The sequence below is a fragment of the Styela clava genome, chromosome 7 (genome assembly GCF_964204865.1).
Source record: "Styela clava chromosome 7, kaStyClav1.hap1.2, whole genome shotgun sequence".
In the NCBI taxonomy this organism is placed as follows: domain Eukaryota; kingdom Metazoa; phylum Chordata; class Ascidiacea; order Stolidobranchia; family Styelidae; genus Styela; species Styela clava.
Window position 1 is genome coordinate 10,471,155 of NC_135256.1, and position 283,760 is coordinate 10,754,914.

General features: G+C 35.0%; 10 protein-coding genes and 1 long non-coding RNA gene across 23 annotated transcripts; 4 read left to right on the forward strand and 7 right to left on the reverse strand.

Moving 5' to 3' along the window:
* Positions 1 to 7,361: 7,361 nt before the first annotated feature.
* Positions 7,362 to 78,993, reverse strand: LOC120328173 (ephrin type-B receptor 3-like). Of its 2 annotated transcripts, none has more exons than XM_039394595.2 (21): positions 78,662 to 78,993; positions 76,812 to 76,867; positions 66,274 to 66,392; positions 65,478 to 65,720; positions 59,959 to 60,155; positions 58,133 to 58,237; positions 40,083 to 40,265; positions 31,797 to 31,908; positions 31,582 to 31,729; positions 22,211 to 22,292; positions 19,371 to 19,540; positions 18,815 to 18,947; positions 18,532 to 18,717; positions 17,696 to 17,803; positions 16,979 to 17,161; positions 16,683 to 16,744; positions 16,124 to 16,333; positions 11,468 to 11,662; positions 10,989 to 11,158; positions 10,513 to 10,662; positions 7,362 to 10,123 (listed from the first exon to the last, which is right to left on the reverse strand). In XM_039394595.2, the coding sequence occupies exons 1-21, from the start codon at positions 78,747 to 78,749 to the stop codon at positions 9,853 to 9,855; spliced, it is 3,171 nt and encodes a 1,056-aa protein (XP_039250529.2). In that variant the 5' UTR covers positions 78,750 to 78,993; the 3' UTR covers positions 7,362 to 9,852. The 2 variants fall into 2 exon arrangements, with proteins under 2 accessions (XP_039250529.2, XP_039250528.2); XM_039394594.2 differs by having other exon boundaries at positions 17,696 to 17,821.
* A 1,585-nt stretch (positions 78,994 to 80,578) lies between these two features.
* On the forward strand, positions 80,579 to 87,267 carry LOC120327897 (uncharacterized). Its single transcript, XM_039394259.2, has 7 exons — positions 80,579 to 81,058; positions 81,501 to 81,637; positions 82,568 to 82,713; positions 83,324 to 83,466; positions 84,625 to 84,772; positions 85,529 to 85,723; positions 86,432 to 87,267. The coding sequence occupies exons 1-7, from the start codon at positions 80,829 to 80,831 to the stop codon at positions 86,549 to 86,551; spliced, it is 1,119 nt and encodes a 372-aa protein (XP_039250193.1). The 5' UTR covers positions 80,579 to 80,828; the 3' UTR covers positions 86,552 to 87,267.
* Positions 87,268 to 88,186: 919 nt separating this feature from the next.
* LOC120327893 (kazrin-like) lies at positions 88,187 to 128,501 on the reverse strand. 7 transcript variants are annotated; one of them, XM_039394252.2, is made up of 17 exons: positions 128,341 to 128,501; positions 105,515 to 105,705; positions 103,472 to 103,649; positions 100,974 to 101,114; positions 99,906 to 100,042; positions 98,781 to 98,951; positions 97,890 to 97,986; positions 96,780 to 97,034; positions 95,923 to 95,985; positions 94,442 to 94,544; positions 93,455 to 93,548; positions 92,726 to 92,844; positions 91,911 to 92,145; positions 90,973 to 91,075; positions 90,668 to 90,833; positions 90,029 to 90,164; positions 88,187 to 89,638 (listed from the first exon to the last, which is right to left on the reverse strand). In XM_039394252.2, exons 1-17 carry the CDS (start codon positions 128,405 to 128,407, stop codon positions 89,561 to 89,563), a joined length of 2,334 nt encoding a protein of 777 aa, XP_039250186.2. In that variant the 5' UTR covers positions 128,408 to 128,501; the 3' UTR covers positions 88,187 to 89,560. The 7 variants fall into 7 exon arrangements, with proteins under 7 accessions (XP_039250186.2, XP_039250183.2, XP_039250187.2 ...); XM_039394249.2 differs by lacking the exon at positions 128,341 to 128,501 and adding an exon at positions 117,281 to 117,569; XM_039394253.2 differs by lacking the exon at positions 128,341 to 128,501 and adding an exon at positions 107,284 to 107,608.
* Positions 128,502 to 128,945: 444 nt separating this feature from the next.
* On the reverse strand, positions 128,946 to 132,831 carry LOC120327894 (carbohydrate sulfotransferase 3-like). 2 transcript variants are annotated; one of them, XM_039394258.2, is made up of 5 exons: positions 132,524 to 132,831; positions 130,620 to 131,372; positions 130,259 to 130,313; positions 129,920 to 129,998; positions 128,946 to 129,839 (listed from the first exon to the last, which is right to left on the reverse strand). In XM_039394258.2, exons 1-5 carry the CDS (start codon positions 132,681 to 132,683, stop codon positions 129,648 to 129,650), a joined length of 1,239 nt encoding a protein of 412 aa, XP_039250192.2. In that variant the 5' UTR covers positions 132,684 to 132,831; the 3' UTR covers positions 128,946 to 129,647. The 2 variants fall into 2 exon arrangements, with proteins under 2 accessions (XP_039250192.2, XP_039250191.2); XM_039394257.2 differs by having other exon boundaries at positions 130,259 to 130,325.
* A 493-nt stretch (positions 132,832 to 133,324) lies between these two features.
* On the reverse strand, positions 133,325 to 137,300 carry LOC120327891 (ribosome quality control complex subunit NEMF-like). The gene has a single exon (XM_039394248.2). The coding sequence runs from the start codon at positions 137,248 to 137,250 to the stop codon at positions 134,155 to 134,157; it is 3,096 nt and encodes a 1,031-aa protein (XP_039250182.2). The 5' UTR covers positions 137,251 to 137,300; the 3' UTR covers positions 133,325 to 134,154.
* A 31,843-nt stretch (positions 137,301 to 169,143) lies between these two features.
* LOC120328227 (cytochrome P450 2U1-like) lies at positions 169,144 to 180,727 on the forward strand. Of its 4 annotated transcripts, none has more exons than XM_039394661.2 (9): positions 169,144 to 169,498; positions 169,592 to 169,734; positions 169,979 to 170,076; positions 170,831 to 170,940; positions 171,293 to 171,414; positions 172,383 to 172,468; positions 172,535 to 172,682; positions 172,903 to 173,066; positions 180,562 to 180,727. In XM_039394661.2, the coding sequence occupies exons 4-9, from the start codon at positions 170,873 to 170,875 to the stop codon at positions 180,619 to 180,621; spliced, it is 648 nt and encodes a 215-aa protein (XP_039250595.2). In that variant the 5' UTR covers positions 169,144 to 169,498; positions 169,592 to 169,734; positions 169,979 to 170,076; positions 170,831 to 170,872; the 3' UTR covers positions 180,622 to 180,727. The 4 variants fall into 4 exon arrangements, with proteins under 4 accessions (XP_039250595.2, XP_077970699.1, XP_039250593.2 ...); XM_078114573.1 differs by lacking the exon at positions 180,562 to 180,727 and adding an exon at positions 175,310 to 176,075 and having other exon boundaries at positions 169,592 to 169,763; XM_039394659.2 differs by lacking the exon at positions 180,562 to 180,727 and adding an exon at positions 175,310 to 176,075.
* Positions 176,166 to 177,920, reverse strand: LOC120328228 (heparan sulfate glucosamine 3-O-sulfotransferase 4-like). The gene has a single exon (XM_039394662.2). It carries the CDS (start codon positions 177,411 to 177,413, stop codon positions 176,259 to 176,261), a length of 1,155 nt encoding a protein of 384 aa, XP_039250596.2. The 5' UTR covers positions 177,414 to 177,920; the 3' UTR covers positions 176,166 to 176,258.
* Positions 180,728 to 184,765: 4,038 nt separating the features above from the next.
* On the reverse strand, positions 184,766 to 212,995 carry LOC120327993 (uncharacterized). The gene is made up of 25 exons (XM_039394366.2): positions 212,508 to 212,995; positions 208,331 to 208,392; positions 207,907 to 208,059; positions 205,366 to 205,520; positions 204,374 to 204,551; positions 203,837 to 203,877; positions 203,165 to 203,217; positions 202,214 to 202,344; positions 200,992 to 201,128; positions 200,051 to 200,272; positions 199,594 to 199,722; positions 198,605 to 198,735; positions 197,752 to 197,983; positions 196,162 to 196,360; positions 194,455 to 194,638; positions 191,699 to 193,953; positions 191,121 to 191,231; positions 190,564 to 190,778; positions 190,051 to 190,150; positions 189,287 to 189,424; positions 188,830 to 188,972; positions 188,166 to 188,276; positions 187,412 to 187,499; positions 187,168 to 187,223; positions 184,766 to 187,082 (listed from the first exon to the last, which is right to left on the reverse strand). The coding sequence occupies exons 1-25, from the start codon at positions 212,582 to 212,584 to the stop codon at positions 185,988 to 185,990; spliced, it is 6,396 nt and encodes a 2,131-aa protein (XP_039250300.2). The 5' UTR covers positions 212,585 to 212,995; the 3' UTR covers positions 184,766 to 185,987.
* Positions 212,996 to 233,137: 20,142 nt separating this feature from the next.
* On the forward strand, positions 233,138 to 237,065 carry LOC120328543 (peroxisomal membrane protein PEX14-like). 2 transcript variants are annotated; one of them, XM_039395061.2, is made up of 7 exons: positions 233,138 to 233,468; positions 233,794 to 233,901; positions 234,404 to 234,489; positions 234,832 to 234,942; positions 235,538 to 235,630; positions 235,820 to 235,908; positions 236,220 to 237,065. In XM_039395061.2, the coding sequence occupies exons 1-7, from the start codon at positions 233,315 to 233,317 to the stop codon at positions 236,494 to 236,496; spliced, it is 918 nt and encodes a 305-aa protein (XP_039250995.2). In that variant the 5' UTR covers positions 233,138 to 233,314; the 3' UTR covers positions 236,497 to 237,065. The 2 variants fall into 2 exon arrangements, with proteins under 2 accessions (XP_039250995.2, XP_039250994.2); XM_039395060.2 differs by having other exon boundaries at positions 233,149 to 233,468; positions 235,817 to 235,908.
* Positions 237,066 to 246,839: 9,774 nt separating this feature from the next.
* LOC144425104 (uncharacterized) lies at positions 246,840 to 247,610 on the reverse strand. The gene has a single exon (XM_078114412.1). The coding sequence runs from the start codon at positions 247,608 to 247,610 to the stop codon at positions 246,840 to 246,842; it is 771 nt and encodes a 256-aa protein (XP_077970538.1).
* An 18,522-nt stretch (positions 247,611 to 266,132) lies between these two features.
* Positions 266,133 to 267,147, forward strand: LOC144425185 (uncharacterized). The gene is made up of 3 exons (XR_013477367.1): positions 266,133 to 266,327; positions 266,866 to 266,937; positions 267,026 to 267,147. It is a non-coding gene; the product is annotated as an uncharacterized LOC144425185 (long non-coding RNA).
* The last annotated feature ends 16,613 nt before the right edge of the window (positions 267,148 to 283,760 follow it).

Below are 283,760 nucleotides of genomic sequence, written 5' to 3' on the forward strand. Positions count from 1 at the left end.
TGAAAAGTAGAAAATCGCGGCTTCATAAATCCGATAAACATACTTTCAATCACTTATGTTTCATTGCTTTTCATGAGGACACTGCTCTGGGACATGTTCACTTAAATCTTATTCAACTAAGAGACATTGCTAATCTTGTGTTGCGGTTGAACAAACTGAAAGCATTATTGTCTGACAACCAGATTTTGCTTAGTATACCTGTAAACAAGTGTACGAAAAACCAGATTTCCCACAAAAAGAAATCATATTCCCGGATCCTAATCCCGGATTTTTAAACCAATCAGGTACATCATCCATAACTTTTTTTGAAAACCAAAAGCAGCAATATTTAGAAGACATGGTTCGACTGATCATAAGAGACTTTATGCATTCAGTATTGACATTTCTGGCTTTTAAAGTAGAGTATGACTATGTATAATACAGGTGCATAGAACCTGTATGTATTTCCATTTACGGCATATTCTACAAATATAAGTATATGTAATTCTCTCACTAGATGCCATTTCCAGTCTTAAAACTAAACCACCAATTTGGGTTTACATAATATAAACAATGTTATCCGTTACAATAGCTTCGGTAAATCGGTATCTATAGTACCAGTAAATACTTATTCCGAATTACCTACATGTTCCAATCTCCATTGTATAAAAGTAATATCGGTGCCTTTAAAATTTTGATAAATTAGGAGGTAGATTTCTCAAAATCTTTGAAAAACGTGGGAAGACAATTTCATTTGTATATTTTAGTCATCTTAAGAATACTTGAGTATACTCTAATAATTTTACATTATCCCATGAAGTACCAATGACCCACATAACTCTCATTTTGTTTATGTTCCAAATCGCCTGTTTTCCACGTTAAGAAATTCCGTATTCGGATTATTGACTTAAAAATACAATATAAATGCTGGTTAAACATAATTACAGGCAAAAAGTGTTTATTTAACTTCCGTGAATATTGTGTTCTTTAAGCTGGAGTGGAAGCGCAATATGGATTATACCATGTTGTTGTTTGTCGAAAAATAATACCCCATAAAAAATTTTCCATTTTGAGTGATTAAAAATTTTTTTAGAAATAATTCATGGTCGCTGTACATGGGGGGGGGGGGGGGGGGGGGGCAAGATTTTCCCCATTCAACAATACTGCCTTAGGATATATCCAAATTATGTACCCAGAGCATAAGTTTAACTTAAAGCACTCGGATATTCCCGATACGGTACCCTTGAAGTATGCGCACCAAGATGTCGCATAACCTGAACCCCAACCTGGTACACAACCAGAGTTCAGGTTGTGCGCCATCTTGGTTCGCATACTCCAGGAGGTCCCCCGATACTATATTTTGAAATCATAAATTCAATACTGCGTTAAAATCACGAAATGAAGATTATCCAAATCGGGGAATGAATGTTTTTAACACTATCTATATTTATAATAAGATCTGCTGACTTGTGCCAGATGAATTTTAGGATTAAATAATGCAGTCGAACATGGAAAAAGATTCTATCGTGATAAAATATAGCCTGTGAAGGTGCATATTCTTGTATACTGTTTATAAACTATCGAACCCGCACAGTGCCTGCTTGATAGTTGATATATATTTCTCTTTATTTGAATTTCTCCTCAATATTCAGGAAATAACCGGACCAGAATAATGCTTTAATTTGTATATTTTGATTTGGAAAACATAGTTTATAGAAAATAAATTTCAGAAACGGATGTTATGAATTCAAGGAAATATGCCGTATTGGCCAAATATTTACCTGGCGTTTCTTTTAGTTTGTAAGATGGTGCCTTCGCCTGCCCATAATCATGTTTGCAGCAAGATCTTAATCATTATATACAAAGAGAATATTGACTTGCTGGCATCGCGTAGATATTCATAGGCGTGTTTTACAGTCAATATTTCTATCTATCAACGTTCAGTATAATCAAGATAATTACCTACTGCCAGTGCAGTTTCGGTGTAGGGCAGTAAACTGCATTGGTGCAGAATAAATACTTATATAATTACCGGTCATCTGCATAAACATGCATTCAACCTAAACAAGTAATTGTTCCGGTAGAGTAAAATCCGTTCATATTAATCTGCGCCGCGTTGTAAAGATAGTCGTACGTTTATAAATCGGTAAATTCTTTCGACAGCATTCAGGAATAAAATGCCTGAGCTATTAGTCTACACAGCTCATCAGATACAGCATTCTAGTGGCTCGAAGGATGTATTCGCCCGTTGAAAATGACAAATGGCAAGAGAAATTAGGGCTCGCGCAATTGAAAGTTCATGTAATTTCAGCAGAATTAGAATTCTACAACCATTTTCGGACTCGATTCAACATTAAAATTCTTGAACACAGCCGATGAACAATGATATTAATACAAACCAGCATTAAACATCACCAATTAATGAAATATGACAAATTTCAGTGAAGATATCGGTGGTATTTTACAAGTTGTGATTCAAAAATCCAACCCGCGGGGAGATCGAAATTGCTGACTCATTGACGCCCTCTTGTGGATACTTCTTAGGATCGCAGAAATCAGCACTTTAGCAACTAATTAGCTTTCCCCGAGCAACGACTTCCTTGTTTACCTCATTACATTGGCCAATCAGCAAGATGCACAAAGTGACGTAACAATTCTCCCATTTCGCATCCGCTCAGACAGATTTTCAGGCGTGGTCGTAAACATTACCTCGTTTCAGCGTTTTTGAACTCTATATGTTAGTTTTCAGTTGTGTTTCGGAAATTTAAATATAAATCAGATAATTCATTGATCACTTTATATTCTTAAGAGTTTTAATTTAACTGCAGTAATAAAAAATTAGTGTAGAAATAGCAGTGACGGACTGAGCTAAAAAATTTTACCGGTACTTTCAAAAAACAGATTGTTGTATGCCAGTGGTCGGCAACCTTTTTTAAGTGACGAACCAGTATATCCTGATCAAATTTTTGGCGGACCACCTTTATACAAATGGACCTATGTAATAAAGTATGTGTTTCTTACATCCAGTCTACGATTTTTCGTTGTAGTTGTCAATATTGAAAACCCGGCCTCAAATGGATATGATGATGTGGAAGGTAACAGCTTCTGAAATATATCTGGGCATTGCTTCATGTTCGTTTAGCAATGACTAATGCGTTGGTGGTTTGGTGCTATTTTTAGTCATAGGGTTTGTGGTTGGATTGTAGAGGTTTTATTAGGCCCCTGTCCGTTTTTTGTGTCACCTTTCTACGGACTGGCGAAGGGCCGCGGACCGGCGAAGGGCCGCGGCCCGGTGGTTGCCGACCACTGTTGTATGCGATGAATCATAATGATGGTTTGGAACACCTACCCCATTTTACAGGCGCCAACTCGCGAAACCACTCTTAAAATAAGCCCCAAAAATTTTGCAATGATAAAGTATAGGAAGAATTTTTCGGGGGTCCAAGGTCGGGGAAAGGTTCATCGAGTCCAGGTTGCAAACTCTTAGCATAAATTCGCGATCGAATTTTAAAACTGAATAAAGAATTGCTTCTCTGATGATAGGTCACCCATCTGCATGATGCCTGCCTCTTCTTGTATTCTATTTATTACATTCTGAGATCTAGTATTTATGAACCAAAATAATGAGGAAATTCACAATGTTGCACGTTGTTATGGCAAGAAATTTTTGGGTAGCATCTTATGCTTGGCGATTCTACTTATTTTTCAATTCTCTTATTCAAAACTTCTTAAAATATGACACCAATGGATATCAAACCCTCTTCCTACATTCACGGTTGCAAATACGTGAACAAATAAAAACAAGAGAGCTACGCACAAATATATGGACACCTTAGACCAGAGCGAATCAGTCCTTACCGGTACCTTTGACGCTACTGGTACCCTCAAAAAAGTTCTGAATTTCCAGTAGCAAGAATTTTGCAGAATCAAAACGTACAGCCAGTCATGACACTGACTAAAATCCGTGTTCCCATGGATAAAAAATAATACAGCAAAATTTTAGACGAAATATCAAATTTCATAGAATTCACGCAAAATTTTGAAATAAATAAAAGTAATAGCCTTCTAGCGAAAAAATTAATCTTTAACCACTGAAAAGCAATTGGTCCAGTATTCGAAGAGAAAAGCGACTTTTTAAAAACGTGTCAAAGAACAAGAACAACAACAACAACAACAACATAATATTGAAACGATCGTTATGTCCACTACGTGTCCAATAATAAAAAGCCTTCTAGTGAAAAATACAATCTTTAACCACTGAAAATTTGAAAGCATTTGGTCCAGTAATTAAAGAAAAAAGCGATTTTTTCATAAAGATGGGAAAAAATTTTTACCATAATGAACTTGAACAACAACTTAATAACAAAACGATTTATATGTCCAATTATAAAGCTGATTCCATCTGAGCAGTTTCATCACTAGACAGTGACGGTATAATTAAATTAAAATCACAAGACTGACAAGCCATTGAGAATAGCTAAATAGTATACCAGAGCAAATGCAATCTATTGAAGTTATATAACGTCTAGAATAAATTTCATTTGCTGAAAGGAATGTTACAGTTAAATCGTAATACATCAGCATTCAAGATATAGGCTTACCATATATCTGGAGCAAAAAACCGGGACAATGCAGATTTGACAAGCCAACTAATATCCCGAAATTAGACGAACAGATTTCTCCCAAATCGATTTAATCCAGATATCAGTCAGACACAGTGACCTGACAAACTATAAGAGAAAACCATTAAAAAAGCTTTTCTAGGTCCTGTGACAATGATCCATTCTTTATGATTCAGTTTCAACGTGCATTGAAATATCGACTGATCTGAGTCACTTCTGTATTACCAGATCAGGTACCGCAGTTCATCGCTCCCCAATAAAAATTTCCTACTTTTGCCGAGCACAAGATCCGCCACATTCACTTACTTCAACCACTGAAAATTTTAAAGCAATTGGTCCGGCAATAAAAGAGAAAGGCGATTTTTTTATAACCATGAAATTCTATGATGAGGGAAATAACAAAACGATCAATATGTCCACTCCGTGTCCGATAAGTACAAGCATAAAACAAAGCATGAATATACTAGTTCACTTACATTTAAATGAGGCTTTGTCAGAGCAGATAATCCCAATGTTAAAAATATATAATTCAAATCCAATGACTATAGTACCATTAAACAAGACTCATGAAACAGATCTTAACATAGACTAGAGCAGGGCTACTCAACTATTTTTATCGAAGGTCCGCAAACAAAACTTCAAAATTATTTGGGTCCGGTCTTTCCAGAAATGATATTTCGGCATCCTTAAAACGAGCACTTCTTCGACCGACTAATGATAAGTAGTAAATTAAAAGTGTTTATTATGGTGTTATAGTTCTTTTCGTATACATTCAAAACTATGAAAGTCATTTTATAATAGGAAATTCAAAAAGTGGGGCTAATGATCCAAAATAAATAATTAGGTGCGGTCCAAATCCAATACCCGAAAGGACGGATTCGGACCGCGGTCCGCCAGTTGAGTAGCCCTGGACTAGAGTACCACACAGTCAGTTAACCATACCAAGAAGCAATCAAGTAATCAACCAATAATCGCGATGTGATTGAATCATACGTAAACATACCGAAAGCAAGTGATACAAGGTAAATCAGTTAAATGTTTGACGATGGCACTAAACTTGCTCACGCTGCGAGTTTTTAAATTACTGAATATACCAATTCGTAATAAAATGAGTGTCGCAAGAAAGGTGACATAAGGAAAACACGGCGGAAACGTATATATTATATCTTCTTTAAATGAACGCCACCCATGCAACATAATAATAGTCTGATTAGAACGGTAAACTCTCGTTGTTTATTTAATTTAAAATAACTCGCGATATTTCGATCACTTTTGGGTTTACTCCGACTTGCGGCCCGCGAGACCTCGTCAAAAGTTTTTGCGGTCCTACAACCTAGCAACCTTGAACCCCCCTGAGGTAGACTACTTGGTACCGGTAAAATTTCAAACTACAGTTGTGACTTGTATGCTTTGGTATTTCGATTTACGTTGAGACTGGAGGCATGAATCTTCATTGTCACACTTTCTCGGGATTAGAGCTCAACTGATATATCGGCCCGATATTGCGTGTTTGCCGATATATCATATCGGCAGTAAATGGCCGATATATATTTCGGCTATATATAACAGTTAAATAATCTAAAAATGTTCGTAAAAGTTGTTTTATTTACTGTTGGTTGTGATTATTTTCAATGAATAATACACTTATTTGGTTTATTGTTTTTATAATTAAATTACACATGAGGGGGCACCAAAGTCTTCAGTGCTTAGGGCACCAAAGGGGCTTAATCCGCCCCTGACCATAGGTCTCTGCTGTTATTCACCCATTGATGCATCGAACCCTTTATACGAAGCGAGTGAATAAGCGATTCAAGTACTCCATTCATATGTGATGCAGACGGCACATTATATTTTTAATCAAATGTTGTTTGATTGTCCGCCGTATCGTTTTGAATCAAGCGACGAACCCAGTTCTCTATCCATTCCGTGATAGGTGCTTGACTGGCTTGAAATGTAGTACCTCCATCTGAAAATCCGGCACTCCGGAAGTATGTGTACCAATGTGGAGGTAACTAGTTTTGTTCGACGACTTCGCACCAAGTTGTGTAAAGGGACTGAAACCTATGAGCAGGGGGTGTATTCATTTGGCTTAAACAGACAGTCCCCGAACTCTTAATAGACTGAAATAAAGAAAATCGGAATAAAATTATGGCCTAACCCTAGCCTGGTACACATACTACGGGAGTAACGAAAATACAAATGCAGAATGAATTTCACTTACAGATACAAACCGTCCCCATGCTCGAAGAAACGAATAAGTATCAGAGCAAGACACAGTCCCAAATGAATAAAACGAGTGGTTGCACACGAAATGATTAAAACAGATGCGTTGGGAAATACGTTCAGAGATTGCTACACTTTCAAGCATCCGAAATCAGAATTGAATGGTGCCATCTGTGGTTGCATTCGAAATGAAGCAAGTATTTTACTCTGAATGATTCTTGGATAATCATACTGTTTGGAAATAGGTGATGGGATACTTAGCATACGATGACCCCATGTTACGGTTCAGCGTTGTTACACAAGGCCTTCGCGTCATTTCCTCCAGAGGGTCAGTTGAAACACCTATACTGAAATTTGTAATCCAAGCGCTAGCAAACATTTGAACTGAGCAAAGCGAGCCATATTGAACACTGAAAAGTGTAACCTGTCAATTCTGTACTAAATCATGTCGACGTGTCACCCAGTCATTTGACGCGCTATTCTGAAATTATCCACCCGTTCTTTTATAAATTGAACAGAATCAAAACAGCCGAAAAATCTAATGAAAAATCAAGGTGTATTGCGATAGAAGAACAAAACAACAAGCAGTTACAAAAAATAGCGATGCAGAGCAATAATAATGGTAATAATAATGAAAATAAATCAAAAGTTTGGCGAATATTAATCTATCCGGGAATAAATTGATAGCCAATCTGACTTCAAAAGAAACAATGATGAACAGCATAAATCTTGGTCCAAAACGTGCAAAGATAAACAAAATTCGGGGCTCCCGAAGTATGCGGACCAAGATGGCGGACATCGGAACGTAACATGGGTAACAGGTTAGGGTTAGGCGATAATTTTTTTTCAATTTTCCTTATTTTAGTCCTATTATCAGTTCGAAGACTAGCCAAGAGCCTCCCGTAGTATTTATACCTAAAATTATGGCCTAACCCTAACCTAGTACACATATTACATTGCGATGTCCGCCATCTTGGTTCGCATACTTCGGGAGCACCCAAAATTCGTTGCTGGCTATATATATTTTAAGCGGAAAATAATAATTAAAGCCGCAGATATTTTACACCAAATCAAAACAAAAACAACATTTAAAATAAACATAATAAAAAAAAATGAAAACAGCAAGGGGAACATGATAAGATGGATACAACACAAAATAATATAGGAATGAACATTATTTCCCGATTAGCACTACTCGCTTGCAAGAAAGTACGTCACAGGATGGGATGTCAAACACGGGATGGGATGTCGGAGTTTAGTGTTAGGCTTAATTCTATTCTTCATCACGGGATGGACCAACCGGACCAAAACCTTGCTTTCTGTACGGAAGACCGAAGACTCAATTTTGAATCTCAAATTGGTCATATTATTAACAATACTGTATTTTTGTAACTATTTAATTTCAGCCAATACTCTAAATAAATTAATTATAAACCCGTGATGTCTCGAAGTGGGCATTTTAGCCTTGAATTTTTTGTTAGCAAAGGTTTTATCCGATGAATCACTTTTCTCCGACTTTTCCGAAGAAATTGATTCAAGTTCGAATATTTATAGTCAGGAATATGTTATGTACAAAATCTAAGATAGCTTAAAAGCGTTGTTTAGTTGCATTTCGTTGATAATTGTCTTTGCTTTCGTTTTGTTTTTCGTGTTTCATCATTTATATTTATCAAAATAACGAATAAAGTAAAGCATCGTGCAAATATACAGTGAAGCCAATGAACTTAATAAGCAGTTGTGTCAAAATAACAAACCGTGCGTAAAACTCGATTTTGCGGACAAACCCAACATAAACATAAACGAAGAAAACAAATATAGAAAAGAAACATTTCTCGCATTGTTTTCAGACACGAAGTGGACCTATAGATCATTTTGCTAAAAAATTCAGCATTTACATTAATTCTTTTTAGGGCGCCCAATATTCCACCCCAAAATACTTTTGTTTTTTAAATTCACGGGACATTTGTACAACAGTTGGCGCTTGAATTTTGGTAATATTACGGTGACCGTACTACTCATTGTACAACAGTTTCCATATAATTTGATCATTGTTTTCTTGTTTACATGCAAATTAAGTTTTTGTTTTTACAGAAACAAAATTTGCGCCCATGGATTTTTACTTTACAGAAAGCGGTTATCTATCGATACATTACCGATGAAAAGTTATTGGAGAACCATTAATTTCGTCAATATTTTAACCCAAAATAGATTCTAAATAAATACTACATCACTCAAAAAGGAAAAAAAAACAATAAAGTTAAAATATAAAGACGTTTATTTTCTAATAACAACTGCTTATATACAAAGCAAAGTTGGAACCATTTCCAATTTGATAAATAATAAATTATCCGATTTTCAATTGACAAAACATGATTATCGAATCTAATAATCAATTGTGCCACAGGGCTGTTATTTTATCTTAATCATAATATAGAACTTTAGTTGGGAATTATACGGTCTATCGTTGAAATAAATGATACCGGTAGTTATATATGAGAAATAGTTGGCAGAAAAATGATGATGCCCGTAATTACCCGATGATTGAATGGCTTCCAATCAGTACTATTGAAATTTCCCTGTTCTTAAATTCACTTTTTATTCATTTAAGGCTTTAAGCAGTGCATAAATGTCAATATGTCGTACATTATTCTGCAACCGCGTTTTGCGTTTGTATATTGTTTGTTTAAATTACCAATCAAAGTAAGATCAGACGTGTTAGCCAAGGCGAAGACTTGACAACCATTTTGTTTTTCATGTACATATGACGAAGTCAAATAACAATACGAAAAGTAGGAAGATTTTTAAATTTGCCTATTTTTGCTAAAATTTCAATTCAGTCGTTCAGTCTTAATGTTTCAAATTTTTTTTTGTTTCAAATTTTTTTTCAATTTGCTCGCAATTTCACAAAGCATATCTCGTAGCATACATTAGGTGGCTCTTTATCCGTGCCATAGTCCTGAAGTTGCTTTACGGTGTAATGAGCTCATTCCGCGTATTTTTGCTCACTTGGAGGCATCCGAGAGCATTTTCAAACAGCGACACTTCCTTCCGGTATAAGAACTTCCGTTTCTTCAATCGTAGCTGGTCTTCTGACGGATCCGTTTCGAACTGGTCTGTTGTGGGTGTCGGCATGGCCGTTAGGTAACATGACGTCATCGTCACCTGTTTCTAAGTCTTCGGTGGAATATGATGACGTTGGTCGGCTTGATGACGTACTGAGATGACGGCGGAGTGATTTGATGCCATTTTCGAGTTTGTGAACGTGTAATGTAACATCGATGCCCAGTGCTCTCAAATCTCTGAAATTTGATAATATTGAAAAGATTGAAAATGGCTATTAACTGAATTTCAAGATCTATTTATACTACAGCTTTTAAAATGATTAGGATTCAAATATCGATTAAAACAGAACGGAAATTTACGATATATATTGAATATAAAAAAATGGTAATTGTAAATTCTGAATGCTATATATCTAATAAATTTGGGCTACGTTTTTTTTCATGCGTAGGTGTTGAAATATAAATAGCCTCAGCAAAAGTTTGAATATTAATGTTAAATTTTTGATACGAACCGGGAGATAAACTAGCTTTCGGCGAACGGAATCTTTCGACTACGATATATAAGTATTTTATGCGACCTACAAGTCTATTTTCCACATTTAGAGTCATTCATTATATTTACTTACCCGATTGTTAGATTAGAAACTTTATCCAAAGTATCAAGACCACGAGCCAGGAATCTGTCTTTGTATTTGTCCAATTTTTGACATTTTAACCATTGTTCGACTGTGGATATTTCACCGTGATCAAGCGCATGTTGTAGATTAGGAGTTGCACTGAAAAAAAGAAAAAATATTTGGCGTGTTTTCAAAGTTTTTGACAATGTGCATTTTAGAAGGAATTGGTATCATCAATTAACATACTTATGATTTGATCTTTTAGAATAATATGGAAATTGAAACCAGGTGTAATAATTTATTTTATATTCTGGCCATACAAGAATGTTTATGTTGACTAAATGGTGGAAAAAGGGGGGAGCCTATTTTAAACTATTCTTAAAGAGGGGTACAAAGCTGTTCGTAGTATGACGATCATCCATCAATACATGGATTTATTTCATTAAGAAAACTGTCTGATAGTAAGAAAATATCCTTTTACTCACCAAGCACCGGCTAGACTTGCTGAAGATGCGTTGCCAGTTATATTTCCATTTGGTCGAGGAGCTTTTTTGAGAGATTCAAGATCGCTGACAAGATCAATAAATTTCGGCCTTTTGTTTGGATCGAGTGACCAACATTCTAACATCTTTTCGTGAACAGCTTTTAAACAATTCTAAAAATTGAAGAATATGAGTTTCACGTTAACAACAATTCGATACTTTGACAAAGAAATTTATTTTCTGGATATAAGAATGTTTCCACCACTCGTATAAAACATCCTCATATTTTTTTCAGGTTGAATGCATACAAAACTATTCATTGCTTAAATCTCGTCTCGACCTGAGAGTTCATAGAGCAGTCCTGGAACAAGTAGCCATGGTTACATTAATTTGAAGTAAATTGAATTTGATTTGTTATATTGTTTATTCCAATTCCATTTCCAGTTTGAATACAAAAAACCTATAGTCTCGTTAAAACTTACCGTAGGTGCAGGCAACCTCATTCCACTTTCAATGTTCTGAACGACCTGTTGATTGGTCATATCCCAGTAGGGTTTTTCTCCGTAAGACATAACTTCCCACATTACGATTCCATAACTCCAAACGTCACTTGCTGAAGTAAATTGTCTGTATCGAATGCATTCAGGAGCAGCCCAGCGAATAGCAATTTTTCCACCCTGGGTAATATATAAATAACAGCGGTAATTAAAACGAAAATTTCCAATATTACATAGTATGTATTTTCAAATTAGCTGTTCAACACTCAACAGTAAGAAAATCAAATGCTGTATCGAATGCATTCAGGAGCAGCCCAGCGAATAGCAATTTTCCACTCTGGTTAATATATAATTAACAACGGTAATTGAAGCTAAAATTTATTATATTACATAGTATGTATTTTCAAATTAGCTGTTCAACAGTAAGAAAATCGAAAAAGACATGTTATGTTCACTGCATGGATACAACTTGACCAGCAGGCAACTAAGAGCGCATCAATTTGGATAATGGGCACACTGTAAGTCTAACACCAATTCACGTTCATTTTGAAAATTGTGAAAAGTTATTAAATTCATTGCGAAATTGTGATTGGAAATGTTAATATAAGAGTAAAATTAGACGTTAAATAACACTTCTGCTATAACCGTTATGCAGAGAAAACAAGATATATGGTAAATTTTGAAAAGAGATACATGTAATAAGTATTACATCAATGGTGATTTGATTCCGAAATTTTTTATATTTTTATATTCAACTATTTTTATTATCACAAATTTGGAATTTTCAACTCCTTTTTTTAAACAAATCAAAAATTGAAATTGAAGTTATTGAATTGAAGCTAAAATTTTATCTTTTCTTCTTTTTAGTTATTTTCCAGTATCTTGCAAAATAAACATTGATATTTATAACATTAGAATACATTTCTCCTATCCAGTTAACACAATATGCCATTTTCTAGAACAATCTATAGTTTTGAGAAGATATTCAAGCAACACCACATTCGGCCAAGCACAATATCACACCTATTACAGCATTCACAAGCTTGATCAAGTATAATATGATACAAATTTATTGCAACAATTATTTCACTTCAAGGGAATATACGTCAACTTTTACGAAATTAGTGAAAAATATTTACTTTTGTGACAAATTTTGGGCCTAAAAATAGACATTTTAGAGTTACATTGAAGTACGCTAATCACGTTTTTGACCACAAATTTATTGCTGCCACAAACAAAGTCATCTTTTAATCTTATTTTGGTTGTCTGCGTGACAAAAACCGAAGACGAACAAGGTATTGGTATTGGCACTTGTTCCGGTTGCTCATGGTAACCAAAAACAAGAGTGGCAACTGACAATAATGGTTAGTTTCATTATCACCTTTACTATAAGTCTCAACAACGGAAATCGAAATTTGTGTATAGGTAATACGCTATTATAAGTGTTGTCATAATAAAGGGTAAGAAAAGTCATCGTTAGATAGGAAATTCCATTAATTCGGTATAATTTGCACAGTGAAATCCAATGTTATATACAAGCAACATTAAAATGAATACCGGTAAGTTAGAACGTAGGTGACATGGGCTAAGCTCTGGTCCAGATGTCATGATAGTAATAAAGTAAAATTACATTTTTTTTATTATAATAACCTTGTATAGAGTGAATTTCCCACATAAAAAGTCAACTTGTCATATTTATTGGTTTTGGCATCAAAATAAAGTGAGATAATTATGGCGATCAAAAAATCGGCTATATTGCAAGAAACTCATAATTTCCCACAGTCTAACAGAACATCAAAATGTAAAACGAAACTTCTCAATTCATCAAATTAAGTATCGAAACGCTGGGAAAATTACGCAGAAAACTTTTCAAGGTAAATGATACTGAGAAAGAGAATAAAGATCGCAATAGTAGGTGGATACGCTCGGCGCACAAATCCGCCATTTTCTAATTTAAAAATCATGTTACGCGAAATAGCTTTTTGCTTGAATTTGTTGGATAAAAAACAACACCATGGACGGAAAATAATAAGGCACGAATGCCAAGTGTCACAATTTTCTATACGTATGATCTAGGGGTTTCAAATACTTCAATTCTGCAGTGCGCCGAAATATTCCAAAATAACGATAAAACGTTTTCATAAAAATCCATGCTTTATGAGAATATGAGCTCCTAATTGCATGTGACTTTTATGATTCGTTTTACCTTCAACTATGTAAAGAGCTTTCGGAAAGCATCCGCTTGAATACGGATAGCCAGTTAAAAGATTCAAATTGAAGGTATAATAGACACAATCTACCTAATTTATTATATTCAGTATAGCGTGTGCAGTTGGCTTTGAAATTTAGCACCCGAGTTACTACAGGCTATACTATAGACGTGAAAACGGGAATTATATGAACTGAAAAAGAAATCTATTAACTATTGGTAGATATATAGAAGACAAGTAGAAGAAGTTCTAAGGTGCGGAAATGCGTAAAGATGTAACCCCTGATTTTACTGCGGCATTACTATTCTAGCGCATAACCAAATAAAGACGACAATGTCCCGTGATGTGAAAAATAAAATTCCACACAGTTAAATTTTTCATAAAAAGTACTTGTTGTATCGACATTTTAACGAAATCAACCTTCTTTCTATACGATTTATACAATATCTATAAAAACAACATGAAATCATCTCGATATATCTCGCACTTGGAATTTGAATTTACAGTCAACAAACCAAGCTTTATGATATAATGTCTGACACAAAAATGATTTGGAAAATTTCACATGCGGCACACTGTGATAAAACGCAGGAAAGATTACGAACAAATAATCAAATTGCTAAAAATAGAAGAATTGAAAATTCAAAATTGTACAATAATAATAACTTGAATATGATATTGAATTTATGTTTACTTTTGAAAGTAAAACTGATTTATATATCACGTCAATCATTCAGAAATTCCGGGGATTGGTAATAAAAAAAAACGGTCTGGCAACAATGAAGACTTTGAATTCATTAATTACAATAAAAATAGGATTTACATATAGTTGGGAAGTTGTTTATTCCAACGACACCAGTACAGTGCATTGCATTGTATCGAATAGGTAAAAATTATCAAGAGTGGCCAAGATCGTGATGCATTAGAATTTCAAAGTAACATTATGTGGCCTCGACTTGGCCATTTCTTAGAAAACAATTCAAGATGAAAACCTATAGACTATAACATGTTGAATGTACAAGTGTGAAGGACCGGATTGCATATAAGGTATGAGTTATTAAATTTCAACCAGATCCGGCTAGGAATAAACTCAGGTAAATTTGACTCCAATTATTGTATCCGAATATCAATTCAATAAGAAATACGTACGGATTGATTTTTTACCTATTATTCGTGAACCTCGCTTGTAGTAAGAAATAAATCTTTTTCAAATTTAGAGCCGGACCCGGATTCCGAAAATTTCGACTCCACAAGCTACTAATATTTTCGCTGACGAGTTTATATAACACTATTAAAAAATAATACTAAAAAAAGAGCTAAAATACCAAATTTTTAGATTAACATGAAGGCTATATATATTGTGGAGAACACATCAATAATATAATCTCCGTCTAATCCCCATATCTGTCAGCGAGTTTCAATTACGAGAATCAAAAATAGAAAACCATTTTATTCACAAAACAATGAATATTACGGAAAAACAACTTTTGAAATCAAATACACTTTAATGTGAAAGTGCTGACGTTTCTGCGTTTTTACAAATCGAGAATATTTGGAATATGAACTTTTTAGGTTTGACAAAAAAATGGTGTTTTTATTATAATCAATACCGCTGAGGGAAACGTAGGCGTTGTCGAATATTTATCAAGATTAAGATCAATCGAATAATTTTTACGATTACTTGATGAACTAACTAATAACTGCTGTCTATCATTTTTTATTGAACACAAAGTGTATTTATAGGTAATTTTGCATAATTATTGTTGTTGCTGGGTTGTTGTTGTTGTTGTGAAAAATCGCTTTTCTCAACAACTAATGGACCAATCGATCTCAAACATTCACAACATTAAAGTGGAAGAAGTTGACCCATAACTGTACTTTAATTTTCTACTCCCACAAGGCCCAATATTTGGCCCTCAGATTTTTATGATTTTTTTCAAAGACACCTGGCAAACCTTAATATAATATTCGCTACAATTCTTTTAACATTCGCCGGGAATTTTGCTGACATTGCGGTGGCCATATTAGTCATGAGAATTTCGCATCGATAAATTTAAACATTGCTGTTATTGTTCTTATTTTTTTATATTGACAAATGATTTATGAATTTCATTTTAAAATGGCAATTCTAGCAAAATCTGTCAGTATATCTCAGTATTTCCTAATCTATTGGTCGCTTGTTTTTTCAACAAAAACCCAAAAGTTACTAATTTTAATTTCTAGTGAATTTCAATATTTATTTTATATTTGATAATGAAGTGTTGCTCATTGATAATTGTATATGTGAGACGTATCAATTCGTAAAAACGTCAGTGTCGTTTAGTATTTGAGCATGTCCTTGAGTCGCGATTATTATTAAAAAAAAATTTAGTTGCTCGAAAAAAAAAAGGATGTGAACCACTGGTATATCTGTATCTGATATTCAGCATACCTGTGTAGTGTAAGTAGCATGTGGATCATTTTCCAGAGTTCTTGAGAGACCGAAGTCAGAAACTTTACAAATGAGATCGGAATTGACAAGGATGTTTCTCGCAGCTAAATCACGATGGACGTATTTCATCTTCGATAAATATGACATTCCACTTGCAATACCCTGTAGCATTCCCACTAATTGATGATGAACAATTTCTACACCATGTACCTGAGTAATATAAAGAATATTATAAGACAGTTCATTTTCATTCTAGCTAATATATGATCGTCTTTGGGTGGGAATGTTGGAGGATAATTGCAGTCTATCCGAAAATAATCTCACATATGAGAGTCTTATTCGAAGTGAAAAGGGCGCCAATAACGAAGCTGGCGATGCTTATTAAATAGGGCGAGGCAGGATAGTTCGTACATTCATGTTGGATATGGTATTAGTTAACTACTTGGATTAGACGTTCCGCATTGCATGGGTGATAAGCTTCCTATGGTACATAAATCGGCACTATCAAAAGTCTATTAAACGACATAATACTATTATTTCAAAACTGTTTAAATCTTACTCTCAAATATTCATCCAAGGATCCATTGTCCATGTATTCTGAGATAATCATGACAGGCCGACCTAAATAAAATAAAAACATATAATTGCCGATCTCTCATGCAAAAGATCCAACATAGAGATAACAAGGTTATACAACTGGTAACGATTGAGTAAATCATTTCTCCGAATGAAGAGGTTTTCAGCCATGGGTGAATTTACACCTTGGGGTATATCATCGAGAAAATTGTAATACGAACGATTTTAAAAATCGGACTGTAAAATGGTAAAATATTATCAAATTTCACAGTAACTTACTTTTTGTAATAACGCCCTTCAATTGCAATATATTAGAATGATCAAACTGAGCCATGCTACAAGCTTCTCTCAAAAAATTCGATTGATCTTTCACTGATGCTCCATGTTTCAGTTGTTTGACAGCGACTCGGAATGTGTCTCCACCTTGAGTAAGATTCCCATGAAGTACTTGTGCAAATTCACCTAAAAGTACATGAGTTGCAAGTTGTTAGATTGGTGTCATTGGTACAATAAGTGAACGACTATAGGAAGCTTATATTTTCTCTGCGCGAGGGAAATAAGATAACGCTGTTTAAAGCTGGGAGATGAAACTTTTTTTTCTGGCGTGATATATGTCTGGTTCAAATTCGCCTGACTAAGCGTGTAAAATAAGTAAGCTAAACATTAGGGATGTCTCAAATATGTCATGTGATAATAACCGCACACTTTACATGCTTACTTTAACCACTTACCCTAAAATAACTATCTACCCCAACTCAGAACAATGAGGCATTTGGGAACAAGTAGACTAAAAAATGTAAAACAAGTATATGCGACAAATATAGGGCACCTTATACATTATAGGAATATATCGACTGATAAAAACATAGTACTTTTTTAGGCATAAGTGAATATTTGCATTGACTTGTTCGAAGCGAAATAGATAAAAATCTCCCAATACGACGGGTACTATATTTCTAGGTACACTATATCAGCTACACAAGCCAAACTACCTACCTTCACCAATCAATTTATCCAAAACGTTCAGTTCTGTTGGGTCGAGTTCTTTATTCAAGTTTTTGACTGCTTGATTCGGATCCGAATATTCGACATAAATTCGATGACCTGGAGGTGGTAAATTGACTACGTGATGGTTAGCATGAGATAGCAGAAGCAAGCAAAATTAAAACTGCGATTATATTGAGTACACAAGTAAGGTGACCCAAAAACAAAACCCTGGTCATTTGTAACATATTTCATAGATAACATGACATTTCGTGGGTAAATCCACAATTTTTTCGTTGCGATAGGTTCTTATATTAGTTCTCTATACATAGCTGAATTCAAATTTTTGCCACCGGGACCGGAGAGGTTCGATAAAATTCGATTATCTTACAAAAAGTTTCAATTTTCACAAAACGCCAATATTCGAACCCCAAAAAGTTGCCACAATTTCATGCACACAAACAGATATTCATGTGTTAAATATATTTTTTTCTATACCTAGAAGCTATTATAAAATTTATAGGTTTTGTATTTTTGGAGTCACTCTGCAGCTATACATTAAACCTCAAAATTGTGGATCTTGAATGTCTCAAAAACAGAGTATCATCATGATTTTACCGCAGAATAGATCATTGAAATCGATAATATTTTTATTCAAAATTTCAATCACTTGAATATAGACCATCGGTTCTCAACCAGTGGGCCAAGGCCTACTGCTGTTCCTTTTCATGTCAACCTATTTTTTTTCATGTGTTGATTACTCCGTTACATATCACATTAAATTAAAATTAATTAGAATTACATCAATTAGAACTCAGAAGACAGCGAAGAATAAAAATTCGCCTCACCTATTAATGGTTCTTGAGCATGTCTCTGAGATCCCCCGTTTGTTGTTGTATCTTTGCCGGTCATTCGACGTCCGCATTTATAATAGATAACTAATCCAACTATAACGAAGATGATTACAACAACTACCACAGCTATAATAACTATCGTCGTGGTATTGCCCTCAACTTGAGAAGACGGCGCATTGTCTAAAACAAAAGTACATAGTATAAAGGTTTGAAAGTTAAAAATGCTAGAATACGGGATACGGCATTTTTCTTCTCCTGAATCCATAAAATCACTTACCGACGATTGACGTTGTTTCAAAATCATATCCAACGCTGTAAGCACCAAATCCCGCGGAATTTCCAGTTCGAATTCGAATGACATATTTTGTATTCGGCTCCAAGTTTTCTATGAGTGCTGTTGTGGTATCCGTCTAAAATTATTTGCAAGATATGAAATTTTACAATGTGTATATGCTTTTACTAAAAGTTTTATTGAACCCGAAAGGTATAGGTCAATCGATTTGAAAAATTTATGCCTGAAGCCCCTAGAAGCCTTTTAAGTTCTAAATTTGTTTAAATGTCGTCCGAGTCGAACCTGTGGGACTCATCTGCAATTTTGATTTAACGCTTTTGAATGATCAGTTACGGATTTCGGTGTAAATCGGTACTACATGTTACCGGTACTACGGTTAATTATTGAAGTGTTATGTACATTGCCCGCTTGTTTTATTTTACAAAATACCGAATTTTTGGCCATGAACATACAATGAAGCACCCATAAACATATTGTGAGCGTTCGTTTAATATAAATTGTCACTCCGAACGGCATAAAAATTATCCCGAAACCCGCTAACCTCTTTCAAAATTGGCGCAATTCTAACTTTCGTTGTAACGTCATTCTTTGGTCTGATTTCAATTTCATATTTTCTGATGATGCCATTGGGTTGTTGTGGAGGTCGCCATTTGATTTCTACCGCTCTTTCGTTTCGTTTCGACAAATATACACTTGTAATAACGGAAGGAGCTGAAATAAAAATATTGTATAGGTATACTGAACTGTTTCATTTTAGAAGAAGCATACGTAATGTAATAATACATTTTAAATTTTATAAAGTTGAACTAATCAGTATGTTTTTCGTGTGAAATCCTATATATACCATCACTAAATTCCGTAAACATCCCTAAAGCGCCAGCACGAGGCGTTTATGGCATATCATATAATGAAAATATACTAATGTTATTGATGAACGTTGCAAGAAACTGTTTATTATTTGGGCGATAACAACTAGGAAGATCTTGATAAAATTCCAATCGTTTTTGCAGCATTTTGAATCAAAATATCATACCAGGCAGCAGGAAAGTAAATAAAAACGTCATGTTATAATTTTAAACATTACGTTATTTTATGAAACAATACGGATTAAGTGATTAGGCTTTTGTGTATTTCAAATGCATACAAGGCTATAGGCTGTGGAACGGATGTGGTTAACCATTTAAAAATGTGACTTCAAATTATAAAATTCTTCGGTTTGATGGTTAACTAGAAATTAAATTATACGCTAAGTTTGGCAATCCAATTCAAAATTGGGTGATTGCGATAAGCTGATGAATTTATTGATATTCTATACCGGTGACAATAGGATACGATGACCAAAAAACTGAATGATTTTTGATTATAAAATTAAAATGTAATCATTGGGAAGTAGTAATAATTCCGTGTATTGGCAAGGTTAATAAACTTTTCAAGTTCTAAATGGTAGGTCGGTGTGTATAAGTGGAGGTGTTTTCCTCGTGAAAACACGAAAAAAGACCAATTGTAATATCACTTACAAATATGTACAGCGCATGAACAAAAGTATCATTGCCACGAAAAATAAGACGAAAGACGTCATCAAAACAATATTTGCAAATACCAGGAATCAAAGAATACACAGTAATCAAAAGCTGATGACAGCGGCGTATTTGACATTTTAACAAAGAATACTTTTCATGTTTGACCGCGAAACTAAATATCTAATAAACATGAAGTTCAAGTACATGGTAACAAAAAAAAAGGTTGAATTTCAAATATTTTGCGTCGAGAAGAAACTCGAAACATAGAAATATGCGGCGAATGTGGAGACGAAATTATACCAAATTTTTGATAGCGGTTAGCGCTGTAATTTATGTTGGTACCATATCTTGTCTACTTCAGTATTACACGAGTTTACAGTTGATTCTTGATTGGGGTCACTGATGGGCGGTAGGCGTATTAAAGTTTATACTCACTTAACCCTTTATCATACAGATAAAGCCGAAGATAATTTTATGATGAAACATTTTAATATTCTATATATATATATATCTGCTTTCCTATAACCGTACATAGTCGAGTTGATTGAATATCGAGTTTTTGTGTTATACCCTATAATATATGAGAATAAGTAATATGGCTATAGAGAAACGTTATTTTGGGCTGTGTTGACATTTTGAATTTGGAAATAGAAATCCGTATACTGCGATTGAATGAAGATTAAAACCATCTCCTCCTAATTGCACACTTAAATATAGTTCAATGTTAATAATAAATTAATATTTAACTAAAACCCGACGTTAGGAATCCAATGTAAATTCCATTGCAAATAACACAACGACACGTATCTAATATTTGAATAGTAATAAATATAGTTTAATAGTCCGGAAGTCAAACCCTCTCAACATATATTTTTTTAATTTAACTCGAGTCCAACTAACAATCAACTAAACGAGACGAGATTCAAAAGCGATGTACCTTTCGTCAGTTGTTGATTACATTTAAAATTAATCATAATTTGTATCATGCGCTGTTACATGGCCAATGCTCTTTCACAGTGTTTCCTGAGTAAAGTTTATCGTTTCTAGTTTTAGTTGAATGTCCGGGTTGAAGCCATATATGGTAGAAAGGTAGAAAACTCGCCAAATACACACTTATTTTGATTGCATTGTTTAATTATTGAATTGGCCTAAGTTGATGTTATCAATGTTTCGGTTTCTGGAAGTTTGAAGTCGGAGTCGAAATTTTCTTAAACCCGGAGGCGAGAGTCGCGATCGTTCCCAAATACGCCATTTAAACTGGAGTATGGAGTCGGAGTTGCGTGGCAAAAAAATGACTCCAATAATTTATACTGAATATGCATTCATTTTTGTATTATTCGATGTACATCTGGCTACTCATCCTTCAATTAGTGATGAAATATCAAATTCGGATATTCTCCGTTTGGAACATCTTAACAATTTATTCTAAGTTTGTTTAAAAATTGGGAATAGCGAACAAATTACCAAAGCGCTGACAATGACATTCAATTCACACCAAGCTGTATTTAAAATAACGATGACGACGGCAAGTCGCTTTTTCGTGTTATAACTCAGAAAGTATTCACCAAGACCGGTGTTTTTTAAATCCAATTACCTATTTTTTAAGTTGAGAAGGCGGCAAAATACTTTATTGGTGCCGAAAAGTGTAAATATTACATTTTCAAGGAAAAATAAACAATTAGTGGGATCGATTAAACAATTATTTCACCATTTCAAAACTGTCAATTACCATCAAAAAAAATTTATGAGGATAATTTTACTCATCAACAATTATGTTTGGGAAATAGATAAATCAAACTTGACAAGTTTCGTTCATGTTCTGCCCATTCATAATCAATGAATAGTTTAAAATTCTCCTTACCTGATTCTTTAGTAAACAGTTTTGTTTCGGTATATTCAGGGCTGGTTTTTGACAAATCTGAAACTCCATTTTCGGCAAAAATCTGAAAAAGTATGAAATGTGTGGTTATTAAAATATTAGGCGATAATTTATTTTAAGTACCCTACACTACAGGAACGCAACAAAATAAAAATAAAATGGCATACTTCAATTGAAAACGCGAACAAATCATTATTTTTGTAGGTAAGTTTAGACTGATCCGTCGTTGTTACTAATTTTTTCAAATATTACCAATAATTTCTAAAGCAATTGTCATATTGTTAAAAAATTGATTATGCCAAATTGGAAAGATGACAGTAATTATAGCTCTGAGTGCGAGACAAGACTGTTCTTTATGCACGGTAGTGTACATTCAGGCATACAACACTACAATATCTTCAATTTCATTTTGCTTCTATCATAAAAATCTGTATTTTTCAGATCAGCACAAAAATATGACCCAATGTAAAGAGTTGGGTATGTAGTGCACGGAGTAGAGATGTGAAGAAATTTACCAGATACCAATCAGATATCAAGGAAAATACACCGATGCCGATAAGTCGATGAAATTGCCGATAGTATGCAACTATCATCAATGCATATGTAATATACTTGGATGGACGGGTTTCATATTCTCGCATAATGAATCCTATTCGTTCTGGGAGTAAAACTCAAAATCCATGCAGGCACTGATTTATCTGCGGTAAAGATACGGACGGCCATTATCAAATGTCTTACTTAACCCTAACTGTAAAAATCAGACAACATAGTACCACCTAGTTTTGACTAAAAAGGATGATACTCGTAACCTATTTTATCTTATCTTGTAATCGCAGTCACAATATTTTCATTCATGTAACATACACGTATGTACGGTCACGCAAAATGTCAATACTTGGCTGTCAGGCACACAATTTTTGAATGGTACGTAAAAAATGTCGAAAATCAAGTAGAAGAACAATGCAAAATCCATTACTCAATATCGGGGATGTCACCTGCCAGCACAGCAATGTATTTGTGAGTATATTTTTATGTTGAAAAGTTAATATCTATAAAGCGTTATATGACTCAAAGCCACTTGATTGACTGGTATTTTAAGGTTTTCTACAATCGCTTGTGTCGGCATTCGACAAACGCAAAACCGAGAATATCGGTCAGAGACCGAGGACTTATCGATTGAAAGTTAGGGGATCCCCGAAAACAGCGCTCTTACTCCATAGTGACACCTTGTGTCCAATCGCTAATTAATTGATAACTCGCTAATTATACGACATAATTCATCCAAAATCAATAGGCTTCTGGTCCGACATATGATGAATGCACATGCAAAATCTGGCGCAGATTCAATCTCGCTTTTGTGAGATATCGCGTGCATCTAAAAGACAGACAGACAAATACCTATCAACATACTTATCGATTAAAATCGATAAGTAATAATACAATTACCGGTATTTCAGGGAACGCAATCTTAAAGTGCCTGTAAATCACTTAACTATGCTTTACCACTGATAAAGGGACAAGTGTGACAAAGTGCGAAAAGTGCATTAAAAGGGACAAGTGTGGAACAAGCGGACTGACATACCTGAGACACCGGAATTGATTTTGGTAATATTATGCTCTAGTTTCAGGGATGTGCAACCTTCAATATACGGGACGATCAGATACAAATAACAAAGTGGAATCACGAGCCGCACCTTTATTCAACACAGGCTTTCTAGTAGTTGCAGGCAAAAAAGTTTTTGTAATGGATCGTTTTGATATTATTTGAAAAAGTCGTTTCGCGGGCCGCTCACCTTTCAAAATTCGCACTTTTTCCGCGGACCGCGATTGGCCCGCAGGGTGCCCACCCCTGCTCTAATTCAACCCAATATTTTAGACAAAACAGGCATAAAGTCTGTGCATTGGACTCCTCCATATATGTAGCACTGATGTGCACCAAGAAAATGCCCAAAATCTAGATTGGAGATAACTTCATAAATTTGTAGTCTATATAACGTGTTCCTCAACCGTAGGAATCATACGAAAAAAATAAAAAAATAAACTTGACACCGACCAAAAAACATCAAAAAAAGGACTAGATAAAACTTAATAACAATTTTCTCATCTTCACCACCAAATCTCGTGGAATTGGTCGCATCAATGCGATAAAAAATTATCGGAATTTAGCTGCTGCGTCATAATAAGATTAGGTAAAATTTAAAACATTGTTTCACTTATTATCGGAGCATCAAATTAAAAGGTGTGGCGATTTAATTTTTGAGAAACATAATTATCTTGTTATGATAGCCTTAATCTGGACTTGTAGTAATGTTTTTGAAACAAACATATATGCATGAATCATAATGTAAGCGTGTACAATATGTTTTTATTTAAAGGTATGAATACTTACGGAGTAAAGCTGAATCAAAATTAGGAAAAAATGATTAATTTTAGTATAGGCGATATTTTAACTAAGAGCGGGAAGATTCGGGTCTTTCCACAAATGGTAGAAATTTAATCTTTTTAAACATGGCCATTTCCATAACATAAAAAAGTTGCATATTAATAGGCTTTTGCATTGTGCATGTGTGGCGTCGCGAAATGTCTTGTTCCAATTGTACCACACTTGTACTCAATTGTATGAATCCCACTCCACATGCGTAATCTACCCCTTTGTTCATTTAGTATGTATATCCTGACATAGAATATAACGATAGGACAAGTGCAACAAGTGTGGAAGCACAAATGCGACAAGTGTGGTACACGAAGGGAAAGTATAGTACAGAAGGGACAAGAGTGGTGAAAGTGCGACAAATGTGTTGCAGGAGGGAGAAGTATAGTTCATGAGGGACAAGAGTGGTGCAAGTGCGACAAGTATCGTACAGATGGGCCAGGTGGGGAAAGAGGGCCAAGTGGGACACGACATATTTAAGACACCCATCTGGCTGGTTTCATATTATTCCATCCTTAAATATGAAATTCAATAGTATTTCGTATCTCTAAGATAATCACCGCACAGCGGTTTTTACACGCAAAACAGTGTAAGAGTATCCCCTTTTATCCTATAATACATTTAATGATACCCTTGCATATCAGGGCATCCTATAATCAAATTATAATTGGTTTTAGTTTGGGTCAAAGAAAAATCACACCTATTTGTGGAAGTTGTGTATGTACCAAGCATGCTTTAGTATTCGCCTTGCGATAATAAAACTAAATTTTTGTGGCAATGATAAAGGGAATTATAAACCGATTGAGTTACAAAAAAATTGAAATTTGTTCCATGGTGAAGTATAACAAAATATATAGATATTTTACGGCCTGTTTTGAACACGAAGCATACTGGACGATTTGCAAAATTCCCGTCTTGGTCGCTTTTCTGAGAAATTATAAAGATTTTCAGAATATTTATTTATTTTCAAAGTCTTCCCGAGTAGTATGGATTTCGATATCTCACACTAAATTTTGTTAGTTTTGTGATCTTTTAGGAAAATCTCGGTGCTCCGCTAAGTTCTTACTGGTATCGATGTTAACTACTACAGTGGGTGATTTGTGATGGTTTCGAGTTTTTCAGTTTCATTTCGTTAGATTCCCAATTATTTTTAAGTACTTTTAGTACGATCCGAATTAGGTATCGCATGGGTATCTGCTGTTAATACTGAAAGAACATAAAACTAACACCCATTCTCGGATGATGACCATGAAAAAAAACTCCAAATATCTGTTCCGCAATGCTGTTATAGCTAACATTTATAAAAGAAAACATCAATTCTCCGCAAGTTATGGTGATAGCTAGGATTGAATCAAAATAGATGGCAGTCGTTTTTACCAACTTGGTAAATATTTTTCATAATATAGTATAATTTATTGTTCAAATCCATGTGTTGCCAAACATGACCATAATGAAACAAAACTTATAACCCTGTTACATCCATAATCCATGCATGGTCATACCATATTCAAATATACCATACGATATAAAGAGTAACCTAGGATTCAGTTCAACAATAGCTTCATGATTCATATATGTAAAGCTTTCGTTGTAAAATCGAGTAAACAACAATAATATTTATTGAACGAGTAGCGCAATGAAGACAAATGAAAACAACAAACCGTATTCCTTGAAATTAGAATGATTAATAGCTTACAATACAAAATACATGTTATATCTGTAGAAGATTTTTTCAAATTGAAAATTTTGGTCACAAACGGATGGTTTAGAAATTATATTATATTTTAAACTGGTATTATTATTTAATGTAAAAATGATTGTATGAATCAGAAAAACTTGTCGAAATGTTAGTTTTTACCAATACAATACTTTTGGTACACACTGGTTTTGATTAGCGCCCGTACCTCTTGTGCCACATTGTGGTGATGTGCTTCCATAATACTGAACAAAAAGAATAAGACAAAATAATTTATTTTGAACTTCGCAGTGGTATAAAAGTTACTAAATTTTCCAAAATTTCTTCTGTGTTGCATTCAAATTGAATTCCGTGAAATTTTGAAAATTTTAGGTGGAGCAAGAGCATGCACTCAAAAATTGGGTCATTTCATTTGTAATCATTGTCATCACTAGGACGAATACTCTTTAAAGTGCAAGATCCCATTAGTACAGAACCGCATTTTACTTTTAATGGAGCGTGTAATTTTTTATGTGTATCCGCTTTAATCATTTTGTAATTATGCATAAATGACAGGAATAAAAAACCTATTAAATTAAGTATTTGCTTCCAAATAGGCGATAACATACATCAAAACATCAACTTTAGAATTTATTTATTTATTATTTTAACACCACAATCAGTCTTTCCTGACAAAATGACAGGAGAACAAGTTGGGAGGTCCTTATTAATCTAGCATTAATGAAATTATCAGGAGTTTTCATCAAGATCAACATAAATTATGTGGCATCGTAGTAATTTGAATTCGTTGTCAACAAGTACAAAACGTTAGTCAAGCGGAACATTTAGGTTTGGAATTGGGAATCTGGATTTCTTTAGTTAAATTCTTTCAAGTTTTCATCCTCATAAAAAAGTAGTAGTACCATGAAAGATGGCTATAAACCCTTTGATTGATTAGTTTATTTCACATTTGGAGCCAAAATAAAAGAAAATCATCCGATTGAGATTCTAGTTAAGGCTAGCTGGAAACAGCTCGAATTTGAACTTCAGTTTGAAATCAGCAAAAGAGGTTTTCAACTCTTTAATTTTAAAGGTGACGAACGCCACTTAATCAATCGTAGTTTGTTACGTATTAAGTTTTTTACGACATTTGGCTGTTGTAGAATCTTGATGAAAAGAACAGACACTTTTATACGAATGTTATGAACACACCGTACCGCTGTGTAAATTGGAGGAATGCATTGCTATTGCGCTTATTTACCGCGCCGAAATCCATATTTCAAGGGTCTTTAAAATGTCGTTTCCCACCTATCCCGTTTTTAGCACATTTTGCTTCACTTATCCCCCATTATTCCCACTGTTAGTCAGGGTGCATATGTGTTGTGAGACAAATGTTTGAAGTAGGTATATGAAGTTGAATTCATGCTACAGTCTGGGTTAGAAAAGATATAATACTTTAGCAGAAGGTTTGGAGTATTCATTTAAGTGAGATTCACAAAATTGGAACGAGTGCGAGACAAGTAAGACACAACATTTTAGTGGCACAGTCAAAATCCTACCAAATTGATTTATATCTACCTATACCTTTCAAGAAATGGTCGGCGTGGGATTTGGAATCAATATATTAAACATGGAAATACGAATTATGTGACATGGTAACAAACATGCCACTGCCCCCACTATTTATGTCAATCCATAGTGAATGCTTATATAATATGAAACACTAAACACTTATATAAAATAAAATGGGCCATCATTCGGTTGTGTAAATATTATGGGACCTAAAACTCGGGTTCACGTGACCTTAGATGGCCCGAAAACAAAGTATATTGTCCGATTTTTTGGCTTCTGCGTCATCTCGATCGCCTCTGGGCGTTGTAAGCTGACAAGAAACGGAAGCATGATCTTTTTTATGATAAAAATGACAAGCTTATCACCGTTTTATGTTCGGATGTTGATAAATTGCAGAAAGGCCTTTTGGTAGAAATCTATAAATTACATATACCGGTAAATATGAAGAGGAAGAATCTTGCTTTTAAGTCGAGTTTATAATCTAATCAATGATAATTTGAAAGCATAAAAGTCAGTAAACTTTTCTTGGAAATAATGATTAGATAAGATCAACCTTTCACGCGTTTTTTTATTTCCTTTTTTTGCGCGTGGGAAAATATACGCATATTTAATAATTCTGTCCGCGGTTAAATGTTTTTAAAACTTAAAACCATAATAGAGCATATGAATAGTTTATAAATGATCTAATACTTTATCGATATGGAAATATAATATCAGTTGTTCACCGAACTCAATACACCAAAATTATGTTTTAATCACTCATGGCATGTTTCACCATTGGAAAACACCGTACTATCTAAAATTGTAACGTATTGTCATTTTTGTCAATGACCAGGGGTCAGGGGTCAATTGGTCAGGCAATCACAACCAAGCAATATACTGCCCTACTCAGTCAAAGATGCAACTTTCCGGTTTTACAAATTAAAATTGAGTCAATTCAAACAAATTGGTTCGAAAATCAAAAACGCAACGAAATTTAACATCGGAAATTTGAAGATATACGCATTGCATAAAGACTTCAAAATTCAATGAAATTAATACTAATCGTATATGTAAATATCGGATCTCTACTAAAGTACTGTATAGCTAATTTTCCTATAATGATAAAATTAATGCTCATTTATAATTTGCGGATATTAATTATTCCTGATCATAATAATGATCTAAAAATCCCATTTGGAATTAGATTTATAAAAAACATTCTAGATTTTAATCTCACCTCGAAAACAAGTAAAATGCAAATGTCACAGGAGTTCATTTTTAGTCATGTTTATACAAATACCAAATGCTGTAGTCCTGTGTTTTGGAAACTCTGCATCACATTTGAGAAAAACCAAAATCTGACGTCTACGTGACATTTTACATGCGTATTTAAAAAATTTTCGCCGATAAAAAATAATATTCAAATTTTGCCTCGGAAAGCGGAAGCAAGGTTACCAATTTTCGTCATATGAATATTGTAATAGACACCAAAATAAAATCTGTTTCTGAAGAAATAAAACGGAAATAATGCAAAAACATAACGGTATATTTGCCATGATTTCAAAAGTGGAAAATATCGAAATATGTCAAATCCATTTGCCAAAACGGCCCGATTTCGAATCAAATCAAAGCGGTAAAATTGTTATGAAATAATCGTTATGAAACCTCGTACTATGCCAAGTTAAACAAGGTACACATCCCCAAACGGACCCATGGTTTTATCAGTTTTAGGATTCCCGTTGAATTTTCTATTTGTAGACTCTGACAGAATGCCCACTTTTAGCGATTCCGTTAATCACCTGATGAAATCATTATTCAAGTCGGTTCCAGAATTTATTTGAGATTCGATGTAACTAGAAGCGGGCACTTCGAATCGAATAGTATATTATCGAATCGATTCATACGAAGATAAATTCTGAATCGGCGTCATATTGATTTTTATTGTTCGGCAAAGATCGAGGTATATCTGTCATTTTTTTGTTGAATTCTGATAGATGACTATTTTCTTCCTGTAGTGAGTTATTGATGAAACATGTTTTTTATTGCGCTAGCTACCTGTCTGGGTGATGAATTCTGTGTTTTCAGTATACAATACAAGTCAAGTCACATACAATTACATACCGGTATATCCCGATACCGGTATATTCAAAAAAAAATCGATTCGATTCTGAAATCATGAGGTATTCGAAAATGCCCTGCACTGGTTGTAACAGTCTCTACCGAACCATTAACTTTTATGTCACTACTTGCACATAGAGAATGGTTGAGAGCAAAATTACATCTCATGAAACCAAAATTAAAAACCATGTATATATCTTATAAACGTGAATCATGAAATCATTAATGCTTGCAACCCAAACATACGATTACAAATAAATTTAATCCACTTTAAATTTAAGTATAAACTTGTCAAAAAACGAACTGCGCTTGTGAAATATTTCTGCGATTCCAAATCTGAAAAAAAACTGACTTAGGATTAAAAATTTAAGTTTATATTATCTAATTGTCGTGATCGTTTTGAACTTGAAAATCAAAATACAATAATATTACGATCTAGGTGAAATAAAGGTCATAACATATCAGTCGAAACCGCTTGTTTCGATTGGAAGCATAGCACAGTTCACAGACGAAAATGGACACTTCGAAAAACGAGGGCAAATTCACTGTAAATTCATTGTTTGCTGTGTGTGCAGAAGTGGGTGAAAAACCCGGGTCCGAGTGGGGCTTGCCCTTCACCTCACCCAGAGTGCATAATTGAGTAGGCAATGCTGAACCGCAAAGATTCTCCAGTGAATTCTTTTTCAGATTCTTGTTCAGAGCGAAATGTGTATAAAACGTCGTATGTTAGTAAGTTTGTTTTGGGGTTTGGATTCAAATTAGAAAAAAGGGAATTTTGGATATTTTCATGAGAATAATAAAATGCGTTTTACAAACGAATATTGTACATATGTATGAATTGTTATTCGAAATTAATAAAACTGCTTGGAGAGATACAACAGCATATACTTTATTTATACAGTTCGCTACAAGGTATAATTCAATAATTACTAATAAGTCTTTGAAATGAGATTCTGATCTATAAACAATCCTTGAACAAATTCAAAATACTCATAGGGATACTTTCGTTGTAAAATATTTCCATCGTAAAAACATGAAAACCTCAACAGTCAAATAAAAATACGAAAATGTTGCAATTGTCAGGTCGTCTCGTTTAAAACCGCTTTATTATTTAAGAGGTTTTCAGAGTTTATAGTTTATAGTTTTGTAAGGTGAGTATAAACTGATGCTGAACTGAAGTTTGTGGTTTCTTGTTTTTATACTAAAGTACTAAAATTTGAATTCCAACCATCTTGGTTTTTGAGAGATCTGATTAGATTGTGATTATGGCAGAGTACTGGTGGTCGTATATTGAGAATGAAATATATGTCCTCCTGCTGCTTGTAACACACTTGTCCTAAATGTACGAATCCCACTTCATAGTATGAGTATTCTCATGTTTTCTGTAACATATCTATCCTAACCCACAACGTTTCATGTACTGACTTTAACCATTTGCCCGCAATAAATTTTTACCCTAACTAAGAACAGTCGGACAAATGTGTAACCAGTGGGACAAGGTATTTTTGAGACGCTGAACGAAAACGACCAAGTCTCTCTTTGGAAAAACTCCATATTAAAAAGCTAAATTCTTACTTTAACAATGTATCTCGTAAATGGTTCCAATCCCTTTATTGATGTTGAACCTCCGCTTACACTTGACTTTGGATTTAGAACTTGAACATCAGTTGAACAAGGAACGCATGAAGAGTAATCATCGTTGCCACATTTTTCACATGAAACTCTAAAAAATGGAGATTTTGAAGAGAGAGATTTCTTATAGGTATCTGGGGGAAACGGTGAAAGCAAACCTGTATGTGATGTCGTTCCTTCCTCCGGTACTTTCTGGTCGAGTCCATCGTAGTAACACAAACGTTGCATTCATTTTTGATACCGTTACTGCTCTTGGTTTTGTAGGAGGTTCTGAAATAAAAGGAAGAATTAAAATACAGTTAATGGTAGAAAAGAATCAATATTTATGGTTCTCGTTGATAAGTTGATATTAAACACGATGTTCAGAAAACTGTTAAAAACAAAAAATGTATCACTGCGTCGGTAAATATAGTCAATAAGCAGGTTATGGAAATGGAATATCCAGCCGAAACGTTGAAAAACCTGTTCGCTACGTCAATTATAGTAATACTGGTTTGAGAAACTTAAGTTAAAATGGAAAATGGTATGCTAAGATGTATAGGTATGGTACCTATTGTGTTGAAAACGCATTAATAATCGAAAATTTTCAGAAGATCGACTTGCATATTACAGATATTGGGGCTAATATATTGTTGAAAGCGTAAAACGAACTTATTTATCAATCACATTCAGTCGAAGAGGAACATGTTAATTCATGTGATTGACGTGAATTCTCATTAAAAATGTATTTAGAGAACGATTAGGTTAAAAAACATGTATTGTCGATTTGTAGGTACATTTTATGCGTCCTGTCATCGTAAAATGTTATAGATTATAGTCTGTACATCATTAATTTTTAATCTCGGTTTATCGGAATTTTGTTTTGTCGGAAGCATATAAAAACCTCATTTTATCATTGTGCTTAATGCCGATACGTCACTCAATTTGATTCTGACAGTGACGTCACAGGATTTCGTGGGAAAATTTGCATTATCGTCAGTTTTGTGAGTGACAGAGAGGAATTGAGAACTGATTAGAAACAAGCAAATACAAAGATTTTGGTTTAGGAATTATTGCGTCATAATATAATTATAACTCTATTCTGTAACTATTCTGATGGTAATTGTTGTCAGAACCGGAACTCCGGAAGACGGAATAGCTTCAAAAAACCAAAACCAAGATAATACCAAACCAGAAATATTCCTGTCTTTCTCAATATGGTAGTTCCATATGTATCAGCGGCTTTGTTAAATGAATGGTGGAAATGTGTAAAATATCTCATAAAATGGAAAATAAAACGGGAATTCTGTCCGGGTGAGATGTCTCGACTCTCGAATAGCGATTAATATTTTTTTTTCTATGAAAAATTTGCTTAAAGCAAGGCCATTTGCAAGGAGGTGATCTGTGAGCAAAGATACCGTCGACTACTGAATTGCAAAGAGATACCGAAACTATGAAAAAAAAACTATACCGCTGAGAATAAAATATATGTTTATACTTTTGAAACCAGTGCTTCTATTGGCGATGTTTATTGTGGCGTAAAATAATAATCACACAAATGCTGAATCAGATAAATTATTAATTTTAGGAGTACTTGTCTAACGACTTATTCTTAGCGAAATTTTTCAGTCACAAAAATGCAGCATACAGCTCTAGTTTGTACATTCAAAAATAAGCGTTGTTTTTTTGAAGAAATTAATCCTCTTAAATTTGTTACTGTGTATACACTATACTGAACAATTCGTGCAGGAATGTTGTACTTTATCGACGAAAACGACATTTTCAAATCTGGTACGATAAACAAATAAAATTCGTCGCCAGGAGATTTCGACAAGCGTTCAAATTGATTGTCAGTTTTTTTCACGCGAAATTGCGTTCAAAAATATTTTTAGCATAATCAAACATATGCGTGTTTTACTAATAAAATAAAACAAAAAAGAATTCTAAACAAAATGAAAATATTTGAAATGCACTTGAAAGACAGTCGTAAAATTCAATGTATAATTTTTTTCATTTTCACTCTTACTAAAATACTGAGTTGTCTGTGATACTGGAATGGAGTGAAATGCTGTTTGAACGACTCCCGGACTATTAAAGGAAATACCTATTCAAACAAACAGAAAAAAGGATACCTGCTTCTATGTGACGGATTACAAAGGCATTCTCATAGCTGAGGTGTGGAAAAATCTACAAAAAAGTTATCTCTATATTCGAATTGTTATTCACTAATCTTCATTCATTATAAATCACAAATTGAGATGGAGAGTTTTTAAACTAAGTGTATCACATTTATTGTATTCAACAATTGCAGTGTATTCCTTTTAAGGTACTCCCGTAGTGTGTGTAACAGGTTAGAGTTAGGTTATTTTTTCATTCCGATTTTCCTTATTTTGGTCCTATTACGAGTCCGGGGACTGTCTGTGTTAGCTAGGTGAATATACCCCCAGCGCATAGGCTTCAGTTCTTTTACACAACTTGATGTATAGGCGAACAAAATTAATTACCTCCATATGGGAGACACACTTCTGGAGCGCCCTTATTAAAGTGGACCTACTTTAAAATGTCTACGAAACTTTGACAAAACAGGTAAAACTGCTATCTTTACCAGACATTAATATTTTTCTTCAAGATAAAAAGATAGTTTTAAGATTCCTCAGATAAAGAAGTTAATGATAAGTTGACACTTCGACATTTAGATTAGATAGATTTTTCACGTGAGTCATTAGAAGCAATAAACTGACATTTCATATCATATACAAAGCGTGGGTAAGATATCATTTAGATTACATCTCAAAACTTGTAAAATTACAAACATTTTTCAGTAACACATAGTAAAAAACTACAATTCTCAATATAGCATTACGGTTTTGCCTGTGTGCTTTCGAGCGTGATAAACCAAATCCACTCGATTAAACGAGTTACATAAAAATTTATTTGATATTATGTTCCATTAATGAGTGAGTGGGATACAAGTAGGTACGCAAACAATTTTTCGAATGTTCAAGTTTACTTTTTGACCTTAAATCTTCAAATATTAACTGTGTTTTATACTAGGGCTATTTAAACTGGGGGTCACGGAAGGGCTCAATGGGGATAGCGGTAAAATCAAAATCTTTTTCGATCGTAACTTATGTTAAAACAAAATATCGATCAAAATGCAATATTTAGAATCAGTACAAAACCAGCGAGAATATGCGAGCACAGGCATTGTCAATAAAGCGTTCCTACAATTAAAAAAAAAAAAAAACGATCCATATATGAACACTGGGTATCCGATAAGTTCAGTAGATGACGAAATGTACAAATCGGTAGACGGTTATTGTATCGGTCGGAACAAATCCATTTGTGATTTTAAAACAACATTGGAAATATTTAATAAATGGTACGAATGACAGATTTAGCGCATTCATCGTGTAACATACGGATAAACACACTCGACCTACTAAACTAAAAGTTAACTCGTTGCCAACAGCCTATCTTTCGAACAGAAATTATGGAAGGCCTGGTCATTTCCTAGTTATTTTCTTATTTTTATGAAAGTTTATTCGCGCTAGTCATAGACGCACATGAAGAAACACTAACTATCGACTTGTTAATGACCGACTGCAACTTCGCCCATATTAACTTTACGCGTGACCTTGCTTTGAGCAAGTATTTTTCAGATGAAAAAGTAAGAATCAGAGAGAAGCAACGAGAGGATCGGAATGCCAGCTCAAACAATTGTCACTATAATAGAATCAAATATTATTGCAAGACGATCCGAATGCCTGAGATCTTGATGAAGTGCAAAAATGGCTGAAAATACATCTGAATGTATATTCCATGAATTTTATGGCGAAAGAGTTCAAATACTATGAGGTTTCTACGGGTTCAACAAGTTGACCTTACAGAAAAATGTGGCAACAGATATTTTCACCTTAACATACAAATACGATCTGGTACGTCACGAGTTAACTTCTGACCCGGCGTAAATGGGATGAGATAAATCCAGCATTCCAATGCCGGCTCTTGTTCAGATACAAAAGCGATAAGAGGCAATCGTGTTTTATATCGGTTTATAGAGGTCAATTGTTATGTGGTTTTGTTAAATGCCGTGAAATTCGAGAAATTTTAAGCCGTTGGAAAAGGGAAATACTCAATGGATCAGACGAATAAGGAAAAAATCTGGCATCGCAGACCAAAGATAAGAGGCTATAACAGAATACTAGATTTTATAAAAGATAATGTAAAAATGAATCCCTATTGTACACTATGAGTAACTAAAGCAAGATAACGCAAATTTATGTATGCAATGACAAAATATTTTAACCGGCATTTTTCTGGCTATCCACGCTTGATTGAGTTCCGTGAACAATAAAACTGAATCCACTGGAGAACATGGGGAAATATAGAATGAAGATGCAGCGAAACATCAAAGCACACGCTTATACTTGGCAAAACACAATTTGGCCTTATAATAATAATTTTGCTATAAATTAATGAATTGAGTTATTTGCATAAAAGACCCGACATAATTATAAAACATTCCCGGGTTTTAATAGCCCACAAAAAAAAATTCGAAAAATCGATTATGGTTTTAAAATTAATTCGTTAATGACTAAGCAAAAAATTCTAACTGACGAACCGAAATCAGATAACCGAAGATGTCACAGTTTCCACAGATAACGAAAGTCGTGCTGAATATCTAAACATAGTTTACCTGCGAATCCACATTCCTAGACAATGACAAAATAGGGAACGTTGCACAGGTTATAGCTTTAGTTCCGCCATTTTACCAAGGTCTCGAACCGGGAATCGCGACTATTGAAATTTAAAGATATTATAACTAAAGATAAATAGGTAAGATGTCAAGTGATCAAAAACCGACCCGTTCTGACACTGAACATAAAAGTAACATGATTGTCAAGATTTCCAACTGTTAGTGATATTTGACATTAGTAGAACGAAAAATATTCCCAACATAAATCAAGCGAGAGTTTGCTGGAGTCACATCTGAATGCCAGCTGCCCAGTAACGACCATTCACATTTCATCCCTATGATCAGTGATTAGCAGCATATTTTAAAGAAGCGCTTTCAAAAACATATCTACCAGAAAGAATTCATAGCTTCCTAGTATTTTTAGTTACCTCCGACGTGGCACACATACAAATAGATATTGCGTCAATTTACATTTTGTAACAGATATACAAATTCAAATTGTTCCTCTGATGTAAAACCACAAAAGGTTAACTCTTTCACTGGATGCTATTTTCAACATCTATCATCAATTTAGACTTACGTAAGGCAACGTATACACACAGTAAATAAATTGTTATCAATATTCAAATCGTAACAATAGAAAGTCCCAAATCTATTTCTGATGAACGCCACGAAAACGTATTAGGCGCAATATTCCGAAGTCCGAAGTGATCTGTTAAAGTTCAGTTTGACTTGGAAAGCGTGGATTTACAGTGAATGAGCGCATCTCGGACCATGAATCGATGAATGTAAAATTTTTGATGACGATTTCTGGGGCTCACGGCCTAACCAATAGGCTAAGAAAATTAGGCTTGACATTGTGCAATATTGGATCAAAGGGGTTTCTAAATGTCAAGTTTTATGGGTACACATGCTGCCGCGAATGATTTACGACAAGATAAAAATCGTCCAGGTCGAGTCAACAAATATAACTTGAAATTTTAATTTGAGATGATCGTAAAAATTCCTGATCGTTCGCAACTGAATTCAAAATTTTAAAACCTACATCGCTTCTCGTGGTGGTTTTAGCGAGAACTTGTAACAGATTGTGATAATTTCACTATCCAGTCTGTTTAGTGAATTTATTTGGAGTTATTTAGGTGGGACAAACTGCCGTTTCTTGATCATATTAATAGGAATTTTCTAGAAGTCTGGCCTTACATTTAGTTAGATTTCGGCTTATCTGAATGAATCTAATTCCAGAAAAATCGTAGTCAATTCAATGTTTAAAAAAAAAAGGAATTTTGAGCGTAAACTGAATTCTTATAAATTTTAAGAGTTTCAATCTACATTTTCTACATTCTACAAGATAGATGTCATTTTACATAAGTTCCAAAATACAAAAAGCTCTTCAACTCATTGAAAGTTCCCAAAGGAAATCGCGAGATTACGGAGCTAAGAGTTTTAGCGTTGATTCGTCGATACATATCGTGCTCGCACTTCTTTCCGTCGAAAACATCCATATATATTTCTACGTAAAGATTGACACAAAGAGTGTGGCGCAATCTCACACACTTAGTTTACCATGCCATTGGCATTTTTATGATCAAAGCCGAAAACTCCCTTTTATTGGCTTTGAACTTTTTATAACCGAAACGATAGGTATTGAATGATGGCGTATCACCAGCAATTTTCACTCGTAAAACACCACAACAACAGACAAAATAATTTTTTTACATACAAACGAGGGAGACCGATAACTCGAGTTTCGTAAGTAAGATTTAACAATAATCAAGCTTGATCAATACGAGATCAATCACCAAAGAAGTTTTTTCTAAAATATAATTAGATTCACAGCTAAAGCAGAACACAGTATTCAAAATTTAACAGCAATGATATTAACTTTAATGCTGTCAGAAAATTCAATGACGTAATTGAACTCAGGAGGAACTATTTACGACAGCATATTCTAGTAATAACCCCATGTTTTCAAACCCCGGAGGAATTCCTACCCAGGGTGGGACTACCCGGGATTTTTGTGGCAAAATTTTTCCTGTATTTGCTGTAGTATTACTACTACTAGTATTTCTTTATTCTTACTTATTTATGTACACGAATTATACTGTACAAAAGCGGAGTGAGACTTGGACATAATCCTAGTTAGGGATGCCTTAACCACTGAATAAATGACTATTTATGCATAATGAGGGAGAGACACATAGTTCCAAAAGAGACAAATAGGGAGAAATATAAGGAAAAGGGCTTGGAACCACTGTGGTAACCTGTACTCGAACATTTTGACACGGTTTAATACATAGCACAAAAAACCTGGTTGACATTATGAAGTCTTTACATTATAATCTTGGAGTTGCACGATTACCCACTGACATGATTTTGAATCGACTTTTTATTTTTAATTCAAATAACAACTCAATTCAAAACTGCAAATATATAAAGATACCTTGCGTATTGGACTATTGGTTTCGTGTAATTTGTGGAAAAATCATTGAGGTTACACACGAGCGTAGGCAAGAATTTTCAAGAGGGAGGTCTGAAATTTCTGCCAAGTTAGACCGTAACAGCTAGCGTGTCCGGGATTTAATAAGGGTCTAAAAAGCGTTTCAAGATACGAAAAATTGCTATGAATGATAATAAAATGCCTTTATTCCTATTCAAAAGGACGGATGTCGTCCGACCACATCATCCCGTCCATGTATGGCATACTGTAAAACATTCCTAATCAATGCTTGTTTGGGGTTGAATAAAGATAAAGTTTTTCATATAATCAAAGGAAAATATTTCCAACGCCAAACAGTGTATCGTTGGATGAAGCTGTCGTCAAAGATTATTAAACTAAATATAGCACTCCTATTGAGGATTGTCGCAATATCACAGAAAAAGGGTTATTATACTATTTACATACGAAATCGCCTATTCGATTGGCGGCCTTTGCATGGCTCTTACTAGATGAAGGAAAAATAATGACAAATAAATACAAATAAAATAATATTCCAATAAACGATATTTTCATTTAATATTCACACACCGTGTCGATTTGCAAATCAGTTCAGGAAATTTGTAATAATTTCACACAATTAGGCATGGCCAATTATGGAGCGGACAGTTTAAGCGCGTTTCATCTGTGGCGCATACTCGAAAATATCGTATTTTGATTAAAAAGTTCAATAGTCACGGTGAATACTTTAATTTAAATGTTGATAAAATAACGAATGGTTAACATAATGAGTTGTGAACTGATGTGAATTTTTTTTTCTTCGGTCTGACTTGGAAGATTTACGAAAGTAAAAAAAAAAACATTTTGACCACAAATGGTAAAATACACTTTTAAACCTATGTCTTGGCCAAAACGGTAATGAGAGTAATAAGGCAGAAAATTGAAAATGGCAACCTCGATATCAACAAAAACTCAACTAAATGTTGAAATTGTACCAACATCATGATTCATGAATATTTAACAAGAAAATTTGGAATGATAAAAATATTAGCTGTCCCTCTTTCTAGCGACTTTTGAATATTAAAGTTTCGAAAATTGGAAATTCGATGATAAAAGATGTTTTCACAACAACAACCAAAAATACTCTTTCGTGCACTGGGCTATATAAAGCAATAGTAGATCAGTTGAGTTAGAACTTATACTTGCTTTGTAGTTCTCATTCGGTGTATAACTGTAGTAATTTCCCTTTATGTATACATAGAGCTAACTAACGAATACAAAACCTTCACAAACGCAAATAAAAATTGAGTAAAATTAACGAAGATAACTTACTGGTACATGGTTCAGTCTTCTTTTCTCCGGCAGCGCGAAAGAATCCTGGTAGACATCTGCAGAAATCAAGTCCGGCGCTTGGTATTGAAGTTGTGTTACTGGATACACTGGGACCGCTATTCGCAGGACAAACTGTGCAATCGTCGTTTCCTGCATCGGCCTTGAAAGTACCGGGAGCACAAGCTAAAATGAACACAAATTTTAAGATAAGCAATTATATAAATTCAAAACAAGTATCTAATACTCTTGAGGACTACATTGCTATTATTAAAATCTGTGGAGCCGGAGGTACCAAACTTCCCAGGTCGAATTTTCGACAGAAACTCAAAACGTAAAAGTTTACTGGGCGTTCTAAACAGTTTATCTAAAAATGCTTGAATTTGCCAACTTATTGTTCTCGGGGTTCAGAGAGGAAGTCAAAATTTTTCGTGACTCGACATCCCAGCTACTTTCACATCATAAGAAAAACGGTAACCGCTAGATGACGTTTTTATGCGAATATACTTATCGATTGTCAGCTGCGTTGATGCCGAGTGGGCGCAGACGGTAAACACTATATTCCAGCCTTTTGGATACCCCGTTTTGACGATGATCATCGGTCGAAAATGCGGTTTAGGTAAACAGGAAATGAGATCTATCCAATATTTGCAAAAATTGAGACTCGCCTCGATTTTGGTTCACGATTTTTATCGTTCCATCCAAGCGTGGGACGTTGTTTATACGTACTTGAAAAGCTTTCTTTATCAAAGACTCAAGCTCGATCGACCGCAAAACGGATTGAGTGTTAAATGAAGTCGAGTGGCTTTGGAAAAAATCTCAAGCAAACACGACTTTCTTTCGATATCTCTTTTGAAGTTATTTCTAAAGGGTGTGTGCGTTTTTACTCGATTGGTAAACACCATTTTATTCTTTCGAAATATTCATAAGAAGAATCGGTTCAACTTGAGCCATATATAATGGCTAAGAATTTTGTAAAACTGTTGAGGACTAATCATGGTTTAAAAACTTGCCACAAAAAACTTGATTGCAATAGATTTTTAGGAATATCAAAGTATTCTCCTCTACTTGGGACACAGTAAAAAAGCCATCTGCTTACTTTTACACTATACGACCTGAATTTACCTACAAAATTAACAGAACGAAAACCTAATTTAATTATGGAACCACGTGAATTGAGAAACATCCCATGCGACCCCACAAATCTGCAATTTCTGGGCGCAAATATAATCTTTTTTTAGGAAATTTGCTGTAAATAAGGTCACGTGCATTCACTCAGAGACAAATGATCATGATCTCTGAGCGAAGTTATGGGCGATCACTAAAGTGTCAAGATGTACCGAGATTCTAAGTAAGGAATTAAAGCAATTAATGTCAATACAATCAGCATTGTTAGCTATAGCAATGCAACAGACATCTTCACAATTACGGTACATATATCTTCTTATCGTATCATCATTTTCGCAAGAATAACCGTCGTCATAATACCACTATTTGTATAATCTTAAAAAGCCACAAAATAGCGACCTGAATACTGAAAGTACTCATGAATTCGTGGATGTTTTCGTTCAATCACGAGTGTCTCTTGCGGCGTAATTCGTGCGTCGCTTGGTTGACCTGGCACTGATTCAAATGTCGTACACAAGTGACTTGGAATATTTTAAGTAGATTAAAATACGATGGATTAGGAAAACAAGGTAGAATATGATTGAATGGTGATTATAATAGAAACAAAAGTATAGATTTTGAATACTGGAATACATTTTAGTCATTAATTGTATACATATGTGTTGCTAAATGTTGTTGTTGTTATTCTGAAAATCGCTTGTTTGTGCAGATAATCAAGCAATCGATTTCACATTTGCAATACTTCAAGATGGAAGAAGACGATAGATAGAACGCTATTATTTTTTTTTCCGAGGCCTACTGTAACTACCGCCAATCGTGTGGAAAGATCAACTGTCTATTTGACCAAATCTATCTCATTTTAACAATTCTAATAGATATGGACTAAATGTCGTCAAAACTTTTGTTCAAGAAAAAGTTTCACATCGGGTCAAGGGTCAAATAGATAAATACTTTAACGTCGATACAAATCATGCGCAGAATGTCGTTTTCCCGCAGATAACGGGACAATTGTTCCCTACACGCCCGAAATGATCATTCTACCCAATATTCAAGCCGCATAGTGTAAACTATGTCGAAAACAGACACCTTCCCACCCACAAAGTATGTGGCAACAAACCACCAGGGGTCGGGCTCGATTTCTACATGAAAATTGAAAATAGAAAAGTTATCGCAAACCCAAAAACCCCAAAGAGCGGATGTCGATGTCAGTTGTTTAGACTCCACTTACATTATTTGATAATCCGACTACGTCACACCCTCCATCTTGAAAAATCATATCTCACCAAAGATGGGACATACAAACAAGCATCACTTATTTATGATCCATACTTGACCACGAATAACGAACGAAGAAGAGAGACGCATGCAAAACAAGCACTTCGAAAAGCTGTGCCAACACTGTTTCAATCCATGCGAATCCAAGTGGGGTCTTCTATAGTTGCGTTTATAATCAAGTATTTGTAAACCACTCCAAATTTAGACGATTTACAAGACTTGTTGTGCACATGTACTTCGGTGTGTTGGGTGTAGAAATTATTTGTTTGAGACATTTGTTTGTGTCGATCATGTTTGAGATTTTTCTGAGCAGTTCAACCCTACAACACGCGAATTTCGGAATCAAAGCAGACAAAATGGTTTAAACTAGACCCAATTAAAAAACAAAAGAATCTGTAATCATTGCCTACAATTAATAATTAATCAAGGTAATTAATTGTTACAATTACATTAAACTTGTTGATTGACATTTTTGAGATGAGAAAATGTTATTATTATTACCCCGATTACAATCAAATTCAATTCAAAATATTCAAATTTATCTTCGGGATCAATGAAATAGCTTTACAAAAGGTATTGAATATTGCACTTTAGTGAAGCTAGTAGTTACAGAAACCCGATTTGGCCAGCATAAGTTTTGGTGCAATAAAGCGCGAGAATGCATATGATCTCTGAGTTTCATCTTTAGTCATTGGGCCAACCCACCCACCCGTTTTACCCACGATGGAAACACTAGACAAGCTGTACCAGGTAAATATAATTCTAACCCCACATGACAGCAGCCATGTACGGAAGCGGTGTAAAAGTGGTATGAATTGTATTATATTTAACAAAGCCAAACACAACTACGTGAGTTGTGCAAGGGGTTATTGAAGTTGCAACACATGGAACCAAATATTGATCGAACAAACTTCCTTATCTTTGTGTGAAAACATGTTTGAAAGTGTCAGATCTTTGACAGAAATAATGAACCAAGAAATGCAACGATATTATATTTGGAGGACATAAGCGAATATCTATAACGAAGATAAATTATACCCAGGTCGAAATTCATCACATAACTTGGAACTGTGTGTAGGATATTTTACATGTGTGTTATTTACTAAACCTATGACTATGCCTCATATGTGATTACTTATACATCTCATGGATTTACGTTGTTGTGTATTTGTGTGATATATCGTTATGTGTAATAAACAAGTTGCTCTGAGCATTTTTATGTGTTAACTTTTTTTCAACTAAGTATTGTGACGCAAATGTGCAAAAGTAATTTCCATGTGCATATATAATTTTATATGATAAAGCATGTTGAACTTGAATCACACATACACAAGTGTAACAGAAATATCTATCTATGTGAAAATCAGTACTGTATGTGGTTACTGAGCTTGCAAACAACAAACTGGCATCCCACGCATGAATGTGCACTATTCACTCAGGTATATTTGAGAATGTTGCTAATCACTGACAGTAAGCAAATATACAGAAGATTAAAGATGGTAACACCTGAGTCGAGAGTGTGTGAAAATTGGTTTGGTAAACGAAGAAATTGAAAAATTGTATTTGTGAGGTCTTTAAAGTTTCAAGTCAATGGATAAACACAAACAAAAGAATGGTATTCATAGCACATAACGTGTCGGTGTGGTCGACTGTCGAACAATATTTAGTAATCCGAAGAACTGAAGATTAGTCTGGGTTTAGATATGTTATATGTATTCCATGAGTCGTTATCATATATTTCCATTTTTAATAATTCTCTATAAAGGCGTGTAAACCATCTGATTTTATATGGGCTTATCATTCTTAGCTAACTAATCATACCTATTGAATTTTTTACCTTCTCGAAGAATTGATGGGCTAGGATGGGACAGGTAACACTGGTCAGGCCTCAAAATTGAAAATCGCAATTGATTGACATAGCAATACAAAAACCAATCCGCGTAACCACTATACAACGATTGAACACACAATTTCCAAGCGGTTTAAATGGATATAAATAGCAGTACCTAAAAAGTTTCCGTATAGATTTTTTAGAATACTGTATTTGGTATTATTCAATTATAGTTTAACGAAAGTCATATGTTTCCCTTGGCTGTGCTCTTAAGCGATCTACAGACTTGGTGACCCATAAAAGTCAAAAGAAGACTCATCCATCTTATTGGCCTGAATACTGACCATCGAATGGTGTTTGTACACCTGATAAATCGTTGTATGCTCCGTTTCGGATCGTCAACTTTAACCAATTATGCGGAAAAGGCGAATCGGCTTACAGGGTGTGGAAATATGCGATGTACCCACCGGATCAGAATAATATGGAAATCTTTAAAATCCACTTAAAGCCAAGGCATAACGATACATTGTGCGATTATTTTCATTATCATGGTATGCGAGTTATTGAGAAAATCACTTTACTCTTCGCATACACTTAGAAAGGTCTGGTAAGTTCTGTGTAATAAAACATGTTTTTGGAAAAACAATCAGCTCGTGAGACGAACACGCAAAAATTAGTTACATTTTCAAACGCTAAAATGTTATTACACAACATCGATATGACAATATACAACACAGAATAAATAAACAAAATTTGAAATTACATTCGAAAAAATTCTTGTTACAATTCATACGCAAAAAGGAGTGAATTGCCAACCTATGTTGATTTGTTGAATACCATTCACCTATCTCCGTAATCTTTCATAATTTCACGATTGGAATGTTCATTCTTCCACGGCACATACGTTCCATAATTAGAATCAATTTGATAACATTTGTTAAAAATTAAATCGAATCCCAAGTTGATATTTGAATTTAAAGAAGACAGGAAAATTATCAATCAATGGATAACTTGATTCGAGCTTTAACGACCCAGGAGAATTTCAAAAAACTTGTTTCAGGATTTTCAAAAGATTACAAATCAGAACAACATGTGGTAAATGGCGTTTCTAAAATACAGTCAAGGCAAATCGAATTGGTAGACTGACAACTGTCCAGCATGACAACCGTGACCGATTGGACATATAACTTTACTAATTAGAATAGAATGAAAAATATCGGAAGGAAAAAAATAAATTGTGCAATTTAAACCACCAACGTATACATCGAATAGGTTCAAGTGTAAATTCTTGTTTTACTAGCAATAAATAGACTGCATTATAAGTCATAATTCGGCTGATTTTTGACGAACGACTGGTCCAGATCTCCGAATAGAAAGTGAGGCCGAACCGTAAATGTTATATTACTGAATTCATGAAGTTGGTTATAAATATTATAAGATGATTGGATATAAAGCATATAATTGGCAAAGTAAGTAAGCTGCCCTGCTACGGCTGCTAAACAACTCAAATTCTTAAACTCAGATTGATGATACAATCATAATTTTGTGTATAAATTTTGCATTCGATCGCGAACTGATCAAAGTGCGTCCGAGCTTACATCTCTATGTCGGTTGAATAAAGCTCGCAATTAACGTTGCAAATTGCTCACAAAATATGCTTTAGAACCACAATTTCACGTTTCTTTGTACTGAGGATTAGAATCTAAAGCTTTTATCAAAGGCCCTGGAATCTTACAATTTGTAATGGTAAGGTCACGCTAAACATGCTATTGCTAATACGTGGAAAATTGTCGTTTTCAGAGAATACTTGAAAGGCATATATGGACTTGATACCAGATGTTTTTTAGATTGCTAATCCGATGGTTTAACGTGTGTCGTTCGTCATTTAACTATTATACAAAAATTTCAAATATTTGGAATGAAACTTAGTTGGGTCAAGTTTGGCCGAATTCAACTTGCATAGAAATGGGTAAAATAGCAGCACAGGTCGCTTCGATTAAATTCTGAATTTATGTTTGTTCAATCTTTTATTTTTTGTGTTCTATGGTTCAAACGCCAGGAAAGTACATTTAGTCAGGGCACACCCCGTCGTCTATAGTTGGCGCCGATTTTGTGACGTCAACACGACCCATAACTGACTTTTATTGTCGTAATATTGCCTCAAATCAAATAATAATAGCTCTAACTTTAAAAGTGTGTAATTTTTTGAGTTATACTTTTTCAAACTTGGGCAATAAATAAATTGCGTACCCCATGCTTGTTTTATCTATGGTGCATATATAATTAAGTATGCTACAATAACCGGGTATATATTCAATTATTTCTCGCCTTGGTTGAATTTCCATTGTGTATAAAAGATGCCCTCTTTGTTATGCGGTCACGAGTTAGAAAAACTAAGTGACAAGTTGGTTAGGAAATGATTAACGGAATTTGCCAAAGAGTGGTTCTGCTTCTTAAGATATTCCATAGCCATGATTATTAAATTTATAATATAATTCATCACACAATGTCTCAAAAACGAGCTACAGTAATATGGGATTGAGGGAATGATCATCCGTCGGGTTATACTTCTACGTATATAAACATTTTTTTTTTTGAAAAATACTTCATTTTTGCATGCCAACTGGTTTTACGTTACCAAGTTGAGATAATGTAATTAGTTCGACAGAATGATATAAGAAAAATTCTAATAGGAAAGCAGAGACGATGTTCTCATGATATACTGTAATCAAGTTTCGAGTCGTGGAAATGTGATATTCAAGCAAGAAACCACTAAATGTAGTGAATATGTTACAGTAATATTACTTTATTTTCTATTTCTTTAGATAAATTTTTTTAGATGGTCATTCTAACTTTTTCGTGATTTTTTGGAAAACTCATGCTATACGTAATCATTCATGTAAGACCCAAAAGCAAATGTTTGCCAACTTTAGTGATTCATTGTTACATTGATGTGGTGAATCGACTTTTTATCTCCACCCAAAACCATTAAATTATCGTCGCTTTTCGCTCAAAGGCTCTTATAACTTGACCCAATACTTAAACTCACGTTAGAAGTATGCTTTGGTCAGTTTTCGACACCAGTGGAGATTTTAATCGGTGAGTTTGCGTCGGTGTCACGAATTTTAGACCATGTCCAACAAAGAGTGGAACAGATGTAAATCTGGCATCTTTGAACAATTTATCATTTTCCCAAGTTTGATTACTGATAGAATATTCACATCAATCCTTGGTAGGAAGGGCATATTGATATAAAAAGTTTATGTGACCTCGGTGCTAAAATAAGAACTGTTTGCCACTTGAAGCGTTTGATAGCAAAATCTTTTGGTAATATAAGTTGACGATACTTTTAAAACGAGACTATTTTATATTACAAATTAATATTAAACTAAGGTAGGCTCAGTCACTGTTCCCGGGGGTGGTTACCTATAATTCAAATTATTCACCCACAATTCTAATTATTTTTGCACGTGATATGTCCGATTTTACGGATAACAATTCTTGCGACTTGATGTCGCCACTAAAATCACTGTTTTGGCACGGACGTTACAACCCAATGCCAACTCAGATGGGTGTCGGTCACGGTCGCTAATACAACAAAAACAAAGTTTTTCGAGGAAGAGAAAAATACCAATAGCCATGTATTTTTTGGTCAAAAATTTGGCAAATGTTTTACTAACAGAAACTGGCACAACTAACTATCGAAAATGTGCTTAAAATAACATCATGAATACGGATTCAGCTTATTGAAATTTTAGCACAGACAGACACACAGTGACGTAGCACATTCGAAAGTTAAACATTTCGGGTGAAAATGCTCGGCACCTTGCAAAGAGTACAATAAAATGAACTAACGAAATTCCGTTTCTTTCAATATTTATACCACAGTAGCTTTGTACATATAGGTGTGTGTTTTTGTTTTTAAACCAGTGGAATCTTGAAATGGAAGCATCGTTCGAGTCTTAACATGTGCGTCAACCCTTAAAAAGGTTAATATGTGTGTATAGAATATATTATTTGGTACATTATCAGTTAAACTTTGTAAATTGATTACAGCCAAAAATAGATTGCGTTAAACCTGCGGTGTGCAAAAGACGGCCCGCGGGCCACAACCCTAGTCAACCCTCGGGTTTTCCCATCAAAAACAAAATCCGAATCCAACAGTTTATGTTTAAAAAGGCGCTCATTTGGGTGAAAATACATAATGATTTTATACTTGTCGTTAAATTAAATCTCCGTTTTGCCCGGTGCCTTTATTCCTGCAAGGCTAAGCAATAGCCGCATTCTCTTCTCTTGCCCTTGCCGCGCAGGTAAACTAAATTTTTTGTGTTCCCAGGCTAGATGTCTGAAGTTGATTAAATGGCCCACCAGCAAAAATGTTGCACACCCCTGCTTCGGTACTTTAGTATAACTTACACTCGATGCCGCGTTGTATTATCTACAGCTCTGTACATCGTATGACTAGGCCTATTAGAGCGAGGAGAATTCACTCTTCCATTTTGGCGATCAGTCAAATTTTGAAAGCTACACATGCGATAAACTTACACCTGGAAGACAACACGTCCTAAATTGGTCTTAGTCATAGAAGTATATATATACATACCCTACTTAACTAAGTATGATTTGATACGTAGTTTCAATAGTAAGATAGCGTTTTGTTGTGTTTCACCATTCCACATACCAAGATGATGGACTGCTCATCCTAAATTAAGTTTTATTGAGTTTTTATTAGACCGCATGCTATGGGTCATGAGTTCTGTGCGATAACATTGTCAACTGTGCGGTTATGAGCGCATTTTTTCGTCTGTGGTTTGAAAAATGCTACGTTTTGGGTAATCCGCTTCTATCCACACTTACTGATGAAGAATTAGGAATTTTAATAAAATTTGTGAACAAAATTATTATTAACAACTTTATGAGTTTCTCGTCTATCGAAAGACAGTTCCATTATTTAAAAAGTATATGACATAGCGCATCGCTAGCATAAATTAGTTAACACTTACATTTTTCTACGAACAAGACATTATACAAGTTTTCATATATAGGTTAGGAGTTACCGGTTACGGAAGCACTGGAATTCTTCGAGATCACCAATTTCCTACATTCTGACACATGCTGATTGAATTGCAAATGGACCTTATATTGGGATTTAATTGAACACAAAATCAATATATTCGTATTGTTAAAAAATGGTCCATAGTGGTCAAGTATATAGTCGCGATGCTGTATGTGAAGATAGTTTTATTTACAACCTATTTACCTTGCCTTGCTGCATACGAAATATAACGAATAAAATAGACATGTTAATTGCCAGTAAACTGTCATAAGTTAACTGGTGGACCAAATTATTCCTTCAAAACTAGTTCGACCAATGAGAGTCTTTAGATCGCGTTATTTTTTAATGATTTTACGTACAGCGTTAGAAGAATTATTGCTCCAATATTGAGTACAAAATTAAGCTTTCCTACATTTTCTGAAAATTCCAGCAGACAACATCTGGCAACCGTGTACACCACAAGTGGTCGTTGCCATGGGTGACATCACTTTTTAGTCTACCACATTGTTGAATAATGCAAGTGCATAAGAGTTCAAGAACTCTTACGTGCCAACACGTATAAGCAAAATAGACACAAATAAAAAGTAAAGACAATAATTCAAAACACCAATAATCAAAATATAGGATTTGGTCATGAGAATTTTGCCAAATTTTTAAGTATGACATATTTTCGTGTTGAATTAACTTGAATTCTCTCCAATACCTGTCACAAACTCCGTTTATATATATACCATCCATTCTACACACACAATTACAATTATTGATGTTTTTCAGTAATTTCACATGTTTTTTTCGCATTTTCTAGTGAAAAAATGCGACGTTGAGCGAATTTTTGCATGCGCTTGCTTATTGATTAAAACAATATGAAGTCTGACCACATAATTGCATCTGCGGTTGGATTTAAAACTAAAAGAATGTTTTTCAATTACACTCCAACCCACGCAGAGAGCGGCAATGATTGATGGAACTCAGAAACAATAGAGAAATGTTTTTGCCGAACGCGAGAGATGACAGAGCACTAACGACAAGATTCAATACCGTTTTTAAATGCAAAACCAAGAAATGCATGTGTAAATGAGGAGTGACATTTTATGAATTTTAGCGTAACTTTGTTTGACAACAGAAGGTCGTAATATGGACATTGTGGTTATGGTGATCTGAAACTCCTTGATTGCGATAGAAATAAATCTATATCGATTTATACAGTATTTGCAGCAAAATCAATCAAGGGAACATTACTAGTATACAAACCTCATAAATAAATACTCATCGTATATGAGTAAATAAGTATAAATCATAAATATTATTGTCAATAAAATACAACATGACTTCACAACTTTGAAGCACTAAGCAGTTAATCTACATTACGTGTCCCATTTTATGTTTCAATTTCAATTGCCAATAGAGGTGCACCAGCTGGGAAGGTGGTCATTATTTATGCGTCACAATGAGATCACCAAACCGTTGGCGCCTAACCACTTGCTGTGTAAAGTCACAATGCGGCTCACCGAAAATAAATCTTCACACAAAGGTGTCATGGCGCGCGTACCACGTCACAAAATGAAAGAGGCGATGTTATCACGTCACTGGCGCGCTATACAACAGCAAATACGTAATTAGAAATTAAAATTTATTGATCATTTGTAGGTTATATGGAATCAGGTATGGAACGAAAATTTATCGTAAAATCAGTTTCGAATTATCCACGATTCATACATGATCCGACAACACATTTTACATAATGTCGAGCAATGGAAAACTATCTTTATAGGCGCAGTGGAACGTAAACCATTTCCGCAGTTAATAATGAAAAACTTGTATAAGGTCGACGACCCAAGACACCATTTATTATGTTAAACATTCCATTTGTGGATACAATATAAAACGACACAATGATATTCCACGCAACAATAAAACACAGGAGAAACGTGAATTAGAAATTGGTATTCCTAAATTATATGTTACAAAATATATTATATATAACGTAAAAATAGTGTTTTTGAAGAGGTGTCCAAAAAAATTCAGTCAAAAATTTTATAAATTTGATGATATTCAAATTAATACCTATACAATTTATTGTTATGAAATAATAATATAATTTGCAATATTTTCAATGATTATTGCCGCAGAAGCATTTATCAAATCATATGTTAAAATAATTCGTCTGCAGCAAACAATACCCCAAACATTCGGTTTGAAAAATATCTATATTGTTTTAGGATATTATATTGAAATGGATCATTGACTAAATGCTAAAAATTTTGTCTGAACAGTTTCACGATGGAATGCCTTAAATATATCCATGAAACGTGGTGGAATTGAGTATCAAGAATTTTCCATTTCTCCATGACCTAGCTTTAAGGTCTTTGGTGCGCATAACTTCAAGTTTTGGGGTAAACATGCCGTCGTAAAATTAGGCATTGTGGAGAAGTATAGGTCAGAAAAATCAATATTATGTATAAATAACGTCGTTTATTATCAAACCTATAGCGTTACAACCGTAAAAATAAGTCTTTTTTGCGGATATTCAAGAATTTTGTTTGTATTTGGGTACGGAGTGGAATAGGTAGGTACATATTATATGAGTTTCAAAATTACCAAATTTTTGACGAAAATAGTTTTTGGATATTTTGTTTAAAACCTATATACGTTACTACATAGAAACATCAGTATATTACTGATGATCAAAATCTAAAACTCTTCTTTTTTAATTGATATATAATCTTTTTTTTAAATTATTTATTGAATGAAGTCAAATACATACAACATTTTTATGGGATACAAATAGTTTTAACGCTAATAGCAAAATATTTACAACCCCCTAAATTCCCCCCCCCCCCTTTGAATTGAAAATCTGGAAAGCTACTGCTTTGGACTCGAAGGCTCGAAAACTTGGGGTTATTACCGGCATTTAATCACAACAAACACATTATTCGAATTCGATCGAGGTGAATCGCAGTTATGGAAAAACATATCGAGTGTGATCTAGGAACAAAAAAAATACCTTTTTTCGACTTGAAAATAGCGATGGGTGACACCCTTATATCTCAACACAAACTTTTATTTAATGAAAAATACGATTTAACCCCAAATTCCGGTTGATATTTAAACAAGCCTGGAGTTCTTTGAAGCTAGTCACGACTGTATTCTGGAATTTTATTTTTGACGAAACCGGAGACGAAGGCTTAATTGAGGTGCACAACGTCAATATTTCGAGACATTACTGCCGCAAGAAGCCATGGCCCGTTACGAAATAAATGTTGAAGTCCCAAATATTGGTTTTACTCGCATTATGAAAGTTTATCGGGCAAAAACCTTTGGCTTCTAAAAGTTGATAATGACATTTTTCAGCTCCGATGGGCAAATACGATTCGACGGGTACTGTTGGTATTTATAGCAGTAAGAATACATTTTAATAGGTTGATCTGGTGAGCATCGTAAAGTGTGATTCAATCTTATCTATTTCATCTGAACCAGTTATATGTATATGCCAAGATAATACTGTTTTGGGCAAGCATGCACTTCTAAAACAACTTTTTTTTATTCCATTTCGAATCTTCATTAAAACCAAAAAATTGAATTTTCAATTTAATTGTAACGATGTATGCCTATATGCTTTAGAATATAATTACTTGAATTGAATTAATTATATCCGAATGAAATCCCAGTCCAAATTAGGGCGGTCCACATTTAAATATCCACGTACACTAGTTCCATTCTAGTATGTGATTTCTCGATTTCGGATAATATTCTGTATTTATCTATTTGAATTATACAAATTTAAATCGTATTGTGATTTTGCTGAAATATTTACAGTTCAATGAAACAAGAAAAAATTCAAGTATTTCGATTTCTGCGGAAAACTCTTTCTGATAGCAAAAATGTAGAAATCGAAATACTTGAATTTTTTCTTGTTTCATTGAACTGTAAATATTTCAGCAAAATCACAATAGAAACGATAGCAGAAAATGTAGAAAAGTTTTAACACACGCTCAATTGAAACTTAGTCTCTACATGGAACCTAATTCAAGAAAATATTAAAACACAGATAGCGATATTCCTACAATAATAAGAAAATGACATTTAGATTTAGCTAAACTTTCATCGAATCTGAGTGATAGGATACCATTGCAAACTAAAATATGATTCGCAATTGCAACCACACAAAGTATTTTTCAAAGCTGTCAATTTTATGAACGACAGATAACTACAGTAACCATCTGCGTTGTGGCTGCATGGCATTATTGCAGTTTCTAATATACATAAAGATTATTCGCCACTAACAATAAACATTTTCTCTCTCGGTTAATGGATAATACATTGAATATTAAAATTTTTGCAAAAATATGAAACTCGTTTCTTGATCTTCCGACCTCCCATAATCAATTCTCGAAAATGGTGAAAATCCTGTATTCACCTCAAAGTGGAGTGACCTCACAAAACATCATTTTAAGCAAAATGACGACAATAAAATCCCACCGGAAGATTGAAAACTAATAACGATTCACTTTTTTAAACTTTCATTTGAACTAACAAGATTTTGTTGCATTCTAATAACCACAATTATAATTTGTTTGTTTGCGTTTCCCTTAAATTAACCAAACTCTTATTATAATTGATGTAAATTGGATTTGTGTGTTGTTAATTACATCAGAACGTGTAGACCATGCACCATGCTGCACGAAAGTGATACGAAGACGGATGAGTAGAATATGCCAGAAAAAGTCTATGCATGATATTTCGACTAACAGGAGATGTTGGTTCAATACTCTCGCAAATGCTCAACCACTGAATGAAATAAAATGTGCATTTGCCATGAATATTATTTGATTTTCAGTTTAGTGGTGGTTACATTTAATATTTTGCGTTTTACATCTTCTCTTAGGTCTCTAAACAATTGTACATGTAACAATCATATCTATTAAATAAACCCATAATTGCTATATTGACGCTAACAATGCAAGAAAAACTTTTTTACTTGGTTTTTTTCAGCACTATCCCATTTTGAATCAATATTTAGGAGCAATATTCCTGCATGAAGATGATAGGATACTAACTACCATATCCTTAAACAGAAAATTCACAAAATCGAATAAGTAAAAAATAAAACCTATTAGACGGCACCTGCATCTATATAGCAATTATGGGTTCATTTAATAGATATGATTTATAACTTGAAGTTGAACAAACTTTTTAGTTTGTTTAGTTTGTAGTAGTTTTTTAATATACACATTGAGATCAAGGTATTTTTAGAATTCGTACTTTTTCGTCGTGCTCATGTATTAACCGACCTTAGCAAGTTCTCTATTTTAGCCAGGCCGCAATAATGTCAAGCTAAATTAACTATGTTATACAATGGCAGTGGTGCACATCAGCCACGACAGACATTTCTTTTGTCATTTAGACATACATAACAAACAATGTTATCGGTGGGCAAAAACCATACCTGGCTAATGTTGGCCCAAGGATTTTATGCTTATGTGTGTGACATAGAATGGTATTTAAATATTTTTCTTCAAATCAAAAACGGAATTGCATTACAAAAGGGCAATCGAGTGATTTTATGGCAAATGGTAAGGCGTGCTCTAAACAAACATAAAGCATTTTAATACTGGAATGTTTTCGTGGTTTGGAGTCAAACATGTGAAAGGATCATAATATGTAGAAAACAAGAACCGTCTGAATTCTTTCGTTTAAATTTAGGCTTAAAATAACAGATTTCGGGAAGACGTTGCCCGATATTTTTACTAGAAGCAAGATTCCATTTGCAACTAAAAACCGTAATGATTGAGAGAACTAAGGGTTTGTAAACTTTGTATACCGTCTTTATTTTTAAAAATTCGTTTTCTATTTTGAGGCATATCGTTGTTTTCCCTTTTATTAATGATAAACATATATGACCCAAGCAACTCGTGTTTAATGCCGTACATATTTTTGGTTCGGGCCGATGAAAGAATTGATTATAATTATTTACTATCAGGCTATGATTTATATTCAAGATTGATATTTATCGCGAGTTTAATTATTTCATTCTAAACCGAAAATAACATGATGACATCCCACGTTAAAAGTTTTGAAGTATTGCTTGCTATTTGTACAATGAGGAAATTTCCCGAAAGCTACTTATTGTGTCTTGATTAAAAACTTTGAACGATTTACCAAAATTGAACTGAACAATAGTGTGTATTTATGATGCTTTGATTAACTATGCGACTGGCTAATGTATATCATTCGAAAAATGAGTTTACGAATATTCAGCTATTGCGAAATAATCAATTCAATTCCTAGCAAATAATTTTTTGAACCAATTGGAAACATTAACTTGAAAAAGATCGACAAATCCCCCATGATCTACAACTATTATCCATTTAGTATCAACCCCCGTTGAAAGGATATGCCATCCTTCGGCATGCCGTCAATGTCAAGTGTGCATCAGCTTCAGGTCGAGTTTCAATACCGGCTCCGTAGTCGCATCGGGTCATAACACATCAAAGAAATACCAGACGAACCGCGACCATGGGTTCGAGTGTTTATTTCGATGTTCAATTAAACAAGGCCAGAACGAAAAAATCCATAAATCAAGCATCGAATACTCGATTTATCTACTTCCCATGTCTGATCGGAAATGATGTTACATTATTTCCTAATAGCAATCTAAAATTTAGTTCTTAGAGTACGTTACCATTAGAATCAGGTATTTACTTTTTGCACCTAGTAATTACGCGGTCTCTGTTGGTTTGGCAGGCGCCAGACATGGTCTTTAAGCTTCTTATTTAAAAATCAATGAGCTACTAAAGATATTATCAAAATATAAAGTTTTATCACTTGTCCATATATAAACAAACAATACAATACATAGAAAGCCTGAAGGTACAATTGGTGTGATACCAATGACTACAAGCCCAAAACGAAAATTTATAAATTTGAAGGATAACTCCAAATTCCAAGTGGTCAACAAACGAGTAATGAGACTTGAATTAAGATGAGGTACTGGTAAGTTTTACAGTTGGCAAAACGTTCTGAGCTTATTTGCTGGATATGTAGAATTCGTATTCGTCAACTTGTGATATGAGTCGTCTCCAATTCGAGTAATTTTTGAAGGCTGTTAAAGGCGGGTAATTAAAAAATATAATCGACCAGAGAACTGTCAAGGAGACCGCGCAGTACCAGGGGCATGAGTAAGTCGGTTGTTATGGCATGAGTCAAGTTGAGTGATTTCCTCAAACTGTTCTCAATTCCGAATAAGGCTATTTGGAATTTTTTAATTTTTATGCAAGTTAAGTATGACTATCAATATTTCTCATTTTAATTAGTTTTACATATATTTCAATATTTTATATTTCCGCCTTTTCGTATTTCCCGTAAAAAAACTATCCAGCGTTAATGTAAAAACATAAAGTTCCTTCAAACTAGTTACACAAACTATCCTCATTTATGATAATAAATTCTTGCATAGCATAGCTGGATGTTTTGAACAACAAGGTATAGACCACACGTAGCCTAATTTATCATTTTCAAATGACAAATATACATATGTACATACAAATTAGACAGTGTTTATATATACAGATGTCTCTTAACATATTAAATCGTCGCTAAATAAGCAAAAGATTGTTTCAATACATATTTACAAATCCTCAAACACGAACCACATATCGAGTTCCGGACTTTGGTCAAACTGTAAGAAAATTTGCAAACTATATGGAGTTTTGAAACTAATTTAGTTACTCGCGATCAAATATGGACACAAGTCTTTCACAAGCTCAAATTTTCATAAATATAACAGTAAATTTAAATAATATATTATACAATACAGATGGTGTTTCAAAGAAACAAAGTGGTTTTTAAATATACCGACCCAAGGTATTTGATGGATATTTAGATTGATTCTGACGAATATGAATTTGTATTTATCAAATTAAAGTTATTGAAATGCTTTAGCAATCTAGCACTCATTTAGAGGTCTAGTAGGGCCATACATAAGTTATCGGTAAGTTTCCCATTATGATGAAAAAAAAATTAACTAAACCAATCATTTAAAACAAAATTTGGTAACTAAATAAAAAATATGGGTGACCGTAAAATCATAAACTATTCAACGACGTCATTGCAACGCTATTTATAATCCTATTATTTCAACAACAAAAAAATCGTTTCATTACTCAAGTAATTTTAACAAATTTCATCACCCAGGACCCCACCCCCATTATTATTAATATTTTAAGTAAACGAGTTAAGTATGCGTTCCCATGCATTTAAACTCTCACAAAGTCCAAATAAGGAACCCGGGCGCGGTCAAAAGGTTCGAGTCAGAAGGAGGACGCCTAGCATAATAACCGAAAATTGGATTTTTGTGCGCGCGCCAATGCATAACAACGGCTATTTGGGAAATAATGAAGTTCCGAGTCTTATAAACGGAAAGATGAACATTTCTACCCAAATTAACAGCTGATCAAGCTTGAACCAATCAAAAATTTAGATTCAGAGTTATCCCCAACCACGATTGATGGTGGGTATTGCTTATATTTAACAAGATTAGTACTTTTCTATCTCAGCCGACCTTGGCAATCTCGCAGCAGAATAGAATACAAGCTATCTGTCATCATGGTATGACTGGATGATTTGCAAGACTATCAGACTCGTCCATTAGCAAAGTTACGATAACCATTGAATTCCAAAAACCACTAAAATTAAATGGATTTATTTTGATGCATTACGCGCTAAAAATCTCTTGAATGATTGATAAAATATATAAAAACTTACGTTGGCACAAAGTGGAGTCTCGATTTCTTTTAAATCCCGGGTCACACTGGCAACCTCCTGTCAATATTTTCCATTTCCCGTCGCTGTTGCAGTGGTATGTAGGCACTGAAACAAACGTTGTTTTATAATAGAGTAGAAATACTAAATACTAAATAAGCGATGCTCAAATATATGGACACGAAAATCAAAACGAAGTATTACGTGTATGTAATCTATCACAGTAGACTACCGGTACGAAGGTATTCACGACTAACGCGGAAGCGGAAACGCCACAAGGTGCGCAATTTTTGATGACGTCATCGCGTACACAAAAAAAAGAATCCCACCGGACCTACAAAGCTTTTTCAAAATAAATAAAAGTAATAGCCTTCCAGCGAAAAATACAAACTTTAACCACTGAAAATAAATTTCAAAGCAATTGGTCTGGCAGTTAAAAAAAATGCGATTTTTTCACAAGGATAGGAAAGATAACAACAAGAACGGTAACATAATAACAAAACAATCCATATGTACATTTCGTGTCCAATAAAACTGCCTGACCGTTCACAAATCGAAAGAAATGCAATGATGCCGATATACGATCAGCGGTAGATGATTTCAGAGGCTGAGGCGTGTTCGTATATTGTTAATACGTCTATGAATGAACAATTTCTTGTCCGTAGACTTGTTAGGAGCGTATTTATGACGCACCCCATTAAATTATTTTACGCTTCAAATTCGAATGCGGTTGCTAACGAATGAGTGATATATGATTTCAAAGAGCTATAGTTCCGCAATTATCAGTCTCGTTCGTAGCGAAAAATTTGAGGTAATTTATATAAATAAAAAACCGTTTTCTATGTTTTAAATACTAAGGCGACTAATCTGAGGCTATTTCACATTTCCACATTTCCATGCATCTTTTAATTTAAATTTAAACCTAAATTATTTATACAACCGACATTTTTCAATTTCATGGAAACTTTTGACATGAAAATGACATTTGACTAATTTTATCTTAATTGAAAAAGACTTTCACCCTTCTGAAGTGAACTTGACGCGCTAAAATGGCTAAATTTAAAAGATTTGACATTTTTAAAAATTTATCGTTTCGTATTTCAAACGTTTGGACCTGCTAATGTACATATAAAACTGAGATGATAAAAAAATAGCTTTATGGGGTTGGTAAAAGTTTGCAGGAAACCCGTTTAAGCGACCAATCAATTTTAAACCAAATTTTAATTTTTTCACGCGTTCGCCCCAAACAAATCTCTATACAGTACGTTCAGAAACACCAACCCAATTTATCACAAGCCGGGTGAAGCGGTGGGCATAACATCTTCAGCCTGGGACGCCAACTTCGTCAGGCCCAACTAGGGATGTCCAAAACGAATGGAATATTCGAATTCATTCAAAATTTATTATATTCGATATAGTAAATTTTAAATTTTTAAATCCATCGATGTTTCAGAACATTCCTATTAAAAAATTGAGGATTTCGATGAGCCATCAGACAAGCGGATCTAAACGTACAATAAATATCTCAACTGATAACAAACAACACAGAAAACAATGACTTTTATATTTCTGTCGTTTTACGTATGATCAACATGAAGATATCGTGATTTGTGTATTTTTTCACATCAACCTGCCCCCAATTTGAAATGTACTCGATATAGTTTAACCATGGGGATGAGGTTCATAATTTTTTCTAGTCCACAATACATCGACATTCTCATGTACTATGCACTCCCATTCACATTAAATCAGCATATTGTAACGTGGATGAATTTCTCTCCAAATACCAATTATTTATTTCACACAAGCATATAACAAAAATTGCATACCTTCTCCATTAGTGCGTTGTGCATTCGCAACACATTCTCCTTTCAAAGCCACAAGAGAGGTTGCTTCCCCTCCTGCGTTGGTAGTTGGAAATGTGGCAAGTTGAGCAGTTTTTTCGTGGCAGTAATAATAGTATACTCGCAGTCCATTGATAGACATACAGGCTCCTTGATCCTGAATTGCGATGTATAGTCCATTCCTAAATTTATATATAGAGTGTTTAATGTAGGATACAGTATGTGTATATCAATGAGCAAGAGAAGATGCTCAAATATATGGACACGAAGACCAATACGAAGTAGTGCGGGTATACAATCGGTCACAGTAGACTACCGGTACCGCAATCTTCACCGCTTCGCCTGGCCACTAGATATCAACTTACGCAAAAGCGGAACCGCCACAAGGTGCGCAATTTTTAATTTAGATGACGTCATGGCACACAAAGAACGAATTCCACAGACCCATATATTTACTATATATTAAAATATAAACTGAGATGGACATCAATGCGGGGTTAGTTTTCCTTTTAAACGGAAATTCTTACTCAAAAACTTGAAAAAGTTTTTTTTTTTACAAAGTTTGAAAAATTGTTTACTTGAATTTATTAATGGTTCATTACCTTAGCAATTTTTCACCATGATTTCGTTGTTTATAGTTTTCACAAGATAATTAGTAGGTTATCTCTTACACCATTATTGTTTGGTTTTGGGCTCGAATGCAATTAATTTTCCTATTTTGGTCATATCTAATTTCCGCCGGTAGTTTATAATCTATCGAGCATGTCCGTAGTTGCAGCGCGTCAATGAGGTTCTTTCATCGATGGCTCATAAATGACAATTTCGTATACTAATTTTAACGGGAATTTACTCCATACAGAGATATTTCAAAATTTCAGGTAAAATGACTGAAATTTACAAAACATCAAATTTGGCAATTTATAGCTGGAAATAGGCTATTCGCGCAAAATACTTTTGTAAAACCAACTCATTTAGAGCAGTGTTTCTCAATGGAGTTCTGGGTCTAATAATTTTTGAGAAGGGCTTATAGTTATAATTGGGCATACAGTAAATTCCATGAAAAATGTGTAAGTGAAACTGAATCAAGGCTTGAATGTTCAACTTGACAAGGTAATAAGTTAGTTTGGAGGCCATTAACTTAAACAGTTTTACTGAATTGTTTATATTATCAACGAAAACATTGTAACGATATTCGAACTTTTTTATGAAAGGTTTTGTGGGCATAAGATTTCTTTTGGGCCACAATAGAATAAAGGGCGAGAACCATTAATTTAGTGCATATCTCTCGTAAGTATTTAGGTTAGGTTAATGAGCTAAATATGAAACAATATCCAAAAGGTTGGTGGAAACAGGATATATTCCGAGAGAAAAGCTTTTATAGTATACCACCAGCAGCTTTACTAAGCCATGAGTATTTTCTAAATATATATCGTTCTCTATCGCGTGATTATCTACTAAGTTGTTTGTTATAGAACAATATACCTCATCTAAAATTTACAATGTCTACAATTATATTCTCGAAACCGAAAATTTAAACATAATGGTGAGGAAAACAAACAATTTTTGTAATAAAAAGGCGATAAGCACACAAACACGATATTTTTCAACTTGGTGGGGCGCGGAAGGGTCAAGTGCAACCTGATAGGGCATTATCCAAAGCCCCGCCCCCCATTTTGCCACAGGTGCGAAATTATTTGAAATTGCTCATAGGATGAGTGATTGGACATAACGTAAATTTGAATGATTTTTTCGAGTAATTCAGGTTATTTTTTTCGATCATGAATCGTTTAAGAGCTATAGTGTCAACACATACTTCATTTGTGTGATACATGTATCAAATAAATAAAAATAACCTTTAAAAGTTTGTTAATTTTACATCTTATTTTGAAACGTGTAACTTTGAGATCGTTTAGTTAAGCCTCATGCTTTAGACGGCATATTTGTCTATCTTAAAAGCGTCACATTAGGGGATTAGATAATCTAATTAGAAAGATAAGATAAGAGGTAATGGTAATGCAATACAGACTTGCATTTCTCAGCCCGGGGTGATTTCAAAAGTTTTCTTTCGTAATTCCCCTATTCATTTATGTGAATATTATTTATTAACCTTGAGCAATCAATGGAATTTCCATAGAAAAGGATCTCATACTTATCATATATATTCCAGCCATCTTGAGCTCGGTTAATTACAATATGCAGTACTGTACGATTTCGAGTCTCTCATATCTACTGGAGAAAAAGACTGAGTTCATGCTAATCTGACTCAAACTATCATTTATACCGCAACGACATGTACAAAACTGATAGATTGCAGAAATTAAAATGGATGTATTTTTGTCACCGCCGTAAAATAATAATAACAGCCCAGCAAAGATCCCCGAAATATGTATTTTTGACTTTGTATAAGGTTGTAACTGATATAGAAGAAATATAGTGATTTTGTTGGGTTGGATTAGAAAGTATCTGACAAGTACATACAAAGTGCAGTCAGAGAAAATAACCTAATTAACTTACGTTTAAATTAAGACATTGGAAAACAAAAAACAGGTGCTAAATAAAATATGAATGCAGTCAACACTGTCTCTAACAGTAATATGAATCATATTGATATTCACACGATCTCAACGCAATATATTATTTTTGTACATATTATGATATTAATTAATAACTCAAAATATAATAGAAATAATTGTCCTATAATATTTACATTTATTGCAATGAAATCACGATTTACTTTGCATCTAGGAGAAAAATTAATCTGATTGATAAAAACCATAATTGAAAATCCTCTTTAATGTGAAATATTCAGCAAGGGCGCGCGGCTCAAATTATTACTGAAAATTCACAATATTTTATTTGTAAAATTTCCCGATTCTGCGCTTCTTTATGCACAGTCGATCGAGTCAAATAATGAACGATGAAAAAACATCCTCTTTCCGCCATGACGGGTGATAGTCTCATGGCATAACTTGAAAGAAAATGGAGATTTATACGCTAAACCACAATTAGTCATGGCTCTGTCATTAAAATGTGAGATTTTATCAACCATATCGGTAAACAACTAAATGATCATGTGCTTAAGAGGTAATGAGATGATACACTAACCAGTTTGACTAGTACAAGGCATATATAACACAACCTTATAAATCGGTGAATCTATAAACGAACGATATGTTTTATGTCAAAATTACAGAACCAAATTATAACAAAAATTTTCCTTTGGCTGCTAAATAGGACTTAGATAAGTGTTGGTGAAATAACGATATTAAAATAGCTCATTCTAATTATGTAGACAGAATTATGAGAGCAATTATCACGATATGGATCACTAGGTCTACATTTTATCAATTAATTCTGTCAAATCAGTTTTCCTATTACAATAAACTTGTCAGAAATGATTTACAGAATCTCCAAATATTCGCCATGAGTTTGTTAAAGTTTAATGATTCTAAATAGACTCAGAACTCTGAGTTGCTCCAAAAAAGGCGCAACTATGGTGAATTTTAATCTCAGCCGAAGCGTGGAACAAAAACAAAAAGTGAATTTTTTAAAGAAATATCAAAAACCTGCATAATTGCATACACCAAATAAAGAAATTTGATTAAGTTGTACCATCCACAGCATAATGAAATTTACCAAACAACAGTGCTTGCCTTGTCAGGCTTCACAAGCTCAAAAAGAGAAGATATTTTAACCCATTTTATGAAAACAGGACCTCAAATTAACCACATGATAAACTGGAAAAGTGACGTTATGCATTATGTTAGGCGGTAATTTCTGGTTGTCGCATTTGGACAGGAAGTATATTTAAAAAATAATTTTTTTCTGATAAATTTTATTATTTTCATTTCTCTGAACTGAACATCACAAATCGAGAATATAGATTTATACAGTCATAAAGAATTTTTACATAAAAACATAAACACATAAAAATATGCATGCTTTTTGTGTAAGGATCGTTTCGTCATTCAATTAAAGTTAAAAATTCAAACTATGTTTGAAATTTTTTTAGATAATTTCTATTTTTTGGATACTAATTTTCGTCAAATTTAGGAGGTATTTTGTTGAAAAATAGACAGATTCAGATTATTCGGAACTGAAGCGAAAGACAATAATTCTTGCAAAACCCTTATCATTAATATTTCGAGTTTTGAGTGAAGGTTTGTAATTTGTAACCTTGCTGAAAGCAATCCTACCATAAAGTATGTTGTGAAACTTACGAAATTCGTCTTGCATTTATGCTAATACAAAAACAGTTTTAGGGTACAGCGAATATCATAGGCGAGAGCATCTACCAATTTACAAATGTCAGATATTATCTACCTTGAAGTTTATTGCGCCTTCCTGAACTAAAAGGTGTAGGTTGTTTCGTACCGGTAGGCAAAATATGAGTTGGAACACTTTTGTGGTTATACAATTAGAACAAATTATTTTTTACTAGTGTGATGGATCGTTATCGTCTACAAAACTCTCTAGGCGAATTATGACTGTAATTTGTGTAACAAATATTACGATTCGACCAAATATGATAGCATTAGGGTTTTCTTTGAAACAGGCTCGAAAAAGACGTAAATTTTACAATTTTAGCAAAAATTAACAGATTGCATAATAGGCTACCGCAAGTACTTTCCAGTTATTGCGTCTAATATTCGTTCTGTTATTTTAGCAATAGACTGATCATATTTCGCTTGCGTGAATCAGGCTAATATCTGACGTTTATTATGGGGAACGAAACTAATGAGAGCAATTTCTAAACAGTGTGACCTTATAAAATGCGGTAATTCTGCACTTGAACTTCTGCTTGGTTTCCCTAAGAGAGTTTTGAAATAAGCCTTAAAGTAGGCCTATAAAGTTAAAAATATCCCGACCAGTTAAATATGCGTAATCATCTTTGCATGAATAGGCATGAAGGCATGAATGACGCTTAAATTATTGTCGCCGAAAAATTCTGTCGCCGTTCTTTGTCTATATATGGCAATACGTCAGATATAAGTTTGCATACAAGTTACAACTTGGCGACATAATAATGTACTGCCAAGGTAAAATTAAAGAGGGACAGATGGGGCTGCAACCATCAGCATCATGGAATATAGGCCTCTTGATGCCAATATACTAAGAGACGACGCTTCAGTGATTTTTGCCAAAAATAGGTGTTAAATTAAACCCCAAATTGACCCTTCGTGTAAAACTGAATGGAATCTTGGAAAAATAGAGACCAATGATGGTAATAAAACCTCTGTTTTGTCTAAGTCCAGAAACATATTATTTTATACTTCGTTACATGTATATGTTTCACTCAGGTCGGCTGATGTATAATGAAAGGAATTAAATATAGAAATTTGGTTGCAGTATAGCTCAACCCGATGAAATTCCTAATCCGATCCTAATGAAGCTATGATACCCGACATCGTGAGATAAAGATGGTTACAGAATGTATAAAAGCAAGAAAAAAAGTAGGGAAATATTTCACATGTAAATTAATTAGTATTATTTACAATGCTCACCTTTTCAATGGCCCCACAGTGAAAGTTTTATTATTGAACGGGCCATCTGTATTTGAAGCAACTGTGTCAACTTTCTTGTACGCTTTCGCTCTCCATGGAGGGAAAGTACTGGAAGCTACATCACTATTACTTTCGTAATAATACAGGTTGAACGTTTCGCGGCAATATTTTGCAGATTTGAGAAGAGGATTATCGCACTTTGTGATTGAGAACTCAATTTCAATGTGCAAACGTTGATTTTGCCTGAAAAAGTGACAAGTTTTAGTTTGACACCTAATCTATTTAAGAAAATCCTAATCATCGAACAAAGAATAAAAATGTGATGCCGAGGCCTGGGGTGATGGCGGTAAGCATTACGAATATATAACACACCGAAAGAGGGATTGTGATGTGACATTGCTCTATGATACAGTTTTCTCACGGTGCTCGGAACGAGGCTTTGTATCAGCATCCACCCCAGGAAAGCACATCTACTACGTATGGACTTGTAGTAAGCTAGGAATCAGGATGAAGGTCCATTTCAATGGCCTGCTTCGTATAAATTACAGTCTATCAATTTAGTTGGACTCGTCAGATAGACCGTAAGACATGTCAAAACTTCAAATCTAAATTCTCGACCGAATGCCCGGATAGTCATGCCAACGCGATGGCAAAAAGAAATTTTTATTATTGTAATTTCGGGATGGATATGAAAATATGACAGTGTTTTAGGCAATGACTGAAAATCAACGAGAAAGTTGTTGTACAACCTCGTATAATAATGATTATGGAGGAATGAAAATAACACTATTCTTACGTTGCCGGTATAAAAGTTGTTCTCAACCAGTTATCCTGATTTGGAAACGAACTCTTGCATACTTGATAAGTTCGAACTGTTCGAAGTTTTTCAGGATTGAATCCACTGACTTCTTCCCACTAAAAAATAAACATTTCATTATATGCATTATCTTCTTTCGCAGATTAACAGTCATAAAATATAAAGCTTGTATTAGAACTTACAACCTCCGGGTATATATTTAGGGGAAAAACCCGTTGGTAATCTATTATAAATTATTGAGTAATTCGGGTGAATTATTGACCAAAACTTTGGGGTAAGGGGAAAGATTTGTGCCAAAATTTAAGTGAAACAAAATTTATAACAAATCTTAGTTAATTACACTTTTATACTATTTTACCGTTATTTCACTACGATCTTATATAAGTCATATTTTGTAAAGTGATAGACACAAACACAATTCATATATTGCATAGTATTAGTATAATATATTCAATCGATCACTCCAATCTTCCACTGGAACCAGTACTTGAGTAGAAGGACCGGCGAAGGTGCAACAGTATGGTGGCCCATCGTTGTCACGCGTAAAATTGAACATAAAAATAAAATAAAAAACCGAAAATAAAGACATAGTTGGGAAAAAACTTAAATTAAAAAAAAATTTAAATTAAAAAAAAAAAAAATTAAAAATGAGAACGAAAAAATAAACAAAAAAAAAAAATTAAAAAAAAATTGAAAAAAAAAAAAAAATTGAATAAAAAGAAAATAAAAAGGCTGACAACGATGGTCCGCCTCGTGGCCCATCGTTGTCACGCGTTTTTATTTTTAGAAAAATTTTTTCTGCTTGGGACCAACGTTGTCAGGCATAATCCTACGCGCCCAAATGTGTTCCCTGGGTTTCCAACTCACTACTGATTTTCTCGAGCAATATTCAATATGAAAATGTTCTATAAATTCTCCATGCTACAAGTTCAACAAGAAGTAATATATTTATAATAATGATAAGAGAATATAGAATTGAATACGAAAATTCGGAAAATTTGTTTTTATGTGTAGAAGGTAATTTAATTGGAGAATGCTACTCAGTTGTCTGGACACTCGCGATGCCGGTACCGTCTTACCAAATACCGGTAGTCGGTTATAGTCGCTTTGCGCCTGACCGTACCGGTAGCCATGCAATCACTCATGAAAGAATGGGAGATACGGATAGTCTCGTAGAATATAGACTACTGAAACACTCTCTGCGCCTGCCCCATACCGTACAGCCGTAACGTACCGATCCAGACAAATGATAAATCGCCCGTGCTCAACCATTTGTTTCAATCCATACCTCGATCCTAGTAGAATATAGTGAGTCGAGGTATGAATTGAAATAAATGGTTGAGCACGGGCGATTCATCATTTGTCTGGATCGGTACGTTACGGCTGTACGGCATGGGGCAGGCGCAGAGAGTGTTTCAGTAGTCTATATTCTACGAGACTATCCGTAAATCCCATTCTTTGATGAGTGATTGCATGGGTACCGGTACGGTCAGACGGTACCGTACCGGCATCGCACGAGTGTCCAGACAACTGAGCAGTTAAGCAGCATTTTCCAATTAAATTGCCTTCTACACGTAAAAACAAATTTTCATATTCAATTCTATATTCTCTTATCATTATTATAAATATATTGCTTGTGGTTGAACTTGTAGAATGGAGAATTTATAGAACATTTTCATGTTGAATTTATTGGATATTGCTAATAAAAGTCAGTAGTGAGTTAGAAACCCAGGAAACACATTTGTGCGTGTATGATTAAGCATGACAACGTTGGTCCCAAGCAGCATCAAATTTTCTAAAAATAAAAACGCGTGACAACGATGGGCCACCATACAACAGTACTAATCACTAGAGGGATATGCGTGTGGAAAAAAACATGTTTAGCATTTCATTTCAGAAACAACTCCAACACGACACACTTGTTAATTGAAGCGAAATTGGGGCGATTCAAAATGACCACTTCAATTTGTCGAGAACGGTGATAAGTGCATTCCGTCGATGTTAGGAAATACCAAACTGTAAGTACCAAACACTCAGACCTTCTCACATCTGTCAAACGCGATACCGGCGCTTGATGTTAACAAGAAACAAGTTTAAATTACCAGTGACCAACTAACGAAAGGCAAAGTCGATTACATCTTATCATTCATTTCTTAATATTCTAAACATATTCCATCAATCATATTATTATGTTTCATCATCATCATTAAGTAAACTGAGTAATTCACAAAATGACAAATTAAAAAAATGGATCCTAATTAGTGTTCAGATAGTGTTAGCTGTTGTGTCTATGTGTTTCAAAATACAACTGTATCTCCATAAAAGCAAAAGCATCGCTCAAACATATATGGACATCAAGATCTAACGACTACCGCAGCTCTGTAACGTGAACATTAAAAAGCTTCAAATTCAAACTGCAAAGAATACAAGAACAAGGGTCAATAATACCTTCTTAGCATAGAAGTGTAAGACACAACTGCGCAAAATGTATCCAGGCTCCAGGTAAATAGCAATTCAACTGTGGATAAGGCTGATAAACGATATGGTTGTGTTAACGAAAAATTCCAATAATCACACCCGCAAATCATGTGAACTGAATTAAATTGTACTTCAAGTTTTATTAGAATAATTGTACAAAAGCCAAAGAAATCTGGACTATACTTCTGAATTTAATGATGATTTCGTTTCGAGTTTAGCGGTATTGCTAAATCTGCGGTTTTTACAATTCTTGGGTTTGAAGTTATTGCGAGTAGAATCAGGCTATCGGTTGGTAAGAGCAATTTATATGTCTGTTTGTCACAGTTTTCAATATTGTGTTATTACTTTGTTCTCGAGATATCATTTGAGTGGGCGAATCACACATACAATGTAAATATGCTCAACACACAACAAATGTATGTAAATCTTGTCCGAACACGACGCTTTTGTCACACACATTTACGAGAATCAAAAGGGTGGTTTGGCAAAGCATCTCATTTCCTATATAACATATTGGAATCGGCTAATTTAGAAGGAGAGTGCTTCAATATCATGCCTCACTTCACCCAAGGTAAATATTAGACAAAATTTCATTCATTTGTACGTATTATAAAATATATTACAAATATTGTTTGTTCGGTCATGCACATATCCTAAATTTTGCAACGTCATTGCGTTATTTTTCGTATCTTTCTGTTTTTACTGGCCCTGATTGGCCTACAATAAATTAAGCTAAAATTACGCTAGACCTCATCTAAAACGGTCCGTTTTTCGTCTTCACTCAACATACAAAAAGAGCAAATATCAAAATGCCTGGAATGCCACAGTTGTGTTCTGGCAGTAAAAATATATATGCGCGACAAGCAATTCACAAGCTGTTTCAACATAAGTTTTATGATGTTTTTGAGTTGTCATCATACCTGGGAGAAAGTCTGCAATTCCGAAAATGGTCGGTTCGCGATCAAAAGTGTATGTCAAAACAAAAAATTGTCCATTGAAGAAACGCGACGTATGTATAGTGTACGTATCATAGGAGGAATATGGATTTACATTGTCAAAAAGTCTTCGTCAAATACCGGCCAACGCACTCCCAAAAGGGCCGGAGCGCCATTCCACTAAGGAAATAGATACGCCTAACACTCCAATGATGTAATGCAAGAATGGCAAAATTTCAATTCAAGTTTAGACCGTGTTTAGCTTTTGTAGTAGTCATGTTGTACGCTTCTGTCGCGCAGCGATCCAGATGCTAATATTTCCTCACGATTTTTTAAGTATTCCGTTTTGTCGTTTATGGCGTTATGGAATGAACCTTTTCCCATATACTTCCAGCTAGGAGGAACATAAGACCTTTCACCATTTTGATTTTTGTTCCCAATCTCACAAAACTATATTAAAAGTCGGCACGTAAAATACATTTTTTCATCAAATAGTCGTAAATGTAGGAACGAGGTTCCTGTAACCAAGTCGCTACATTTCGTAATACAAACGGATGGATTCCATTTTGTTTTGGATATTATATCATCTATGTGTCGAGAACGATCTGCCCATTTATACGGTGTGAATAGAAAATGAGTGCGGACTATATTTGGACGAACAAGTTTTCAATTAAATAACAATCGTTTCATTTTATGGCGTAACAATACTCAATTCAACAATGCCGTAAAACACTGACGTCATTACGCATTCTTAGTGGTTTGGGGCGACTCCCTTGTATAACAGGAACGAATCCTATGGGATGGAATAGAACATTTAATGAGAGGCAATGCAGCAATTGGAATAGTTAGGAATATGAACATACACAATCGTTTATATTTTCTTCCAATTTATAATATATTCTTTCACGACGTTTTTTTACGTATTTCACCTAAAACAAGGCTTTGTATAAGCGCCACTGATATGTCATCAGATAATTTTGGGAAAGACAGGAATCTTTCAAGTTTGGCATTGCATACCCAATTTATTACAACCTGAGTGAGAAGTTAGTCATGGGATTTGAACTGGATAACTTGCCCGAGAGTGTCTCTAATAACTACCACAAATTCACATACAACATGAAAATGAACCTCTTTCAAAATTGCGTGTCATAAGTCATACAAATCTGAACAGAAATCACACTTAGGTCCTAGTTGACAGATACTACTGTATACAATCTACCGGTGTGAATGTGTAAATCAAAGAAGTATATTTCGAATCACATCAGTTTTCTCCATTGGTAGAGGCGGACAAGTGTTTAAAATTTGCTTTCAAGTATTTTTACCTGAGTTTTGCTCGGAAACAAAACCCTAGAAAAAAATTCACTCGGGCGAACTACGACTGATAATTCCACGGAGATTAATAACTGCAGGCACGGGATGGCGGAAAACGTATGTCAGATTAACGTCTCTTTCGTTTCGCTTTTCACGCAAATGCGACGTAAATTTCATGTAGACCGCCCAAATTGACAAACCTTGAAAGAGTCCGACCTTCCTCTTTGACGCGGTAAATTGAAAACGTTAGGAAATGACCTTTTTTCGATGTCAATTGTCTTACTTTCCAGTCACGCCAACGTGCAAACACTAGTGTAATCTTATACGCAAAAACGAAAAGAATGTCGGTTACTACCCTTGCGATAGGTAGATAAAGTTTGGGAATCACAATTGTGAATATCGATTAAAAGAAAGATTTTTCCGATTAGAATGAAGTCAAATTTCCTAAATTTGAAATGATTCAGTTCAAAACGATAGCGAAATGCATAAATTTACATAACTGTCTATGTAACAGCCCAATCCCTTCGACGGAATCGACCGTTCAAACCACGATTGAGACCATGGCATATATATACTCCTACTATTACCGGTATTCTCACTTAACATGCGCAATTCTTGAGCAAAAGGTTGCCTAAATTGAAGGCAAAAGATAAGGGTGAAATTTCTATCAAAACCAGCAAAATTTGGGGTAATGGAACGCGCCCGAATGTCATAAATATTTGGGAAAAAATTAAGAATAATATAGCCGCGTTATCGGTTGAGTAATGGATAACAAAACCGATTGTTTGTCTCACCGATAACAATTTCGAATTAAAGAAACGATGCACTTTCATTAAAAACATGAAGACACAATCTCAGCACTTGCGTGTCAATGTGTAACCGCTGTGATAAATGATATATTATCCCATTCGACACGACGTCGTAAAAGACAATAAAATAATATAATAAATACATTTCACAAATCATTTCTCGATTTGACATATAAAAGCAATTAGCGTTTGTTATTTTAAGACTGTGAAGAAGAACCATAAAAAGTGACTAGCTTTTTACATTAAATTGAATGAGATTATATACACTGAAGAGGTGGACGAGATAGAGTCTCATATGATATTAAGACCTTCGTTGTGTAGTCAAGTATGTTTCCGTAAGTCTGGGCCACAGATAACATGTTTCTCAGCGGAGTACTCTATCATCGGATCACATTTTGCCGCAGTGGTATATTTACCTAAAATCTCATGCCTGAGAAAGAGATGGAGAGACTGATGCGAATGATAGTTCAGATAATTGGTCAAGTATATGCGAAATTCCTGATGCTGTTGCCATATAAGGTTAAAGCACTATTGAACTTTACGACTTTTATTTGAGGCATGCAACGTTCGGTAAATACAAATAGTCGTAAAACAAAAATGACATACGTGCATTATGTGCATTCTTTTCTTCAATATTGATGCTTTTATATTGATTGAAGGCCAACCATTACCGGAAATACGGTGCGACAACTTGTTTACTCGTGTGATCGTTTTTATTTTTATTACTGAAGTCAAATCGATCTAACGTGTACAACGAAATATGATGAAACATGAGCAATATTTAAACCAGATATATGATAATGGCAAAGAAATACATTATGCATTTAAAGGTCGTTCAGAATAAGAATTGAACAGTCGCCATTTGAATATCAAGTTGGAAATCCAATTCGAAATTAATGATATGATGGCAGAGGTCGGTCTTGCGTAACTTCAGCGGCGCTACTCTTTAAAAGTCTAAATGATCCATAAGACGTACTTGATCAAATTCGCTTCCTAGTTTTAAAGTCATTGTATATCCCCACGTTCAGCTTGCTAGTATTAAATTCTAACTTTGAAAGCACCGTCATCTCATTTTTGTGATTATATATATACACAAGGTATGATGGAAAGTTAACAAAACTTGTGTAATTCTATTGCACAGTAGTGTGAACTCTTGACACTAATCATACATTTCGCTACTTCTCTTTTTAGAGAGTAGACTCTCTGACTGAACAGGACCGAATACAAATTAATATCAGCCATTTATCTGTAATATGTTTTGCATAAACGATAATTTAGAGTTCGTAAAGGTTTTGCACAAACTTTTATTGCTGGGTTAAAACTTAACCCCAATCTAGCGTGATCCTTGCGAGAACCTGTACCGATCTGTAAAGCCCATACCAAGTTATAATTCTAGATACATTTTGGTGTAATATTCTAGATTTTTTTTTTTTTACTAAGATTTCTAAATTTTGGAATAATTACTTTGAGAATTAAGGTGTTATAAATACGATGTTATCACGAAACGAAGAATTTAGTTATTCAGTAACACAATTTACAACATTCGAAACCCAAATATTGTTTCACAAGGATTTTATCATAGCATATCAACACGTTCGTTTCGATCGACTCGACTTTGTGTACAGTTTACTCACAAACAGGGCAATATTTAGCTTAGGCAATTAACTGAGTGAAGTGGTCTTTTTGTAAATTTGGTACAGTTCTGCCGCATAGTTCAAGGCATTGTCAATATCAAATATAGCCAAGTCATCAGGTAGACGGGTGACTACGCCAAGCAATATAATTGTATCTATCATCAAGACATTTCGTTTGTTGATATTTCTACATGCCAAAAAAATCTTCATATATACTGCTATTACATCAAGTTTAATGTGAATTACTCTCAGTTATTAATTACGAACGGTTAGTGTGGTAATGATTGAGCGCGCCCTACCCACCTGGAGGTAATCGACCGTTACAAACATCTAAACGTTTTAAATGCCAATTTGATAATTGCACACGCACACAATGGCGTGTACAATTTTGAGGGTTTTCAAATGGGAGCTCTTAGACTTAAAATGTCGTTGTCTATCCATAAGGTGGCGTTGAAATCAGGATGCCGCTAACATCGTGAGTACCGGCGATAACCCATGTAAACTTGCCTAGAACAAGTGCGCGAACATGCTTACTTGAATTTATTAATCTACGTAATTCATGAAACTGGTTATACGGAACAAATTCGAGAAATTGTGTTAAAAATGTCCAATCTACTAAAAAACATGTCGATTTCTGTTTAACTTTGAAAATTGATAATCCTGTAGACTCATCACTAACGTGGTTGGGGTTTTAGCATTATTGGCTTTCCGCTATTGTGAATGAGTTAGAATAAAAGGATTGCCATTTCGTAGAAATCGGTTTTGCGGTTTAAGTGAACAAAAGAGAAAATCTAAAACAGGTCGTTGAGCAATTTTAGTTTCACAAAAGCTTCGTTAGCGCTCGTTCACTCATACAAAAATGAAAAAAATGAATGGTGATTGGTGATCCAGTGCATGCTGATGAATTCGTTTTATCATAAGTCATATACAATAGGATCAAATTCCTAGAGAGCTTTCTTAAGCGCTTTCGGTTTTAATTATATTGGGGTCACGATTAGAAACATTTATTCCAAACCCAATGTTCACTCTGGGGCCGGGGCAATACATTGGCAGGTAGGTATATGTTGAACAGTCTATCAAAAACGCGATCTCCTGCGTATCAGTATAATATACAATGATTTTCTGTGGCCTTGGCCGAGGCAAAATCGCTATCAAAAACGTGAAAGGACGTTCCATTACCTAATATTCGTGTTCAAAAGTACTTGATCAAAAATATTCAAAATTTATATTCCCATATTTGATACACGCCTCACACATATTAATAATTGAATATATTTTAATAGAAATATATAACTGGTTTGAATGGGGAAAATTGTATTATGCCATTGAATGACTCTGGTTAGTGGTTAATAATTAAACCGAGTGCTCAAACCGCATCGACGTTGGGAAAATTGCCTGACCCAATGTTCCTAACTCCACATGGTGTAGCAAAGCAAATAAAACTGAGTACAACATATGTTAGTGGTAACGTTAGCAACATATTACAAAAGGATTACGACACATTTCAGTGTAACCTGAACGAAAACACACTATTTTCTATTACATCATTGATAGCAAGGGCAATTACGGTCAGTACAGTGAGGAATATTAGTGTGCTAAATATGGGGAATGCTGTGGATCGACTTTAGTCTCATTAAATACGTTTATATGGCAACCTAAAGGATAGGCGGAATAATAACTTCACTCTGTCGTTCAAATTTACGCGTGACAGAATTGTTTTTAGGACGTATGGGTGTATTGAATTTTTTCATGCCTGGCTTTTAGTAACTACTATTCTGTTGTTGGACAATAAATGTCTACTACAACCCATAAAAAATTAATAACAAAAGTGGCGATTATATTCGGCGTCGCTATCTACAATTTCCTCAAAACGGTGTGGCATATTCAATTTCAAACAGTTCACCTGCTGAGCTTTGAAGCTCGAAATAGTGGTTAAGTGATAATAGCTAAGCCTGTTATCTGGGTCTACAAACAGGCGCTCGTCGTGTACAAACAATGACCACATTCCATCTTAGTAAAAACGACAGATCTAGGTGTTAGTTTGATACCACTGATCGTCCAATAATCTACAGGGTAAACAAGGATGTGATGTCCCGACTTAGTGTTGAATTTCATTAGTATGTATGAAGAACTTTAAAAAAAATCGAGAAATTGACTCGAATTTTATGTAAATGCAAGTCACTTATGAGGAGGACCCGTCAAAAACTCACCGTAGGCCTAATCCACACACAACTTACAAATGTAAGGGACTAGAATCCTGCAACTGAAAAGAGACATAGCAATCTAGCAAATTTGTGGAGCATTGATAAAAAAAAAACGGTCAAATATTTTAATTTGTTTGTGTCAATCGCCAGTACAACATTATCACAAATCCATATCATCTAATAACATATTGCTTCTTACGAATCTCTCATATCATACGGTCAATTTGCGATTTGTTGAATGAGTGAACAATCTCGTATCTACAACTAAGAGATCTGGTTCACATCCAAAACAACATTTGAATAAAATTATTAGTCATGAAAGACAGAGAATGAGATGAATGAATGTAGAATGTTCGAATCACAAAATGAGAACAAGTAATTGAGCCCCAGATCGGTTCTTTGCGATAAGCACTATGACCGACAGGCATATTTCAAATGGCTTTCAACTTAGTTGATATAAATAAAGAAAGTCTTGCAGAAAATGTCTACAAAAATCAAAGTTTATACGTTATACCTCTATTATTTTTAATCTATATATTGTAAGAGGGAAATTTTTGGCGATTTACCAAAATGTAATCACTTTGGCACCAGCAACAAATAGATTAGTTATATAAGTGAAAAATTAAAACGTTACATCGTGCGAAACGCCCGAGGTTCAAAGTAATAAGGTCAAGCAAAATTAAGGTAAGTTTTGCCGTGTTTTCTTTGCTTAAGCTACTCATTGAAAACGTCCATCGGCTCAGCAACTAACTTCTATTTGTGTTCGGTTTTATATTAATCTGTTTAATCTGAATCATAGGCAGGCGACAACGAACTGTGTTTTGTAGCGTGCAATTTGAAGCATGGTTACCATGGTAATACTTTGTTATTCTTTTTAAAAACTAATTTGAAGCAGTGTGGGACAGACAGTCAAGCCGAGTCACCCAGTCAATGACTGGAGCCTCTCCAACACTGGTTTAAAGTACAAGCGAATCATGACCTACACACAAATCAATCGATTTTTGGTTTTTCTGTCTTAATACTATTATGCTATTAATATTTGTACCACATGTTACACAACTTTCAAATTCTCTCCAAAGCTAAATTATACAGTCATTCCTCACTTGGTCCATGTTTTTAAAGGTAAAACATTCTCGAAGTACTTACCCCAACTGAAGTCCATCTCAAATCGCTTGTTTTTTGCTTTGTTGAATATAATTCACCTAAATAAAATAGATTGCAAATGATCAGTTAGTTCTATGTTAAACCAAATAAATTGACTCAAATGATGAATCGTACATGTTTGATATTCTTTCAAAGTTCAATGAAATTTGGTTTTAGAAGAGGCCGACAATCATACCTCAAACTCGATTTCAACTTTTAGACATAACTGTGGTTATGGTATTCAATACCTATCAGAAGTTGTGTTTCTGGGGTTCAGTCTCGAAGTGTGTTTTAAAAATTACGTGGTTTATAAATGTTCTATATCTTTGCTTTGTAAAATATTTCTATTTCGTACAGTTTGAATGAGTTAGATTTTTATTAAAATCACAATGTATGGACAAATTATATAAAAAATTCGATATATGAATAAAAATTTTACCTGGCAAATCGCAAATAATAAATAACGAAGTAAAATAATAGTAATTATAGTAATTATATGAATTGTTCATAAAACCCTATTTCCCATCTATTTGAATACATCGAATTTTAGTTGAGATTCTTTTTTGTATCCGTGCTCAGAATAAATCAATTCCTCAACAATACATCGAAAACACGATGGTTGTTTATTGAGAAACTGAAAGTGCTGTTGGTTGTGGTAATTGGCTCAGATGATCGGAACTTAAAAACACAAATGGTGACAAGGTGTAACGTCGATTCCTTTAATATTTCAAAATTTAACTTGGCGGGTTCGATGGTTAAAATTCATGTCACTTCGTTGAAGTAGTAAGTCAATGTCGCGGTCCAGAAATTTGAAGACATCAAAAAGTTCAACGTCAATTTTATCATTTAAACAACTCCTTTCAAGATACGAGGGTCAATTTCACGCTATTACCTGCAAGTGAACGTGATTTATGACAGGTACCACCGGGTTTAAATATTCAACAATGATTACCAGGTTTTATATAACCCGAAATAGCGGTAACAGTATTTACAAGAATGATAGTTCCACGAAGCGTCAATTGCAAACTGCGATTAAGCTTTTAATCCTTACCAATATCCAGAATGGTATGGAATTTTATATACATTCGGAATAGAAAGGAAACGGTGGTTTTATTAAATATATATATGGAGAACCATGAACTCTAGTTGGTTATTACTTATTGCTAACTAAATGAGCAAACAATTGCGACACATGGCAGCCATTAATAAATTTTGATATTTAATATTTGCACCCTGCTACGTTCGAGTGAAGTCAACAAGCTTTGTAAATTTTGCATCTCAATCTTCCACTTGTTGATATAAACAGGGTCAAAGATGATAAAATAAAAGAATTACAAAATTCAGCTGTTGTCAAGGTAAATTACATTCAAACTCAACTAAAATAGATCAGTTCTTTATTGCAGATGAATAAAAATATATTTCAATAAAATGTCGAATAATTTTCGAACAATAGATATTAACAAGGGTAAGTCTAGCGTCATTTTATTTTCCCATGGTGGCGACATTTTCCAAACAAAAGTTTACAAAGAATTTCAAACGACAATGTGTAATACAACCAAGTGTGGTCAATAACGAAAGTAATTTGACCCGGAAAAGGCTTTGTGATTGTCCGTTTCACCGTTATAATGTCTCATCACGTAATTCTATTTTATCTGTAGTAACATAACACAAATTTCTCAAATTAAATGCTGGAAAATCGTCAGTCGCACATAGGCGAAAAAGTATTGCGACACGGCGGGAAACAATAGCGTTAAGTTCGGGCAATAAACGAAAAAATGCCGCAACACATAGATCGAAAAATACATGTGATGAATAGTACGAAATCGGGCATGAAATTAATGTTAATTACTCACGTATATCACAGTGTGAAATTGGGATGATAGTTGAAAAGCAAACGGCAGTTAGAATGACTGTCCTGAGGTAAATCGGTGACGGGGCCATGTTCTTGTCTGCCAAAGTCCTTTATCGCAATATGCAGTTCAAATAAATAAGTGGAGTAAAATCCTTCCTTTGGAGCTTTCGTTCTATCCACTATCCGTATTGCGCAATGATTGCAGTATTGTATATTCCCGGGATAAGGATGTCCTGATGCGAGTATTTCGTAATACTCCCAAACACAAGCAGCTTATGACATAGCAACTAAACTGAGTAAGCGTATGGGTAATACTGAATATTTCTGAAAATATAATCACAATCTAGAATTCATACCATGCAACGGCTCACTTATTGTCGCCCTGCTCTCTGACTCTGTGAAGCCGACGAACTGATTTACCGTAGCCGAATAAAGTATTTATTAAAGTACTAATCTTGTCTTGAATCAGAATGATCAAGGATACAGTTTTATGGGATATTAGAAAGAATGAATTGCTTCTAACAAACGCCTTCGACTGGTGACACGCGCCTGCCGCCAAACACGCGAACCTGCCTAAACTTGTCATTCCGAAGCAACGAAACGATGTTTGACTATCGTACAATAAAGAAACAAGGGACTCATATGAGAAGAAAAAGGAGCTAAGGAGAGAACTGGCGATATAATAGGCGAAAGCGATATAGCGTACATAACAATAACGGGACATTACATAGTAGTTGGATGTTAATCTGGTAAGACTCTGCTATTGTAGGTCGCCTTGGGGCAAATTCCAAAACGTACAAGTTCAAACCACATTAGTATTAAGTTTTTTTCACAAAATAATCGCCTCACTTCTCGACTGGAATATGAGTGTTTGGGCTATCATTTAGAAATGTTAATGACGGTCTGCTCACTTACAGTGACTGCTGCATGTGGAATAGAGTCGTCTAGTAACAAATGGATATACAGATAGATACCTATATAAAATTCAAGATTGAATTTCAGGTACCTTTCTAGATCTTCAAACGACACATCGGGACACGCGTCACACAAAAACACAGAGCGTTCATTTAGTCCCATTACAATTTCATTTTTGTTATGAAGTCAATTCTAAATATATTTTTACCGATTTTTATTTTAATCAGTGTTAATTTAAGTTTTTATACATCTATAAAGACCAACAAACGAAAGTATCGCTGAAATTTATTGTTGTTTTCAGTCGTATCGAAATTCGCAGTGCAGCGTTGACGAAGAATATTATTGCGTTAATATTTGCGCAATATCCCTGCGACATTCCCATTTGATTCTGTCGGCAGCCATAGAATCACACACTCTTACTGATATTTATTTACTTGTGTGTCTAATGTTATTCTCTTCATACTGTTCCTATCTTTTTATACTGCCAAACTTCAAACTATACTAGAACAGGCTCGAATATACGTCCTAGAGAAATTAAAAAAATACACACAAATCTGAATGTTCTCAAATTATCTCTACTTCTATGCTTTATCGCTTACGGAAATTGTTTTAGATAATATTTTCTCTATCGTATTGCCAAATGAAGGGTTTCATAAATACTTTTTAAATAAATTTATCACAGTTAAGTTCAGTTATAATTCATTGTTTTAAATAATCATCTGTGTGCGATTAAAAATTTCCACAGTCATCGCTCAACCTAAATTTAATTTTCCATACGATATTATAATATATTGCATATAGTATATGCCATATACTCTGCGCAAGCAACTTGAATATATCAAAGCCCTCGCTAAGTGCGCTGTTTTAACTTAATCCTAAACCAAAAACATTAAGCAATTTCCCAAACATCGAGCATTGGCCATGGTTGAAAGGGTCGCCTGTAATATGTACTTTTCTATAGATGACGTATGAACAACAAAAAAGGGTGTAAATCACACAGTGCTATAGCGCCTTTCTATGGCTGGACAGAAAAGTTGCAAAATGTATTTTTTGGAAATAGTTCTCATACACCACCTCGCGAGTATTTCACATAATTTAAAAACGATTTAAATTAAAATATCTAAAGGCCAGTCAGGCAAAGAACTTAAAATTGGTTTTTTGAGTCTCCAAGAAATGCAATAATTACATGAGATGACCTTTTGCGAAGTTGAGGTGACATTTATGACTGTTGAGCTTTTCTAAATTCTGCAATTATGAAAGGTTTAGTGTCAAATGGGCAAGCTACAAATGACCCAGAAGCTGAAATATTGGATTATTCACTTGTCAAAGCCAATACCAAGTCACTTTCAGTAGCTTATTTACTCTGTATTTTCTTTGGAATATTTGGTCTTCATCATTTCTATTTACGTCGTTTGGGTTACGGATTTACCTACACAGTAACAGGTGGATTGTTCCTTGTGGGATGGATTGTTGATATTTTCAGGTGATAAAATTATTGTGATGTTTGAAAGACAAATTTTGAAATTATATGTCAGACTTATTATTAGTTTATTCATGCCATTTCACTCAAATGAATAAACCTAATTGGTTGTGAGACAATCTCAAAAATGTTGAAGGTCCAATTAGTATTTACATCAAATTGACCTATATTTTCAATTGTTTTTTTTTTCAGACTTTTTAACCATGGTTTAATTGTTTAATATATCATTTGTTCAATTCGTTGATACAAATTATTTTGATTGTATTATTATAGCGAGGAATACAATTACTGAATATAAATCATATTTTATAATAATAACCATTCGATAGAACCGTAAAAGTTTTGAACCCTAATCAACCGTAGTGGCATTTGTCATGTTTGTGCAATTTCCAACTCATTGCATCTTTTATATTCATTCATGTATTTCCCATTGATCTTGTCGCAGGTTGCCATCGCTCGTTCGAAACACAAATGATAAAATTATTCGATCAAATCGTGATGGAGTAAGTCTAGATGAACTTGAAAAGGAAAGACATCTCTCAGATGCATATGTTATGTATCTTCCTCCATTTGGATTGTTAGGTGAGAAATTAAGTATATATTGAAATGAGATGTGAAACAATCTATGATAGCATGACAACTTTTCCACTTTTATGTGGAGCCACTTGCTATGAGCAATTTTTAGATACATTAATGGGAAGGCTGGGGCTGTAAATGCTATTTACCGTACTCTTATCTGGATGTTGTAAATTTGTTATTGCTCTTCATACCTTACAAAACGATTCTTTAAATCTTAATTTGGATTATTGCAAGACATTGATCCTCTGTATTGGTAAACCTTTAGATTAAATTTTAGGGGTCTGGTATAGTATAGCACCACAAGTACTTTAAGTGGGCGTGGCATTACCCTTTTTTACGTATATGTTATCCTAACCCACACCTGACTTTGTCATCCAAAAATGATGTCAGAATCATGTTATAGAGCTCGGCAAAGTATAGATGCGATCTCCCGAAATGGCGTCTATTTCATCTAGAGCACTAGGATAATATGGTGAAAAAACAAGAGGGAGTATGACTTTTTATACAGGGTAGCTTGCCCGATCCGGGTGAACGTCTGCGTGTTTCGGATGGCTTATCGTATATTTCGGTGGGCCCTGGTACATCACTGTGACGTTGTAATGATGTAATTTCTGGATGACGAAGTCAGATAGAGGCTAGGAATGACACATGCAAAAATTGTTGTGCCACATCCATAAGAAGTTTTTGTGGTACTATACTATATCAGACCCAAATTTAGTACTTATTAATAGACTCTAGAAAGAAATATGTGATGAATTACAATATATGATTTTTTAATTGGCTTACTTTTTCGAGCATGCTTAAGTTGACAGAAACCACATTGTAGTAGTTGGTGATCAGTGTCTAGCCTTGTTCATTGCTATTTTTATATTTCCGGAGATGAATAATGGCTCTCCATCTAATTTGATGGTAGTTGTATTATTTAATTTTCAGGGTTTCATCATTTCTATCTCAATCGATTTGGCTTCGGAGCTTTATATTTCTGTACATTTGGGTTACTCGGATTTGGATGGATTCTAGATTTCTTTCGAATGTCTCATCTTGTTGCCCAGGAAAATAAAAAGCATCAAAAGGCATTGGTAGAGGATTTTATATTTTGCCACTTCTCTTTATTGCTAGCAATTTTTGAATAAAAATGAATTGAATTCATCAAATAAAATTTACTGTTTGAACCCTGGTGTGATGTTACCATTCCTACTAAAGTTATTGGTATTATTTTTTTACATTAGAATTTTTCTGAATGGGAAGAAGGTACTCATAGCTTCCTACCGTCTGTTTCTTCCATGTTTAATTACATTTTTCATAAAATATGGCGTAGCATAAAAAAATTATAATTTCAATTAAAAATAACTATTCGAGTGGAAAAAAATAATTGCCATCTATCTCCTCTCATAGATACTCACATGTGACCAAACATGTTTCTGGTTCACTATGGCATATCAATTTATCAACTTACCTTCTTAGATGTAAAATTTAACAATATTTATAGATAAAATAGCATGTTAATGGTAAAATTCAATAAAAATTGAACAGTTGAATTAGTTATATTGTTTGAGCGTGGCTTTTGACTTCTGTTCAACTTTCCCATTATAAAATATATTTCTCAATCTTACAAATTTAGATCAGTAATCGTATGTGATAGTTCGCTGTAGTAAACTGTATTTTCAATTTTTGAAAATTGATATCCAGAACGATGCTGAAAATCAAGATGGAGAAGGAGATGCAGAAATTCCAAGAAAACCTCTGGTTGTTAGAAAAAGGTTGGACGATGCGATTGTGATGAGTTTTGGACCTGTTGGAATACTGGGATTTCATCAGATTTATCTTGGAAAGTAAGTTGAATCAGGGATGACCCCATGGTGGGTCGCGAAAGGGCACAATGGGGGTAGCGGTACCCATTATTGTCTGAACGTAGACACTCTTACTCCTTTTGCCTCCGCTTACCACCGGTATGTGTGTGGAATATCTTTTTAGACAATAACTTATGTTAAAATAAATTATCGATCAAATTTTAAAGATTAGGACCCAATACTGAGTCCCACCTTTACCTAAATAGAGCCAAATTGATCTTTTGTACGAGAATATGCAAGTAAATCCACCTCATTAATGTTCCTGAGTGATGCGAAAGACTGTGTTGTGTCATTAGTTATTTTTTTCAATTGTATTCGTTTTCAGGTATAATAAAGATATGATATGCTTGTAGTTTCGAAAGTCATTGGAATATCCAGTATTAGTTACTCTTAATAAAATACAAATTTATCATTTGAATTTTTTAATCGAAAGTCTCTTTTTAAAGGTAAAGTTGAGTTATCGTAATGAAGTATTGCTAAAATGTAAGTTACATATGACATGCTATAATATGATGTATAATATATAATGTGACTAATAGGCAATCTAACATACCAGATTACTTCCTGTCTGGGTCTTTGTAGAATTGAGATAGAATATTGTGGTCAATGGCTGATACATTAAGCTAAGTCTTATTCTTCATGCATTAAATGCCTCGTATGGTGGTTACAATTTTGCAGGATGAGTAGGCTATGCGAGAGAAAGTTGCTTACTCTTGTCGCAACTTTCTTTGGATACTGAACACAACTGCTGGTCGGTTACGTCTTCCTCCACTATTCAAGCGACCCACCCACTTGGCACGACCAAATTTTTTGTGACCCACAGTAACCTCAATGAGACCAATGTGCTTGCATATTATCGCTCAAAAGATTGAATCTTGGCTTTCTTTTGGTGATGGTGGGTTCCAGTATCGGTTTCAAATTGCAACGATACTTTCGTTTTAACAGAAGTTGGTGTCGAAAAATATTTTTCACACAGATAAGTGGAGGCAGAAGAGTAAATATGGATAGTTCTGACAATATTGGGTACCGCGACCCCCATTGAGCTTTGAACTGGATCAGAAATAACATAACTAGGAAGATTGTGATACGGACCTCTTTCTATAGCCTTCTGATTTGACTTTTTTTATTCTTTTTTTTCAGTCTTTTACTCGGTTTCATATACATAATTACCCTAGCGAACTGTGGAGTGTGTTGGATTGCCGATATGTTGAGAATACGACAACTTGTTCAAGAAGCAAACAATGAAATTGATGCTAAACCTGGAGGAATGAAAAAGAATTCATTACAGGCAAAGAAAATGATACTTTTTAATTACCGGTATATTTTATCAACATTCGTGAAAAGGGATAGTGTCAAATTGGACTCATCCATAAATTTTTAATTGTTTAGTAAATCTAATTTTTAAGTTAGTATCCAAATACATTCAAATTACGGACCATGAGAGGCGCTTTAAATCCTTCTCAAAAATCGATTGTGTGCCTGATGAGCCAGTGCGGCTAATGTATGGATCAGGTAGTGCTGTATGCTTCATTGCCTGTGCTCAAAGTCAAACCAATATCGATTGCGCCTTATGTAATAATAAAGGATAGGATAGGATTTACATATTTATCCCGGTGGAGAGGAAAGCCGATAAGACGGCTTATCCATATGGCGAACCACGGCCTCTCGTCCGGTTACCATTCCAAGTCGGGTATGGAATTAGTTTTACTGTATTGTTTGTTTTCGGAAGCATGGACTTGGTGGTGGAGGAAGCCGTAACCGACCAGCGGTTACGTGAACCACCCAACGACGGCGAGGAGTCCAGCAATCCTCTCGCACATAACCATCCCTGCATGGGATTCGAACCTGCGAACCCACGCAGAGTAATTAGAGGTGCGGTGGCGTGCGTATTCCTAACGCTTAGCCCGTTGAGCCACACCGCGGGTTGTATGCTGGTGTGCATTATGGTCCGTGAATACGGTAGTTAAACTTGGAATATGTAAATATCACTACAGTATTTTTGTTTACCAACAAAACTTAATAAAGTATGCATTTTATTATACAGGCATACTTGTTATGGCTTCCTCCAGCTGGATTGCTTGGTGCACATCAGTTTTATTTGGAACGACCATGTTCTGGGTTGCTGAGATCTGCAACATTGGGTTTATTTTTGTTTGGATGGATATATGATTTCTTTAAAATCAATCATTGGGTGAATTCTCACAATCAAAAGCAGGAGTTACAAGAACGAGTGACAGAGGTCAGTATAGTGTATCATGCTTGATTGAAGGATAAAACTTTTAAAAGGAATGTTATCGAGCATATCAGGGTTTTTCAGACACTTAACTTGTGAATTGCAGTTGGGGTAGTAGGCGCTTTTTGATGTACACAGTCTCAAGCATCTCGACTAGGGCTGAGCATTCTTGAATCGAATAGTAAGTTATCCAAATTGATTCATACGAAAATTTTGAACTGTCATCATATGTTGGCAAATTTTTCAATTTTAAAGGAAGCCATAGTTTTACAGTGCAATTCTGACGTAAGGAATATTTTCTTCCTAGTGAGTTATCGATGAAACATGTTTCTTACTGTTCATGACAACTCGGCGAACTGACTGCGTGATGGATTCTATGTTTTGAGTAATTTATGCGCCTGGAGGAGACATTACAATAGAATTAGAAAAGTCACATACTATCATTTATCTTCAAAGTATTTGAGATTTGATTCGAAAAAATATTCGATTCGATTCTGAAATCATCAGGTGTTTGATAATGCCCAACCCTATTCTCAACTAACACCCAAGAAACTAGGTAACATTAGAATTAGATACCATTCTAGGGTTGTCCTAAAACCAGTTTTGTATACTACTAGCGCTTCACACATTTTATGGTCAGTTCCATTCCCTGTTTGCCAGTTGAGTTTCGTATGTCACTCCTATTACTAGATTCAAGCACTGTTATATTTTCAGATTGAGATGCAAGAGTCAACTTCAGATAGTAGATTGTCATCTACAACATCATTATCAGAAAATATGGGAGGTTATGATCCTGATATGATCAATCCATTTACAAGATATTGTTGCAGATGACGAGTCAGAATTAGCTTTTGTCACAGCCAATGTATGGTATCAGGGATAATAACAGAGATGCCCATGATAAATTAATTTTGTAGGAGTTCGGTTGGTGTGTGACTTATGCCTCATAACCTTGATCAGTAGCCATGACAAATTTCGCTGTTTGTGATTTCATATGCTGACCTATATGCATCTCCGAGATTCCCAGAGACTTGTTTCATTCCAATTTAAATAATATATAACTATATATATTGCTACTGAATTGAATGCTGTTTGTTTTATTTCTGATAATGACACAAATGATTTAATATGCAAACAATTTAAATAGATGTGAGTAGCATTTTAACTTTCTTTTTTTGCTTATTTAAACCACTTACCTATTTTACGGACTATAAAGTGATAAAGTTAAACTCTTGCGGCTTAGTCCTGAATTTTGTAGCATTATTTACATCACTCGTTATAATTTACAATGAGGAGCATTACTCTTATTATGTTTATAGAGTATGTTACTGAAACAGACACAACATTTTGTAATGTATAATATATAAACGCTTAGTTTTCATTTTTATATCATGGTTTTCATGACGGTCACAAAAGGAATCATTCATTTTTCTAAGTTGTAAATTGATTTTTTACAGTATTTATCTTGCACTAATCAATCTTTTTAACCTTGATTTGATGTATTATTTGAACAAACTTATGCAATAAAATATTGATTCTTTATTGATGTAGATTTTGTTTCAATAGCATCTCGCTTGGTAATAGTCGTGTATGAACAGATGACTAATTGTTGTAGCAGATAATCTCAGATTTCTTTGAATTTGATTCACTCAAAAACTGGAGGTGCATATGAAGCAAGTCAGTATGTTATTGAAAGCTGGATGATATATCTTGCAGCACGGTTCCAGTGCCTGTTGTAATGACTGGGATAGAGATACTAACTAATGCTAGCGAGTAGCGACATCAAAAAAGTTCATTTTTAGTGCACTTGTCTTGAGTTCGTGAAACTGAGCATATGAAGTGGAATTTGTGCTAAGCTCTGGGCTTAGGGTACATAAAATGCTTTGGCAGAACTCTATTCATATGAAATGATATTCTTACCAGTAGGATATGGCATTGATTCGGACACCCCATTGCTATTATTTTGATTAGACTACATTTGACTATTATTTAGCTCATTGTCGAGCAACTGTGGTTGGTGACAGCTCAAACTGAATATATGGTTACTGCAATAAAATACCCAACAGTGCAAAAATAGCTAAAACTGAATATTTCACTATTCTGAACACATTATAACTTGGGGGCAAATTAATGCGGAAAATTACATGAATCAACATGTCTTCACATCTAGAACGACACAAACACCATGGTCATGGATTCCTCCAGTCTTGTTTGTTACCGGTTGAAGTGTGTTTCAATCTGCTCATCTAACAGCTTCGAATGCTTAATTTTTCTTTTACTATATATAATCTAATGAATTTCGAATGTATTTTAATATTTGATTAGTTTTGGACATCCCTGATACCAGGACTAATTTATTCAACTCTCCCTGTTCACTGACACTTCAGTTTTTCAAAAGTAAATTTTGTCAGACCCAATAATTTATATACCGGAAAAACTACACTACAAACCTAATACCCATCATACATGTTTCGCATTTGACAAAAAATTTATTAGAAACAAGAGCAAAAAAAAAAAACTGAGCAAGCATCTTCGTTTATCAAGATCATTCCTAAATAGGTAAAACTAAGAAACAAATAAAACCAAGCTTCAGCCTGTGGCAGTAACAGTTTGTTCCACAACAATATCCAGGCGTAAGACACTAACCATCTGAAAAACATCCGTCCCTTTCCGACTAGGACAATGCACATTCTATTGCGCAAGCAAGACTTTTAATTTGATGCGGTATTTAACAATTATGAAATGTATTCAAGGTTTTCACATACAATAAGCGATATTATTAAAATTCAAAATTTCAAGAAATGGGGGGAAAGATATATAAGAAACCCAGCAGATTATCAAAGAAATAATAATCCTTGAATTTTCAGTGGAAACCTATAAATTTTTTTGACTAAATTTTGGAACCCTAAGCCAAAATTGCAAATACCGTCATCATTGACTTACCTAAGTTATGCTATTCCGAGTTGTCAAAATTCACAACAATCAAGCTAAGGCGACTTTTTATCATAAATTATTACATCTAAGTCCTTAACATTGATTGACTTTTGCTGCAACAAAAACAATGTGCTCTTGCTTAAACAAAAAATCCAGTTTGAAGGAATACAAACAGACCTTAGCAATAAATATTGCTCTCTAGTACACACAGTGGATACCTTACATGAGAATAATTGAGCATGACGTTTAAACAAATTTGAAATAAAAATACCAAAATTCATTTTTTTACACAAAACTTAAATCTATGAAGATATTAGTAAAAATCATTCATGATGATACAAAATAAAAATTTTGACAAAAAAAAAAAATTTCAAATTTTATCTGAATGCCATGTATGGATGAAGCTTGTTTACCAGGAATAAATTAGCATTGGGATCTTACCGAGCATGGGCTGTAGGTAAACCTACATATGTGAAACTGTTTATAGATGGCCATGCTTGATTGTTGACTGTCAATTCAAACACTGCCCAAACAGCGATAAAAAAATCTTTAAATTAACCCTTCATGAAAATTCAAAAATAAGTTTCAAAAAAACGCAACATTCCTTTTCAACCAACTCTATAATGAAATTGAACAAATATCGCTAAATTTCTTTAAATGATATTGTAAATAAACTTCATGTCATTGTCATTTTTTCAAAAAAGTCATGGTGAAAAATTTAAAAAAAAAAAATTAAAAGAAAACGAACAGCTAGGAACTTTGCAGTGCCATGGAATTCTGGTATTCTCCTCCAGTCAACAATGTTTTGAAACAAATTCTTCACAAAATGGCTTTCTGCTATTGATAAAGATAATCTATTTCAATCAATGGCTTTCAACATCAGCAATAAACAATATTTCATCCATTGCTTCATTTTGTCTCACGATCAGTACCATTAACCATATGATAATCTCTACCCAAATGACGTCCAAACGATCGACTGATAGACTAAAAAAGAAATAAAAAACTTTAACTACACCATTGAAGAGATTTTAAATGGTAAAATTATGAATCTCATCAGGAGATACAATTGCTGCGCTAAGATGACGAGAAGCAGTAACAAAGATGACGAGAACCAGTACAAGCAAAAATATTATGAAAAACTATTGAGTAAATTCGATTTAGAAATAACATTCCGTGAAATTCTAACATTCACACAAGGATCAAAAGTAGGAAGAAAACAATTCATAATACGGTGGTTCTCAGACTTTCAGGATTTGTGGCCTTTATGCGATACATTCAATAATAAAAGTCTGCATTTCAGTCCATTAACCAATTCATGAATACGAACAGGAAAACAGCAATGAATGAGAAAAAATGTAATAAGGCTCAACTTACTCTTAAACTCCTTCGTGACCTTCTTGTTTGGTCGGTTGATCGGATGAAAGAATAACTTAATGACCCACCACGTTTTTTGAGAGACGATGATGAAGTTGTGTTGTTACTGAGACCGTTCTCTTCTTTAAATGTCTCCCTAATCAAGTACAATTTCACAATAATTTTTTGTATAAAGGTAAGAGATATTATATAGAGCAGGAGTGCCCAACCTCACGCCCCCCCCCCCCCCCCCTTCCGACTTACTAAAAAGGTATTTACTAGGATATTTTGATTGGTTCATTCCAAATCCCTTCATGATCAAACAACTCATGCACGAGAAAGGGAAAACACCCTGTGACTATTAATGACCTTCTCAGATAATGTAACTTATGATTCTTTTTCCTTATAGAGGATAAAACGAAATCAATTTTTCGCCTAGTAGTGTAGCCCCCTTAAAATTGAGGTCCAATGGCCCCCAGACGGTAGCCACTGATATAGAGAAAACTATATAACACTATATCAGACGAGGCTGCACCAAACAAAGTCCTGACAATCATGATTATTTCCATCCCCATTAGGTAGCTCTGTGCGAGTGTCTAAAATAAGTGTCTGAGCCCATAGACAAGATACCCCAAATAATAAATAAATGTTTTCAGTCACCTTGCAGGTCGAACTAACGCATCAAACTCAGTTGCCAGATGTCGCCTGAGTATTGTTTTTGAAGAAGGAATTCCGAGAGCAGTGGCAAGATCGTCAGAATTGAACGATGTGTCCAGAACAAGTAACGCACCATGAACACCACTTTCACGCAAATTGAAGGCATATTCTACAAAGAAAAAATGTCATCGGTAAAATCAGCCAATATCAGAAATTGATAAAGCAACCATACAATCATAGATATATAATACAAACATGTATTATTCATGATTATCTATTATCTAATCAGAAAATCAGCAATAATATACCTTTGAGATCAACAGATTTGGCCCATTGTATAAGTCTATTATTACTCCATACAACAAGATCAGCATCACAGGAATGGCACATTTGTCTGCGTTCTTCCAATCTCTAAAACAGATATAACAACATTAAACATACAGTCCATGAACGCTTTCCCCTACCCTTGACCCCTGAAAAATTATCTCTCTATTTTACCATTGCAAAATTTCCAATGCTTATTTTGAGTGTTTCAGCGCTCACAAACTGGCTTACCTATTCCGAACTAAAACATTAAACAATATGCCGTTTACAGGTATTAATAGCAAATTTTGGGTTAGGCTACTTAAATAAGGCAAGATCGTACTGAGTGGAACTAATTATTATTTAAGACAGATGGCAGTGCATCTAATAATGTCAAATTTACATGAAATAAAGCTTTTACAGATTAAATATTCTCACAGTAACAGGAAATTAAAATTCCTGAAGCCTGTAGCAATGAATTCAATGCACAACAGGCAATTATGATATTTTTCCTCAGAGTCGGTAAAATTTTTTTATTGCTAATAGTAGTACTAGTTCTCACATTTTTATATTGGGCTAATCCAGGGGTTCCCAAACTGGTGTACATGTACCCCTTGGGGTAGGGTACATTGGATTAAGTATAAGGATATTCTTTCCGTAACTTCTAATTTGCCCTAAAATATTTTATCACTGGATGATAATAATTTGAAGACATCAGTTTGGCAACAGAAAGTCACATTTTCTCCTCAGTAAAAGCTACAACTACTGATTCTACATTTGCAGTTCAAATGACATATTTTGACCAATCACAGTTCGCAAAACAATTTTGGGGCGTACATGGATTGTCCAAAGAGTACCACCTATTAACACTGAGTTTGGGAAACCCTGGGTCAATCTTTTTTGTTTGCTTCCAACCAGTTGAGAATACTAGTACATGGCATACCTGTTTGTCAAAACCAAGCATTGATAGGAGTTCAATTCCTTTGATTATGGAATCCTGATGCCTCTTGCTGTCTATGCCGAGATGGCGTTCGAGATCTTTTCTTGTGAGACTGTTCAATACTCGACCATCTACAAGGTTTTCTCGGAACTTTGATGCGTATTGAGATAGACCCACGTCTCGCATCCAGTGTTCACTAACCCACCAATGGTCAAGCTGACCCGCAGCTGACATGGTGCTGTAAGATTACAAAATTTTGGTAACGAGAATGCAGGAGAGTGCTTAAGTTTTGGGCACGCAGCTCAAATGTTATTAAAAGAATTGGACCGAATGTCATACAAACATATTCCCGTGAATAGAAAAAAGTAGCAATATTGGAGATCAATACAAATCCAACTCTTTTTCCATCTCCAAGTGCTCAAAATTTGAAATTGATTTGCCTATTGGTTGCAGAGCAAAATGTTTTTTTCTAAATCGATAAACCTATAAACCTAACAAGAACAACAACAATTTAGCAAAACGTTCCATGGGTTTACTTTTTGTCCAATAAATTAACATATAAAATTTATTTTGTTTGAACTTTTGTCATTAATGATGGAACATGGAAGATAGTGATGATTTCTCTGAAAGTTTTCTAATAGCGTAAGTCCCCGTGACTGTGATCTTTAGATATTCTGAATTCTGGGCCAAGTTAGTTCCACATTCTTAATTCTTTGATATGCTTGTCAAATCATAGGATGGAAAGATTTTACAAGTACTACAAATACAAATAAGATTGTAATTTGGTTATTTCCTTCCAATAATTTATTTTAACCTACCTTATAGTGACCGCTGGATTCTGGAATTCATCTATCGCATATTTTAATTTTCTTTTATGTAATGGATTTGTTATATAAAGACAAGTTTCTAATTCATCTTCCGTCATTCCGAGCAAAACCTAAAAAAAATCAACATTCATATGGTTATACATCACAAACTGATGCCTGGGCTAATGAGAAAGTTATGGTCAACACTCAACTGACTTAATGGTAACATTTAGTGAGATGTAGTGGCATCGAGCTAATAAATAACTAGAAATCTCTAACAGCAATAGTTAGAAGGTGGGTCATTAAAGTAATCCAAAAATATTCAGCTTTAGCAAGAAAAGATAAAAAAATATTTGAAATAAGCTTCAAAATTAATGATATTAAATTTTAAAATCTGAATTTTCAAACACAAAATACTGTTTTTTTTATGAAATTTACTTTTTTGGAGAATAAAGCTGAATTGCGTCAATTCTGAAGGCATAAAATTTGACATATTTCATGAATTTACTTTGCATTTGATTGGCATAGAATATTAATAAGAAGTACTCGGAAATCTAAAATATCAACGGATTTGAATATTAGCATCCAAAGTAGGAACAAAACTATATAATTCAACAAATTAGGAATTTGCTGCATAATTGAAATTTCAAGTCAAAATATTGAATTTAAAATGATTCTAAAAATGTCATGTTTATAAGACTATTTATATATTGCCCATTCCAAATAACAATCAAAACAAACCTTTCCGCTTTTTACATTCTCCACACATTCCTTGGTATATTGTGACATATGCATCACCAATTCTAACCAGACTTGAACAGTGTCCGCTCTCCACCTGAAAAATTGAATCAAATTACCCTTTCAAGCTAAAAACGCTGCTTAGCCTATTGGAATCCAGTGAAGTGTTAAAAAGCTAATCTAAATGGTAAATACTGGGTTAAATTGCCGTGATGCTATTGGCCCATTGCTAAACAACGACAATTTAGCTACACAATCTATATGTACAATTCATGTCTTAAAAGAACAAGAGAAGTACAGTTGCAATGATTTTGAATGGTTAGATTTGATGATTTAAAGCAGAGGTCGGCAACCTACGGCCGGCCCGTGGAGTAATACAATCCGGCCCACGACGCTTCACTGAATTATAGTAACAAAACAGCCGTTATGATGATTATATTCTTTAGACTAAATTATATTTTAACCCAACAAGTATATAATTCACAATTACTCGTTAAATGAGACTATAATTTATGGCAATTATAATTAGACAAATGGCAACAAAACGCAGGAAATGTATCACCGCTTGATTTTTATTATAAAAAGTATCATCCGTTCGGTGTTCAACTTTCTGAAAATATGTGCGGCCTGCCAATGACTTGCAATCCTTCATTTTGGCCTGCGAGCGACAAAAAGTTGCTGACTCCTGATTTAAAGTTTGGTTTAAAAACATAGTTCATAGTTCCTATCCCTAGTATTGGGCCCCAATATCTTTTTCGTACCATGAACGACTGTAGAATTTAACTCTAGCCATTGAGCAACTCCAAACCATTATTCAGACCCCCATTTCCCAGTTTGACAATGACAATTTATTGACAATGTTTTGACTCCAATTACCACTATTCAAAAGCCAACTACAACTGCAAGGAATTTCTAAATACTACTATCTATGAGTGTAACTGGGTAACTCAAACTCCCATAACCCTGGATGATGCTCATATCATTACTTACTTGTGCATTGGCAAAATTTTACTTTCATCCATAATTTCTTTCTTCTCGTCGTCCGTTCGATCATACAATGACATTCGACTTCCAGATAGAAAAACATCGGTGTCTGAAAATATATAAAAACACACTTTTAGTAATTTGCACTCGCACTTCATAACCACGCTCAAATAAAAACTAGTAACTTTAAATGGAATTTGGTGTTTTAGGTATTGTAAGAATTCAGGTTATTATAATATCTGCATTATCTATCTGCTTATCGTATCTATTATCATGGTTATCAAATAAAAAAATATTAGATAAGGCTACTCAAAATTGAAATGATTTTTGTAAGACTTTTAAATAATAAAAATCACGAATACGCCAAAAATTAATCTCAATGAATATTGAAATAATAAAATCATCCATATTCATAAAAATGTGATGCAATGAGAGATGTTTAAATAAATAACCTTGTAATATGAAAGAAAAATCATTAAAATGACATTCTGTTATTTAGACATCGGGCACAAACAAAATAAGATATAAAATATTAGTATAACCATGCAAATCCATGCAAACTATAAATATCACACTGTTGAAAAATGAATAAATAAATCAAGTAAAAAACGATTCATAAAAACTGTTTTGGTTTGCCTGCAATTTATTTCAAATACCACAATGTGGTTTCTGACATAATTCGACAAAACTTGAAAATTTGAAAAATTAACCGAAGTGGATATTTATTGATTGAAATTTGTTTGAAAGCTGAGTCTTCGGACCTTCTAAACACTTTACGAGGTATTCATTGATGTAGATATATCAACAAACATGTATAGTATTATAAAGCAGGTTTAAAATAATCAAACAAAATAGACAATATATAAATGAAATATGACTGCATTCTTCAAGAAGGACTGCAAACAAATTCACAATTACAAAATAAAATAATGTTAGTAAAAATTATGAAAACCAATAATAAATAAATAAAATAAAAACAGTCTGGAAGACTTCATACTGATATAAACATGACTTGTTCCAAATAAGCTTACAAAAACGCTTGTTGTTCACGGAAGATTCCTACCATTAGTAAAACAGCGCACATTCACATCTTTGAAAAAATTTAACTTGTTTTATGAGAAGAATAGGTGAACTGCTGATCACAGAAACCATTTCAAATTTCTGCATAGCCTATTCATCTAAAATTAGGGCATTAGCTTCCCCTGATTGGAAATACTATATTTCAATCAAGGATCATCTTTGAAATACCTTCGAACAATCAGGAAGTTGACCGAAAATTAGAGTCAAACGAAATTTCGGACCCCGAGCACTCGAGACAAGCTTGCAAGTCGAGTGCACGGCCGAGTAAAATGACACCACTTCCAGCAAGTCCATAAACAGGCAATCATGCAATGAAATAATCAAAATTAGTATCATTATGCACACACTGGGAAGCATTCGTATAAAGGTATGGAATGAACTAAACAGTGAACACTTTTGAAACAAACCTGTACTGTACGATCGTATAGACAACGCTGTATTTCTGGGAATGCTAGAAGGTGTTCCAGGATCTGTCATGGGTTAATTAATTAATAAAATTTGAAGTTAGATGGAGGGATGGTTATATGGCCCCAAACGCCATTGAATGGCCTCACATAATGGGCTGTCATTTCACAGCAGGTTTTGCAATTAACCCTGCCATAAAAAGTGGTTGAAGTCCTTGGGATAGCCTCGCCGAGACGCAAAAGCAAGGAGGCAGTTTAGTGAAGATTTGCATTATATTTTGCATTTGTATTAATATAGCAAAAGTTTATTTATTTAAATTATTTTATTGGTTTAGCCTAATGCAGGACTATGCGAGATGTTTTTCTCATAGTTTATCAAAACTTTGACCATTATTACTGTAATATTACATACCTAGTGAAAATTCAGTTTATCCTAGTTGATAAACTATCACAACTCTTAATATTGGAAAAAGTATAAAAAGATGTTATTCACTATAATAATAATCACTAATAGTTAGTTATGCCGATAGTGGTTTGAACTTTAATATTCCAATTTCCATTCTACATATGTAATATAACTGATAAATAAATTTAGGTACCATAATTGGCTATTTCCCAGTTCTAAAAATATTTGAAATGAAACAAAAAATTGCAAAAAAATAAAATAAGAATTCATCAGGAATTGGGCATCCTATTACAAGAGAAAAGTTCAGATAATTTGAAGTCTGAGAATAATTTTGAAATTTTTACCCAGTCAATATCACCATACAAGTAACAAATATAAAAGCCTTGATAAAAAGCACCAACCATACATTCTACCACCGGTATTATATCGAAAAAACAAAGAGGCTAGCACTTACTGCTTATATCCAAACTTTTCCGATTCCTCGCACGTCCCCATGCTCTTGATAATGAGCCTGATAATTGTGTAACAAGTTTGGTCCTCTTCCGATTTGGTTTTTCAAGAGACGCTCGTTCAATTGACGCTTGACCATTACCGACACCGCATACCTCCTCGTTTGAAGACGAAGAATATGGAACATTGGAAAGAAAAGTACGAGGTGATGCGGGAGAAGCAATCAGGTCAGCACTGTCGATAGTCAAATTGTTATCAACTGTAAAGATATAAAATAACCATGTTAGTGACCAATTAAAAAATCATATATTGAATTTGGATTCTCAAAAAAAGTTCATATCAGCACATCACAAACACCAATAACTAGGTTTGTTTAAAATGAATCGGATATTCGAATACAGGCCCACTTAAAATTGGTTATATTTGATTTTGCTGCAGAAAAACCAAATGGGCGTATGTCACACTTTTCGGGACGAACTTTTTTGATCTTCCTTTAATACCAATCATGGGCTATCTTTTGGCCTGGGTTTCAAATGTGTACCTGTTTTAGTTTTAATTTTAGATAGTGCCTTATGTCCATTTTTAAGTTTGGTTGTACAGATCTGTAAATCACAAAAATGCAATTTTCTCAAAACCTTAAAATGTGACACAAGCCAATTTTGTTTTGCTGTGGCGATTTAGTAAATTTTGCATTTTGGGAATCACTTAGAACATTTTTGTTTTAAAATTTGACATTGTAAGCATTTGTGACCTTATGGTACAACTAAAAATAGACCTAAATTTACTAACAAGTGTAATGACACTGTAAAAAAAAATATCAATCAAAACAATGTTTATCTCAACTATTCTTCATTAGCAATTTAAAGCGAGTATGTCAGTTTCTGATTATATGTTTTTGTTCAACATGACTAACTTAAAAATATTCATTATTCCATATTCGACATTATTACATTCATATGTATTCAAAATAGCTAATTTTCGTATTTTACTGACACACACCTATAAAATCTAATCGTAATATATAAATGAAATGCCTGAATGCTAAATTCCCAAAAAAGCCATATTTACAAATTCCCAATTCCCAATAACATCAATGATTAATAACAGTTTTTACCAGAGAGATTTGTAACTTTATGGTTTGCATATTCATCACTATTACAAGATCTTCTGTTTTTAGCTTGTATTTGTGAGGGAGAGAGAAACTCGATCGTCTAAAAAAAGAAAATGAATCATCAATTTGTGAAATTGGCCGTAGAGATAAACACCTCAATATATACACTGAATAAATAATAGACACCTATGTATTCAGATAATGAATAGTTTTGGAAAATATCACCACTTTATCAAAATAAAGTGAAATTGTTTTGCATCAAAACCAGTTTCAACTCAGCTAAATCATGGTAGCCTAAACAGCATCCCATGATCAAATTATATTCGTATCCCCTCACTGGCCACATGATTTGAATTTTTATCAATAATGCTGGGCAATTCCAGGAGTAAATTGTTTGTATCAAATTCATTTCTCTCAAATTCTTCAATTCTAATTAAATTTAGTGAATAATTTTTGGGTAATGAATGACCTCATTAGAAACAAATTAGACAGTAACACAGTTAGGCTTTGTTGGGCACGGAATAAACTTCTAGAAATAATGTGCTTCATTTTATTATCCATTTTGCTTCGATAAACAGAGTAAAAGAAAGAGTGAAGCCAAGAAAAACTGGATTGAAATGATTTTATGAGTAATTCTGCGGACTGCAAAAGCTTATAAAGTACAATGTGCGCTCCCCCCAAAACTTCTGGCATCCCATTCGAGATCGTAATGAAATGAATAAAAAATAATCTCATACACAACATGGGCTAGACTAAATACAATACCACTACATTTGAAAAGTTCTCCATATTACATATTTGTTTTCGTATTATTTTGATAAGAATGCCACAAACAAGAATGGATTTTTACCATTTTAGGTTGATTTTAAAAAAACTACAGCCTCACAACTCTACCTGTGATAATTCTGTTTCTAAATCACGAATTCTTTTATCTTTAGAGACACATTCATGTCTTAATGATGAGATGATTTCTCCAACTTCATTGTTCTTGTGAGTCAAATCATCTTTTTCATGAATAAGTCTGCTTTTGTCTTCTTCTAATGAAGCCATTTTGGCTTCTTGTTCCTAAGAATACCAAAGTTTGTAAATTAATTTCAACCAAGTTATATTTTTATTAATAATACTGTAGATGTTCAGATGATTGAAATAATTCAGCCAAATGTTGTTTGAGAGCTTTAATATTTTCAAAGTTACGGCATGGCACGTTTGATGTTTCATCTAATTAAGATCTATGTAAACGACAAATTTTTCGGTATTGTTTTACAAAAATTGGAAAGAATAATGAACTCGAGAATTGAATACTTCAATTTTATATTGAAATGTAGATTCAAGATATATTCGATTGCATTGTTCAGCACAAATCAATGGATCTTGAAACTACATTTGACATTCGCATAGAATCTTAAGCCGTTTTAAGCAGCACTTAACACAATCGTAGTCCTGATCAACAAACTGGGTTGCTGCGTTAATCGAAAGTACTTGAACAAGCACGAAAAACAGAGCTTTTAAAAAACTTTAGACGTCACCCCACTTGACAAACACAATAAGATAAACTCTGCCGAAACCATACGAGGTCTAGACACCGGATATTCTATTTTATTTCAATCAGAACTTGAGTTTGACCTATTTGATGAGAAGTCAAAATACGGAAGTTGTGTTATTTTTCGAAAAATTAGTTTCCAACAGCAGACAATATTACATAAAAATCAGTCATTGTCATTATGTCAAGCTTTTGTTTTTTGTGCTAAAAGGTAATGAACATAACACTGAATTTGACATTGTTATGGTAAATCAACATGGACAAAATAGTCAGAAAAAGGCTGTTAGAAATTAGTAAACCCCATGAAAGCATTGCCATGTACCAAAAGCATACAATATTGTCATGTAATAAAATACAATGAAATTGAAAAATTTAGTTGAAATAAAAATATTTTGGAGGACCTATGGATCGTTTTGCGTAAATTGTCATTGTTTCAGTAGTGCTTGGAAAAAATGCTCTACAACTATTCTTTTACGTACCTGCATTTGATTTTCATATTGTCTGATGAACGATCGTAATTGTTCTTCTTTTTCATCAAGTAATGTGTGGAGTTCTTCAAGTTGAATGAAAACATCTCTTTTCTCATCTTGTATCAGTCGCATGTCGGTCATCATCTCTGTAAACAATAATTTTTATATGCGCTTTACTTTTAAAAAAACTCAGAAAATACAGAAAGGTGAACACCCAGCTTGCCACAACATCTCAAACAAAACACTTAATTTTCCAATTTTTCTTTATTAAAAACATTAGCATTAGTATTGATCAAAAAAAACTTCTAAAAATCATTATCATCAATTTAATAAAATCTATTTAGAACGAAAGTATTTTCATATGGTCGCTCATGCGTAAGTATATCCGGGGTTAGAATTGAGTATTCAATTTCACGCTGATATTCACTTAGGAATCATCCAATTATAAGGACAAATACATTATGCAAATATAGATAATAACTCAAGCAGACTACCGAAATAATAAATAATACATTAACAACAGGACCTGAATGAAACAGAAAAACATGATCCTTGGTCATGCGCAAGACAGGACACATTAATCTTACGCAAAAAAAATTTAGATTGTTCAATGACATGACACTTTATAAATCGGGTTACAACTTACAAGTACTTTAAAGTAGAGATCATAAATTTAATTTTCGATTTTGGCAATATCATGCATATGTCCCGCGAAATATCAAAAACAAATCTTGCATAAATTTCTACCCATATATGTAATATTCATTCATAAAACTCAATTACCATAACGAGTATTCAACTACGCATGTTAAAAGAAAATTAATTGAAAGCAATTGAATAAATTTCAATACCAAAGTGACTTCGAAAAAGCGTTTTGTATTCGTAGAAAATTATAAGCAAAGTTTAATTTTAGGATTAAATATGGATATTATCATTATTTTTTTTACAATTTGTCTGAAGTCTATGAGGCTCGATATGTCACCAAAAATTTCTCTGTTCAATTTTACCAATTACAAAGAAATATGGAACTACCGATAGATTCCGATCAAGCCTATAAAACTGAAATTAGGTTCTTACCATGCAATGCAAGTTTGGTTTTGGCGAGTTCTGATACACATGATGCTTGCTGTCGTAAATTTTCAGTTTCTTTTTGAAGTTGGCGATTCTCGCTTGACAATCTTTTATTCTCTTCTACAAGTTTTTTCAGTTCTCTCACTTCTGAAATAAAAAAAAGTGAATGTTTCAAAACTAAGTCCTTTTTAAACTAGATAATAAGAAAGGCAAAGCCAGACTAAATAAAAAAAAAGAATGAAGCTAAAAACAAAAGAATTTTTTACGAGAGTAGAGTTCAGACTGCAAGAGCTTTACTCTCCTATTACTCACAGGACAAAGAGTCCAAAACAGTCACATCAAGAAAAAAATAAGGACATTTTGAGAACTTCGATTGAAGTATTCAAGGCATCTGCATGAGGCATAAAAACGAATTGCTTATCTCAGAAACAATACTTGAAATTGCAGTTGGAAAATTATAAGAAAAGCTATACTAGAAATACCGGTACTTCTTTCTGTCTAAAAGAACACATTTACTAAACTCCCTACCATTTCACTACTGATTTCAATCTAATGACTACAGACAGTGTATCTTCACTAAAGTTTTTCAGTCTAATGACATCCCTACTATTCACACCTTCGCTTATTTTAGTTGAGACTTACAATTAAGCACTAATTGAAATTCAAGGTACTAATAAAAATTGCAATCAATAGGAAGTGAATAGGAAGTAATTTGTGATGTAAATGACCGAATAAATACCTAATCAGAATGTTGTATTCAATAATTAATTTTGTAAAATAACAAACAACCTACTTCAATTTTAAAAATAAGGAAGCAATATAGAGCGTGATTGTACATATTTTTATACTAATTTCTAGAATAATCAAAAAAAATCATATGAAATCTGAAATTGTGAATATATTTTTTTAAATAATAAAGTATTCAGAAGCATATGATAAAAGTAAGCTTCTTATTTTACATTAATTTGATATTCTAGGATACTTATTAATTATGATATTTGCATTAATTATTTATGATAGATATTGATTTAATATCATCTATTCCATATGATAGGAACCAAAATTGATTCACACATGCATAAAAAGAAAAAACCAAACTAAATAAAAAGAGATTTTGTTTGCCGATATATGCGTTTCCAAAATACTAACCTAAAGATATTAATTATCCCTATTCCCTAGTTTATTTGTTGCCAATTTTAATGAATCAGAAAATTTGAGCTATCATTAACCTCTTACAAAAGAATTTATTTGTGGAGAAATGCCTCATTATTATTTCAAAGCTGCAATTAACATCACTGTTTGGTCATTTCTCCTTAGTACAAAAAATTGAATCTAATATTATTTTCAAAAACATGATGAAGCATAATTGAAATAAATCAGCTGATCACATGAGAAATAGGGAGAAAATATTTGCTTTTTAGTTTAGTTTCCTAATTTTGAAACATCCAAATGGGAAAGATTAATGATGGAAGTATCACTAGCAGAGATAGTCAAAATTGAATAATCTACCATTCCATTTCATTTCGAAAAAATATTTCGAATATGAGATAGAATTCAGGATAGGATTTTCATATTTATTGGGGGGAGGAAACACTCTACAAGATATGCTATGCAAAACATAGGATAAGAGAAAACTCATACATATGTGGATTATTTTGATATTTCTCTCCTTATCATTAATAGTCTAGACAGGAAGATATTTTTAGATAGAGACAAAGAGTGAATGAAACTGAAGGGTCATATCCAATCTTTGAACAGTATTATGAAACTCTGTCTGTCAAGATTTATAGAGTATATCATGGCTACTGGGCTACTTAGATTTATGAAACTTGAGAAAATTTTAAAATTTTTTGTATAATACAAGACTAAATACAAATAAAATGCAAATTCCAGAATATCATGAAGTTGTAGAATTAGTATTTGCATTTTGTGAATGGGATATACTATGATATTAGCCTATTAACAAAAAATAACAACAAGATTGTTTACTATTAACATTCCGCTGAATACTTGATTTTAATATTTAAAATTTGAAAGATCGACAGCATAATGCGAGGTAAAAATAAAAATTCTGTCAGAGAAAAAAAATGACAAAATGTATTTGATTATGAAATTTGTGTGAAAGCTAAGGAAATGATAGTTTAAAGCAAGTTTTTATTTCAACTTTATCAAGATGTCACTAACAATGATATATGCAAATATCTGACTGATGGGTCAACCAATTATCTTATTTACATCAAAATATATTAGTCACTGGCTCACTGCTGAAAATCTATTATACGCTAACATACTATGCAAATTTAAGTGAGAAAGCAGGGAGACCATATCCTTTTACAATTTCACAAAGTAATCCCAAAACAAAACGCCGGTAACTTGTTTTCAGGACCTGCATAATTTTATCACTATGGACAATGGACATACATATGCAATATGACGGTAAATAAAAAACCATTAGTGAATTAGACTAAAATCTTAGGGTAAACGAAAATACATAATCTTCCAACCTGATCTCCGACCCTGGCAATGCTGGCAGGAATCTCTCATGGAAAGTTCTCGTAGTTTTTTGTTCGTCATATCTAGTTCAATTCGTAAAGTGTTGACTTCTTGATTAGCAGATTGTATTGTACCGTCAATGTGGCTGGCTAATCGACGATTATCATCGACCATTTTCTTAAACTTGGTCTGAAAATGTGAAAAAGTATTCAAATATTATATCCAACCTAGAAACAGTATTACACATTATAGAGATAAGAGCACCATACTGAAATGTCTAAATAAATTTGAATGTTAATGAAAATTAGTCACCGTCCCTTCTGAGAAAATGTAGTTGAGCTAAATAAGCAGCCATTAGAAAAAGGTCGTTCGAGAAAAATATTATGATAAAATTTGAGTGCTAATCACCAACTACTTTTGAACTGTGAAAACTCTCTGTGTGAAATGGTATAAAGAAGGCAGGTAATGGCAGTTTCTCAAAATCATTAGTGAACAAGGCCCTAGCTATGATAGCTGAAGTCACTTACATAACTATATTACTCTCTCTAGATACAGTAAAATAAAATTTCAAATGAAAAACAAATGAACTCTCCCTGCATATTGATATTATTCGGACTGATTTAATATCAATAAAAATCCTGCAGTTGACTCATATAAACATAATATTCATCATAACATTTAAACCACCACCACCACTGATCTTTTCCACATCTTACACTACAATTCCTGATCAGTGTATTCTCAACAATTCTACATACATAAAGACTATACAGTGATACAGACAGATCTCTGTTTAAGAAATCGTTAAAGTCAGTGAGTAATTTGTATGACACAACATGTAAAACGAGAGTATTTACAATTGTACTTATCTGATTCAAACCCATTACTTTACGTCTAAAGATAGAGAATTTAACCCCAGGCTATTTACTACATTTTCTTTGTGCTTTCGATCGATAATGTGCCATGATTGATCGAATATGAGACTATAATTTGGATTAAAAAATCAAAGATTTTGTAAACAAAAAGCAAAATCATGTTTTGGAAAAAAAAGAAGCTAAACATTATTTGTATTTCCGAATTCCGATAATTTTCATGAAATTATTGAAAAACATTCAGTACCAATGCATGTAATTTAATTTATGTTGGCAAATCCTGTCATGAGCTTTCAAACTTAATGAAAAATGTTGACAATCAATTCCCATTTTTTTCCGAGATATATATTCCCAACATTTTTTAATAATTATATTGTAAAAAAGTTGATCATATGATAGGGCAAAGCACTAAAATATCATTACATATCTCTCAGAAACCAATATTCTAATAATTTAGTGGCCCAAAGTTCTGCTTAAAATTAATAAACATAAATTTTTAATTTTGTTAGAGATATGATGGCTGTCGTGTATGATCATATACCGGTAGTTGTAATGTGCCATACTTACTACCTATCTGTAAAAATGCTTATTTTATAGACTGGTAGGACATTAGAGCATTTCGAAATAAAATTGTATAACAGAACAATACTCTGTCCCTAAACATGATGAATCAGCAGACAACAATCATCAATATGTATGTTATTTTGAAAAATTGCAAAACAGATATTTTTCTCAGAAATATAGGTCAATTGTCTGCATTCAAAGAATGAACCTATGGAGAAGCAAAGGATACAAAAACATCATAACTCAGAAATCATTTGCATTTAGCTGATTTTGTCTTATAAAATAAGTATTTATATAATATATTAGACTAGTGCATTGCATTTACATTGGCCAAAACTAAAAAATGTACTGTTTTGAATAGATTCTGGAAAATATTGACGAATGTTAAATTAAGCCTGTTTTAGACTGTCACTTGTCTGAAGCTCAGTAAAACATATTTCAAAAATTAAATTTTCTGAATTATCATATTAGGTTCATCTATACGTTACCGCTTATTTACAGTTCCTGATTAAATCTTCCAGATAGCAAAGTTAAGTACAATTTGACCACTAACTATTATTATTAGGCAAAGAGTAAATTGGTAAAATTTCATAAAAATTTAAAACTTCTTAATCCAACCTGTGCATCCATGAGCAGCCTCCTCATCAAGGTGAGTGACGCAGTGAGTGCATCTCTCTGTTTTGGAAGAAGTGCGTCGCTATCAAAACTTGATATAAGTCCGGATACAGATCCTGTACCAGCGTTATTTAAAGACGAACTGAAGATAAATTGCAGAATTTGTTCGTTCAATGAATCTAGTGACTGAAGAGCTGTCAAAGAAAATAGAATTTGCTGATAATTTCGAGATTGAATAAATAAATATCCCTTGAATTCGAGGATAATAATGAACTGTAATATAGAATTCATTCATCAACATCCTAAACATGGAATCAAAGCTCATTTTATAGTCTAACCTTAGTCAAAATTGACATTATTCAAATGAGATTACATCTGGTGAATGGAAATAGATAGTTCCAAAAATCCGCCGGCGAAGTGGAAAATATGAATATAAATATACTAGTTCTACAACTTAATGAGAATAAAAAAGTGTATTACGGTACATTCTAAATACCATACTAATGCGTTAAGTAGTTACACAACGGACATTTAACAAACAGACAGTGTCGCATGGAAAGCAGACATAATCTCCGTGATTAAACCAGACAGTTAGCAAACAACACAATCGACTAGTATATTTAAAAAGCGCGGGAAAGGCCGGTGAACGTGACACAAACAATGTACGTCAATGATGTAATGTAACATGTATTACGAAACTGAAGACTGCCTTAAAACAAATGCGTTGTGTGGTAAAACTCTGTACTGAAATACAAACAATTGTACCGTATGCAACGTGTTCCGACCAAACTGTAAAAAAAAATTCAATTCTATTTCTGATTATTTACAGAATACATAGACGTACAATTGACATCTAGCGACATTGGGACGATTTCGTTGCGCACCTCACAATCTCTGTAGCCAAGTCTAGATGATATCAGAAATAATTCCAAGTCTTCAGTCCTTAACAGCAAAGTCTAAATTGTCAAGAGTCCCGTCTACCTCCGGGAAAGTTAATCAACGCTCTTCCTCGATATCTACTGGTCGTGAGCCATCTTAAAGTGAATTCACAGCGGGGGTGCTCACGAACACTCGGTGAAAAGTGCGATTTGATCTCTATCGCTCTAACGCAAACTACAGGAGACAAAAACACGTGCGGGATAATACATAATAACTCTAAGCCTACAACCGCGCCTTTGTTAACTTATTAAAGATCCGATTTAATATTCCCAGACTCGACGTATCATAACACCTAATAAATCATGTTAATATTGTCGAGTACTTCATCATACCTAAGATTGACAAAATTCGAAACGAGAGCAAACGAATAGTAGTGATTTAGCACGGGCCGGACATGAATTGAGTGTCGGAAATGTGTTCCATGACCGGCTCATGTATATCGGACTGTAAATATGAATAAAACCTATACACCAAACAAAAAGGATGCGTTTATAGCAATTTCAGACAAGATTATCGAATAACCAAGCAAGATTACCATCTTCAATCGTTGCAATTTCAGTTCAAACACGGAATATTCTCATCAACACGATATTACATTTGGGTTAAGCCAAGGTTAAACGGCTTACTCCCACATCATTATACTGACAATCCAGTCGAAATAAAAATATGGATTTAACATATATTATTCCGAACATCAGTTACGCAGTTTTCAATACCTCATGATCACATTTGTGCGTCAAATCTTAAATTTATTACCGGCAATATTTTGCATTGAATCTAAAATTTTCCATATAAACTACAATCTATAACTTTATTGTAAGTACAATACTCACATTCAAACATCGAGTTTCGTTTACTTGGCAATTCCATTTTGAGCATATAAATAGTAATATTCATATAGGTTTCAATACCGCACGCAAAGATATATGCTATTGCCCTCGTCGCAGACAAGCTAAAGTGTTCTGAGCTCATTATGACTTGAAGCACGGGTGTTTTCAGTGAGCGTAAGTACACTTCAAAACCTCTTGAACTATCAGCAGCCTTGTGCTGATTTAGGGCAGAAGTATTTTTGGTACTGACGCTCCTCGAAAGATTGTTTAGTTTTCGGGTTAACGCAGAAATTTAGCATTTCTCCTAATCACAAAAATCGACAAAAGTTTCTCGCGCGTACATTTTGAAGAAGAAAACCAAGTTAGCGTATTATACTTGCCAAGCTAAGCCAACCGATACCGACCAATGGAGCCAATTCGATGCCGCTGATTGCACAATTTAAGTCAACTTCGGAGCTTACTAGCCGTCTGCGAAACTGCACCGCTTCGTGCACGAAAGCGATAGAACGCACAGAAATGAGTATATACATTGGTATCAATTTACTATAGTCTGCTAAATATTATTAAAGCCATCTAAGGCTATAATTCTAAAATAGTAATATCAACAAAATCATCATCAATAATATTCATTTATCCGGTGGGCTTCCTTCTCAGTTGAAGTAGGTAATCTGTTAAAAATGTTAAACTGTTCGTCAACTAAGTAATGTTAAACTCTGACTTATATATAAGCTTTATAAAATATCGAGATTTAATTTTACCAGCCTCAATATTATTACTGGTATAAAATGGAGTGAAAACTATCATAAGGCTGATAAAAAACAAGCGTTTGGACTCCCGATTCTCGGATGCTTGATCATCGCCGCTCCAATGCCGTTGGATATATCCCATTTGATTCTCATGGGACCGTATTCGAAATGGTGAGATGATGAGGTGATATTACATGCTGATCGAAAAACTTCCAAGTATTATTGCGATTTGGATACCATTATACGAACGTACAAATATAATACGAATGTGATGGGCCAGAATGTGCTGAATCTCGCTGGTTTTAGATATACCTGATCCTAGACCCATGATTACCTGTAGCTCACAGTTCACAAGCTCACAATACGTCGTCTTAGGTTTGAATATTATGCTTTATTGGGCATTTGCGGGTACACAAATTATCTAAATGCATGTAATCCATCTACAAACATGCTGTAAATCGAGGAGCTGGTACATTATCACCGGCGATTAAAAGGCGACCTGAGAAAGCAAATATCGTCTGCAAACAAATGATATCATTGAAAACACGTAGACTGATTGCGCAACGGCGAAAGATAAACTCAACTCGCTTCATTGGATTGATGTAATACACTAGGTTGAGGACTAAGTATTATTATTCAAATACGGGACCAAGTGTTCTTCCACAAGTAAATATTAACTATTATGCCGAGAGAAGTGCGGCTTTTCGTTTCTTATCCTCACGTCGCAAAGGTATATTATGCACTTTCGAGGATATGACTGTTTTGAGATTTTCAGCATATTATGGACCTAATTATTCAAAACAAATTTATGTGAAAGGAGCTTCATCATGTAAGTAAAACATGTAAGTAAAAAATCCGAGCTTGTGAGACTGCACATATACGGAGAGTGGAAAATCGTCATTTCATACAAATAAAACTACTTTTGCAACTACTATTTTATTCGTTGCATGCTTCACGACTCCTAGGTCTCAGACCTCGCACGTAATAGCGGATCACACGTATAATTTCAATTAGACAAATCATCGATCAATATTTCAATTAATTTTGCTACGAAACAGATGGAACTATCTTTAAATTTTTTGACCTCAACCTTTCAAAAGAAAATAAACACCAATTTCCACGTAGCAATGACATAAGCAACTCCTTAGTTTCTGTGCTTTAACAGGAATGTATAAGTGTTTACGTGCATAACGACTTTCGTTTGCATAATTCATAAAATTGCAATTACCAGGCTTTCATAAATACATGAAAGCACGAATATATCGTGAATATATTTTGTCATCGGTTGTATAATTGATAGAGGGAAATCGCAAGACATAGATGTACCGCGCATCGGAGGCGAATACATATATCAGGGCCACGTTAGGCAGATTCGTATTAATTCCGCTGACTAGAATACACAAGAACAAAGCACAAGTATGAAGATAACCGCTATCATCACTTCATAAAGCATCAATAACAGTAAATTAACTAGGAATTTTTAGTTAATTATAAAGGGACGGGGTCTAAAAATGGAAAGGCAATATACTATTTAAATCGTTTAAAGCGCTCCATGGGGTCCCTGAAGATCCGGGATTACTGTTTGTATTCAATGAATCATATCTCTAATTTTAACAATCGCATTATGTCATGCGTAAATAACAATAAAGGATCGATCAAGTGCAAAAAATTACAATACGGCGAATTGTTTTGCGAGTCAGTTAAACTTGGAACATTTTAACATAGTGGTAAAATACGTTAAGGAATATAATGGTAAATAATTAGTAAGACACATTTTATGAGGTCGTAATCAATTTTGCAATGTTGTCTGCAAAAGTTATGCTGTAAATGGCGCCATAGTGTACTAATAGCGTGGAATTAATGTATGTATTTTCGACTAAAGAATATTCCAGTCAATCATTCGAGCTACAGAAACAACAATTCGAGCGTGATATAATTAAGTTCAATTGCGTCCATTTGCCAGTTACGTCAACTAGTAATATCAACCAAACCTTGGTACTTACGGCGTGCGTGAATAAACACATTTTTTTTAATCACGGAAGCATTCGGGCAAACAAAACCAAATATTAAACCTGCTCTAACTCCCATGACGCTTGAATTCAAATTGCCGTATCCTATTGGGAAATTACATCTTTGTTTATTCCTAATACACAGCTTACACACCACCGTCACTATCCTTACACGCTGGCTTTCTGCTCGTCTCGGGGGTCTGGAATGTGGTTTAAATTAATCGAAACGTAACTTTCACGAAGTTCTGTAAAACGCATTTGCGTCACAAGGTGAGAAAATTGATTGGATTTGGTGATAATTTAGCGCGAATTAGTTTACGTCTATAACACCTTCTTGGATCAACATTATGATTGTGCAGACACCGACATCAAATGGCGATGGAGATCTCTGGCAATAAAATTGTCATTCCAATCAAGAGACATTTACTTCATATAATAATACATATCACACACTTCTATAAAAAAACGTCATGCGCTTGCAAAAATAATACATATTCCAGACTCTCCGTTATCTTAAAAATTACCCCGCCCCCAAAACGGTCTCGCTTTCTTTGCACAAACACATATAAGAGTTTATTAAAAACGTGATATAGGACCACTAAGTAAAACCAAATACGAATAAGTGAATAAATAAACCGGGTGACCTGACACCGTGCTTACTGGAAATTATATTAAGTCCCCACTTGAACTAATTTACGGACATATGGTAAATCAGTCATTTTTTGGCGGGAATTTTAAATCAACTAACCAATGATATCCCGTACTCCATTGGATTAAATTTAAGGTAACCCTACTCGAGTAAAAAAGGCCCCATCTGTTTAAATTTCATTTTATAAAATATAACAATAACTGAAATTTGCATAGAAAGCAAATTGATTTACAACAAGCTAATATGGGTTATTCGGGTTGTCGAATAATTTGACAAGTAGAACGAAAAAAGATTGACCCAACTGCCAATTGTATTGCGTAAAAGTATAACGGTCGCTTGATTTCCTGATAGTATTTTGATAAACGAGATAGTGTACCAATGACTAAAGAAGCCCTAAATACTCAGGCAACCCAACGGTGAAGCACAGTGCAAAAAAAAGAATGGAAGCATAAAGGCAAAGAAAAAACTTCTCACTTCCAATTATTTGTCTACCAATACAATTCTAAACTATGCTCACGAAATATGACAGAGTAAATTGTAAGCAAAGTTGCACAGATTTGCTGGGCCTCCTATAACCTAGGTATCTACATATTCACAATCAAGTTCTGAAACACTCACAAAGGCATGTTAATCAAACTCCTTTACGCACACTTCAGAGAACCCTTACTACCTAACATACTGTCTTTTATTTTATGGACCAAACTAATAAATGACCACTTAAATCAATGGCTATTGGAGAGCTACAACGATGTTTTACGAGCACCGGTAAATTCCCAATAAAGAAAACGACTAAACAAAACAATAAAAAATGAGGCAAATGGCTGATGAGTCACAAGGGTACCATTTCACACCGTCGTTAATTAAAACCACAAATGTCGACAAACAATGCGATTACGCAAATAATAAAACACAGATTTGACCCTCTCTCTTTGGTTTCATCAATAGGAAAATCGAATATTGTGAAAGAGACATACGGAGAAAGGAAGGCATTTGGAACTCCCATAAAATAATTAAAAACGAATTGAAAAAAAAAAAAAACAGAAATCTGTTCATTTTGGTACAGAAGGAAATACTTAACCAACTTGTTGGATGTTCCTAATGTTGTGTTGGACAGACTAATATAGGCCTACATATTTCTGAATATATCCTGAACAGTCTCAAAATTGAGTTACAACCAACTGTACAATAATGTAGAACAAGCACTTCGTCTCACCCTAAAATTAATAGACATAATCTATGCTTAGTTTCACTTCTATTGCTATTACCAAAGTTATATTTGTATCCCACAAAAAATGAGTTTTAAAACTCCACGTACTGTACTTCATGGTACGCCGCAAAACAGCTCAGCAAAAAATGTTATTCTGTAATCTGATCGGCATGTCCGATTCGGAAACGCTAATAAAACTAAAAAACATGTTTACAAAAACGAGCGGAATTCGTTTTTGTGTGCAATAAATTGCCGGATGAGAACAGAACAGGCCTAAGTCACAATTTTGAGTTTTGGGAAAAACGCAAAAAAAATTTTGAATGAATTTCAGGATTTCAAGACCACCATCTTGTAGAGCACGGCTCAAAACCCCAAAATTATTGAAGAAAGTGAATTTCCAAAAATGTGAAATAGGCCTCTTCTGTTTTCATCTGGCGAAATGCAACTCAATAAAAATGTTAAATAACTGTTGCAAAACACGCATTCGTAAAAAAATAAATACCTCCGTCTCCCGAAAGTATTTTCACCGAAGCATTTGTAATTACATTCGGTAAACAAATAAATAATGAAACTGATCCTTACGAGGTTCAAGAACGAGAAAAACCTGTCTTCGTTGAGCCTGATTGCCACTTTCAGGCAAGAACTACTTGAAATTTTAACAATTGAAAGTCAAACACAAAGCACAAATGTTATGACCTAGTGTCAAGCACTATAGCAACGACACCTCCTCGTTGGGTTTAGCAATGATTTTTGACCATGCCTGATTAGCGATGATACAATCTAAAAAGTAATACATTTCCTGTTTTCACACTAATTCATCGAGAAATCCGTTAACGTAAGACATTTAAAGTAAGCACCGATTTTCATGTAAAAACAACCATAAGTTTCGCAGATTTAAAAAATATTTAAATCTAATGTTGCTTCAACTTGAATATTGAAACTTATTTTTCGGGAGGCAATTCCGTGTTTTAACTAACAAATAAAGATACCGGATTCTTGCTTGACTGATTGTATATACTTTAGTCATTAAGTAAGTACAAGATCAAACTCTCAACTTCGACATCCGACCTTTCCAACTCATTCGTTTGTGAACAAACTTAGACATAATAATAACGAACACAGGAAAATAGCGGGCTAGTAAGACCGAATGTTTACATACCGATAGGAAATACCGGAGCAGTAGTGCGTTAATTACATACCAACCAACGCTTGCCACATGGCTTCAAGCCAAACCAAACCACCCATGGTGTAAGCGGTCACAATCACAGTGCAACGAAAATTGTATACATTTCCTTTCATCGGGATTTGTATAAATATTTTAATGTAATATATACTTTATAATGATAAGAGTTTTGAAAATTTTGGCAGTCGAAATTTACGTGACGGCCCGAATAAAGCATTATAAATATATGCAAAAATCAATAGTCTACTCATCATATTATTCTACATACATTTATATTATACTCGACACATAGGCTATTTATTTTATGTCTGAACCAAGATGTGGACACTAGACTAGCAGAAAACTTTTTAGCTGAAACTTATATATATATATATGCCATCTTCCACAGGCTAGACTAAGTATTATCCAATCCACCTGTATCTTGTAACTACGACCTACAATTTCCGGAACGGACAAATACAAGAATGGACTGTGCTGCTGTAAACAGATTTTGAAATGACAAAACATCTTAAAATATACTGCCTTTATACAGTGCCATTACTTTCAATAGCGTCCATCTAATATTAACCAACGACTCGTAAACTAGAGATTAGGTTACCTTCCGCGTGTCTCAACGCCGTGAAAGTATTGTACTACTAAGCAAGTCACCGGAATCCGATGTGGTACAGACACAATTTTCAGCTTTTCTTTTGTTTAGCATTCGGCTCAAATAACAATTTTCTAGACGAGACTTCGCCTCTCGTTAGAAAAGTGTTATTATCATTCAAACTGTGGTGAATTATAGGGTAGAGACATTCGCGCAATGAATTTTACATGTGCTGGTTTCCTATCTCGCTTCAAATACTAGAGCAAATTATGCAAGAAATTGTACGTTTTTACAATATTATTCGAGTTTCCGAACATACGCGGTCCAAAGTTGTAAAATTATGTTTCTAAGAAATGGCGTAACGAAAACTCAAGTCATGCATAAATTGCAGACAACGCTCAGAAATGAGAAGGCGTCTTCGTACAGTTATTTTTACTTTATAAAATACAATCTAATCAATAGTTAAAAATAATTTTGCGTCAGATTGCGTCTTAACTAATAATAAAGACGTACAGTACATGTATCTATAATTTCCGCGAACCGGCCCAATAACGTTTTATAGCTAGACTCCTAGTACGAGTACGACAATGAGTCATGTCCCACTACGTACGTACAAAAAATAGAGGGCTAACCCATGGCCATGCTACTCAATGTGTTACCCAATACCACATTCAGGCCATGTTTAGGCTGGAAAGATCCTTCTTTAGCCTCAAATGTTCCTTCCTCTGAAAGAAAGCTTGTACGATTGTTCCGAAACTAAATCAAATTAGTCGACATGCAAAATATTCCTATTATTGTTTGCATCTGGTGAAGTTACGATGATCTTACGCCCTTTAAACTTTTTAACGTATATCAACACAACCCAGCAACGCTGAACGTTATAATCTCATTTCGTCGATACAGGAACAACTAACCGATACCTCACTGATATCATATTCCGACAACGCTTTATATCTAGTAAGTGTATGAATACCTCGAGGAAACAGTTCTCATCCTACTTGACAATGTTCACACTGCGCGCAGCTTGAATTATTAGTTCACATACCTTCTAATCTAAAACTGCAAAGCGGATTTATTCTATCCACAGATTTGACCCGTTCGAGAAATGAAGATAAAAATGATGTCCATCACGACTTTGATACACGACTGATCAATTCATAATATTAACAAATGAAATAAAGTTTAACCAACAATTGTCGGGTTTAAAACTATTGCAACACCGATCACCTTAATCTAAAAACAATGCAAACGCCTAAAAAACTTTTGCTAATTGCGCTCAATCCATACGCTGCTACATACATAATTCAATAGTTCAATGACTCGAAGCCAAAGCGATTTTTATATGTAATTTTAAGATACAGGCTTATTCCTATTCCAATTATGAGCTTGTCAACATTTTTCTTCGCTAAATTTTCACAGCCAATTACACCTATCGCACCAAAGGAAAACGAGTACAAACGGAAAGTAACACTTTCAAACATGTAACACCAACACATCCGCAATACTCGAAGAATTCACGTTATATTATTTTTGAAGCGAGCGTCCGATCCAGACCGCATTATTTATTTATAATACCCGTTTCAAACTACATACAATGAATGCTGCACATATTAAAAACCGAAAACCCAACAAATGAATGTGGAAATTCACAAGAAGTTTGGGATCTTTTGTACAAAGCCCACATTTAAAAAAAAAACGCGGCGTTTTTTTCTTAAATCTCACATTTTTTAATTAGTGGCACGGTCTTTGTACAAAAGATTCGACGTTTATGCTCATATTTAATATAATACCTAAGCTAGCTTTATTATCTGATCTACATTATATTCGACGGACGACATCATAATGCAACCCAATCCAAGCTTAACTCAAACGACGTTCGGGAAATTCATATTCTAATTAGCAAAAAAACGGATTAATATCCCCCCTATTTGGCATTGGAGTAATCATACACCAACAACCTACCGTAATATATTATACAAGTCTTCATTACTAAAACGTAGTGACATGTGGGTATGAATATGCATATGCTTACAACCCTGGCTATATGTTATAGCAATCTATGAAATGCTAATAAACGATAAACTTTGCACTGCAGTTGTAGAAATTCAGGAATAGCATAAGCAAAGCAGTTTTACATTCTCGTACTGTATTTAGCATCAGACCACCCCGAATACTACATGGAATTTTCACTGCGTTGGTATATATAGTGAATTCCGATATGAACCGCAAAAAGCGATAATTGAACATGTTTTGTTAAGCTCTACAGGCATCACACAATCTGACATACTTCCTAAATTTCGGGCAATTCATCATAATTATAATAAAGTACTTGGTATGCCTTTTTGACATCAAAATTGATTCTAACTACACAAATAGGAAAAATCAAAACTTCTATTGAGTTCTGATATTACTTTTTTGGACAATTATTATTATATTAGGGACAAATTCAACAATACATATACAGTACAGCGACCAACGAATTTAATGCTAACGAATTATGAAAAGTAATCACAGTCGGTAAGACAAATAAACGAGGATAACTATTTGATCTACCGTAAAATGCAATACCTTTACCATAAATTTCTAGCAGTGAGTTAACAAAAACAAATCATAATCGCAACAACAACTTGTTAGTGCTATTTCTAAAATAAGATCTCTGGATTGAATGGCTCATTTCTCACTATGTAGTAAATACAACAAAAAACATATTATTAATATTTCGGAAACGCACATGTTACCGCAGCTCTACCGGAACGTAACGCTTTTTTCACGGCTACCGTAAACGTATTAACATTCCGTAAACCTCGCGAGACGTGACTGAGGGTTATATACCTAATCCAAAAGTATATTGTTAAAAATATACATAAGTGGTACTGGAATTTAGTTGTAATTTCATTTGTTTTTTTTGTGTAAGCATATGGGAGTGTGGGTAGAATTTGGATAACATGCCATATGCACACTTATTGACGAGAACCAAACAATTTCAATGCTTGATTAGCCTATGGCGAGGCTTAATAAGTTTTTTTGAAAAGCACTCGTGACAAAATGCGTCAATCCCCGACCCTTGAAGTAAGCAATAAAAATATCAAATCCCGAGAAGAGCCATAAAACAACTAATATATGACGACATCGTTGGAGTGGGCTGATTCATCTAATTTAAGACCTCTATCGCCCGTCACAACACTACAGAAAGGGGTTTACCCCAACCACAGGTAATGTGTTTAGTACAATCGTAAAGAGAACATCGTTGACACAAAAAGTACCAGAAATAACCGAAAGAAAATAAATTAACAAGAATTGAGAATTCTGGCAATATATATTGTGTCTACACGACGGACGGTTAATCCTATGTTACGAACCATTTCCGTTTTCTCGAAAATTCCAGTAGATTATTGTCAATCAAATCAATACATTTAACGAGTTCGTTGAATCATTTATAATTGGCTACCTTTTTTTTAATAAACGTTATATTTTTAGTAATTCGTGTCAGGTATATTGTACCGCGAAACGATAAGCTTGCCTTGATGAGAATAAACAAAATGTATATTTGATCATATTAAACAGACAATTCTCCAAGTATGAGGTACATCGACAGACAATACAAGTGCAGAATTATTTACCTGTGTCAATCGCTTCGAAGCGTGTTTCGTAGGCGGACGCTCGTTTGACTTTGGCGCCTATGTCGCCGTTTCCATCTTTATTGCTTTCGTCGATAGTGGTATTCCCACTGATTTGACCCCCGGTCACGTTGCCGGCAGATCTCAGTGTTGCAACTGAGGTATCTTGACGCGGTACCAACATCTTGGTAGCGTTGAACCAGAATCTTTGCCGGTATTCTTACAGCCTCGCTATCAGTAGGCTATATTTCTAATTGGCGATATGTTATCTACTGTGTAATTGAATATTATTCTGACACAAATAAAATCACTATTAGTATATATGAATGAAGCAATTTGCTCGCTTACAACTTGAAGCAAACTGTTTACCAGAACACCAGAATACACTCACTAAGCAACATTATACTGAGAAAAACACACTATATTTGAAAACTGCCTGTAAGAAAAGGGTTCGTAACTTTTCCACGATTCCTATTTTGAAACTTACTTCCCAAATCAAGGTATGACTGCTTAAATTTTGTGTTCAATATCCACTAAAGACGCAAGTACTTGGAGTGTCTTAAAGCAAAAATGAAAGGTAGATGTACGGGTATAGGTTCGAGTATAATCACCCATCATCGGTTCTCACCTTACTTAATTCAAATCACCTCAGGGCAATTTTCATGGGGTAAATCCAAACAGACAAGCGATATTAAGTAAACAAATTACGACTAATTGTTATCGTGCAACACAACGGCGGTTACGTGGAAGTCAAAAATTATGATTGATTATTTACTGCTTTGAGAGCATTTCAATTTTCAATCATCTCAGATATTTGGTAAATTATCAAAAACACATCAATATTAGTGTTTCTGGACCTTTTTGACTTTCTTCTAAATTGTACTTTATCTCAACCGGAGTTTAACTTTTGACTGAACACGAGCAGTTAACTGTACTTTAGTGAGAACCACAGGAAAGCGCGCGTCCTTGCTAGCCTAGTCTACTCTAAGAGTTTATAAGCAGCATCTCACACAATTTAACTTTCAGGACTATACGTTCTCTCAAACTAACATACGTGAAAATAAAGGCCATTTCATAAACAATAACTAATAAAATATTTTATCACTTCGTGTAATCCCAACAAGCGTTGCCTATCGCTAATGACCATCTCCTTGGATTAACGTATCCCACCAAACACCGAAGCGGCATACAATACAAAGCTCGAGAATATGAAGGGTAATTGACATAATCTCGACTTATTACACCTTTCACGTGGGGAACTTCGAAAAAAAAAACATTTTATCAAATCTGGGAATGGTATTTGTTTGCTTGGAGATTTAGTCGCAAAGTAAACTGCACTTCGTGTATAGCTTCTGACAGGATGTGCTGATGATGTAAAATCGATTTCGATAAAATATTCTCTGAATGATCAATAAGAAAGCTACCTGTTTCCCTCGCTCTCTCCGATATAGAGGTGGTTCCCAATATAGTGTCACGAAATGCAATTACCAATCAATACTAAATACTCATCTATTTATTATTTGAAATTGCTTCGCTGGGAACCAAAACCACTTTGCCATGATAACAAAAAATTGCCATGATAACAAAAAATGAATTTTCGTTTCCTTAGATTTGAGTTCTGGGCAATTTTCAATAAAAAAAAGTATTTATTTCTATTCGCACAGTAGTCTTGGTAAGATACCGATATTCCATTTCCATGCTGTCATAAATTCCTCAAGAGAATACAAACATCAGAACTCTTTACGCCTTCTAGCTTTCATAAAAGGCATCATTCACGATGGCGCTCACTCAGTTTCTGGCTAACTAAAGCGTAAAAATGTAACAATTTTCGTAGCGTGTTATTTTTTATGACGTTCTTAACTTAAAATCTGAATACACTACAAGCAAGCAACTAGTAATGGAGAAAACCGGATGGCTAGCAACCACAAAAGTAGCGTTCAACCCATACACTGACAAGCACTATGAATGACTAACAAGAACTAACTAACTGACGTTGTAGTTTACGACGAACAGGTGCGCATACAGTATGATTTATATGTTTTTATTCACTTTCATTCAAGCTTTGTAAGTCACTAAGGAAGTGGTCATAATTTTCAAATGGTAACAATACCTTAATAAATCAATGTTTAGAATATAAGCAATTATCGTGCAGTTTTTAAGGCCATTCATAAAACGCATCGTTGAGGCGTGGTGTTTCTCTATGGTCAATGTTCAAGAAAAAGCAATTTACCAAGCGTATTCCAAAGATACACTTATGTAATTACATGCACTAGGAAAGCATATTTGAATAATAATAAAATCTATCGACAACTATTTATTTCATTGTTTACATTGTATGTGACCATTGGTCACTTGATTAATGGCGCTGACAAAATTTAATCACGCAAAAACAAACGGTATTTTTGCGATACGGAAGTCCGTATAATGGGAATTTGGAGACGAAACTCGCATCACCTTTAACTAGCATTTTCACAGGGTCACAACAACGAAATGGAGCGTGATATATCTACATTGAGCTTTCTAACTGGAATTTACCTCACATGATTCATAGTTACTCGAGTTTGTATATGTTCTAGTGGACGAAAACAAACCAATCTCCTCTGTGACTTGATCTGGCCTTTTTCAAAACTCAAACTGATTAGTCGCTGTTGTAGGATTACGTTATCAAATATGATTACTTCTGGCGACGCTGGACATCTGCTGCATAAAAAAATTCTTTAGTAGAAGGGACGGCTGGCCCAGCAAGTCCCTAAATTAACTAAGAGAAAACATCGATTACTGATACTAACTAAAGCTTCTTGATTCATCTTCAATTCCCAAGAGAAAATACAAAACTATCAAATTCTATGGCTATGTTTCACACTGCTAGAAATAGTCGCAAAGTATACTATACTGTCTCCTGAAAGTTTAAACCAAACCATACGATGATGGTAATGATAGTATCACAAAGAACTTAAATTACTCACTTTGTAATTTTTGGCTACGAAAAATGCTCTGTATGAACAACTCATTTATATACCATTCTGATTTAAATGTTGATCACCAACTATTAGGTGAGAAAGTATAGTTCACTCTTGCACTTGAAACTGCAGAATTACATTTGTATATTGCTGTTGAAATGAAGTAGACGCTGTTGCCCAGAAGTAGCTTATACAAGCTGGAAACTTACACACCTGTCTTTGAATAGAATATCAATTCCTCTGTTCACAGCTGGGCTTTCTAAGATTTCTGTTACGAATAGATGATACAATGTTGTTTCATGTTTGCCTATAGCCTTTGCCCTCATAGCTCTGTGGATATAATCGATGACATCAAAGCGAGGACGACGATCAGCAAAACCGCAATCGATACTTCATAGTTTATCATTCGATGTACCTCAAAACTGATGACTCAGTAGGGTTGAATTAAAATTGTCACATTCGCATTAGTAAGCTCAACAAAACGTCGAAATTATTACAGTCAAACAAGAGCAAAAGGCCAACGAACAAATTGTTAATATCACAGACAAAGATAAATCATTGTATTTACCAGCATCGCAATAATATTAATAGATATAATTTTAGCGATGTAATTCTCAGTAGAAAGGTTTGAAGAAATTCAACATGTCCAGTTGCGGCGCTACCGTATGCTAAACGATTTTTGATGGGGCCAACGGAAGGCCCACGCGGAGATATAATGCGATAAAAATTGTCGTGTATTCGAAAATTACTAAACAAATTATCGCAGCAAAGGCTATAAGCAATCTCAATCTGTCAACAATATGTACGGCATCGTGTACCGACTCGGTTGCAATATTCATGTGAAAATAGTTTGCTATTGTGGAATTGTTGAAAATTTCTTATTGGTTTTCGCTTTTCACCGACATGTGAACATTTCTGACTAAAATGCAGTCGCTGGCTTCCTAATTCATTTGTATGCTCGTCTCGTCACGGTACAAGTTGCTTTACACGTAATTTTAGGATACTTATTCCCAAGAGAGTGGTATGTATACTGGTATGTATCCTACAATACAATAAATAACGCTTCCAGGAAAAAATATTGATGCGACGCCTATATGATCCTGAACACCGCAAGTTAAAAACAAAGATTCCAATTAGCAACCAAATAGCCTTTTCAAATCAACTAACCTATGCTAGACCAAAACACGTGATGTCAGTCAACTTCTCTGGCGATTTGCTTTTCTCGTAGAAGTCTTTATCTAGAACTTTATCATATAAGTTTCAAGAGCAGTAAATCTATGTTAGCTGTCCCAAATCCACAATCAAAATGAGAGCAATAAACGCGATCAGAAAGAGACGAGTTCAATCCCCTTTAATCAAATAATCAAGAACCGTACAAACGAAAAGGATCGTCGGGCAACAAATAAGTAGATAAGCTGCTTGGTTACTTCCGTCTCGTTAACCGCCGACCCTTCATTATGGGATATGGACCATGATAGATCACAACTCTTAACGCGCTTACGTGTTACCAAACGACTTTTTTGGAAGGAACTAACAACGGAGTCCATGGTTCATGGTAATCAGTCAGCACCCACGCATAAATGAAAAAATACGAGGGGTTGACTGTAAACGTTAATGGCATACACTGAATGTTTACAGTTAACGAAACGGTCATCAATTACTGAATACAAATTGCGTCAATGCTGGATTGTGTCAATATTATTAAGACAACAGCGGTTCATTAATGTGAGTCGATGGGATGGATAATCGTTGATCATTTGTATATTCCCCGTGTGTAACAAATGCCACTGAATATGTTTCCAACCAAGACTGTAAAAATCGCATTTTGATCAACAAATACAATCGATGCGGCATGTTCATTTACCAGCAGTTACGTATTCTGATATAATACTTCCTATTTTTTTTCATGTTGAATTGTATACTTTATTAATTACGAACGAAAAAGTGTCAAATTTTATGATATAAGCAGATTTATCCAATGCGTTACGCGGAGCTTGTGCCCACGAACGATCACAACGATCACAACGCCGCAGAGTGTCCGATATAGCTCGTCGAACTTGTTTCTCAACGATGAATTTACCAGATTTGATCACTGTATATCAAGTTCTGGACGTGGGCATACAAGAATTTTATAAGAAATATTGTCATTCAAAATTATCTTGCGACGGAAATTTCATAACTACCGATGTAACCCATTAATCGTCGGCCCAAATTTACAAGACGGGAATTAGCAAATCTAATTTTTCCTGGTCTAACATATTCAAATATTTTATTGAGCAACCATCAACAACAACTACAAAATCCTGACCGTTCCTTGGCGGGTGCTAGCAAATTTATATGGGTTTTCTTATCTGATATTGCTAACAATCCACTCCAGCTTTCAATTTTCAAAAAAATAATTAGAGTATTATATACCTAACACCTCTTCTAGTTGTAACTACAAAAATACTAACACTTTGTATTAGACCATACAGCAAACAATCCCACGCAATGTTCATAGATTTACATTCTAGAATAAATATACATTGCCGCAGACTGTGCTCACAATTAAATTCATTCAAGTACCTTTGACCATTTGTCCTCTTTTGAAAATTTGTACAATATCAAACATGATTCTATATTCTGATATTTACCGTGCACACCCAATGAGGAAATTTCTTTATCAAATTAATATCTTACACCAGGGGTATGCAACCTTTATTACAGGAGGGCCAGATAGAATTTTCCCTCACGGGCCGCAGTTTGCACACCCCTGTCTTACACTATTGGACCCAGCTTTGGCTATTCGATGCCAAATATACATTTGAAATCACGTTTCAACAGTTCGATTGCCATGTCGACAGAATGAAAATCAAACATTTTGTTCCGTTCGCTTTTAATCAAATAACAGCGTTTCTGGTCACAACGAGCTAGACAAAAAGAAAGGCACAGAAAATACCTTGGTAAATATTTGATGAAATCGAAATTCTGTTCCTATTTTATTATTCAAAGCTGTTGCGACTAAAATACTCATTACTAGTCAGAAAGACGAGAAATGTTACATGCAGACTGGACAATGGCAATTTCATGGCAAATCTTGAGAATGCGGTTTATTTCTCAGTGACAAACATAAATGACAGCTAACCGGACTTTAGATGCAATTGAACATCCTATTACAGGAATACAAATTTGTATCAAGTCAAAACACGGAGGCATTTCCTGATTCTACCAATAACACAGAGTGCTCCAAGATTCGATTCCATTTATATTCATCTGTAGTTCCTCCTTTCCGCATTTTTGAAACACGATTCACGGATAATCGTAGTAATATGGCGAAATGACAATGATGTAACGGTATTGAATTTACTTCCCCGTGACCACCGCTTACGCGGGTACTTCCAGAGATAACAAAATACTCTACAGAGGAGGAACATAGTGAAGAAGTACGGCCTAGTTCAGCTCTAATAGAACACCAACACCGAGGTGTATGTCAAAAACATCTCAGTGAGATAGATGCATTGAAAATAAGGGAAGTTTAGACCCGATATCGATACGAATATAATTAAAGTATATATGTTCGGTAGTGCTTAACATAATTTCAGCAAATGGAGAATCTATTTTTCAGGAATGAAGCTTGATACTATATCCTTATCTATATGTGGATCATGCTTAGCTCTCTGTAAATCAGCAACATATGGTGCATGCGACGGACCGTGTTGAATATGTGTGTAGAGGGAAGTTATATACGCACGCACGCGATTGACAATACAATGACGTAATGTCATTGACATTTTCTAATTATAAATGATTACGAAGAGCATACGGGCATTTGATTTCAATAACCCGGTAACTGATCTAACTATGAGAGTTAAGAGTATATAAAAAAAAAACATAACACAAACTGTCCCCAAGGTGTCGCAGATAAGCGGCTTGGCCTGCCACATTGTTTCAAACCTCTATTGGCGATCGAAGATTGTCCATGCCAACTTTTCAAGACGCTGACATTCTCATTTTCTGCTTTGTCATCCTCAAACGGGTTTAAAACACATTTGAAACGGAAGTTCGTGAGCGTGAAAGGCAAGAAAATATACGAAAAATTCCCAAGAAAACTACATAAAGTAGTCCCGCCTATTGGATATAGGAATGGGAATGGCATATGGGAACTAGACGGTGTTAATTCACCGTAGATGTCCTAATTTAGATCAGGGCATTTGCTGAATGGGACTTTTTAAGCTCGCTCCTACGAAGTTGTAAAAGCCAAACGAGCAATTAATTAGATGGGGAAGAGGTAGTTAGTTCTCTGTAATTATAACTTCTTAAAAATATCCATCTTGTTTATGGTATTGGGTATTTCCTTATAAATATAGAAAAAAGTCCACGGAGTTCATCGTTTATAAGCGGCAGATTTCATTACAAATTTTCGTATAGAAATGGAAGAAATCTGACAATGTAACGATAACGCCGTCGACAAAAGCCCGCGTGATAACCCGAAACAAAACGGAGGGAATTTGCTTCAAATGTATGGGGTTAAAAATGTCTATTGTCATATACTTTCCAATCGAGAAATAACACCTCCAAGAATTAAAAACGCCAAAAAACAGTGTAGTTAACACATGATTGTACACATTATATATCATAGCTTTATACAAAAGAGGCGTTTCCTTCTGAGGTTAATTTTGACACCAATCCCCCACTTGATCTACGCTTGCATTTCAACATTAAAATGCGTTAATTCCAAGTCTAACCTGCTATCGCTAACAATTTTTAGGTTTGTTTCGGTGTAAGGAATAGACACTATTTGCCTTACAATTGTGACAAATAACCAAAGATAGGGCGAAGCCACAATGATTACAGGATATTTTTACATATATATATACATATCTTGCATCATTTAGTTTTATAATTATGAATTATACATCGTGCGAACCATTGGCGAAATTGTTTAGCATTTTTGGTGCAGCATTTCAAATGAAGGTCGATGTGCGGACACTAAATTGAAATTAATATTTCATTGTGAATGAATAACCGTTAGGTCGAACATTCAGAAATAGAACGAGGAATGTCAATTCAGCACCGGCCTACGATTAAAACTGATATTGTATTTTCATTTCCTAATGAAAGTGATAATAACAAAAAACTAAATATAAGTATTCAATGCAAGCCAAGCTTACGTGTTACACTGTCACTTGGGACTGGATTTATCAACATTTTTTCCCAGTGAAGAGGGTAGGGATAGGTATTTTCGAGTACCAGTATGTTTCAAAATCGATTCGAATATTTTTTCGAGTCGAATCTCGAATACTTTGACAATATGGGGCTCCCGAAGTATGCGAACCAAGATGGCGGACATCGGAATGTAATATGTGTACTAAGTTAGGGTTAGGCCATAATTTTAGGTATAAATACTACGGGAGGCTCTTGGCTAGTCTTCGAACTGATAATAGGACTAAAATAAGGAAAATTGGGAAAAAATTATCGCCTAACCCTAACCTGTTACCCATGTTACGTTCCGATGTCCGCCATCTTGGTTCGCATACTTCGGGAGCACCGACAATATTTGATTTACGGCGATTCGAATTACCTACTATTAGATTCAATGTGTCCAGTCCTAGATGAAACACGAGTCGGACACCCTAACTTTGTGCCACACTTAAAAACAACGAACCGTCATCACATTTTCGTGGAGCGTAGACTTCTTTCGTCATCAATCATTCGGTCCATGACAATATTGTTAAATGAATTTAATTACCGTGATTATTTTTTCCTAGACACACCGCGTTTTCACGCCAGGTATCATAAATCATTTCTGATAGTCAGCGAAACGGCAAAACCAAACTCATTCAATCAATCCACGGTACACAGCTTATTGGACATGTGTCCTTAGTTAGGTTCTCAGATAATTTTGATTGCATGCATTTTCCCTATTTTGCCTAGTTTTATGAAATATAGAGGTACGGTATTTATCAATCATACACTTCATAAATATATAAAATTAATTTGTCTGTAATTAAATTCCGTCGTGTCAGGTCGGCTGTCGATTAAACAGAAATTATATAAAACCGCGAACGAAACATCAGTGAAATTAATGGCTTTTCAGCTCAATGACTACAGCACAAAATAGCAGAAAAGGCTACATACTAAATAAAATCTTCAAACTAGTTTATGAAAAAGCATCGGATGGACTCACAAACAGAGCAAACTAAATATTAAGTATACCATTCGAGTAAATCAAAGCAACTTCATGCGAACGTCACGATACAAAACCACTATAGATTTGGTTAGGTAGCACATAAAGAACAATCTTGAACTATCTTTTCTGCACAGTTTGAAATATAAGGTCGCATACAAATGTTAATATGTAAGTAACGCACGTTTACAAAAAGAACCCTTAAAACATCTCTTAGAAAATGTTTTTTCCGGAAAACGATAGTTTGCAAATGGTTCACTGATATAGCTTGTTCAACAAAACAAGAAATAACTTTTGCCCGCAAATTAAACTGAAAATAGAGATCATAGTCCCCGAGTCATGGCCTTAACTGTAATTCAGTGACAAAGAGTAAAAATCAAATCTGAATAAACGAAATGGCGAAAGCCTAACACAGGGAAAGTTGTTAGAGTTACTGCACGAAATAGAAACATTTTATCGCCAACGAGAAGACGATAATATTTCTCATGGTCAAATTCAGAGAAACGTCCATTAGATATTAAATTAATTGGGAATTCCGGTCAAAAAGAAATTTATTGCAGAGCGCTAATAATTAGCTCTTCCGTTCTGTATTCTGTATAATGATTTAAACGTTTCAGAATACGGGATCGAAGATAAATCGATTATAGATACATACAAAATTTAGTACATTTCTGATTTGGAGATGGAACGCAGATCAAATCCATACTACTAAAAATAAAAAATTAGAGATATCGGATTTTTACATAAAATTGTCCTCACGCTCGTTGTGTTGTAATAAAATGATAACACACATACATCATCCACTTTTTACCATTATATGCTCGACAGGCGATTGTTTTCAATAAACATAGAACCCAAGTAGAACAATTCGTAGACCCAAACATCGCGAACGCGATCTCTCATTCACTTACCAAATATTTTCGCGAACTAATTCCCACGCTAATACAAGGAGAAACCATAGTTATGTAATCACAGCATTAATCATATGAATAGGGTTGAGTATTTCCCAAATACACCATAAAATCACCCAATAAAATAAAGCGCCACATCTGTCGTTTGCGAAAAATAAACAAGAAATATGAAAAAATGCCTGTTATAAGCGTGCCTAATTTGATTACATGAATCGGTTAACGGCGACTGCATGAACGCTGCTGTGGGTAATAGCATTCCTAATCCTGCGTAATTGAATGTAAACATTGGTGTTTTAGGGTGGTCTATGCCTCTATGGGATCTTATGCAAAATTGTATTTTGTAAAATACGCCGAATGCATACGACGCCATAAAATCCGGAAATGACGCAAATGTGTATTTGACATGAGGTTAGCTATTTATATCATCTTATAGACATTGATTGAAATGTCGATTGATTTGAAGAAGGAATGCGACTGAAATTATAATAAAAATTTCATATTTTAACGCACCTTTTATGCCTAAAGAAACGACCTTAGGACTTTTAGGTTAATTTATATAAACAGCATGGCAACCTCCTTACATGTAAGGAATTGCTCAAATGTAAAACATGCTAAATGTTTATTATGAAATTTCTATCCAACGGGACAGTATAAGTCACAGATTGTATTCAGCCAGAAATAGGGTGTAGCCAGCAAAGCTGCCAAGCATTTGTTATTAAATAACTGCCTACAAATTTAATTCTTGCACAATGTAGCTGATTAAATTTGACATATAAATATATGGGTGATCAGCATTCAGCGTCTAAGTGCGGCCATAACCGAGTGTAATCAAAACAAATGTCGGAAATGTAAATAGCTGCAAACAAGAAATGATGTTTGAGTAACATGTCGTTCGACAAGCGTCGCGTTATTAAATTGTCGTGAAGTATGCCGCGACGTACCGTACTCAATTATGAAGCAGTTATCCGTGATTAGTGAGGAATAACATGGTCTTTAAATATTAAAAGTAAACATACAACTGCTCACCCGTTGAAAGATACTCCCTCGGCGGCGAGAGAAGAAATTCCGCTTTTAGACGAGGAATGTCCGACATCTCTGTAACGTCCTGCAGGCTAGTTCACGTATGTAAATACCAACCAATGCAATAATGATTTACATATAAATTATATATGCTGTGGTATATAGAAAAATTTGCATCAAATCTGCATTAAAGTATTGAGAAGAGTTTTTGCCAAGCAAGGCAGTATCGAAATCGGCAGCAGATATAGCGATCATTAAACGTGCTGAGACTTCTCTGTGAATTGCCTTCGCGACTGAGGAAGCTTCACAACAACTTTAGAACTATCTACCCTTTGTTCTTACCGATCGCCCCAATAGCAAACCCAACTCTTTTAAACCTTATTTATTGAGGTTCTCATGTTACCTCGAAGCGCAGCCATTTCTACGTTAGGAGCGAGTGAAAGCCGTTTACGCTCTATCGACCACGACGTTATTTAAAATGTCCGCAAATGGCGCCGATGACTCGACGTAGCTTTCTCATCGTTGGCGCCATCTTACTAAATATTGTATCATTGCAATGACTTCACTTGAAGATGTCGCGAGGTGCGATCAGACATTTCTAGAAATGGACCAATTGATTTGATATATTGTGCTTGTACTTGAATATGAATCAATGATGTTCTCTTCATATAAAAACCGAAACCAACTGCAATAATAAAAAATGAGTAGGCATTCATTAAAAACTGATGTCTCGCGAGAAAGGTTATGAAAAACACCACAAGACACTACTTATTGTCATTGAGAAATCACATTCTACATTGTATGCATCACAGTCACATCCAGTACAAGACATGATTTAGCACAAATTTTTATACAATATCAATATTACTGCAATTACCAAGTAAATGTCTTATTCTACCTAGTATTTGTCGCCATTCCGCAGAGAAATCAAAAAAATATCAACAAATATTGGATTGAAGAAAATAGCGCTGACGAGCAAACTGTGTTTATATAACAACGGCATTTGCCTACATAAGTACGTGTCAAATTTTAATCATAACGAAATATATCAGCATTGAAAATATACAATTGAAATATATCAGTATTAAAAATATACAATTGCAATTTCGAAACTTAAAATAACAATGTAAAATAGTAACAGTGAAAATAAATAATAGAAATACTGTTTGAAAAGGCTTGGCAAAATGTATCATGCAAAATCACATATGATTTAGCAATTTGATGCTTTTTAACTTTTACAACAAACATTGAGAAAAAAAATTGATGTTGTAAAACATCTTTCAAGATCTCAAAGTTCCCACAAGCAGCAATCATTATGATTTCCATAAAGTTCGACTCCAATTGTGCTGTTCCTGATATGAGTTAACGAATGTATAGCCAAGGACTTTCATAGCACTAGTGCAATACTTTTGTATTAATACTGTCTGTTGTAAAGATAATATTTGCCTCCACGAATTTAAAGATTGCAGTCCAAACTTCACAGTGCTGTAAGGATCATCGGACGCCTGAAAAACATATACCGGTATTTATTGTTTGACTTCCATATTTTTCAACTCCATGTTTTATGGTTAAATTTTAAGTATACCTTATGTTTCTTTGCGGTTCCTAGGAAGGAAGTTGTAATCCATAACTTGACTGATGTTGGAAGTTCTTGACCAATAAGCCTAAATTATTTGTTGTAAAAATTTTAAGACAATTGTATATATATAAATAAATGAGTCATTTGTTCATTCACATATGTGGGTAGATCTTACTCTACGCTAATGTAGTAGACTGTTTTGATTTTTTTGCTAGCCAGGAATGTGAACATACATGATAATTTTGGTATTGATATGTGTGCAAAGCTGAAGTTTATTAATGAAAAGGTGAGAGAAAATATTAGGAAGTAAATAGGAATATATATATCTATAGTAATGTATCAAACCTGTAAATTCTGTAAGCATTTTTGAGGGGCTCCGTCACAATGTCTTCATATCTCACTAGAATAAATCCTGAAAAGTATTTACATGTCACTAGAATATTCTAATGTCGATCAAAAATATATCTCCTTTCATCTGATTTTTACAAAAAACAATAATTGTTGTACCTTTTCCGAATATAATCGAAATGAATGATTTTTGGATAATGTTAATTCAAGTATTGATACCATGAAATTAATTAATTGAATGAAAACGCTGATAATTGTACCCATTTTAGAAACAATGCGGTTTTATTAATTGAATATTATGTAACTTGTGTACCTATTAGTGGTTCTGATCAAAAACATTTAGATCATTCCGATTTACCTGTATTATTCCCCAAAATACTAGAGTAATAGAGGTTTTCTGAAATTTCCGTACACAGTTTTTTAACCCCAAATTCAAATGTGTCATTCGTCAATTCATCATTCTCTAATTGAAGCCGGGATGCAATAGTTGCTCGAGGATCACGAACGAGATAAATCATTGTTACGTCAGATCTTCTAACAAGTGTATCCAAGTCTTTCATATCGCATACTCTTATAATTTTGTAAGTGACAAGTTCAGCTGAGGAACACAATGACGATAAAATGCTAACATTTAGAGGATATCCGCATGGTGACTCCGGAACAAAGCGAGCAATTTTATCGAATTGCACGTCTATATTTTTAGACCCACAAGCAGCAGAATAACGATACAGGACCTTCATGTTCCTTTGACTAAAGCATATGTTTTGTTCCAAACACTTTGAATGTTCGTCAGTGTGTTGAGTGACGCGAAAAGCGTTAGCATAATGAGAAGATAATCCTGTAAAATTGCATTTTGAAAGTCGTTCCAAAAACAACACACGTTCATAGCGAAGAACATTACAGTAGCGCGTGAACGGGAATAATGGCTCAAACAAATAAAAGCATCCTCTATTTTGATTGAAAAATTCTCCTAGTAGCGTGGAGCCAGACCTCTTGGTAGCAAGAATGATGACAACTCTTGATGGATGAATTCCGTGGTCAAAGTGATTTAAAAAATCATACTTGATTTCAGGTCGAATTCCTGCGAGTGTTTTATGCCTCAATTCTTCACCTGAAAATGGAAAAGACTTGGTCAAGATTTATATATATATTCAGGGTGTCCCAAAAGTAAGTATACAATTTTAATCTTGATTTGCTTCTCAGGTACTCATCATAGAGCGTTCATTTCTTCAGGAAACATAGCATGGATAACTAGTAAAATTAAGGTCTTGTTTTCATTTTCCAACATCCCACAGAATGACAAGAAGATTGACCAAAAAAATGAGGAGCAATTTGCTGATTGGCAAGAAGCATGTAAATCAGTAAGACAAACTTAGAGCCTCTTTAACAGAGAATTTGAAAATAATTCAGATTCGAATGATTTTCTCTGAGCGTCCGCTCCTTGGTCTTACTGATCCTTGTGCATCATCTACAGATCCAGTTTCCATGATTTACGCCATTCCTTGTCGAAAAAGTGCCGTATGCCTTACTGTTTTATATGCTTCTTGCCAAACAGCAATTTTTCGCCCCATTTCTCAGGTTAATCTCCTAGTCATTCTGTGGGTTGTTGAAAAATGCAAACCATACCTGAATATTACTACTTATCCATACTATGTTTCCTGAAGAAGTGGACGCTCTATGATGAGTACCTGAAAAGCAAATCAAAATTAAAAGTGTACCGTATACTTACTTTTGAGACACCCTGAATTACCGGTATTGTCATAGTTTAAAAATTACACTCATTTAATTTTTGGAACATATCGTTCATGAAACAATTCCAGAGAAAAGATTAGTTTGTGATAAAAAGCATTATAGAATACTCGGAGAGTTTTGAGAAAATATGTTAATCACAGTTTTTTTTTTATAATGAAGACACCTTCTGAAACGGCCTAAAATCTCATATTCAGATAAGATATGCTGAGATTTAGAATGTGACAGAATCAATCTGCGTTAATAGAATGCGAAAAAGTGAGTTGGAGATAGGGCTTGTCAAATGGGATCCCAGTATATTAAATTTGTTGTGTAGCCTACCCTATTATTGGGTTTTCAAATGTCTACCTATTGCTCGTCCATCTCCAAAGCAATGATCCGCTGGTACTAATATTTTTGACGACGACGATATATATATATATACCACAACAAACATTTTAAAAATTTCTTCTTAGCGTTATCCTAGCTAATGAGGAGATCTTATTTGTGCACAGAAAATTTAAAAGTACTAACTTTTGATAATATCGTAGACAGAACCCTTGTCCAATTCAAGAGTATGATTTCTGCTTCTGGTAACTATAACTGCCAAGCAAAAAGCTACGGCGACGAATCCCAGCAGCGTTATCTTGTTGCGAATACGCCTAATATTTCTGCATTTACTATCGCACATCATCACCTAGAGATCTAACTAGACATACCTATACATGATAAAGCGCAAACCTGTTCATCCATCAAATGCCCCAGGCGCTTTATGTTAATTTCCAAGAAAGCCTATGTACCACACTACGACATAAGCGTGGCTCAGATTATTTTTAATACGACACTCCGAGAAAGGTCAGGTACAAGCAGTCACTAACGTCTTTAATTAAGAAGCTCTCCACTTAATTCGCTGAGTTATCCAAGCGGGCAATTTTATCCATCTCGGTCGAAGGAAGGGTGATAATAATAACAAGACAAAAAACGCCTGGTATCAGTGAATCTCTCACGAATACACTAAAAGAGCGCTAAATAAGGCGCACATAGCTTTGTAATGAAACATACGTCAGTGTGAGTGTGGGAGGGTATACTCCGGTCTAAGAAAATGTTTAGCAAGCATTTTAGTCCTCAACCCCTTGTTTTTTAGAATCTTTTTGCAGGAATGTAGTTTTCGCCCACTGAACTATATTTCTTCCTGCACAAAAGTATTCTCACAAGCCTAACTTCATGTACTGTAAATTTTGCGCTATGGCAAAGCTAAAAATAGTTATAACTTTGTCAGATTTTCTCTTTCATCCTAATTAAAAAAAAAATGACTTTCTTTCCATTCCACCACTATTAAATTGACAGAAACTTTAATTACTTTGAACATTTTGCACATAAAATAAGTTCGCAAAACTCTCGATAATATCATCTTTAACCAGATTGGCCAATTACTTTACAGAATAAATACTTCCAATACTCGTGAATAAAATTTCCTCCAATTTCACATAAGTTAGAGAATGAGTTTGGGGGACTTGTAATGTTGTAAATTTACATAGCATTCGCAATGCTTTGAATACAGTCGCGAGCACTGGTCACATTTGGTACTGGGTAAATACTTCAAATAGGAAACGCATTGGAAACACATTGTAAAAATTATTATTGGAATATGAAATAGGCTTACAGATCATAATGCATTAATAACTTGTTTTTTTATTTGGAGAAAACCTAAAATAATACTCTAAAGTTTATGTTCAGAAGTCAGATAACCAAAATAACTTTTTTCTGTTGAGTGAATCATTTTCTGGTGAAATTACTCATTTTATCAAAACTTATAGGGTAGATTTGGACACACAATATTAGCATGAAGTAAAATAGTACTATTTAGTATATTTGAAAGTAATCAGAGATTGAATTTTTACCACAACCACTACTAGCATTTGCAGTTGTGTGCAAACTAATGTGATACAATTTCAAAAATGTCAGATTTTCTCATACATTCATAAGATCAAGCTTAGAAAATGTGACTGTTTTATGAAAGTCATCTGCAAAATTGCAACTATTACTGAGTTTTACAACAAATTTGGACTTCCCCAAACAGTACGCTACGCCTGGCTTTGAGGTTAAACAAAATATACATACTATATCACCTTATTTTTGCATAAAACCCATCTCTAACTACCCATTCATTTCTTCTTTTTCTGGAGTTGCAAATGAGTTGATGAAACTTTTATTTTACCCGGAATATTATGAGCTAAATCATGATCTTTAATACTGCGCAAATGATCTTTTTCTTGGGCTGTAGTATCACGCATATTCTGAAACAAGTTTAGGGCAGTTTTGGCACCTTTTCCCTTCTTTGTATTACCGGGAGTAAGTTTCACTTTAAACTTATAATTATGCATAGTGTTATATGGTGCACACACTGGCAGCGCAAACATTAAAATATCATCAGGAAAAGGGCAACCAGTTAAAGAGTTCAAAATTCCGATACTTTCTTCTGATAAATGTTCATTTTCCAATACTTTGTTTCTCTCCTCGTCAGAATCATATTCATTTTCTTGTGACTTCGCAGGTTTAGGACGTGGCTGTTTTTGAACTTTTGTTTCTTTTTGTTGAGGGGCCACTGACTTGGCCTTTTTGGCTTTTCTATCTCTTGCTTTTTGACTCTGAGACTGTTGCAACAATTCCATTTTTAATAATCTTTCTTCCTCATCTTGATCTTTGTACTTGCTTTTCAATTTTTTCATCTTATTTCTTTGTCCTCTTTTTGCAGGATGCTGTTGAGGATTTTCATTCACCAAGACCGGATTTGGTGAATCTTTATTTTTCGGTGGAATTACATCATTTTCTGCAAGATCACCTGAGGAATTCGGTTGATTTTTCTTTTTTGCATCTCTTCTTTGTTTTGCAGATATTCTAGGTTTGCTAGTTGGGTTGTTTTGTTTCACAAGAACCGGTTCTTCATCACCAAGATATACAACATCAGGATTTTCTTCTTCATCAGCTGAATTTGTTCCAATTGCGTATTTTATTTGAATGTTTGTATCTGGAAATTGTATTCCAGTTGGCTTTTTATCCATCATAACAGCATCAACAGTTCCAAGTTGTGGCTCATTATCAGCTGTGTCGCTTTTGGTCTCATCTTTAATAGCTGGTTCAGCAGAACTATTTGTTTCAGGTTCACAATCACTACCCTCTGTATCCGAATCTATAGTTAGTTCTCTTTCCAATTCGCTGCTTATCGATTCAGTTGCAGTGGAATCAGGTATATCTTGACCATTGAATGATTGAAGCTCAGAGACTTTTCTTTCATCTTTATGTTTGTGAATACAAGTTTCCTCCACTTTAAATACCAAACCAAATCCATATACCAAATACGAAGGGGGCAGGTAATTCTTTTTTCCACGAATAAGAAAACTACCAGTTGTTAGATATTCTCCGCTTGGTGCTGTTTTGGATACCTGGTGACTGTGTACCCACCATGCACTCGTTACAACTTTTGCATTCCACGCAGCACTGTGGCAAATAGCCATTGTACCAGCCTCGTTGAGAGTTTTTGGAGGCACATCAGCACTTGTTGGATTTTTAATTATGCAACTGGTAGCCCCATGAAGATCTGCGTGAACATATAAATCGTTGCCGGTAAGATATCTTTTCACAAGTATTTCATTTTGCTGAGCGTCTCTTCCTCCTATCACAAGAAAATTTTCTGATGATATAAACCATAAGAATTTTTCAAACCAAAAAGTTTTTCTTGCTTTTTGAATGCTATGAACAACAGCAGCTTCTTTTAGAGACAACTTTGTCTTCTTTTCAGCCGACTTGAGGGCTTTTCCAGAAGCATCAATGATTTTTTGTTGCTTCGATGAAGCCTGTCTCTTTTTGTTGTAATATTTTTTTGCATTACTGTAAGCCGAAAGGCCGATATCAATGTCAACTTTAACAGGTTTTCGCTTTTTCTTTTTAGATTTTTTAATATCTTCGTCAGAAGAGGCTTCCTCACTTTCAGAATTATCTAACGCTTCATTTAGAGCCATCGTAAATTCATTGCTCTTTAAATTGAGTTTTATGATTGACATTGCTACAGGATCTTCATTTATTTGTGCATCTTTAATTAAACTGCTTATTTCTCCCCAGTCAATTTGATTAGCGATAGCAGTTCGGACAACGTGAATAGCTTGATCGACTAAAGTCAAATTTTCTTCAATTAATTGTGCTTTATGAAGATCAGTTTCTTGTTCTTTATCGAGGTTTGAGAGTCTCTGCTCATGATCTTTCCTGATATTATCAAGTTTTTTATTTGCTGATTTCTCCTGTTGCAAAATTTTCATATCAGCTTTTTGTGATTCTAAACTCCCAAAAAACTCATCAACGGATTTGTTGAAAGATTCATATTTAACGTTTGGAGAAGTTTTATGTTGTTCGAATAGAAACGGATGAAATTCAGTGTTTGTTAATACGTTTGTTCCATCAGATTTTTTCTCCGACTTCTGCACAATCCATCCATTAGAACAATCTTTCATTAATGTGTCAAGTAGTTCCTCACCATGATATATTCCAATAAACAAACCTTCCAGGTCATTCTCAATATTAAACTCTTTACCGAATTTAGCATTTATGGGGAATCCTGATTTTAGAAGACAATGTTCAATACACGCTGTTCCATATGGTAAATGAGGATTTAATATCCTTTTCAAAACATCATCATTCTTAGCTTGTTTCAGTACTTCCTCTAATTTCAACTTGATTTCAGAAAAATTTTTGCGCTGTTTTGCAGAATCACACGGGTAAGTTTCATTTACTGCAATACGAACATCTGAATTCTCATCTGCATTCCCCTCATTTGATGATACTGCTTTATCTTTACGGAATCGTAAAATATTTAAAATAGCATATTGATGGTCTGTGAGAATTATATTTCCTCTGTCGTATAATTCTAAAATTATATGAAAAGCTGCATCATCTGTACCAAATTGCATATCAACTATTCTGTCCACTCCAAGTTGTTTTGCATAAATCAGTCGTCTCCCTTTAAGATGTTTTCTCATTTTCATTGAAAATCCAGAAGGCATCATATTTTTCGGCCAATCAAATTCAGAAATATGAAGACGTATGCCTGATTCCATTAGCAATATAGCCTTAAAATCAGGCTTTGCCAGTTTTAGCAGATAGGTTTTGTTGTTGATATCATACACATTTGCCAGTCTCATTCCTACCAACTTGGCATTGATTTCAGTCAACACAGCAGATATATCAAGAGTCGTAAAACGGGTCTTCATGATGATGATTACAATACAGCAACACCTTATGACAGTATGATCTTATTTATATAATATTGCTAGCATACAGGCAAATGTACCGTACTTCTGTACTTTCTGATATGAAAAAAACATATGCCTAATTTAGTAAATAGATCAGACTGAATAAAATTTTATTTTTATATTTTAAATATTATTTTTTATTCATATTTCAAGTCTAGCGAAGTAGAGAGGAAGTGTTGACTCCTCTACAGCCCATCGCCAATGGAGTACTACTGTTCTATGTGAAAATACTTAAATTGACTACAAGTACAGAACTAACAGAAGTAAACACTGGGTCTGGTATAATTTAGTACCGGTACCACATGTACTTCTAGTTAGCCTAGCTCAATTTTGGGGTCTCCTGAAGTACGCGCCGCAAGTACTTATAGTTGGCCTGGCTCAACAATTTTTGCATATGTAATTTCTAACCCTCAGATGACTACGTCATCCGGAAATTACATCACTGCGAAGTCGCAATGACGTAATACGGCCCTTCAAAGTATACGAATGGTTGCACAGACAATCATCCAAAGTCGAGCAAGCTATTTCTTGTCATCGAAACGATACCAGTACCGATAAAAGAGAGATCGCTGCACAGATGCCATTTCGGACGATCGTAACTATACTTTAGCAAGCTCTATGACACAGTGATGTAATTTCCGGATGACGCAGTCATGTGGAGGTTAGAAATTACATATGCATATGCAAAAATTGTTGGGCCAGGCCAAATATACCGATAAGCAATAGCGAGGACTTGCAAAAGGCTATGGCTGATGTTAGAGCAGGGATGTCGTATGCGAAAGCAGCTAAACGCAATGCCGTGAAAAGGTCGACATTATTCGACAAAATGAAGAAGACTCACACTAAAAGTATTGGTCGCCCGACTGGTTTAACCAATGAAGAGGAGAAGCGATTTGCTAATAGCCTCAAAATCATTGCACGTTGGGGATATCCCATTGGACCGGAGGACATGTACAACATTGTCAAAAACTATTTGGATGCAATGGGAATAAGCTCTCCTACGTTCCCCAACAACAAACCTGGCCCGATGTGGGTGGATAATTTTTGCAAAAGGCAGCGGTTATCCAAGAGAGTTGCCTCAAACATTAAAAGAGCACGTGCAGCCGTGGGGTCAGAGGAAATAGTGAATTACTTCAACGAGATTAAAGAAATAGCGACGCGTTTACCTGCAACGAACATCTTCAACTACGATGAAACGAATCTTCGTGACGATCCGGGCAGAAAACTTTCAATAGTTCCAACCGGTACAAATAGAGTTGAGATGATTCGAGATTTCTCAAAAAGCTCGATATCTATCATGTTTTGTGGATCTGCCGCTGGAAGCCTTTTGCCCCCTATGGTTGTCTATTCCGCGCTAAACATCTACGAGTATTGGACAACCGATGGGCCTGAAGGGACAATATACGACGCAACACCCAGCGGATGGTTTGACACCAGAACCTTCATCCGCTGGTTCAAAGAGGTATTTCTCCTGTATCGTGGCAAACTAGACGGCGACAAAATGCTCGTAGGTGATAATTTGTCATCGCACTTAACCGTGGAGGTTGTTGAATTAGCGGATGAACACAATGTTTATTTTACGTGCCTGCCACCCAACAGCACTCATATACTCCAGCCTCTCGATTGTTCATTTTTTTCCCCACTCAAAGCAAAGTGGCGAAAAATAGTAGCCGACTGGAGAGCAGAATCACGAATTCGTGGTTTCCCGAAAGAACATTTCCCTTTGTTATTAAAAAAACTTTTTCAAAAATCGGCCGAAACATCTGCCCAAAATCTGAAATCGGGATTCCGAGTTTGTGGGATCCACCCGTTTAACCCCACTGCGGTGCTGTCTAAACTACCACCTCACGAATTTCATTCCTCAGACGTCAATAGACAAGAAATGAACGACCAGGCTACGTCTACTCTCATTACCTATTTAAAATCTATACATTCAACAAGCACAAGTCAAGTGAAACGAAAGCGAGGATCGAAAGTCACACCGGGCAAGAACCTCTGCCGAGCCGATCAACGGGGAGCTCTGAGAAAATCAGAAAAGTGATAATCAAGACGAAACCTGCTCTGCTTGTGGATTATGGAATGATCCAAATGGAAGTACGGAAATTGAGGATGAATGGGTCGGTTGCGAAAGCTGCAGCGAAACACATTGGTTCCACAAGAACTGTTGCAAAGACCCGTCTGACCCATGTACGGTACCTGTACCAGCCAAATCAAAATACAGAAATAGGTGCCGATGTATAAATATACCGGTACAGATTTTCCCATATATTCTGGTGGTAGCGTGAAAGAGTATTATTGCGATGGCGAAATAGGACGCAGCTGCGTCGACGATAACGAACTCACTAACCGTCCGTGTTCGTGTAGTCGAGTTGTCCGCCTCCCCTCACTCCCGCCTCCACACATCATTGTGGATTTCTTCAATTGAAAGAAATCTACATAAGTAAATTAGGAAAATTTATGTATCGTTATGAAAATTTGCTGCTGCCAGAGTATTTTCAAGACTTTTTTGTCAAAATTTCAGATATCCATCCGTACGAGACGAGAAGGACATCAAACAAATTGTATTTCACCCCGCGATATCAATCATCAGTCATGTGGAAATCGCTTAAACTGGAAGGCATTAATGTATGGCAAAGTATTCCACAGAGTATGAAACATTGTTCCCCAAAATTATTTGATCGCAAACTAAAATTTTATTTATTAGCGGATTATAATGTGATGCAATAACGTGCAAATCTCCGTGTATGCTATCAGATTCACGAAATGGATATGAATTCACCCTTTTATAGATGGATATTCATATGTCTCTGTGAAAATTTTTGAAGATGGTATTAGGCTATATATAGTCTGAAGTATTTATATGTACTATATAGCTTGGGAAATATGGTATTTTTAATTTTTCACTCATTCATAGAAATTGTTGTCACGATTTGATTCTTGTCTAACACAAAGTAAACTTAATTTGAGGAAATTATAATTAGCTCTACGCCCTTTTTATTCTTTCTCTTTTTTTTATTACTATTAAAAAACATTATGAAGAGCGTAATTATGTGATGTTCCCTTTTCTTGTTCCTTGTAATTTTTATTCTTATTCCAGTACTTTTAGGGAATTGATTTCTGAAGCCTCTTAAAGCGGGCTTGAAACTCAAAAAAATTTTTTTTTCTTTATTGCAATTATGATGCCTGCTTAGAGTGTCCTGTCCTGGTAGAATCTCTCCTTAGGGGTCGGTCGACCTTGTTGATCTTGGAAGTTGTGCCCGTCCCCTTTCGTATATATTTTTATGCTTATTGTTGTTTGCTTATGATTACTGTATTATGTACTTGTATCGGAAATAAATCATTATCTATCTATTACTAACGCCAGCGATCCTTCCTCATTTCGGGATCGTTACGGCGAGAAGTAGCTTGCTCGACTTCGGTTCATTGGCGATTTTGACGACCATCCGTATATTTTTGTGGGCTTTATTACGACACTGTGGCGTAATTTTTGAATGACGTAGTCAGGCGGGCTTTAGGAATAACATATAAAAAAAAAATTTGCGTCAAGCTTTCTAGAAGTTATTATGGTTAGGGTTAGGGAACATGTAACACTGGGATGGAAAGAAAAATGGTGTTGACAATCATTGATGGTCAAGTCCGACTGTAGTATGAAACAGAACATTCACAAGATGTAGAGAGAATAAAAAAATTAACAGAAAGGTATTGCGGATAATGGTAGGCCTGTATTAAAGGGATAAACACTCAACGAACGTACAAGACATTCAGCTCATTAGCGGAAAACTGATCGAACCTGATGATAACATGAACAGTCAAATGACAGATGTAATGTATATTTGATAATAGATTTCATAAAAAGACCGTTGAATAGCACATATTCACAAAGCACATGGATTTGATAATTACTGAAGTTTCAACACCAGTGCATGGAATACTCTTGTTATATTTTGCTTTGTTCAGAATCACACAATAATTATCACATGTTGTGCACCGCTTGTTTGTTTGTTGTACGCTATACCAATCGTTATTTTCCAGTATACGATATATAAAGTAGAAAGTGTATTTCAAACTTCACATCCAAGTATTTACACCCGGATTTGCCTTCGTGTATTTTTTCAAAATTTACCCCAATGTGCTGTTTGGGGTAAGTGCATCAGCACGTCATAGATCTTTTTAGATTTTGCCGATTTTCCGTGTATTTGTTTGTTTTGTCATGTATTGCTTCTCTGTTTTGTTGTAATGGAAAATCGAAAAAAAAAAATTACTTTGCTTTGGTACGAGACCCGAATCTTTTACATATGAGGCAGTTGAAGGTGACATTCTTGCCGAGTCTTGTGCCGAGTCCAGAAAGCCTGAATAGAAAATGTGCTAAAATTCCAAATCAATAAGGAGTCAAGTCAAGGATAACAAGACATCATTTTAACATAAGAGCACAGGTGCCAGGTAAACCTATTCAATCATTTGTTGTAGACTTGAAAGATAAAGTCACGCCTTGTGAATTTGGTGATCTCAAAGATGAGTTGATTAAAGATCGAATTTCGACTGGTGTTTCTAATGATAACCTGCGAACACAATTGCTAAAAGAAACCAATCTTGCATTGGAAAATGCTATTGATGTATGTGTGATACATGAACTCACTGAATCTGTAACTGCAACGAGAGAAGTTTATTCTGTATCTCATCATGAAAAATTCACACGTTATAGTCCGGGATGTAGATTTAACAAGTTCGCATTGAATAGTAAAATATTTCGTGTAAATATTGACAAATTTCAAAAGCCTACTGGTCATTTTAAGCGTGTGTCAAAATTTCATTCTGTTTGCCAGCATTGTGGTTTATGTCATGCTGAATCTCGTGACTATTTTCCAACATTTGACAAGAAATATTATTTTGTCACAAAATGAATCATTTTCGAAGAATGTGTTTAAGTGGATAGGATAGGATTTACATATTTATCCCGGGGGAGAGGAAAGCCGATAAGACGGCTTATCCATATGGCGAACCACGGCCTCTCGTCCGGTTACCATTCCAAGTCGGGTATGGGATTAGTTTTACTGTATTGTTTGTTTTCGGAAGCATGGACTTGGTGGTGGAGGAAGCCGTAACCGACCAGCGGTTACGTGAACCACCCAACGACGGCGAGGAATCCAGCAATCCTCTCGCACATAACCATCCCTGCTTGGGATTCGAACCTGCGAACCCACGCAGAGTAATTAGAGGTGCGGTGGCGAGCGTATTCCTAACGCTTAGCCCGTGCTCAATCGAAAGAACGTCAGACCTTCATATGATGTTCATGACAATGAAAACCAGACCCCAGTGCATGAAATTAATGATATGTATAATGCTAGTAACATGGGTTCATTTGATTGTGTTAATTCAATTGAGAATACTGGGTTATATGTGAATAACAACCATGTCAAACTCAACATTGACACGGATGCTAAATGCAATGTCTTGTCATTATGTATTTTCAATCGTGTCAAATCTCATGAAAATATTTATCAAAGAAATCCTGCATTATTGGTAAGTCTAGTTGAATCTGTTGTTATGAAATGTATTTTTAATAATGTCTCAGATTTGCTTGAATTTCAAGTTGTTGATAGAACTGTCAACACCTATTCTTGAAATCAGTGATTGTTCAAATTTGAATGTTCTTGTACTTTGAATGTGCATAAGTTGAAATCCCAACGTGTTCCCTCCGTACTTTCGCGAGTTCGAATATGTTAGCAATATAAAAAAGATGCATCACTTTCCAAAATGAACGCTTCAACACCTCGGCACATGCTAGTTGGAATAATAAAACTTGAAAATTCCCAAAACTAGAAAAATCTAAACAGAACAGATGAAAATATCAACATTGAATAGAAGTCTCTGCAAGTATTACCATGTAGTGCTATAGCAGAAAGGCTTACAGAACTTTTACCAGAAACGCAATTTTGTCACAATGCCAGGTTGGAAACATTTTTTACTATTGAGACGACCACGTCTATAACCCTGTTTTATTCCGTTTGCCCATACTTATTCTCACCACTTGAGTCACTAGTGAGCAGCTGTAACCTTCTCTTTCAGCTGGTTTGTCAGACTGCCGGCGGTGTAGATATTTCTCTGTGTATTAGGTTATTATTATAGCGTTTTATTGCAGTTAATCTGTGTAATTATTGTTGTAAAATGATATTAGTAGTACAGGTTTACTACTTCTCCAGTTTGGCATGGTTCTGTTCACTAGTTAGATTGAATTTAACACTTCCGCAACAAGTTTGTGTTTGGCAGTCGTCGGGTGCCGTCGCATTTTTGAACGGCGCAGAAAGATTAGATTGACAACAATGAACCAGCACTTAAGGAATATCAACAAGTAAAGGCCGAAATATGAAATTACATGGCAGCATAAAGGCAACATACGAACATCATAACAGAATCGAAAGATGATTACATCAGGGATTGATTCAGATATTTTATTTTGTGACAAAGAGTATGATATACTGCTATTTCTAGAAATTCCGCTTGAATACTGAGTATTCAACTATATATGTGTAAATAGTTTGCAGTGTAACTTACCGTGTAACATTTTTAAACATTCATTTAGTGGCATATTTTTGATTTGTTCTCTCTCAACAATGTTGACCACGTCAATGTATCAATTAGGCTACAGACCTGCTCACGTGTGATTAGTGTTTTTCCTAATAATTGCTTTTATGAGTGTCCGCACACCGAATTGCCGCCATGGTTTTGCGTTTGTTTGTATATTAAACCACTTATCACCTTTTCCGCAATGCCCAATCTAGCAATCAGTGTAGTTTTTCATGGCTTGGTTTTTCTTAAAGCTTTCATGGCTTCATGAGTGTGACTATCGTCGCAAATTTATTGCATTCCCCTCCCCACACTATCTTTGCATGAGGTTGTAGGTATTGGTCATTATCAACGTAATTGTTGAAAGAGAGTACAACAGCCCGAAAGTTTATTACTATCGTGTATTTTGTTTGTTAAGTTTGGCCCAAGCCTCATTTAAATGGGCTTGTGTTTTTGTGTGCGTGCTGGTGGGCAGGCACGTGAGATACTTCATGTTTTAAACTTTTTTGTAGGTTTTGCTTGCCCTCCAGAATTCTCCATTTTTAATTTAGGTTTGTTATGGAGTTTTCGAAATAAACATCTACATCTATCTAGTCTATTTTCGCAGTTTATTTCCTGTGTGATTTCCGTATTTCTATGCGTATTTCCATGTATATTACGTGTTTGTCGATGAGATAGGATTTGTGTTGTATCTTTAGTGTCATACTAGTTATTCTTATGTATATCTAGGTATGTTTTACCCGATTTTTGTATCCCATTATAAGTAAATAGTTCATGACTGTGACGTCATAAACCAATTCCGTATCTTTTTGTTTCGTATGTATCCTACGGTATTTGTACTGTGTTTTTCATGTTTTTATTTGTTTATTTTTATTGTATTTCTTATTGGAGTATTTGGTTGTATTAAGTTCTTACAGGTGTATAATTAATCTAATTAGTTAACTTAGTTACTCTGCTGTATTTGGATTTGCAAGAAGATTATTTTGTGATCGACATCTAAAGGAATTACAGCGTCCAAGAAGCTGGCAGAAAGAACCTGAGTGGTGATATCAATTTTGGTACGCCACATATATATTAAGACTAAGCCGATTAGGTAGGCTAGTCTGTGACGGATAATATTGGAGAGATAATTGCCGATATTTTTTTTACTACTGTGGTTGCCTGATCTGATATTTTGGAAAAATGGTTAAGAGAAGAAAGATTGTACCGGCACCAAAGGAGAATGAACTTTTGCATCTGCAAATACAGGTATTGAAAGCGAAACTTAAAGATTCCGAGGAAATGCAAGAGGATATGGACAGCCGTTTGCAGCTGATGGACAGTCGTATAGAACAGATTGGAACTCAGTTGGAATCGGTTGAACTCCAGAATTCAAAAATGGGCTTGCAGATTTTCAGCATGCTGCAAGATATTTCTGGCAAGATAGAACCAGGAAAAGTTGCTGATCCCGAGGAAACCCAGCCCATGTCACATGAACCAGATGTCAGTCTGATCACTTCAACACCAGCAGCGGTTGTTCCTGATTTACTACCTATTCTCAAGGATGATGAAATTTCAGATTTTGGATCTGAAGATGGACAGCCAGAAGGAAAGCGGAACGCATTCTCACAGACAATGGAAGTAAAATTTTCGGAGGAAGCTCACGTGAGTAATTTTGTACCTGTGGTCCCTTTTCTGAGTACTAATGGTGAAGAGGGCTCTAATACTGTCAAAAAACAACCCAGTGCTAATCCGAAAATGGTTTCAGTGGCTACACAATCAGCTCCTCCAGTGAGTTCTAGCAGTGTCACAAATGCCAACGTTAGCAATAGTGTTCTCAATAACACAGCCAATGCTACGATGATGGTGAGAAATGCCAAAAGGCCTATGTATTTCGATGGGTCAACTGTCATGGCGTGGCCTAGTTATTTATGTCATTTTCAATTGGTTTCTAGTTATAATCAGTGGCATGATGACACTGCAGGATTAGAACAGGCTACTTGCATGATAGGGCAGGCTCTTAATGTGTTGAAAGATTTACCCGAAAAGAAACGTACTAGCTATCGTGATATTGTGGCTTATTTTAATCATTTCTTTAAACCTGCCGGAAATGAGAGTTCATACCGTACTACATTTTACTGTCGTAGGATTAAGCCAAATGAAGCACCACGGTATTACGGTAACAAGTTGAAAGAGCTTGTTATTCTGGCTTACCCAAATCTTGATATTGCTGGTCAAGATGATATTTTGAAATCGCAGTTTCTCGCCGGTTTAACTGATGAAAGCATGATCAAACATGTTACCATGCAACAGCCTGATACTTTCGAAAGTGCTTTGTCTTTTGCGACACTGTATTACTCTGTGGATACTCTGTACTAACCACTCTGAGAGGAAAGACGTTCCCAAACCGCGCATTGCAGCAGTGAAACAGAGTAATACTGGTAATGTAGTTAATCAGCAAAGCGATTTTTCTCTTGAAGACAGTATCAAGTTACTTGTACAGATAATGGATGAGATACTAGGACATGTGGCGCCACGCTCTAACAACAATCGCAACTTTGCTGGTACACCACGCAACCCGTGCCCTCGATGTGGTAAACATGGTCATTGGGGTAGGGATTGCAAAGCATGTTTCAATTGCAAGCAGACTGGTCATCTTAAAAGAGATTGTCCACATCTCCAGAATCCTGCAACATCTGCTTTTTCTTCGACTGCAAATTTAAACGACACTCAGCGGACTTGAGGTCTTCAGTGTCCGCTGAATTATTACTTGATGACGGACCAACAAACCAGAATATAGACCTGAATATTTGTTCCTTACAATATGACAATAGTTGGCATGCGAAGGTACTTGTAAACAATCAACCGTTCAATTTTGTTGTAGATAGTGGTGCTATGACTACTCTTATTGACATTTCCATCTTTGAGGCTATAGGTGGGAAGGAAGCACAATTGGCACCGCTCGAAGAATCTCTTGTTGCAGTGGGAGGGCATGATTTATCACCACTGGGTACTATTGTCTATTGATTCTTTTGCATCGCGACGCACTGTTGTTGTTGCCAACCTAGGCATGTCTAATGGTATTTTGGGCATGGACTATCTCCGAGAACATGATTGCGTTCTTTACTTATCATCGGGACACATGATGATAGGGGGTCATGAAATCAAACTGTTTACTGAGAAGTCTGTACCGTGTTGCCGTGTAAGTGTTCGGGAAGATGTTACGATACCGCCATATTCTAAGGTTGTTATCCCTGCACAACTTAGTCATCCTTGGCCGAAAAGCAATTTGTCTGACGTTGCTGCTCTTGTTGAACCGCTGAATTCTTCTTTCCTCGCTGATGGCATTCGGCTGATCTCTTCTGTTGTGGATCCAGGAAAGTCCACTGTTCCTGTTCTAGCGGTCAACCAGAAAGGCAGACAACTTAAGATCAGGGCTGGATCTTTGATTGGTATTGCACATCCTCAGCTAGTAGCACAGATTCAAGTTGACGAATCCGATAGGGTTATAGCTTCTGAATTACCAGAACATCTACATGACATGGTCAATTACTCTGAGGATCTAACCCCGAGTCAACGTGAACAGTTGGTCAATTTGATTTCCGAATTCCATGATGTATTTGATGGTTCTACCAGATTTTGTGTGGACTTTAGATTACTCAATGACGTCACATACAAGGACGCATATCCCTTGCCGCGTATTGAGGATATCATTGAGTCCTTAAACGGTGCACAATGGTTTTCAACTCTTGATCTCGCAAGCGGATATTGGCAAGTGGAGGTTGATCCTGCAGACCGTGAAAAGATAGCATTCAGCAACCCAGGCCGTGGTCATTTTCACTTTGTAGTGATGCCTTTTGGTTTAGCGAATGCTCCCACAACATTCGAACGGATGGTGGACAATATCCTTTTTCTTGATGATGTTATGGCTCACGGTAGTGATTTTTCAGTGGCACTTACCAATCTCCGGAAAGTTTTTATAAGACTTCGTCGTGCCGGTTTACGCTTGAAACCCTCAAAATGCAAACTCTTCCGTCGAAGCACCTCCTATCTTGGTTATCTCATCTCATCTGAAGGTGTCTGTTGCGACCCTGGAAATGTTGCGGCTATCAAAGAATGGAAAACTCCCAACACTGTTAGTGATATTCGTAGTTTTCTTGGTACAGCGAACTACTACCGGAAGTATGTTCAAGATTATTCAACAATTGCGGGACCTCTTATTCGATTGACCAGGAAGAATATTCCTTTTGTATGGAGTTCTGAATGTCAAAAGGCTTTTAAAACTTTGAAGCATTGTCTGACATCTGCCCCAATTCTTAGCTTTCCTCGAACAATCGGCGAATTTGTATTGGATACTGATGCCAGTGGTTTTGGAATTGGTGCGGTGTTATCTCAAGTGCAGGACGAGCATGAACGTGTACTTTCCTATGCCAGCAAGATTATGTCCAAGTTTCAACGTAGATACTGTGCTACACACCGGGAACTATTAGCCGTGGTGTGGGCTATTCGTCATTTTAGCCATTTTCTTCTTGGAAGACCTTTTAGAATTCACACAGACCATGCTGCTCTCAAATGGTTGATCAATTTTCGTGAACCTCAAGGAATGTTAGCAAGATGGATATTAACACTTGGCGCTTATGACTTTAAGATTGAACACAGACCTGGCGTGAAACATGGCAATGCTGATGGATTGTCACGTCAAGTTCGCAAATGCAAACGAGAAGATTGTTCGGATTGTGGTACCGTCCAAGATGTAGCTGTGAATAATCTCATTGTTAGTGCTATCTCGAAACAGCCCGGTCAATCATCGTCAGACGGTTCCGATTGTAATTGGCTAGATACCTACACAGATGAGCAAATTAAATCTTGGCAAAGTGAAGATCCTGATATTTCTGCTGTTTTGAAATGGAAGCAAATTTCAGCTCTCAAACCTGATATTCAAGAATACATGACTGAATCAACAGTGACAAAACATTTAATTTCGCAATGGGATTTGATTTTTGTAGATAATGAACTTTTCTATCGCCGATGGATTCCTGATTGTAAATCTGAGGAATCGTATATCCAATTGATTGTTCCATCAAATTTGAGGCACGATTTGTTCCATAAGCTCCATTCTTTGCGCACTGCAGGTCATCTTGGTGCAAATCGAACTTTCAAGAGTATAAGGCGCAGACCTTATTGGCCTGGTTTCAAAAGGGACATTCTCAGATGGTGCAAATTTTGCAAGTCTTGTGCGTCATCAAAGATGCTTTACGGAAGAAGGCAAGGAGATCTCAAACAACTTATATCTGGAGCTCCTATGGAAAGGATTGCCATTGATTTTCTTGGACCATTGCCTGTAACTGAAAATGGAAATGAACACATTTTGGTTTTGTCGGAATATTTCTCTAAATGGGTGGAATGTTTTGCTTTACCAAATCAGTGAGCTGACACCACTGCTGATGCATTGGTTACTCAATTCCTTTCGAGATTTTGGGTACCAAGAATTCTTCACTCAGATCAAGGAAGAGACTTTGAATCAAAATTTTTTTCAGAAATGTGTCAATTGTACAGGATTCAAAAGACTCGAACAACTCCATATCACCCTCGTTCAGATGGACAAGTGGAACGTTTTAACAGGACCATACAGCATATGTTGAATGCTTTTGTAAATGAGAATCGAAATGATTGGGACGACCATCTCCCATATCTTTATATGGCATATCGCTCCACTGTACATGATAGTACAGGATATTCACCGAACAAGTTAATGCTTGGACGAGAAATCGAGATGCCTGTTGATGTTATGTTTGGCAAACCAGAGTCATCTACTCATCCTTGTTACACTGAGTGTGTCGAATGGTTTTCCTGTGCAACTGAAAAAGCTTTTCTTCATGCTAGGCAACATCTAAATGCTGCTGCAACCAGACAAAAGCAAAATTTTGATCTGGGTGTTAAACCACTTACTTTCCAGAGAGATGAATTGGTGTGGTATTATTATCCACCAAAGCATCGCAAGCTGGGTATTCCTTGGATTGGACCTTGTCGAATTGTGGATTGTTTACCTAATCACTTGTAGAGGATTCAGAAGAATTCGGGAACACGTTCTCGAATTGTACATGTTGACAAACTGAGACCTTACCTTCATGAAGATGAAGAAGGCAACGACATTGACTTGACCGGATTTGACATTTTACCTGATGTGGAACCTAATATGGAAAATAATGAGCAGGCTGCTCATGATATTTTTGATGAATTACCTTTCTCTTCAAGGCCAGACACTGTACCAGAACAGGTTACAGTTGATAAGAACTCTGATGATGGCCAACGTACTAGGCGAAGGCCTAGATATTTGGATGATTACATTTGATTTGACTGTGATAGTGCTTTTATCATGCTTTATAAGTATATAAGTTTATTTCGACTCCATAATCAGCAATAGACGATAAAAAAATAGATAAAAACAAAAGTTAAAGTAACTGATTATAGAATCGGGAAAACGAACAAAACCTAGAGTAAGGTTTGAAACGTACAGATTTTAGATGGAAAGGTATTGATAAAAGAAGTAGTACGTGTTCGCTCACCCAAAATTAAAAAAACAAAAAAACTAATTAAGGCACGCACGCACACACACACACACAATCATCGAGACATGATAAAGTCAGAAGCGAAAACAGCGAGACTTAAAAGTAAAAAGGAAGGAAAATATACAAACAAATAAAAAAAAAATGAATAAATTCTTTTGCCACACCAAATTGATAATTTTATGAGGATTGCCAAATTGGATACCGAATTAGTCAACAAGAGTAATGTATTGTGGATAGAAAAGTATTCCTCAAAAGATATCGTCAAGCTGATTATAATTGGAGTCACCTAATGCCAAATTGCCCAATCAGAATTGCCAAGTTGGATGAATGAAGAGGTGGGCTAGACCTGCTTCACTCATCAAATAGAAGCCACAACAAGCCAAATAACGTCCAAATTATTTTAAATACTATTAATCAATAACAGTACCGGTCATCATAATTAAAGTTAATTAGGGCGGTATGATACAGAGGTAGGAAAATTGGTTAAGGGAATATATATGGTGTTTAATTAAGGTTCAAGTAAGGTTTCCAGGGTCATGGATTATAGGCAAGTAACTTTAATTGAGGTTGTTGATCACTGCGGTCAGTTCAAATTCATCACGGATGATTCATCAGTCTGCAAGTTTTGTTGATGTATACATCTTTCATGTTGACATAGATAGCATTTAAATTGATCATCATGACGTCCTGAAAGACGAAAAATATATCTGCGAGTACAATATTCAATGATTGCAAATAAGGAATCAATAGAAAACTACCCTACACCTTTGAGTGGAAGTTGTTGAATTGTGTAAATATTGATTAATATTAATTAAATATCATTAGACTGCTAGTTGAAAGACCTGAGAAAGAAGAGATTGTGGTTGGGACACAAGAGAAATTGTTCACAAATCATGCAAAAACCTTTCGATGTCGGTCAAACCACACACATATATGCCATTATCGTAGTCATTAACATCACACTAACTCTGACACATTTGCATGCCATTCACAGCATAAATTCGACCATGGATAAAAACTTTGTACACACGCAGGACACAGCATATAGTACTACAGCAAGCTAAAATGTAGGGGAGAATCCAAATATACCTCGACTGGTCACCTAATTACAATATTAGGTACAGGAGTTAAATTATACCGTGTACAACCCTCACAAAGAATCACACCACCCAAACAGAAAACAAAGTTCACGCATGTGGAATATCAGAAACCCAACACTGAAAAAAAAAGGAAACATGCGCATGCAGATATCAGAATGTGAACAGCCATATTAAGCAAAATCTTATGCTATAGAACAAAATAAATGACCAACTAGAATGCAAAACAGATGGAGAGAGCTCAACTGCTTGATCAAAATTAATTAGTAATCTCAGAAACAATAACAATAGGGGAGAATCCAAATATACCTCGACTGGTCACCTAATTACAATATTAGGTACAGGAGTTTAATTCTACTGTCTACAACCCTCACAAAGAATCACACCACCCAAATAGACAACAAAGTTCACGCATGTGGAATATCAGAAACCCAACACTGAAAGAAAAGGAAACATGCGCATGCAGATATCAGAATGTGAATAGCCATATTAAGGGAAAATCTTATGCTATAGCACAAAATAAATGGCCAACTAGAATGCAAAACAGATGAAGAGAGCTCAACTGCTTGTTCAAAAATAAATTAGCAATCTCAGAAGCAATAACAATGTTATGGGTGTTCAACATTCTCATGAAAACAATAAGTATGTGCAAGTGCTGAGTGTCCCAACTTATGTCATGGTCTTTCTTGTAGCTAATTACATACGGAAAATATATAACAGTGTGATTCTAATAATAAATTTTAATATTTTGATACCAAGTAGGACTTGACTTTTTTCTGAAAAGATTTTTTGGATTTTAATGTCTTCAAATTCAAGGGGAGAGAGTTTCACAGCTTGGGCCCAGTATAACATAAAGCATGTTGGCTCACAGATGTACTCATAAAAGGTATGAACAGGTTGGAACTACTTCTTCGATCGGAAGTAATTTTAGTTAGTATGTCGTCGAAGCAGTTTGGCAAGGAATTGTTATGGAAATCATGGACTAATGATAATACTACAAATTTCATTATATCTTCAACTTTGAGTATATTTAGCTTTTCATAGAAATGGTTTACACTTTCACATTTATCTTTCCTAAAAAGAATTCTTGAAAAATTATTACAAATACTTTGCAATTTTGAGACAAGAACAAAAAAACTAATTAAGGCACGCACGCACACACACACACACACAATCATCGAGACATGATAAAGTCAGAAGCGAAAACAGCGAGACTTAAAAGTAAAAAGGAAGGAAAATATACAAACAAATAAAAAAAAATGAATAAATTCTTTTGCCACACCAAATTGATAATTTTATGAGGATTGCCAAATTGGATACCGAATTAGTCAACAATGTATTGTATTGTGGATAGAAAAGTATTCCTCAAAAGATATCGTCAAGCTGATTATAATTGTGGTATAGTATTGTGGATAGAAAAGTATTCCTCAAAAGATATCGTCAAGCTGATTATAATTGGAGTCACCTAATGCCAAATTGCCCAATCAGAATTGCCAAGTTGGATGAATGAAGAGGTGGGCTAGACCTGCTTCACTCATCAAATAGAAGCCACAACAAGCCAAATAACGTCCAAATTATTTTAAATACTATTAATCAATAACAGTACCGGTCATCATAATTAAAGTTAATTAGGGCGGTATGATACAGAGGTAGGAAAATTGGTTAAGGGAATATATATGGTGTTTAATTAAGGTTCAAGTAAGGTTTCCAGGGTCATGGATTATAGGCAAGTAACTTTAATTGAGGTTGTTGATCACTGCGGTCAGTTCAAATTCATCACGGATGATTCATCAGTCTGCAAGTTTTGTTGATGTATACATCTTTCATGTTGACATAGATAGCATTTAAATTGATCATCATGACGTCCTGAAAGACGAAAAATATATCTGCGAGTACAATATTCAATGATTGCAAATAAGGAATCAATAGAAAACTACCCTACACCTTTGAGTGGAAGTTGTTGAATTGTGTAAATATTGATTAATATTAATTAAATATCATTAGACTGCTAGTTGAAAGACCTGAGAAAGAAGAGATTGTGGTTGGGACACAAGAGAAATTGTTCACAAATCATGCAAAAACCTTTCGATGTCGGTCAAACCACACACATATATGCCATTATCGTAGTCATTAACATCACACTAACTCTGACACATTTGCATGCCATTCACAGCATAAATTCGACCATGGATAAAAACTTTGTACACACGCAGGACACAGCATATAGTACTACAGCAAGCTAAAATGTAGGGGAGAATCCAAATATACCTCGACTGGTCACCTAATTACAATATTAGGTACAGGAGTTAAATTATACCGTGTACAACCCTCACAAAGAATCACACCACCCAAACAGAAAACAAAGTTCACGCATGTGGAATATCAGAAACCCAACACTGAAAAAAAAAGGAAACATGCGCATGCAGATATCAGAATGTGAACAGCCATATTAAGCAAAATCTTATGCTATAGAACAAAATAAATGACCAACTAGAATGCAAAACAGATGGAGAGAGCTCAACTGCTTGATCAAAATTAATTAGTAATCTCAGAAACAATAACAATAGGGGAGAATCCAAATATACCTCGACTGGTCACCTAATTACAATATTAGGTACAGGAGTTTAATTCTACTGTCTACAACCCTCACAAAGAATCACACCACCCAAATAGACAACAAAGTTCACGCATGTGGAATATCAGAAACCCAACACTGAAAGAAAAGGAAACATGCGCATGCAGATATCAGAATGTGAATAGCCATATTAAGGGAAAATCTTATGCTATAGCACAAAATAAATGGCCAACTAGAATGCAAAACAGATGAAGAGAGCTCAACTGCTTGTTCAAAAATAAATTAGCAATCTCAGAAGCAATAACAATGTTATGGGTGTTCAACATTCTCATGAAAACAATAAGTATGTGCAAGTGCTGAGTGTCCCATCTTATGTCATGGTCTTTCTTGTAGCTAATTACATACGGAAAATATATAACAGGGTGATTCTAATAATAAATTTTAATATTTTGATACCAAGTAGGACTTGACTTTTTTCTGAAAAGATTTTTTGGATTTTAATGTCTTCAAATTCAAGGGGAGAGAATTTCACAGCTTGGGCCCAGTATGACATAAAGCATGTTGGCTCACAGATGTACTCATAAAAGGTATGAACAGGTTGGAACTACTTCTTCGATCGGAAGTAATTTTAGTTAGTATGTCGTCGAAGCAGTTTGGCAAGGAATTGTTATGGAAATCATGGACTAATGATAATACTACAAATTTCATTATATCTTCAACTTTGAGTATATTTAGCTTTTCATAGAAATGGTTTACACTTTCACATTTATCTTTCCTAAAAAGAATTCTTGAAAAATTATTACAAATACTTTGCAATTTTGAGACAAGAACAAAAAAACTAATTAAGGCACGCACGCACACACACACACACAATCATCGAGACATGATAAAGTCAGAAGCGAAAACAGCGAGACTTAAAAGTAAAAAGGAAGGAAAATATACAAACAAATAAAAAAAAAATGAATAAATTCTTTTGCCACACCAAATTGATAATTTTATGAGGATTGCCAAATTGGATACCGAATTAGTCAACAAGAGTAATGTATTGTGGATAGAAAGTATTCCTCAAAAGATATCGTCAAGCTGATTATAATTGGAGTCACCTAATGCCAAATTGCCCAATCAGAATTGCCAAGTTGGATGAATGAAGAGGTGGGCTAGACCTGCTTCACTCATCAAATAGAAGCCACAACAAGCCAAATAACGTCCAAATTATTTTAAATACTATTAATCAATAACAGTACCGGTCATCATAATTAAAGTTAATTAGGGCGGTATGATACAGAGGTAGGAAAATTGGTTAAGGGAATATATATGGTGTTTAATTAAGGTTCAAGTAAGGTTTCCAGGGTCATGGATTATAGGCAAGTAACTTTAATTGAGGTTGTTGATCACTGCGGTCAGTTCAAATTCATCACGGATGATTCATCAGTCTGCAAGTTTTGTTGATGTATACATCTTTCATGTTGACATAGATAGCATTTAAATTGATCATCATGACGTCCTGAAAGACGAAAAATATATCTGCGAGTACAATATTCAATGATTGCAAATAAGGAATCAATAGAAAACTACCCTACACCTTTGAGTGGAAGTTGTTGAATTGTGTAAATATTGATTAATATTAATTAAATATCATTAGACTGCTAGTTGAAAGACCTGAGAAAGAAGAGATTGTGGTTGGGACACAAGAGAAATTGTTCACAAATCATGCAAAAACCTTTCGATGTCGGTCAAACCACACACATATATGCCATTATCGTAGTCATTAACATCACACTAACTCTGACACATTTGCATGCCATTCACAGCATAAATTCGACCATGGATAAAAACTTTGTACACACGCAGGACACAGCATATAGTACTACAGCAAGCTAAAATGTAGGGGAGAATCCAAATATACCTCGACTGGTCACCTAATTACAATATTAGGTACAGGAGTTAAATTATACCGTGTACAACCCTCACAAAGAATCACACCACCCAAACAGAAAACAAAGTTCACGCATGTGGAATATCAGAAACCCAACACTGAAAAAAAAAGGAAACATGCGCATGCAGATATCAGAATGTGAACAGCCATATTAAGCAAAATCTTATGCTATAGAACAAAATAAATGACCAACTAGAATGCAAAACAGATGGAGAGAGCTCAACTGCTTGATCAAAATTAATTAGTAATCTCAGAAACAATAACAATAGGGGAGAATCCAAATATACCTCGACTGGTCACCTAATTACAATATTAGGTACAGGAGTTTAATTCTACTGTCTACAACCCTCACAAAGAATCACACCACCCAAATAGACAACAAAGTTCACGCATGTGGAATATCAGAAACCCAACACTGAAAGAAAAGGAAACATGCGCATGCAGATATCAGAATGTGAATAGCCATATTAAGGGAAAATCTTATGCTATAGCACAAAATAAATGGCTAACTAGAATGCAAAACAGATGAAGAGAGCTCAACTGCTTGTTCAAAAATAAATTAGCAATCTCAGAAGCAATAACAATGTTATGGGTGTTCAACATTCTCATGAAAACAATAAGTATGTGCAAGTGCTGAGTGTCCCATCTTATGTCATGGTCTTTCTTGTAGCTAATTACATACGGAAAATATATAACAGGGTGATTCTAATAATAAATTTTAATATTTTGATACCAAGTAGGACTTGACTTTTTTCTGAAAAGATTTTTTGGATTTTAATGTCTTCAAATTCAAGGGGAGAGAATTTCACAGCTTGGGCCCAGTATGACATAAAGCATGTTGGCTCACAGATGTACTCATAAAAGGTATGAACAGGTTGGAACTACTTCTTCGATCGGAAGTAATTTTAGTTAGTATGTCGTCGAAGCAGTTTGGCAAGGAATTGTTATGGAAATCATGGACTAATGATAATACTACAAATTTCATTATATCTTCAACTTTGAGTATATTTAGCTTTTCATAGAAATGGTTTACACTTTCACATTTATCTTTCCTAAAAAGAATTCTTGAAAAATTATTACAAATACTTTGCAATTTTGAGACAAGAACAAAAAAACTAATTAAGGCACGCACGCACACACACACACACAATCATCGAGACATGATAAAGTCAGAAGCGAAAACAGCGAGACTTAAAAGTAAAAAGGAAGGAAAATATACAAACAAATAAAAAAAAAATGAATAAATTCTTTTGCCACACCAAATTGATAATTTTATGAGGATTGCCAAATTGGATACCGAATTAGTCAACAAGAGTAATGTATTGTGGATAGAAAGTATTCCTCAAAAGATATCGTCAAGCTGATTATAATTGGAGTCACCTAATGCCAAATTGCCCAATCAGAATTGCCAAGTTGGATGAATGAAGAGGTGGGCTAGACCTGCTTCACTCATCAAATAGAAGCCACAACAAGCCAAATAACGTCCAAATTATTTTAAATACTATTAATCAATAACAGTACCGGTCATCATAATTAAAGTTAATTAGGGCGGTATGATACAGAGGTAGGAAAATTGGTTAAGGGAATATATATGGTGTTTAATTAAGGTTCAAGTAAGGTTTCCAGGGTCATGGATTATAGGCAAGTAACTTTAATTGAGGTTGTTGATCACTGCGGTCAGTTCAAATTCATCACGGATGATTCATCAGTCTGCAAGTTTTGTTGATGTATACATCTTTCATGTTGACATAGATAGCATTTAAATTGATCATCATGACGTCCTGAAAGACGAAAAATATATCTGCGAGTACAATATTCAATGATTGCAAATAAGGAATCAATAGAAAACTACCCTACACCTTTGAGTGGAAGTTGTTGAATTGTGTAAATATTGATTAATATTAATTAAATATCATTAGACTGCTAGTTGAAAGACCTGAGAAAGAAGAGATTGTGGTTGGGACACAAGAGAAATTGTTCACAAATCATGCAAAAACCTTTCGATGTCGGTCAAACCACACACATATATGCCATTATCGTAGTCATTAACATCACACTAACTCTGACACATTTGCATGCCATTCACAGCATAAATTCGACCATGGATAAAAACTTTGTACACACGCAGGACACAGCATATAGTACTACAGCAAGCTAAAATGTAGGGGAGAATCCAAATATACCTCGACTGGTCACCTAATTACAATATTAGGTACAGGAGTTAAATTATACCGTGTACAACCCTCACAAAGAATCACACCACCCAAACAGAAAACAAAGTTCACGCATGTGGAATATCAGAAACCCAACACTGAAAAAAAAAGGAAACATGCGCATGCAGATATCAGAATGTGAACAGCCATATTAAGCAAAATCTTATGCTATAGAACAAAATAAATGACCAACTAGAATGCAAAACAGATGGAGAGAGCTCAACTGCTTGATCAAAATTAATTAGTAATCTCAGAAACAATAACAATAGGGGAGAATCCAAATATACCTCGACTGGTCACCTAATTACAATATTAGGTACAGGAGTTTAATTCTACTGTCTACAACCCTCACAAAGAATCACACCACCCAAATAGACAACAAAGTTCACGCATGTGGAATATCAGAAACCCAACACTGAAAGAAAAGGAAACATGCGCATGCAGATATCAGAATGTGAATAGCCATATTAAGGGAAAATCTTATGCTATAGCACAAAATAAATGGCCAACTAGAATGCAAAACAGATGAAGAGAGCTCAACTGCTTGTTCAAAAATAAATTAGCAATCTCAGAAGCAATAACAATGTTATGGGTGTTCAACATTCTCATGAAAACAATAAGTATGTGCAAGTGCTGAGTGTCCCAACTTATGTCATGGTCTTTCTTGTAGCTAATTACATACGGAAAATATATAACAGTGTGATTCTAATAATAAATTTTAATATTTTGATACCAAGTAGGACTTGACTTTTTTCTGAAAAGATTTTTTGGATTTTAATGTCTTCAAATTCAAGGGGAGAGAGTTTCACAGCTTGGGCCCAGTATAACATAAAGCATGTTGGCTCACAGATGTACTCATAAAAGGTATGAACAGGTTGGAACTACTTCTTCGATCGGAAGTAATTTTAGTTAGTATGTCGTCGAAGCAGTTTGGCAAGGAATTGTTATGGAAATCATGGACTAATGATAATACTACAAATTTCATTATATCTTCAACTTTGAGTATATTTAGCTTTTCATAGAAATGGTTTACACTTTCACATTTATCTTTCCTAAAAAGAATTCTTGAAAAATTATTACAAATACTTTGCAATTTTGAGACAAGTGTTTTATTACCATGGAGCCAGACTGAGCAACAATATCGGATATGGCTGAGTAGTAATGATTGAAACATTGCTAGTAAAGCTGATTGATTAACACACTGGGATACTTTGGCAGCAACTGCCAAGTTTCTTTTTGTTTTACTAATAACATGCAATATGTGTGATTTCCAAGACAGTTTTCATCGAAGATAACTCCTAGAAATTTCATTTCTTTCAATTTCATTGCCATTGAGCAGCAGTGGTTTTGTACAACTCACACTTTTATGCTTGCTTGGATGGAATAATACAAATTTAGTCTTGTTAGCATTAAGAGATAATTTATTAACTAACATCCAGCTATGAATGTTGGCTAGTTCGTAGTTTGCAAGGTTTTCCCCATGAAGAATCAAGTCAGTGTCATCAGCAAACATGATTGACTCAGAGGATTTCAGACACCTGGACATATCATTAATGTAAGCTAGAAAAAATAATGGACCAAGTAAAGATCCTTGAGGAACTCCGTGCTTCATGACACAAATATTTGTAGAGAATGAACTGTCATATTGCACAATTTGTTTTCTGTCTTGCAGGTAGCCCCTGATCCAATTGAATGGGGCGCCTCTAATTCCATAGTGATAGAGCTTACTTTAAAGGGTTGAATGGTCAATGGTGTCAAAAGCTTTTGAAATATCAAGGAATATTCCAATTGCATGTTGTTTGCCTTCAAAAGCCTTGGTTAGTTTGTGTACCAAAACATTAGCAGCCATAGCAGTGGAGTGTTGCTTGCGGAAACCGAATTGATGCGAGTGGAAAACATTGTTGGTTTCAAAGTAGTTTGACTTTCTACTATACATTATTTAGAAAACGACGGTAGAAGACTAATAGGTCTATAGTTCCCAAGATCTGAGACACTACCCTTTTTAAAGAGAGGAAGAACTTTAGATGTCTTGAAACTTTCAATGAATAATCCAGTAGATAGTGAGAGATTGAATATGTATGCCAGAATATCAGTGATGTGTTCTGGAATATATTTCAATATTTTGAATGGTATACCATCGATTCCAAAACTTGACTTGGGCTTAATTTCGCTTATGATATTTTTTATTTCTAATGCTGTAGTAGGCCTTAAGAACATGGATGACGATTCTTGCTTCCCAAGATATGAAATGTAATTTTTGTCACAGCTAGCTGGTTGTGGCATATTGTCGAGCAATCTTTGTGCCACTTGGGAAAAGTGTTCGTTAAATTTATTTGCAATTTGTGTATTACTGCATTCAAGTCCAATCAAAGGACATGAATTGCTTTTATTTTTACCGATTAGTTCATTAATTGTTTTCCATACTGCCTTAATGTTGCCTTTGTGAGAGGCAAATTTGGACATATAATAACTTGATTTCTTTTTATGGAGAAGTCGAGCATAAAGATTCCTGCATTCATTATAATGTGACTTGTGTTTGTTATCTATGTTTTTATTGTTTATTAATTTCTTATAAAGTTTTTGTTTGACTTTGTTGAGTTTGCGTAACTCAGTATCATACCAAGGTTTGTTTAATCTGTTTGTTTGTGTTCTGTAAGAAAAAGACTGAGAGTAAACAGTAGAGAATTTATCAAAAAAATTTTCAAAGCATATGTTTGGATCCTGTATGCTGTTGAAGTCATCAATATCAATGAAATTCAATTCATTTATAAAAGTATTCAAGTTGGACGAAGTAAATTGACGACGAAGTGTTTCAATTCTGTTTTGGATTTGCTTTTCTAGGAGAGAGCATTGTACAATTGGCAAATGATCAGAAATACATTCTGCTAAAACAGCACTGTTAATTTTTTTATCATATACGTTTGTCCAGATGTGATCTATACAGGTAGCAGAACCTGAAGTTCTCCTGGTGGGACAGTTTATCAGAGAATAACAATTCATTGTTTTGATTTTAGATAGACATTTCATTTGAGTGTACAGTTCTTTACATTTTCTTCACATTTTTATGGTTTTTCCATTTTGGAAATGGAAAATTTTTTTGTAATTTCCCATCTGAAAAAGGGGGGAGTAATGAGACGACCACGTCTATAACCCTGTTTTATTCTGTTTGCCCATATTTATTCTCACGACTTGAGTCACTAGCGAGGCAGCTGCGTAACTTTCTCTTTCAGCTGGTTTGTCAGACTGCCGGCAGTGTAGATATTTCTCTGTGTATTAGGTTATTATTATAGCGTTTTATTGCCGTTAATCTGTGTAATTATTGTTGTAAAATGATATTAGTAGTACAGGTTTACTACTTCTCCAATTTGGCATGGTTCTGTTCACTAGTTATCTTAAATTTAACACTTCCGTAACTAGTCTATTTTCGCAGTTTATTTCCTGTGTGATTTCCGTATTTCTATGCGTATTTCCGTGTATATTACGTGTTTGTCGATAAGATAGGATTTGTGTTGTATCTTTGGTGTCATACTAGTTATTCTTATGTATATCTAGGTATGTTTTACCCGGTTTTTGTATCCCATTATAAGTAAATAGTTCATGACTGTGACGTCATAAACCAATTCCGTATCTTTTTGTTTCGTATGTATCCTACGGTATTTGTACTGTGTTTTCGTGTTTTTATTTGTTTATTGTATTTCTTCTTGGAGTATTTGGTTGTATTAAGTTCTTACATGTGTATAATTAATCTAATTAGTTAACTTAGTTACTCTGCTGTATTTAGAACCGCAAGAAGATTATTTTGTGATCGACATCTATAGCAATTACAGCGTCCAAGAAGCTGGCAGAAAGAACCTGAGTGGTGATATCAATTTTGGTACGCCACACTATACTCTAGTTTTGATGAACTTGGCAAAGAAGGGAATAAGACACAATGTAATTTTTTACACGAAGTTTATCAAATCTACTAATACCATCCTCATGTAGTGTAATCATATGTCACAGCTTTAGGGCAGGGTACAAATGATTTTGAACCATTTTCTCCGTTCTCTCAACGGCAACAATGTCATCAGGATTTGGGCAGTTGAAAGCAAACTTACAGTACGATTATCCTGCCACAAGATAGCAGATACATTTTGTCTTGCTGAAGATAAGTGTTCGCCTCTCTTTTTGCTTTCTCTTGAACTCTTCCGGTAAAGATTTTCTGTTTATGCGCACAGTGCCAACGGAAAACAATTTCATTTCATAACATTGCCGCATGAGCTCGTTTGAAGTGAAAAAGTTGTCGAATACCAAAAGAAGTGGAGCATCAGAATTGATGCCATCGCAGAGCGTTGCTAGTAGCATCATTTGAAGCTATGTCGGAGATCATGACTTTACCAGTATAAATTTCAAACTGCGACATGTAACCGGTAACTGGATCAGCTCTAGCCCACACTTTGTATCCTATTTTGATAGATTTTTTCGGCATGTGTTGCTTCATGAATGATCTCCCTTCAATCAAAATCATAGACTGCCATAAGGAGTGTTTATTTTCATTTTTGAATTTGTTATTGAGAACATCTACTCGCCGTGACCGATAGCCGTTTCATTATCGTGGCAGTGCAGTGCTTCCAAAATCTTTTTTGCACGTCATAACATTGTTAACAACGTTTGTTTAAACGTAAAATGGGATTGTAAAGTATTGACCAATAAAGCTCAATACAATGAAGAGACATAACTCATATCGCTACAAGCATTCCTATAAAAGCTTTCATTTCCATATTTGAAATGGGTGTCCACTGTCCAGGCCTCGATGTTTTTCTGTTTTGCATACTTATTCGTTTCACTCACCAATATGTTAAAAACACTTTCATTAAAAAATCGTTCGGAAAAAAATCCTGGCCCACAATTACAATCGAACTTACTTTGTATCTGGGGTGGACTGGGTTCCGAAAAGTTTGGCGACTTGGAAAGACATCTGGGGATAATAGTGGACCCTTTTTCTTCTACTGAAAAAACACTTTCATCTTCAGTGCTATTTTCATCAGCATTCCCACCACTGCCCACAGCAGTATAAGCATTAATTTTATTACTTGAATCCGACATACTAGATGAAGTTGAAATATTTTTATTTACGACATCAGATATAGGGGGAAGTGGAGAGGTATGGGCCACCAAACTTTGGTAAGCTCTACCGTCTTGGTCCTCTGCACTAAATAACCACTCTTTCACACACTGAATGTTTGACAAAACAGATAACCATTCCAAGCATTGTTTTCAGAATTAGTTTTGAAGAAAAGTGAATTTTTTCACAAAAATGTCATTTACACACAAAAAAATATCATGTGAAGTATGGGCCAAGAGATGTCAAGTATGGGCCATCTTCAAAAAACACGATTCCTACAATCAATGAAGCTGTTTTTTTAATAAAATGAAACGTGTGTAATATGCAACAGAGTCATCATCAATAGCATAGCCAGTATATACATGTATATATATCCTCTGTCTCTAGTAAGTGCTGGATCTTTCTAAAAGCAGACAACATCATTCAAATCTATTTCAAATATGTCACTTTCTGCAACTTGGAATTCAGTTTTCGTTAGATCTTCCTCTGAGAATAATGTATTGGTAAAAATCTTGGATATTTTTTAATATGTTCTCCTGATGACGGGGCTGACAAATATCTGTCCAGGGTTGCTCTGCTTATTTTGTACAAACGGCACGCTTCTCTTTTTGATAAATTCCCTTCTATTACTAGCTTTATTGCTGCAATCAATTGGCTTCCACTGAATTTTCCTTTCATCGTTCTGTTGTTCCCAATACCGGTAGCCTATTTGATAATGCCAAAATTACATTGCAAATATACAAAATAATGATGAAAAATAAAGATACTCTCATTATACAATGTATAGGCTACTGTCCCCGTTTATAATGATTTACAAATGTACCAACATGGTATGGGCCTGTCCATACCTCAGCATCTAAGATGGCCTATACCTTAGACTTAGACACCCTACCCGCCATGCTTTCAAGCAAAATTTGACTACACAAAAAGAGGAGCTGTTTCATCCAACACCCTCTTTAACGGGACCAAGGCACAGGTTCCTCGCCCTTTGACATATTTTATTGAAGAATAAAATAAAAGGTGACTGTTGGTTGGGTGAAATCTTCTTACAGCGTGTTTTCAATTCATTATTTTGTTGGTTCGCAAACAAACGGATATACACTAGTTCATCGCCCTCAGTATCGTCCAAACAGTCCCCATCAAACTCTGGATCACTTGCATGATCAGGGAATTTCACATTTCTTCCATCACTTTAGTAAACGCCTCAGACAGTGTAAGATTTTTGCTGAACTTATCAATTCATAAATCACGTATTGCCTGTGCCAAAACACAAAATTTGAAGATGGAAATCATAGGTCAGTAATTTACACCACCTTGATGACCCCAGAAACCATTAACAAGTTTTTCAAACCACATATCCCACATGCCTCAGAGTAAACTAACTAACAAAATTCCACCTAACGTTACGCTAACCGTACACAAACGTTAGTCTACACCAGTGTTTCCCAATCCGAGTCCGCGGTCTCAAATAAGTCCGCGGAGCGTTTGAATGAGTCTGCAACGAGACATAAATTCACTGCGGGTCGCAAACGTTTTTGCGAAAATTAACTATCAGCCAAGTTACGATTTGCGTTAGAATTTACATAAAACATAAAAAGCAAGTTTATTCACATAACATTAATTGAGTCAATAATTACTGGTTATTGAGTAGGGCTGGGCATATATTCAACTATTAGAATAGCAATTTACTATTCGAAAATTTGGTAACAGGTGACGCGACAGTGTCGCGTCGTCTAATCAAACGATTGGATACTCAACTCACTTGCGATTTCCGACGAAAACACAAGTCGGCACACGTGTGGATAGATAAATACCTAAGTAAGTACCGAGTTCTCGCGAATTCGAACAACAGGAATAATTTTTCTAAATTGAAAAGCGGCAACCCAAATTTTCTAAATTGAAAAGCGGCAATAATAAATAGTAAATACTGAAAATAAAACGGAGAACACCATACGTTTTGTTTTATGATGATCCGCGACCAATTAAAAACGCTTTTTTAGACATTTCGGGTGCTACCGTAGTAAGCTATACGTATCAGGGCATTATCCATTAGGATTCTTTGCCTTACTGCCCCCACATTAGTAGGTACAGTACTGGAGCGCTGTAAGTGTTGTACAAACAGCTCAGATTTGTCGAATTCACAAAAATACCAATTTAAAACAAAACATAATCGGGCACTCTACCACGCATTTTTGTGTCCACGGATTGTCATGATATCTGGTAATGCTTTTATTTCGTAAACACAACCGCAGATTGAAATGATCACAATTAAATTAATGATAACGCAAAGCGATGAATGTGTATTTTTGATTTACTAATATACTTTAGATACTATAGCAGATAGTAGGATTTTTCTAACGGCGATAACAAACTCGCAAGTTCGCAAAAAATATGTATCAAAACTAAATATAATCGGGCAATATATTATCACATTATTATGTTCGTAGATTGCCGTGGCATTTTAAAGAAGTAATGCTTTCATCTTTTCGTAAGTCGACGATGTCGCGAGTTACCGTAAGCACAATTAAATTAAAATAGAATGACATTTTAAATTCTCGTCGTTGTCATGGACTGAATATTGTACGACAGAAAAGACCATTTATACACTAAAGAAGTCGGCTCTTAACGAACGCATAATTGCGGCTAATTTTCGATTTTGAAATCCGTTAAAATTCTGTTGTGTTTGGTTTTATTATTTCTTCACAGAGAGTACGGTTGCATTAAACGAACCTTGAGTCCGCAAAGGTTTTCGTCGGGGAGAAAATAGTCCGTGCCAAAAAAAAAAGTTGGGAAACACTGGTCTACACAAAACACCGGTATTTTGCGGCGCAGTTCTTACCACTTCATGGCAGTTCCTGCCACGAACGAACCGATGGCAGCTCTTGCCGTGGTTATGGGCATGGCGCTATTGTCGGTATATTCACAAATTCATGTACCAGGTTTTAGTTTATCATGCGAAATTATATCTACTCAAACCCGGAACCTAACCCCAAATCCATACGATTTGTATCCATGAAAAAATGTTCCAACTTACCCAATATTTATCACCATCAGTGGCAGCCCTGCTATTATGGCTGGGCATTTCGAATCGAATAGTAAATTATTCGAATTGGTTCAGAGCGAAATTGCGAATCGCAGCCATCTTTTTTTTTTTTCTTTTCGCCCTGTGGTCGAGCTAGCTCAACTAGCTGCCCCAATCGTGTCAAATCTGATGAAAAAATATACCGAAAAAATTCTGCATCTTTGATCGGCTATGAGTCTAGTAATAGAATTCTTACAATAGGATCTGTTGCTATGGAATGTATTTTTCGTAATAATGTCACATATTTGCTTAAATTTTAAGTTGTTGAATAGAAATGTCACACTTATTATTGGAATCAGTGATTGTTTAAATTCGAATGTTCTTACTTTGAAAGTGCATGAGTTGAAGTCCCGCAGTGTTTCCTCTGTAATTTCGCCCGAGTTCGTTCAAAAATACGTAGAAAATAAGTTATCTGATCTATTTGATAGCGAGTTAGGTGAATTGTCTATCATGCTACTTACTTATTACATGAAACTTCGATCTGTTACACAGCCTGTGATGACCGCCCAGAAAAGTTTCTGTTGCAATGCAGAAACTTGTGAATAAACTTGCGCATCCTGTCCATCATCATGTTCGGGCATGTGGAAACGAATAACTGGCTGACTAATCTAAGTGCATGGACTGGTAACCGGATTTCCTCTCACCCGGCATAAATAGGTATATCCTACACTTTAACTTTGGTTTGCTACGTTTACTGTCATGTCTAATATTGAAACAATATCATTTTAAGATATAGGTATGCATTTGAACCAATACATCGTTCGCCAAATGCAACGCCCAATAGAACTAGTATCCTATTCAAAAGAAGAACACAGAACGCTATAAATGCCTAATCAAAATCACGCCAATGAGTTCTCAGTACTATTTCATCAATGGATGATACTAATTACACTGGCCAACAATTTTTCACTTTTCGAATGTTGTTTAAATTAATTAAATTAATAAAACTGAATGGTGGACATTGAGAAAGAAAAGTAATGGAAAATGTAAAAAAAAAATTCGAAAACAGTTTTGTATTTCTAATCGGAGTGATAAATTCAAGCCAGATGGACTCGACATCCAATACTCCAGAAAAAGCGAATTACGTCGTTTTTCAAACGAGATAAGAGTGGCCGTCAGGAGCGAAACGCAACGCAAAATATTCAAAATACAATGGGCGAATGTTTTCTCGAGCTGTTTCGAGCGAGCTCAATCTCTGTTTGTTTATTTCTGTGCGGGTAACGATTACAAGCTTGTTTACGCGCCACAAACGATAGTGAAATCGCAAAAATTACTTTTTTCGAGTAATAACAGATTCATTGTATATATCTTATCTTTCAAATACTTACAGATATAAAACTCGTAGAATTTAAAATATGCTAAAGAAAAGTGACGCGCAACCGGGATCACAAACGCTCGGGCAAGCATATATCATGCTTGAAAACGACGCAAAAATATCTTATTGCTCTTGTTTTGACATACGTCCACGATAAGACGTATACATAAAGAATATTAACTCTTACTGACCAATCATATTAGAGCCATATTTATATTACACATAAGTGTCATGCGAAAATTTAAGGTTAAAAGCCTGGCACATATAAGTGAAGCAGTCACCATAAAGTGTCGTGTCGAGAGCCTTAGTAAACTGCTTGATCAAGCCAAGCTTAATGAGCAATGGAGGGAAGAGTATTCAACCAGAGTGTTATTGATGACGCTCCTTTCTTTGCAATGCACCAGTTCCTCCCACCGTGATGTGGCACTCTAAGCTTGAGCAAAAGCTGCACAATATCGGATCGGCACGGTAAACCAAATCCTTTTCTTCCGAGAACAAAATGGAGGTATTCTTTATGCCTGTTGCAGAAGAAGCCGATATAAGTACTGTCAGAAAGGGAATTTTTTTCTTCAATTTGGAAGCCAACGGTTTGACAGAGTCCTTTGGCAATCTGAGGTCGCGAACTAGATCATTCAACCCCCTTTTGGGAAAATTGATGTGGAGCATCATCTTCAAAAACCATTTCTCCTTCTTCATATCCTTTGAAACTGGAGGTATCCTCGTCGCTAATGGAGGTCTTCTCATTCATTCGCAAAAGAATAATAGGTAAAGATATTCATTAACTTACACAAAAGAGAGAAGAAAACAAAGAAGGCAAAATTATCAATGAACACGTTGCCATGATTAAAAAACAAACAAGATTGCAAGATTCTACACGAAACGAATTGTAAAAAAACAAAAATAAATCAATGATTAAAGATCAAACACTTTTAAAAGTTAACCCGGTCCATGAGCGAAAAAAAAAACGTATTCCACAGAGCATTTTACCCCTACCAATTTCTTCTAAAATGCTCTATCTAACCATGCGTGAATGTGAACAAAATCGTAAAAAACGACATGTGGCCATCAATGTGATTTTTGAATTCAGCACGCCAGATTCACCCTAAATCAACTGAAAAACGCAGACCGCAAATTTGTTGTTGACCAGTGTTATCGATTGATTTTTGCAGGATTACCTTTTTAAAATTGGGGTCTCGCAAACGATTAACTTTATTGAAGAATCAAAATCGTCGAAAAATATTTTTCGTATGAAGCCACCTATCGATGCGACTGAAATATCCTTGGTCACTCAATCAACATTTGTCATTTGCATCGCAATTTTGATTACAATTTTTCAGCTGCATTGCAGGTCGCCATTCTGTGTTTACGAAAAACAGAAAAACGCTTTGTTTGCTAACTAACTGGTCTGATCGTCGCGAGTAATTCCGAATGTAGGTCAGTTTGAGCTGTTCAAGCAAATAACAACAAGTGAATCTTATTTTGAGCAGGTGATAGCGCTGGATTGTCTTTGTATAATAGTTAGCAGTATGTTAATCAGCATTTTATCAATATTGCTGCTTGTATTGTCTCTTTACTATTTACGCGTTTTTATGAAAGACAGACATCTTCCTCCGGGACCAGCAGGACTACCGATAGTTGGATATCTTCCATTTTTGGGGCGTAATCCAGCAATAACCTACTTGAAACTATCTGAAAAATATGGACCTGTATTTTCCATTCGAATTGGTGGTAATACGATGATCATCCTGAACACAAGGGAGGCGATATTTCAGGTATATATATACAGTATAGGCCATTTTGAACTCAATTTACCTGGTCTTTTCATTATTTGTTACTGACCTTTCATTGCTAATTTAACTTTTCAGGCGTTTTCTAAACAAGCAAAATTCACTGCTGACCGACCACCACATCCAATATTTAATGAAATGTCATCAGGAAAAAATATTTCGATGACCAGTGGTCGACGTTGGAGAACTGGCCGAACACTGGCAATGAAATTTTTGAAAAAGTAAAAAATTCATAGATTATAAAATGGCTGTAAGTTCAAATGTTCGACAATTTGACCAGAGTGTTCATTAAATTTTTCTGTCATTCTTCATTTCATTGTGCAGGTAGATATAGCATTGGTCTGTAACGACACTTTTACACTTTGGAATAAACTAGACTCTATTATTTAAAACGCATAACATTTTCTGAGATATTATAGTCATGATAAATATTACAGTTTCTGTCAATCCAATTTTAACTTATAGTTTCAGCAAACAAAAAGTTGAACACATAATAGCCGAAGAATCGGAATATTCGGTGTGATGCATTACGTGACACTGGCGGTAAACCATTGGAAAACCATGTATGTTTTATTGTTATAATACATTCAGTTTTCCATTTGATGATAGTTGACGATTTTATATGCCTAGATCACTCGGGTTCTGTGAATAGTGTTGGCCAATGTGCCAGTTTTATGTATGTAGCTTTGTCGTGGGGATATTCTATTACGTCCGATGAAGGAGCCATGCAGAGATTTAATCCTCTGACATCCCGCCCCTACCCCCTAATTTCGAGGTTTAACAGCCCCTTCAATTTCTAACTCTTAAAATATATGTACTTGAGTCTTCAGAGACAGGTATATAGCAGTACAGATGGTCATTCAAATATATATATAACATTTTAAAATTAGATTTATCGCTAATAGCAGAATATCTAGCCTACAGATACTCATATGAGCGCTGATAATGATTTACGGGAAACAAAGAAGTCTCATTAATTACCCAAAACTGCAACATTGACACATGCTGGTAGGATTCCAAGCCATACAAATATTAATAACCACAATTACAACAACCATTGCTACAAGTTCAGCAATCGATTGTATATCTATATGAAACGAAGTTCAGTAATCATTAGATCCAAAATCTTCGCGTACCTCTGCTAGGTAAACCCCTGGAATATGTTAATACATTGAAATATCCCTACCGTCAGCCAATTTTAGGTGTGTATTATTTTACCGTTCTACGCATTTTCCTCGCTTTGTATAATTATATATTTTCAACAAAATGATATATATTCGTTGATATAGCCCAACAATCTTCTCGTTTCAATTTTAGGGAATACTTGCAAAAGCCGTTATAAATGTTTTAAGCAGCTTAATGGTTGGAAGTAGATTTTCTTATGAAGGACAAGTTGGTCTTGGAAAGATGCTCTCATACACATCACAGTAAGTGTTCTATATAAAAAATGACAAAAAAAAATGTACTCCATGGTGCGTAAAAAGGAACTTTTCCATTTGAGTCTAGAATGGACATATTCGAACGTATCTTTTGAACTTGAATTTGATACACTTGGATTCTTAGGCAAAATTAATTTTTTTTTACCACTGCCTGCCTCATGACGGACTATCACATCATAGGCTATTTAAAACAGAACTGTTATTTCTACTTTTCTTGTGCTGGTAGAAACAACGCGAAATATGGCGCCACTGGCATTGGGGTTGGTCAATAACATCTTATACTTCGTTTTTTGATGTTTTATTCATAACCACTCCAGCTTTGACGCGTTCTCCTTTTTAGGTTGTCTGATGAATATCACGGAGACATTTTGGGAATTCTGCTGATTGCCCCATTTCTGAGATTTCTTCCTTTTATCAAGCAATCGTATCAAAAGTTGCTGGCAGGAATTGCCGGTATTGACGGTATACTTATGTTGATAATGATTGATATTTATTAATCTGTTAAGAAATAACATACGAACTTCGACAATGAGAAACACTACAAAGCCACATATATCCTCTATTCGGCATATTCGGATAAACTCCTACAGACGCATTTGAGATTTATTACAGCTCGAATCAAACTAATACATAAACAGGAGCCAGGTAACGCACTGAACCGCGCACAGAGGACGCCAAAACCTTTTTATTGTTTAAAATGGTGTTGCACGGCCATCTAGGTATTTAAAATTGGTAGTTGAATGCGGACTGCATCTGTTTGAAAAATTATGCGAAAACTTCACTGAAATTATGGATATTGGTAAATCCTCAGAATCAAAATCATAACTGTTTTAATGAGGCATTTTGTAACTGTTGAATACGGGAAAAGGCAATGCATAATGCTCGATGGAGGAGGGGCTCATAACTCTAGCTCATTTTCAAAGTTTTCTTGCATAAAATGACCTTCAGATTGGATATGTGATTAATTTTCAGTGGTTGAAGATTGCATTTGTGGCGAGAAGGCTGTTTATTTACTTATCTGTGGACTCAAAAGGATTCGTTTATTTTTTTTTTGTGCGCAATGACGTCTTCAAAATTAAAAGTTGCACTCGTTGTGGCGGTTCCATGTTCGTTAGCAATCTGGTGAGGCGTAACCGGTAGTCTACTATAATGACAGATTACATACCTGTACTACTTCGTTTTCGTGTCCATATCTTGAGCAATTGCTCTCTTGTTATTAGTGAAAGCCTGTTAGTCTCCAATGTATGGCGTTTTAAAAGTCATTCTTTGTTATCAAAGTAGGTCGAGGTATCGTTGATCAAATATTTAGGAATAGTATCTTTGCGCATAATGTTTGTACAGTTACGATGGAATGAATGTAACACAACATGTCAATTGCGTATAGATGTCCATACCTGACTTAATAATCGCATTTTTAAATTATTGTACAGGAGAAATGAAAAACATTGCTGAAGATCATCGACAATCATATGATAAGAACCATTGTCGAGATTATATTGATTTCCTTCTGAATGAGGTAAACAATAACATTTTCACGAGAAAAACCATTGTCCTGATTATATCGGTTTATCTCTTAATTAAGGAACAAGATGACTATATCAGAACCGCTCAAGATATGATAGCAGCGGGCACTGATACGACTGCCAGTACTTTGCGATGGTTCTTTCTTGCAATGATTATATACCCTGAATACCAGAAGAAACTTTCTGATGAAATATCTGATGTTATAGGTTAGTATGCGCTTAGGTATAAGTTGGCCCTTTGCTTGTTTAAAACCATTGATCCACTATTCATCATCCAAGTTCATTGTCTCTATCGGATTGACCATTAGTTGCGGAAAAAAGCGATTTTTTTCACAAAAACAACAACAAAAATGTAGAAAACGATCTTTAGATCCACTTTGTGTCTAATATTTCAATCGGTAATCAATTGATAGTTATATATCGATAGGTTCAAGTGGAAAAATAGGAATGAAACATCAGGATCAAATGCCATATACACGAGCTTTTATTCAGGAAATATTGAGATATCAGTCACCAGTACCGCTTGGTCTACCCCATAAAACAACATCTGAAATAACCGTACAAGGATTCAAGATTCCACCAAATACAACGGTTTGTTGATCAATTTATTGATTATTTGGAGAAACTTCAGTAGATTGATGATATTATATGAATATATTGACAATCTTGGAGTGGGCCAAATTAAATAGACTTCAAGAACCGGAGCTGAAATTTCTGCGCAGTTGTGCCTTGGCATAATTATATACGTGTTTTGTGAGACATTTGTGAAGACGTAGTTTTGCAATAATGGGCTTTTGCTAGAGAATGATTACATGACATTCTGCGCAAATGTAATTTTGCGAGATTAAAATCTTTGAGCGAATGAGTTGTGGCACAGTGCAGCACAACAAAACTACACATTTGTTCGCCCTTCATATTCTATAGTAATTGTTGTGCCTCTGTTCAGTTAGACCAGGGGTTCTCAACTTTTTTTCTGTCAAGTACCCCCTTAGTCACGAAACAATCAACGCGAACCCCCAGTAATCAGACACCGAACAAAGTTATAATATATACTGATATTTTGACTAACAATTTGTTGTAACACCGATTTATTGACCAGATGTAACTGAATTAAATCGTCTAGTTCAGTGGTTCTCAACCGCCGGTCCGCAGCAACCTTGCTGCCGGTCCGCCTAATATATTCCAGTATTAACTTTCTGACGTTGTGAGATGGCGACTTTCTTATGTAATGTAGCATATAAAATGAACTTCAAAATAAGATCCTATCATACTAGCTTTTGTTATTGGTTAGCGCGCAACGCCAAGGTTTATTGAATTATATTCTTGTTGTGCGACGTTTTTCTATCGCAGAGGGAAGTACACGCGTGAAATGTAAGCGATATTTTATAACTTCCAAATGTCATATAACGTTCATTCTTATATTTCTGGGTAGAAAATGAGCTATTCTTCCAAACAAGACCATATCAAACTTTCCAGACCTCAAGGTTTACACACAGCATTGCAAAACGTCTGAAATTACGCAAATGCGCTTACTAGAGCGAAGGAGATTTTAATATATTATATGCAAATTGCAAAATACAAAGTATTGGCGGCATGTCCATTAATTTTGTGATTTTTGAATTCTTTTTGATTCGTAGTACCGGTATTCGTCTAACAACCAGACATGACGAAAGGTCCTCCGCCCATTTTGAGCACTGAAAGGCTGGATGTTCGCCGACGGCGAAATATGGCTATCATTCAAAAAATTGCCGAAAAGTATTCGAATATTCGATTCGTTTTGGACAACCCTGCCTCGTCTTATTTTAGCCTTTCAAACAAAAATCTTAATGAGGTTGGTCTGCAAAGTAAAACTTTACATGAGAGTGGGCCGCGACAAAAAATTTTGAGAAGCGCTGTAGTACGGTGCCTGATTGAAAACTTCGCAGTTCGCACGTTCCGTAATTTGACAGTAGGCCTATAATTTAGCGAGGTTTCAACACTTCACTTCGCCTTGCAGAAACTTCATTAGAACCGCGTTTAGCACGTATAATCTCAAAAAGACAGCAGCAAATTTCACATTTAACTGGACTGTCTTCTTTTGCACCGACTACTTTTGTCGTAATTGCATTCTTTTGATTACGTTTTGTGTTCATGAATCATAATACTTTTGGTTAATTTCAAAGGTTCGCCGGTCCGAAAAATTCGTTTTGAAATTTTACCGGTACGCGAATTAAAAAAGGTTGAGAACCATCGGTCTAGTTGATATTATTGCGTTTATCGTCAACCTAACTAATGAATTCCTAAAATCTCTCCCAAGTTTCAATAAGCATAATCACTTCTCCAATGCTTGCAGCACGCTGTCTTTAAAGATTTCACAGTTTTACGCAAAGCCTTGAATTTCACATTGTTGCGTCACAATCACAACAACGCAAGATCAGGGAAAATCTATGTTTCGATTGGCGTCTAGTTGAAATGGGCACGCATTTTCCCATGGTAGTAATGAACTATATTGAAAAAAAAGCAACATTCAAAAACTCGGCTGGCATCCAATTACCCCTGGAAATCTTCTCGTGAACCCCTGGGGGTTCGCGAACCCCAGGTTGAGAACCCCTGAGTTAGACAAACAGTAAAAACGACAAGTCTTAATCTTGTTTTACTTTTGCAAATTATGTGGCTTAAGCACTATAGTAGGAAACACCGTTGCCGTGGATTTGACTTGCTTGTGAGTTTGCGAGTGAATGCTGTATATTTACAATGAACATTTTTGTAATGACACCAATGAACACCAAGATGAAGTGTTCAATGCTCTAAAATATGTATTGTAAACAGAGTTTTTTTGTTCGTTTTTGAAACAGATTCTTGCGAACTTTTGGGGTTCTCAACGCGATCCCAAAATTGTCACGGATCCTAATAAATTTCTACCGGAAAGATTTATTGATTCCAACGGGCGATTTGTTAACAATGATCACTTGTTACCTTTTGGAATCGGAAGTCGTCAATGCATAGGAGAGCAGATAGCAAGAATGCAATTGTTTATGTTCCTTACGAATATAGTACAAAAATTTCAGATTCGTGCTTGCAAAAATAAGCGTTTACCCTCTTTCAATCAAGGAGTATTGGGAATTGGTTACAGTCCTCATGACTTCGCTGTAGAATTTCACCAAAAATAAATTTGCTTTTTATTGTTTACGGGTAATCTTTAAGATTAACCTATATAGTTATAAGCCATTGTAATTTAGAGCTAGTAATTAGATGCTGCGCTATTCTTCTAATTGCCTGAATGACTTTAATCCGACATTGAGTATCTTCTTCAGAAAATAATTTATTTAAGTACGTACTGTTACCGTATTTTACGCACCGTAAGGCGCACTTTCAGTCTTTTACCCTAAAAATCTATGGACAAAACCTCAATCTAAGCAATTTATTGGCGGTGCCGCCTTACGGTATGTAAAATACGGTACTTGGAAATTTCTTTTTTGTTGTTGTTCTAACAAGTAACAACAACAACAATTTAAGAAGAGAACCATAAGTCCACTTCGCGTTAAATAAAATGTGTTTTGTTCTTTAAACGAATAACAAATGATGAATTTTTTTTTATGATTATAGTATATAATGTGAAACTATTTCGTTGATTATATTTTACAAAATCCATCTTTTTTTCTCAAAATAAGCGATGAAATCTTGCCTTATTCATGTAGTAATTCGTTTTTATTGAAAATTTATGAAATCAAAAACATTTCAACGATTTAGTTTTTTAACTGCTTCTCAGAATCACCGAAAATAAATTAAAAATCAATAAAAAATTCACCACTGCATAGTCTTGTTTAACATGTTATAAAGTAAAGTATTATGAGATTTATAAAAATTTCGTAACTTTTCGTAAGTCTTCGGAAACATAGACCGTACTCCATTCCGCGTTCTGCCTTTTCCACTACCAAGGCAAAAAATATTTTCGTTTTTTTGATCCGGAAATTCAGTGGCATCAGTTTCAATAGTACTGTTATTCTCTTTGATCCACCATCGATTTAAACAATAAAATCCATTTTCCGGTGATAAAACAAAATCTTCTTTTAAAATTAATTTAGGAATACCAAGAAAGTCTTCAATTTCTTCTATTAAATTCCCTGGATCTGTGATCCATTCGTCACCATTGATAATCAAAAGTTGAGAGCTGTTGAAGTTTTTGAGCCATTTCTGGGCGTTGTTATGGTAAATTCCCTTTGTTACTACGCACGATTTTGAGCTCCTTCTGCAAACTGTCTTGGCTTTTACAGCGACATCGTTTTCGTTGTTGGTATTTTGTGTTATTCTTTCTATGACGTTATCCGTCAATTTTTCAAACTGTTCTGCGAAGAATTCACCGTCTTTGTCCTTATTTTTTGCAAATAATCCATGTACATAGTCAGAAAAGGCCCTTTTTGCCGGATTACAAAGACATAAAATGAGTTTAGCGTTCGGAGCAAGCTCTTTAATATAGGGGATGACCCTATCCGCCATGTAAAAATAAAGGGGAGTCTTCTCCATAGCCAGTTCGTCATCTGCAACCGGGGGCATTATCTTTTTGTAATATTCTATCCCTCGCAAATGTTTTTTGACAAAGAAGAAGGTTTCCACTCTACGTGGTAGTTTAATTAAAGGATGTTCCGCTAGGAAGTGAACAAGTGCACCCGTTCCACATTTCTTCACACCCAGGCCTATAACATCAGCAACGCGCTTACTGGTTTCAACATGGCGATTAACAGTATATTTTTTCCACAATAATTCCCTCTCATGGAATGGTATTCGCGGTTCATTCGTCCTTTTCTTACCCATCTCATTGTTAGTATCAAAATCAAAAATAGATGAATATAACAATCGAGATTCCAAATACTTTCTTCGTTGTGAAATCATATAAGTCGAAGCCATAAAAACAGATGCGACCACAACAATTTGAATCATGAGCTTTTTAGTGTATGTCATTGTGAATGGAAGTCAGTTGAAACATCATTTATATTCCATTCTAGAATTGGACAAGAATAAGACAGAGTATTATTAATTATAACACTAAAATAAGAAGCAACAGGAATTACTCAAAAGTAAGCGAATGGACGAACTCAGACTATAAACAAAAATGTAGTGGAGAATGGTACGTTGCAAAAGGGCAATGCACAAAAAGATGGACACCATTTTTCACAAGAACGACAATAAGAATTTGGCCAAACATCCACAGGTCCACTTCGTTTCTAATAATATAAATATATATGAAAAATATATATTACCATAGTATTCAAAGGCAAATCGTAATCATCAGAGCTTAGATGGTATTTATCAGTCTTGACACTTTGACATTAATTATCGTGCCGCCATGTTAACCCGAGTTTCAAATTCAAACAAACTGAACACAGATACCGCCCGAAGCAGCGATCTCTCAACTAACGAAACGCTTATCAATAATAATACGTTTGTCGAATTCCAAACGTTACAAATCATCACGCGGGTTTCTGAGAATCAGTCACTGGAAGGTTTCAAGTCGTCTGGCTCTTACATACACTTATATATGATTCGATCACGTTTTAATCGGCGGTTTTCATTAATAAAGATAATAGTATAAAGTAATTTCTGCTTTGTATTCAAGTAGGTCAGTATAAAATAGGACATCTTGATTATATATTTATGCAACCTAGTATAGCACTTTACATTCATTCATTGATTATAAAAGAATTGGAATGATGTCATAGCTTAGAAATCGGAGTTCGTGATATTTATATTTTTCCTGTTTTATGGATTACGATGAATGACTAACATGCGAATTTTCCAAAAGACGATTACACGTATCTCTTATTTCTTAGGCCTAACTATAGCACGGTGGTTTAGTATACCGGAGTTATCTTTAAATCTTAGCGTCACTTTCGCATTGAATTTTGGAATGATTGATTTGTCTGAGACAAATTTTCCTGTCATGGTATTTTCAAACATCACGTCTTATAGTGAAATCAAGTTAGTTAACTATTACCCTTCAGGGCGTTCATATAAAAACTAAAACGGATTTCCAAAACCAAAATATTCTTCTGGTTAAAGTCCGCAAATTTAACAAAGCTCTCAATGAAACGTACATAATGATGTGGTTGTACATATCGTTTGAATTATTTTGAACAAAGTGAATATCCAACTTACCTTGCAAATTATATAGAAGGCAAAATGAAAAAATAAAATCGCAGGAATTGAGGCTGTTAACCTTGAATACGTGTGTATTTTTCGTCACTATACCAAAATCAACAAAATAGAATTTTTTTTCACGCTGGCAGCTAAAGGGATTTCATACTATAATATATAAACAGTTTTTACATAGCTTACTAGCAAGCACCGTAAATGACGGCTATGATGATAGCAGTGCTGCACAATATTCTTGTTATATGCAAATGGTATCCATCAGTGGACCAGAAGAAATTGAGATCAAACAGGAAAACAGGAGGCCCAATCAGGCCCCCCTTGAAATGCTTCCAGGTAGACCGATATAGTAAAATTGTCAACGATAACAAACGGCAGTAAATTTCATTAATGCAGTTTTGAAAGTTCATCACTTTAACTACCCATTTGTCTGACTAAACTTGAGCTTAGCAACTGATTTTCTTTCACCAAGAAGGAAAATGATCGATCCAGTTCTAGCACTACCGTAACTCTGTAACTGGAAAGAAAACTGGCTTTCGTGTAAAAGCGTTATTGCGTCAGTACCGTTATCTTGCTACCGCTTCCGCTACATTTGAACAATCACGGCGTCCTCTGTTCGATGTCAAGTCAACAGATAATGTTCTTAGAAATGCTGTTGCTCTATTCTAGTATAATCTACGAATGACACAAGATCTACAACTGTGTTGATAAGAAGATTTATGATGGAAGCTATTGAAAACTTTACCCCTCGGGCTATGATGAATGATATGAGTCGCAATTTCTGAAAATCACGTTATCTTACGAACTAACCACTGGTGTTGTTCTTAACTCTCGCAGGTTAATGTTTTATTGATAAGCACTCGCTAGCAATTTATATGCACAGTTTTCCAAACAAGAATAAAGTTACATCTTTTGTGACTTGATTATGTACTATGCAGCGTACTTATATACACCTTATTTACAGACTTGCGTCGCTTCATCGTATTGCATTCGGAAATACATGTCTTTATATAAACCCGCACTGGCAAGCCGACAAATAAACCCAAGGAATGCGCGGGTTCAGTAACCTACAAACTATTCATTGGATATTGCTTCAACAAAATCGACATAGCATGTTTAAACATGAACCAACTATATATATTACCACACTACGAGCCATAATGTCTCAGTCGGGTTCATTCCACAATAAATTCCAAGACTGCACTACACACAACCGCAAAACACTGCCACAAATAGTTTCCATATCATCTTATACGGAGCATATATGAAGCGAGCAAGGTGTTCTTGCTAGATGCACGATAGAGTTTTTCTCCATTTGCATATCATTTATATATTGAGAATCAGAAACCTTTTTGACGATGATTGTTCAGTACGAACAGAAATCATTCTAGAGGCAAAATCGACGTTTTGTACAATGTTTTAAAATCCTACAATTACAGTGATTTGAATTGGAAACTCCTTGCATTTAGTTATTACAGTCAATTTCTTTATTCTGATTATATCAAAGTAATCGATTCAGGTTACTGTCACTTGCCATTTTGTTATGCGGAAATTTTTCTCGGACACTCCAACAACTCTCCCGCCCATTGTCTTCACTTCCTCATAGCGGCAATTCATGTGAATTCAATTCAAATCCAATGCACTGAATACGTCATACAACAGCATGAAATACTATAACTAGATAAAAAAATATGCGTATGCGAATATATGTTGTTGAAACGCAGTTGGGCCATCTCTACCTTATGTTTGGGTAACGTAAGTTACAACATATTATTTTAGCCATGTGTAAACAGTGGTTTGGCAATGGCTGCGCATTCGTGAAATATATTTGGGGGAAATAGTAACGACAGACTCGATTTTAACTGGTTTCCAATATAAGCACTTTCATTCAACAGCTTCTACGTAGTCAATTTTGACAATAATAATATATTCATATTTTTAGTCAACTTCACTATTACAGGCATCCATACATGATATGCACATAGGACCAGAAGTGCAAAAACACGGAAAAAGGATCTGATCGGCAGCACTCTGTATTCTGCTAGTAGTAACAAAATCAGTTCTGGGACAAATTCAAGTATTTTAAGTATTATTGAAACATTGGTACCGAGAATTCGATTCTAACACCTCTAATCGGAATATGGGTGAGAATCTGACCGGAAAATAAAAAAGAAATAACGACACCAATAAATCCAATCTAAATCTGAAAACGTCGGCAAACAAATTTCACAAAGTATATTCAACTTCACTTTAGGTCTACTTCCGCCTTTAGCCCTTCACTTCAACTACTATTACAAATACTAATATCATACAAATACTAAAAATATCGGAAATGAGAAAATGTCTCAGATTTAAATAATACCCCAAAGTGTGCAAAATTCCTCCTCAATTAATGACGGGAAAATATGATCATATATAGCCTACAGCGGTTTAAAAGAGCAGAAGACGAGGAGACTTGAACGACCGTCTAAATAACTAGTCAGCGTTGAAGCGAATGACACTGACCAAAAGCTAAGCAGATGCACCTATCATGCTTTATCTATATTTCGTCATTTATATTCAATTTTAACCAAAGTTTCTTTCTTCGTTTTCACTATATTTACTTCACTATATTTAGTTATGCCAAAGAAAAAAAAATTGAAAAAATGTGGTGGCTGTTTTAGAATGCCCATTTTTCATCAGTTTGGCGGATGAATTTTGTTCAAAAATCAATATTGCTAAATTTGGCACGCGATGGCTGCAGCAAATTTTTAAGTAAATAAACAAATTTCATATCCGTATATGATCACGTTGAAATAAATAAAATCGAAATATAAACCGAGTAACGAGCAACTTTATGCCATAAATTGTCTGTTATTTTCAATCTGTAGGTGACATCCAGCGCCGGCCAAAGATAAATAAATACATAAAAAATTCTACGATGCCCCAATCGATCGGCGACTTTCGTGCTTGCTCAAGATCTCGTCTTGAAAGCCATTTTCTTAACAGATCGATTGCTTCCAATTTCTATGTTTGCTCGTTTTTGTGCCATGTTTAACGTAGGAATTTATGAATCTACTAAATTCATAAAATGAAATTGAAAAGAACGTTACTCGACACTTTGGTAAAATTAAATTTGAATTTATAATATCAGAAGCAAAATTACTTCACAACTAATTGCTCATATATAACCTGCTTTATTTGAAACACTTGCCTTATAACTGCTTTAAATTTATTAACACTTTTTAACTATCATTCTGACCATGAGCAGTTATCTATGTAAGCTTCATTGGCTATATGAAAGCACTTTAATAAGGCCGCTGTTATGATAACGCCGCACTTTTTCATTGTAGGCTTACCACATGAAAGGCAATTGACCAAAATATAGCGATCGTGTCGCTAAATCTGGCCTCTCGGGAATTGAGTGATATTTTAAAGGACGCCACGATAGTGACAGAAGAGATACCGAGAAACTGACATGATCCGAACATACCAGTCGTGAAACGATGATACCGCATTATATATAATTCAGTCGAAAGACTTCCGGTATCCTAAAGAGCGGACAAGACTGCCGTTATCTGCATTAAACACCGCGGCGTACATAGTGAGTGAAAGGAATACACTCCTGGAATTTGATAGACAACTATCATAATATAATATCGAACGTGAAAAACTTGGCATCTATACGAAAATCAATATGGTGAAAAAATATTCGTAATTGGTAATGGCAAAAATTTTTCATTTGAATATCAATATATTAATGGAAACATTTTGTTTCTAAAACGACTATTTCTGGAAGCGCGTATTGTTAAAACATAATCATCTCCATGTGTTTTGGTTATTTAATATTTCATGGTACCGACCTGTAATGTTTTGAAATGACACATAAATTATTTTGACCTATGAAAGTGCACTATATTCTAAAAAGCGACGCAGGGGCTTTTCAAGAATAGTTAAGGATACTAAGGATAGTTTTTGTTGATTTCTTGTTGCTGATGATAAAATCCATCAATTTTAAATTTTCTGAGCTTAAGGATGAATGAGGTCGCCGTGAATGTATTGCCTTTTTTCCAAATCCCTGTTTTTATTTCAAGTCAAGAGGAGAACCATTTTTCATCCTATCTGTCACACTTGTCGCAAAATCAGCTGATGTGAATTCCTACGATTGTTGAATGACGAATCGCTGCTAATTGACGAAAACTATTTTAAAACAACGCGACTTGATTTAGAATTGCTATGGTGGTGAGAGTTGATTAACAATTTTGGTTTCAAGTTTTGGAATGATCATATAACGAATTTTAGTGTACGTCGCGGTGACAGTACGGGACTGCGGTTAGTCATTGGACCTTTGTGTTTATATTTGCGCAGCGCTTTGTATCAGACCATGCCAGAGCACGATGCTATCGTTACAAGAAGATCATACGCACAAGCATGTATCGTGTTTCCCCGAAAATATGACTGAGTCCTATTTCAATTTTATTTTGAAAAATAACACTAGGGCAGGGGTGGGCAACCTTTTTCGGCTCGCGTGCCAAAATCGGCTAAATTTAACGACAAAATTCTTCCGCTTGCCAAAATTGAAAACAATGCTTTGCTACTTTCAAAGCAGAGATTCACAATAATAAACCTTCTAAACAAGCACAGACAGATTCACTATTCGGGAATATATCAGTCCAACAAATAGATTTGAATACTTTTCTTATTCTATATTAGTGGGATTACCGCTGATAGAGATTTTACATCGAAATTATATTTTGTAACTTTCAAAGAAATACACGAACTACGGTATATCCATCTTTCAGGCTACTCCTGTCACGAGACTTAATAAAGTTCATAACTGAGAACAGAGATTCACAAGCATATTGTAGATGAAAACATGGAGAGCAATGCACTTGCAAAGTTTTTAAGACACGCAAAATTTTGGGGAATGGCATCCCAATCACGCAATAATTCGTTTTCTGCACTTCTCTCTTGTATTCCCTTTACTTACTATTGCTTATATTTCTTTTGAAATCAATTTATAACAGTAATTTAGAAAGTAACACTAACCAACATGAGCTGTACAACTTCATAAATCAGGCAGAAATGAAGAAAAGGGTGACACAGACGAAATATATTACGTAAGAATGTAGCCAAATGAATGCTGCGCTCTTCTCGACAACCCACTCATTTGTTACGTCATAATATATTTCTTTGCCATATATATGTCATGAAAAGACAAAAAGAGTTTAAATAAATAACGGATTGTTTACAAACGAACACCAAGTTTCATCGGATGATTCAGAGTTTTGAAACTTTTTATCTGAAGGACAACGATCTCGTTTCTGAGGCCTCGCTCGCGTGCCGAATAAATGTGCTCGCGTGCCAGGGGTTGCCCACCCCTGCACTAGGGCTTATTTTTGGGGATGTCTTTTATTTTCGTTTATCAAAACAAAATTACAAAGTAGAGAATTACGAGATTTTTAAATATGAAAACCTATATTCATTTACTTATAAATAGCACGTTTTCCTCTCTAATACGTTTGGGGTTAATCATTTAAAACGTGTAGGAAAGACTTCTTGCTATCGACTGGGTCAAATTTGGCGCTAATGACTATTTTGAGGGATAGGCTTAAATTGGAATCATTTTTAAAATTCAGGCTAGGTCTTATTTTCGGGGGAACACGTTATAACTAAAATTAGAAGTCTGCTCAAAATTAAAGATAGATAAATAAATATTTTAAATGATGAGAGTAAAAATTTAAAATCTTATTATTGAATTGGTTTCTGCGGGACTAACTACTTATCCCTCTTCTATGCTTTTGTGCCGTGGATCGTTTTGCATATAATGCAAGGATTCTGAGCAAGAGTGAAGATAGCTATTATAAGTGATTTGAATTGTTGCACATTAACACAAATATATTTCTGTGACGTTTCGTCTGACCAATGTCAACTGAGTTGAATAATGTATGTCGGAGGAAGTCTTACTTGATCACATGCAACGAAAATATATTTGTGTTGGTGTGCAGCGAGAACAATTTAGTATATTATTGAATGTGTAATGTAATTGGGCAAATTAAGATAACACCCATAATTCGTAAACACCCATCAACTAGGGGTCGGACAGAGATAGCCACTTGGACACCCCAGCCGGAATATGCCTGGAAGTAATCTTTTCCTGTCCGCACCACACAAAAACTAATAAACTGATTCAATTCATTTTATTACAAATACAGAAATGAAATAACATGTTAAAAGTTGTGTACTATCATTATTGCTAGCATTTCATGCCGGTAAACCGTAAATAGAACACGATGTTTTCTTTTGATGGCACTTAACGATAATAATAGCTGCCGGGACAAAAATCCATTGAAAATTTATCGTGTACCATAAACGTTTATTATTAATTAACTCTTATAGTAAACTGACTGAATGAATTTACAGTCATCTGTTCCATTCATCCGTTCAAAAATATAGTTCCAAATTAAACATATACATAAAAACAGCAGTTTGATTTCATACAAAAATACAGTGAACCATGAAAAGGTTCATTATGACACCATAAACAAGTTAAAAGCAGCATAAAAAAAATACCATAAAACAAGGAAAAATTGAATATACATACAAGTTAATCTTCAGAGTAAATATATGATGATGAAACTTGTGTTAGTTTTAAATTTAACCGCAAGATAAAACTCAATTAAGGAAAACAATCAATGAAAAATGAGACAATGCATCTATAAACCATCAATAATGGAACGTTAACAAGTATAACATTGTTAAGTTGCAAGTTATACCTTTTGAGATCGAGAGAATAAGTGAGTTCTATACAACAAACTATTTCACTCTTCTCATACCAGTGCACATGACCTCAGTTAAAAGAATCTTTTAAAATAGAATTCATTATTTATTAATTTCAGAGAAATGCAGTTATCAGATGGTAGCAGCAATTCTTCACATACTGCGAAATTTTTCACTGCTAGTGTAAACAATTCAAATATATGTTTTTTAATTTAGGGACAAATATACAAAAAAATTATGTACAATTTGCTTATAGCAACAAATAATTACTATATTATCTCGTGAAATACAAATCATCCCTAGAATGCATTTTAATTTGGTTAAGATTAAGAATGAAGCCAAATAACTGACCAATTGGCAATATTTCATTGATACTTGTATTCTGTGAAATAATTTTTTTTACAAAAAATTTAAAAATTATTTTGAACCTGCATAGTGAGACTTTCAAATTCATCTTGGGGGAAAGAAAAGTCCATGAGAAGACTCGATCCCATGAAAGAAAGCATTGGCAGTCGAGCATGAAACCAACAGATGCTATTCCCTATACATATAGGTCCCTCCCTATAAGCCAAGTCGAATGTGATTAAAAACAGTAAGAGTAAGATTCATTTATTCTTTCAAAAAAAATCATTTCTTCTTTCGGGTTGCTGCATCTTTATCTGAGGAGCTTTTACGAATTCTTTGAGATCTTCGTACAGAATTAGATCGTATAGTAGGCAACATAGCTGGTTCTGATTTTTTGATATTTTTAGGATGAAGTTTTTCAGTAACATTTGTTTTCTTTTCGTTGTTTTTCTTACCTACGAATGGCGGACCTGTCACTGTGGAACGAGTCTTTCGTATAAATTTTTTACCCCCATTTTTTGTCAGATCTTCAGGCAGAGAATCTTGTTTATTATTGTTGTCATCGATCTCCATTGCTGTATCTTCAATTGGTGGGCATTTCTGTGTGACATCATCATCCGATTTTGTAGCAATATCAAAAGCATCGATATCTGGAATTGATTCAAACTCAATTTCATCTTTCGTCATTCTGGTGAAAATATTGTCATCTGAATTTTTCGATAAAACTTTTGTATTTTTGTTTTCTTCAACAAAAGCTTCACTTTTTTCAGTTCCAATGATCTTTTTATCCAACTGTGCAGCATTATCATTCTCAGCTTTAGAAGTTTCATTAACGGGAAGATATTTATTATCGGCAGCAACTTTATTAGAATTAATTTCATTTTTAATTGCAACTTGTTTTACATCATATGATTGTCCATGATCGTCACGCATGTCATCAATTTTTTGCTCAGGTTCAGATTGTTGTTCATCATCACTTAGATCTCTGCCTTCAACAGTTTCGAGTGTTGATTTCAGCTTCAATTTATATCTTTTTGAAGGCATCATTGCGACACCTCTGTGAAGATTTTTTTCTTTTGTAATTTCCTCATTTGAGTTGTCCAAAATATCACTTTGAGAATCAATTTTTTCAGTATCGTCATCAATATCACTCTGTACCTCAGCTGGATCCAAAACGGCTGACAACGCACTTTCAACATGTTGATTTGTTAAAATGCTGTAACCATCATGATTGGGTAATTGATTGATGCAAACGATTGGCTCTAATTCTGAAGTTTTTTCTACAATTGATGTATCTTTTTTATCACCCTCTCCCTTAGATTTCAAAGACTTTTCAGAGATTTGTGTATTTTTGAGCGAAGTGTCCTCATCTTCATTCTATTTTAAAGTGGTATAAAATAAATTTTTACATCAAATCATCAAAGAAAATATGTAATTTATTCAAGAAAAAGACAATTATTACCTTAATGGTAGGTTCTTGATTCTGATCATCTTTCAAATCAGTTTCTAAAGTTTTTTCTGAATAAAATATAACGGTTTGTTATTCTTGCAACTAATAAATAACAATTTCCATTAGGACATTGTTCTCACTAAGGTCTTTTGTTTTACATCACAAAGGCAAATGTTCTCAAACCATAAAAAAAATAAAACCTTTGTTAATTATGAAACATGTTTAAAAATTTTATTTGAGTAAATTATTTTGCTACCTTTCTCTGGAAGTTTTGTTTCAATTTTAATGTCTAGTTCAGTTGTTTTTGCTTCTTCATCTTTTTCAATAGATGTATTTTCAATTTCCTGTAATAAAAAACATAACAGAAATAAAAAAAACATGCATTACCATCTATTCTGAACCATAACTCAGCACTAAATCACCAAGACAGGTCTCGGAATTAAGATGATGTACCAACCCTGTCATTTCTTCTTCAAAAGAAATACCTTACCTTTGCTACAATTGAATATAATAAGTGGTGATCAGTAATTTATTTTTTCACCAATGCTGAAAATATGTAACTTACCTACCGTACTTATACGTGTAGAACAAAATAAGAAAACATTTACAGAGTGGGGGAATGCCAAAAAGCAGTACTGATTATCGTGCAGCGACACCCTAGAAGGGTCACACAGCATGAAAAAAATGAAATAAAAATAGAAAGCTTAAATTAAATATGAATATAGAAACAAAATATCACACTACTATATTAGAAACGTTTAAGTATCCGAAGGATGTCTGGTACCAAAGCCAATATTTCATTACACATCCTATAAGCTTTGCTTTATTTTTATTACCACAACCCAAAACTCAAATAACCCTTCAGTAAGAACTAAATTATATTATTAATTAGATTATGCTTTTCCATTAAAACAGCCGACAAATGTATCACTTTTAAAAATCCTGGCTTGTTTTTGTTTTACAATTAGCCACTGCGCAATACCTGCTTTGAACACATTATAGCAACATACCGGTTTTTGCAGTGAAGCATCTTCACTAGTAGATTGTTTTGGATGTTCAAGATTTCTTTTAGCACCATTAGCTTGCTGATCTTGTTTTACTAAGGTCCAGTATTTCTTGTGCTAAAAAAATAAAAGAACTTAGCTAATGTGAAATGAATAAAATAATACATTAAATGCAATGTTGTGGAGTTAGATCAAAGATTGGAAAGATGGAATTAACATTCGAAATATATTGAAAACTGCTGTCCTCTCATACCAACAAAAATTTACTACATTTTGCAAATTTATATCTATTGAAGCATACACAAGGTGCACACCATCAATAGCTTTCTTAGATTTGGGTTTTGTCCATACATAAGGCGCTATAAGATGCAACTGTTTTTAAGGAGTATCAGGATATCCTACAATGCTCATTTGTTTTTGCGATTTAAAATACTGTATATAGATTACTTTCAGTCTAGACAAGTCTGTGAAAAAGTGTATTAAAACTGATTTAAGTGTTCTGCTGATAACAAAAAACTATCTATTTGCAGATTCCAGTTCTGTTGTATGGCACGCAAGTTCAGTTGCATGACATTATCTTATACCACATATACTAAAACCAGCTTGTAGGCTCAGAAATAAAGATAAAACCACCCTGCTCCAGTCATTCATATGCAAAGTCAAGACTCACCTCTGATCCTGGTGATTTTATAACTCGTAATTTCAATTTCTTGATAACTTTTTTAGAATCCGCATTGTCAGTAAAATCTTCAATCTGTGGGGACTCACTGCTGTTTGATCGCTTCAAAGCTTTTGTCTTATGCGATGAAAAGTCTAAAAAAAATCATCCTAATTAATGGTTTATAAGTTTTTTATTGTTTATTTGCACATTGTCGCATTATTATTTTATATTCCATTGAAAAAAAAAGCCATAATTAAGATAAACTATATGGTGCTTGCATTTGAATCAGAAAACATTTCATTGAGTATCAACCATTTGCATTCTCGCCAAAAGACAATATAGGATATTCATATTTATCCCAAGAAAGAGGAAAGACAAAATAATGGCCTAATCATATGGCGAACCACTGTATTTTGTTCATGTAGAGGGGAAACTGCATTTAAGAAAAGTTCACATGAATGCACACCTTTTCTATGTCCTGGGCGATGAGTATGAGTGTGTCTCCTGTGTGATATTTTTGTTGAATTTGTTTTTAGTTCACTCGATAAATATTCAGGACATGAAGTTGAACTTGGTGAATCAGAAAGATTTTGTGATGAATATTCTGAACAAAAAAAATATGGAAAATGAAATAAATAGAATAATTTTTTTTTTGATGGTTTGAAATTATCTTCAAGTTCAACATAACCTATCCAATTTGACATATACATACTAGTACAAGATTTAAAACTCATAGTTGTGTGTTTGCAAGCTGTGAATTCAGTTCTGTACATTGTGAACAGTAAAAATTGCAAGGAAAAATCTAGAACTATCAGTGAAGTTTATGCGAGACTAACCCTCAATGATTTTGTGACGAGAGGATCCGTATGTGTATAATGAAAGAATGCTGTAGCAGGAATAAACATAACAATACTATGCAATTCAAGACTGTGTCCTGCGGCACGCTGTATTTCTGTAACGCTTCGTCTAACCAAAATCAGACTTCCGTAGACAAGCAGATTACAACAATTGAGGAAGTCTGATTTCGGTAAGACAAAACATGCAGCAGGACTATTGAATTACATAGAAAAATATGTGGATCGTTATTTATGAAGTGAAGATTTGGCAAAGTCAAATGTACTTTACTTGTATTAAAAGCAGTTGAGATGAGCTAGTGGCAGGATTAGGTAAACATAGAATGAAACAAGAAATATGCAGAATATACACTGAGCAAGATAATTAAATTCTGACCTGTTAGGCACAGACTTCCCTTCATTTCATCAATTTTCTCTGATGATGTGACATTCTTCTGATCTTTATTATCTGCATTCATTAATTGTGTCGATGAATCCTAGTCAAATAATAACTTCACAGTTAAAAGTATATTTCGAATTTCATGGGTAATACAACAGTAATATTATAGCAATAGTATTTATCCTTGTAAATAGTTCATTTCACCCATTACTGGCCAGAGTATGACCTATGATTAACTGTTTACTACATATATCAATCATGCCAAAACATTACATGAACACACAAGTTTATTATGAAACGTTTTCACAGCTTTGCTCTGAGCAAGGCTCTACACAAGAAGCTAACGACACTGGTGAGGAGATCCATTGTTTATGTAAGGACCAGTCAATTTACAACACTGCATAGTCTGCCCAGTTCTTATACCACTGGGGCATGGTACCATGTTAAAGAAATCATGATATCACTAATAAGATAAGAAGTTTCTGACTACCTACTCGAAAGCACACGTACCTCAGATTCTAAAACCTCTTTGTCATTCAGGCTTTCAGTGGATACATCTTTATCGATTTCAGACACAGTTTCATTTTCTTTGATAATTTCTTTATCAAATGAAGTTTTAGAACTTTCTGATGAGTCTTCTTGAGTATAATCCAAATCAGGAGTCATTGTGAGATTCTGTCTTGCATAACTCACAGGCTGATTGTCATCAACCTCTTCAGGTATATCTGAAAAATAGATATTTAATCTTGACAATGAAATCTTAAAAATAAACAAATGTGAATGCCAGTAATGAGATAATTGAAGGATAACAAAAATCTGAAAAACTTACTCACGAAACAACGAGTAAAATACTCACACACCCACACTTTTAAACTCAATGTTATTATGATGATTTTAAATGTTCATCGAATTATTCAACATGGCGCACCGTACTAAGCGTTCCTCTCCCGTGGGATAAACATGTAAATCCTATCCCATGATGAATATGATTCATTTCCCAATAAATTGACTTAGGTTATAGGAACAATACATCTTGTGTTTCACAAATACTATACAATTTTATTTACCTTTGTTAGATATTTCTTCTGGATCTGTTGGTGTAATTTCCTTTTCACTACTTGAATGTTTCACAGTTTTTTCACCAGAAAATAATGGAGGTGGAGGTCCAATTGGTGAATCTATGTCATATATTATACATAAATATCGAAAAGAAAATATAAAGAACTACTACCATGGTCGGTTCAAAGCTTTAGAAAGTACGAAATAAATAGCTAGCTTCGTTATATCATGATACTATGTCATTGCTTCATCCTATAATAAGATATATTTGACAACTCAAATCTGTTAAGTGGTAATTCAAAAACGCATTTATTTTTAAAGCTAGATTCAGGACACAAATTTGCATCTTTCTAAAACATTCACAACATGTCATGTTCATAATTATGCTTATACAATGAAATCCAATCCAATGACCAAGAGGCTGTGGTTAGCTGTTTTATCGACTGCATTATCGAGTTTCCTTGCTGCCGACATAAATATAAAAATTTATTGCAGTGTAACAAATGTTATGATGAGCTCAGAAAACAATGGTAATCAAACTTGTAAAAATTGCAGTTTTAAACAAAGGCAATTAGGAAAAAATTACCCTTTTTCTGATTTGGGAATGCTGGCACTATGCTTGTTATCTTTTCAGAATTAGCAGTTTCCAGAATATGAGCTGAAACTCTTGGTGGACGAGGTGGACATGCTAGAAGTTTATCTTTTTTATTTTGAACACTCGTTGATGCTGATTTGATAATTTCCTCATTTTTGTGTGTAAGGATAGGGACCGATGATCTGAACACTGGCGTTGGGTCTGGGAGAACCATTTCTCTACTTTCCGTACCATCTGTTCTATCAAATTCACCTAAAGTTTCAACTTTTAATGCTTGTTGCGCTTTTCGAATGCATCGATCCATCATATCTTGATCACAAAATGAATTAGGATTTTGTGTGGGTGCTGATTTCATTTTATATTGCATCGGGGGCTGCTTATGTACAGGTTTCGCTATAGCTGGTCTACTTTCTTCGACATGTGGTTTGTTGTGGGTACGTATTTCACGTGGTTTGTTGTGGAATGGAAACCCGGGTTTTCTCATAAACTCTGCGCTTTGGCGCCGAGGCAATGGCATTGAAGGCACATCGCACATAGAACATGGGGGTCCATGGTGATAATTCATGTGGTGTTTATGTGATGGATGGTCATTCATATGTTGCATCAGCATTTCTTGTTTTGGTACACACCAACCAGGAGGCGGATTTGGTAATGGACGTCTTTGTGATATCATACTTGGAATTGGCCTTCGATGTTCAGGTGGTATTGGTATAGTGGGTGGAAGATGTCCAGGCATACGAGGATGGTCTCTGAAAGGCTTCAATGGAGGTGGAGGCATATTTTTTCTCATTTCACCCATTGTGTATCCTTTACCTGCAGAATGTACTGGTGGTGGTTTAAAATTGACAGGGTGAAATTTGAATGGCTTTTTGGTCTGAGGGGAAAGACTTTTTCCATGTATAATAGCTCGACGATGCTCAAGCATTTGATGTTGGGAAATGTGACTAGGACTGTTGTCAGGCCAATTTGAATTTCCAGGCATATTGTCAGGGTGGTATTGGCGGTGCATGTAGTCAGGACTTGGAATTGGAAGGTTTGTTTTATTATGAGAAAATCTTTCCTCATTTACATCAATTCTTCTTTCCATTTTTATTCTCATATGATCTTGATTGGTACTATTTGCCGTCGATTGGGGTGGCATCGTTCTATTTTCAGTTGATTTTCGACTAAAGTCTAGGACTCCGTCGTCTGTCACTACATAATCTGGAACAACTTTTTTACTTTGTACTCTTAGATCGAGCGGTGAATTTTCATCATCACCGATGTCTATTCCAGGTTTAGGAGACATTTTATTATTAGCATGGGCGCTAAGTAACTTTCTTTCTGAAAGATTAGTTGGCTGCTGATAAGGAACATAAGGCGGACTTCTTACATTTGCCATTGGATCTCTATGGGAAAAATATGCAGAAGCTGGTAAGTGCTCATTGATCCTTTTAGTTGGATTGTGTCGCATATGATATCTGAGATTTTTATTCATCTCATTTGATTTGCGAGATGGCATATTTTTATCCAATATTGCATTTTTCGGAATATCATGTCTTCTTGAGCTCCAGCACTGAGAAAGGAAAGCCTGGATACGTGATGATTCTGCTGGATTTGAGGATCCCGGGCTTGAAGGACCTTGGTGGCGATGTGTATGATGCAATGGAAATGGTTGAGAAGTGAGAGGTGCAAAACTTTTTGATATATCCGGACATTCAGCCATTCTTCTATCTCTAATCATTGACTGTTTTTCGTAAATATCTCTGCGCATTTTCTGCTGCTGCTGCGAAAGAATGCTTCTTTCTCTATCAGAAAATCTGCCTATAACGTCATTTGGAAGTATTTTCCTCAAGTTTGGTGGACGAATTTTATTATCATTGTTATGAAACACATGATGATAAGGACCTTTCTCATCTTTTCTCAGATTAGGAATTGGAATTTTATGCTGTTCTGTTACGTGATGTCTTTGATGAAATTGTCTCGAAATTTCTCTGTCTTTTTGAAGTTTCACCATTTTTTCATTTTCGATACAACTTTGTAATTTATTGTTATAAGATGCCTGCGTTCGTACATGTTGAACGTTGTTAGGTTTCCGTCTTTTTCGTTTTGGTGACATTTCTTCAGTATTATCAGAAGAGAAGTAATCTTTAAACATTTGTGTTTCCATCTGCTCAAGTTTTATCATTGGTTGAAGATCAGGTGGACTAGTTGAACGCTGTTCTCCTTTCATATTGCCTTTTTCCATTTGGCCTGGTTGTTCAGCACTGAAACAATGTAAAACATGATTTTTAAATTGGCAATGAAGGCAACAATAATAAGATGGATGAAAAATCTAAAAATGCATGTTACTCACATTCTAGTGCCAACTACGGTAACTTATTTACAATTATGCAGCAAATTTAGAAAATTAGAAAATAGAAAAAATAAAGAAGTGACCCAATATTGGAAAAGAATAGGGAACTGAGGAAAATTTTATTTATCATAAACAAATACTAATCTAAGTTATCATAATTTCAGTTGCGGCGTCATGATCAGCTTATTTTTTGTCTAAGTTATCTTAATACTTACAGAACTAACTTTGAAACTGCCACCTAACTTTTGAATAACTTAGTTTCATTTTTGACTATACTTTTGCGTTTTTGCCATATTCATAAAATTGTAACAAGTTATAAAAATATAATTTTCCAAATGAATTCTGAGAAAAAATTAAGGTATATATATATATACATACATACATAAATCTTAAAATCATCTATCAAAATTACCTTCTTTTGCTAGCTAATCGTTGAACAATGCTACTGAGTTTTGAAAGTCCCTTCGTTCGCTTTGGAACACTTTCACTTGTTGAAGCTGCTTTAGTAATAATAGCTACTCGATTCTTCTGCTTTTCCTGAGTGCTGGTAGCATCAGGAAATACTCCTTCATTGTTAGCTTGGGTATAAGCAACGTCTGAAAAGAATGAATTATAATCAGATAGTCATATTACAAGTACATATTACATACTACTCCAATGAATTGAACAAATCAATCAAGTTCAAGTTCCTAAACAGGATATAGTCTCGCATGTTTCAAATTGATCACATTACAGCATACTCAAATTCAGTAATCTGATAAACTATAATATTGTAATGTTTAGTTGGTATTTCTGAATTCCAAATTAATGATAATCAGTTTTCTAGTCTAGAACAATATATACCGGTAATGTGTTTGTGAAAATGAGCACAATTTTCATGAAAATAAAAAAAAACAATATGCAGTAAATCGAAAAAATTTACGCCTTCTATGATATCGTATTTATATAAGTTATAACTCCTAATCTTCAAACTCAAGGCAGAAATTCAATATTCTTAGGCGTAGGAAGTAATAACTTATCATTGATTGATTGATTGAAAGTTACAAAAAACTCTTTTATATTCAAGCTGTTCACTCCAAACAGTGCCCTGTACAAGCAGCCACTAATATCTAACAATATGTTGTAAGAAGCTAGGTGATGGATTGGAATGGAATTTGCAAAGCCTCAACCAATAGGCAAGTATGCCCAATACACAGCTTGGAAATTTTTATTCCCATCCTGATTCGATGCTGTTAATCTTACACAGGGTAATCAGCAGTGTAATCACGAATAAATTCTTGAAGTCTTGCTAATATCATAGGATTAGAATAAGATTTTACATATTTATACTGAGGAGAGGAAAGTTGATAAGGCGGCTTAATCACATGGCGAACATCGGCCTCTCATCTGATTGTCAGTTCATGTCGCGTATGGCATTAATTAGCCAGGTAATATTTTGTGTTCAGATGCATGGACTTCATGGTGGAGGAGGCCGTAACCGACCAGCTGTTATGTGAACCACCCTACAACGACGAAGAGTCCAGCAATCCTCTCACACATATTATCCCTCACAGGATTCGAACCTGCGAACCCATGCAGGTTAATCAGAGGTGCATTAGTAAGTGTATTCCTTGCGCCACACCGCCGAGATATACAGAATTCATTATAACATATCTGTTAGCATAAGGATGTTTGAAAGTGTTTATTTATTTGAGTAGCATCCATGATATAATGAAGATAATATAACAGTGTATGAAGTTTAAAATTTAAAGAAATATCTTTTCATATTGAGCACATTTTAGTTCACAATTAGTAAATTAGCCTATATAAACTACAATTTATCCATTGCACAGCATGATAGAAGTTGTCATTTTTCATTACATCAAATATTACTTTTGGATTGTATAGAATTGTACTTTTCTCAAACAGGTATACATACATTCAATAAAAGAAACATGGGCTTCTTCCACACACAATTCTTCGAAATTACTCTTCCAAGCTGGCATTCATCGATAACCACATTGATTTATGCAAGTTGTTCTCAATGTTTGCCTATGACATATGACATATATGGTGTTCTATCATGAAAACGATTGTATTCTTGGGTAAGAAAATGATAAAATACTAAAGTTTTTCCTACCTGTGATGTCTTCTCCAGGTTTCACATTTGCTTGTTCTTTATTGGTCTCGAGAGATTGTTCCATTTGTACATTTGCAGATTTATTATCAGTTTCCATTTGTTGAAATTTTTGTGTTTGTTCGAAAACTAATCCAGCATTATCATTTTTGATCTTATATTTTTCAACAACCATGCTAACAGGCTCTGCACACTGATACAGCTAGAAAATAGAAATCACGATAATTGTTAGATAAATTTTGTGTTCGTCCCATACATTCAAATTTGAGAAGGAATCTGAACAAGCCCTCCATAATAAAGGGAAAATTGGCTGCATAAATTTGCATATAAAAGGAAAGTACTGTAAATTGTCAAATGCCAGTTCAATATTTTGCCAACATTGAATAAAATTAAAATCAGAAAAAAAGAAAGTGAGATTTTGCGAAGCATAACTGATATTAGAAATCTAGTTAATTTTACTACTTTGCTAAATACACACAGCAGAAAGGAAAGAATCGAATTCTTTGTAATCAGATGATTGATTGCTTACTGTCATTAAATATACTGCAATATATTCTTACTTGCTAACATCTGGATTAATTCTGTAAGGCTGTGTGACGATTATGTGTTTAGTTTAGATATTTGACCCGTTGGCAATGGTTCACTAATGGGTCTTACCCAGTTTTTAATTCAGTCACAGAGAAATGGTTATGTGATATCTAGCATGTCTCACTGATTTTAAGATTCAAAATCTTACAAATTGGTGGCTGAAGAAATGATGCTGATAACTAAGTGTTGTTTTGCATTTTCTGTTTCTCAATCTTTGTTAATATTAATTAATTCATTGTTTTCACTTTGCAAAAATAAAACCAAAATTTTTTGAGTTTATCTGTCACTCAAAATAGGTTGGAAAAAAGGCAGGATTTGCGTTTTAGAGAATATTACCAAATATTAGTTAATCATATTCATGTCTCTGTCTTGAACAAGGCATCTGTCTAACAGTTAACGGGACGAAAAGAACAAATAGAGTTGAAAAACAAGAATATTCCCCAAACTTTTAGCATAAATAAAGTTGATATGAGTTTATTACATAAACTAATAATGCACAAACTCTATTTGATGGCAACACTACGAGGTGATATATTTATGTGTCTTCCTAGAAGAATTCCTCTTATTTAAAAATTAGTATCTTGTTATAAATAGATAGCTGCTTTCGTAGATCCTTGTTCAGAGTAGAGAAACATAAGAATGTGATAAAACAAGGGTGTGCAACATGTGACCCACAGGAAAAATTGTGTGGCATGCTGAGAAGAAGTTCCAATTTTAAATGGTGTGCGGCTCGCAAAAGGAAATTCTTTTAATTTAGTTTGATCTAGTATGCCCGAGTAATTTCAATTCCTTTGCGTCACAAAGCCTATACCTGAGCTTGTGCAAAGCGAACAACACATGTCAGAAGATCAATAACCAAAGTTTCACCTGCAACTACTAGAAAGCCTTTGTTAAATGAAGGTGCAGCCGGCAGTTTCACCAAGTTATTTGCATTTGGCTCTCCTGTATTAAAGGTTGCACACACCAACAATGAAACATTCAGAGCAAATACAAGATAATACTAACCTGATTACGTTCATGTTTTAGCTTGTGATGTCTTCGTAAGTTTATATTAGTGGTGAACATTTTGGAGCAATCAGGACAGCGATGACATTTTTCTAGTCTTCCATCACTTCCTACTTTAAGAGTAGGTGGAAGTCCTATTAATCCTTTATTTGTCTGACTTCCAGCGGCATTCTGGTAGTTATTACTGTTATTTTCTTGCTGATCCTTCGAAGGATTAGGAAGCAGGGAAGTTCTAAAAATCAAAAAATAATTGAATATCTATATATGGGTGAAAAATGGTAATAAAGAAATTTTCCAAATTGCTAAAAATGTTTAAAGTGGTTCATTTGCAACAATTTTGAAAGTGGTAAAACTATAAATTATTGGGCATGTTGGCAGAAGTACATTTATAAAAAAACACTGTAAGACAGCTTGATATGTTGAGTATTATAGAGTCAATACAGTATGGATATGAGTATGTTGGATTGTTGATTAGTATGTCAAATGAAAGTTGGTTATATCTACCATTGTAAAGAGTTATTTCCTACAAATAATACAACAAACTTGAAATGTTTTTAGTTTTTAATAACTTCAAAAAGAGGAGTAATGTGAGATATAGTGTGAGTAAGAGGATATGGAGAATACATCATATTCAAGAGACACAAGAATACCACAATCCAAAACCTGAAGTTATTACTCAAATGTTACACGGCTTACAATTTACAATCACACATGGTTAAATACAACCAAAAGAATAGTAGAGTATATGAAATGATTGTGTGTGCAATTGACTGTAGACCTTTTAATATAAACATGATATGAATGTAACAAAACACTGCATGAAACATTATGTAATGAAAATAAAAAATATTACCTCACTGCACGTTTCTCTCCCATCAATGTTCCGCTGTCATGCTGATCTAATTTCAAGTAAGCAGCGAAATCAATATTTTCTTGAAATTCATTGCTTCCATCTACACCATACAAATCACATTTTTCTTGTCCCTATAAAAAGAATCGTATGTTATATACTAAAGTATGTAGTCACGAAATAAGGTTATGTAAATTAGCACACATGTTAATAGGTTTGTTGTGAAATAAATACGCCTGGAGAGCAAGCAGATTTTAAATTTTCAAAAATCCAATACAAATTACTTTGATAATTGAAGACATCGATTTGCAGAAAGTAAACATAATTTTGAAAATCTAAAATCGTAGAATGTGCAAATCCTAAAATAAATCTTCTGCTATTGTATTCACCATATCATAAATTAATCTTCTAAAATATACTAGCACCAAAAGCGAAAAAGACAGATGCATATTTTATTATAACATATAAGAAATGTTAGTTACATTTATGTCTATACATTTAAGCCTACGTTAAGAGCATTGGCCAGAGATAGACCGAGAACCTGCAATTTAAGTTCCGTCTTAAAAAGAATGAATATGAGGAATGCCTTCAAAATAAGTATATGAAGGCAATAGAAATATCACCCAAATTATTTAGTGACCAAAAACAATACATGCTTGAATTTTGCGAGGCATATGTCTATATACAGTGGCGTATCTCGGGTATGGCAGCCATAACTCATGCCATGGGCGCGGTTTAAATGGGAACACAAAATGCAAAATTTTTTATCATAAAATGTTTCAAAAAAATATTTTCAACTAGGAAATAATTGAAACTCATGTTTTTACCTAAATAATAATGTACTGGCATCTCAATTCAACAACAGTCATTATAAATTGTCAGTCAACAATCAAGGGGACGCATTTTTAACCTTTACCATGGGCAACATTTAACGTAGATAGGGCACTGTACATATATTACATAGCAAACGAAAGATATATATGAATTCTTACCATGAAGCTAATTTTTGAAGATTTACCATTGCTTCCTCTTTCTGCCTTTGTCTTAGTAACTTTCATTTTGTGAACAGATCGAAGATGCTTTACCATATCAGTTCTTTGGATAAAACCTTTGTTGCAAACCTATTATAATAAAGAAACATTAGGTAGAATTAAATCATCATCGAATACTGAGATGAATCAGCATATTGCCTTTGAAGGTTAATTATAACAAATGCCGGCATAAACGTAACAGGAAACAGGATGCAGTATTAGCCAAATTAGTGTTATGAAACAATATAAAAGCACAGGGATTTAGCAGATGTTATCACACATCTACAGTAAATATTGAGCATATTATTGATAAAATAATATAGTTCATTTCCAAATTATAACTTGTAGCTATGAATACGAGCTGGACAAAAGCAAAAAAATGTGAGATTAGACAAATATATTTCCATTTTTCTCATACCTTACAAACGTGAGGTTTGTCACCAGTGTGTGTGCGTTCATGCCTCCTTGCATTTGTTGAAGTAGGAAACGTTTTGCTACAAAAGTTGCAAGCATATGGTTTCTCGCCAGAATGTGTACGTTTGTGTCTTTGAAGTTCATGTCTTGTTGAGTATGATCTCTTACACAATTCACATTTAAAAACGCTGACAGATGATCGTCGAGGTTCAGTGTTGTGACTTTCCTGTATAAATATCAAATGAAGAAAATCAATTCAGAGTTTAAAACAAAATTTTTCACTTTTTCAGTTCTATATTCTATCTACAATTCTCATTTCTAGGTCTCGTATTTTCTTGCTCGTTGCAAGGCAAATTCTTTTTGACTGATTATAAACAAAATTATTATGATCAACATTTGATACTTCTAGTTTCAGACTATGACATTGCCTAGGATATGTTTCAGGTAGGAGAATTATGCTGAAGATATTTCTTACTGCCACTTCAAAAAAGTCTCTAGACAAGCAATAATGAAGTGTGGGTTATTTGAAGATATAGAATCTTTTCAGTTCAGAAGGCCCTATCTAATTTGATACACTCTGACAAAAACATGATCTAACCCAAGGCTTTCCAAACCGGGGGTCATGACCCCCAGTGAATCGCAAAATGGCTCAATGGGGTCAATCTTATTCGATACTTACTTATGCTAAAACAAAATATTGATCAAATTTGAAATATTTGGAACCAGTATTGAGACCCACCGTCACCGAAATAGAACCAAGATTTGTTTTTTTGTGTGAGAATTAGCAAGCACATCAGTCTCAGAAAAGTCCCTCTTGAAAAAATTTGGGCCGTGTCAAGTGGGTGTGATGAAAAAAGTTCGAACAACACTGATAAAACCAATGCTTTATGTTATATATACACAAAGCAGAAAGATGAAGCCGACAACACAACCGTAACTACATACCAAACAATGAGTTCTCAGCTGATTTTTGTGTTGAAAATACATGAGTTCTTTGCAGCACATTTTACAAGCATACAAATATTTCGATTCCAAGTCGCCTTCCTCATTTGGTACTTCTTCTTGATCTTTATTAGTCAACCCTATAAATAAATTTTTGTGATTTTGAGGGACTTAAAAAAGGCAATATAAGTATACAGTAGTGAAAATTCAAAAAGCTCTACCTCTGAGATGTATTATTTTCAATTGATACCTAAATGGTAATAATGTGTTTGATGCGTGCTACTTCAATGTTTTATTTATGCTATCATTGATGAGACATCCAAAAGGTTTTGGGATAAGGCATCAAATAACAGGCACCATTGAATAATCAGCAGCTAATTTTCAGATATCTGATTTCTTTGAATGTGCATGGCATTCATTTATTCTGTTAAAATTACTTCCCATTTCAAACTTCCAAATAAGTCATATGATATATAGGATTGGTGAGCTCCAAATTGAAACGTCAGACTGACATTAACATAAAACACAAGATCAATAAATTACAATCAATAATATTGACAGCGTAAATGGTGCAATTTTGATGAAGTAAAACATATCTCAGTTTATATTTATATTTTCATATCCAGATAATGTAAACATTTGTAGTATGACACTTTAATTTGTCATCGTGGCTATGCTCCTGCTGTGCTTAGTTTCAATAGGTATGTGCATATGCTTAATTATGGACATGTTTCAATAAAATGGACAATAGAAAACAATGGCTCTATTATAAGATAATAATTTCAAAACTTTATTTTTGCATGTCTAATAAATTACATGCACGTTACTCTGATATAACCTGTGTTATATATGGGCTCTCTAATCCTAATCTGTTACCCTTTTTCCATTTTATGTTTGTGAAACGACTGGTATTTAAAACAACTGATCATACAATCCAAGTATAATGTAGGATTATTAAAATTATCAACAAACAGTATAGTTGAACAATACTCAACATTAAGGTTGTTTGTCACTTATAGCTTTTACAGTGCTCACGGCTTTCTCTTAACAAAACTTCAATGCAAATCAAAACAAAGATTGTAAATGATTGATAGTCGAGAGCTTCAATTCAAGGGTCAAATCTGGACAAAGAAAGTTTTTTTCTTACGTAATAAATACATGTGTATAATTGCTAATATTGACAAAGATGTCTTATGTTAATTTAAATTAATGGGTAATTACATACCTGCTGTTTCAGTATCTGTCACATTTATGCTTCCCGCTTTAGGCAGAACATATTTTGGATTGACATGACGACGTGTATAATGACGTCGCAGACTAAATGACCTTGGGAACGACATCATGCAAATATCACATCTGAAACATAATCGAAGTACCAGTAAAATGAAAAGATAAAAGAATATTTAAATTACTGTAATTCCCTTGGTGTCTGGACAGTAAAACATTTTGGAAATATATTTACTGCAATATTTGAATATATTATCAACTTATTCTGATGTCAATTTGAATAAATAATATTTTAAGTATGTAGTTGCAAATTTATTAGGTGTTATAGACAGAAATGATCAAATCCATATAAATGATTTTCTGGAAATTTATTTTCAAATCTGAATTTATTAAATACTCCAGATTGGCTTCTGATAAATAAAAAATATTGCTACTCTACAATTCATAAAGCCTTTCATGAGAAGCAGAAATCGTAAATCATGATTGTTTGGCTGGCATTGACTTTATCAATAATTGAGTGAAGCAGCTTTCAAATTAAGATATTCCCAGATCAAAAAAAATATGGAAATAACAAATTTTAAATGTTTTTATGAATTTTTTTATTTCATTCATGGAATTCTCAAACAGCTTATTATCTACCTATTTACATATTATCAAACTCAGAACAAAAGGTAAACAAAAGTTCAATTGATTACCAGCATTAAGGCATATTTTATACAGTGTACTTCACGATGCCTATTTTTTCAAATAGCATATCCTTATGGGAAAAAAGTTAACTGCTTTAAATGATTCAGTCCATAGCAAAGTTATACTCAGTGAACGTTGATAAGTTATCATCAGCCAATAGTTAGCACCATGGCACGGTGACTGGCACTGGTCACAGACATCTTACAAAAGAAAATAATCTTCAGTTATCTGATCAATTTTGTTTATGTAAAAAATAACAAACCTGTAAGCGGATGGACCTCCAATGGCATTCTGTATAACATGATCTTTACGCATCTAAAAATCAATGTTATACAAAATCACAGCTATAAGATGGTAAATATTTATAAAGTATGTTATCAGATAAACAGAAATAAAAAAAACAGATAAGAACTGGCAATCTTACAAAACTGATGAAAGGACGACATAGTTCCTAGGGCCTGTACAATCACCAACTAAAGACTGTCAGATCACAAGAGTGAAAATGAAATATTGATGGCCTCGAATATAAATAGGCTCATGCTAAATTAATTCCCTTTCTCATGCTCCAAATACATATTATAAAGCTAGATTGCTTTGCCCATATTAAAAATCGGAATGGAAGTTTTGGCCACCGAGTACCTATCTCAGCATAGATCTTGTTACTCTACCAGCTTCCAACATATCTTTTTCCCTTATGAGGTTAATTTACTTACATAATTCCTTTTAAAAACATTGGTGTGACCAACTACCATGCAACAATATTTAAAACTGTGTTTTCTTGAAAATTTACATGATTAACATTTGGTTTAGTATATTTATCAAAATAACAATGAGATAGCTTAAAAACTTCATCGCTATTATTATTATGCAAATTTTTATGAGCAACATATTACAGTAGTAGTTAACTATCTAACAACAATGATATTTGTAGTACCTTGAACTTGAACATATTGTTGGCATCCAAAAGATCATCCTCTGTAAAAATACAAACCAAAAATATGTGGACAATACAAGATAATTGATGTTTGTTAACCACACAAATTTACACATTGACTAACCCATGGATATACAGATCATGTTGTCGCAAAATCGGACTGCAATTCAACAATTATTTCTGAGTGAATTATTTTGTTAAATGTCCAAATATTGACATCCCTATTCATACAACACAAAAAATAAATTTTAGGAAAGAATATTATTCATTGAAACTGATATTATACATGTAATCAACAACAAAACAATCAACACTGGAGCCAGGGTTAAAAAAATAAGCTGAACATTTGAATATCACTCGACGACATCTCGGCGGTGTGGTGCACCATGCTAAGTCTTAGGAATACGCTCGCCATCGCACCTCTGACTACCCTGTGTACATAAATATGTGTGAGGATTGCTGGACACCTCGTCGGCCGCAAGTTGGCTACATTTATAAAAACAAAGCAATATTTTTGTAAAATAGAGCATATCATACCACAATTTTGACTATCAAAACCATAAAATTCAGGTGTTCTCGAAAACGTTTGCACTGCTGCTGGAGTAGGCTCAGTTTCCGTCTTGGCAGGTTTTTCTTTCATAGATTCTGTCACTGCTGGAAGTTTTTTCAATTTTTCTTTATTTTTTGATGACTTTGAATGAAAAGCTCTGAATTCCTAAATAGTTGAAAATAAACAAATATTTGAAATCAATTTAAATCAAGACTAAATCACTAACTGATTTGGAAAGGATGTCCTAATATTTAGATGTTGATGTTTCAACATTTGAGTTTCCCATTAACAGTATGTTCTAGTAACCTTTGGGATTCTAAGATAAAAAGCAGTACAGAAGCTTGAAAACAAACTTGAAAAGTGGGAGTGAATAACGTTGATTACAAAACTGAGTGGATACATGCCAACCATAATTTTGAGACAATTCAAAGTTGTCCAAAAACTATTTCTGATATACATCATCATATTAGATGCATGTATATTTGAAAGGATTAACGAGGAACCTCATAACTGGTTATAGAGCACATTTAAAATCTTTGTCTGTCTAATGGTTAACCAATACCCTCCAGCACATATGGGAAAATCATACCAATTGTTTCAAATCAGTAAAATCAAACATCTACAAAATAATCTGTCAAACGACTATTGCATGCATTCTCGAAAACAAAAAATAGCCAATGAAAGTAATTCACATTCATCCTAATTGGGAAGAACAGATAATTAAGTAGCAAGTGATAAAAAATTGTGTTTATATATTATTACATGTAATTCAAACCATTTGTTATAACTGTAAGATTAATCGAAAAACTCAATAAATATCTCGGAAATCTCTCTTAGCCTAGTATGAGTTTAAAAAATGAGATATGAAATTACCCTTGATGAACTGGAGAAATCTGTTTGTTTTTGTCTACTTTATTTGGTGAAAGGTTCTTTATCAAATCATCTCTCAACTTAATTGAATCAAAATAATATTATTTACCTCAGGATTTATCGTTCTATTTATATTCATCAATTTTGTTGGAATATCAAACATTGAATCATGATATCTTGAAGGTTTTCTTTTTCTTCTTCCTGGTTCAGTTGCAGTGGAAGGTGGAGAACTCTCATTATCACTCTGATATTTTGATTGAACATCTGAATTTTGACATTAAATTAGTTGACTGTCCAGTGAATGATTGAGACACCTACCGGTAATTGCAGATGTCAAACAGACACAAAACAACAAAGACCATATAGAAAATTAAATTCTCTACATTGATTGATCTTCAGCGACTAACTTCAGTTGCAGTGTCGAATACTTATTAGCTAAAATCATTGATGGTTTGATTTATCAGGAAAATTTGAAACAAACTCTAAATTCAATTTTCTAACTCTAAAATCAGGCTTCAGAGCATGTAGATACTGAAAAAGCAATTTCATAAAAATGTAAACCACTGCTAAACTTTGAAACTGTTCATTTTATAACTGTCAATTAGGTCATAAAATTTCAGGTTGACTACATTCCAGGAATGGGAAAAGATATAGAAAATTGTGTGGGGACAGTAATGAAGATTGATGATTTGTTTTTTGAATTTTAGCACCTTGCCTCCCAAAAAATTCCAACAGTGGGGAAGTCTCACCCACTAAACATAATAATATATATATACTAAACTTCCATTATTGTTTTGTAAGTTAGTGCTGAAGTGAAAAATTATCATGAAATTTTGTCAATGATTCATAATTTCAATACACATATTATATGTCTCACAACCTTGTAAGAAATCGATCAGCAAGAATATACCTGCAAAAGTAATTGGGGGAAAATCAATTGTTAGTTTCTCATTAGGCCAATCTTTAAAGTTTTTATGTAATTCCTCCAATGAATACTCAGAACATAAAATCTATGATATATCTTTAGAATCTTTAAAAGCCCAGCATTGACAATAAATATAAAAGGTTTGAATATCTTTATTTAAGTGAATCTTGGAGGAAGGGTATGACGACAACACCAAAATTAGTCATGACAATGTTCGAGAAGTTTTCGGGTGATGATAGGCATTATTCTTCGATTTTCAATATTTCTTTGAAAGGAGTAACCAAAACGAAATCCATATTTCCATGATGGACAAAACCCATTTATACCAACTATTCACATCTACCAAAATATACATAAACTGTAGTCACTCCGTTCACAAACTTGTATGTATTTCTAGGTGGAGATATGTATGAGGTTGTGGTGATAAAAAGTTCATTTTTTTGGCCCTTCATCAGCATCAGGCATGCGTGATATTCCACAGTCACATTTGAAATGTTTTGAATGAATCCAGTTATTGTTACCTTCAAAAGTTCTAAATATCACATACCAAATTCATAAAATAGGAATATTTTCGTCAACAAACTGATTCAAGTAATTGCATTTTAATTATTCTTTCATCCTGATGATGATAACCAGCATTGATAATGAAGTTCAATTAAGTCATATTATAGGCACCTAAATATCCTAATCTTATTCTGTAATATTTTGCCAGGATACCTCATGAGTTTATTACATTATAGCACTGTAGGTATAGAATTTGTAATTAAAATCGCTAATCAATGATTAAAATTTACTGTAGTTGCAATTATATAATGGGTATCAAATGTCGTTATTTCATTTAGTGTATTGATGAAATTCATTTAATTATTTAAGAGCTGTTTCACAATTGCATTTCAAACAAGAGTCAGGATAATCAGTCATTTTTCCACGAAGGGCTAGAATATTTATATGGAGTTGATGATACGGTTAGGATAACTACTAAATTCATTATGCCTAAGTTTAAATATGAACAATTGAACCTCGAGAGACCAATTAACGATTTTTAAATTTATCTCAGAGTAGATAAGATGGGTTAATCATACTGCTAATAATGCCCCTCCAACTCTTAATCTGTTTTTCTTTCTGTACCCATGGATTTATAAATTAATAATCTTCTGGAATCCCACTCCAATTTGGGTTTTTGAATCACATCACAACATTCTTTCTATTTTCTAATGCTGAAATTGTATCAAAGATTTGCCGATGCCACTCATTTCTATCATGAGTTGAGATCACATGATCCGAATACAGATGGAGTTGCAAATATGAAAGAGAGTGTGGATATGATTTACATATTTATCTCATTGGGAGAGGAAAGCCAATAAGATGGATCAATCATATGACGAACCACGACCCTCGTGCGGCAACCAGTTCATGTCGGCTATGGGATTAGTTAGCCAGTTATTTGTTTTCGGAAGCATGGACTTGATGGCGGAGGAAGCCGAAGAAATATGAAGCCATATGAAAAATAGGAGTTGGATTAATTTGTGGAGAAGAGAAGAACAGGCTTTTGTAGTATTATCAGTCAACTTTGACATCCATTAATTCACTTCAATAACAGGAAGACAGGTAGTCACACCATTGTGCAAACAATAAAATGCATTGAAATATGTAATGTTACTAAATAAGACTTATGTAACTTGATATTCCATATAAATTATTGATAACTTTTGTAAACTATTCTACCTGTGCAGCTATCATTTATTGATTGATTATCATTTAATTGGACTGGATCAAAGAATTCATTTTCATTCAAATCTTCATCTTTTGCCTTCAGTTCAAGTGGAGAATCTTCCAGCATAATATCATTAGCAGAAGATATTTTATCATCAGGGATATCTGTAAAAAATGTTGAATAGCATAAAGCATTGATAGCACAAGGGAAAATCATGATATAATACTCAATGGATGATAGTCGGATGAAGACCGACACATTAATAATGATGTGTATGTTTAATCGAAAGTTAATAACTATATACATGTAAATTCTAGTTTATTTTCCCTGTTTCCGTAATTTTATAAAATTAGTGGTGGAGTTTTAGGAGTGGAATAAAAGCATCAAATATTGACTCATAAATGGCTAATACGTCAGCTAATTAGTTGTTCATACCTTTGTCTGCCTTTCCTGCAACCGTCAAATTTAAGCCATTTTCTTCCCGGCCAGGTAATAATCTAAGAGGAAAGAAAAGATACTGTAAATATTAATTTTTAGAACACCGAGTGTGGCCAATAGCGGAAAATTATTAGCCTGATAACGCGAGGCCAAATTGTTATAAATATTCCGTAAAACACTCTTCGATACAATAAGCACACGGCATGATTTGAAAAGGAAAAATAGGCCAGTGCTTCGGTTTCGCCCTCAATTCAAACATAATGCCGCCGATTGTACATATCACCATTCTTATTCTGATGACAACAGATTGTCACAGCGTACACACTACGTTAAACGGTAGTCTTGAATCTTTTGTGGTCTTGAGCGAAATCAAAATTATCTACGTGTGTCAAACTATATTACAGCAATGCCTTGTGAAATACTACATACTTACTAAAAGAGTTTCACATCGATAAAACATTAACCAAAGTTTTAGTGTGAAAAATATTTAGTGTTATAGTATGCGAGATCTAAGTGTTCAACAAACCAAATTAAATTGTATATCGGAATCCCGAGTTCTCTGTGTTTGGTGTTACATTGATGAGACAAAATTATGACTGATGTTCGCCACAGCGAATTGTAAATAAACAAGTATTTCTGCCGTGGAACAGATGTCCGCAAATGGCACTTTCCCAATTTTAACAGGGTAAATACAGGGTAGCTGATACTTCAGACGAAACGGTTCAGTTGCGCTGAGCACATGCAGAGAAAATAGTTAATAGCATCGGTTTCTCAGAGACGTATCGTCTTTCTCTTGTTCAACTTTAACACACACAGAATGCCGCTTTACCAACCAACCAGTTCCTAATGAAAGCTCCGGGCAATAATTGTGTAAGAATAGCGCAAAAACTATTCTAATGTAATGACCATAATTTGGAATATCATATGTATTTTGTATTCACATTGCTTTACAATGGGTTTCGACGTCTAAGTATCTATAGAACGAAATACAAATAGAACAAGCCAATAATTACTATCCGCCATCGCAGAATTTTTGCGGGATTTCACGTCAATAACCATTTTTCTCAGAGCTTTGTTACGTGACGTCCTGGATTCGACTGCGAAAAATGGCTGCTAGAATGAGGCAATATTAGGTTTAGGCATAAAGATTCCATATCAAGTCATTATCAAATCATATGCTCCGTATCTTGTTATATGGCTGTATTTTACCAATAAATAGGAATAAGTTTTGCCAAAACTTGCCAATGGCGTATTTACAATTAGAATGTTCGTCAGTCCATACTTAGGCTGCAAAACTCTCCGATTTCATATTTTAAATTTTCTGCATTTAATTCGTCATTGCTTCATAATGTTGATTGGCAAACTATTAGATTTAACTACTTCTTTTCTATTCCTACTGTCAGTTCCCAGCTACAATAACAAAAATGCACGAAAGCATTCATAGTTTATGTAAAATATGTAAGCTATTATTAAATATGCATCTATAATTGCAAAACCAAATTACTAGAAAAACAAATCACATGTTGTTGTGAGACCTAGAGGCTTCCTATGGGTGTTAAAACATCAAAATCATACCACGAAGTTGATAAATTATGTTTTCTCGTGCCTCGTGGTATCTCAGTGTGCGGAACGCTTCGTTTTCTGTATAAGACATTCGGATTTTAAAATCTCCAGGCACGGGATTGTATTTCCATGTATATATGTCGATACCTACCGATGGTTCGTATTAAATTAATTCTTCGCTCGATAATTTGAATGTCGGTTCGAATTTCTGAAATAGGTAACGTAAGAGAAATCGCCATTCACGTGCTCATTTCCAACAGACTTAACCATTTTGGCAAAACCATTATACAGAAAACATCTGGGTTGAGGAGGGCTGCTGGTCATCTTTCAAGCAAGAAGTACAGCAACAAAAGATGCAATCGAACAAAAAGTTTGGATTCCGAAGAGTTTGGGAAATTAATCCGCCGGGGCAAATCTTCTTTCAAAAGCAAAGTTAGAGTTCTATTTATTTCCCTCAGTCATAATCATAAGGTGTTCGTAATAATAAGCATCCTAGATTCCATTTTGGGAAGGAAGTTTGAAAGTTGTTAGCGACAAAATGTTACTAAAAATATACCGTTAGCTGCAGGCATGACCATTTTATGTCGAGATTATCCTGAATCTCCAACTATTTTGAATCTTCTACTATACGACTCCGAGACTTGGAATTGTCATATTAACACCTCAACAACCTGTATGAATGTAAAAATTTTGGCGATCTGTCACATTCACATGTAAGTAATTCTTGCCTTTATCAGCAGATTGTTTGGGACACTATTAGCGGTATCACATGCCTCCCTCCCAATGCGTAGGTTCATGTTTAGCTCCATAGCCTGTTTGTTGGTGGTTTCGTCTGACAAATAACTACAACGTGAATCAGCAGGTCCAATTCTTCAAATTGTAGTGATCTTTAACACATGTGCTCATACTAAAACACATTGAAATCGTTCTTGGCGACCCATTATCCAAGCTAGGAATCGGGGTTTCAGTCAAAAAGTGAAATATTACCTAGTTATAAACCAGTTTGATTTCTCAAAATTATTCCTTGAAGATTTTTAGAAAGAGCTCAAAATTATTTCAGAGATTTATAAAATCCAGTACTTTCTCAGCGTGCGTCAGGCCCGAAATGTAGAGCTCTTTACTGACTTTCCGCGAGTCTAACCAGTAGAACATTCGGTGCTCCCGAAGAATGCGAACCAAGATGGCGGACATCGGAACGTAACATGGGTAACAGGTTAGGGTTAGGCGATAATTTTTTTCCAATTTTCCTTATTTTAGTCCTATTATCAGTTCGAAGACTAGCCAAGAGCCTCCCGTAGTATATATACCTAAAATTATGGCCTAACCCTAACCTAGTACACATATTACATTCCGATGTCCGCCATCTTGGTTCGCATACTTCGGGAGCCCCGAACATTCTTCTGGTGCGTTATGGTCTATTTTATGTGGTTACTGGTATATGATTCAACCTTGTGGTACACTATTTTTATACTGTAACTGAGACAGAGATGTGTCTTCACATTTAACAATGAGTAACGTGTGAACATCGATGTTGAAGTATTTGTTGTAATAATATATTCTTCATAGCGTTTGTCCCCACCTAAGATAGAATATGAAAATTCAAAGCCGAAAACTTTATGATATTCGGCGTATATTGCTAAAAGTCATCGTTGTAATTATGTGCTAGAGCTCGTATGGGGCTAATCCCGCCGTTATCCGTGAACAGAGCCGCAGCCATAATAAATGGTAAAAGGAATTGTATATTCACCAGCCAATAAATGGTTTGTTTGTAAATGAGCAACGTGTTTGCGTAGTTTTGGAATTAATTATATGTGCATTACATTGCATTGTTTCAGTTAAAATTACATTTCACTTCCTTAAATGTGGATTAAATATCGGGCTATGTATTGAAGCGATGCGAGGCTAAAAACCGTGTCGTTGAGATGCCTTAAATTTTTATTTCTCCGAACGACGACGAAGATCTCCTATATTTCGTACTCACCAGTCACCACCAATTCAACTTCGAACACAAGTCCAATAACCTAGTTGCCTCAAACAGTAGAAAAACAACTGAAACGCTCCTAACGCCTCATTTAGGTGAAATGAAAAGTCGACTTCCAGTGGAAGACGGCTAAATCGACAGTATTGTTGCAATGCGCACAAATAGCGAATGTGCAAAACGAGCTAGTTCTTTCAGTAGATCTCCAGCTCCATTACTTGGATCGATTTGCCAGACGAGACGCGATTTTTGGACCAAACATCGCAAAGAAGATATTGCTTCATACAGATTGAGAGTGTACCATACCATAAGTCCACGAAAACAAAAATTAGAATGTACGATGCTATTTTCTTCGTGTTATTTCACGGTCGAAAAACTTACTTTTCTAGTTTTTCGTCGAATAATGATACTTCTGGGTCTTCCGGACACAACACATATTAGCCGGTCTTCGCAATTTTACTCTGTGCTGCCTTTATATACGCACAAGTTTAAAAGCGGGTTTCGAGTTCTGGCTAGAAAATAAACAACTTCTCCAAATTTTCCGAAAATAACAAAACTGAATATTATGAGTTGAAATTGACCAATAAAATGAAAAAAAAACTCTCCTATTTACCAAACATAAATTCATCTCACCTCGAATCGTCAATAGTTGTACCGGAATTGCTCATATCTTTGGTATTTTCGTCGACATCCATGTTCTGATTACTCATCTACATTACGCCATTACAGGTTCGCAGCAAAAAAGTGATTTGACATTTTATTTAAAAAGCCGCCTTCATCGTTTTGCCTAATATAACACTGTTAATTTTTTGAGATTGTTAAAGTATTGAAACGTAAATGCCATGCACATAGCACAATTAAATAGTTTTGCAACGCCTACCAAAGCGTTCGCACTACATTTCCATAGACCGCTGAACTCGTTCGTTGGAGCATGAAACCAATCCATTTATGTAATGAACAACGGTAACCTGTGCACATTTACTTAGTTACGAACAATCAATTGTACAACTGTTCTCGATGAAATTATCTTTTATAATGTCCACTCAAAATCAACGCAACTTTAAGTGTTAGCAATTAATTCTATAATATTTAGAAGTGAAACATTATAAACACTCACATTTTGCACAAAGTGAATTACGGCTCAATCTACTCGAGGAAAGCTCTGTAACACTCGTTGCGGTGCTCAATTGTGATCAGTGAATAATCTTGCGTCGTATGATAAAAAAAATAACATTTTATATACTAGGATCTACGAGCGCTTTTAAACTGAAAAGTAAACCACCTATTAACCGATTTACATAGTACTGCTGATATTTCTAAGGTTGAACTTCCTGCAACTCAAATAGTAAGCGAAGAACGTGCACCGAACAAACGCAGAAAGATCGATCAATATTTCGCGTCAGTGCCCGAAGAAGGTCTGAATTGCGTGTCAAATCACGTTTACAGTCCATTGGTGCAGTTCCTGCGTTTTGGAGTCAGCTCCTCGTTTATAAACTTCGCGTGTTCCAATTCCGATAGACAAGGTAATTCCGCAAATTTCGTTTTCATCGTAACGTTTATGACTCTCGAAAGCTTCAACCAAAATTTGAAACAAGACAGACGACTTAACTTGGTGCACATTCACGTCGTGTCGCTTTCCGTCTACATACAAACGCACGCCATACTTTCTAGACTACGGTAACTCGATGTAGAACGGATCAATACTTTAAAAGTTAGTGAAAGCCCCAATTCCAAGCCGGAAATCAGGACTGCGCCTATCACGATACTTCGTGATACCATCGTACCAATAATACAATGACGACACGCGCACTTATCGAGCACCGAGGCGTGTTTACTAAAGACTATTGAAATCTAAAATTGACATAAGACATAGCAACATGCTCCCAGCGGTACGTCCGAAGGAGCAGATTCGAACGACATAGTAAAAGGCATTGGTTGTACATCAACGTATCAAATTTATCCCCAACTACATGATCTGATAACGTAGTTTTGAACAGAGCACTACACCGGAGACGTCGATCCACAGCTAACTATCGTATATGTTATCGAGGTTAATCCACCTGCCTCATACACAAAAGACATACACCAAAATCGCCTCGAGGCACACGTGGAGTGATGCTGATTTTCGAAGCGAATTGAGCCCGCGCACGTATCAGCTAATACACTGATGGCATAAAATGCATAAATATCTACTATAGTCGGAGCCTAACATTAGTACACAATCTGTATATGAGCAAACCTTGCTCCGACTTAACCATAAATAAACAGGATGTCTCACGGACACGTTGGGCATCCGCCCCGAGAGTCGCAATATAAAAAGTGTTTCAGTGGTTAGTTATTTCATTCGTCACTCGTTTTCACTTCGTATTTTTTACTGAGCGTAAGTCAAAAATGAGTCACGCAAGCAAAAAAAACTGAGATTACACAGTACGCAGACGAGCTCGTCTCGGTTGGGTAGGGTTGGCAGAGTCTCAGCGCCTGTTCTTTTGACTTCAACTCTATTCCATGCACAAGTACACATCGAATGTGTGTGCATCGTTGTGTGCGCGCGCACTTATATTCAGTGAAGGAGTCCGGAGCACAAAGGGGAAATGGTCTGCAGGTCTCGCATACCTCGATGTGCTCCGTGTATTTTTATAAAACCTTTTTTCTCTTCAGTAAATAATAGTCGCCGCACAATGCTTCGAATTTGATCGCTGAAATTGTGAACTTTAATGTATTTATGCGATCGGTATGAATACGGGTGAACAAGAACCATAATTACAGTGGTGCTCTTGTATCTATATATCTCAGCATATATTTTGGACATCGCTGCTTCACACACACATATTTTCGTGATATATCTTTTATATTTTTTTACTTAGGTTAAGAGCCTCACACATCCAAATTTCCCTTCAATGTTTTACCCATTTCACTTTCTTTATGGATAACCATAAATTGAATAATTTTCTAGTTTACGTGATTAACACAGCAACTTCATTTTGGCTAACATTGGCGAGTGTTCAGCACGGTACGTAATCTGGTGTATTATTGGAATCGAAAATCAGTAACGTTACTCAGTTACTTTGACGAGTTCAATCAATAATTGATCGAAAAACGTTTGGAGTTTTTTTTTTTGCTTATTCGACATGAACAAAAGCTCTGAAAATGATATGATCATATGTTTTACAAGCTTCATATATTAACGTGTCGGTAATTTATAAAATGCACAAAATATCAAACTTGTCTTGTGTTCTAAGGATACTATTGAAAGTCATAGTTTTATAGGTGTTTAATCGAAGAATGACTGTGAATAGGAAGCGATAAAAGCTGATACACTTCAATCGCTACATTTACCATTCAGGAACGGTTTCAACTTCGTATTGTAGCGAAAAAATATTTGTAGCCTTTGTAGTTTCTGAACGATTGACCACATGCCATAAACTGTCAGTGCTCAAAGCAGCATAGCCATTTTAACTTTTAAGTCTTTACAGAATAGACATGATCACGCCAGAAAATTGATTTATGAAAGAAATATCAAAATTGCGTGTGGTTGTGTCTCGTTTTCGATTCTTTTTAATCCATTCCACGAATAAATGTTTACTGCAGACAGAGCTTTTTCTGCATGTCACTTTAAAATTTAAAAACATTCGTTTCAACGTGAATGTATGGATAATGTCACGCTGTTGTTAGGAATCACTTTATCTACACTTGGGGTTATAATAACTAAGGTTCGTTTGGCAACGCAGCTTTCTGTGTCAAGAGACTGAGTGTCACAGTATATATTATCGATTAGGACGTGCTGTTTCAAAACCAGCTCGCTTAATACGTCATTGAACAACATTAAGCAGACGGTCTATTGAATTTGTTATAACAGGCGTCTCGGTTTGATCATTGGCGATAACATATAGTAGATGCTTTCAAATCTAATTCGCACAAATTATTCCCATTGCATTTGTTAATTATAACTGATCGGAGACCCCCGGGCTATAGGCTAAAAACAGCGCGGTTTGAGGTAGTTTTATCGTTGAATAAGTGAGAACATTTTTCTTAAACAAAGAGTTCGTCGAATAAAAACAAACTGCAATTCCAGTGTTTTTAGCTTACGCGGTGCGAGAACAAAACAGTCACTGTTCTATATATTATCCAGTTCACACGCGTCACAATGATTTGTGCCTGTAATAAGTTCATTCACTGCAATATAGATACGGAACTACAAAATACGTATAAATAATAATTCAAATAATATTTATTATTTCAGTATAAGTCCATGAGAAATGGGTAAGTGAAAGTCATATTTAACAGCGTACCTTCATACCATGTCAATAATGCATGGTACTTGTATCAATTATTGATGGGACTATTGTACAAAGAAAAGAGTACAGACCCGCGCGGTCTATGAGAAATAATAAACTGTGTCTTCTGCTCTTAGGAAACAGAATGTGCTTTTCAGAATTACAACATCTGTAGAATTTGGCATCTAAACACAGTAAAATAATATATATGCTAACATTTTGAAACAACGAAAGGCAATCTTTATCCATTACAAGAGTGTTCTTCAAATTTGTTTCGAAAAGGTGTTGGATCAAAATATTAATATATTATGAAAGCACTGCACTAATGTATATATATCCCCGTTAGCGAATATGCCATACAACGCTCAATACACTTTCGTATATCCTAAATGACATATATCCTAAGTAAATATTGACTGTAAGTAACTTGCTCTATTTCACCCCAACCTACAGTTGAATTGAATCAGAATGGCATCAATGCCCCTTTACACTCTGAATTAAATAACGCAAAAAAGTAAGAATAAATCTAAAGAATGTTATTTTTGTTGCAGTGTGTCGACGAAGGATGAATCTTTTGTAGTAAAAAGTATATACAAGAATTTTACCATGTTTAGCAAATGACAACATTCCTGGGAATTCAGTCGGTATGCCCTGGGGTGATTGTCAACAAAACTTCTGTGCTGCGACCTGAGTTATGCATCGTTTTTTTAAAACAGATTTATATGACCAAACGCACGGATATGAATCGTTATAAAAACACTCCTTTCACATACGTTGGATTGTGTTTGTTCAGCAAACCATTTACGACTGTAATGCTCACTAAATAAACCTCATACATAGTTGTGAGCCCACCACTGATGCTTTTATATCATATATCACTTCATAAAATTAAATTCATAAGTGTGAAATGTGCAAGATCAAATTTTTTCTGCTTACAGATAATTATAAGTTGCAACTCCGTTCAAATGGTTTGACGACGAACTGCCTTATGAGTTTATCACTATTCATTTGAATTGGGATTTTTCCCATTTTATCAATCTGAACTGGTACTTAGAAATTTATATTCATGTGACTGGTCTAGAAGATTTGACAGAATTTCAATGGAGCAACAAACCATAAAAATGATTGGTTCGATATAAAATTTTGTAGTTCAGCAGAATTTGTGTCGTCCCATAGATAAAAACCGTTTCATTTCATATTTTACAGATATTCTAACGAAAATGTTTTAAGTGGACAGCCAAGATCGGCATAATTAAACTCAGTTTTCAATTTCAATCGTACTCAATTTGAGCATGTATGCCGTAAATACGTAAATTCACCTATTAAATTGTCATCATGCCAGCCGGTTTTTGTGGCTTCTTCAGCACCACTGCATCTATATTCTATACATCTTTATTACATTTATTTGTCGCCCTCGGCTCTAGGAATAATATCGAGTGACTTTGTTTCATTTTCGATTGAGCTTTTGAGACCTCAACACATTTATCTCATATATTTTATTAACCTTCTCTTCCCATGAAAAATTTGGATTCCAATTGATATCTCGATTTACAGGGTTCCAGGATTTTTACTCGGACATGATTCGTCAAATCACAATATTTTTAAATTCATTCTATTCCAACAATACTTCAAATTGATGACGTTATGGAAAAGTTATTGAGGGGACAAAAATTTTCTGGTCCGATTGGCTATCTTATGCGACATAATAAATATGGTCAAGAATACACGCCCTAAGAAATAATGAATTCTCCATATTAAAAATTGAATTTTTAGGTGAATTAATCTTCTCTAGTTTCTCTAGGCCCTGCTTTAGCCTCATTTAATGGTGATCATTATTCATCATTACTGTTTCAACTTTTCTGGAAGATATATTCTTTTTTACATTTTAAATACGTAAATATACTTGAATTATCCTTGCTGTCGCGAGGTAGTTCATGTTGGTTTCCTTCACCAATCACGCCGTGCAACTGGAAAGTCTGGTTATCTATTCTCTTGCATGAAACACATTTGTAACCGCAAAAATAGTGGTATGTATGATTTGAGACGTCTTTGCATATTCCCCTTCCCTCGGGATAACGTAGTTCCATCATATCCCGTGACAATTGCAGTACTTTTTGTGATATAATACCAGACATTTTACCGGAGAAACATTCTTTTGCTTTTGAGACATTCAAAATAATGGCGATATATATGTGTATCCGTTTTATTAGCGAACGCTCTGTATATATAAGTTTCATTTTTGTCGTAAACAACCATATGGTCATTATGAGATAACAACAATGTATATGTGCCTGCATGTCATATTTTTAAAGTTGAAATGTAAGCAGCCCTTTCACGAAGGTTTAAAATAGCCATTGTGACCATATATCTATTCTATCCCTATTTCTAACTATGCAATATAAACAGAGAAATATAGAAGAAAATCCAACTACACTTTTTCCAAGTTTTGTAAATATCTGGCTACAGTCTCCATGAAGGTAACGATCACGGAGATCTCGTACAACTAACCAGCAAGACATCCACTACACCCACGCACTTAATAAGCTGAATTTTTTAAATGAACTTACACAACTTAGTGGTAACTATGGACTTATTGCATAGTAAACGGCTAGTAATTGGAAGAATATCCGGAATAGAAAGTATATATAACAATAGCTCTGATATTTCAAACAATATGCCGGAGAAACGAAAAATACATTTATTTGATGCTGATAAATCGGTACAACATAGCATGAAATATACAAAATGAGTTAACAGTGTTATGGTTAAACATACAAGAAACCATGACACTCTCGAATATTGGAAAATTGATAACTATTAATAATATTAAAATAGTAATTTCCACTACAATTTCAGGTTTGATAATAAATGGAATGAATCATGAAAATCGATGCAACGTTTTTCATACTTATCTCATCAAATGTTATATGTCAAGAAATCATTTAAATAATTCCATTTTCATATTTGATCGAATACGCATTCAAGTAAAAAAGAATAGCTGCATTCAAGGAAACTGTTATCGGACTGGTGTATGTCAAATAGAAATATGAAAATTCTGTCAATAATCTTGTACACGTCGCAATGTTTTCTTTTAATTCGTGTTATTTAAAATGAAATAATTCAGACAAATATTGTATGATTAAAATAACATGTTGAAAATAAGAAGACAAGATTAGGCAATTAAATACTTTATCAATTCGTGTAGAGTTGCATTGCACTTCAAACCTTTGCACCAATTTTAATTATCATTAATTCAATGCATAAATAATTTCTAATTTGAATAAAATTTCTAATATATTGAAAATATGGTATTAATTATAACTGTACAAAAAATGCAATAAACTTTTCTAGTTCCAGTCCAGTCCAGAGCCCGTAAAATTATACTGTCACATGATGGATGAACAATTTTTCGGTAGCATACTGCGCGAGTCAATCTGGCGTCAAGAAAGATTACCAATTTTGTGTCACAAATTCAATGTATTGTGTCACAACCATCTTCTATACCCCCTCAACCTCCGAATTCTATTTTTGGCACACTCATGCTCATTTCGCCTCTCGGCATGCTTATTTCCCCTACCTCCCCCTATTTTATTCCTCGTTTAATTTTTCAATCAGGTCAATAATTCTTGTCCCGAACACTCACCGTTTGAAAGATTTGATCGGATAAAATGAATTTGAAAAACGGTACTTCTTTAGTCCTAAAAGCAAAATATGCTAATTAAAATTAACTGAACAATTTTAGCGTACTAATGTCTTAATTCATTTACAAAGATGAGAGAATATCGATATATATATATATAATTTTATTAATTTATCCAAGCAACAGCGAATCTAAAAATTATGCCTTTTTACTACTTCGGATTTTTTTTCATCGTAGAACCGTTCATTTCTATTCATTTGGCTATACTTAGTTCGTCTGTGGCACTTTTTCTTTGTTTTTACTCCGTATTTGAAGCTGTAGAGCGTATGCTAGTTATAGTTGCTTAGTAGGTAATTTTATTTCGATTTTCCGTTACAACAAAACGAAGAGAAAACGAACAAATATACGGGAAATCAGGAAAGTAGGCAAAATCTAAAAATATTTAAGACGTGCCCACTTTCTTCAAACATTGGAGACAAGTTTTAAAAAAAAATGCACGACAGATAATTCGGGCGTAACTACTTAGATGTGGAGTTTGAACACACAATTGTTACTATATTGTATATTGTTACTATATTGCCTTCCAGCGAAAAATACAATATTTAACCACTGAAAATTTCAAAGCAATTGGTCAGGTTGTTAAAGAGAAAAGTGATTTTTTTCATAACGATGAGAAATAAAATACCAACAACAAGAATTAGAACAATAACAAAACGAGCAGCATGTACACTTCGTGTCCAGCAACAACATTCCACGTCCTGGCGTTTCATCTTCAGTGCGAATAGTTCTTAATCAAAGTCAATGTGCGTTGTGCTACTCGTGTTGTGCATGCAAGCAGTCTTCTTATGGAATGCATTATCAAAGTTTACATCCCTCGATAGTCAATTTGCGAAGGAATAGCTGTTCATCCTATCTGGCTAATCGATTTGGTATTTGAAGATTTGTGTTAACAATGCTTTGTCACTCTTTGCAAATCTGTGTAGAAGAAGTCACGCTTTGTGCAGTGGTATTGAGGTAATAAACTCCGTAAACCATTCACAACTTTTGATTTTTTTAGTTTTCACATGTAACTCCAAATGTATTGATATATCCTGGCCATTTCTTCTATTCGGCGCATCAACATACGCTAGCACTCGACGACGGATGGCCGTGCGTCAACTTATTGCTGTAACATGATTTTAAAAAATATATAAGATGTTTTTATTATTGTGGTATTTATTGTCTACCCTATGTTTTTCAGTGAAGAACTTGATTACATTTTTTATTTGTCTTTGCAGATTTTGTAATATTAGAGCCATCATCTAAGAAATGTCATCACTTCAGATTTGGAAAAAACTCATTGTCCAGGAAATGAAACTTGCAGAGGACGACAGAGACAAATGTTTATTCTTGGTTGCAAACATAGGCATAGCCAGCGTGGGGGTGGGGCAGAATCATACCTTCCTTTTAGTTTAAGTTTATATTTTTCATTTTGGCTTGGTTATTGTTTCTTTCCGTATATTCCTTTCTATTTTTTTTACTTTACTTCTCATTTCATCCCTCATAACAACTAACTTGCTCATCCGTACTCTCCCCTCGCACTCCCACCCCGCTGATTGTTTTCCCTCGCTCCGTTTTCATTCCCATTACTTTCTTTATCATTTTCCTTGATTTCACGATTTCCCTTTTTCCTTGAACCTTTGCGCCCTGTCGATGGGGCCCCCCTGATTCGGGGTGGCCTGCTAACCTCGCTGCTGACTTTCATTATCCACTCGCACCCGCTGATTTTTTATATTATCTCACTCACTCCGTTTTTCCTCCCTTGAATGGGCGCCCCGGTCGCTGGCCGTGCTAAGGTTCCTCTCACTTTGGCTTGATCGCTGACTTAGTTTATTCCTTGAAGCGCTTTTCTTTGTTGCTTTGCTTGTTGGGCCACCTTTAATTGTGTGCCCCCGCTATCCTCCCTTAGCCGCTGTTCTTCTTGGCTGCTGGTTCTCGCTTGCTGCATGCTCGTCGCCCACCTTATGTGCTGCTGTTCTTCTTTCTTATCTGCTGGTTTCCTGTGGCTCGGGTCTGAAGCTGCTGCTTCTTTTTTCCTTCTTGAATGGGCGCCACCAGGTCGCTGGCCGCGCTAAGGTTCCTCTCACTTTTGCTTTGACCGGCTGACTTAGTTTATTCCTTGAAGCGCTTCTTTGTTGCTTGCTTGTTGGCTTGCTTTCTTCATACCTCGGCCACCTTTTTATTGTGTGCCCCCGCTCTTGGCCGGCTGTTCTTGTTCTCTTCTTGTCTGCTTGCTCGTCGCCCACCTTATGTGCTGCTGTTCTTTTCTTATCTGCTGACCCCTGCGGCTGCTATCGCTTGCTTTCTTGTGTCCTGCTCTTGCTATCCTCCCTTGGCCGGCTGTTCTATTCTTGTCTGCCGGCTCGTCGCCCACCGTATGTGCTGCTGTTCTTTTCTTATCTGCTGACCCCTGCGGCTGCTGCTGCTATCGCTTGCTTTCTTGTGTCCCTGGCCCCTTTTCTTGTCTGCTGTTTTCGCTGCGGCTCGGTCTACCCCGCTCTCGCTTACTTTCTTGCTCGTCGGCTCCCTTGCCTCCCTCAACCACTTTTCTGCTCTGCTGGTTTCCCCACAACTCAGTCTACCCTGTTTATTATTGTCTGCTGGTTTCCTTGCAGCTCGATCTACCCTGCTCTCGCTTCCTTTCTTGCTCGTCGGCTCCCTGTGTCTTGTATGCTGGTTTTCTTGCAGCCTTGGAGCTCGATCTACCCTGCTCTCGCTTGCTTTCCTGCTCGTCGGCTCTCTTGCTTCCCTCAACCACCCTTCTTATCTGCTAGTTTCCCCACAGCTCAGTCTACCCTGTGGGGTTCGAACCCACCCGCCATACCTAGCCTGATGTTTGACCACGTCTTAACGCTTCCCCTTCGCCACCGCTGCTGACGGGAATCGGTCGGATCAGATTCTTACTTAATTAACAACGTCACGCTTGGCAGCCCACGACGAGGCTAATTATGCTGTAAATTACATTGAACACACTGCGTTGATTCGAAGCAGGTGTATTTAGGTCTCAATGGAAGGCGTCTATCGTGTTTAAAGGAGTGAATCTGCAAACCAAATTTCTGACTATCAGACATTGGAAGACGGTTCATCAATTTGATTCTTTCTATCTAGTTTGCTAACTTGTGGAATCAATTCCGTGCTTCCAAAAACAAATAACTGGCTAGTAAATCCAATAGCCAATATCGACTGGTAATCTGACGAGTTCACCATATGATTATGCCGCCTAATCGGTTTTCTTCTTTCCCGGGATAAATCTAAAAGTCATATCTTACTATACTAACTGACTGCATTATTTCTGGTTTACTGTTTTCTTTATTCATACAACATCTCAGGAAAAAAATGTTAAAACTGGCTCGGCGTTATGCTCTTTTACAGATTGACACAATATCATACATACTGAAAATAAAACAGCATCGATTTTGTCTTAAGAGCCCTGCGACGGGTAAATGATGAAACGCAGTAAATCGCGCGTGCGATGTACCTTTCTATTCATTCGGGAACTAGTCGAGTCCACATGCCACGTTTCCCCGAATTGTGATGAAATATAAGCCAATCAATGTAAAGTAGGCTATGATCAAACAGTTTTCTATTCTACTATAATAAATGCATTTCTCCGTATTCTATTGCAGGTTGTTAATAGAAATTTCTGTGGTGCCCCCTTTTCCCTGGCGCCCCAAGCACATGTTTATTTTTCTTAGAGGTTAATCCAGTACTGGGTTGAGGGGCCATGCCCAAATTATTAGCATTATATATGAAAAGCGATTTATCAGTAGCTGCTTTTATTTGGCTTTGATCGGATCAAAAGGAGCGAGTAAGCGTGGAATTATAAAATAATTTTTGCAATATTACAGTCATTAGTTCTTATTTTTTGGTACTCAGATTAAGCCAGAAAATTTGATACACAAACGATTTGCTGCACTGAGTATACATTTTGAGTTTCTGAACCCGTAACAACATTTCGTGAGAAAAATGGTTTCAATATGTCTTTTTTTTTGTCTAGCACTGTGATTAGATGACGTTTGCGATGAGAGTTAGCCTAACTAACGCACAGCAAAAATTGGAGTATGACAAAATGACGGTTCCATTATCTTTGAATCCACGTACATTTGCACCTGTAATTTGTATCCAAGACAATTGCATCTGCATACTTTTGCACCCACGAACATTTGAACTCATGAACAATTGCACCCGCAGATTTTTGCACCCACATACAGATTGCACCCATGAACATTTGCACCCATAGATATTTGCACCGACGGATATTTGAACCCATATACATTTGCACCCACCGACATTTGAACCCATGGACATTTGCACTCACGGACATTTAAACCCATGCACATTTGCACATACGGACATTTGCATCCGGTACATTTGAACCCGCGGTCATTTGAACCCGCGTACATTTGCACACGCGTACATTTGGACCCACGAACATTTGTACCCACGTACTCTTGCACCAGCGTACAATTAATTACTCACACGTACAATTGCACCCGCGTACCACGGAATCCTCGATTATATACTCGAAGGCTTAGAACTATTTTCTGGTCATGTATAGATTTATATATTTATATCATACTTCGACCGTCATTGACGTTACAATTTTCGATATCACACGACACAATCGACAAAATGTTCCACGGTGGAACGCGGGTCAAAATTGGGAGTATGATTTGTGCTTTGAACGGTCGATGACTCTTGAAGCGCGTGGCGCGAATCAAGGTTTTTGATTGATGTGTTAGTTCGATCCCACGCAAAGTTTTCCTTCGCATCAATGTCCTCTTTCCCTTGCAAACAATTCTAAAGCTGTTTCTTGGAGACGTTGCCGCTGCGAAGACGACAAGTTCTTTTACATAAAGAAGTAGGAAACATGTCGCTTACATTTTCTAAAACCTCAAGAGGAAACAACTTACTGATCTACAAAGGCCACGAATATGGTAAGCGAAATGATTGGGTTTCATATGCTATTCATTGGCGCTGCCGCCAGTTTAGAAAATTTCGATATAAATCGACGATTTTTACGATCGGTAAAAATGTAATAAAAGAACTAGTATATCACAGTCATTCTAGCGACAACATTAAGACGGAAGTTGGGATCAGTCGTTCATCATTAAATGAACGGCATCAGCACCATCAAATACATCGACAAGATATATTTTATGTGAAGTATTGAATAATAGATCAACAGATGTATTCATGCGCTTGCCAAGCAAGTCGACTCTGGAGGCAAATATACAAAGAGTAAGGGGACAGAAAAATTGTTCTCAAACGAATTCTACAAGTGCTAGCTTTAATATTCTGAGCGAATATTTAGATATCATTTTGCATAACAATGGCCCAGAGGATCATTATCGAATAATTGTCATTTGAGATCGATCACTTCTTGCACTTCTAGATAGTGCAACATATCTTGGCAACGGTACATTCGATGTGGTGTCCGATATTTTCTTCCAGTTGTATACAATTCACTGTAAAGTGGGAGCATCCTATCTTCCCTGCGTATATTTCTTATTACGTGACAAGCGACAAGAGACATACGTACAGATAGATGTTGGAAGTGTTGAAAATCATTTTTCCAAATGCTAACCCGACCAAACTCATTGTTGATTTTGAAATAGCAGCTATAGGAGGGTAATTATTGAATTTTCTGACATAAAATAAAGGCAGCATTTTTGTAATATTGTTTTGATTGGTTGCAAAAAAACACCCGGCAGGAATTATATTGTTCAGCAATAACATTTAATATTTAGTTATCAGGCATTGCCAACCTAGGCTAATTCATTCCTCATTCCATTTTTAGTTTTCTATGAAGCCTACTTTGTTAGCATATATTCCCGACCAAAAAGGTAGAGTCAGTTAACAATTTAGATTAGCCAAGCACATTATTCGACTACGCTAGTTGCCTTAGCTAGCCATAACACTAATAAATTCATTGACATTAGTGATGTAGCAATATGTCAAAAGATTTTTCTGGTTATTTGTATGACGAAACGACACCAAATGCGATGCGATTTTGTTTACCCTCCCGCAAATAATGAAGCCACAGATAATGAAGAGGCGGGCCTTGATTTGGAACACCTTGACCTATTGCTTTACATCAGTGAATTTGAATTTATCAAATAACGTCATATTGACCCTCATTGTACTGCTCATTATATAAACGTAATCAAAGCTATTGAGCTTCTTCTCTGTAATAAATTCATTAGAATGAGTGAAAAACGCAAAGTGGATTCCGAATGACGTGTTTTTAACAAAGAATGGATAGCGACAATGGTCAATCAAAAGCTGCCTGCTTGGTTTGTATAAAAAATGTGAGATGTTCAAAGAACATAATATAAAAGGACATCTTCTAGCGAAACATAAAAATTTTGGCGCTCTGTAAGTATTCGTATTCGACGTCATTTGAGTGTCTCCGTGTGGTTGCTATCTTTTTTTTTATGAAATATTCAGCTTTTTAATCGTGTCTAGATAGGATTCGCCAGTACAGACCAATCTTTGAAGGATATTTGTCACCAAGTCAGTGACGACTCAATTTACCGAATGCACAGTAAAACCGATTTAGAATAACACTACGTAACGTATTAAATCCCGGAATTATATTCAAAATGACCCCGGGATCGGAGAAAAAGCCAACAATTTCGGGATCTGGATTCTCGAGATCGTAACACTATTAGCATCCGGCCCAGTAACCAAGTCTATCATCTGTATCCGGCCTACTCATAAATGCCCACCCCTGAGTTAAAGTTTCTTCGTATGGAACTTGAACCGACAAGCTGGGGTATCTCACTCCATAGCTCAAATGCAGTCTTTTTGATTATGACTAGGATCATATTATCGTAAAATTCCGTTTATCGTCGGTATTTTGATTCGTTGTCTATTGTATCATAATTGATAAACGGAAATTCCTATTTTGTAAAACGTCCATAGCTACTAGAGCTCAAATGGATCGCCCATTCGACACACACAGGTAAGCATTTTTGACTTCATTCAGATATTAAAATAAATGTAATCCACATTCATTGACGTCCTTTGTGAATTGCAATATCTTCGTATTTGGCAGATCCTATTCGCTGAATATGTTCGATCTACTCTAAATAGCGTAAACATCAAGAATAATTTTCGGCCACGATAACCATTTGACTTTTAAACTTTCTTCCTTTTCGAATATTCTTCCAGACTAATTTACACAAAGTCATTCACAAAAGTTACGATTTCTATGTATCGCTTCATTCTGACATTCTAATAAAACAAATTTTCAATAAAACTGGCATTTGGCTATGAACATGTTGTTACAAAAATGGCATACTTTCAATATCTTAATCTCACATTTTGTTAGAAAAGAAGAATCTGTGGGATTATTTATTTATATACAGACAATGGTATTTAATTTATAGATTGGTTATAGATGTAGATTGGTTTCAGAAAAAATGGCAGAACCTGATTTGTGACAACGCTCAAGTTTTGCTGAGCCCCTTTCAACAGTTAGTGTGGTTGTGAAGGCCTACATATTACAGCAATTTTGCAAACATGCTGCACAAGCTAGCCAGAAAAACTTAAAGTCGCCACAGAGCTCCCAAACTTCATGCTGGGCGTGATTCCATAGTAGGCGTTTTCGGGACATTAATATCAGAACAAATATATAGGAGTTAACCACTAAAAATAAATTAACAGCTATATATAAGATATTTGTTCCAGATTAGCCCTTGTTTCAGGTAATTTCCTCAACGAAATACCGCCCTGATAGGTTCTTTCTGTTAAGGCTACAATCATCGTCTGTTTTGGAGATCGCGACTGACGGAGGAGATAAAGATTTATGTATAAATGTCAATGTAAGAAAAAACAGCAAAAGAAAAACGACTTTGGCAAAATAATGTTGTCTATATCGTTAGGGGACGTCTATCACTAGTACAATGACACTCAAAAAATGCTTGCTTTATAAAAGCGGGTAGAAGTGTACCAAAACTAACTACAAGTGAAACATGATCGAAATTTAAAAAATTGAGCTTACGCCTGTAACACGAATATTCGCTACTGGAAATAGCCGTTGGGGCAAACATTTTTTTATGAAAATGTCCGTGGGTACGAACGCCCTCGGGTGCAATTGTTCGTGGGTGCAAAAGTACATTGGTGCAAATGCTCGTGGGTGCAAACGTTTATTGGTGCAACCGTTCATGGGTGCAAATATACATGGGTGCAAATGTACGTGGGTGCAAATGTTCAGGGTGCAATTGTTCTTGGGTGCAAATGTACGTGGATTCAAATGTACGTGGGTGCAAATGTTCATGGGTGCGAATGTTTGTGTGTGCAAATGTACGTGGGTTCAATTGTACGTGGGTGCAAATCTCCATGGGTTCAAATGTCCACGGGTGCAATCTATATGCGGGTGCTAAAATCTATGGTTGCAGATGTATTGGTGTCGTTTACGGATTCAAATGTACGTGAGTTCAATTGTGCTGTCACCCAAAATAACAATATAAAGTTTAGCATATTTCCCTATAATATTACATCACTGTCATATCTAACACAAAATTTATTTTGAATGTTGTGTAAAGAATTTTCATTTGCTATATAACCCATTCTTGCTAGACGTCATCTTTACATGGGAATAAGATGATGCGGTGTAGTTACGTTTGAAACTTGTATGTATGTTTATTTCCCTCAAAAATGTAACAATATCTGCTTAATAATTAAACAGTAAAACAGAGACGGGATACATGTTCAAGACCTTACTGGCCTAAGACACAGATGTGCGACATGTACCCCTAACAATTATAACAGCAGTTTAGGACTGCTGCGTTATACTGGGTCTAGGACAACAGACATGAAATTGACTATACAAATAAAACTCTAATAAAATACAAAAGACAAAGCGGTACGGCACAACGGCTATATGTACAATAGTCAGTTTATGGCACGTCCATATCCCAGGTTCCCGTGTGAAAGAATGGAAATAGGGTATGGGTCGCTGAATTGACATGTTTTTACACTAAGTCTCGCGAAACACGTAAATATTTGTTCGGGATATAAACTTGCCAGAAACCAACGTTGGATGGGGCCACGACACGAGAAAAAATTTGTAAAGGATAAATGTGGAAAACCTTGAGCCTAACCTAAACCTAACTTGAGTTGTTAATCATAGTTTGCACTGGAAAAAGATATGGGAACAATACAGTCTGGCAGTCTGGCATAAAATGCGGGCCACTTTCATAAGCGCTATTGTGTGAAATCTCTGTAGTTCTTCTCTCATCTTCTATGGTCCCTTTGTATCTGGAAAATAATGTATGAAAAGTAGGATGTCCTCAACTCAATGAATCTAATAGAATTCCAATAAATGTCTCTTAAGCTTGGATCTAAATTCGGACGTCGTTTTCGAGCTTTTAATACTATTAGGAAATGGGTTCCATACTGTAGGCCCAACGAATGTGACCGATTCTTGTGCTATTGACGTTCTAACATACGGAACAAAAAATCTGTCGTGACTTCTGCTATTTCGGGTATTATTATTCGCGAATATACGATCAAAGCAACTAGTGAGTTGACCAGTAGAAGATAACACGTCAATGTGCAAATCTCTAGTATTAGTAAATCTTCAACACGTAGTAGTTTTTCACTTTTGAACAAATCCGCAACACCATCTCTCCGGCCCCTATCAAAAGTCATTCTCAAGAACTGATTACAGACACTTTGAATTTTTCCTGTAATACCTTTTTGACGATGCATCCAAATGTTTATACAATATCGTATATGACTTTCTATCAATCATAATTAATAAAAAATATAGGCCCCATAAGTAGGGTTACCATATTTTTGTAACTTTGCCTTTTCCGATTTTACTGCATACGCTTACATTCAAAGATATCCCAGCTGTCTTCATTGACCATATTGTCATCGAGAGTTCATGCGCATATTCTCTGTCCAAATATCCGGTTCAGTTCGAAAAATAGGAAGGAATTGACGTTTAACGATACCTATAATTCAAATTTAGATTTTTTTACCGGTAGCATTTAATAACTGATGTACCCTGGACTACAATTTGGCAATATTTTGGCATTTCATTGGTGAATGAAGCGGTTTAGTCCACCTCTCCATGCACTCAACTTTGGTTGGGCAATTTGGCATTTGACTCCATTTATATTCAGCTTGGCGTAATCTTGTTTTGTCTTTATATTAAATACTGTTCACTCTTGGATTGGAATTTTTTATAAAATTAATAAAATGGTGTAAAAAACAATTCTTATTTTTTATCACAATTCCTATCTTTTATTATAATTTCTTTTTTTCGTATTTATTTATTTCTTTTGTTTACCATATAATTTATCTAATGCTTCTCTCTTTTTTGTAACTTTATTATAGTCCTGTGGTTGTGTGTGAGCGTGTATGAATTGATTCAATAATTTTAGGTGAGTGATCATACACATGAAATTCAAAATTTGAATTTAATAGTAGAATTTTTATTTTGCTTTTCTGTTTTTCATTGTTTTGTTTCTTCTTACTGAATTTCGCTAGCAACTGAAACTGATTGAGACACATAGTACGTAAGCGCGGGAAACAAGCGAGACAACGAGATGACAGGTAGTTGCTGGGCGTCTGGCAGGGCAGCTACCACGGGCTTAAATTTTGCTCACGAAACGATTCGTCGATTCAAAAAACGCAAATTACGCGTTCATCGCCATAATCAAATGAGTGGACCCGATCCCCAAATTTCAGCCAATCTGCTAATGATGGTGAATTAAGACCGGAAATAGTGTTTTATTTTTCGAGTCGGCGCTGATTTAAAGAACGATTAATTACGACCCAATTTGCTTTTAGATTTACGCAATTGCCGAGACCGCACAAACTATTTCGACTAAATTAAAATATACGATATTAATTGTAAAATATTTTCAATCGAAAACGAATTGGACATCCCTGCTTCAAGCTCTGCGTTTAATCAACCTAAAAATTTCTCGCAAACAACACATTTCGGCTTGATATTTACTTTAGTAAAGCCAAGTTTCAAAAATGCGATAAACGTAACAATATGGCAACATCGTCTGGGCAAATATGTGACCTTGAAGGGTCGTATCGCTACCGTGTTCCCCCGAAAATAAGACCTAGCCTGAATTTTAAGAATGATTTTAATATAAGCCTTCCCCTTAAAATAAGACCTTGTCAATAACGCAAATTTGTTTTTTCCTGGTCGATAGCAAGAAATCTCTCCCATACGTTTTAAAATGATTAATCTAAAACGTGTGAAAGAGGAAAACGTGTTATTTAAGTAAATGGATATCGGTTTTCATATTTTTTATATTTAAAAATCTCCTAATTCTGTACTTTATAATTTTGTTTTTGATAAATAAAATTATAAGACATATGCCTCTTCTAAAAATTTTTGCCATGTTTAAAAAGGCTCCGCACCTTTTATTCACAAAACTACGCTATGATTATGTAAAACTACTGCCATTTAAAGATGAAAAATTTCCTGAAAATTTCATATATATTCTATAAATACTACGTCCTAGGCTCGTGCATCTCTACTATAGTATATACTAAGTCTAATTGAATACCATAAAAAGTACAAAATATGACTAGTCCCTGGTGACCAAACTTTTTTGACTGAAATTGTAACAGTTCAACTGGACTTAGTGTTAATGGATTTACCGCGCCCGTACTAGAAATGTACCGATACCACTTTTGTCGCCGATACCGATACCAACTAAAATCGCCGATACCGATACGCCGATATTACAAAAAGGCCGATATTCCGATACTATGTAATTATTACCTTAATTAAGTGTGCTGTGTAGGGCAGACGGGTTAAAACTATTGTCTCTGAGCGTTATTCATAGTACACATTATTTCAGATTGAAAAAGAGATATATATATCACATGAGAAATCGATGTTTGGTATCCAGATGCATTAATTGATTCGGATGCATTGTACACTGACGCTAGTAAACTCGGTGTTCAATTAGAAAACTCATATGCCGGGATGTCCAATTCTAATTTAATATTAATATCGCGAACCTCGAATATCATTTTTCGTGTATAATTGTGATTGTCGCGGCAATAAATTACAGCCAAAATGAAAGAATATCAATCAGCGCCGACTAGAAGTACCTATAATACGTATATATAATACTAGGCGGCCACATCAATAAATCTATAAATAAATTGTGTATTCAAACAAAATTAAAATTAATATAATCACAATATTTGATACCTGTGTAGAGAGATAATTGCGTCGGAATTTAGCTTAACGATGTCGATGGACTGAATGACACTCGCGCTTGACGATAAACAGTCAGAATTTATTACCGCGCCAAAAAGACCCTGTGCTGTAAAAAAGGACTTCGATTCCACTGTATGATTTAAAACTGGGCGCTTAGTTGCTCTCTTCTCTGTGCCGTATTGATATATATATATTCCCCCCATAATTAATATGCATTAAAAATGTCAATATAAAAATTTGGCAGCGAAAATAGCCAAATTAGGATTTACATATTTATCCCGGGGAGAGGAAAGCCGATAAGACGGCTTATCCATATGGCGAACCACGGCCTCTCGTCCGGTTACCATTCCAGGTCGGGTATGAGATTAGGTATATTGTTTGTTTTCGGAAGCATGGACTTGGTGGTGGAGGAAGCCGTAACCGACCAGCGGTTACGTGAACCACCCAACGACGGCGAGGAGTCCAGCAATCCTCTCGCACATAACCATCCCTGCATGGGATTCGAGAGTAATTAGAGGTGCGGTGGCGAGCGTATTCCTAACGCTTAGCCCGTTGAGACACACCGCCGCGCATAGATGATTAGATGAGCTATTTCTGCTAGTAAATATTTAAAAACAGGTGAATTCTATTACCGTTACCACTCGCGGGAGTCGAGACATGCATGGCTCATAGTTCACGATCTCTCCGGGCGAAAAATAAATTAAAAAGTAATATTTTAACATATCTTTTAAAACATTCTGGATCATATCAAAAAGGTGAATATATCGGAAATATCGATATTTGACTGATACCGGAAAAATAGCCGATATTGCCAATACCGATACATGGGTACATCTCTAGCCCATATTTTGTGGTCCCCACACGTGTGCTTACTTTGTATTGTTGCGTCATAATGGTACCTGTTGTTGTTTTTGCAGGTCGTTTTTAACCTGCCTGGTGATGTTACGTAGCGGTACCGAACTAGGTGGACAAATAAGAAGTATGGGCATATACTTTTAGCCTAGTCTAACATATTTTGTTTTTATTAATATATTATTAATATTTTATTATTATATTTTATTAATATTTTATTATCAACAAAGTAAAGAAGTACAGTACAGTATTTGATTTATTCATGCACTTTTGAAGGTCAAAGGTCGAACAATATTTGATCAAAACAAAAACGCCATCATAAATTTTTCATTTCGTTTCGTATCAGAAGTTTGCCGCAACTGCCAGAGTTTGCGCCTGTGCTGTCCAGCGTTTAGTAGTGAGTCTGATTATCCATGTTGGAAAAATGCCCGAAATGAGCTCTTTGCCGGAGAATATACCAGAGTTACCACCGGCACCGCCACGCGAATCTTTAATATCCACAGCTGTAAAATTTCTTCAGAGCACCAAAGTGAGTCAAAGCCCGCTGGAGCAAAAGAAACAGTTTCTTTTAAAGAAAGGTGAGTTAAAAACTAAGGGATGCAGAAATCAATAATTTATTTTAATAATATAATAACTAGGCTAGGCTACATCTTAATTTTTCTGCACAACAGCACAATGGGTGTTGGCAATGTTTTGGAATAATCGCTGGTCAGATCTGTAGGTTGGGGCTTCCTCAACCGTAAAAGTTTGTGCATCTGAAAACAAAATAACTGTGATGTCAGGATATGGTGGCTGTCTTCATGTCTTTTATTATATTGCAATTATTTTTAGGATCAACGTTATCAGGATATGGTGGCTGTCTTCGGGTCTTCTAATACAGTAATATATTTAAATTCTTTTTAGGATTAACGGATAAAGAAATAGAAATTGCAGTCTCAAGATCAAATTCTTCCTCTGATCATCATGTATCAGTGCCGTTGTCAAATTCCGAACAAATCGCTATGCCGCCAGGTTTACAATTTATATATAGAAATTCATAAATACCAGTAAGGTGTCACACACTTGTTGCTGTAATCCAATTATTTGAAATATTTATTTGTTCATATTATTTTTAGACACAGAAAACATTATAACATTCACTCAATGTTTGAATATTTTTTATTTCAAATATAATTTTAGATAGGCCTATCTGAATTCTAAATTCATGTCCAATTCTGTTCCTAAAGATACAGAAAACATTATTCGTCACACATTCTTTTTAATTTTATTGACAGCAATTTCATGTTCTCATAGGTAAAATGTAAATACCTTGCGACATAATCAACCTAGATTGGTAACAGAAGTTTTTAATATTTTTAATCCATCATATTAGTTTTTGTTACCTTTAGATTGTTGATAGTAGTAGATAGTAATTTTTTAGATTTATCATTTTATCTTAATTCCTTCCTAATTATTGAATTATAAATACTTTTTGATTTTGAGATCAATACTTTATATATTGTTTTTCTTTCAGTTTCTGCTTGGACCCGAATTCGGCAATATTCTGCTATCGCAGTCATAGTTGGAGGTGTTGTTTATGGACTATACTATTTGTATAAGGTTGTGAATTTTTCGTATAATTTTCACTTCTACTGTATTGTTGTTTGATTTACTGATTGTATCACATGATTCTTATCGTAATTATAACTCAGTGATTTTCTGGTGTTATTGAGATTTGTAACAGATTTTTATGTTGACTCGATAGCTGAAATACAGCAGAATTACCAGTTTTCCAAGTTCTATTTGTATCTATGTACTGATAAATTGTCATTGACAAAGTTTATAGTCAAGAGAAGAATTAATTATCTTTCCCATCAATCAACATTTTCGAAGTTATATCCATGTCATTTCATATTCAATTTAACTATTTACTAACTTTAATCTTTTCTCTTTCTATTTCAGCGATTTATTGAACCAATTTTCCTGAAATCTGCTAAATTACAAGAAGAAAAACTTGAAAAGATGGAAGAAGGTTTGAAAAATGTTCAGGAGGAATTAACACAAAATATGCAGGTATACCATAAATGCATTCATGGGTGATGTGCAATGGTAGGTTTACCGTATATAAACTTTTTGTTAAATACTTCCATTCTAAAATATTTTATATAAAACTCTTTATTTGTAAAATACTTTATTTTCAAACTCTCAACATCTGCGCCTGGGTTCTTGGATGTATTATTATCGTACCCTTCAAAAATTCCCTTGGTTTAAATGATACTTCAGTGTTTCTCGAAACGAAACAAAAATATCGACTGAGGGAAAGCTGTAGAGAAAATCCATTTGTTTCAGACCTCGTTTGTCATGGAGTACTGTAAATAAAGTAAATTCCTCCTAACATTAATCCGATGGATAAACGTTGTTGTGGTTTTAATTATTTGTTGTTTGAAATCATTTCTATCATTTTATTGTGGTTTTACATCCTAAAATCATATTGTATACAATCAGTGCATCATTTTCTAACCCCGACACGAACAAAAATCTACTTCATCTGTTAACATTTAAATGCCTTTACCTTTCTGTGTATTTGAAACTTCAAAAAACCATTGTGATAATTCATAGAAATTGTGCTTTTTGCTGATTTGTGGAATAAGAAAAATTTTTTATTTAGGAAATCCGAAGTTCTATGAATGAAATGCAAGATCATCTTGGAACTCAAAATGCAAAACTTGGTCAAGTGGCTGCAAATTTAACATCTTTCAGAGTTAGTACTAACTAGTATATTTCTTATTTGTATACACTTGAAGTAGTAAAAACTATAGAATGAAACTATGGAATTTGGAGATAAATTTTTTTCTTTAAAGAATATGACATGGTATTGTAACAGATATGTACAAGAGTGGATTTTATTTGACACTTCAATTTACTTAGGCATATTTAAATTATCTAGCAGGCTGAATCGGGATATGGAACTGTATCTAATTCAGCAATCGGAGAATTAAAAGCAGAAATAACGTCGATCAAAGGATTACTTTTGAGCAGGTAAATGTCAATTTTTTGTGACTCGGAGTGCTCATAGTTCCTATGTTGGTGAAAAGTTTGAAAATTAAAAAAAATCAAAAATGATTTTTCTCAGTAATGCATTGTCAAAAGACCTAAACAAGTTGTATAATTGAACAAGTTACAGCATGATGGAAACGCAGTTTAGCAATTTAAAATAAATTTGGGGAAAGATTGTAGCAATGTATCACGGCGGTTACATTTTTGTATGTGAAGCCAAAGAGAAACTTTAGAAGAAACGTTCCATATAATAATATTTAAAAAACGTTCACAGCATTAATCTTTTTAATCAGGAGTCAGTTCCCAGCACAACCATTAACAAAGCCAATTATTCCAAGTTGGCAAATGAAACCTACATCAGAACCTTTATCTTTAAATGGTTCCACTTCACCCACAAGTGCAAAAGAAGATGAAGATCATGCTGACGAATCTCCTGATGAGAATGGCAGTGGAGATAATGACTCTGGTAAAGTCCAGTTAAAGGAGACACCTCATGTGAATGGTTTCATGGATGATGCTACAGATGTACATTCTGAGAACGAAGACATCCCTGTTATTACAGGAAGTTGATAAAATGATTTTTGGTATAATTCACCACCTCGCCTTTTCAATTTTGCTAATTAATTCAAAGCAATGGTTCAACATCACAGCTTACAATTCTTTGTATATTAATGTAATAGGAAAAGGTTCCCCATGCCATCAGTATTTTTGAATCTCCCTATGTTGTATAATACAAAAACATTTAACATAACATCTAACATGATTATTTGCTTTAAAGTTGGTGTTTTCTAATTTTGTGCTCCACAATTTTATGCAATTTCGTCATTATCACTTCGATGGAAGTCGATCCGGTTGACTATTCTGATAAGCTTTGTGTTATTTTACTTTATATATCTCATTTATCTTAGAGAAAACAGACCTAGTCTATATGATAGATACACTGGAAGCTGAAGAATATTAAAATTGAACGTTGTTTTTTGTTAGCTCATGGATGTGTGGTGTCTTGATACTTGATATGAAAATTTTGTTTTTCAATGGATCCTACAGATAAGATTTTTTATGATTTATTTACTAAATATCTAATATCGTTTTTCAATCATTTTTACTGTGATTCTTCTAATTAAATTTCTTACATGAAACTAGCTACATTTCGTTAAAAATGTTCACTTCTAAATTTACTGCGTCTTGAATGAATGTTGAGAGTCCCATCTCTGGATTGTCCAGGCATCTCGTACCAATAACTGGTAAACTATACGCTGTATACATTGATTGGAAAATTGCATCATGATTAAGCCATCTTACAGCATCTGTGATAAATAAGAAATTTATATCTCAACCAATTATTAGATGATGATGCCTGTGACTTGGTTAGTGTAGCATGGTGTTGGCGACTAGCTTCAAACCAGCGTAACCTTCTGGAGATTGATTGCTATAAAAAATTGTGGATGACATTGTATGTGAGCCGTTTGTGAAGATTGATTGTCGGGAAGTTCTGGATAACATTGGATGTGATTGCTGTGGCATCCCTGCTGTACCTAGGTCAGGGTGGTCCAAACAGGCTTCATTATCTATGGCCCGCATCGCCATTGCGGGAGGGTAAACAAAAATCGAACAAAAAAATAAACAGAAAAATATTTTGACATATTGTTACATCACTGATGTCACTGAATTGACTAGTGTTATGGCTAGCTGAGGCAAGCAGCGGAGTTGAATAAAGTGCTTGGCTTGTCGAAATTGTTAACTTGCTTCCTTTCCTATCTTTTGGGTGGGGATATATGATAGCAAAATAGGCTTCATAAATAACTGAAAATCGAATGAGGAATCTATTAGCCTAGGTTGGCTATGCCTGATAACTAAATATTAACTAGGGCTGGGCATTTTCGAATACCTTGTAATTTCAGAATCGAATCGAATAATTTTTTCGAATCGAATCTCGAATACTTGAAAATATAAAATTATAAGCGACTTTATCATAGTAATTGGTTCTCTCAACAAATGAATTACTGAAGACATAGAATAAATCACTCAGATAGATTACTGAGCGTTCACACAGAATAACAAACACGTTTTATCAATAACTCACTACAGAAAATAGTCATATGTTAGAATTTCGTTAAAAAAATATGAATTCAATAAAAAAAAAATTGGGGAATTCACTTCGACCATTAGCGGAAAGATAAAAACAAGATGGCGGCGATTCGAAATTCCAGTCTGAATCGATTCGAATAATTTACTATTCGATTCGAAATGCCCAGCCCTAATATTAACATTATGGCCAAACAATATAATTCTTGCTGGGTGGTTTTTAGCAATCAGTCCAAACAGTATTACAAAAAATGCTGCCTATAGGTCAGAAAATTTAGTAATTACCCTCCTGTACCTCAAATTTGGTGAAATTCGGTATTCAATCAATCTGCAGTTATTTATCAGTTACACTCCGGTGGCCCGCGAACACAGCAAAAATAATAGTGTGGCCCGCGAGGCCATCAACCTTGGACCACCCTGACTTGGGTGTTTAGGTTTTGTCGGAGATTTGAGATATGCAGAAAGCTTCTTGTATTTTATTCTTCAAAAAAACAAAGTGGGTGGAATAGGAAAAGTTTGTAAATCAACTCAAACCTGAGCCCGCTAGAATTTAGAATTTGGGGTCCTATTTATTGAAATTACGTATACCAGAAATGGGTTTAAATTTTGCAATTTTCTAGGAATATTACCGTGTCCTTCCGCACAATAGGCACGCGATTTCATTATTTCATACCTAAGTTAAATATATGAAGTTGGTTACATATCTCGAACCTAATTAGCGGTACTCCCCAATCGAACATGCCTTCATTTATCAAAATTACGTATACAGAAAAAGGGTAAAATTTTGCAATTTCAAAGATTAATAATAGCGTGTCCTTTCGCACAATAGGCACGCGATCTTATTATTTCATATCAATGTGGAATACAGGAAGTTTGGCACACACGTTCACTTATTCACACGTTCACTTATTGAACACATCCCTATTACGTATACCGAAAAAGGGTTAAAGTTTGCATTTTTCAATGTTTAATAGCATGTTCTTCCGCACTAGAGGCACGCGAATTTATTATTACATATCAAAGTGGAATACATGAAGTTTGGCACACACATTCAACTTAAAACTACTAGAACTTAGAAATATAAGCGCTTCCCTATTCAATAAGCCCTTAAGTTGAGTGGAAATTCCGCGAGCCCCCCAAAGGAAAAAATAAATAATCGAGGCTGTCTGGAGCAGCAGTTTTTGCACAAAATTCTGGTTCGAATTCCTTTCCTTTTGATATATTTGAAAGACTGAAAAAGTTGCTAATAACGTGCGCGATTTTGCATTTCACTAAAAATTTTGTTCCACGAATACGACTATAATTACTTATTTGTTCTCGTGCGAAATTGTGAGTTCAGTGTGGAAAACAAGTTGGTTTATTATAATTATAGGCGACGAGATGATAAAAACACATTAATTAATAAAGAGGTGGATCCGCTACTCAACTTTATTGATTGAAATGCGATATTATAAAATATCAAAACTAAAACCTAAAACGAAAAAAAAACACCATAAATTTTGTTTTAGCAAACTCGCGACAGATTAAAAACGATTTTTATACATTGTAAATCAACAATAAACTGAAATACTGACAGTGTAGCCTCCAGCTTACAAAACAATCGACAGTTGACTGGAAACAGTTCACTTTTATATTTAGGGAGTATTTTGGCTGTACTGTGTTTTTTGAATGACCGCTTTTGTGGTCAGTTGCAACTGTTATTTTACTGGCCTACGGTGAAAACCATAACGACGCAAAAACCAATTCGCTGTTACACTACAACTCGTTGCGAAAACGCTCGGATCATGGTTGAAATCAAACATTTTGAGTGTTAAAATTGATTTCATTTTGGTGCCGTTCATAAACAGCCGCTAATTTAAAAAAAATTCCAATTTAATTGAGGTCTTATATCTGAGTATTTTGTTCTCACATCAATTTTCGGGAAAAATTCAAGCAAATTTATGACGAGACCTAGTTAGAAAATTTTTTACGAACATCAAGCAATTTTTTCTTCCGAATTATTTACAGCTGATTTTATTTTTTCAGTGAAATTTCCGATTACAGTTGCAAATCTAGAACCGCTGCTGAAGGCCCAACGGCAGCTGAGTTGCTACGTCTTATACGAAATTTGTATTCATCGTAACTAAAACTGCCTTGTAAACAACAAAATTGTTAATATGTGAAATGTTTACATCATGATTCCAAATGTATTCCAGTGCAAGTGAACATTTAAATAGATAGATACATCACCTGGGGCATTGCTAACATAGAATATTCGAATTGATCAGCCATCTTTTCGAAAATAGCACGTCATTCCACATTGGAACTTACCTTCAATTCTTACAGCCTGTACATGAAGACATAGCTGCAATCTGTTACGCACAGTAAACGGTTGCAAGTTATTTATTAAGTTACATTTCGGCGAATATGGCACATGACGTTTTGACATGAATATAATTCCGACAATATCATTAATTTGAACTCAGCTCCTGTAAGCTACAAAAAATTCAACACAGAGCGCCCAAAACGCCAAAGTTTAAATAATTAGGTTGAAAAACATTATGCATAACATGGGCATTCTCACCTTGTGACAGATGCGGACACTTTGCCTAATTTGGGGCAGGGGCGAACTTGGGTCGTCAACCAAGAAACACGCTGCCTTGTCGATAAATTGTTACGTCACAATAACCGCTCGATTTTGCCATTCTCTTGAAAATTCAGTATGTCATGATACAATGATAAATGCACTCTCATTGCCATATCTATACCATGGCTCAGTGGCGGCGCGTCAATAGGGCCAACCGGGGTATAATAATATAATAATAATAATATAATAATAATCGGTATAATAAAAAATATTCGAAAAATACCTCAATATCGGTTGCACAGACTGTCTACACTAGCCATATTCTCCCGACATGGTTCATTTTTCGCTCGCAAAGCCTTCGCCGAACGTCGACGGGGCGACGCCGATTTTGCCCCGGTTGCTCATTGTATATTGTATTCTCTCTTTTATCTTCCACTCGCCGCGTTTGTTTTCTGTTTCTTTTACTAAATCATCGGAGCCGATCGGGGCTAGCCCCGAAATTATGACGACACAATGCCGACGTTTCTTACAACAACGTGTTGACATATTCACGCATTCCTTCTCGCTCGTTGGTTGCTTCAATGAGCATATATACAATGAGTGGAAACTTGCAAAGATTTGCTCATTGTGGCATTGTTCCCTGCATTTTTTACGTCGTCCAGCTAAATGGTTCGTTGCATATTAAGAAAACGCATTGCTCGCTGCCAAAATCCCTTGCTTCAGCCGAGTCGGGTGCGAAATTGGCCGTATTGAGGTCTTTAATTCTTAAATACATATTTGTTTTTGGGTTTCGAAGTATGGCACGCTGAAAGCATACAACTATGAGCATATGCTTATTGGGAATGCATATCTATTAGACAGAAAACGTATCTACAGAACAGAATATGAACCAGTCGCCGAGAGGAGTGCGGTTATTATGTATTTATTAATTGATATAACATGGGATTTACATATTTATCCAAGGGGAGAAGAAAACCGAAAAGAAGGCCTAAATATATGGCGAACCACGGCCTCTCTCAATCATAGCTCCGTGCTCCATATGAATCACATGGCTCTGCGAGCTATTCGTTTACTTATTAAAAATACTGATTAATTACTCTGGGATATCTTGCCATTGAAAACAAAAGCCAGAAATTGGAAGAATAGCAGGGAATGAAATGTGTGTATTATGTAATGGAGAACCTGAGTTTGTTTCACATATTTTCATGTATTGTAAATTTACAAAAAATATTTATGAAGATTTTGTTTTAGATATATTAAATTTGGTTTTAGAGATCTTAAACATCTTTCCGAGCGTGCCAGGGATCATCAATCTTCTATGGAGCATCTGGACAATGCAGTAAAATACCGAACATTCGGAAATGTTAATATTGCAGCACAGTTGGATGAAGGACGCGCGGTTTCTATTCGTCGGCACAACCGAAACGTCGAGAAAAACCGCCATGTTCTCGGTCGATTGATAGATGTCTTGAAGTTCATTGGTTGTCACGAGCTGTCCCCCCGTGGGCACGATGAACGGGCTGGCTCTTCTAATAGAGGGGTATTTTTGGATATGGTGGAATACACCGCATCCCTAGATACAGTATTGAGAGATCATCTTGATGCCGCAACTGTTTCGAAAGGACATCTAAGGATATCCAAAATGATTTGCTCGACTCAATGTATAAAATTTATTCACAACATTTGGCTCTGGAAATTGAGAATTGCCAGTTCCTTTCCATTCAGTCTGACGAGACAACTGACATCACGTGCGTTTCCTAACTGGCTGTGATTTTTCGGTTTGTGAAAGATGGTAAAACTACCGAGAGATTTCACAGCTTTGTACCAATCGTTGATCGCACGGCTTGCGGGATATCGGCTGTACTGAAAGAAGTGTTACAGCCTTACAACGCGAAGTCAAAATTGATAGCTCAAACTTATGACGGCGCGGCAGTCATGAGTGGGTCGAAACATGGTGTTCAAGTTTATATAAAAGAAGATTTTCCTCATGCGCATTTTTTACATTGTTATGCACACCATTTTAACCTCGTTATTAAAAATATGTGTCTTGATACCCCTCTCGTCCGTATATTTTTTGCAAATGTTTCGTGGTTTTCTTCATTTTTTTCCGTTTCGCCAAAGCGCTCTGACCTCCTTCGCCAGATATGTAGCCGCCGTCTCCCAGCTTGTGCACCAACACGTTGGAACTTCCAATCACGCGTGGTGCAGGGCGTGTCCGAAATTAGGTCTGAGCTCATTGAGTGTTTCAATGGCATTCAGAGCTCTCCGATTTGGGACGAACGCTCTGTGAGGGAGGCGGCAGGTCTAAAGCGTCTGCTAGAAGAAGGTGAGTTTTCATTTTTTCTCCACAATATTCTATCACGTGAATGTATTATATGGATGGAGCGTCTGTGCAGTTGTATTTCAGACTTCTGCGATGCTGTATCTCGTATCCGGGAAACAATAAAATACGACGACACATGGAGTGCTTCTTTACGCCGCGGGCAAACAACGCAGCGTTTGATTTTGTCTGCAAAGGAATGCTGTGACATTCTGGTGAATCAAATAGGCGATCGTCTGCGCACTGAACACCTTGCCGCGCGTTCTCTTTGATGAACCCCAAAATTTTTTCAAAATTTGCACGTCAATTTCCCATCCATTTGTTGGCTACTGTCTCCAAATTTTACCCCATGATAAACGTGGGTAAATTGGAAAATGAATTGCGATGTATATACACCAACCAAACTTTTTTGAACATCACATCAACTTGCGCGCTCTATGGGTTCCTCATATATACCACTCTAGTAACAACTACCTTTGCGGCGTCTGCAAAATTTCTGGACATCATTTTGACGACGCCTATTTCTTCCGCCGACGCAGAGCGAACATTCAGCACGCTGAAGCGTATTAAAACGCATCTCAGAAACACAATGAAGCAAGATAGATTAAATTCCTTGGCTGTTTTATCCATTCACAGAGACGTTATTTCTGGGATGCATGACTTTAATCAGCGCGTTATTGAGCATTTTGCTTCCAAGAAACCGCGGCGTGTTGCATATATGTTCAAGCAGTAGAAGTCTAGCAGCATATATATCTATGAGTGAGCGACGCATGTCCTTATCTTTGCATTAACTTTCCTTTCTTCATAGTAACGTTTTAAACCTTATTTTAGGTTTTGTCTGCTTTCCCGAAGTTTCTGTTAATATGTCATTGTATTTATCTGGGTAAATATTGCCTTTCCTTTTGAAAGAGGTTTCAAAATAAACTATGTCTATATTTATTAATCCCTTGACTTGGACCGGTTTTAAAGACACTTTCTTATCGTTAAAAATTGTCGCTTTTGCCGATTGGTTGTTACCGATGGAATGGTTTTTATACTCATAAAATGATGGGAGAACTTACAGCGCTCATCCTGTCCCCGTAGATGGGGGTGACTTGGTCCCGCAGTAGCTTGCCCCGGTTGTCAAAATGACCACGCGCCGCCACTGGCATGGCTACTATCAGGTAGTCCTGGTGTAAAATTCCATCTTACCCCATTCACTTTTTTTTTGAAAATATGCCAAGAAATTATAAAAGAACTACTTCTAGAGGTAGTTGGAATACAGGAAATATGGAAACTGCAGTTAAAGAAGGTATAAACTGAGGGGAAATTAAGTCAATAGCACTAGCATACAATATGCCACAAACAACTCTTTTTCGTCATGTGTCAGGAAAGCTACGAAAACCGACTGGGTTCAAATCTCCTGGGCAAATGCTCTGTATTGGAGGATAAAAAAGAACTTTTCCTATTAAACCACATATTGGAGTTTGAAATGCGTGGTTTCCCATCAACTGTCAATGATATCAGAATATTCGCATATGAATTTGCCAACATCAATGATTTGCCCCACAGATTCTCAAAGGAAACTAAAATGGCAGGGATGGACTGGTGGGTGGATTTTGCAAAAGGCACAATGACCTACTCACAATTCGTAAGCCACAGTCACTTTCACCAATTGTCAACAAATTTTTTGATTCATTATAGAGCACCATGCTGGAAAATTCTGTGTTTGGAGAGCCTTCTCGGATTTATAATGTAGACGAGACAGCAGGGCCGGATTTACCACTAGGCCAGTCAGGCCGAAGCCTAGGGCCTCAACGTCCAAGGGCCTCAAAATTCGGTTTCGAAGTTTGTAATTCTTTTGAAAACTTGACAAGTTTAAACCCTGCCTAAAGTATATATATATCAAACTTTTCAGAGTAAAAAACTTCATACACAACTGGTTTCAACCACGTTGTAAACAGCCATTATTACGTCGTTTGCATCATAATAAGGGTAATTATTATGAGCATTCTGTTGGAAGCTTCTATGTTATAATACCGCAGTCTACTCTGCAAAAAACAGTATCGGTAGTTGATATGTTGCTGGAATAACTAGTAGCCATTGTGTTGCTTACTGTTAAGGGGTAAATTATACGTTTTATCAATTGAAATTTACTGATGGTATCAACTTATCTTATTATTAGACGTCTTGGTATTGCTAACCTGCGTTTAGATCAAGCAATAATTTTATAATTTTTCGAACCCTAAATTTATTATGAGTAAAAGATTTGAAAGTGGAGCTAGCAAGCGCAAGAGAAAGAAATTAGAAAATGATATGGTAACGAAGATAAAACCAATCACTGCTTTCTTGCATCAACCTCTGACAGAAGCCACAGGTGCTGGCAGTGAAGTATGTGCTTTGACGCTAGCACAAGAAAATCAGTGTGACGAAGCTGATCAGCCAACTGCTAGCATTCAACCAGAAGCAAGTTTTACAGTAAAAGCAATGCAGGACGTTGCACAGCAACCAGGTAGTGAGGAAAGAGCCATGTCCAGTGAAAATGAAAATACAAGTTTATTTCAGAACTCAGTTGCTGCAAAGAGAGGGGGAAAAGAAACACATGAAAGTAGTGGAGATAGTCAAATTTTTCAATTCAAACCTGGTGAAGTAAGTCAATCACAAGGTATTACAGATACTTATGCAGATAATGCCGAACATAGAACACTGAGTTTAAAGGACGTCGGTTTGTGAAAAGAATTATTAAATGAAGAAATAGCCTACTTGATAGAGAGAGGCCCTTCTGAAGTTCAGCACAGTTGTGGACCATTTTCTAGTTTCAAACGAGTGTACAAGAAGAAATCCAGGTTTTGCACAAAAGCTATGTTTTATGCAACGAAAGTCAAGGGTGAAATATATAGCAGAGAGTGGCTTGTATATTCCCCCGCAAAAGGACGGGTATATTGCTTTGTTTGTAAACTCTTTCCAAATCATGCATCTTCTTCGGCTTTAGCTTCTTATGGTTTTGATGACTGGCACAACTCTTATCTTATCCAAGCTCATGAAAACTCAGAAAAACACACAAATGCCATGTTAACCTACCTAACAAGGAAGCGAGGAGATACGCTTACTTCAAAACTGGAGGAGCAAATAAAAGTAGAACAGCAGTATTGGAGGCATGTAATGGAAAGAATCACTGCTGTTATTTGTACTCTTGCAGAACGAGGAGGGACAATGAACGATTTGGATCTCCCAATAACGGCAATTATCTTGGTCTTTTAGAACTATTAGCCAAATTTGATTCATTTTTACTTGCTCATATCAATCGCTATGGAAATTCAGGATCAGGAAACTATATGCGAAGAGATGATTCAGCTTATAAATTTGCAAAATTTATTCCATGCGCAGGTCACTCCTTAAATTTGGTAGGCCGCTCAGCCGTTGATTGCTGTCTTGATGCAGTGTCTTGGAATTATCAATGAAATTTACAGCCTTTTTTCAGCTTCCACAAAGAGGTGGGCAGATCTAAAATCATTTTTGCAACCTCAATTAAAGGTGCCAAAACATTTGTCAGATACTAGGTGGGATGCACATGCGAAAGCCACGGAAGCTATTTTGAACAGTTACAGTGCCATCACTAGGGCTCTCAGTCATTTGCACTTCGATGTAAGTGAAAAGGGTGATACCAGACTTCATGCTAACAACCTTTTACAAAAAATGGAAAATTTGTGTTTTTGTTGCATTTTTGGTCCAGAGTGCTAGGTCGTTTTAACAGGGTTAATTAAAAATTTGCATCTATGAATGGGGAGAATGAAAAGAACGAAGAGTTTAATGCACGCATATTTGTAACATTAAAAGAATGAAAATTTACTCAAGACAGTTCTGCTTTTAATTTCTTTGATCAAACAACCGTTACAATAATTGTGAAATTTATTTACAAGGACATAAGAAATAGTTACAGCAATCAAATAGAGTAAAACTAGGCTACAAAGATTTTTTTCTAGCTTTCGTCAAAGCAAAATCATGCAAGAGTTCATCAAAATTTATTTGTTTAAGTTTGTTACTCTCAATGCTCAGGACAGACAACCTTTCTTGAGACATTGTCGATCTCAGTTTATTTTTGATGCTTTTGAGCCTTGAGAAAGATCTCTCTCCTGAGCAGTTAGTGACCATTAAGCTTAGAAACAGTCTTAATATTGCTTCCACATTAGGAAAAGCAGTGTGAATTTTTTCCTTGCAAATAATTTCATAAAGGTCTCCATGAGACAAGGAAAAATATTGCTCCTCTGTACCGGTGAGCCCATGGTTTTGTGTTTGTCTCACGTACAAATGAAAATGTGGAAGTTCATCAGTAAGTTTCGGGTCAATATCTTCTGGATACGCTTCCTTTAAAAGTTCTACGCCTCGTACAATTTCTACCTTAGTTGCTTTCAGATTAGCATGAAAGAGAAACATTTCTGCAATGTCGCTGTACACATTAGCTCTTCTCCTTAAATTGGATTCAAGTGCGTCGAGCAAAGGTATAAAGAAATTTATTTCAAACCATTCCTTTGAAGAGAGTTCCCTTAAAGCATCAGGTGCATTTCTTTGTCTCCTAGTGACAGCTTTGTAGTTAATATTCGGCAAAGTTGCTTTTGCTTGCTGATCAAACTCATCTCTAATTTTACTTAGAAAGTCTACAAGTGAACCGTACAATTCGGCACAAGTACTTAATACCAATTTAGAATTCTGAAGGGCTTTGCTAAGCAATGACATGTGATGTTGTTCAGAGAGAAATTCTGAGCTCAAAAATATTGAGGGGCCTCACAAATGGAATAGCCTAGGGCCTCTCATGGTCTAAATCCGGCCCTGCGAGACAGGTTTGAGTTTAGTGCCTGGAGTAAAAAATATTGTTGGCCTCAAAAGTTCAAAGTATTCGAGTCAAATAACAAGTGGTTAGCGTGGACTATCTCAGACAGTCGTCATGGCTGTAAACGCTGTAGGTGATTATGTTCCTCCAATGGTTATATACAAAGGTAAACGGTAAATCCTCTTCTGCAGCAAGGTATGTCACCTGGCACTGTTGTCAAGTATAGTGAGTCCGGCTATATGAACAAAGAAATATTTTTGGATTGGATCCAGCATTTCAATGCTGACAAAAAGCTATCATCTGAAAAGGTGTACTAATACTAGATGGACATGGCTCACACACGCGTAGCATCGAAGTGCTGGATTTTGCAGCCAACAACAACATTGAAATTGTCAGTTTGCCCCCACATACAAGTCATTATCTGCAACCTTTGGATAAACTTCATTTTAAACCCTTGAAGGACTATTATAAGGAAGCTGTGCGAGTTCACATGAGGAACAATCCGGGGGTTGGTTTGACCGGATTCAATTTCCCAACTCTTTTTTGTGAAGCGTACATGAAAAAATGTACTCTGAAAAATGCTGTTTTGATTTTCAAAGCAACAGGCATTTATCCATTGGACAAAGATCAGATTCCAGAGCATGCTTATGCTCCGGCTGAAACCACTGATGTTTCTGGTATTGTGATGGATTCATCACCTTCTACAAGTGGTATAGTACCAGTAAATGAAGAAGTTCCTGTTAATGAGAGATCATTTGATGATAGTCAGCCTTACCCAAAAGTGTCTCGTAAAAACAAGCCACCACGAAAGAAGTCTATCGAAACATATTCCAGGGTTCTTACTAGCAAAAATTACAGAAAAGAACTTCCAGCACTTAATGAAGCCAGCAACTCAGGAAATCATAGTTCAGGTCAGTCAGGTTTGAGATGGGGCATACACGAGGACAATAATCAGAAGCAAAGCACACAAGTGAAGAAGTTGCCTAAAAAAAAAGTAAAAGTGGTAGGAAGAGGATTATTAGAAAATATTTGTGGTATTTATGAGGGAAATTTTTTCGATGATGAGGAGAAGGAAGGTTGGATTCAGTGTGAGATTTGTCAAAAATGGTTCCATGATATTTGTGCTGGGGTATATGGAAAGTTTGTAGTGAGGTTCAAATGTGATGATTGTAACTAACAGAATTTATTGTAGAGCAGCTAGTCTTTTCACCATTCGTTTTCTAGAAAGGTTCAATGATATTTAATATGAAACATTTATCATGCCGAATATTGAATTGATGTGTATTACTTTCTGGTGTGATGTTTGTGTTTTGCTTAAATTTGCCATTCTAATTTAAGGTAATATAAAGCAATCATTGTTGTGTTTTACTGGAATTGAAAATTCTTAGTTTGAATAAAAGTTGGTAGTTTCATCATGATGTACATTCTCGCTCTGTAATCTCATCTCCCGGAGTAAGATGAACACCATAATGAATTTGATGAAAATTAAAAAAAAAAAATTGCATCTTAGAGGTCTAGGCACTGAGTGAAGACTTATGAGCCGACTTTGGGCTTATTCTGTTGTGTGACTGTATTACCCACGAAGTGACTAACTTACCCCCATATTGTTTTTTAGCTCAAAATCGTACGTAACTTCCTATTGGTTGCCATGGCAACGATGGAGTTTTGCGGCAAATTTGCTGGGAGTTAGGCGCATCAAACCCACATGGAACGACTTTATTGGCGGTTTTACTAGGAAAGTTATTCTAAATTATATGTTAGCGGGTCCGACTTCCCCCGACCTACTATATAAACTATAAGTCAAATATCGTCCTCATAAATATCCGCATTCCGATGTGAGTGAAAATAATATTGTTCGTTTTAAATGTGAACGGTTAATTTACAAATGATGCGGATGAATATCGAAGCCGACGCAAAATATAAAAATCATGATAAAATAAGTTTAGTCTTGAATTTACTACTTAAATAGTTCATTAGTTTTAAACTTTTTCGACATACACCACCGATGTGGACGCATAGTTCTCTCAGAAATATAAAAACCCAATTTAGCCGTTGTGTGAGATTTGTACTTGAAAAAAAAAAAATCGCAGAAGCACTAGGATGGCTAACATCCTGGACTCCTGATTTATGATAAAAATATTTGGTATTCGATAGAAATATTTGAATTATTCGGGTAGAATGTAGATGATTGATTTTGCCCCACCACGCGACGCGATCTGTAATAACGATAATATTCTGGTGAAAAGTGTGGCAATGTAACATGCGTGGTGGAGTCCACGATTATTTCATATCTCAAGCACCGAAACGGTTATATTTTTGGTTCTGAAAATCTGACTCTATTCGAAAGAAACAACGTTACGATATAGTAAAGGCGATTATGTTTTCCATCAAATCATACTAGGGCTTGGCACAAAATTCATAACGTGAAAAGATACGTCAAACAGTGAAAACTGGGCGCTCCTGAAGTATGTGCACCAAGATGGCGCACAACCTGAATCCTAGCCTGGTACACATACTATGTTCAGGTTGTGCGCCATCTTGGTGTACATACTTCTGGAGGCCCGAAAATTGTTCATAACAACATTAAACCCATTTAGTTAGTTCAGAGATAATAGTTAATTGTTACTTTCAAAATGATGCGAGGCGCTCCGGTAACGCTCTCAAGTTTATTATTGTAAGGAAATAGTTCAATCAATCAATCATTTATTTTGATTCTCTTATATAATTAATACAGAAAGTAAACGGACAAAACAAAATGCAGAGATACCTGGGAGACGGGCATAACTTAAAACGCCCACCAAAAAATAGATAAAACAAACACAGAAAAACGCGATTTAGAATAGGGCAGTACTTTGAAAGCAATTTAACAAAAACAGCAAATTGAAGTAGATAATTGAATGTAGTAAACTCCTGACAACTTCTTCAGTCTTTGATAGGATGAAAATTTGAACCACATGTTTACTGAGTGATCACCAGAATTAATATGTGAATGAAGCCGATTTAGAATACTGCAAATACTGTGATTTGCAGTATTATGATTTCTTTCTTGTCTCATGCTAATTTGGCTTTACTAATAGTTTAATCGGTGCAAATTTCTCAATATTCGACTATTAGCGGAGTTGTAATTCTCCTACATTTTATCCAAGAGGCTGCGTTTAAACCTACTTCACAAAAACACAAATGAAATTTTCCGTTTTTGTAGTTACTTTTCTGGGCTGAGTTAGATAGCTTAAGTTTGAAATGACCTCAAGTTATGAAAACCAAACATTTTCATTTAATGTTACGTTTACTTTAATTTTATTTGTCTTTGAGTCCGAAAAGTGAACATAATCGACAAAAATTCATGTAATTGATAAATTTAAAATTAGTATTCATAACATGTAACAAATTCCGAGCACATGGAACCACTATTACTCGTTCGTTTCCAGTAATTTTTCATGACATTAAAGATATCATTTCAAACTAGCGATGCTCTATATCAGTGTTCCTTCTAAGAAAATTTCACACTGCGCAAATATTGTTTTTACTGAGCAAGACTATTTTAAGGCTGAGCAGAATCCTGAATTATTTGCAAACTTTGTGAAATGTAGTTATAGTAGCTTATTATGTATTGTCGGAATGCGAACAAAGCACACGTTTAACTCAAATAGCTTCTCTTTGGTTTCGTTCGTGCCTGTCCAAGGTTTATACATTTTGTTTATGTTTGTTGTGTTTATTGCTGAATCAAGCGACAATCATCCAAAGTACAATACTTGATGTACAATCTCGACATTTTTGTTGTTGAAACATCATTGCTTTCATCAAAATCCGAGTATGAAATTTTGCAATTTAGTGTATGTTGACATGCGACTATTTATTAATTTTCGGGAAAACAGCTTAACACGTGGTGGAACACTATCTGCGTGAGGCTTCATTTCACCTGACGGGGTTTTCAAAACTTCACTTTCTTCAGCGGTCGGTATTGCGGTGAAAAAGTTCGAACAACCTCTTCTTGCTTCCACGTTTCGCTTCTGAGTTAATGCATCTAGTGCATCAATGTGCTTTTTATGATTTAAATGGTGTTTTAAATAGTCAACTTCTTAGTCCCTCTCAGGATCACTATCAGGTGCCACTTCCCGACAAACTTTGTGGATTATCACATTCCTTGACGTGGAAAAGCAATAAATTTTGCAAAGTTTAGCAGTTGTTTTAGCTTATGCATACCGCTATCAAAATTGCAAATTAGTGTCGAACACTTCACTGTTTAGGCCGCGAGCCGAGGCCATTTATCTTTCAGTTTCGTAGCGCACATAAGGTAACTACCTGAAAATAATTTTAAAATGTTCCTTGGAAATTTAGTAACAAATATTGCCTTGTTCCCACTTCCAAAAGTTGCACGTTTTACAGAAAAGACGCTTTTACTACAATAAATATGTGTTATCATCTGTCCTATTTTCTCTGCTTTTCCGGTATCATGGGCCAATGAACGCAGACTTCTGCATGACGTAACAATCAAATTAGTCAGCTGTAGGTGGATCCCCAGTGGTCGGATGAATATCAGATGTACTACTACTGCTCGCTTTTGCGTTGAGTAGCCTTTCCATAGTTTTTTTCAGTTATTCTAAGGAGGTGTTGCAAAGTATAAGTAAAAGATATTAAACACTTGTATATCTTTACCATAAATAGCAATTTTAGTTGAGCACTAGCTCATAAGACGTTGTTAAATAGGTACGGCAGTACGGTGCGGTAACTCCAAGGAAGGCTAGACCTAGAATAATATGTCACAAACAACGATATTTTCTGGCTTGCATGAATTGTTTATGATTAATTTAATGACTCTTCTTGACTATTCAGCAGACTTATACTACTATATAGGCCACAGCATATTTGTAAATAGAAATTAATGGCTGTTTCTGTAATGCACGGTTGTGTGAAAGAGAAGAAAATAATCAATTTTACTAATGTCGGTTGGTCTAAATCTAAATTCATAGAGTCGACAAGAACCTGGGAAGCAATGATAAGTTATGCCGGAGTGGAAAGAAGTAGCATTGGAAACGATTGAGAGGTGAGAAATCAAGTTGTAGACAGACAGTTGATGTTTTAAAATATAGTCTATAGTCCATACTCTACTCATACTGTCATAGGGCATTTCAGACTGTGATATATCAAAATTTAGTGTAGATATAGTCTAGTAATGGTATGCAAACACTGCTGGACTACATGCAATGAGCATATATACGCTCATTTAGTACATCAGATAAAATTCATTATGTATTCAAGGTATTAGTTAGTACTTAGTGATATTTTTACCCTCATGCTGTTCCAAATATGATTTTGTTCCTCATTTTAGATACTGTACCACTAAAGAAAACGGCAATGTTCTACCAATCCGACCTAACGCAGGCTCTAATCCCTACTGCTATCAGTGCTATAAAATGGATTAACAATAAGTATTGAAGCGTAAAGCTATATGCGAATCATAATAGTTTGCAAACAGCTTAGATGGGCTATTCATATTGAATTACTTCAGCACTTTTCTGCAATTGGAACTGCCCATCAAACTCATGTTGGAGACTTCATTGAGGTTTTCAATTCATTTTTTTCTCAACTATGAAGATCTTTTGAGGTTAACGAGGCATTAATAAATAAAGCTGAGGGCATAACTTAAAACGCCCACCAAAAAATAGATAAAACAAACACAGAAAAACGCGATTTAGAATAGGGCAGTACTTTGAAAGCAATTTAACAAAAACAGCAAATTGAAGTAGATAATTGAATGTAGTAAACTCCTGACAACTTCTTCAGTCTTTGATAGGATGAAAATTTGAACCACATGTTTACTGAGTGATCACCAGAATTAATATGTGAATGAAGCCGATTTAGAATACTGCAAATACTGTGATTTGCAGTATTATGATTTCTTTCTTGTCTCATGCTAATTTGGCTTTACTAATAGTTTAATCGGTGCAAATTTCTCAATATTCGACTATTAGCGGAGTTGTAATTCTCCTACATTTTATTCAAGAGGCTGCGTTTAAACCTACTTCACAAAAACACAAATGAAATTTTCCGTTTTTGTAGTTACTTTTCTGGGCTGAGTTAGATAGCTTAAGTTTGAAATGACCTCAAGTTATGAAAACCAAACATTTTCATTTAATGTTACGTTTACTTTAATTTTATTTGTCTTTGAGTCCGAAAAGTGAACATAATCGACAAAAATTCATGTAATTGATAAATTTAAAATTAGTATTCATAACATGTAACAAATTCCGAGCACATGGAACCACTATTACTCGTTCGTTTCCAGTAATTTTTCATGACATTAAAGATATCATTTCAAACTAGCGATGCTCTATATCAGTGTTCCTTCTAAGAAAATTTCACACTGCGCAAATATTGTTTTTACTGAGCAAGACTATTTTAAGGCTGAGCAGAATCCTGAATTATTTGCAAACTTTGTGAAATGTAGTTATAGTAGCTTATTATGTATTGTCGGAATGCGAACAAAGCACACGTTTAACTCAAATAGCTTCTCTTTGGTTTCGTTCGTGCCTGTCCAAGGTTTATACATTTTGTTTATGTTTGTTGTGTTTATTGCTGAATCAAGCGACAATCATCCAAAGTACAATACTTGATGTACAATCTCGACATTTTTGTTGTTGAAACATCATTGCTTTCATCAAAATCCGAGTATGAAATTTTGCAATTTAGTGTATGTTGACATGCGACTATTTATTAATTTTCGGGAAAACAGCTTAACACGTGGTGGAACACTATCTGCGTGAGGCTTCATTTCACCTGACGGGGTTTTCAAAACTTCACTTTCTTCAGCGGTCGGTATTGCGGTGAAAAAGTTCGAACAACCTCTTCTTGCTTCCACGTTTCGCTTCTGAGTTAATGCATCTAGTGCATCAATGTGCTTTTTATGATTTAAATGGTGTTTTAAATAGTCAACTTCTTAGTCCCTCCCAGGATCACTATCAGGTGCCACTTCCCGACAAACTTTGTGGATTATCACATTCCTTGACGTGGAAAAGCAATAAATTTTGCAAAGTTTAGCAGTTGTTTTAGCTTATGCATACCGCTATCAAAATTGCAAATTAGTGTCGAACACTTCACTGTTTAGGCCGCGAGCCGAGGCCATTTATCTTTCAGTTTCGTAGCGCACATAAGGTAACTACCTGAAAATAATTTTAAAATGTTCCTTGGAAATTTAGTAACAAATATTGCCTTGTTCCCACTTCCAAAAGTTGCACGTTTTACAGAAAAGACGCTTTTACTACAATAAATATGTGTTATCATCTGTCCTATTTTCTCTGCTTTTCCGGTATCATGGGCCAATGAACGCAGACTTCTGCATGACGTAACAATCAAATTAGTCAGCTGTAGGTGGATCCCCAGTGGTCGGATGAATATCAGATGTACTACTACTGCTCGCTTTTGCGTTGAGTAGCCTTTCCATAGTTTTTTTCAGTTATTCTAAGGAGGTGTTGCAAAGTATAAGTAAAAGATATTAAACACTTGTATATCTTTACCATAAATAGCAATTTTAGTTGAGCACTAGCTCATAAGACGTTGTTAAATAGGTACGGCAGTACGGTGCGGTAACTCCAAGGAAGGCTAGACCTAGAATAATATGTCACAAACAACGATATTTTCTGGCTTGCATGAATTGTTTATGATTAATTTAATGACTCTTCTTGACTATTCAGCAGACTTATACTACTATATAGGCCACAGCATATTTGTAAATAGAAATTAATGGCTGTTTCTGTAATGCACGGTTGTGTGAAAGAGAAGAAAATAATCAATTTTACTAATGTCGGTTGGTCTAAATCTAAATTCATAGAGTCGACAAGAACCTGGGAAGCAATGATAAGTTATGCCGGAGTGGAAAGAAGTAGCATTGGAAACGATTGAGAGGTGAGAAATCAAGTTGTAGACAGACAGTTGATGTTTTAAAATATAGTCTATAGTCCATACTCTACTCATACTGTCATAGGGCATTTCAGACTGTGATATATCAAAATTTAGTGTAGATATAGTCTAGTAATGGTATGCAAACACTGCTGGACTACATGCAATGAGCATATATACGCTCATTTAGTACATCAGATAAAATTCATTATGTATTCAAGGTATTAGTTAGTACTTAGTGATATTTTTACCCTCATGCTGTTCCAAATATGATTTTGTTCCTCATTTTAGATACTGTACCACTAAAGAAAACGGCAATGTTCTACCAATCCGACCTAACGCAGGCTCTAATCCCTACTGCTATCAGTGCTATAAAATGGATTAACAATAAGTATTGAAGCGTAAAGCTATATGCGAATCATAATAGTTTGCAAACAGCTTAGATGGGCTATTCATATTGAATTACTTCAGCACTTTTCTGCAATTGGAACTGCCCATCAAACTCATGTTGGAGACTTCATTGAGGTTTTCAATTCATTTTTTTCTCAACTATGAAGATCTTTTGAGGTTAACGAGGCATTAATAAATAAAGCTGAGGGCATAACTTAAAACGCCCACCAAAAAATAGATAAAACAAACACAGAAAAACGCGATTTAGAATAGGGCAGTACTTTGAAAGCAATTTAACAAAAACAGCAAATTGAAGTAGATAATTGAATGTAGTAAACTCCTGACAACTTCTTCAGTCTTTGATAGGATGAAAATTTGAACCACATGTTTACTGAGTGATCACCAGAATTAATATGTGAATGAAGCCGATTTAGAATACTGCAAATACTGTGATTTGCAGTATTATGATTTCTTTCTTGTCTCATGCTAATTTGGCTTTACTAATAGTTTAATCGGTGCAAATTTCTCAATATTCGACTATTAGCGGAGTTGTAATTCTCCTACATTTTATTCAAGAGGCTGCGTTTAAACCTACTTCACAAAAACACAAATGAAATTTTCCGTTTTTGTAGTTACTTTTCTGGGCTGAGTTAGATAGCTTAAGTTTGAAATGACCTCAAGTTATGAAAACCAAACATTTTCATTTAATGTTACGTTTACTTTAATTTTATTTGTCTTTGAGTCCGAAAAGTGAACATAATCGACAAAAATTCATGTAATTGATAAATTTAAAATTAGTATTCATAACATGTAACAAATTCCGAGCACATGGAACCACTATTACTCGTTCGTTTCCAGTAATTTTTCATGACATTAAAGATATCATTTCAAACTAGCGATGCTCTATATCAGTGTTCCTTCTAAGAAAATTTCACACTGCGCAAATATTGTTTTTACTGAGCAAGACTATTTTAAGGCTGAGCAGAATCCTGAATTATTTGCAAACTTTGTGAAATGTAGTTATAGTAGCTTATTATGTATTGTCGGAATGCGAACAAAGCACACGTTTAACTCAAATAGCTTCTCTTTGGTTTCGTTCGTGCCTGTCCAAGGTTTATACATTTTGTTTATGTTTGTTGTGTTTATTGCTGAATCAAGCGACAATCATCCAAAGTACAATACTTGATGTACAATCTCGACATTTTTGTTGTTGAAACATCATTGCTTTCATCAAAATCCGAGTATGAAATTTTGCAATTTAGTGTATGTTGACATGCGACTATTTATTAATTTTCGGGAAAACAGCTTAACACGTGGTGGAACACTATCTGCGTGAGGCTTCATTTCACCTGACGGGGTTTTCAAAACTTCACTTTCTTCAGCGGTCGGTATTGCGGTGAAAAAGTTCGAACAACCTCTTCTTGCTTCCACGTTTCGCTTCTGAGTTAATGCATCTAGTGCATCAATGTGCTTTTTATGATTTAAATGGTGTTTTAAATAGTCAACTTCTTAGTCCCTCCCAGGATCACTATCAGGTGCCACTTCCCGACAAACTTTGTGGATTATCACATTCCTTGACGTGGAAAAGCAATAAATTTTGCAAAGTTTAGCAGTTGTTTTAGCTTATGCATACCGCTATCAAAATTGCAAATTAGTGTCGAACACTTCACTGTTTAGGCCGCGAGCCGAGGCCATTTATCTTTCAGTTTCGTAGCGCACATAAGGTAACTACCTGAAAATAATTTTAAAATGTTCCTTGGAAATTTAGTAACAAATATTGCCTTGTTCCCACTTCCAAAAGTTGCACGTTTTACAGAAAAGACGCTTTTACTACAATAAATATGTGTTATCATCTGTCCTATTTTCTCTGCTTTTCCGGTATCATGGGCCAATGAACGCAGACTTCTGCATGACGTAACAATCAAATTAGTCAGCTGTAGGTGGATCCCCAGTGGTCGGATGAATATCAGATGTACTACTACTGCTCGCTTTTGCGTTGAGTAGCCTTTCCATAGTTTTTTTCAGTTATTCTAAGGAGGTGTTGCAAAGTATAAGTAAAAGATATTAAACACTTGTATATCTTTACCATAAATAGCAATTTTAGTTGAGCACTAGCTCATAAGACGTTGTTAAATAGGTACGGCAGTACGGTGCGGTAACTCCAAGGAAGGCTAGACCTAGAATAATATGTCACAAACAACGATATTTTCTGGCTTGCATGAATTGTTTATGATTAATTTAATGACTCTTCTTGACTATTCAGCAGACTTATACTACTATATAGGCCACAGCATATTTGTAAATAGAAATTAATGGCTGTTTCTGTAATGCACGGTTGTGTGAAAGAGAAGAAAATAATCAATTTTACTAATGTCGGTTGGTCTAAATCTAAATTCATAGAGTCGACAAGAACCTGGGAAGCAATGATAAGTTATGCCGGAGTGGAAAGAAGTAGCATTGGAAACGATTGAGAGGTGAGAAATCAAGTTGTAGACAGACAGTTGATGTTTTAAAATATAGTCTATAGTCCATACTCTACTCATACTGTCATAGGGCATTTCAGACTGTGATATATCAAAATTTAGTGTAGATATAGTCTAGTAATGGTATGCAAACACTGCTGGACTACATGCAATGAGCATATATACGCTCATTTAGTACATCAGATAAAATTCATTATGTATTCAAGGTATTAGTTAGTACTTAGTGATATTTTTACCCTCATGCTGTTCCAAATATGATTTTGTTCCTCATTTTAGATACTGTACCACTAAAGAAAACGGCAATGTTCTACCAATCCGACCTAACGCAGGCTCTAATCCCTACTGCTATCAGTGCTATAAAATGGATTAACAATAAGTATTGAAGCGTAAAGCTATATGCGAATCATAATAGTTTGCAAACAGCTTAGATGGGCTATTCATATTGAATTACTTCAGCACTTTTCTGCAATTGGAACTGCCCATCAAACTCATGTTGGAGACTTCATTGAGGTTTTCAATTCATTTTTTTTCTCAACTATGAAGATCTTTTGAGGTTAACGAGGCATTAATAAATAAAGCTGAGGAATTTCTTTGTTCACTGTATGAAGATGATACCAGGGCACGTCTATTTAACACTGGTAAACATAAGGATTATACTCTATCACCCAACAATGATTCACTGAAGAAGCATGTGGCCCTCAAATCAGTTCTTGAGTTGGCAAACTGCAAGTGTAAGAAAAATAGTCAAAATAATTTAAAATCAACTTAAATTGCACAGATTTTTGTTTTTGTATTGACTGCAAAAATCACAGTACACTTATAGAGGAAAAGTCGATTTTCGAGATAGTGGATTTCGAAAACAATTCAGAAGAAAGTGAATTAGATATTGCAGTTGATTTAATAAGTATCATTTATTTGTTTTTGTTTTTCGGACATTTGTTAGTGTCGTAGTCCTGTTTTTAGAAATAATATTTATTGCCTTCGTTCAAATACATAACCACATAAACTAAAAAAAAAGACTAATTGTAATATTTCTGTTCACTATGTTATGTACATATTGTACATTCATTTAATTTTCTCGACTTTTCCGGTAAATTTCTAAGTGAGAAATAACTGATTTATTTGTGTTTTCGTGCTCACGATGTTAATTTGTGACTTCATTGCTTGAAAAATAAATACGTTTGATAGCTTCTATAAAATGGATGTAGCTTTTTATGCTGTTCTTGTTGTAAACTGCTTGTGGTTTTTACATAAAATTTATTCGCTAATGTGAATCAGCGTTGTTGGTGTCGCTGTTTTCGAGGTCACTCGCGACTCCTGTCACACACTTAAAGTATTTTATGTTGTTGGTTACATGTATGCCATATTTTTCGTAATCTACCCAATAAATTATGATTGACTGAGAAAGTCCGATTTTGGTAAGGCAAAACATTACGGGAATACATTTGTGTTAGTGTGCTGTAGGGCTCTCGAATTGCATAGTTCTTATGTATGTGTTGTAAACTTATGGTTATTGAATTTCCGGGAACCTCCTATATTCAATTTTGCATCAGGATTGTGGAACAAGCTGGAATGCGTTAAGTATGTTCATTTTCACACAAAACTGAAGAATTTATTTAGTTACCAGATGTGCGCTACGAAACTCATTTTCTGGGCGTTTTCAAGGCTCCGTCTCACGGCCCATATCCGTGGTAAGGATCTACAAGTGTTTAATAACTTACTTATACCCTTTTCAACAACGTCTTAGCATAACTTAATTAATAATAACTAAACAGGGCTATGGAAAGGCTGCCCAACTCAACGCAAGGTCGAGCAGTAATAACTAATATTCATCCGCTCGCTAACAGCTGATTCGATTCAATTGTTACGTCATGCAGAAGTCATTGTTCATTGCCGAAAATGTAAAGAATATAGGACAGATCGTAGCACATATTTCTTGTAGTAAAAGCGTCTTTTCCGTAAAACGTGCAACTTTTGGAAGTGGGAACAAGGCAATATTTGTTACTAAATTTTTAAGGAACATTTCAAAATCATTTTCAGGTAGTTACCTGATGTGCGCTACGAAACTCACTTTCTAGGCGTTTTTCAGGGCCTCGGCTCGCGGCCTAGTTGTATTTAGCCATTCCACTTCAAAATTAATTTTTAGCTTTACTTCCTTGAATAGACATTTGACTCACACGTCAGATAAAGAAAACTAGTATATTATTGGTTTTGGTTAATATGCTGAATATGAAAACGCTTAAAACTTTTTTTTTTAGTAATTTCTGGTGAAACATGCTTACAACATCGCTATATAACATGGGTATCAGTCAGTTTAAGCTCATGGCCACGTGTGTACCAATCTAGAGATTTAAGAGCCGACAGTGCTAGCACTCGCTTAAACTCAGCCCTTCTTCAAATTCCAACTAGTTTAGCTTAACCATACGGCTACGAGCAACCAACAAATTTCCTGTAATAAACAATGGGCACCAGCTTTGCAACATTGATACCTATTCAAATTCTAAACCATCCCATATCTTCAACTGTTTGATTACACTACGGACAATAACAAGATTTTGCCGGGTCGACAACACGAAGTTCAGAGCGCGCGATGAAAATTTTAAAAACCGACCCACGCTGGCATACAGAAATCAAGGTATTCGTGACAGACACGTGTGTGACATCACAATGACTAGTGTTAACCAGAATACGCGTGAAACATAAAACGAGCATTCTAGTTGAGCGTTAATATAAATGACATACGAAATATGAGCCACGGTTTAAAAACGAAATGTTGCTGCGCGAGCATGAGATTTTATTGCGCAAATGTTCTGGTGGTACTGCGCAATTGCGCGGTTGCGCAGCTTAGAGGGAACCTTGCTCTATCTATATACTTCGCATACCCTCCCGGTAGGCTTTCCACTCGTGAATGCAGAAAATCTTCCACAAGACATATATTCAATATTAGATATACATATAACGGTTACCGGGAAGTGTGAAGTGATTTCAAATATATTTTCTCAAACTTCAGCCAGCGACAGACTTGTTCTCAAAACATATGCTTGCATTTGACTTTTCTGTAGTATAATGTCAATAAGGTTTAGGCTAGATTTTTGTAGAAACAAACTAACCTACAAAATTATGGCATTTTTTCAGAATGGATATTAAAATGTCTTTTTAAATGAGAACGTTTCGTAAAACTTGTTTCGTAAAACTTCTTCCGCAGTGTACACGAGTGAAAGGCTTTTCTCCAGTATGGGTTCTAATATGCTCTTCCAGATGAGTACTTTGCCCAAAACACTTTCCACAATGTTTACAAGTGAAAGGCTTTTCTCCGGTATGGGTTCTAATATGTTCTTTCAGATTAGAACTTTGTGCAAAACACTTTCTACAATGTTTACAAGTGAATGGCTTTTTCCCAGTATGAGTTTATGCTCTTTCTGATTAGAACTTTGCGAAAAACACGTTCCACAATGGCCACAAGTGAATGGTCTTTCTCCAATATGAGTTGTTATATGCTTTGTCACACTATACCGCGGCGCAAAACACTTTCCACAATGTTCACAAGTAAATGGTTTTTCTCCGGTATGGGTTAGCATATGGGTGTTTAAATTTGACTTCTGTCTGAAGGATTTCTGACATTTTGTACAAACAAACGGTTTTTCTTTCGTGTGGATTTTTCCATGTCCCTGCAAAGTATTTTTCGTTGTGAAGCTTTTACCGCAATGACCGCAAACATATGGTTTCTCACTACTATGCGTTTGAACATGGTTTTTCAAATGTCTGATTAAGTTGAAGAACTTTCCACAATGTTTACGGTATGGTATGCGGTATGTAAGTATGCGGTTTATCTCCGGAGTGAATTTGGATATGCCGTTTTAAAATACCTAAAGTGTGAAAGCATTTTCCGCAGTGTATACAGGAAAATGGTTTTTTCTCCAGTATGAATTCGCATATGAGATTGCAACTCTGATTTACAGTTGAAGGACTTCTGACATTCCTTACAAACACAAGGTTTCTTTCCTGTGTGGATTCTTTCATGCCTTTGTAATTCATCTTTGCTTGCGAAGCACTTGCCGCAATGGTTGCAAGCATATGGTTCATGTCCACTATGATATTGTATATGTACTTGTAATTGGAGTTCAACTCTAAAGCATTTTCCACATTGCTCGCAATGATATGGTTTTTCTCCCGTATGAATTGGAATATGACGCGCAAATTCACTTGGTGATGTAAAACATTTTCCACAAGTTTCACAAATGTGCTTTCCTGGCATATATTTTTGCAAAGAATTTTTTATCATTAAGGTCCTATTGCATTGCTTGCAAGCATAGGGTTTTACTTTCACAGAATGTTCATCCATATCATGAATTCCTGTACAGCTTTGTATTTGCTATAGATGTAATTTTAAAATAGTTGTCCGAAGCACATTGTTGTACATTTCTTCCAGATAAACGTCACATCTGTCACGTCACGTCTATTTGGAATGTGTTCTGTTTCGAATGTGAATAAAGTCAACAAATGCAATATAGTTGTGCGTGTATACACAACACCTCACATTGGCGATGAGGATGGGATTCGAACCCACGCGTGACGAGGATAAAGCAACGGTAACAGATAACGTTAACCTAAGTGGTAAAGGAAGTTAAGTGTAACCTCGAATACGGGAGAGACCTACAGAACTTAGTGTGAAGTAGTGGTCAACGGAATTCAAGAGTCAACTAAGTGTTGTACAGTTTCAAAAGCTAAGAAACATTCCAGAATTCTATACTGCATTCCTTAGTGGTCTAGGCTGTTTACAAGTTTTTAACCCACATATAGAAGATGACAAATCTACCAGATTTCAGATCATTTGATTGTGAAGACTTATCTGCTGGTCCCCGGTGGAAGAAATGGTTATCGCATTTTGAAGTTTTAATGTTAGCCATGAACCTCAAAGATACCGAAGATGACAGAGAAAAGAAGAAGAATCTTTTACTGCACTATATGGGTGATGAGTGCTATGATATATATGAAACATTAAAAGAAGAATCTGACAAATTCTCAGCGTATTTTGTTCCCAAGTCAAACAGTGAATATGAAAAATATATATTCCGAAATTCAAAACAAGAGGAAGGTGAAAGTTTAGATCAGTTTTGTACAAGATTGAAGAAGATGTCATTAAACTGTGAATTTGGAGAAAATCGTGCAAATTATACAAGGTTGCCTATCTTCAGAACTAAGAAAGAAAGCTCTCACAAAGTCAATGAATCTCACAACATTGCTTGAGACTGGAAAAGCGATGGAGTTGGCTAAAGATCAACTGTGTGCAATGGAGAGTGAGTCATGTATCCAGGGAATATGTGGAGTTAGTTCCTACAAAAGAAAGTGGAAAAAGAACATTTCATCCAACAATTCTAGTCATTCAAGAGATCAGACAAAGAATTATCAAAGTAATAAAGGTAAAACCTTTCATACAAAACGAAAATCATGTTTCAGTTGCGGTGGAGTGTATCCACATGCAGAAAAGTGTCCTGCGTATGGTCGCAGATGTTATAACTGTTTCAGGTATGATCATTTTGCTAGATTCTGTAAAGAAGCGAATAGTAAATTCAACAAGCCCAAGTTGAACAGTGTGCAAAATGAGCCCAAACATGATTGCAGAGATCATGAACTGAGTCAAATGAGCTCTGAGAATCATGAATATATTCTATCAGTGAATGGATCAATGTGTAATTGCTCCAATAACAATAATCCTGCTAAAGTACAGTTGAAAATTAACAATGTGCCCTGTTCTATGCTTATAGATAGTGGTGCAATTGTCAATGTACTCGATTACAAAACTTTTCAAAATTTAAAAAGTAGATCCAGTAAACCATGCAAATTGGAAACTGCAAATATTAAGCTTTATGCTTATGGAAGTAGAAAACCCTTGTCTGTGAAGGGGAAATTTCATGCAGTTGTAACTTTTAAGTGTGGCAAATGCATCAACACTTTATTCTATGTTGTTAAATATGCAAGTGGTTGTTTGCTCTCTAGACTGCTAGTGATCTTGGTATTTTGAAAATTATTAACTCTGTGTCAAATGATCGAGTGGATCTCACTGAAAATATTTTAAGGGATTATAATTCCATATTTCAAAGGTTGGGGAAATTGAAAAACTTCCAATTGAAGTTGAATATTGATGATTCTGTAAACCCTGTTCATCAAAAGCACAGACGAGTTCCTTTTAAAATGCGTCAAAAAGTCGAAAGTGCTGTTGCTAAACTGTGTGATGAAGACATTTGTGAAAGTGTGCGAAATTGTTCTACTCCATGGGTCTCTCCTATTGTATGTGTTCCTAAACCTTGTGACCCAGAAAACATTCGACTATGTGTCGATATGCGAGCTGCGAATAAGGCAATAAAGAGGGTAAAACACCCTATGCCTACTGTTGATGAACTTATACATGATTTAAATGGATATAAAGTATTTTCCAAGTTGGATTTGAACCAGGGTTATCACCAAATTGAATTACACCCTGACAGTAGACATATTACTACTTTTAGTACCCATATTGGATTATACAGATATAAAAGATTGAATTATGGAGTCAATGCTGCTAGTGAAAAATTTCAATATTTGATAGAACAAGCATTGCACGGTTTAAGAGGTGTCAAAAACATCTCAGATGATATTTATATCAGTAGTGTAAATGAGGCTGAGCATGAGAAAGATTTAAGAGCCTGTTTGCAACGTATAAATGACTGTGGTCTTACTTTGAATAAGAAAAAGTGTTCATTTTTTCAATCGTCTATAAAGTTTTTTGGAAATATTTTTGGTGATGAAAGTGTGTCACCTGATCCAAATAAGGTTGAAGCCATAAACAAGGCTGATAGACTTTCTGATAAGCAACAAGTTAAATCTTTTCTTGGTATGTCGAACTATGTGTCTCGTTTTATACCTAATTACTCAACTATTGTTAAACCTATACAAGAGCTTACTAAACAAAATGTTGATTTTATATGGAGTGAAAATTGTGAAAAAGCTTTTTGTGAATTGCAAAATAGTCTCACAAGTGATACTGTTATGTCCTATTTTGATCCTAAGCTTTGTACTGAAATTATTGTAGATGCATTCCCAGTTGGACTTGGTTGTGTTTTAGTCCAGAAAGAATCTGACATTGATAATGAATATGTCCGTGTGATTGCGTATGCATCTAGATTGTTGAGTGATGTGGAAAGTCGTTATTCTCAGATAGAGAGAAAAGCTCTTGCTGTGTGCTGGGCTATAGAACATTTTCATCTCTATCTGTATGGTGTGAATTTTACTGTTGTTACTGATCATAAACCCTTAGTGAGTGTGTTTTCTAGTGTGATTGCTAAACCTTCTGCCAGAATTGAGCGTTGGTGTTTGCGTTCACAACAGTACACCTTTAATATTGTACATCGTCCAGGGAAAACTAACCCTGCTGACAACATGTCAAGGCATCCCATTGAAATGCAAAATGTACATTCTGATAAAGTTACAGAAGAATATGTGAATTATGTATGCGAGAATACCTGTCCCTAAGCTATCAAACTGTGTGAAATAAAAAGTGCTTCTGAAAATGATAGTGTGATACAGAATGTGATAAATGTTTGCAAAATAACTTATGGTATAAGTATAAAGATTGTGAAGAAATGTCTATTTTTGCCAAAATTGCCAGTGAACTTTGTGTGACCAATGACATAAAACAACATGATGCGCAACTCCGGCATTTTTGGCCGAAGATCGTATTCGATAGCACGCTCCAATGCACATACTTGACGAGACGAAAACGAGCGGATGTGTGTTGCTTTCAAGGCATAGCACGAATGGTGTTCGAGGTTGCTTCGACAATTGTTGTGGTTTTTAATGATATGTGGAAAATTGAAGGTAAAAATAAATCGGAAAAAAGTAAGGTAAATACTATTGTTGTATATCACACCCGGGCATCGCACTGTTAAGTACATGCGGAAAAGCCAGCTTTTGTCAAATACTACGAAGTTATTAATTCAGTACGGTACGTAGTTGCCCATTTGCCGAAATTGCATATTTACTTACCCCTTATGGTTTCAAATAGTTCATGCACCTCCATTTAGATTTTTTTAATCAGTGAGGATATATACTTATTGCTGTAACATACTATTGCTCATTCACTTTTATTTGCGTATTGAATCAACGGGTTAACAAGTTCACCTAAAATTTCCTCATACCGGTCTATATTGTATAGTCTGATCTCTCAAGTATTTGGAGCCACGAATGCTTATAATTTTCTGACTAAACCCCTTTATTAGTTAGTTTATATACCAAATTCAGTAAAACATTTTTTACAAAAAACATAAGATATTGGATTTATTAGCTTTTCCATTCTGAATCATATAGACTGCTTTATTTATTCTTAACGAAAATTAATACATCTCCTCTCCTACAGATGTGAAAGTTGTGGACAGACCTGTCTAAGCATTGTGAGACTCCTGCAGCACAAGAGGCAATAGCAATAATAGTGAGTATATCAATCAAGAAATTAGGCCGACATAAAACAAAACTTTCAACTATTCGTCTAACCTCAATTTCCTATTATTTATTCACAGGACAACTGTAGCTGAAGGGGAGATATCAGAAGTCTGGCGACATATCAGTGACAGTTTGATTCCAAGAAATATGATTAGAATACTCCATAAATGTTTGCAATAGAAGAACAACCTATGGAGGAATGCAAAAACATTTGACCCTCCGGTAAAGTTGTGTATGGCCCCTACATCCTGCAGGGCTTGAGGGAAATAACTAAAAATTCCAAAGCGTAAGATTACATAAGCGGTCTTCTTTGTAAAAAGGCACAAAATATGCCAGACATACTTAAAACAGCTTTGAAAAATGAGGATTACGGTTCACTGACTACACCTGTGTTATATTTGGTTCATCAAATTTTGGTAGTACTATAGAAGAAATTCAGAAAAGGGTATAATCATGATTCATGATAAAATAATGTTATATATTTTGGACAACTTCAATCTAGACCAGGGATGTCAAACTCGCGGCCCCAGAGAACTTCCAGTGCGGCCCTCGAACGCTTAACAATAATTGTAATAGTATTTTGGAATTTTTTTTATTTAAATGTAAAAGATTTTTCAAACCTTTTAAAGTTAAATTGAATATTCACACAGAAAACAATTTACTGAAAGTAGTTTTAGAAAGGTAATTTTTTGTTTGTTCACATTTTGACTCAATTAAGAATACACATCAAGCTAGCAAAATAATACTGAATAAAACACTTGAGTGATTAAATTAAAGTACACGAAGAAGGTGGCATTTTCGAAGAAAATGGGAGTTGCAATATTTCTGCATTTCACAAAATTCTGAAGCACATTGTTTAATTTGTCATATTTCCATCAGTACAATGAAAAACACAATAAGCTCAGCAGTCAATATGACAAATTCGAAGACCAACTCCGAACAGAAAATTTCCATGTGTTTGTATATTAATATAAATATGCAACGACTTAGTTACTAAAAATCAATATCAATAATAATTCAAGCAATCCTATGCCATGCAATGTAGCGTGAAATGTCTTGTCGAAAAAATCTGTCATTTGTTTTTTTACTGATCTATACATGAAATGATAAAAGTAACTTTTTTGCATTACTGGAATTAATTAAACTTTTGCAAAGATACAGATTAACCCATGATCATGCGACCTCGTTAGTTAGAGTTGGTACTATAAAATCATTTCAGCCTGGCCTTAGTATGCTGGTGACACAAAGAAGATGCCAAACGTCAGGACAAATGTAATTAAAAAAACATTGAGTTTATACTGTAGTATTTTTGTTAATTTTAGGTTCATATATTTAGATTAAGTCATTTTTAGTGTATATATTCTTTCCTTAACCAAGGCTTGTTCAAAAATGATTTTGATGGTTGTACATGGAATTTTATGATTTTTTGTAATAAATACAGTAACTTGCAATAATAGTGGAATGCAAATATTAATATGTAATTGCATTTGAAATTAAAGAAAATAATAAAACTTAATCCAACTGATTAGTTGCATCACAATATATGTCACAAACTAAAACTATCTGAAAAATATCTCTCGAGTATACATTATCAAAAACTGTTTGCGGCCCTTTTTACAATTTCCAACATGCAATGCGGCTCTCGAAACCCATGAGTTTGACACCACTGATCTATTCTAGACGATTCAAGCATTGCTTTGGGAAATAATATCACTTCAATTAAATTGAAAAAAAATCTCGCTATATTAAATACAAAACCGTTGCTATCATAAAGGTAAACCAATTCAGCCACTCGGAATATATTGGCCTTCACAAAGCAATGGAGGCAGAATTGAGAGACCATGAGCTATGCACTTTTGTTCTTTTCTTTGTCTTGAACTTTTCATACTCCACAGCCTCTATTAATTTTTTTTAAATTTTAATTACCATGTGATGGCCATACATACTGTATCTTTGTATTTTCTGTCATGATGTATTATCTCAATGTGTCAAACTTTTAATTAGTGTGTATATTTTGCTTGCAGATGACATGAATGTATTGTCTTGCTTATTACCTCAGCTTGGAGTATTGACATAAAAAATGTTTAACTCTTTGATATAATCAGAATTCACATTTAATAGGAATTATAAACAGCCAACAATCAATGAGAATTATATGCAAAATTCCTCAGATTGAATTTGTCTTCTAAAATCGGAGGAAGGCAAAACATATAGGTAGTTTCCATTCACACAAGTCTTTCAAGAAGACTTGCTCGAGACAAACTAAATGAGCATCGTCAGGTGATTGGTAAGGCTGCAAGTTGAATCAGCCCTGCAATCTCCTGCATAGAAGATAATATTAATTAGCGGGCTATGAGCTAAATTCCTAAATTTAGACACAAACCTATCTACGAGGCATTATGTACCAGTAATGTTACCTACGATTAACTGAATATGTTATATGTCTAATAAATTCACCTACTAAAACAAGTTCGATAGGTGCAAACTTTGTGTTATGGAATTGTATCACAGCACCTTTAAGAGAAGTAAAAACAGTTTTGCTGTTTTGTATGACACCCTCTTTAAATGAAATTTCAATGTTTAAGCGCAAACATTAAAATTACTAACTTTGAACTTTGTCATTATCTGCAAAATGTTTCACACAAATCTTTACGCTATCGCGTTTGTAATATTCTCTGATAAAAAAAACGTCTATGATGTTCAGAATTACTCTTTACAGCTTGTCTGCCATTCCAGCTTTCCAAATGAGCAAAACTTCTCAGATATAGAGATTATTTTCTTTCGTTACAGGCGCAAAAAGTCAGGTACTACACGTAAAGAAGACGCCGAGTAGCAAAAGCAAGCGGAAAACCGTCGCGAAAGGCGACGAGAAATATGTGCATTGGAGCGTATCATGAAATACAATCTTTCGCATGTAGTCTTATGGAGTGACGTCAGAGTTGCCTATCATGTTGTTTAATGTCATTGGTGTGACTGAGCAAGGTATTTTATTACGAGGTAATCGAATTGTTATTCCAGTATGTTTGAGACGTAAAATTGTTGACATTGCTCATGAGGGACATATGGGTATGAGTAAAACAAAATCTTTGTTAAGAGAAAAGATATGGTTTCCTGGTATGGATGCTATGGTAGAAAATGTGGTGAAAAGCTGTGCTGCTTGTGCTTCTGTTGTGAAAGATGAGAGAATGCTCCCTTTAAGCATGAGTGAGTTGCCACAAAAAGCTTGGCAAGCTGTTAGTTGTGATTTTTTTGGTCCATATCCCAGTGGAGACTATTGTCTTGTTGTTATTGATGAATACTCTCGTTTTCCTGTTGTTGAAATTGTAAAAGCTACGTCTAATTTTTATGTCATTTCTGTTCTTGATAAAATATTTTCAATGCTAGGTTTTCCTGAAGTTGTGAAAACTGATAATGGTCCTCCTTGGCAAAGTTATCAATTCAGACGTTTTATGGAACTGTGTGGCATACGTCATAGAAAGATAACTCCCTTGTGGCCTGGAGCTAATGCCCAGTCCGAAAATTTTATGAAACCTTTGGGTAAGGCTATCAAGACTGCTACGGTTGAAGGCAAGTCTTGGAAGCAGGAAATGTATAAATTTTTGAGAAATTATAGAGCATGCCCCCATGTTACAACAGGTAGACCACCTGCTGAATCATTGTATGGTACTAATATTAAAGTCCTATTGCCAGAATGATTTACGTGATCGTGATTGTTTTCATAAGGCTAAACAGAAAATGTATGCTGACGCAAGAAATTGTTAAAAAGCCGACCGAACAAATTCATGTTGGTGACTCCGTGATCATGAGACAAAATAGAAGCAATAAGCTTTCTTCAGCATATAGACCTGAGCCTATGGATGTTATAAGTGTAAAAGGTTCTATGATTACTGCACAAAGTCCCAATATTGGCAGTAAAACTAGAAATGCTTCTCTATTTAAAAAAGTGAATGATTGTACCTTTCGCAAGCGTTTTACAAATATCACTGGTGCTGATGTTTTGCATGATGATGATATTTCTGACGATACTGCTAATTTGAATGTTGATAATGAAACACCAGATCTGAAAGTCCATCACCTTCTGTTCCTCCTGTTCCAAGTGTTAGAGATCGTTCTAGAAGATGTCTAAAGTGCCAAGTAGATTTAAAGATTTTCATATGGGACGAATTACAGTATTGACTGCTTAACTGTATTTTGAAAATAATGTGTACTGTGTTTTGCATTGTATTTCATGAAGTTGATATCGATATTCATCTGTGTGAAGACTTGAACTAAAAGGTTGTGTGCTGAATCTTAAAATTGTGATATCAAGTCTTTATATGGTTTGTCGTCCATCGATGTCAATTTTTGTGTTTTTTTATTAAGGTTTGGAGGGATGTAATATAGTTACCTTTGACCCGTGGAAGGTGACTTCTAAGTTCTGTACTTATCACGTGTACTGTGTGACATTAGCTGTTATGAGTTGGTACTGTGTGCATTAACTGTTTTAAGTTTATCTATCTGGAATGTGTTCTGTTTCGAATGTGAATAAAGTCTACAAATGCAATAAAGTTGTGCGTGTATACACACCACCTTACAACAAGTACGCATCCAGATCTATTTAACAAATGAATAAATATTCTTTATTTCCTATAAATATATATACATATTCATGCAGTAAACACATCATGTAAAATTCAATAAAATGGTATAGTTATATAAACACGCTAAACATAACGCGAGCATGCTCTACTACAGTCTACACCGTGATTTTACAAGTTCTGTTTTTGTGGTTTTATCGTTTGTCATCAGAACTAAGTCTTTTTTCTGCTGAACACACTTAATTTAAAACGTCAACGAGAATATTCTCGTAACGTAAAACCTTTGTACTAGCAACCAAAAACAATCCTGTTATGAAAATATCAACATATTTACCATATTCACTAAGTTTCCGTAGTTAAAGTAGAAGCACTAGTAAACATTTGATTTAACGTTGCTTCGTGTCTTCTTCTCTGCCAAAAAAACACGCTGAACAGCACAAACTTCGCATTACATGAAACTGCAATTTATCTGATCAAGTCTTCAATCTATATAAGTATTGTAAATAAATATGAATTTTTCTGGTCCGGGGATATACTGTCTTGTCTTCTAAATGAACAATATCGAGTACGCCGCAGAAAACCGTATCTGACTAATTCTACTATGGGAGCTGCATCGTACAGAAAATCTCAAAAGTCTGCTCGACTGCCCAATAGCCTTTACAAAATACGACATTCAGATTAAGACTGGGACAAGCCATATACATCCAGCCGTGATGACATCTCTTGGAAGAATCATGAAAATAGAATTTCATTTTGCAGCGATGTCATGATTTATTTCAAATTTACAGAGTTAATCATGGTTGTACCGCAAAATTTTGTTACACCATACAATATGAAATAGCAATTTTGTAGATTTTCAAATCCTAAGGTCTGCTTTTAATAGCGTCCATTCGGTTTACAATACTGCATTGCGAATACAAAGTAATGTTCTTGATCTGGCAATACTATCTGAAAAACCAATATCTCTTACGTTCGCTGACTGCGGGACGCTTGCTACTGAAATTTTCGTTTGAGAACGCGACTAATAATGACTTAATCACCAGAAGAGTGATTTCAAATTCAATTTCAAGAATATAATCCCAACCTCCCTCCGAGGGGGCTGCGCGCCAGACCCTGCCCTGGCGTATAATCTTTTCCTGATAGCTTTGCTGTCTACTTGTTGGAACAAGACTAATTTTCAAAGAGTTTTGCCTTTTTACTTTCATAAATATTATGCAAAGATTTTTGAAATAATCTCAGTTTTCGGTGAAAATTTTTCAATATTCGACAATTAACAGAGTTACAATCCTACTTTATATCCAAACGACTCCACTCGTAAATTCATAAAATCTACACAAGAAATATACTTTTGCTTGTACAACATATCGAAAGTATCATATAGAAGCCTATAAATCAGCCATTCTCAATCTGGGGTAAATATACCCGTGGGAGTAAATTTCGTTATTGTGAAAAAAGATTTCGAAAAAACAAAAACCACTGCTTGTTTTGTTGCGAGAAATCAGTTTACTGTATTATTATCAGTAGGCCTATATTTTTTCAACCGAAATTAAAAACCTTTAAATAAGTCGAGTTATTTGTTAATTTAACCATTACATCAATTTAGTCACAAAAATAGTACACCGGAATTTGTTGATTGTCACAAAAAAGAGAAAGTACCAGGACGATTATATAGATTTTGGGATTACGTATCTTATTTGGCATGTAAAGCAATTTAAACAAGGACTATTGTTGTTCACGGCAGTGGCGCCGTAGTCCTCTTCGCAACCAGAACGCAGTATGTATGGTAATGTCCAAAGTGACTATAACAGTATATTGTCACTTTGGTAATGTCTGTCGCGTCGTTGGTTCACTTTCGATGGTTAGGATTAGATTTCAGCATGGTATGCTAGTGCATTGGCTTACGTTTACATGGCGAATTTCAAAATAATTCTAATCTTGATCCGGTAAAGTCAATTAAGATCCCTACATCAGTTTATGCAGGTATGGGTGATGGGCATAAGTTATTAATGTCAAAAGGGTTTGAGCACAGGAGGTATAGATAGATTTTATTTTGAAAACTCCTAAATCTGACAATACACACAAATTATAAATCGAGAATTCTGGAGAGCGAGCAAAACCTTCAAAGAAGTTTGAAACATGAAAAATATCATGTGCCCGCCCACCAGCACATACAGACATGGGCCTAAACAAAAAAGATCACAAAAAAACAAACCTAGTTAAACGAGGCTTGGGCCAGAAATTACGAAAACAGAAATCTAGTTAAACGAGGCTTGGGCCAAAAATAAACGAAAAAAAGATGTGAATTTATTGAATGTTTCGGCTGTTTTACTTTTTAAGCACCCAAGCTAATAATGACTTATGCAATCCTGTACACTGTACGGTACATCTGTATAGACCAAATTTATATGTCTTGAAGAGATGGAAATATAAATACAATCTTTCTGATAATTACAGTGATACCGGTACTGCAATATACAGATAGGCCTATGTTGTTAATTAAAGTAATGTTTATTTTGCCTAAACCTTCAATGATAAACCAAAACTGTTGGCATCAAATGTAAACCTTGAGGGCAGGAAGGTAGGCAGCAGTACCGGTATTCCTTTTATCACTTCTAAAAATATCCAGAATTTGCATTGGCTGCCTTGTTGAGAGAGGGAGTGATCACTTTTTTGTGGCTTTGGGGCCAGGCCACTGAAATGGGGCCAGGCCACGGAGAAATTGGGGCCAGGCCACGGAGGAATTGGGGCCGGGCCACAGAGAAATTGAGGCCGGGCCACAGAGAAATTGAGGCCGGGCCACGGAGAAATCGGGGCCAGGCCAGGCCAGGCCATGGTGCTATGCAGTAATACCGGTACGGAGCCACACTCAAATTCTGGTATGAAAAGTGGATTAGTCCTATTTTTTGTGTGTTCAACGGGTTAGTAATGATCTTGATGGTACAGACAAACCTTATTAGTGAAAATAATACGCTTGAATCACATTTAACCGAGAATTTATTGCCTGGAAATACTGGATAGAAAATGGAGCCACAGACTTGAGCAGTTCAGTATTATGGAGCCACACTCAAATTCGTTTTGAGAAGTGGATTAGTCTTATTCTTTGTGTGTTTAACAGGTTAGTGATGATCTTGAAGGTACAGGCAAACCTAATTAGTGAAAAGAATACGCTTGAATCACATTTAACCGAGAATTTACTGCCTGGAAATACAGGATAGAAAATGGAGCCACAGACTAGAGCAGTTCAGTAATATAGAGCCACACTCAAATTCGTTTTGAGAAGTGGATTAGTCTTATTTTTTGTGTGTTTAACAGATTAGTGATGATCTTGAAGGTACAGACAAACCTTATTAGTGAAAAGAATATGCTTGAATCGCATTTTACCGAGAATTTATTGCCTTGAAATACAGGATAGAAAATGGAGCCACAGACTAGAGCAGTTCAGTAATATAGAGCCACACTCAAATTCGTTTTGAGAAGTGGATTAGTCTTATTTTTGTGTGTTTAACAGGTTAGTAATGATCTTGAAGGTACAGGCAAACCTTATTAGTGAAAAGAATACGCTTGAATCACATTTAACCGAGAATTTATTGCCTGGAAATACAGGATAGAAAATGGAGCCACAGACTAGAGCAGTTCAGTAATATGGAGCCACACTCAAATTCGTTTTTAGAAGTGGATTAGTCTTATTTTTTGTGTGTTTAACAGGTTAGTGATGATCTTGAAGGTACAGGCAAACCTAATTAGTGAAAAGAATACGCTTGAATCACATTTAACCGAGAATTTATTGCCTGGAAATACAGGATAGAAAATGGAGCCACAGACTAGAGCAGTTCAGTAATATGGAGCCACACTCAAATTCGTTTTGAGAAGTGGATTAGTCTTATTTTTTGTGTGCTTAACAGGTTAGTGATGATCTTGAAGGTACAGACAAACCTTATTAGTGAAAAGAATATGCTTGAATCGCATTTTACCGAGAATTTATTGCCTGGAAATACAGGATAGAAAATGGAGCCACAGACTTGAGCAGTTCAGTAATATGGAGCCACACTCAAATTCTGTTTTGAGAAGTGGATTAGTCTTATTCTTTGTGTGTTTAACAGGTTAGTGATGATCTTGAAGGTACAGGCAAACCTAATTAGTGAAAAGAATACGCTTGAATCACATTTAACCGAGAATTTACTGCCTGGAAATACAGGATAGAAAATGGAGCCACAGACTAGAGCAGTTCAGTAATATAGAGCCACACTCAAATTCGTTTTGAGAAGTGGATTAGTCTTATTTTTTGTGTGTTTAACAGGTTAGTGATGATCTTGAAGGTACAGACAAACCTTATTAGTGAAAAGAATATGCTTGAATCGCATTTTACCGAGAATTTATTGCCTTGAAATACAGGATAGAAAATGGAGCCACAGACTAGAGCAGTTCAGTAATATAGAGCCACACTCAAATTCGTTTTGAGAAGTGGATTAGTCTTATTTTTTGTGTGTTTAACAGGTTAGTAATGATCTTGAAGGTACAGGCAAACCTTATTAGTGAAAAGAATACGCTTGAATCACATTTAACCGAGAATTTATTGCCTGGAAATACAGGATAGAAAATGGAGCCACAGACTAGAGCAGTTCAGTAATATGGAGCCACACTCAAATTCGTTTTTAGAAGTGGATTAGTCTTCTTATTTTTTGTGTGTTTAACAGGTTAGTGATGATCTTGAAGGTACAGGCAAACCTAATTAGTGAAAAGAATACGCTTGAATCACATTTAACCGAGAATTTATTGCCTGGAAATACAGGATAGAAAATGGGAGGAGGGTTGGTAGCATAAAAGTCATATTGGGGATGGCAAAATAGGGATGGCGAAATACGGTCGAAAGGTGGCAGATTAGGGATGGCGAAATAGGGACGAAAAGACAAATTGGGGATGGCAAAATGCGGTCGAAGCGTGGCAGATTAGGGATGGCGAAATACGGTCGAATGGTGGCAGATTAGGGATGGCAAAATGCGGTCGAAGCGTGGTGGCAGATTAGGGATGGCAAAATGCGGTCGATGGCTGTCAGTTTTTGCCAAATCGACTGTCATAATGCGCTGTTTAGTATACAGATAACAATAAACAATTGCCTCAAAATTACAAAGAAATATGGCCAAAGTGTCTAGATTTGGGGCTGATGAAATGGATTAGTACCTGTCAAATTCGGGCTTGGAAAACACAGTCGATGAGTGTCAAAATGGGATGGCGAAATGGGGTCGAAGCGTGGCAGATTAGGGATGGCGAAATGCGGTCGAAGCGTGGCAGATTAGGGATGGCAAAATGCGGTCGAAGCGTGGTGGCAGATTAGGGATGGCAAAATGCGGCCGAAGCGTGGTGGCAGATTAGGGATGGCGAAATACGGTCGAAACGTGGCAGATTAGGGATGGCAAAATGCGGTCGAAGCGTGGTGGCAGATTAGGGATGCCGAAATACGGTCGAAGCGTGGCAGGTTAGGGATGGCAAAATACGGACGAAGCGTGTCAAATTGGGGGTGGCGAAATAGGGTCGATTCCTGTCAGGTTAGAGATGATGAAATATGGTCGATGCGTGTCAGATTAAGGAGGGCGAAATAGGGCAGTGGGTTGACGGGTGTCATGTTAAGGATGGCGAAATGCGTGTCAGATTTGGAAACGAACATTGTCAAATTTAAGGAACTAATCTGATCAGTGTTTCACATTTTAAAATTCATTTAAAAGGTATTGTCCGATTTTACATCGTGTCTTTATTTTATGATTAATTTTAATGTTTTATATATTATTACATTTTTCTCATCATGTCTTGAACATTTTTTTTATATTTTTCTGATTAATAATTTTAATACAATCTTTTAATGTTTGATATATTATTACGTTTCTCTCATCAAGTTTTGGGTACTCCTGAAGTATGCGCACCAAGATGTCGCACAACCTGAACCCTAACCTGGTACACAACCTGAGTTCAGGTTATGCGCCAGCTTGTTGCGCATATTTCAAGAGGTCTGCATTGGCTGGCATAGCATTGTGGATCGTGCCATCATTTATGAGGTCATATGTTTTATCTCTTTCGTCATGGAAATTTCAATTTTTCCCTGGTATTATTGTCCCTACAATTTTTTACGCCACCCCGAAGCCTGCGATATTTCTATTCCAAATACTGTAATTAAACAATTCTTTTCAATTACAAATATTTTAAATTGCTCAAGTATATATGTAGAAGAATCCTGTTTTGCTTTAAAATATTTTTGGCATAATTCACGATCACACTGCATGAAGAGTTCATTCTCCGTGTTTCGTTAATTTCAATTCTCAAAATTTCTTTCGAAGTTAATTGGTTTTATAATTTGAATATAACCTTTTGATGTAAAGATGTGTTCGATATATTATGCTATAAAATGATTTTTATGATATTGGGTGAATTCCTATCTAGAGGAGAGTCTTTGAATAGGAATATACGTTGTAGTATTACTCACTTTTGTATAATATTATTCATGAAAACGCGACAAACTATTTGAACTGCGTAAAAATGAAAATGCGACTTTTGTATAACACTGGCAAAGAATCTACAAAAGGCAAGGTAATTAAACATAGGGATTTTGGTATAAACAGTTCAAAAACCAACTAATAGAAGATTTCAACACAAAATGTTGGAAACCACCAAACTCATCCATTTTATCGTTTTTCAGAAAGTAAATGTCGAAGACTAGTTTGACTTTTTAGGAATCTTCTTGCATGCTTTACTTCTTGAGGAACATAATTACCATTACCTGGTACAGAATCCAACCCATGTCTTACTGGATAGCGAAGGAGCAACTTATAAATTAATGTGTTACGTGTAACGCAAGTCTTTTTCTCTGTTGCAATTGAATTCCAAGGAAAGACGCATTTGCGACAAATTTTCCGTGCTGTTTGGAATAGGGTGGGTTAGACCTTGGTGCTATATATATCCGCATTGTTTAATATTTAATAGTGCTTATAACTGGCGTAGTTTCGTGCACCGTTATTTCGCGTTCAAATGCGTTTGATGAGGGATTAATTTTGAGCTAGTAATACGTTCAATATTCATATCTAATGATTGTAATATTTGTTCTGGTGAGTATAACATAAAAAAAGCCTTTCTAGATTTTCAATTGAAATCAAATGAAATTAAACTTTTAAAAACTTATAGGCGAAATGCTTTGAAAACATTCTGCGCTGAGCAGGGTCTCTATAATTGTACGGACATTTAGCGAAATAAAGCCAGTGAAATACTTCCCTGAATATTCGACATTTACACTGGAGTCAAATTACTACTAATCTGCAACTGAAAAGTTTCAACCTAATTGTTTTTGAACTTTACAAAACAATCTCAAACATTTGATGGTCAGAAAACGCTAATGTTTCATGTAGTAGTCAGGGAACACGCAATTTGATGGGTTAGTCTAGCAGGAATGGCGAACCTTTTTAAAGAATTGGGTCGAAAATTATTGTTGTATTGTAGAAAAGAAGACTGTGGTTCGTAGACAGGGTTGTCCAAAACGAATCAAATATTCGAATACATTTTCGGCTGATTTTCGAATAATATATAGTCTCTTTTCATCGTAAACACGGTTTTTCTTTTTCGCGGGAATCTTCAAACGATTTTACACATTCATTTCCATTACGTCAAGAAATTGAAGATTATTCAATGTCGTAATTGTTATGATACCCAATAAATTGTCGCAAGTCGGAAAACAAGTCGATTTATTAGAGGAAATAATCAATACTTTTTCCCGCTTTATGGCAAATAATTTTGATAATGATATTTGAAAGTTTCGACTTTTTACTGGAATGATTTTCTGTTGTGCAAATTATTTATATCCATGACCGATACTAGCATATAAAATTATTATGCGTTATTAATTTAGTTTTGTTTAACGTAACTTATGGTTGCGACGACAATTTGTGAGCATAAAATGTGTAGTGAACTGCCCGATATTATTCATTTTTGATTCCTATTTTCGGATTTACTGAATAATAAAAGTATTATTACTCTGAAATCTACTGGAATTTGTGGACTTAAAATGTGTGGCAAGGTGCCCGAATATAATTAATTTCTGATTCGTATTAACAAAATAATATTACTCAAAAATACACTACACGGACTTAAAATGTGTGGTAAAGTGCCCGAATATAATTAATTGCTGATTCGTATTTTCGTATTCACAAAATAATAAAAGTATTATTACTCCAAAATACAACGGCAATTTGTGGGCTTAAAATGTGTGGTGAAGTGCCTGAATATAATTAATTGCTGATTCGTATTTTCGTATTCACAAAATAATAAAAGTATTATTACTCCAAAATACAACGGCAATTTGTGGGCTTAAAATGTGTGGTAAAGCGCCTGAATATAATTAATTTTTGATTCGTATTTTAAGACTCTCGGAAAAATTGTCCCAAGTCGGAAAAATAATTTATACTTTATCCCGCTTTTTGGCAAATAATTTGAATAATGGTTGGTAGAAAGTATGAACTTTTTACCAGGATGATTTTGTGTTGCGCCAAATATTCAAATCCATGACCGATACCACTATTTCAAATGCCTTGCCATATTAATTTAAATCTGTTAACGTAACTAACTCATGATTACGTCGACTTGTGAAAAAATAAAAGCGTTACTATTCTAAAATATATATCGCAGTAATCTGTGAATATGAAATGCCTGGTAATATAGCCAGTTATTCCATTGTTTATTGCATGCAAATTCTTTCGCATATTATAGATAAGCGTTTTTTGAACTTCAAATGTATTCGAAACAGTGAACTATTCGGTATTGGCCACTCGTAGGTAAACCCGCTACCGCAATTTTTCCGTTAGACTCATAATCTTTGACGTTGAAGGACTAAGGTAATATCTTGTACTTGATTTTATGTAATTTGTGTGATACTAATTACCGAAATATGTTCCAACGCTACGGACTACGGTAAATATTCCCGTGGTTTCAAAAGAGCTTTGAAACGGGATTTCACTGTATAAGAATTGCATTTTTAGATTGGCTTTCTGCCACGTTGAGGTCACTACCACTCTAATCACAACCCTCTAACGACTACGTGATTGAAGAGGCGTTATAAACTCTCCATTTCATTTTCAGTTTTCCACGATAAAAACAGTGAATTAGGAGGCCTCTTTATTTCATTTTATTCAGTTTTCCACGATAAAAACAATCTCAAAACTTTCCAAGACTAGACTAACATTGAAAACATATTGAACGGTATATATGTAGGGATGAATTAAATGTCCCTGAACTAAATGACCAGAGAGTTTGACAAGCCCGTGAATCGATGCTCTAAGAACGACCAGAGATCGTAGGTTTTATGGTATTTTCAAATTTGAGGTAATGGCATTGGTTACTTAAGATATGTAAATGGTGAATGACTCAAAGTAAGGTATAAGGCATTAAAAAGTAACTATAATGGTCTAGTTGTTGTAACTAAGTAGGTTTAAAAAAATCATCATCATCAATCATTTCAAAATTGAGCAACATTAAAGTTGGCTCATGTAATATGATATGATTTTGAAAGCTTTATATTATAGAAACGAAAGCGCACTGACATGAGAGTGAGCGTATATTCCTTCAAATGGCCAGAATGAATCATATATACAGCACCTAATGAAAGTGATGAATTGAATATTTCGAAATTTCGAATATTTTGAAAAAATAGTGTTCACAAGCAACAAGAAATATATGACATTGGAAGGCATAGAGAGTGAGGGTTAAATGCTAATTGGAGTGCTTAGTATCAGCAATAGTGTCAGCATCAGCATTTCCCTGATTACAGGGAATTAATAAAAATAGAAGAAAGAACACCAATGTTAAATTATAAATTACAATAGTTTTTCATTCTGCTTTAAGAAAATTACAAGCAAAACATTCATGAGAAAACATGCAAATGTTAGTGAACCATGCATGTTTATTCATACATGCGCGCAAGAAAGAAGTTGTAAACGGAAATAAAGAGATGACATTTGAGATAACATGAAGCACATAATTTGAGATGACATGATGCTATAAAGATATCGGGTATAAATGCAAAATGGGAAATCCTACATCATTTACAGTAAGGTTCAAAATGTGAACACAAAAATTGGGATATCCAACCAATAAAAAATTATTACATTATTGAGAAATTAATTTACAATATTTTATAATAATGAAAGCATATAACACCAGTATATCATATTGATTCGAAATGTTGTCACACAATTACATTGTGTTTCCATGCATAGTTTGGCATATTAAAACATGAACTTAACCAAAGGACTTAGTAAATGCTAGGACATTATCTGGGGGAAGACATATTTCACTGCAAGATTTCAAGATTACACACTGAAAACTTTTGCTACAGAAAGTAATCAGGAACTTCATTATAGAATATATATAACAGCATATGCACCCACCCACATAACTAACAAGTTTATCTTATAACAAGAACAAAATAACACAGTATGGAGTAGTAGCAGAGAAATTGTTATTTTAGGATTGCAGACAATGCATTAGTACAAAGTGGTTATGATTCATGAATGAAATCAGATCTTATTGATTGACTTCAAAACAAACAAGGACTAGACAAAGTATATAATATCGTGTACACAAATGCTACAGTCCCCATAAATAGTGTTTAATAATTGGTAAAAAATACTGAAAGCAAATTAAAACATAATTCTGTATCTTGGAAAAATGAATCTCAAACAAATACAATTTAGTATGTTGCACGTTATTTGAAGCAAAAAAATAAATATTTGGAATTTGTGTACACAAGTTGAAGTCAGTGACATTAACGACGCTTCTGTAGTATGTGCACTGAGATGGCGTACAACCTGATAACCCTAACATGGTACACATACTATGTTCAGGCTGTGTGCCATCTTGGTGCACATGCTGGGACGGGATGCACACACGGGAGCACCTATTAAACATATAAAGGTATTCAAACTCAGCGATTGTGTGATCTCAGTGATCTTAGGTAGGGTTAGGAACTGAATTTTATGAGAATGTCTTCAAGACACGAAAATGGAAATCACAAAAGTAAGTGAGATTGCATACTAGTAGCAAGTCGAAATGATAAAATATTCGTGGCAGTAAAGGATCAGACCAGGAGATTGCACTCTTTCAAATGTTTGTGTAAATAAAATGATAACTATAGGGCTGCCTATGTGCTATTAGGTGAAATCTATGAAAAAGTTGATCTGTCATAAAAATGTTTAGATTAGCTGGATGGATAACCTTGGATGCAACAATTGGAAAACAGTTTGCATAAAAAACAGTAGCAATAAATTAACTATAAAACAAGATTAACAATGAGAGTGATTTTTATGATTGATCCAAGTTACATTAACAAAAATAGGAAAATTATTTTAATAGAAGCAATTATGGCAAATAGACAACTCTTACTAACATGGATTAGCAAACATACACTAAAGTTTAATGTTTTACATGCCCTTTACAAATAACAAGTATCTAATTTCTCATTTAACATTTGCCTTATAAGCTAAAATGCTGAATAAATATTAAATATTACTAGATTAGAATGGTTCCTTTATGAAATTTGAACATAATCATATTCCAAGAACTTGTGAAATACTACACGAAGCTATTGTGTTAGAAAGTATCTTCAATACATTTTTGTACCAGGGTAAAGTTAACTATAACAAAATAGGAACCTCCGTCTGCTGAACGATTATTATTACTTTTTAATGAGTTGTCCGAAGCAATGATCAGCAATGATACCAAATCTGAACTGAAACGTAAGTTTCAGCACTTCAAATTCATAAACATTCTCAAGTTTCAGAATATTTGCAGATTGAACCAATACACAGTAGAGTATGTGAGCCGGTCATCAACTTCAAAACACAGTTTTGAAGTACAAAGATAGTTTTGGAGATAAAACTATATCAAGTCCCATGTCACAATTCATTTGTGGGCATGTAGTGGACCTATGGATCGTTTTGTTATTATGTTGTTGTTCTTTGACACATATTGAAAAACCGCTTTTCTTGTTGATTACTGGACGAATTGCTTTGAAATTTTCAATGGTTTAAGATTGATTTGCCTGAAGGCTATTACTTTCATGTATTTCCAATATTTCTGAGAGCTGCATGGAATTCATTTATTTTGTGCTATGACCTCATCAAAAATTGCCACCATGTGGCGGTTCATCGTGCGCAGCGAGTCACGAGGTCAGCGAACATTGGTGCTTCTAGTGTTTAGCGAACCG

Excerpts from the sequence above, each read along its gene's own strand:
- LOC120328173 (XM_039394594.2), bottom strand. The coding sequence starts at position 78,749 with ATGGCCCCGTCACCGATTTACCTCAGGACAGTCATTCTAACTGCCGTT. Across the intron at positions 22,293-31,581 it reads TTACGAGATACATTGTTAAA|ATTTTTGCCGAAAATGGAGT; the intron begins GTAAGAATTTAG and ends ATACTTTTTCAG. Across the intron at positions 10,124-10,512 it reads GTTTCTAATCTAACAATCGG|AGATTTGAGAGCACTGGGCA; the intron begins GTAAGTAAATAT and ends ATCAAATTTCAG.
- LOC120327897 (XM_039394259.2), top strand. The coding sequence starts at position 80,829 with ATGAAAGGTTTAGTGTCAAATGGGCAAGCTACAAATGACCCAGAAGCT. Across the intron at positions 81,059-81,500 it reads TGGATTGTTGATATTTTCAG|GTTGCCATCGCTCGTTCGAA; the intron begins GTGATAAAATTA and ends ATCTTGTCGCAG. Across the intron at positions 85,724-86,431 it reads TACAAGAACGAGTGACAGAG|ATTGAGATGCAAGAGTCAAC; the intron begins GTCAGTATAGTG and ends TTATATTTTCAG.
- LOC120327893 (XM_039394249.2), bottom strand. The coding sequence starts at position 117,461 with ATGTTGGTACCGCGTCAAGATACCTCAGTTGCAACACTGAGATCTGCC. Across the intron at positions 101,115-103,471 it reads TTGCCAGGGTCGGAGATCAG|AAGTGAGAGAACTGAAAAAA; the intron begins GTTGGAAGATTA and ends TTTTTATTTCAG. Across the intron at positions 100,043-100,973 it reads AACCAAACTTGCATTGCATG|AGATGATGACCGACATGCGA; the intron begins GTAAGAACCTAA and ends TATTGTTTACAG.
- LOC120327894 (XM_039394257.2), bottom strand. The coding sequence starts at position 132,683 with ATGATGTGCGATAGTAAATGCAGAAATATTAGGCGTATTCGCAACAAG. Across the intron at positions 130,326-130,619 it reads TATTTTGGGGAATAATACAG|GATTTATTCTAGTGAGATAT; the intron begins GTAAATCGGAAT and ends AATACTTTTCAG. Across the intron at positions 129,999-130,258 it reads AATGCTTACAGAATTTACAG|GCTTATTGGTCAAGAACTTC; the intron begins GTTTGATACATT and ends CAAATAATTTAG.
- LOC120327891 (XM_039394248.2), bottom strand. The coding sequence starts at position 137,250 with ATGAAGACCCGTTTTACGACTCTTGATATATCTGCTGTGTTGACTGAA.
- LOC120328227 (XM_078114573.1), top strand. The coding sequence starts at position 170,873 with ATGGTTGGAAGTAGATTTTCTTATGAAGGACAAGTTGGTCTTGGAAAG. Across the intron at positions 172,469-172,534 it reads TTGATTTCCTTCTGAATGAG|GAACAAGATGACTATATCAG; the intron begins GTAAACAATAAC and ends CTCTTAATTAAG. Across the intron at positions 173,067-175,309 it reads AGATTCCACCAAATACAACG|ATTCTTGCGAACTTTTGGGG; the intron begins GTTTGTTGATCA and ends TTTTTGAAACAG.
- LOC120328228 (XM_039394662.2), bottom strand. The coding sequence starts at position 177,413 with ATGACATACACTAAAAAGCTCATGATTCAAATTGTTGTGGTCGCATCT.
- LOC120327993 (XM_039394366.2), bottom strand. The coding sequence starts at position 212,584 with ATGAGTAATCAGAACATGGATGTCGACGAAAATACCAAAGATATGAGC. Across the intron at positions 191,232-191,698 it reads ATTCCCAAATCAGAAAAAGG|ATTCACCAATTGGACCTCCA; the intron begins GTAATTTTTTCC and ends TATATGACATAG. Across the intron at positions 188,973-189,286 it reads TCGCCCAGGACATAGAAAAG|ACTTTTCATCGCATAAGACA; the intron begins GTGTGCATTCAT and ends GATTTTTTTTAG.
- LOC120328543 (XM_039395060.2), top strand. The coding sequence starts at position 233,315 with ATGCCCGAAATGAGCTCTTTGCCGGAGAATATACCAGAGTTACCACCG. Across the intron at positions 234,943-235,537 it reads AATTAACACAAAATATGCAG|GAAATCCGAAGTTCTATGAA; the intron begins GTATACCATAAA and ends TTTTTTATTTAG. Across the intron at positions 235,909-236,219 it reads AAAGGATTACTTTTGAGCAG|GAGTCAGTTCCCAGCACAAC; the intron begins GTAAATGTCAAT and ends CTTTTTAATCAG.
- LOC144425104 (XM_078114412.1), bottom strand. The coding sequence starts at position 247,610 with ATGTCATTGCTTAGCAAAGCCCTTCAGAATTCTAAATTGGTATTAAGT.